The sequence below is a fragment of the Lissotriton helveticus genome, chromosome 5_1 (assembly GCF_964261635.1).
Source record: "Lissotriton helveticus chromosome 5_1, aLisHel1.1, whole genome shotgun sequence".
NCBI lineage: Eukaryota > Metazoa > Chordata > Amphibia > Caudata > Salamandridae > Lissotriton > Lissotriton helveticus.
The window spans coordinates 453,364,485-453,652,842 of record NC_136065.1 but is presented as its reverse complement, the minus strand read 5'-3'; the positions used below and the strand labels follow the sequence as shown (position 1 = coordinate 453,652,842).

Below are 288,358 nucleotides of genomic sequence, written 5' to 3'. Positions count from 1 at the left end.
CGTTCTAAACTTAGTATTAAACCAAGTCTCTCTAAATAGTCTGACCATGGAATCTCTTCCAATGTGGGCTGGGCCATGATACAATCTGGCCATGTCAGCAATCAAACAATTTGGTAAAACTACTCTGCCATCTTTGTAAGTCCACACTCCATCCTCATCACGTGGTCTACATTCTGCTCTTAACCATGTGTCTTTTTCCTCATCATCAGCTTCATTTTGTAAATCCCTGATTTCCTTCCATGTTTCCACTACTGTTGTTAGCATTAATGAATTTGAATCACATTCCTTGCTTTTTTCCCGATTGTATGCACGACCATTTTTTGCACAGTACTTAGCTGTCTCATCTGCATAAGCATTGCCTTTGGTGATATAATCCTCACCTTTTCTATGTGCTGCACATTTAACTACAGCAATCTCTTTTGGTAACTGTATGGCATCAATCAATCTTTTTATAAATGTTGCATTTTTAATTGGTGACCCTGCTGAAGTTAAATAGCCTCTCTGAGACCAGAGTTGTCCATAATCATGCACAACTCCGTACCCATACTGACTGTCAGTTATTATGGTAACTCTCAAATCTTTTGATATTTCACAAGCACGAATTAAAGCAATTAATTCAGCCACCTGTGCTGAACGAATTCCTTCAAGACATGATGCTTCTTCGACATCTGCAACTGTACAGACTGAGTATGCTGCTTTTAAAACGCCTCCCTCTGTTCTCAGACAGGAGCCATCCACAAAGTAGACAAAATCTGATTCAGGCAAAGGTACATCTTTAATGTCCTGCCTGGGCTTGGTGCAATATTCCATGACATCCAAGCATTCATGTTCCACGTCATTTTCATCAATAATTTCAGAATCAGGCAACAATGTGGAAGGATTCAGATTCACACATCTCGCAATCGAGACGTTGTCTGCTCCTAAAATGATTTTCTCATACTTAGTTAACCTGCTGCTAGTTAAATGTTGAGTTTTACCTCTCGTCAGTAATATTTCAACTGAATGAGGCACAAAAACTTTCACAGGAAATCCCATTATGATTCCCTCACTTTGCTAAAGACTGACACTTGTTGCTGCAACTGCTTTTAAGCAACCTGGTAAAGCTTTTGCAACAGGATCAAGAACTGCAGAAAAGTATGCAATGGGCTTCTTCAGATTCCCATGTCTCTGAATTAACACAGACAATGCACATCCTTCTCTTTCACTGCAGTACAGTTCAAAATCTTTCTCATAATTTGGCATGCCCAGAGCTGGAGCTTCACATAAACTTCTTTTTAGATTTTTAAAAGATTCCAACTCAACTTCATTTAGAACAATTGGATCTCTCACATCTGACTTTGTCAATCTTTGTAGTGGTTTCGCAATTACCAAATATCCACTTATCCATTGTCGACAATAACCAACCATTCCTAGAAACATTCTGACCTGTCTTTGAGTTCTTGGAGGTTGCATTGCCTGTATCATTTTAATTCTCTCGACTGTCACCTGTCTCTTTCCTTTTGCAATCCTGTGACCAAGATATTTCACTTCTTGTTTACAAAACTGCAACTTTGCAGGAGACACCTTATGTCCCTCATCTGCCAGATGATTCAGAAGTATTATTGTGTCTGTCACACAATTCTCTCTTGTTTTAGCAGCAATCAACAGGTCGTCAATATACTGCACCAACGTTGACCTTCCAGGTAAATCTAAATCTTCCAAAGATCTTTTTAACAGCTCATTAAAGATAGAAGGACTTTCTGTATACCCTTGAGGGATTCTACACCATGCGAGGGTCCTACTCTGGAATCTAAAAGCGAAAATTTCCTGACTTTCTGGATCCAATGGAACAGTAAAGAACGCATTACAAAGATCAATGACAGTGTACCACTCTGCATCATGTGGAATCTGGTACAAAATAACTGCTGGGTTTGGAACCACAGGACAACATGGGACGACAATCTGGTTAATTTTTCTCAAATCCTGAACAATCCTATATGTTCCATTCAATTTTTGATACCCATAATCGGTGAATTACAAGGGCTACTCTCAATTTCTTTTAAAACACCTTGTTTAATGAATTTTTCAATCACAGGAATAACACCCTCAATTGTCTCAGCTTTCATCTTGTACTGAGGTATATTTGGAAATTCTATTCCCTGCTTCAATATAATTTTGACTGGATCGACATGTTTCATCAGACCCATCTCATTTCCAGTCAAATCCCAAATTTCAGATTTTACTGTTTCTTTGAGCTCTTCTGGTAAGTTTCCTTTTTCAAATGCAGGAAACAATTTAGTCTCCTCTGTTTCCATCAACATCATTGTCATCCTGTACAACCCATCTTCCTCCATTGTTTGTAATTCAACTCCTTCAGGAGAACAATATATTCTGCAATTCATTTTGCACAATATATCTCTTCCCAATAGATTCACTGGACTGCTGTTACAAACTACAAATCTGTGCTTTTCTTTAAAATTTCCAATCTCAACTGGAACTGGATCTGTTAAATCTGTTTTGATCTGTTGATTACTTACTCCGACTACTTGGATGGTTTCCCCAGAGAGAGGTAGGTTTTCAATTTCCACTGATCTAACAGTAGAACGGGTAGCACCAGTGTCCACCAGAAAAGTGATGTCTACATCATTAACTTTCCCATTTACAAATGGACCAGACTGGTCAACCTCAAGAGTGGCTCCAATAACACACTCTTCCCCCTCTCTCGGGCACCGTCAAAAGTAATCATCAGAGTCACTTCCTTGTTGCTCTGTCAACAAAAATTGTCCTGAAGCATTCTGCACAATTTGTCTTTGTGACCTTATTACCTGATCGTCTCCTTGAAATCCCACACTTGGATTATATTTTTGACTTCCCCCGCAATTAGGAAAAGGAGGCTGTGGTATTTGACTTTGCTGGTGACACAGTTGATTCTGCAGCTGTCGCTGAAGACTCAGGTCATTTAAACTTTGTTGCAACTGTAGCTGTCGCTGCAGATCAACATCATTCTGCATCTGTGGATTTAACAATGGACTTTTTAAATTTCTGGGTGGTTTCTTACACTCATCTCTCCAATGTCCAATCTCACCGCAATTGAAACAAGGTAATTCCTGTTTTAATTCTTCAACTTTAGGATTAAATTTTCTGTTAATATTAAATTTAAATTTTCCTTGACCCTGATTTGAATTTTGAGTTTGAACTAAATTTGTGTTCTTATTTCCAAGACTAGCAATCTGTTGCTCAACTACTTTTACTTGAGCCCACATCGCCTTTTCCTTGAGCTTTTTCTGCTTCACTTCTAACTCATCACTGCAGTATTTTGCTTTTCTCAAAATGTCATCAACAGAAAGTGATTGCCATCCGACAATATTATTCCTGATCATTTCTCCAACTTCTGGTCTAAGACCATAAACAAATCTGTAGATGAAATGGCTCATATCTTTTTCATCCAGTTTCTCATAGCCACTGTATTGTTTAAAAACCAACAGTAACCTTTCATAGAATGAATTAACTGATTCTTTTGGTTCCTGATTTGTTCTGTCTATTTTAACCCAGTCAACCTCTTTTGGTGGAATTTTTTGTTTTAGCCAGTAAATAACTTTTCCGTAAAAATCCATTACTATTGGTGCCGGAGCACCTGTTTCTTTAACTCACTCTGGTTCCTCTTTTGGCCAACTTATAGCTATTTTACAATCTGTCCAAAGATCTGATGGGACAACAATGTCAAAGAATCCATCCAGATCAATCCACAGAACTTTTGAGACTTTAATGAACCTGTCTACCTGACGGTACCATTCAACAGGCTTTTCTCTCAATCTCGGAAAGTCATTTGTAAACAACAGAATGTCCTGTCTTGACCAAGGGACATGAACGTACCATCCACCTGCAATCTCTCTCATTGGAAACTGTTTTGACAATTTTTCTAATTTTTCATCTTCCTTCTTTTTTGTCCATTTCACTCTCCACTCACTCAACTCTCCCAATTTCTTGATGTAAACAATCAAATCTTTTATGTGCATTATTCTTCCCATCGAGTTGAAGTTCTCGATGTCTTTTTCTGTAAAATCTAATCTGTAATGTTTTGCAAAATTCTTTTGCCTGCTCAAATCAATTTCAAGTTCTGCTGCCAATTCTTCTAGCTGATCATATTTGTTTTTTGTTTTCCACTGAATACTCTTGCAGATGAACAGGAGTTCATCATCACGATAAAATTTTAAACTGTCAGGACCAATCGTACCAATTATTAACTCTTCTAAATTTGCCTTTAATTTTGCAACATCAAGTTTAGAATTTGACCTTCTAGAATCAGAAGTTTCAACATCAGATTCTGCACCCATCGGTGATTTAGAAAAAGAACCTTCATTAAAAGTCAGATCAGGCATTCTCGTTTTTCCAGAATTAATTTCAGATATATCTGAGTAAAATTTTTCAGAAACATTTTGAATTTCTGCATTTAAAGGAATTGTTAAACCTGGGTTGTTATTTTCCCTTTGATCAAAAACAGGCTGAACAGGACCAATTGTTACTGGAACTGTCACAGCTTCCATGCCTTTTGTCATTTGCCGAATTAATTCTTCTTTCGATCGTAAATATTCAGAAGAATTTCTAATTTCCTCATCTCTAATTTCTCTCATTAAACTTTTAGGGGCTTCCCTCTCTTTTGGAATTAATGAAAAATGTCTACCTCCAATACAAACATCAGCATTTGTTTCAGTTTCTAATTTTTCTGGAGTTTCAAAAGATTCTGAATTATTTGGGTAAATTTTAGGAGATTCATTAATCGGAGGTGCACTCGGTGTGGTCTCTGTAGAAACCATCGGAGTAGACCATGATCGAGGAGGTCTCAAGGGCTCTTTTCTTTTATTAGAAGTAAAATTTCTTCTAAAACTGCATCTTCAGTTTCACTTTCTACAGAATATTATTTTTCTTTTCAGATCTTTTTACACCTGGAGACCCTAAAACCATTTCTCTAACTAAATAGAGTCCATCACTCATGCTTCCCTGTCTCCACATTCGCATTCTGTCTTCATGCGTTTCCCTTCTATAGCTTGGTATTTTAGGAGGTCTTTTAATACCACTTGCTTCCCTTTGTAGTTGAAACATCTCATCCTCCCATTCAACTAAAGCTTCAAATTGAGTAGGTCTCGGCTTTGGTACAAGAGCACTCATCTTCTCTCTCAAATTTCTCAAAACCTTTACATTAAATGAACCATCGTCAGGCCAAGCCAAAACACCATCATCCTTTGTGTAGTGTTTCCAAATATCAAACCACAAAACAGTATGATAACCATATTCACCTTCCATATATGCTGCAGGTGTTTTATACTTATGAAGTAATTTACCACCTCTCGTTTTTATTTTCTTGTCAGGTGAAATAAGATTTTTAAGTTTCTGAAACATCGTAGGCTTTTTCTCAACATGTCTAAAATGATAACTCATTTTTAAAAGTCAAATTCAAATAATAAAATTGTTCGTAAAATATTTCCGGGATGTTCCGCAAAGTCAGCCAATCCGTGCGCGAAACACACCAACAAGCCAATCAGAGTTGAGCTACGTCACCACTTTGCTCACCCAATAGAAATGGAGTTCTACCAAAGAGCCAATTAGCTTACAGCTCGTCAGAGATTCAAGAACCAATCAGAACACAGCTCGTGACGTATGTCACCCAATCACAGCGCGACCCTGTGGTTCCCAAAATCCGGACCCTGTAGTTTTCCCGATATCGAGGTCCAATACCCGTGTCACGAAACCTCAATGTACAGAGACGATTTTGGTGTCTACGAACCGATAATGATTAGGACATCATTCCTATGTATTTGCGTTACAATCGAGGGTTGCCAACACCCCTAAATCACAGTTTCCGTCCCATCCCTTAAACTCCATTTTGTGAACGGCATCCATCTTGCATCTTGCCCTCATGATAAGTCAATTAAAGGTCGAGATTGATCCAAATAGACACGTCCACCTTTCGTGACTTTTCCCTGACCTGTCCCAACTGACTCCACTGTCTTCGGCCAAACCTGTTTAGGCAGCTCCTCGCCCAGTGGCCGAATGCGATAGCATCTACGCATAACATTCCACGAACCATTCACTACATACAGCCCATGTTTCCTTCAAACACGCACCTGTCCCCGTATCTTGTTTATGGCCCTTTTATGGCTGGGTTGTACCTTCCTTTATTGGTGGTTCATCTATATCTGATGGGAGTTCCCGATCCAACTGGGTAATCTATCAGCAAACTGGACATCTAAAATATGGGCTTGCTTACATGACTTCGCTCTTTGTATTGTTGTAGAAATATGTGTGTTACCATACCATAAAATTCAAGAATTCTTGCTTGAAGCCATATATTTGATATATAAGGAGACGGCTGGTTCTGTAAAAACAAACAGTCTCCCAAGAACCTACTCTCTGTGTGGTGTACTTCTGGGACACGTGTTACTTGGTAGCTACCAATAAAACTTGATCTTTGACTGCGACTAGAAGACTACGTGTTTCTGTGGTCCGGAACAAGGGAACTCAGAGGTCTTCGGGTGTTATCCCCTGACACCATCGGGTTCCTAAAAACCCGTTACCTCAGTTGGCGCCCAACTCGGGGCGATATCAAGCGGTGACGGTCCAAGCCAGATGTTCGTGAGGAGCTTCGTGTGAAAATTCCGGAGGACGGCCAGCCACTTCAGCGACCCCTGTATGTCGACGTGGTTCCGAAGGTCTTTGCTGCGAGGTTCCCCGCGTCCCGACGGCTACGAAGGACTGCTGCCCTGACTATCGCCTTGTTTTGGACCCAGTGATCCTTGGTAGAGCGAAACGATAGACGAGTCTTCTAGCGACGTCATCGATCTTCAAATACTTCAGTTAAGTATAAGTGGAGCGTCTCCTAGTCCTTAGTTTGTTCTTAGTTTTTGGTATCCTTGAGATACGACTTGATTTGGAACTTGCAAGCCCCAAAGCCGAAGGACTCGTGTATTCACGAGAAATATCGTAACAGATAATCCTTTGAAGTTTGAAGCTAGACCAGTGAGCGAAGATGCCTGGTTTTAGCAAACTTGGAAACTTGTTTTGTCTTGGTTGTAGTAAGGACTCCCAATTGGAAGATTCTTGTCCGGTTCCTCCAATTGGAACTCCAATGTATGAACTCTATGTGAAGCACGGCGTAGGTCCTATCACATATAACGAGGTATGGATAAAATACACCCGCAAGGATGGTGTTTTAAAATGGCCCCAATATGGTAGTTTCGACCAAGAAATATTAGATAACTTAGAGGTCAAATTGTTCAAGAAGAAAGCCCGGCCGGCAATGTTTGACTCTTTCCGCTTATGGTGCAAGGAAGCCAAACAGAAAGAAATAAGACTAGCAAAAAAGAATAAAAGAGGTATGTCAATGGTGCAAGCTGCCGTTGCATACAGAGATAACGAGGAAGAGCAGGAGAGCGAACAGATGCTTAGGAGCAAGAAACTAGCGATAGATAAATGTTACCCAATGCTGCCAAATAGAGGAAAAAGTCAACAGGAAGGATCCGAGAAAGATCCATTGATGTCCCACCTATTAAATTCTCCGCCACCCTATGCACAAAATGCCACAGCACCTCCGCAACCTTTCGTTGCACCTTTGGTAGCTGTAATACAGGCTCCTTTACCGCACTCACCAGCTACTCTTCAGCTGGCTCCTGTTTCTTTGGCACAGCCTCCTCAAGGCTCACCGATCACATCTATTTCTCCTACCGTTCCTTCTAAAATTTCGCCTAGCGCACCTTCTACTCTCTCTGATACTCGTTCTACGAACATTTCTGTTTCTGCTTTGCGTGACTCTGTTCTACTACCAGCTATTCCTCCACCTTCACCTTTCGTCTGGCATAAAATGGCCAGCATTGTTACTAACTTTCCTTCACCACTTTTTCGGTCGCCTAAAACGACCCCTAACACGGAACGAAGACAATTGCGAAGCCAAATGCCTGATTATCAGGAAAGGGAAACATTGAATAAGTTAGCACGAAATTGGGCTATGGATACAGCGAGATATGATGTAGAGTCTGTCATGAACGTTTTCCGTCAATGGGATGAACCAACGCAAAGATACGTCTTTGAGCAGATGTGTGTTTTCCTGTGTGAGGATTTGGAAGATAATGGTCAGAAGAGCAACCTGCAGGAGTTGTGTAGGTTACGATTTAAATTTGGGGAGGGTATGATAGTTGGTCCCGACGTTGAAAGAGCAGTAGAGATATTATTATCACATCGAAGTACAGGTGGTACTTCTGGGTCATCCTCTGACAGTGGTACGTATAGTAGGAAAAGAGCGAGACAGTACCCTATGAGAGAGGTTCCTCCGGTTTGGAGGGAAGGTGATGCAAACGCAGTTCCACCGGTTCTGCCTCATTTCCAGCATGTATGGGTACATGTCCCCTGGAAAAGATCCGAGGTTCTAGCACTCAAGCAGACACTACCCGATCCCCGTAAAAACCCGACTGGGTATTATAAGGAGTTGTCCCAAACTGCAAGCTCATGTATAATGAATTTAGCGGATATAGACATGTTGTTTGGGAACATTGTTCCACATCCTTTATGGAGTAAGATACGTCATACGGATCATGACCAAGAATTAGGTGACTCATGGGCAAACATTGCGACTACAGATGCTAGACAAATCGGTGGTTTCAAGCCTGAGCCGTTAATAGCTGAACTTCCTGGTAGAATTATCGCATACATGAAGACAATTATGCCTGAAGTACGTGTAAACTGGGACAAGCTATCCGCGTGCAAGCAGAAGAAAGACGAGAATGTGTCTGACTTCTTCACGAGATTTGAGGAAACCTTCACTGACCATAGTGGTCAGGATATGGCTACCGAGGGTGGCCAAAGACTGTTTGTAGACAAGTTTGTACACAATTTGCTTCCTGAATTGTGTGCTAAACTAAAAGACTCAGAAAGTGCTTGGGCTGTCTCTACGTCAGCGCAGATTCTAGCAACAGCCCAGTACTATGAAAATAGGCGTAAAGACGAGTTAGACAAGGCAGACAAAAAGACGAAAGATTTGAAAACTAAAGTTCTTCTCCAACAGGCCTATCAGCCTCGTATGGCTAGCCAGCCTAATTATCAACAGAATCAGCAGTACTCTAGAGACGCGCAAGGAAACGAGCTTTCCCATCAGCGTCCTACGTATGGCCCGAATCAATGTGCGTATTGCAAAGAAGAGGGCCATTTTAGGAATAATTGTCCGGCTCTTGCACGACGTTTAAACGGTGCACAAGGTGTAAGGGAAAGAGGTGTTCAGCATGCCTCTAGAGGTAGAGGCCGTGGAAATTTCACTCAGAATATAACTTCTTTTCCACCTCAGAAATCAATGAATAGCTTTGATCAACAGGGTAATTCATCGTCCAAGTCAGCTCAGTACTATGCTGACGACTATTACACCGAACACGACAATGAGGGTAACGATCGCTAGGACAGCCATGGACAAAGAGGTCTAAGACCATAAACAAATCTGTAGATGAAATGGCTCATATCTTTTTCATCCAGTTTCTCATAGCCACTGTATTGTTTAAAAACCAACAGTAACCTTTCATAGAATGAATTAACTGATTCTTTTGGTTCCTGATTTGTTCTGTCTATTTTAACCCAGTCAACCTCTTTTGGTGGAATTTTTTGTTTTAGCCAGTAAATAACTTTTCCGTAAAAATCCATTACTATTGGTGCCGGAGCACCTGTTTCTTTAACTCGCTCTGGTTCCTCTTTTGGCCAACTTATAGCTATTTTACATTCTGTCCAAAGATCTGATGGGACAACAATGTCAAAGAATCCATCCAGATCAATCCACAGAACTTTCGAGACTTTAATGAACCTGTCTACCTGACGGTACCATTCAACAGGCTTTTCTCTCAATCTCGGAAAGTCATTTGTAAACAACAGAATGTCCTGTCTTGACCAAGGGACATGAACGTACCATCCACCTGCAATCTCTCTCATTGGAAACTGTTTTGACAATTTTTCTAATTTTTCATCTTCCTTCTTTTTTGTCCATTTCACTCTCCACTCACTCAACTCTCCCAATTTCTTGATGTAAACAATCAAATCTTTTATGTGCATTATTCTTCCCATCGAGTTGAAGTTCTCGATGTCTTTTTCTGTAAAATCTAATCTGTAATGTTTTGCAAAATTCTTTTGCCTGCTCAAATCAATTTCAAGTTCTGCTGCCAATTCTTCTAGCTGATCATATTTGTTTTTTGTTTTCCACTGAATACTCTTGCAGATGAACAGGAGTTCATCATCACGATAAAATTTTAAACTGTCAGGACCAATCGTACCAATTATTAACTCTTCTAAATTTGCCTTTAATTTTGCAACATCAAGTTTAGAATTTGACCTTCTAGAATCAGAAGTTTCAACATCAGATTCTGCACCCATCGGTGATTTAGAAAAAGAACCTTCATTAAAAGTCAGATCAGGCATTCTCGTTTTTCCAGAATTAATTTCAGATATATCTGAGTAAAATTTTTCAGAAACATTTTGAATTTCTGCATTTAAAGGAATTGTTAAACCTGGGTTGTTATTTTCCCTTTGATCAAAAACAGGCTGAACAGGACCAATTGTTACTGGAACTGTCACAGCTTCCATGCCTTTTGTCATTTGCCGAATTAATTCTTCTTTCGATCGTAAATATTCAGAAGAATTTCTAATTTCCTCATCTCTAATTTCTCTCATTAAACTTTTAGGGGCTTCCCTCTCTTTTGGAATTAATGAAAAATGTCTACCTCCAATACAAACATCAGCATTTGTTTCAGTTTCTAATTTTTCTGGAGTTTCAAAAGATTCTGAATTATTTGGGTAAATTTTAGGAGATTCATTAATCGGAGGTGCACTCGGTGTGGTCTCTGTAGAAACCATCGGAGTAGACCATGATCGAGGAGGTCTCAAGGGCTCTTTTCTTTTATTAGAAGTAAAATTTCTTCTAAAACTGCATCTTCAGTTTCACTTTCTACAGAATATTATTTTTCTTTTCAGATCTTTTTACACCTGGAGACCCTAAAACCATTTCTCTAACTAAATAGAGTCCATCACTCATGCTTCCCTGTCTCCACATTCGCATTCTGTCTTCATGTGTTTCCCTTCTATAGCTTGGTATTTTAGGAGGTCTTTTAATACCACTTGCTTCCCTTTGTAGTTGAAACATCTCATCCTCCCATTCAACTAAAGCTTCAAATTGAGTAGGTCTCGGCTTTGGTACAAGAGCACTCATCTTCTCTCTCAAATTTCTCAAAACCTTTACATTAAATGAACCATCGTCAGGCCAAGCCAAAACACCATCATCCTTTGTGTAGTGTTTCCAAATATCAAACCACAAAACAGTATGATAACCATATTCACCTTCCATATATGCTGCAGGTGTTTTATACTTATGAAGTAATTTACCACCTCTCGTTTTTATTTTCTTGTCAGGTGAAATAAGATTTTTAAGTTTCTGAAACATCGTAGGCTTTTTCTCAACATGTCTAAAATGATAACTCATTTTTAAAAGTCAAATTCAAATAATAAAATTGTTCGTAAAATATTTCCGGGATGTTCCGCAAAGTCAGCCAATCCGTGCGCGAAACACACCAACAAGCCAATCAGAGTTGAGCTACGTCACCACTTTGCTCACCCAATAGAAATGGAGTTCTACCAAAGAGCCAATTAGCTTACAGCTCGTCAGAGATTCAAGAACCAATCAGAACACAGCTCGTGACGTATGTCACCCAATCACAGCGCGACCCTGTGGTTCCCAAAATCCGGACCCTGTAGTTTTCCCGATATCGAGGTCCAATACCCGTGTCACGAAACCTCAACGTACTGAGACGATTTTGGTGTCTACGAACCGATAATGATTAGGACATCATTCCTATGTATTTGCGTTAAAATCGAGGGTTGCCAACACCCCTAAATCACAGTTTCCGTCCCATCCCTTAAACTCCATTTTGTGAACGGCATCCATCTTGCATCTTGCCCTCATGATAAGTCAATTAAAGGTCGAGCTTGATCCAAATAGACACGTCCACCTTTCGTGACTTTTCCCTGACCTGTCCCAACTGACTCCACTGTCTTCGGCCAAACCTGTTTAGGCAGCTCCTCGCCCAGTGGCCGAATGCGATAGCATCTACGCATAACATTCCACGAACCATTCACTACATACAGCCCATGTTTCCTTCAAACACGCACCTGTCCCCGTATCTTGTTTATGGCCCTTTTATGGCTGGGTTGTACCTTCCTTTATTGGTGGTTCATCTATATCTGATGGGAGTTCCCGATCCAACTGGGTAATCTATCAGCAAACTGGACATCTAAAATATGGGCTTGCTTACATGACTTCGCTCTTTGTATTGTTGTAGAAATATGTGTGTTACCATACCATAAAACTCAAGAATTCTTGCTTGAAGCCATATATTTGATATATAAGGAGACGGCTGGTTCTGTAAAAACGAACAGTCTCCCAAGAACCTACTCTCTGTGTGGTGTACTTCTGGGACACGTGTTACTTGGTAGCTACCAATAAAACTTGATCTTTGACTGCGACTAGAAGACTACGTGTTTCTGTGGTCCGGAACAAGGGAACTTAGAGGTCTTCGGGTGTTATCCCCTGACACCAGCGGGTTCCTAAAAACCCGTTACCTCAGTTGGCGCCCAACTCGGGGCGATATCAAGCGGTGACGGTCCAAGCCAGATGTTCGTGAGGAGCTTCGTGTGAAAATTCCGGAGGACGGCCAGCCACTTCAGCGACCCCTGTATGTCGACGTGGTTCCGAAGGTCTTTGCTGCGAGGTTCCCGGCGTCCCGACGGCTACGAAGGACTGCTGCCCTGACTATCGCCTTGTTTTGGACCCAGTGATCCTTGGTAGAGCGAAACGATAGACGAGTCTTCTAGCGACGTCATCGATCTTCAAATACTTCAGTTAAGTATAAGTGGAGCGTCTCCTAGTCCTTAGTTTGTTCTTAGTTTTTGGTATCCTTGAGATACGACTTGATTTGGAACTTGCAAGCCCCAAAGCCGAAGGACTCGTGTATTCACGAGAAATATCGTAACAGATAATCCTTTGAAGTTTGAAGCTAGACCAGTGAGCGAAGATGCCTGGTTTTAGCAAACTTGGAAACTTGTTTTGTCTTGGTTGTAGTAAGGACTCCCAATTGGAAGATTCTTGTCCGGTTCCTCCAATTGGAACTCCAATGTATGAACTCTATGTGAAGCACGGCGTAGGTCCTATCACATATAACGAAGTATGGATAAAATACACCCGCAAGGATGGTGTTTTAAAATGGCCCCAATATGGTAGTTTCAACCAAGAAATATTAGATAACGTAGAGGTCAAATTGTTCAAGAAGAAAGCCCGGCCGGCAATGTTTGACTCTTTCCGCTTATGGCGCAAGGAAGCCAAACAGAAAGAAATAAGACTAGCAAAAAAGAATAAAAGAGGTATGTCAATGGTGCAAGCTGCCGTTGCATACAGAGATAACGAGGAAGAGCAGGAGAGCGAACAGATGCTTAGGAGCAAGAAACTAGCGATAGATAAATGTTACCCAATGCTGCCAAATAGAGGAAAAAGTCAACAGGAAGGATCCGAGAAAGATCCATTGATGTCCCACCTATTAAATTCTCCGCCACCCTATGCACAAAATGCCACAGCACCTCCGCAACCTTTCGTTGCACCTTTGGTAGCTGTAATACAGGCTCCTTTACCGCACTCACCAGCTACTCTTCAGCTGGCTCCTGTTTCTTTGGCACAGCCTCCTCAAGGCTCACCGATCACATCTATTTCTCCTACCGTTCCTTCTAAAATTTCGCCTAGCGCACCTTCTACTCTCTCTGATACTCGTTCTACGAACATTTCTGTTTCTGCTTTGCGTGACTCTGTTCTACTACCAGCTATTCCTCCACCTTCACCTTTCGTCTGGCATAAAATGGCCAGCATTGTTACTAACTTTCCTTCACCACTTTTTCGGTCGCCTAAAACGACCCCTAACACGGAACGAAGACAATTGCGAAGCCAAATGCCTGATTATCAGGAAAGGGAAACATTGAATAAGTTAGCACGAAATTGGGCTATGGATACAGCGAGATATGATGTAGAGTCTGTCATGAACGTTTTCCGTCAATGGGATGAACCAACGCAAAGATACGTCTTTGAGCAGATGTGTGTTTTCCTGTGTGAGGATTTGGAAGATAATGGTCAGAAGAGCAACCTGCAGGAGTTGTGTAGGTTACGATTTAAATTTGGGGAGGGTATGATAGTTGGTCCCGACGTTGAAAGAGCAGTAGAGATATTATTATCACATCGAAGTACAGGTGGTACTTCTGGGTCATCCTCTGACAGTGGTACGTATAGTAGGAAAAGAGCGAGACAGTACCCTATGAGAGAGGTTCCTCCGGTTTGGAGGGAAGGTGATGCAAACGCAGTTCCACCGGTTCTGCCTCATTTCCAGCATGTATGGGTACAGGTCCCCTGGAAAAGATCCGAGGTTCTAGCACTCAAGCAGACACTACCCGATCCCCGTAAAAACCCGACTGGGTATTATAAGGAGTTGTCCCAAACTGCAAGCTCATGTATAATGAATTTAGCGGATATAGACATGTTGTTTGGGAACATTGTTCCACATCCTTTATGGAGTAAGATACGTCATACGGATCATGACCAAGAATTAGGTGACTCATGGGCAAACATTGCGACTACAGATGCTAGACAAATCGGTGGTTTCAAGCCTGAGCCGTTAATAGCTGAACTTCCTGGTAGAATTATCGCATACATGAAGACAATTATGCCTGAAGTACGTGTAAACTGGGACAAGCTATCCGCGTGCAAGCAGAAGAAAGACGAGAATGTGTCTGACTTCTTCACGAGATTTGAGGAAACCTTCACTGACCATAGTGGTCAGGATATGGCTACCGAGGGTGGCCAAAGACTGTTTGTAGACAAGTTTGTACACAATTTGCTTCCTGAATTGTGTGCTAAACTAAAAGACTCAGAAAGTGCTTGGGCTGTCTCTACGTCAGCGCAGATTCTAGCAACAGCCCAGTACTATGAAAATAGGCGTAAAGACGAGTTAGACAAGGCAGACAAAAAGACGAAAGATTTGAAAACTAAAGTTCTTCTCCAACAGGCCTATCAGCCTCGTATGGCTAGCCAGCCTAATTATCAACAGAATCAGCAGTACTCTAGAGACGCGCAAGGAAACGAGCTTTCCCATCAGCGTCCTACGTATGGCCCGAATCAATGTGCGTATTGCAAAGAAGAGGGCCATTTTAGGAATAATTGTCCGGCTCTTGCACGACGTTTAAACGGTGCACAAGGTGTAAGGGAAAGAGGTGTTCAGCATGCCTCTAGAGGTAGAGGCCGTGGAAATTTCACTCAGAATATAACTTCTTTTCCACCTCAGAAATCAATGAATAGCTTTGATCAACAGGGTAATTCATCGTCCAAGTCAGCTCAGTACTATGCTGACGACTATTACACCGAACACGACAATGAGGGTAACGATCGCTAGGACAGCCATGGACAAAGAGAGGGAGTTGTTTCAGTTCCAGTAGATCAGGATGGACCTTATGTCGAGGTAATTACCTCAGGAGTGTCAGAGCCATTTCTGCTGGATACTGGTGCTACAAAAAGTTCTATCATGCACTCAAAACTTCCTGGCGCACCTTTGTCTGGCGAAATGAATGTCTCAGTAGGCTTCTCTGGCGCCCCGGTTAGAAACCCGATCTCTAGTCCTGTTTCCGTTTCTGTTGGCCCCTGTGAATTAGAAGCACCCCTCATTCTTACAACAGGTTGCGGTGAAAATTTGTTAGGATTGGATTTGCTAAAGAGGTTGTACGCGACTTTGTACTGTTCTCCCTCGGGAGTACAGCTTACTTTAGGGAGAAAAGTCATTTCTCCAATGTACTTGTCAAAAGAAGGTATCCCAACAGAATTGTCATCACTTCCAGATATACTATGGGCTAATGGTTCCAACGATGTAGGTCGTTTAGAGATAGCACCGTATGTCATAACTTTGAAAGCAAACGTCAGATTGCCACGCATTCCCCAATACAAACTTTCTAACGACTGCGAACAGGCATTGTTAACGATCCTTTATGATTTGGTCGATAAAGATGTTATCGAGGAAACAACAGGAAACATTTGTAACAGTCCAGTTTTACCGGTCTTGAAACGTACTGATCCTTCACAGCCCCCTGTGTATAGGTTTGTGATTGACCTCCGAGAAGTAAACAAGGTAGTTATACCGCAGTTTCCAGTCGTCCCCGACATTACTGCTTTATTGACAATGGTTCCAGCTTCAGCAGCTTGGTTCTCGGTGATTGACCTGAAGAACGCTTTCTTCAGCATCCCGATCGCCGAAGAGAGTAGAGACCTTTTCGGCTTCAATTTAGGAGGACGAAGCTTCCGCTTCAAATGCGCTCCTCAAGGCTACTGCGAAAGTCTGTCAATATTCAGTCAGGCTCTGAAAACACAACTAGACACAATTGTACTGCCAGATGGGTCAACATTGATTCAGTACGTAGACGATCTACTGATCGCTGCAGACACTGAAGAGATTTGCAAGGAAGCTACGTTGTCGCTATTACGTCACCTATGTGACATGAAGCACAAAGTCTCCCTTTCAAAACTGCAATTTTGTCGACAAGAAGTAACCTACCTAGGTCACATCTTATCGAAGGAGGGAAGGAGACTGACACCAGAAAGAATACAGGCAATCACAGAACTAAGTGCCCCAAGGACACTGAGAGGTGTCCGAGCTTTTTTGGGCATTACATCGTACTGTAGACAATGGATACCGAATTTCTCACTACTAGCCAAACCCTTACTGTCACTACTCCGCAAAGACACGCCTAAACCTATGCCTTGGTCTGAAGATTGTCAGACGAGTTTCCGCGAGTTGCGCAATGCATTGTGTTCGGCTCCTGTGTTGGGAAACCCCAACTACAGTAAGCCTTTTACATTGTATGTCCACGAAAAAGAAGGTTGTGCATTATCAGTCTTAATGCAACTCTTTGGGGACAAACAGCGCCCATGCGCGTATTTTTCGGCAACTCTGGATCCAGTGGCTAAGGCACTGCCAAGTTGTCTAAGAGCAACAGCCGCAGCAGCTGTCTGCATTCGACAGTCTGCTGGATTAGTCATGAATAACACTCTGATCGTTATGGTTCCGCATGCAGTAGACATTTTACTAAATAGGACAAAGACACAACACCTTACTAGCGCTCGACTATCCAGTTACGAACTTACCCTGCTAGCAAGTCACATCCATATAAAGAGGTGTGATACACTCAATCCCGCTACGTTATTACCCATCCCGATAGAGACAGACAAGATTGACAAGCATGACTGCTGTTTCAGGACAGAGGAAGAGACAAAAGGGAGAGTAGACTTACAGGACACTCCCCTTCCCGAATGCAATGATACTCTATGGGTTGATGGTTCATGTTTCAAGTTGCCGAATGGTGATACGACTACAGCATATGCCGTAACGACGTTACACACCATTGTAGAGACTGCACGCATTCCCCACAGTTCTGCACAAGCTGCAGAGTTGATAGCGCTTACTAGAGCATGTGTGCTGGCGAAAGGAAAGCGAGTGAATGTGTACACTGACAGCCAATATGCCTTTGGTGTGGCTCACAGTTTTGGGAGATTATGGCGTGAACGTGGGTTCCTTACGTCCCATGGTGCAAAGATACAACATGGCCAGCTAGTTAATGAGCTCCTTGAGTCACTCACCTTGCCCCTACAAGTCGCCATTATAAAATGTAGTGCACACAGAAAGATTCAGGATGATGTTGGCCGCGGAAATGCATTTGCAGATGAGGTTGCGAAAGGAACTGCAAGGAACACAATGAATCGGATGTATGTCATGGGTCCCGCTAGATGGATTGCTGATGTAGGAATGTGTGAGGACACCATTGAAAGCGTAAAATCAATACAAGCCGAGGCCACTGAGAACGAGATGAATGAATGGAGAGAAAGCACAGGTAGATTGGATGCGAATGGTTGTTGGGTCGAACTATCGGAACACCAGCGATGGTTACTACCTAATGCATACGTACTTGCAGTGGTAACGATGGCTCACGGAATGGCACACATCAATTCGAGAGGAATATGTAAACTATTGGCCCCAGTATGGCAGAATAGCAATATCCCAAAGTACGCAGAAAACGTGGTCAGAAAGTGTATGGTATGTTTGAAGTACAATCCCGGTAGGGGAACGCCAACTCCAGCTGGTCATTTTGCGCCTCCAACGTACCCGTTCGAGGTTTTGCAGCTAGATTTCATCCACATGGAGAGGTGCAACAACCTGAAATACGTTCTCGTTGTTGTTTGCGCCTTTTCAAGGTGGGTGGAAGCCTACCCCCTTAAGGACAACACCGCCTTATCGACTGCCAAAGCCCTTGTCAAAGAGTTCTTCCCTAGATTCGGTATGCCTAGAATTGTCTGGAGTGATAACGGAAGTGAATTCGTAGGATGCGTGATGAAGAGAGTGTGTGAGTGTCTAGGCATACACCAAAAATTCCACTCTGCGAATCACCCCCAATCGGCTGGATTAGTAGAATGCTACAATGGCACTCTGAAACTCAAACTAGCCAAAATCCAAGCCAGTACAGGTCTTAAATGGCCTGATGCCTTGCCTCAAGCACTTTTGTCAACCAGGACGACTGTCCACTCCAGGTTAGGACTTAGCCCCCATGAAATCGTGTTTGGCCGCCCAGCCAACGTCTGGGGCGTGCCAAGACCCAAGAAACTGAGCGAGATAGAGCACCCCGTACTGCTTGACTATTTGTGCGAATTGACAACTAATTTGCGTGTTTTACACCAACAGGTTCACAGTTCTTCTCCACCAGCCTCTGACGATCCAGGTCACCACATCGAACCCGGTTCGTGGGTTTTGTTGCGGAATTTTCAGCGCACCAACAACGGACAACCGAGGTGGACCGGACCGCACCTGGTACTACTTTCAACAAGATCTGCTGTTCGGGTTGAAGGCAAGAAGAACTGGGTACATGGGACCCACTGCAAACGGGTCCCTCTACCCCTTCCATACGACCGGTGGGTCAACAAAGGACTTGCTGACTCTGAGACAGAATCCGTACCGCGCTTCATCCCTTTCAGCGATGCCCGTTTGAAAGAAACTAGCACCGAAAAGAAGAGTGATCATATTTTGCAAGGACTTGTGCCACCATCCATGCAATTGGACACTACTGACCCTGAAACGCTGTTTGAAGATCACACCGTACCTGGGAAACGACGATACAACCTGCGGTCTAGACAAAAGAACTAATAAAAGCTTGATCTAATGTAATTTCCTCTTCTCCCCTAAGAACTATTTTTGAATTTTCAGCTCTCTCGTCCCAAGGGAACTAGCTCATTTTTGATTTTTCGAACCGCCATCCGGTTCTGCTGCTAGGGTCGCGGTTGAAGTCTGGGGAGTGCAACTGGGAAGTTCTAGGTCCACGGTTCTAGGTCCACGGTTCTGATTGGTCCACGGGAGTTACCCCGGACTGAGCAGAGCGCGCTCCCTGGGAGAATCAATCAACCACCGCGGGCAGCAACTAGAGGATTGAGTTTCCAAGGGTAGAGAGACCTGTCAGACTCACGAACTTCGAAAAACAGTTATGCACGATACTGTCCAGAAGAAGATTCCTGATATTATGTGTTTTAATGTTATGTAGCATACTTGTGTTTTTTATTGGTTATACCTTGTTCGTATTTAAAGTTACCTTTTCGAATGACACCCAGACACCACCTCCTCCCACTATTTCTCCACACTACTTTCACCCTTTACCTGAACACGAGTCATCCAGCTTCTACACCAACACCAGTCCATAATGAACACGTCAAACTGTTGGATATGCGGACTTATGCCACACACAACCGATAAGGGTATCCCATACTTCGTTTTGCCATTTAGCTACTATGGTTCTCTGTGGGCTTTCCAGACCATGTTCCTATTCGCCCTAGAACCATACCCGACCCGTTCCGCTGCGAGCGACTCCAGTAACAAGGCACTAATTGCAGGGATAAGGAACATGAGTAGGGATATCGACACCTATCTGACAATCCCCAAAGATGAACTGAGTCCCTACACCCGTTGGAACGTGACCAAACATGGGGTTTACCTGGTCAAGAGCCAGGCAGCACAGAAATCTCGCCCAGTTTGGATAGTTCCCCACCGAGGTCACTTATGCTTACAGGGTATTGGTAGGAACCCCACAGCACAGTTAGGAAAGAGCATTTGCACGGAAACATATGTATTTGCTCCCCGAACTTCCCCGATACTCTTGGCGGCTAAAGGCACGTATTTCGTTTGCCACGACCAAGCCTACACGTGGTTGCCCCCTGATTTCTCAGGTATATGTTTTATTTCATTTCTGCTGCCTCCTACCTACACGGCCCGAGCAGATTACCACCGGACAAGGACAGCTAGAGGTGTCGTGAGTAAAGACGACACCGCGGGTCAGGAATTCGCTGACTTCGCAAAGGGTTTTCTGCCATTTTGGGGGCCTATGGTGAACAGCAGGAATATTCGCCAGTTAGCGAGGATAGTTGAATCCGCCGTGACCACAACGGCCGGAGCACTTGGCAATTTGACAACAGAGCTTCAGTCGGATCGACTTATGACCCTTCAGAACCGAATTGCCTTAGACATTATACTCGCCGATCGTGGTGGTGTGTGTAGAGTCATCCAATCCAGTTGCTGCATTTTCATCCCTGATAACGCACCAACAGTATACCAGACCATCTCCAAACTACACGAAATATCTGGTTCCCTTCACATTGAGAAAGGGGATTGGTCCCTGCTGGGGTGGTTCTGGGAACTGATCACTGCCTGGGGATGGAAAACTTTGATTTTCATCGGGATGATCTTGGCACTTCTGTTCATGTTTTGCTTGTGTATACAGTGTGCTCCTGCACTATGTGGCCTCTGTGCTACCTCGTGTGTATGGAAGCCTGTGTCACAGGACGAGCTGAGTAGCAGAATGATGCTCCAGCAACATCTCCACGAATTTCTTCATACCGATTTGGACTCAGATTAGCATGAGTTATTGCCTTATATGAGGGCAAAAGGAGGGTCTGTGGTTCCCAAAATCCGGACCCTGTGGTTTTCCCGATATCGAGGTCCAATACCCGTGTCACGAAACCTCAACGTACCGAGACGATTTTGGTGTCTACGAACCGATAATGATTAGGACATCATTCCTATGTATTTGCGTTACAATCGAGGGTTGCCAACACCCCTAAATCACAGTTTCCGTCCCATCCCTTAAACTCCATTTTGTGAACGGCATCCATCTTGCATCTTGCCCTCATGATAAGTCAATTAAAGGTCGAGCTTGATCCAAATAGACACGTCCACCTTTCGTGACTTTTCCCTGACCTGTCCCAACTGACTCCACTGTCTTCGGCCAAACCTGTTTAGGCAGCTCCTCGCCCAGTGGCCGAATGCGATAGCATCTACGCATAACATTCCACGAACCATTCACTACATACAGCCCATGTTTCCTTCAAACACGCACCTGTCCCCGTATCTTGTTTATGGCCCTTTTATGGCTGGGTTGTACCTTCCTTTATTGGTGGTTCATCTATATCTGATGGGAGTTCCCGATCCAACTGGGGAATCTATCAGCAAACTGGACATCTAAAATATGGGCTTGCTTACATGACTTCGCTCTTTGTATTGTTGTAGAAATATGTGTGTTACCATACCATAAAACTCAAGAATTCTTGCTTGAAGCCATATATTTGATATATAAGGAGACGGCTGGTTCTGTAAAAACGAACAGTCTCCCAAGAACCTACTCTCTGTGTGGTGTACTTCTGGGACACGTGTTACTTGGTAGCTACCAATAAAACTTGATCTTTGACTGCGACTAGAAGACTACGTGTTTCTGTGGTCCGGAACAAGGGAACTCAGAGGTCTTCGGGTGTTATCCCCTGACACCAGCGGGTTCCTAAAAACCCGTTACCTCAACCCTGTGACGTACACAGCAGCTGCGGTTTCTCGTGTCTCACTCCCAGCGCTCACCCCTCCTTCACAAAATCTTTTCACAGCGCCATTTTAAGAACGCTTTTTCGATGAAAATTAATTTTAACAACGACAAGAAAGACTCATCTGTCTGTTTCTCTAATAAGGGATAGAATTTCAATCACTCAAGAATTCTATGCGTGGAATAGACGACGCTATTCTCACAGAATATACATTCGCCGATAAAATAATCTTTTTACTCTACCCTTCAAACAAGTAATCATGAACTCATTTTCCCTCAGAATGCACAACTAAGTGACAATTCGAAAGTTCTATTGAACATAATTACAAAACAATCACGCACTTTCAAACGGAAAAGACCCTAAAATCAAACACACATGAAATCCGTACAGGACTCTCACCTGTTTATAGATATCATGCACCGTTAATAAAATAAGCGACGTTATCCGTACAGGACTTTCACCTGTTTATAGATATAAAACATGTATCCCTACAGGACTTTCACCTGTTTATAGATAATCATGTACCGACATTATTCTATCCTTCACTCAAGCTCGAATATATACTAATACTTTTATCACAGTGAGTTTTATAACAGGCTCTCTGTCCCTATTCTCATGCTGTTCAAATTTCTTAGATAATTCTCACTATACAACATTCACACCTAGCCCTAACTTGTGTTGCACGGCCACAACACTTGTGATACACGACGATATCACTAACAGATCAAATGTACTGTGTGACTACCTTCTCATCACACTATCTGTACCGGTACAACTCACAAATAGCACGAGAACAAACTCAACATATGTTAAACATCGATCCTATATCAATGCCATATCATATTGGTTACCATAGTAACCATCAATATCTGCTACCAGAAGAATTGATCCAGCGGCCTGTAGAAAATATGTCATAAACTACGCTACCTAACTTCACAACCCACTTCAAAAATCACTATTCAAACACATGGACCCATTAATCAAACATGACATATTTTGACCAACTGAATCAGGTGGCCTAATTAAACTTATATACAATTTATATACATTTATATACAACCGCGGTAAATAGATAACATCATATGAACAAATTCTAACTATTTTAATTGACCACCATGGCGATGGCATCTAGCTAATAGTAACCTGCACTCCTGAATAAACAAGACCAGCTTGTTTCAAAAGTAAGATTTTATTAACTATTTATTTGAATCATGAGAATATAATTTTATTAATGTCATTTTATTAGAATCATAGTTAGCATGTTTGAAAGCATCATAGAAAAATTCAGATTAATTTGCAAAGAATTATTAGTTTAGCATTTTTCAAAGCCTAAGTCCCTAACTAAGCTAAATAAATGGAAATAAAGTAAAGTCTTTAGGGTTCTTACGTGCTCCAAGCAAGTCCGACAGCACGACACCCTCATCCAAAGGTTAGAAAGCAGCAGCGAGACCCATCCACGGGGCATGGATTTATATACCTTTCTGCACTAAGCTAATCTAAGTAAAAGTAAATCTTTCTGCAAAAGTCAATGTCCTATTGGTTCACGAGTGACAAGTGACATGTCACCCCATATTTCAAACTCTCAATTCCGTCATATTCTATGGGACCATTGTCTTTATTGTACGAGCTCCGAAACTTCCTCCGTTTGCAACAATTTTGTAATAGTTTTTCACTGGTTTCATTTCACTTCCTCGGATGCCAAGTTATCAAATGTTCTTTCTGCCGGTTCCTGGCCTTGGCCACGTCCTGACGAGAATAATGTCAGAGCTTCATCTTTGTTTAGCGTGTGTAACTTTTTGGTGGAAAACTTTGGAATGGACATCTCGTGCTCCGTGCAGAAATTAAATTCATCTTTTAATAAGCTCGAGTAAACTAGGCCCAAAAGCAGTCAATTTAGTGTCACTAGTGTATAAACAAACACAAGAAAATGATTAATGTAAGAAATATTATTTATTCTGTTTCCACCCTCCATTAACTAATCATTGAACCCACCCATTAGTCTAATGTTACCTAGCAAAAAGCAAACAAATAAAGCAGCATTTTATATCTACCATTCTTCATAAAATCCACGAAATCCTTTATGCACCTATAGAGAGTAGAATGACATCACATAGACAAGGAAAGCAAAATAAGCACATGCCACTTTTAAATTCAGCTGCAGTTAGTTATAACGTGACAGAACGACTAAATTAATTTATTATTTTTGCACGAACAAAAAGATGCAACATAAATGCACATTTATGAGCACATATGGTAGAATTCCAGCGTGTATAAGTTTAATCTAGGTTAAATTAGTACAAACACATCACAAATCATTAATAGGATTATTTTATATTATGGAAGCGTGACTTCACGAGTTGGAATAAAAAGTTATTCTCTATCTCGCTCCATCAGATGATAAGAGATATCCCCACCAGGAGCAGCCTTCCCGCTGCTCAGACCATCCTCCAACTGACTCTCACTCACCAACATTCCACAGCCACAGTCGCACTGGCTGAGCAGCAGGTATAACATGGATATTCAGAGAAACCACCTGGTTAAGTCTCTCCGTATCTCTCCCTTCAGTTCCATGCCAGTGAACTCCTATAAGAAGATGTGGTGTGACAGAAGAAGGCACCAGTCCTGTACATCCAGTGTACTAGAGGCATAGTTCATAGACCACCAGTGTGACAAATTTGCAACTACCACAGAACACCAGTACCCCACGAGGAATTAGGCAACAATGTCACATGATTCCTGAAAATTATCAAATATTTAAAAAGACTGCACTCATTTTAGAATAGTGCAACTATGATATTCATGAGGCCTAACCTGCACACTCATGTCATACCTCCACTGTAGTAAACAAAAAAGTGATGGGTGGGATGCTTGAATTAATTTCAGCCCCTGTTAATTACTTCGGACCACATCCTAATCCATTATTTTTTGCCCTCAAAGTTACCACATATCAGGCCCATTCATATGCAAATTAATGTTGACCCTTCTCCATTAGGAGTAGTCTAACCTGAACTTTCAGTCCAGGACTTCCTTAAACTAAAACACAACCAACCAAAGACTGTTTTCATGCTAATTGGGACATTTCAGTCAGGTTCAAATTCATTGAATTGAATTGAAATCAGATTTATAAAGCGCAACTACTGCCCGAATGCGTCTTGGCGCTATAACAACTGAGGGCAGAAGGGACATTAGTGCTGGCAAAAAGCAGAGGAAGGGGTTATTTAAGTTAGGCAGTCTGTGTAAATAACCAAGTTTTCCTGAAACTCAGCAGGGATGAAGCTGTCTTTAGGGTAATAGGTAGTTTGTTCCAAAGCATTGCTGTTGATCTGAAGAAGCTTCTACCTTCCCAGGTGGCCTTCTTGAAATGGGTAACTACCATGTTTCTGGTCATTCCTGACCGTAAGGTTCTGTTTGGGACATACCACTTTAGTTTGTTCCTGAACTGCAGTGGCCCTTGACCATGTAAAGATTTAAAAGTCAGACCGAGGACTTAAAACTTACATCTCTGCGTAACCGGTAGCCAGTGTAGTTTTTTTATAGCTTCTCTTGCTGACACATTTTTAAGGATCTTTAAAATGAGACGTGCTGCCGCATTTTGTACGATCTGGAGCCTGTTGACCAGACCTCAGCTGATGTTGAGATAAAGGCTATTGCAATAGTCTATATGTGAGAGGACCAGAGCCAGGGTCACTGTTTTTAAGAGTTCCCCTGGTATGTATGTCTTACTTGTACTGATTAGCCTTATGACACAGAAGGAAACAGATGTGATTTTGCTGATTTGTACTTTGAATTTGAGTTCTTTGTCTATGATGATGCTCAAGTCCTTTATTTTGGTAGAGGGTGTGGGCAGCGCATCTAGTACTGGCGGCCACCAGTCGGGTGTCCAGAGGGAGGGTTTGGTACCAAAGATGATAACCTCTGTTTTTGATGCATTCAACTTCAGACAGTTTCCATCCATCCAGTCGCTCACATTGTTCATACATACACTAAAAGCCTCCCCTGGGTTCTTTTCTCCATTTGTCAGAGACACCACAATTTATGTGTCGTCAGCATAAGAAGCTAGGGAGAAATCTGCCTCTTTTATAATCAGAGCTAATGGCGATACATATAGGTTAAAAAGTGTGGGGTTCAGGGCTGACCCCTGAGGGACTCCACATGGTAGGGAGAACTGCTTGGAGATTGCAGACCCCATTGCTACATTTTGCTGTCGATCTGTTAAGAATGATTTTAGAAGCTCAAATGCTGTGCCTTTTTATACCTGCCTCCTGGAGACGGTCAGCCAGGATCTCATGGCTGACCCTATCAAAGGCCGCCAAGAGGTTAAGCAGCACCAGAGCAGCCGTTCCACCTCCATCAAATATTACACGGATATCCTCAGTTGCTATGATAAGGGCAGATTCAGTGCTATGATACTTTCTGAAACCATGTTGTGTTTCATCTAGCAATGAGTTTGATTCAATGTGTACATTCCAGTGGCAAAGTGAACATGGAACCCATGTCTGGGCAAATCCGTCACACTGGGTATTACACTAAAGTAAACACAAATGTGATGGGTAGAATGCTTGGATTAATCCCAGCCACTGGCAATTACTCAGGTCAGCATTCCAATCCATTGATTTCTTTTTACCCACAATGGCTTCACTGATCAGGCCCAGCCATTTGCAAATCAGCCTAGATCCTGCTCCAACGAGACCAGTCCATCCTGAACTGCTAAGCCAGGTCCTCTCTGAACCGGAACACAAGCAACCCAAGACCAGTTATGCCCCAGTTGGGGACCTTCAGTTGTGTTCAACTTGATTCCAGTGGCAATGTGAGTTTGGGACCCACCTCTGGTCATTCCTGTCGAAGTAAACAAAAAAGAAATGGAACAGATGTTTGAAGTAATCTTAGCCTCTGGTAATGACTTGGTCCACATCCCAGTCCATTGTTTTTGCCCAAAATGAAATCAGATCCAGCCATATGCAAATCAGCCTTGATCCTGTTCCAAAAGGAACAGTTCAGCCCGAAATGAACAAGCTAGGTCCACCCTGAATTGGAATACAAGCAATCCAGGATCATTTTCATCCTAGTTGGGTCTCTTTAATCAGTAGCAACTTGGTTACAGTGACAAAGTGAGTAGGGGGCCCACATCTGGCCATACCTATGAATTTAGGGTGTTGCATTGAAGTAAATAAAAAAAAGTGATGGCTTTGATGCTTGAAGTCATCTCAGCCATTGGTATTTACTTGGGGCCGCATAGCACTCCATCATTTGTTGCCCACAATGCCACCTCAGATCAGACCCAGCCATATGCAAATCAGCCTTGACCCAGCTGCAGTAGGAACAGTCCAGCATGAACTGCAAAGTCAGGTCCTCTCTGAGTCAGAACAAGCAATCCATTTCTCATTATGTCTGACTCTTCAGTTGGGTGCAGCTAGGTTCCAGGGGAAAAGTGAGCACAGGCCCAATGTCCTGGCCTACCCCTCGCACTTAGTGAGTTGTACTGAAGAAGATAACAAAGCTAATGTGTGGGATTCTTGAATTAATCTCAACCACTGTTATTTACTCGCAGCTGCATGCCATCTATTCTTTTTTTGGCCACAATGCCACCTCAGATCAGACCCAGCCATGTGTGAATCAGTCTGGTTCCTGCTCTATCAGCAATAGTCCATTCCAAACTGCTAAGCCAGGTCCTCCCTTAAACTACAACGCAAGCAACGAAAGGCCAGCTTTGCCATAGTTGGGGCTCTATAGTCAGGTGCAGCTTGATTCCAGGGGCTCAAGACTAAGATGTGGCCTGAGTAATCACCAGTGACTGAAATTAATTCAAGCATACCTTTCATTACTTTTTGGGAAACGTTGGTGTGACACCTCCAATATGGGCCTTGCAATTGTTCCAAATACCTGAGGCCATAATGCACATATATACCCTACTCTAAATGAGAGCCGAGGGCCAGTATTGGAGACAGACATCAACATCAGTCACTTCTCAAAATAGGTTCTTCAATATTCTCATAGTGAATACTAAAAACAAAGCACAGGAATCTTCCAAAAAATTGAATTTAATTTTTGAATGTTGAATACCTATGTTTTATGGAAAATGCAAGTTTTTCTCCTTTTTTGTAGGCTGGATCAGAATTTCGATTGCACTGGAGTAATTTAGGTAATTCCACATTACTCTTTGACACAAAATTACTGATTATTATCCAATTACTCCTGCTTGTGTAATTAAGAGTAATTTGGGAGGGGGGAATCCTACTGCAAGAGCATATTGCTTGCTATTTGTGTTCGGTTACTTTTATCACTACTTATTTAAGGCAAAATGCATCTTTGCTTTGATTTTAGTTGTGAGGTGGCATTTTTGTGGTAAGGAATATTGAGGAATGCAGAATTACTGTCCTAGCGTAATTCAAGTATAATCCTGCAGAATTATTTCATAATTCCATGTGATTATGCGAACCGGAATTATGCAAATTAGGACCACCCTTGGTTTTTTGCTACTATTGCCTATGATGAGCAAATGAAAAATGAACTAAACCTCCTGTTTGAATCACATACAAACACATTTTATTATTTGGGCCTGGACCCCTGCACTGCATAATCTTTCACATCACTTGTATAATGTGAATTCTTTGGCATCAACCTCTTCAAACTCAGGGGCTGATTAGGATGGTGCACCCTAACGGGGATGGGGACCACCCAACATAGGGGTCAATCACGATGCCGGACGGACCCAAGTCCATCCGGCATTGTTTTGGAACTGGAACCGAACGACCTCCAGTCATTGATTCCATTCCAGGAATTAAGATGCAACCGGACTCAGTTCGGTTGCAATCCTATATTTGCTATGGGAGCATGCCTTCTGAATGGAATGCATGCTCTCATAGCAAAATGCTAAGGTGCAGTTCATAAGGTGCCTGGCACCGGGTGCAGGGATCAACGGGGGGCACCACAGGTGCCCCCTAGACCGCTACTCAATAGACTTGCACCCATGGGGGCCCTGCTGGCGGTCCCCAAAGCTGGTTCCCACTGTCTTTTTGTGCCGGAAAGGCCGGCACAAAAAGACAGTGGGAAACTGCCATTGTAATCCCTCGGTCAGAAAGAAGCGGCTGGGGTATTACTGGGTGCCTTCCGAATGGCGGAATGGCCCTCTGAGCCTTTCGTAAGCCATTCGGAGGACTGTTTTGGATTTCCTTCTGACTGAGCCCATTGAAATGGCTCGATCGGAAGGGAATCCAAACCAGTGATTACGATGCGGGCAGGAGGGCTCTGATCAACTGTCAGAGCCCTTCCTGCCTGCATTGTAATTGGCCAATTAGTGACGGCAGTCCCACAGGGCAAATAATGATGTGACCGCCACTGTGTCAGTCGTATTGCCCATCTTTTACATTGCGGCGGGTGCTCCTGTCTGCAGCACCCACCGCATTGTAAAAATGGGATGTTTTACATATCCCTGTAGTACGTAACAGGCACCATGTGGTGCCTGTCACATGGTACAAGGATACGTAGGGCCACCAGGACCCAAACAAAAGGGCCAAGGAGGAAGGAGGCCTGCTATGGGCCCCCAATGTTCATCCCTACCAGCCTTTCCATGGCAGGTGAACCACCATGGAAAGTTTGGCGGGAAGGGACCAACTTAATCCCTACGGCAGTGCCTGACAGGCATCACCACCATTGTAGGGATTGGGAGGCCCTCTGCTACACCAGCAGGCTCAAGAAGTCCATCGAATAAGGGGCGGTTGGGCTTTCTGCCCGCCAGCACACCACCTGCCATAAAAATCTTGCAGGTGGGAAAGCTGCTTAGAATGGTGGTGAGACCGCCAACGACAGCATGTCTGTGGTGGTCTCCCGCCATCCTAATCAGGCCCTCTGTGACTTGTTTTACGGCAAGGCTGAAAAGAGAGATTATGATAAACTTATTAAAGTTTAATATTTGCATTAATTATCATAATATTCTAATATCTGATGTACAAAGTGTCTAAATAAGATTGATCTTAGCATCACGTAGACCCATCCCTATTACTGTATTGTGCTATTGTTGATTTTCTAATTCAGATACATTCAACAAACAGGTACTAATATTACATTGGTACAAAGAAATGCTCTACATGCCTATGAATAGGTGAATTAGTGATTGAATGAATGAATGAGTAAACTAAGCAATTTGTAGAGTGTGAACAGTTACTAAAAAGAGGGTCCCAATTTGAAAAACAGAGCAAGAGAAGGGAATACTAACAGATCATAAATAATTATGGGCCTGATTCACAAACAGCCTCCGCACTCATGGCGGAGGGTGGGCAGTTTTGGCAGAGGGCCTGTAGTCTTTGGGGAGTCTCTGCACTCGGGCGGAATATGCCCCGAGTGCAGAGACTTCCCATTACTGTGGGGAGGACCTTTGTGAATCAGGCCCTAAGTGGATGTATGACGTTACCACGCAAGTCAGTACAAAGCATGCCGTTACATCACAGTCATTATAACGACTGCGATGTTATCACGCTATGCCATTACAACGCAAGTCTTTACATTGACTTGCGCTAGATGGCGTGCTAACATTAGAAAAGTGTAATTCACTATTCCAACTCCAGTCAACTTGACAGTAGGGAAGGTGTTGGGATAGTAAGCTACACTATTTGTAATATTAGCATGCCATCTAGCGCAAGCTGAAGTAAAGACTTGCATTGTAATGGCATAGGGTGGTAACATCACGGTAGTTGTAACGACTGCGATGTAACAGCATTGCGGTGTACTGACCGCGATGTTAAGGATGTTTCCCGTTCACACTCTACAAATTGCTTCATTCCTTTATTCAGCATTTTTTTACTGCATGTCTCATTACTGGTGTGATGCCGTGCAGAAGGAAGATGAGTCTAAGCTCTAACTGCTCAGAAGAAGGTATACCCGCTTCCCCCTTGTGGCGTGTCAGATCCTGGGAATCAGAAATAGGTGAGGATCGGAAGATCTCAAAATTATAGGATGAACATACATCCCAAATTGATTGGACAGATAGCTATGGCCCGAGAATAACAATATTGACAATACTAATGGCTTCATATCCATGCCCGCACCAAGTGCTTGGTTCATAATTCACATACATATACTATTTTTCATTATAAGGCTGTCATTGATATACTCTCATCATCACTAGAGAACCTCAACACTATTTGAAAATTTAGTGCCTGATTTAGAACTTGGTGGACAGATTATTGTCAATCAGTGCAATGGTTTTATTTACTTTGTCACCTTAACTGATATGCTGTCGATCAAAGTAGAGATGTCCAAAGGCCCCAGGGACACCTCTCTACATTGACAGGAACCCCATAAAAGCAGACCCTGTCCATGGTGGAACAGTTTGACAAATGGTGCCACGACATGAAATACGTCCGTCAAACTTATCAAACGTTTTTTTTATTTTTCAAACCAAACTCCCAAAGTGGGAGTTTATTTGTGAAAAACAAAACACTAATGCCCCAACGCCCTGGGAGATTTCTCCCAAATTGTGGAGGTCATTATTGATCTTTTTCTTCCTCTGTCTGTCTGTGTTTTTTCCTGGTGGTGCTGTACAGGAAAAATAGCATTACACTGTCCTCCCTAAATAGGGCGGATGGAGTAATATCCTTTCTCCAACAGCCTCTACTCCATCGGAATGTTGAAGAAAGTATTTTGTTGATGGAGACAACTCAGGCACAGTCGACAGAATACTTAAGGTCCACCTGTCTTTAGATGAGACGGAAGGATCGAGGGATTGGCAGGCAGTCTGTATCATTTGCGACAGAGTATTCTGTCTGCCAAACTCTGAATCATGCCCTTAAATACCTATTGAGTCCTTAAAGATCAGCAACAGAAAACATTCCTCATCATCCTGTAATGGACAATTGGACTATTTCAGAAATATATCACTGAATTATCAACAATCATTTGTACATATCAATCGATCTGTTTTATGTTTCGCGTTTTAAGTGCCATTTATTTTCACTACTATTACATCATAAATGTATGTTTATTTTGTTAACAACAAAGATAGGCAAATGCAATAATACATCCTTTAGCTTATTTTGATATTAATTATATCTTGATCTGCTCAATGAACAGCCTCTTTGGAGTCTAAACATCGTCAACTTAATCTTGGGTTCTCAAACTAATAAATCTGTTCTTCATCAGTGAGACTTTTGAACGTGTAGAAGCAAAGACACTATTTCATTCCTGACTTGGTCAGCTCCCACAAAGCCCAGACCACACCACAAAACCAAAAATCGATCATGTGTTGTCACCCTTGCCTATGGAAGGAATATATGTCCAAAAACTATTTTTAAAAATGTATCCTCAGGCTTTTGTTCATCCATCCTTACAGCCTCATGCATTGAATTGCTCATACATAGTTTGTCAATCATTTACATATTGATCCTAACACTCTCATTCTATAATTGTATCTGGAGTGCCTCCCTAATTTAATGATAAAAGATATTTCTAAGCTGCTGTACTGGACGCTAACTTGTCTAGGTGTGAGCTCCCACTATATAGTACCGAGTCATTTACTTCCTTCCACCACACCCTCTAAATAAGTGCACATAACTGATTTACCAAGAAAGGGGATGGACGAATTGATGATTGAGAGTGTGAGGATGAGTAAGTGAATATTATTGTGAAGATGAATAGATAAATATTGTGAGGATAGACAGATGAACACTTAAATGTGCAGAGGGTTCTGAGGCTGAATGATTGAGGAAGAATGGATGAAACTGAGAGCAAGGATGGGTGTAAATGTGAAAATGTTATAATATGGATAAATAGATAGACAAATGTAAAGTTACATGTATTTATAAATGTGTGAGGATTGGGGACTTAAAAGAGGAGTCTGGTTGGCAGGCATGATGAGTGATACTGAGAGGGTTGGATAGGTGAATGGACAGATCAATGAGAATGTGTAGTTGGATGAATGATGAAGGAGTCTGAGGATTATTAATAAATTAGTCCTTGAGGCTCATTGTTTTCCAAATGACAGCGTGAGGATGGATCAATGAACCTCCGAGCATGTATGTGTGCATAAATGATTTAATAAGATTCAAGGTTGCTGTGTGTATGGAAGGTTAAATACATGAATATGCTGAAGGATGATTGAATGAGGCTGGGGAGGGTATGGATAAGGTGAAAAAAAAACAAAGAATAGATGTGCGAGGAAAAATTGTGTTGAACGATTTATGAATGCATAATAAATTATTGTGAAAAAAGATGGATGTGGGAACCAGCAAGGATAGATGGATGAATGAATGAATTAATGAGCATGTTAAGATGGAGTATGTGAGGAGACAGCTGAATAAAGGGCAAAGAACATGAACTTCTTTATGTATCTTCCAGAGGCAAGGCCTGAGTCACCTACCTTGTGTGGTAACTTGCTGCCCCATCTCGCAATGTACTCTATGATAATTCAATACAATTCCACACAAACAAATGTCGAGCTTGTGATTTCTCTCAGAGCACTTTCGAGGTTTCTGTTTCGAATCTAAAAGGCTCATGGCTATGTATCGCCTTCATGTCTCAGATCTTATTGCTCCTGTTGGAACTGGCCCTTCTTGCAGGGTCATCCTCAAACTTTTTGCTTCTTCCTCCCTTATTTTTCCTGACACGTGGCTGTTGGCAATAGGACTCTGCGCACTTTACCACTGCTGATCAGTGCTAAAGTGCATATGCTCTCTGTGTAAATTGTTATTCTGATTGGATATACATGTTTGGCATATTTGTATCGCTATGAAGTCCCTAGGAAAGTGCACTGGGTGTGCCAGGGCTGGTGATGACAAATGCTACTAGTGGGCTTGCAGCACTGATTGTGCCACCCACATGAGTAGCCCTAAAATGGTGTCTCAGGCCTGCCACTGCAGTGCCTGTGTGCAGTTTAGAAACTGCCATGTCCTCCTGGTCAGTGTCCCCACTGACTAGGCCTAACCCTTCCCTTTTTGTGCACATCAGTCACCCCTATGGAAGGCCCAAGGTAGCCCCCTGGGCAGGGTGCAGTGTATGTGAATGGTAGAGCATGTACTGGTGCAGGTAACATGCTCTGGTAGTGAATTGCAGTCATTTTCGTTTTTCACTATTGTAAGGCTATCTTGCTCCATAGATTAACATGGGGGATGCTGGCTACAGTGGTTAACAGCATTTCTTCTCATAGGAACAAGATAGGACATAAGTATCTAGTATCCCTGAACTCAGAATTTAATAACACATCTTTTAGGAAAGGTTGTTTTTAAATCCTGTGTTTGAGAACAGCACTTTTAGAAAGTTGCTGTTCTCTTGTCTGACCCTTCTGTGTGCCTTGGCTGTTTGTGTATTAACTGTCTGGTTTGAGAGTGACAGGGGCTGGGTAATTCCCCAGGAGGCTGGCTGAGTCAGCCCTAGGCTGAATGACTGCATTTGCAACTGGAGTGGTAGGAGGAGTTAGCACCTGGGCCTGAATAGGGCTGTGCCTGCCTTCCACAATGCTGGCTCTACCTCCTGCTGGGCGGCTGAGGACCCTGCCTCTCACTCTGAAAGGAAAGCAGAAGCCAGCAAAACAAAGTACTCAGGAAACACCCAGAACTGGTTCAGACCGGGCTCAGGGCCCACATGCACAGAGAGAACAAAGACTTTAGGGGTATAAGTACAGGGCCCCTGACAACAGAAAATTAGATCATCCTGGAATCAAGAAGGAACCTCTGCCAAGGAGAAAGCTGAAACTGAAGAAGGAAGATTATCCAGCTGTTGCTCTGCTGGATTGCCCTGCTGTTGCTTTGCTGCCAAGGAGAGGGGAAGGACTTTGCTGTGTGCTGTGTCCCCTTGCTTGAAGGAATCTCCAAGGGCCTGAGAAGAGCTGGCTCCCTGTTCTGAAGTCCCAGGAACAAAAGGACTTCACCCCCAGCTTCCCCAGAGATCTAATGAGAGATTTCTGTCCTTCCTGGAGTGCTTGGCCCATGTGTGGTGCCTCTGGAAGTTGTACCTGTGTGGGGAGCTGGAAACTAAGCTTGAGAGACTTTTGAAATTGATAAGTTTCGCATCGCTCGCTTGCGGAGCGCATCCCCGACAGTCCGAGATGTTTCTCACCGCTACGAAGGTCAAGATCGTCGCAGCGCCTGACACCGCTGCCAGAGCAGTCGCATCCTTCGTTTGCGGGACGCACCAGACCGGTGCGGAAAAGTCGAACATCGCTGCGAGTGTCGTCGCAGAGCCTGTCATCGCTGGGTGAGATCGCCGCACCGCTTGCTGGCGGACCGCATCACATCGCTGCGAGCATCGTCGCAGAATCATCGCAACGAGGAGCTGCGAGAGAGAGGATCACCGCTGGACCGCGCATCGTCGCCCCGGAGATCGTCGCAGCCCCTATGAGATCGTCGCATTGTGCCTTTGCGAGATCAGACTTCCTACGGAACCTTCGCACCAGAATCCATACAAGTGGCCTTCCTCCCCATACAGACCGGATTCGTCGCAACACGCCCGCTGCTGCAGCGGGGCTGTCGCAAACGCCTCCCCAGGGTCTCAGGAGCAACGCATTGCTTGTTTTCCACCGCACCAGCTTCTGCTTTTGGAACTTTGTTGCAACTAAAAGGTACTGTGAGTAAACGTGACGCAACTGTGAACTTTTCACGCATCTGTAGAGAATTCTATCGCAACGTAGAGAATTCTGTTGCAACCTAAAGAATTTTAACGGAACCTTAAGAACTCTTTTTGAAACCATATTCTTGAACTGTGTATGTTGGATTTTTGTCGTTTTGGTCTTGTGTAGTTTAGATTAAATACCTTTATTTTTCTAAACTGTTGTGGAGTCAGTTTGTGGTGTTTTCACTGTGTTACTGTGAGTGTTGGTACAAATACTTTACGCATTGCCTCTGGTTAGCCTAGACTGCTCGTGCCAAGCTACCTAGAGGGTGAGCAGGGGTTATCTCAGAGGGTTATCTCCTTGCCCTGACTAGAAGCAAGGGTCCCTATTTGGACAGTGGTACCTACCTCTGCCAACTAGAGACCCCCAGTTCTAACATTGGTGGTCAGGCGGTGGGATTTGAACTTGTATTTTTATTTGACCCACAGTATTTGGTGTATATCACTAGTGAGTGCAGACCACTAAGCCACCACATACTGTTTGTTTTTTCCGGTGTCCTCCTGGAAGTATTTTTTGGATATTGAGACTCTGGCTAGTGTTGCACCTGTAAAATCCTGCCAAAATGGAAGTCAACTTTTTTCACCTCTGCATCTACACAGAAGAGGAGATAAAAGCCTTTTGCAAGAAGAGGGGGCTGCCTGTGGAGAAAGGTTCCACAAGGAGGGATCTTGAGGCATGCCTGTATTCCCATGAGGCCAGAATTTAGGAAGCAACATTAGCAGATGATTCTGAGGAGGAAGACTTCTCTGATAGTGAGGAAGGGAAAGATGAGTGGCTCCTTGCTGCTGAGCAAAGGTGCAGAGAATTAGACCGGCTAAACAAGGAAGGTATGATCCGGTGGGCCTTAGCCCAGAAAGAAAAATGGGATGCTCAAGGAAGGAGCTTTGCTGAGTTGGAGGTGGAGTCCAGCTCAGATGGTGGCAGCATGATTATGATATCTAGTGTGGAAAGAAAGGTACAAACACCCAGAGATGTGGCGCCTGACTTGAGGGAGGGGGTCGACATACACCAGGGGGTTCATGTTTATGATGTAGTCCCAGTGGAGTGCAGTGTCCCTGAAGTAGATTGGGGAACTGGCACAGGGGACCATATTCCTAGTGGTGGGAGGGACACTCTACTGACTCTAGATGAGAGGTACAGGGAGAGGGGTTCCCCCATGGTAGAAACCTTGGTGTGTGTGTGTGAAGACCAGCCAGAAGAGTGTGGGTTGTGTGACAGAGACAGTCAGATACTGTCTTGCCAGTCTCAGGAGAGTGGTGTGGGGTACTTGTGTGAGGCATTGGAGGGTGAGGCAAATGGTAGCGTGGTTAACAACTGTGGGGGCCTGTGTGATTCATTTGTTGGAGAGCATATTTTAAGTCCCTGTTTTCCAGAGCTATGCCAACACCCGGTGGAGTGTGAGTTCTCTGATCCCAGAGAGCTTGCGTTGGAGGCAGACCTCTTGGTGAATTCCAGAGAGTCTGAGGAGGCATTGGGGAGTGATCCCAAAAGGAGTGGCTTAGATATCTTCCAGACCTGTGAGGTGGAAGAGGTTCAGTGTAGCCCAGTTAGGTCCCAGTGTAGTGGGAGGGGTGTAGGGGCTCATGTCCGGTCTCAGTGGAGAAGGAGTGAGTGTGGGACGGTGTGTCTCACGATGCCCGAAACCCAGTCTCAGGGCCTGGAGGGTTCCTTAAGGGAACACCAGGTTGGGGACCTAGACTGTACTAGTAGGCCATTTGAGGAGGATCTCCTAGTGTCTGTTGAACGGGGAGTGCCTGTAACCAGGCACTCCCTGGTTGGTCCCTGGGTTGGGAGACAAGGTTCAGGATCTGCCTGACCTGGATGGAAGGGCATCTGTAACCAGTGCCCTGACCAATATGGTTCCCAGGGGTACCCCTCCAGTAGGGAGGGTGCAGCGCTCTGGGAGGGGGTGCAGAGGGAGAGAGGCCTTGCCTCTGACCCCGGTACAACCTGAGGGGTTAAACCCTAGGTTGGGAGACCAGTTGCTGGACGGAGGTCCTGAACTAGTAGGACAGTTGTGTTCTTAGTTGTCTTGGTGGACAGGGTTGCCCCTGGAAGGAGGGGAGGAGTCTCACCCTGGGGGTGGACTAGGCCACACCCTTGTGTTGGCCAGGTGGGTACTGTCTACTAGTGTGGGCACATCCGTGAGTGAAGTCCTGGTGCACCAGGCAAGTGTTCCACCGCAGGGGTTGGCCCCTGGGTGGGGATGCCAGGTTCAGGTGTTGTCTGACCTGGAGGCTTTGGAGCCTAGGTTTGAGGGCCAGGCCCGGGGTATCCCCCCTAACCTGGAATATCAGTTGCAGGATACCACCCCTGAACTGGTGGGTGAATGGTACAGGACACCTGCCACAGGTGCCCTGGCTATTCTAGAAGGGGGTACTGCTCCAGGTGGGAGGGTACAGACCCCCAAGGCAGAGGAGGACTGGGTATGGGTAGCCCACCCCAGCCTCCTGTTCAGCCGCCGGATACAGGTCCGGGACTGGTGGGTCAGTGCCAGGATGTTAGACCTGACCTGACAGGTGGGAGAATGGACAGAGGGTGCCAAGCACCTGGGGCTACTGCCCCTCATCCTCTGATGCCACAGGGGTTTGAGGGCCATGAGAGGCATGAGGCCTGGGTCTCATCCCTGATCACTGTTGGTGGTCACTGTGGCTTGCTGTCGGTCTGTTGGGACACACCTGTGAGGAAATTAAGGTTAGGTGCTGCACAGGTGGTGTCCACAGGTGAGGAGAAGGGTTCCTCATGGATTGGCCTAATGGACCCTGAGAGCATGGATAGAGTGATTGAACTGGGTTTAGGATGGCATAGAACAGGACTGCCCTGCTGTGTGGGCCAGTTTCTGTGTTCTATCGCCTTACCATCGAGATATCGTTTGGTCTACCCTGGCTTTAGGCTGGAAGGGGGTTGTGTTAAAACTGGCCCTTCTTGCAGGGTCATCCTCAAACTTTTTGCTTCTTCCTCCCTTATTTTTCCTGACCCGTGACTGTTGGCAATAGGGCTCTGCACACTTTACCACTGCTGATCAGTGCTAAAGTGCATATGCTCTCTGTGTAAATTGTTATTCTGATTGGATATACATGTTTGGCATATTTGTATCACCATGAGGTCCCTAGTAAAGTGCACTGGGTGTGCCAGGGCAGTTGATGACAAATGCTACTAGTGGGCCTGCAGCACTGATTGTGCCACCCACATGAGTAGCCCTAAAATGGTGTCTCAGGCCTGCCACTGCAGTGCCTGTGTGCAGTTTGGAAACTGCCATGTCCTCCTGGTCAATGTCCCCACTGACCAGGCCTAACCCTTCCCTTTTTGTGCACATCACTCAGCCCTATGGAAGGCCCAAGGTACCCCCCTGGGCAGGGTGCAGTGTATGTGAATGGTAGAGCATGTACTGGTGCAGGTAACATGTTCTGGTAGTGAATTACAGCCATTTTCGTTTTTCACTATTGTAAGGCTATCTTGCTCCATAGATTAACATGGGGGATGCTGGCTACAGTGGTTAACTGCATTTCTATTCATAGGAACAAGATAGGACTTAAGTATCTAGTATCCCTGAACTCAGAATTTAATAACACATCTTTTAGGAAAGGTTGTTTTTAAATCCTGTGCTTGAGAACAGCACTTTTAGAAAGTTGCTGTTCTCTTGTCTGACCCTTCTGTGTGCCTGGGCCTGTTTGTGTATTGACTGTCTGGTTTGAGAGTGACAGGGGCTGGGGAATTCCCTAGGAGGCTGGCTGAGTCAGCCCTAGGCTGAATGACTGCATTTGCAACTGGAGTGGTAGGAGGAGTTAGCACCTGGGCCTGAATAGGGCTGTGCCTGCCTTCCACAATGCTGGCTCTACCTCCTGCTGGGCGGCTGAGGACCCTGCCCCTCACTCTGAAAGGAAAGCAGAAGCCAGCAAAACAAAGTACTCAGGAAACACCCAGAACTGGTTCAGACCGGGCTCAGGGCCCACATGCACAGAGAGAACAAAGACTTTAGGGGTATAAGTACAGGGCCCCTGACAACAGAAAATTAGATCATCCTGGAATCAAGAAGGAACCTCTGCCAAGGAGAAAGCTGAAACTGAAGAAGGAAGATTATCCAGCTGTTGCTCTGCTGGATTGCCCTGCTGTTGCTTTGCTGCCAAGGAGAGGGGAAGGACTTTGCTGTGTGCTGTGTCCCCTTGCTTGAAGGAATCTCCAAGGGCCTGAGAAGAGCTGGCTCCCTGTTCTGAAGTCCCAGGAACAAAAGGACTTCACCCCCAGCTTCCCCAGAGATCTAATGAGAGATTTCTGTCCTTCCTGGAGTGCTTGGCCCATGTGTGGTGCCTCTGGAAGTTGTACCTGTGTGGGGAGCTGGAAACTAAGCTTGAGAGACTTTTGAAATTGATAAGTTTCGCATCGCTCGCTTGCGGAGCGCATCCCCGACAGTCCGAGATGTTTCTCACCGCTACGAAGGTCAAGATCGTCGCAGCGCCTGACACCGCTGCCAGAGCAGTCGCATCCTTCGTTTGCGGGACGCACCAGACCGGTGCGGAAAAGTCGAACATCGCTGCGAGTGTCGTCGCAGAGCCTGTCATCGCTGGGTGAGATCGCCGCACCGCTTGCTGGCGGACCGCATCACATCGCTGCGAGCATCGTCGCAGAATCATCGCATCGAGGAGCTGCAAGAGAGAGGATCACCGCTGGACCGCGCATCGTCGCCCCGGAGATCGTCGCAGCCCCTATGAGATCGTCGCATTGTGCCTTTGCGAGATCAGACTTCCTACGGAACCTTCGCACCAGAATCCATACAAGTGGCCTTCCTCCCCATACAGACCGGATTCGTCGCAACACGCCCGCTGCTGCAGCGGGGCTGTCGCAAACGCCTCCCCAGGGTCTCAGGAGCAACGCATCGCTTGTTTTCCACCGCACCAGCTTCTGCTTTTGGAACTTTGTTGCAACTAAAAGGTACTGTGAGTAAACGTGACGCAACTGTGAACTTTTCACGCATCTGTAGAGAATTCTATCGCAACGTAGAGAATTCTGTCGCAACCTAAAGAATTTTAACGGAACCTTAAGAACTCTTTTTGAAACCATATTCTTGAACTGTGTATGTTGGATTTTTGTCGTTTTGGTCTTGTGTAGTTTAGATTAAATACCTTTACTTTTCTAAACTGTTGTGGAGTCAGTTTGTGGTGTTTTCACTGTGTTACTGTGAGTGTTGGTACAAATACTTTACGCATTGCCTCTGGTTAGCCTAGACTGCTCGTGCCAAGCTACCTAGAGGGTGAGCAGGGGTTATCTCAGAGGGTTATCTCCTTGCCCTGACTAGAAGCAAGGGTCCCTATTTGGACAGTGGTACCTACCTCTGCCAACTAGAGACCCCCAGTTCTAACATTGGTGGTCAGGCGGTGGGATTTGAACTTGTATTTTTATTTGACCCACAGTATTTGGTGTATATCACTAGTGAGTGCAGACCACTAAGCCACCACATACTGTTTGTTTTTTCCGGTGTCCTCCTGGAAGTATTTTTTGGATATTGAGACTCTGGCTAGTGTTGCACCTGTAAAATCCTGCCAAAATGGAAGTCAACTTTTTTCACCTCTGCATCTACACAGAAGAGGAGATAAAAGCCTTTTGCAAGAAGAGGGGGCTGCCTGTGGAGAAAGGTTCCACAAGGAGGGATCTTGAGGCATGCCTGTATTCCCATGAGGCCAGAATTTAGGAAGCAACATTAGCAGATGATTCTGAGGAGGAAGACTTCTCTGATAGCGAGGAAGGGAAAGATGAGTGGCTCCTTGCTGCTGAGCAAAGGTGCAGAGAATTAGACCGGCTAAACAAGGAAGGTATGATCCGGTGGGCCTTAGCCCAGAAAGAAAAATGGGATGCTCAAGGAAGGAGCTTTGCTGAGTTGGAGGTGGAGTCCAGCTCAGATGGTGGCAGCATGATTATGATATCTAGTGTGGAAAGAAAGGTACAAACACCCAGAGATGTGGCGCCTAACTTGAGGGAGGGGGTCGACATACACCAGGGGGTTCAGGTTTATGATGTAGTCCCAGTGGAGTGCAGTGTCCCTGAAGTAGATTGGGGAACTGGCACAGGGGACCATATTCCTAGTGGTGGGAGGGACACTCTACTGACTCTAGATGAGAGGTGCAGGGAGAGGGGTTCCCCCATGGTAGAAACCTTGGTGTGTGTGTGTGAAGAACAGCCAGAAGAGTGTGGGTTGTGTGACAGAGACAGTCAGATACTGTCTTGCCAGTCTCAGGAGAGTGGTGTGGGGTACTTGTGTGAGGCATTGGAGGGTGAGGCAAATGGTAGCGTGGTTAACAACTGTGGGGGCCTGTGTGATTCATTTGTTGGAGAGCATATTTTAAGTCCCTGTTTTCCAGAGCCATGCCAACACCCGGTGGAGTGTGAGTTCTCTGATCCCAGAGAGCTTGCGTTGGAGGCAGACCTCTTGGTGAATTCCAGAGAGTCTGAGGAGGCATTGGGGAGTGATCCCAAAAGGAGTGGCTTAGATATCTTCCAGACCTGTGAGGTGGAAGAGGTTCAGTGTAGCCCAGTTAGGTCCCAGTGTAGTGGGAGGGGTGTAGGGGCTCATGTCCGGTCTCAGTGGAGAAGGAGTGAGTGTGGGACGGTGTGTCTCACGGTGCCCGAAACCCAGTCTCAGGGCCTGGAGGGTTCCTTAAGGGAACACCAGGTTGGGGACCTAGACTGTACTAGTAGGCCATTTGAGGAGGATCTCCTAGTGTCTGTTGAACGGGGAGTGCCTGTAACCAGGCACTCCCTGGTTGGTCCCTGGGTTGGGAGACAAGGTTCAGGATCTGCCTGACCTGGATGGAAGGGCATCTGTAACCAGTGCCCTGACCAATATGGTTCCCAGGGGTACCCCTCAAGTAGGGAGGGTGCAGCGCTCTGGGAGGGGGTGCAGAGGGAGAGAGGCCTTGCCTCTGACCCCGGTACAACCTGAGGGGTTAAACCCTAGGTTGGGAGACCAGTTGCTGGACGGAGGTCCTGAACTGGTAGGACAGTTGTGTTCTTGGTTGTCTTGGTGGACAGGGTTGCCCCTGGAAGGAGGGGAGGAGTCTCACCCTGGGGGTGGACTAGGCCACACCCTTGTGTTGGCCAGGTGGGTACTGTCTACTAGTGTGGGCACATCCGTGAGTGAAGTCCTGGTGCACCAGGCAAGTGTTCCACCGCAGGGGTTGGCCCCTGGGTGGGGATGCCAGGTTCAGGTGTTGTCTGACCTGGAGGCTTTGGAGCCTAGGTTTGAGGGCCAGGCCCGGGGTATCCCCCCTAACCTGGAATATCAGTTGCAGGATACCACCCCTGAACTGGTGGGTGAATGGTACAGGACACCTGCCACAGGTGCCCTGGCTATTCTAGAAGGGGGTACTGCTCCAGGTGGGAGGGTACAGACCCCCAAGGCAGAGGAGGACTGGGTATGGGAAAGCCCACCCCAGCCTCCTGTTCAGCCGCCGGATACAGGTCCGGGACTGGTGGGTCAGTGCCAGGATGTTAGACCTGACCTGACAGGTGGGAGAATGGACAGAGGGTGCCAAGCACCTGGGGCTACTGCCCCTCATCCTCTGATGCCACAGGGGTTTGAGGGCCATGAGAGGCATGAGGCCTGGGTCTCATCCCTGATCACTGTTGGTGGTCACTGTGGCTTGCTGTCGGTCTGTTGGGACACACCTGTGAGGAAATTAAGGTTAGGTGCTGCACAGGTGGTGTCCACAGGTGAGGAGAAGGGTTCCACATGGATTGGCCTAATGGACCCTGAGAGCATGGATAGAGTGATTGAACTGGGTTTAGGATGGCATAGAACAGGACTGCCCTGCTGTGTGGGCCAGTTTCTGTGTTCTATCGCCTTACCATCGAGATATCGTTTGGTCTACCCTGGCTTTAGGCTGGAAGGGGGTTGTGTTAAAACTGGCCCTTCTTGCAGGGTCATCCTCAAACTTTTTGCTTCTTCCTCCCTTATTTTTCCTGACCCGTGACTGTTGGCAATAGGGCTCTGCACACTTTACCACTGCTGATCAGTGCTAAAGTGCATATGCTCTCTGTGTAAATTGTTATTCTGATTGGATATACATGTTTGGCATATTTGTATCACCATGAAGTCCCTAGTAAAGTGCACTGGGTGTGCCAGGGAAGGTGATGACAAATGCTACTAGTGGGCCTGCAGCACTGATTGTGCCACCCACATGAGTAGCCCTAAAATGGTGTCTCAGGCCAGCCACTGCAGTGCCTGTGTGCAGTTTGGAAACTGCCATGTCCTCCTGGTCAGTGTCCCCACTGACCAGGCCTAACCCTTCCCTTTTTGTGCACATCACTCACCCCTATGGAAGGCCCAAGGTACCCCCCTGGGCAGGGTGCAGTGTATGTGAATGGTAGAGCATGTACTGGTGCAGGTAACATGTTCTGGTAGTGAATTACAGCCATTTTCGTTTTTCACTATTGTAAGGCTATCTTGCTCCATAGATTAACATGGGGGATGCTGGCTACAGTGGTTAACTGCATTTCTATTAATAGGAACAAGATAGGACATAAGTATCTAGTATCCCTGAACTCAGAATTTAATAACACATCTTTTAGGAAAGGTTGTTTTTAAATCCTGTGCTTGAGAACAGCACTTTTAGAAAGTTGCTGTTCTCTTGTCTGACCCTTCTGTGTGCCTGGGCCTGTTTGTGTTTTTACTGTCTGGTTTAAGAGTGACAGGGGCTGGGGAATTCCCCAGGAGGCTGGCTGAGTCAGCCCTAGGCTGAATGACTGCATTTGCAACTGGAGTGGTGGGAGGAGTTAGCACCTGGGCCTAAATAGGGCTGTGCCTGCCTTCCACAATGCTGGCTCCACCTCCTGCTGGGCGGCTGAGGACCCTGCCCCTCACTCTGAAAGGAAAGCAGAAGCCAGCAAAACAAAGTACTCAGGAAACACCCAGAACTGGTTCAGACCGGGCTCAGGGCCCACATGCACAGAGAGAACAAAGACTTTAGAGGTATAAGTACAGGACCCCTGACAACAGAAAATTAGATCATCCTGGAATCGAGAAGGAACCTCTGCCAAGGAGAAAGCTGAAACTGAAGAAGGAAGATTGTCCAGCTGTTGCTCTGCTGGATTGCCCTGCTGTTGCTTTTCTGCCAAGGAGAGGGGAAGGACTTTGCTGTGTGCTGTGTCCCCTTGCTTGAAGGAATCTCCAAGGGCCTGAGAAGAGCTGGCTCCCTGTTCTGAAGTCCCAGGAACAAAAGGACTTCACCCCCAGCTTCCCCTGAGCTCTACTGAGAGAGTTCTGTCCTTCCTGTAGTGCTTGGCCCATGTGTGGTGCCTCTGGAAGTTGTACCTGTGTGGGGAGCTGGAAGCTAAGCTTGAGAGACTTTTGAAATTGAAAAGTGTTGCATCGCTCGCTTGCGGAGCGCATCCCCGACAGTGCGAGAAGTTTCCCGCCGCTACGAAGGTCGAGATCGTTGCAGCGCCTGACGCCGCTGCCAGAGCCGTCGCATCCTTCGTTTGTGGGACGCACCACACCGGTGTGGGAAAGTCGAACATCGCTGCGAGTGTCGTCGCAGAGCCTGTCGTCGCTGGGTGAGATCGCCGCACCGCTTGCTGGCGGACCGCATCACGTCGCTGCGAGCATCGTCGCAGAATCATCGCATCGAGGAGCTGCGAGAGAGAGAATCACCGCTGGACCGCGCATCGTCGCCCCGGAGATCGTCACAGCCCCTACGAAATCGTCGCATCGTGCCTTTGCGAGAACAGACTTCCTACGGAACCTTCGCACCGGAATCCATACAAGTGGCCTTCCTCCCCATACAGACCGGATTCGTTGCAACACGCCCGCTGCTGCAGCAGAGCTGTCGCAAACGCCTCCCCAGGGTCTCAGGAGCAACGCATCGCTTGTTTTCCACCGCACCAGCTTCTGCTTTTGGAACTTTGTTGCAACTAAAAGGTACTGTGAGTAAACGTGACGCAACTGTGAACTTTTCACGCATCTGTAGAGAATTCTATCGCAACGTAGAGAATTCTGTCGCAACCTAAAGAATTTTAACGCAACCTTAAGAACTCTTTTTGAAACCATATTCTTGAACTGTGTATGTTGGATTTTTGTCGTTTTGGTCTTGTGTAGTTTAGATTAAATACCTTTATTTTTCTAAACTGTTGTGGAGTCAGTTTGTGGTGTTTTCACTGTGTTACTGTGAGTGTTGGTACAAATACTTTACGCATTGCCTCTGGTTAGCCTAGACTGCTCGTGCCAAGCTACCTAGAGGGTGAGCAGGGATTATCTCAGAGGGTTATCTCCTTGCCCTGACTAGAAGCAAGGGTCCCTATTTGGACAGTGGTACCTACCTCTGCCAACTAGAGACCCCCAGTTCTAACAGCTCCATGTTTAGGACAGTGTTTCTCATAAACTGGCAGTGTGATCATACATTGACTTCCTAATTTTCATTGCTTGAATATTTAAGCCACACATTTAATTTCCTAAAGTGATAAAAACTATATCTACTGTAGGAAAGGTAATTGGTTGTGCCAGTTCTGCTTTATATTAACTCTACTAGTAGTGGCCCGATTACGATGTTGGTCGAAAAGCATCTGACCGACAGTCGGATTCTCCTAGATCATGTCAGAAACCATCCGCCTGACTTGGTCGGAACCATTTCTGTCCGACCAATTACGATGCTCGCAGTCAGAAGGGGAACCGTTCGATCATTCCGATTTGGTTCCGACTGGCATTCGGAGAATCCCAATCGGTCGGAGCCGATGCGTACAGCTCAATGGACAGAGTTTCTGACCAATCGATTACGATGTTGGATTCCAACAGCCTTTCTGACTTGGTCTGTCCGACATGAAAAGGATGTCGGAAACTGACTTTTGGGCCCCTAGCAGGCTCCCTTTCATCCTGAGTCTTCCGGTTTGGGGTGTGAGGAGGTACACAAGGGACCCCCCTGTAAAACCATGCACAGTTTGGCAGGCACCATGGGGTGCCCGCAACAGGGTGCAAGGTTTTCCGCAGACTCCTATTCTACACATAGGGGCCTGTGTTGTCGGTCGTAACACAGGCTCCCATTGAAGTCAAGGGGAGCCCTTCCGAACGTTGTATGAAAAGATCATAATCAGTCGGGAGGAATCCCTGACCGCGAGTCGGTCGGAACCGAATCCAACACGGAGTCGGGCGGTTTGCACAATGTGAGGACGTCTGAATTAATTGTTTAATAACACTGCTCAGAGAAGCAATGATGTATGATTAAATGAACACACAAGCATACACACACATCACACACGCGCACACACACACATTTTAAAAGAATGTATTTTTCTTGTGAAACTTTTGGTGATAATTACAAAAAATATTAACTTTAGGAACAGAATAGTATAAATACTTGTTGCAAAATGTTGAAACAGTTTGATTATTATATAACCCATGAGTTTTACGTTTACACTATTTGCCTCTTCAAGAGATATTTTCCTTATAAAGCAATATTAAAAGGTAAAAGAAAGAACACTAAAGATTAGGAATAGAATGTGAAACACTGCTATATCTTAACATATGCACAGGGCATTATCTTAACACAGGTACATTCACATTGCCAGGTTTCACTGTAAAACCATTATCACAAGCATAGAATTAGGTGATGAAATCAGTAGGTTCTGTAATAAATGAAATTAGGTAGAATAAATATAATGCAAAATATGTAACAGCAAATTAGAGAAATGAGAAGGATAGCCAAATCAACACGTTGGGAGCAGGCGGAATAGTGGAAAAAAATAAAACAGGAGGGCGGGAAAGATGTTTTAAAAAAAAAGAAATACAAGGTAGTTCGAATAACATTGGAATGTGGAGGGGATAAGGAGGAGATCACAGGGTTATCCCCTGCACTGTTCGTAAAAAAAGAGGAGAAGATTTCTTGGAGCACATGGGTCTTCAGTGTTTACATGAATTTGAGGCAAAGTTTGCACAGGTTGACTGCCATATTACATTGCGTACGGTTTAAAAAAAACCTTAACCACGTCTTTGTGCCAGTGCAGTATCAGAAAAAGACACACAAACCAGAACAAAGTCTTAAATTGGGATTTACTTTCTAGCACTAATCTGATTTGAATTGAAAAATAATCCTCAATTAACAGAATTGCACTACTTTGTCTCACAGGGAACGTCCCATGCAGGGACATCTTAAGGATTTTGGGGGCCCTAGGCCAAACACATTTTTGGGGCCCCTGTTCAGAATGGCTTTAAATTTATGATCCATTTTCAGCTCTTTCATGCCCTCTTTTGCCAGATCACTGACAGTGGACAGGCACATTGGTCCACATTCTAAATGTGTATACATCTAATATTTAGGGATAGTGTAGTGTGTTTTCAATATTGTAACACAACAGCAGTTCACTAATATTACTGCAAATAATCTCTGTGACATATGAATATGTGATGTCCTGCTTTGATCTGAAAGAAAGTAACATAAATGCAACATTTCTCTGCAAAATGTCTGTTTCAAATGCCATTTTCCATTAATTTATTTTGAATAGGGGTGATGTGTGAGAGTCTATTACAATCTGGGTAAGCATTACTCAAGGTCATCAAGGCAAGACTCTCTGCAGAACAGAGCTGGCTCTATCAAGGGCCCCCCTGGGGCCCTGAGCAAGAGCTCACTTTGCCCAAGCCTTAAATTTTCTCTGCCCATTAGTAATACAGCGGTGTTCCTTTACAACTACCCCAGGAATTTGATGATAACCCCTCTCTAATGGAAAGTAGACAGGCATTTTTTGCCAAAATTGTACACCTCCTCAAGGCGGGTGTAACGTTTAGGATTTCTTTCTCAAAACTTTTCTAACTTTCAATGTGTGCTGTAATGTAAGTAGGAACAGTTTTAAACTGTATCTAATGATAGTATTTTACACCAGCAAAGAGTGTTTCCTCTACATTATCATTAGAGGTGATTTAAGGTAGTGGAGTGAGCGGATCTTGTCTGCAGACATGGATTTCTTGCTCGATTGCTTCGTAATTGGGAGGTTTGGCATAGGTGTGCATAGAATATTTGTGGCTGTTTGCCTTTAGAAATGAATATTTTATAGAGCTGGCCTTCGGTTATGGCGGGGAAGGATCTAGAGGTCTGGGTTAAGAATGTTTAGGTTGGAAGATGTCTACAGCTTGGCGTCTACCTCCTGGGATGGCTGTTAGTCGTTAGTGTTTCTGACTTGGCATGCTTCTGTTTTGATCTGGGCATGTTTTGTCTTTGACTCGCGACGACGGAAAATGTATTTGGATTTCAAGCTTGAACTGTGGTCACTGTCAGCTTTGTGGAAGGTAACAAATCTTGGCCGAAAAAGCTTCAGTTTATGAGCCACATCCTGGGCTCTAGGGCTTAATTTCTGTGCTGGTCATGCTGCAGTTCAATGTTTTGCTTGCACTAATGGCTTAGCTAGACATACCCCCGTGTCCTATTAGGATAGATCAGAATTCAACAGGGCCGAGGGCTCCTCCATTAGGCCGCCCCATTGCTTTCTCGCAGTGCGAGAAGCTGAAACATAAAATGATAAAACTACCATTTTATGTTTCTGCTTCTCGCACTGCGAGAAAGCAGAAGGATTTTGTTGGGTATGCTGGAGAGCAAGGGAGGAGTGGCAAGCCCAATGCTGCGGGCCCTGACTGTTTGGTCTGCCCTCTGGGGCCAACCAAACCAGTCATGTGCACTCTCCCTTTTCTCCATTAAGGCTGCATGCAGCTTACATGGAGAAAATGGCCTCCCCCTGTGCGCCTAGCTGGGTGCCGTCCCCGCCAATCACATTGCTGCTTTTGCAGCGTAGTGATTGACTTGGGGAAGGGGAGGGAGGCTGCCTGCTTCCTGTTCCACGGGACGAGCCAGAAGTTGAGATGGCGCGTGTCACCCAGGAAGGTGCGTTTATTTTAAATTTTTATAACCCCCCCCCTGCGCGCCAACCCACGCCCCCCCCTCCCGCGAGTCGTGCCGGCTGCTTCTGAAATTTAAAGTAGCCTTGGCCGCGTCTCTCGGGTTTTTAGTCACATTTCCTTATCAGTGGGTGACATGAGGATAGGGATCAAGTTGAACAATAGGGCAGACTTCTGTTAAGTTACATCAAGCCATCCATCTTCACACCTTTCTTCCGCACCATGAACGATGCATCTGTGCCAGCAATAGTATTATATAAGAAACAGTCTAATATCCATGATCATCAGATGACTCCCTATCACCGAGAATGCATAGCTCCAATCCCGGACATTTTAGATATTGATGATTGTTTCAGGTGTTTCCTTTTTTAGTGTGCTCAACAGAAGTGAAGCAGGACTACAACTCACAGAATGCATCAGTTACCAAATAAAACTTGACACCAAAGCACCACATGCTGGGCACATAGAGCCATCTGTTATCCATAGTAATATCGCCAGCTTGCCATCACGCAAACATTATAGTATAGCTTGTTTTCCACGCAAGCACCAAAATCATGAAATGGGAAATGTTTAGTTGGGATGCCCCATAGATATTTAAAGGCTAAGATATTATTAAGGGGCCAATGAGAAGCAGTAACAGCAGTTTCGCACCAAGGTTCTGGCGTTAAATTATTGCCTAGGTAATGTAGACATCAGGTGGGAGTGGGCACCAATATAATCTTGGGTGCTTTAATACAATCAGAATATAAGCACAAGGATAGATTCAGTATGTGGAGAGAAAGATTTTCAGAACTGCCATATTTACCATGTCCGTGAAGGATTTGCTGCTCCACTTCAATTTTTGCCTTGGCATTCTGGGACCTGTAGTCCTGGTTTCACGATGTGATAAGCACAGACATGGGAATATTGGCATGGCGATCTGGGTGGATATGGTTGTCCTTATCTTCTTTTAATTTAAAATTTACGAAGAGCTCACTATATATTATTTAATCAAACATTCAGAGCAGAGACAAAGCAAAGGCAGCTGGAAAGTGGGTGCAGTACACACCTAATATCTGCAGAGATTTCCAAATTTTGTGAAATTCTCAAAACCTTTCAAGGATAATCCACGGGAAGTTACATAGTTCAATTCTTTTGCTCCATCGCTTTGTTTTCTCGAATGCTACACCTGTGGATTTTGTTTTGATGTAGGGATGGTAAATATGCGCAATTACTGTTTTTCATGTTTTTCTTCCCATGGAGAGTATTTTTCGATGTCAAGAAATGTCTTCAACTCACAAAAATGAGGAGTTTGGGATACTTTACCACTCTAAAAGTGCCATTTGCTATTTTAGATATGAAGTTGAGCTGCACTGTTATTGTAGGAAAAGTTACTGCAAATGATTGAGAATATGCACAGACTTATATATCTGTAAATGTTCAACACGTATGCATTTCCCACATCCCTCACTCTCTCCTTGGGGCACCCACATTACCACCGAGCTCCAACTCGCACACATACGGTGTACTATTTTCCAGAGCTATACATCAAACTTTCGCATGAAAAGGCAGAGATCCTTATTCTCTGAATTAGGAAATAGTCTGAAATGCAGACAATCTTACCAGTTCAAACACTTTCTTGATTGGCCTCTAATAGTCTATGAAACTCAGATGGGGGTGTCTGCTCTATGTAGGGGCAGTTGATAGAGGAAAATGCATTGTGGTCGGGCCGGACTGGGAACGCATACCAGCCCTGGCAATTACATCGGACCGGCATGGGGGGCAAGGGTGGGGGGCAATATTGCAGCACTGCTGTAAAACCCACCCCCAGTAACAAAACCGTCCCCCACCGGTCTAAAACCCTCCCCACTCTTCTGGCCCACAGGGAAAATGCCTGGTTCCCGCTGCTGCCAGTCCGGCCCTCATTGTGGTCTAATAAGTTCAGAAGAATATCACAAAGACAGAGCTGGAGACTATGGCCATTATTAAGAGCTTAGCGGTCTTCCTCTGGGACCGCCATCGGGGAGGTGCCAGGAAGACAACCAAGCCCATGGTGAACCCACCTGTTGGATTATGACTTTACTCCAGGGCAGTGTGGTGGTGGTCTCACGCCGGCGGGTATGTTAGGCTCATAGGAGAGCCTAAACAGCAAACCACCGCTGTGAGAGTGGCTGCAGCAAGTTCCTGCAAGTTGTGGCATGTGCCATACGGTGCATGCCACACCATGCAGGAATGAAGGTGCAATTCCAGGGGGGCTCAACATGTGCCCTCTCGCACGCACCCCATGCCCAATTTCACCTGGGTGCCTTGTTAGGGCCCCCTTACCTGCATGTCTGCCACCCTTTTATTAGGATCACCACCATAAAAAAGGGTGGTGGAAATGTGACTCGCAATATGTTCGGCAGTGCCAGCATTGGCACCTCCAGACTATTCTGCCCCTTTTGAGACCGCCACTGCAGCGGCATCCTGGTTTCCGTCAGACGTGGCGGTCTTTTGGCTGTCCCACTCCTAATACAGTGGTTGGACCACTGGGGTGGTGGCCATCAAGTGACGGCAGTCCCAGGACCGCCGTTCTGTCTGGTAATAAGGCCAATAACAAAGACTATGACAGTTCAGAATGCAGGGGAATGAACATACTTGTTGAGTGTGTTTTTTTTATGTTCCACCAATAGCTATTTATCAGTATGTAAATGTAAATGTACATGTATTTATATAGTGCAAATCACCGACACGGTATCTAAGCGCTTGCTTAGGGAACCCGTCCTGGTATTCCCCTGTGAGAAACCCCAGCAGGGTGTCCACAAGGTGAAAGCCAGGCATCCCGCCGCGAGGGGCCGTAGTGGAGATTAAGCAAGCTATTGCCCAGAGTCGCAGAGTGTGACCCCGGGAGTCAAGTAGGCACCGGAGCGAGAATTGTCAAGTCCGTGGAATTTTTGAGCCCGAGACCCACCGAGGCGGGGAATCGAACCCTGGTCCACGGTCGATCTCAGCTTCCGGATCTGCCACCTCTAACCACTGAGCCACACTTCTCCACCACTATAAAGCCTTTTATAATGCCATTAGATGAAAATCAGACCATCAGTTCACTCCACTAAGTTTCAGGAAACCTGAACAGACATATGTGCACGCCTACCATCTACAGAGAGTTCCTAATTGGGTAAACTGTACAAACTCCCAGGTGTACTCTTTGGCAGTATACGATTTTTATCTTTTTTGCATTGACTCCTTTCTCTTTCCCTGAGGGCAAAATCCTCTGGAGAAGGATTGGCTAAATGTTCATCTACATATGGTTTCCTTTGCTTTATTTGAATTGACAACATTTTTCCATGGTAAGAAGTCACTTGCAAAATATGGTTATTATTTAAACTTTCCACACAAAGCATACTGAACAACTCTCTTCCGGAATGCTTTCTGTACGACTGTGATCAGGGGAGTCCGACCGAACGAGTACGATGTATCTGTATGCATCCGGATACGATTCGGCCAGACTCTCATTGACTTCAATTGGAGCCTGTGTTCCGAATGTGAACATAGGCTCCCATTGAAAAAAGGGGTGGCTGGGGAAACCTTGCATCTTGTGGTGGGCACCCCATGGTGCCTGCCACACTGTGCATGGTAAGGAAGAGAGAAGCAATGGGTACTCCCAGGGGCTTGATTCGGAGGGCATCGGTTGAGGGGGGCCTGCTACAGGCCCCAAAAGACCACTTCCGGCAGCCGTTTTGTTCTGGGCAAACCGGTCGGAAAGGCTGTCTGAATCATTCATCGTAATTGCTCGCTCAGAAACTAAGTCCATAGAGCTGTACGAATCGGCTCCAGAAAGGCTCAATCTCTCAGAGTCCCTTTCGGAACCGATTCGGTCAGCACTAACGGTTTCCAGGTATCGTACTTGGTCGTTCGGAACTGGGAACAATTCGGTCAGAAACAAGGGCTCCGGATCAGTTTTGGCAAAGCCAAATCTGATTCGGAGCCCTTCTGACAGAGATCGAAATTGACCCCTATATGCCTCTGTCTTAATCAGCCTGTGAAAAAGCTGCTACTGAATATTATAACACAGGAAAAATATCCTCATCACTCTCAATAGATTTTATGCAACCTTCTAGACCACTCGTGTTTAAATTATAAAGTGATGACATTGTTGACCATAAACTTCTTCTGCAAATTATTTTTGGGGGGATTCATTATATTTGCATTTTTCATATAAAAATCGCACAAAAACAAGCATCTGACATCAAGAAGAACCCTGAGTAATGAAAATAAAAGTTGCAGAGGCGTAGCATAAAGCAGTAGGGTAAGTAGTTCTGGAAGACCCCAGCTCAGAGGAAACACTTCCAGCGGAAGTGTTCCTGCCGGGCTTTCCAGATCTTGCAGTGTTTTTGAGAGCAGCCTGGTGCTTGATAGATGGGTTTCTCACGAAGTCTGCACTTTTTCTTGCCATGGAGCCATCCATTTAGGGAGGGCTCCCGCCTTACCACTGCTAGACATTTTCCCATTTTGCTAATACAGGTCAAATACACACCAATGCTTTGATGTCACGGTTTGCATCTAGGTCTTCCAATATATATTTTGTAGCAAGATCAACTTGGGTGAGGGCAGGATTGGCCAGCAAGGGACGTTTGATAGGTAGAAAAGGACCTCCCACCAGAGTCTTTATATGGGGGGTCAACTTTAAACCATATGAAGAAAATATCTGACATTGAAGTAAAATGGAGGGGAGTCTATAGAATGTATCAACTAGTGTCTGGCAGAGATGGCATCCTCAGAGGGCAGGGGACGCCTAAGGGCGTCTCACCTGTCTTTATCCAACAGTCTAATTTCAACTCATTTCTGATCTATTCATCTGATATAGCTCATTATCGCTCATTATCACCATGGGTACTGCACCGTATGTGACAGGGTTGACTAAATTATGTGGTAAGAAAATGCAAATTATACAGCATAATGCAACATATTTCATGATAGTATTACTTAATTATGTTGGCATTTTTACACATGTTAACATTGTGCGGGCTATGGTTTCCCCTTATTAGTACCAGTCTAACACCATAATACAACAAAAGGCAACTGAAAGGTGACCAGTCAACCTTGGCGGCAGGCCTTCCACAGGTTACAACAGGTGTTCCGGTGTTTTTAGTATTTTTTGTTTGAACAAGCAACACATTGTTTGTCAAAATCTGTAAATTATGCAGTTGATGACAGATTATGTGCCAAATGTGGCAAATGCACTGATATGCAGAAACCGCTACAGCCACACATCACATAATTCCAGTGGCACTGATTATCACTGAGAAAAAGTCCATTTGTTTCTAGATTTCTTTTAACAATTTTATAATGAACAACTGTCTTTTTTAATAAGGACGATATTGAGAACTTCAGATCCCTAAGTAACCAGATGTTATAATTTGACGTTTGTAGACATTTTGAAATTGATATTCCAGAAGGAGTTCACGAGGGAGCAAGCATCGAATGAAAATTGTAGCTCACGAAGCCAAAACATAATTCATACTTTGAGTGCACATGTTTAAAAGGGTCAGAGGTGTTGTAGTGAGGGCTGGGTCTTGTTGCGCACATTGTTACGTTAGCATAGGCTCATTAGAAGTTTAAACACCATTTTTACCCTTTGCTGCTTTTTACACACACCACTGCATATAGCTGTTGTTGTAAGTTATGTTGCGTGAATTACTTCACATGAGAAAGGCTTGTTTTCGGCATCCCAATACTTACATCGCGACCTTAGTCTGCACAGTGAGTGCTAAAGCCTCCAAGTTTATCATAAAAAGGTAGCTGTTGTTGGGCGGATCGGCTCACGTCTTAGACATAACATACATGCAGCTGCAAGCCAACGGAGATTCTGGCTCCTTTAATATTGCTCTGTAGGCATGATTTCAGGCACTTGGAAGAATTCCATTTCCAGAGAGACAGAGAGCTTTTGCAGATTCTGATGTGATTCACTTTTGTTGATCCTAGAGGTATGGGGTCCCCCACACAAGCCTAAGACACCTTCTATATTTTATAAAACATAGGGGCATATTACCAAGGGTGGCGATAGGCAATTATCGGCGGTTTAGCGGCCGTTTTCGGCCGCTAAGCGGCGATAATTCTATCGCTCTATTAGCAAGCTGTCGCTAACTGATGTTAGCAACAGCTTTTAGGCGATAGCGAGCGATTTGGGGTCCGCTTTGCATGTCAGCGATATTTATTTATCGCTAATGACATGCAAAGGGGTGTACCCAAACTGTTAGCGACTGAAAGCAGTCGCTAACGTCGCTATCGCCTATTAGCAAGGCAGTCGTAGCGATGGAAATATTCCCGCTATCGCCAAAAACCAATGCCTGCTCAGACCAGTTCTTAGCCATGTTATCCAATGGGAGGTGGATTACATGGCTAAGATCATTTTGTCGCTAATGCGTGAATATCGCTGTATTCTCAGCGATATTCACGCATTTCCCCGCTCTCGCTGTATATTTTAGCACAATGGAAAAAAACGTTGCTAATAGCATGTTTTCTCCGCAAACATATCCAGCGATAGGCGGGGATAAAAAAATCGCCGCTAAGCCTATTTAGCGATAATTTTCGCTACTTGTTGGTAATATGCCCCCACGTTCCTAGCTAGGGAGGGTGATATACTAGGCACTATAGAACCTGTTTTCACCATCATTGTAATATGATTTCTCCTTTTGTGTTTTATGGAATTGTAACAATGCAGATCATATTATTTCTAATCATATGTCTGCTTGTCTTAGCAAAGATACTGCATCTTAGAGCACGTCGTTAAAATAAATATTTTAACCTTTCCCGTGTCTCTTTTTACTCCTGTTGTGGACTGGTATGAGAATAACAAACAAAAGAGTTTTCTTGCTTCCCACCATTCCTGAGTATAACCTAAGTCGCATGTTCTGGGTTGTCTAATCATTAATTCCTTTGCTATAGGATGAAGAGCTAATGTGACACTGATGCTAGTCGGTTAGGGTTTCTAGGTACTGAGGTCCACCGCAATTCACTGAGGTCCTGGGTCTCTGTGCACAGTTCTGTGTAGGAGCTGAATCCCTGCAACAGTGTGAAACAGGTGTGATGCTTTGGGCAATATTGCACATTGAATTGGGAAGTAAAGTGGAATTCATGAAATGTGTGACGAAATCTCTCTTTCAGTCTTACCAATTCACACGGTGCCACCGCGTGTCGCGCAATATCTGTTCCATTCACACGGTCACCTGGTGAGCAGCAGGTATCACAGTGTGGCAGTAAAGACGAACTGAAAACCACTGCATAGAGTTGGTTTCCAGCTCATCTTGTGAGTCGTTGAACTGCCAGTCAATGACCGTTACCGACTGGGCCACTGGAATTATGTGGCAAGAGAGGGCCACATTTTGCGGCAGGGTTGAGTAAATTATATGGTAAGAAAAGGTAAATCATGTGGCATAATGCGGCACATTTTGTAATAGTATTACTTCATTATTTTGTCAATTTTACATTTAGTAACCCTGTCTAGGCATTGGTTGCACCTCGTTAACACCCAAACATAGCAATAACCAAAAGAAAGGTGACAAGTCCAGCTTTGCAATGGGCCTTCCACTATGTGGATACACGTCTCAGCATTTTTAGTAACATTTGAAACGTTTGAGCTAGAAACCACGGGGCTTATTTCCAAGTCCCTTGCGCCACTTTTGTGTCATTTTTAACATGGGAAAAGTGACGCAAAAGTGGCGCAAGGGCCTTGTAAATCTGACCCCACCTTTTTTTTGTTAGAATCTGCAGATTATGCCAGATAATGGTGGATTATGTGGAAAATGCAGCAAATCTTAAATTATGCGAAAATCGCTGCAGCCGCACAATTGCATAATTCTAGTAGACCTGATTACTGAGTATGAAATCAAACACAGCATCGGCACTATGGGTGAGTAAGTTACTGACTGAGTTACTGACTAAGCCCCGAGAATCATCTTTTTTTCCTTTTTGTTTTTTTTAAATGAAAGACGGATGTGAATAATCCACCAAACACCACTTCTTTTCTTTTTTGCTTTTTTCTACAAATTGGAACGCAAGTATGAAAAAAATATATCTCAATTTCGGCCAACAAACGAAATTAACAAAAACAAGTCAAATCTTTTCCCTGAGGGGAATTTCTTTGCAGGCAGATACCGATATTTCCCGTTTCATCATAATTTCCCCCCATTAGAACCCTATGTAATTCATGTCTCGGCTCATGATCAGCGCATTTGCTTTCTGGGCCAATGTTGTCCCTTCTGAGTTTCAAATTGTCAATATCTGTATTAGATCACTTTGCTCTTCTTGAGAGTAAGGCCGGTATAATATCAAGTACGGCTTGTGGAGCTCCATGTGTGTGGAGCGCCATCTATTGGATAAAGATATACAATAAACCGAAAGACATCCACATGGTGCTGGGTTATCATCACGGTAAATTGGTAGAGCACCTGACATGTCAGTGCTAATAACTTCTGCCTCAAAGGATGTTGACAGTCCTATCACCCCTCCTCCATTGACTAAATATAGAGATTAGTAATAGTGATGCTACTCTTTCTCGCTTGATCGAGAGAGATACTCGTGGAATGTGGATCCATTAGCAGGGCCACTGAAATTATGCGGCAGGAGAAGGTCATATTATGCGGAAGGGTTGCTTAAATTATGCGGCAAGAAAAAAGAAAATTACGCGGCATAATGTGGCACATTTTATAATAGTAATACTTCGTTATTTCAGCATTTTTAGACTTGGTAGCACTCTCTGGGCATTGGTTGCTCCTCATTAGTACCACTTTAAAATCTAAATATACCCATAAAGAACGGAAAGGTGACCAGTCCAGCTTTGCCAAGGCCTTCCACCGGGTGGCAACATGTGTTATCGCATTTTTAGTAACTTTTGAACCGTTTGAGCTAGAAACTAAATTTTTTGGTTGTTAAAATTCATAGATTATGTTGCGGATGATGGATTATGTGGAACATGTGGCAAATCCATAATTATGCGAAATTCGCCGCACAATCACATATTACCAGTGGCCCTTTCGATAAGTAGGGCTCTTGATGAAGGGATCCTACTTTATGCACGGATATAACCTACATCACAAGAATATATAACATGGGTCCGTGTCTTCCACGTCAACCAAGATTACGATGATCCCATGAGTTCTATTACAACGCAGAGCATTTCTTAATTTTAAAGCCATTAATTGGTGCATTTTTGGACCCTCAATGGTCCCATCTCCTTCTTGGACATGTTCCTTCTGCACCTGAGGATGCCTTCAATCTCACTCCAGGCACTCAAGTTTTGACAGACAGGGTCTCTCGGATCTGCATCGTCTTTATACTTCTGACATTACGGTGCATTTGAGGTATTTCAGGTCTCTTCGCCTTTATCTCTACAAGGGCATGGCGCACGTCGCTGTCATCAGGCGCCCCCGGACGCTCTGGAATACTTTTGGTTTTCCTGGGGGGCGGGGGGGGAGCCGCAGCGGGGGGGGGGGGGGGGGGAGGTCCTCCATGCACAGAGTTATTGGGGACGAGGAAAGAGTTTTTTCTCTTCACTGATGTTTTTTTCAGGGCATTCTTTCTGCACGATCGTGAATGGCAGGAATGACCCCCTAGGCACCAGGGATTTATTTTTTACAAATGGAAGCGACCCCTTGAGCAAGGGTCACTTCCAAAGGGTCAATTTTCTCTCTGCTGCTTTCTTGCTGCCCTGGGGACAGATCAGCCAATTTTTGCGGCCTGTCTGCCTGTCTCAGGCCAATTTCGCTATTACCTGCACACGGTAAAATGCTGGAGAAGCTGGTTCAACGCCAACTGAACCACTTCTTTGAAGGTAATGCCATCCTGCATGAAACAGTCAGGCTTTCGGTCGGGTTTTAGCACCGAGACGGCCCTCATAGAGGTTGCGGAGTCGGTCAGATGGGCACTAGATTCAGGGGCATCAGCAATGCTGGTGCTCCTGGATCTATCTGCAGCATTCGACACGGTCGACCACGCCAGGCTGCTCCAGAGACTGGAAAACATCGTCCTGGGTGGGAAGGTGTTGGCCTGGCTGCAGTCCTACTTGAGCGCCCGCTCTCAGAAAGTCTCTCCGCCCTTTTTTGTCCAAACCTAAACCTCTTTGGTGTGGTGTCCCCCAGGGCTCAGCCCTAAGTCCCTTACTTTTTAACGTGTATCTGACCCTTCTCTTTACCTTGATTGCCAATTGGGGTGGCAAAGCAATCGCCTATGTCGATGACACATAGTTGGTCTTCTCTTATCAAGAGCAGACAATAGAGGCCATTGGCAATTTTAAGGGCTGTCTTCGTGACATTGCTATCTGGATGAATATGAATAAGCTAAAATTAAATGCAGGGAAAACTGAGGTGATCTTCTTTGGTAAATACCCAGTGCCCTCGCCAGATCTCTGGTGGCCTACTGAAATGGGGCCCCTGCCTTCCCCAGCACTAGTGCCAAATATCTGGGGTGAGATGGGAAGACAACCTCTCCTTTTCCTGCTCACATTTAACAGGTATCGGCTGGGTGCCTAAATAAACTAAGAAATCTATGAAAGTTCCTGGATCTACTACCAGAATATTGCTGTATATTAGTAGTCCATGCCACTGTAATATCTAGGCTGGACTATGCCAACCTTGGCTGCCGAAGTATGCTATCCAGCGATTGCAGAATGGTGCAGAATGCGACTGCGAGGCTGATCAAACATATTCTGTTTAAACATCATGTCTCTCTCAGCGCCTGCGTGATCTGCACTGGCTGCCAGTGGCAAGTAGAATTGAATTTAAAGCTTTGACCCTGGCCTACCGGGCATTGCAGGGTAAGTGCCCAAACTACCTCAAACTAACATTCCCCCGTTATAAGCAGGCGTAGTCCCTGCACTCAAATACGCAGAATTTGCTCTATGTTTCACGTTTCTCGAAGGCTCGGCTTGGGGGTAGAGCTTTTTCAGCCAGAACAGCTAAATTGTGGAATGGCTTACCACTGTCTCTTCGAAATGCGAATTCAGAGCCTTGCTTTAGGAAACAGCTAAAGATGTGGTTTTTTAATCATTAATTTTTTCAACCTCCCTGCTTTATTAACTACTCGGTACACTGACCCTTGCTCACTAAGCGCCGGGACACCTCCTGGTGAGGTAGCTGTATGCGCTATATAAACTTCGGTATTGTGAAGAGTGTGAGGGTGCTGAAAATCCCCAACATTTTTTGAAAATGGGAGCAACCGCTTGAGCTGGGGTCATTTCCAAAGGGGGCATTTTCTGTCTGCTGATTCTTGCCCCTTCTGGGCACGGATCAACCCATTTTTTTGGCTCCCCCCCTTCGAAAACCCCACTAGACACATGGATTTTTTTTAAATCCATGGGGGTGTTTTCTTGGGCAAGGATTGCCACCTATATTTTTTTTTATACTTGTCTGTTTTCTGCCCCTCGGGGGAGGATCAGACCCTTTTAAGGCCCAACTGCCTCCCCCAGGGGGGAAGAAAACCCATTAGAACCAGGGATTTAACTTTTTTGTCAATGGAAGTGACATTCTGGACAAGGGTCGCTTTCAAAGGGGGTGATTTTCTGTTGCTCATTTTCTACCCGCCTCCTCCCGGGACAGATCGGCCCATTTTTTGGCCCTTTCTGCACCTAAGATGGTAGAAACCCCCCTGGGTTCAAGGATATTGATTAAAAGTACATGGGGGCAATCCTTTGGGCAAAGATCACACCCCCAATACATTTTATTATACTTGTGCCCGTCATATGCCCGGGGTGGTAGAAAACCCACAAGAACCAGGATGTTTTGGGAAATGGAAGTGGCCCCTTGTGTCATTTCCAAATGGGGCCATTATGTATCGGCCGTTTTCTGCCGCCCCGGGGACAGATTGGCCTGATTTCGATCCTTTGGGCAAGGATCACCCTTCAATTTTTTGTGATACTTGTTGGCCCTATTTGAAGCCCCATCTGTCCCTGGGTTGGGGTGTCGAAAACCCACTGTCAATAGGGATATGGTAATATTTGTGCTTGGTGGTGGCCCCTTGGGTAAGGGTTGACCCAATGGGATAGGACATTGGTTATTATTTGCTTTTGGCTGCTTTTGTATCCCTTGTTGGCTGATTGGCTATTTGGGTAGTGACATACCATGCTATAATGTTAATTGTTTTATTTCTTATGAATTGCAATTGTAATGTTTTATTTCTCCTTTTTATTCAAGCCCAAGGCTTTTGCTCTTTTGAGTGATGTTCCAGGTTGCGATTCATCACTGGTGGTTCTGCAGTTTGTGTAGTTGCATGTGTTTGGTGAGAACATTTTTTTGTACTATTTACTCTAAATGAGTTTCATTTCCCTGCATGAATGTGTTTTTGTAAATGGTGGAATAATAGCAGTATGTTTAGCTTCTGTTTTATTGAGTGTGAACATCTTTTTGCATTTGTGCTCAATGTGTATTTTGTTGTCTTGTGAGTAATTTGTTTTGTTTTTTCTTCTAGTGGGATATCGTTGGCTTTTGCTGTGTCCGAGTTGATGCTGGTGAATATAGCTGTCTCTGGCAAGTGAGACGTAAAGTTTTTGAGTAAATAGATCTTTGTGATAAAGTCACACTTTGTTTACTATTTATTTTGCTCAGCGTCACTTGTTTTTTACTTGTTTGTGAAGTCTCTTTTCTTAGTAAGGATTATGGCTAGCCCCAGGATGACTGCTCAGCAGGTTGTTACTATACTTTTTGAGTCTTCCTCTGAACAGGATTATGCAACCTAGTGCATCTGAGGCAGAGGAGGGAGTGGAAGATTCTGACAGGGAATTTTCTGTCCGAGAGGAATCATCAAATGATGAAGCCACTCCTATTGCAGATGAAGGGCCTGTTTAAGAGGAGGACATTGAATTGCCGGGGCTGCAAGGCTTCACATTGGAAGCTCTGACCTCTGAATTGCCCCAGGAATGGTACAGCTGGCATTGCCGGACTTTACCTGTGTTCCAGGGTGTAGAGTGGATTCAGAAAACATTTTGCCTACACATTTGTTTCAGTTGTTCATGGACAATGTATTTTTGGCAGAGATTGTTGAGCAGACTAATTTGTATGCTGAACAGTATTTGAAGTATTTGAGTGACAACAGTGCCAGACTTAGGCCCCATTCTAGAGCTACCCGGTGAACTCCCACAAATCTGGAAGAGTGGAAGAAGTTCTTGGGTTTAACTTTGTTGATGGGCTTGATAAGGAAACCATTAATGTCCTCATATTGGTCTACTAGTCCCTTGATAGCAACGGCTATATTCTCGGCAATCATAAGTCGTGATCGGTATTTGCTTCTGCTTCGGATGCTGCATTTTGTTTATAAGGATTTAGCATTGACACTATATCACCTTGATTGTGACCGTTCGTTTAAGATTGATCACTTTGTAGATCGATTTTTGAGATCTATGCTCCAGGGAAAGAAATATATGTGGAAGAGTCTTTGGTCTTGTTCAAGTGCTGCTTGCTTTTTAGGCAGTACATTCCGAGCAAGAGGGCACTTTATGGAATTAGGATGTATATGCTCTGTGACAGTAGGACTGGATATTTCTCTAATTTCAGGGTGTACACCAATAGGGATTCCAGGATTGACCCCCCTGGTTGTCCATCCACTTTCGGAGTGAGTCAGAAAATTGTGTGGGAACTTGGTAGAGGACATTTTAACAAAGGTCACCAATTATATGGAGATAACTTCTACGCCGGTGTGCACCTACTGAGGGAATTGGCCACAGTGGACACTGTTGATTGCAGCACAATCCGCTATAACCGTAAAGATTTCCCAAAATAACTTGTTATTTAAAAGCTTAAGTAGTGACAGTGCAGTGCTTGCATAGTGAGGAACTCTTAGCTGTGAAGTTTTCAGACAGGAGAGATGTCTACATGCTGACTACCATCCATGATGAAAGTACTTCACCTGTGAGGGTTTATGTCAGGTTGCTGAAGTGTGCACACCATTGTGCATTTTACACTATAATAGGCACATGGGTGGTGTTGCTAGAGTAGTTAAGAGGCTGGAACCTTACACTGCTCTTCATAAGGTTTACATTTGGTGTAAGAAGTTGGCTATCCATCGTTTCCACTTGGCAACATTTAATGATTTTGTTGTATTTAACGATTGTTCTCCTGAGTCAACACTGACTTTTGTTAAGTTTCAGGAGTCTGTGAAAGGCAGCCTTGTTGAGGTGGAACAGGCAAGTGTTCCTAGAGTTTGAGTGATGGAGGAAGTGGCTAGATTGAAAGATCACTACTTTCCTGATCACATTCCTCCCTCGCTCACAAAAGACTTCCCCAGTAGAAGATGTAGAGTCTGTTGTCGAAAGAGGTACGCGGAAGGAGAGTCAGACATATTGCCCTGCGTGTGCTTCTAACCCTGCGCTGTGTGTGCCTGCTTGTATCAGAATGTATCACATGCAAAAGAAATGTCTGGGTTAGGTAGGTTTCCCTAGAATGCTGCTGAGCCAGGGACAAAAAACGCAGGTGACCAACTTGCAAAACCAGGTCATTTTTTTATAGGTAATTTTGATGGCTCCACAATAGGTTTTGGGCCCTTCCCTGCTGCGGGTACTCGGCCCACCCACACAAGTGAGGTGCCATTTTTATCCGGAGACCTGAAGGAATGCTGAATGGTAGGAACTTTGTGTCAGCACAGTGATCCCACAACTTTCCCACACAGAAATGTGAGAAAAATTTGATTTTTTCAGCTATATTTGAGGGTTACAGGGGATTAAGGGTAGGAAAACGTTGGGAAATCCACACAAGCCCCTGGCTGATGAGCTTTCAGAAATGTCTAGGTTAGGTACATTTTCCTAGATGACCACCGAGCCCAGGACCAAAAACGCAGGTGACCCTTGCAAAACCAGGTCACTTTGTGACAGGTAATTTTGCTTTCTCCACTATAAGTTTTGGGCCCTTCTCTGCAGCGGGTACTTGCCCCACCCACACAAGTGAAGTACTCTTTTTATCGGGAGACCTAAGAACTTAGGTTTGCTGGGTTTCCTTAGGTGCCAGCAGAGCTAGGGTCCAAAATGCACAGCTAGGCACATTGCGAAAAAAGGTTTTTTCACTGGAAAAAGTTGATGTGTCCATGTTGTGTTATTTGACTGTTACCTGGTCTGGGTACTCGGCCTACCCACACAAGTCAGGTACCATTTTTATTGGAAGACTTTGCAGAATGCTGGGTGGGTGGAAGTTTGTGGCTTGCCACAGATTCCAGAACTTTCCATCACAAAAATGTGAGGGAAATGTAAGTTTTTTTACAATGTTTGAGGTTGACAAATGACTCTGGGTATCACAACCTGGTTAGAGCCATACAAGTCACCCAATCCTTGATTCCCCAGAATGTGCAGTTTTAAAAAATGTATAGGTTTTCTGTGTTTCCTTAGGTGCCGGCAGAGTTAGGGTCCAAAATCCACAGCTAGGCAGATCTCAAAAAAAGGGTCAGTTTTCTGTGGAAAAATGTGATGTGTCCACGTTGCCTTTTGGGTTCTTTCCTGGTGTGGGTGCTAGGCCTACCAACACAAGTGAGCTCCCATTTTTAGTGAGAGTCTTTAGGGAATGCTGGGTGGGTGGAAGTTTGTGGTCCTTGTAGATTCCAAAACTTTACATCACAGAAATGTGAGGAAAATGTGGCTTTTTTTCAAAGTTTGAGGTTTGCAAGGGATTCTTGGGAATAGAACCTGGTGATAGCCACACAGGTCAACCCATGCTGGATTCTTCTGAATGTCTAGGTTTAAAAAATGTATAGGTTTGCTTTCTTTCCTTAGGTGCCAACAGAGCTAGGGTCTGAAATCTACAGCTAGGCACATTGTGAAAGAAGGGTCAGTTTTTACTGGAAAAATGTGATGTGTCCACATTTCGTTTTAGGCTGCTTCCTGTCGTGGGCACAAGGCCTACAGACACAAGTGAGGTACCAATTTTATAGGGAGACTTTGGGGAATGCTGAGTGAGTGGAAGTTTGTGGATCCCACAAATTCCAGTACTTTCCATCACAGAAATATGAGGCAAATGTGTTGTTTTTTTTACGAAGTTTGAGGTTTGCAAGGGATTGTGTGTACAGAACGTGGTGAGAGCCACACAAGTCACCACATCCTGCATTCCCCTGGGTGTCTAGTTTAAAAAAAAATTACAGGTCTTCTAGGTTTTCCTAGGTGTCGGCTGAGCTATGGTCCCTAATCCATAGCTAGGCACATTGCAAACAAGGGTCCGTTTTTATTGACAGACTTAGGGCAACACAGAATAGTAGATCAAGTGTTATTACCAATTGACTTTCTTTGCATTTCTGCCTTCCAAATGTCCGACAATTAATGAAAAAGAAGTAATTTAGAAAAATGTCCTCTAATTCACATGCTTGTATTGGTACCCACAATTGCAGAGATGTGTAAATAACCACTGCTTCTAAACTTCATATTTCATTTCCATTTTGGAAATGTATAGGTTTACTTGATACCTATTTTTTACTCTGTATATTATACCAAAGGAATTTCTATATACCCGATACACAAGGAAAAAAACCATTGCAAGACACAGCTCAGTTATTGGCTCTGGGTTCCTCAGGTTCTTGGTAAATCTACAAGTCCTATATATCCCTGAAATATTACCTAGTCACTTTTTACCATTTACCATTGAGCTGTCGTTACACCAGACATGTGGCTAAATTTGATGCCTGCGCTTCACCTTTATGCTGGCCCTGTTCTAAAGATAACGGATCGTTATAACATATGTTATACAATTGTTGCCTCTTTAAGGTTTTTTGGAATTTTGTTTGGTCTAATGCTTAAACATTTTTAAGTGTACTATTCAATTTTCATTGCAGAATGATCTTTATCTCCTAGAGTTATTCTTCTTTGTCCTAGACCAATACTGTTAGATCTTTTCATTGCACTTGCTTTTAAAGTGATACTTTACTTCTTGCTGGAAAGCTCTTTGTAAATTATCGGTGCTTACTGGAGGAACTTTGTGTGTGATGAACATAGAATACATACTGTTTCTAATTCTAATTTTCATCAAAAGGTTAAATTCGACCTATGCTGGCTACCTTTCACGATCTTCCTTTTCCCACACTCAGTTCCCTCCAAGTCCATTTCCCTTTTCTGTCTTATTTTCTCATCATTTTCATTTCTTTTTGCTGCTCTCCTTTTTATAAAAAACAAAAACTCCATTTTCTACTTATATACCTTCTAATGTTGCAATCTTTTTTCAAATGTAATTACTTTTATGTTTGTCATTTTGTATTATGATTGCCTTATAACCTTACAACAATGCCAGAAGCAGCAACTGAACGTTTCTGAAGGGACACAGAGAAAGGAAAAACAATGTGGTGGCACCCCTGCTCCAGAGCCATCGTCGATCTAAAGGCTGCTGTGATTTGGGTGAAGCCTCTATAACACCACTGTAATGCAAGCTGCCTTCATCAAGTACAACATGTGCTCCACATATTGTCCTGCGAGGGCTGCCAGTGTGCAGAGACTAAGATAGTTCCAAATACATAGGTCAATTGTTTGTGAGGGTTGACGTTTTAATGGTCGTTTTTCAATCTGTAGCGAGTGCCATGTGTGGATAATCTCTCTATGGAAAAAGAGTATGATGGAAACCGTGAAGAAGTGGTTCAAGATAATTTGAACATAGTCTTGGGTTGACTGGATATAGTGGAATAATTAATCAACAGTGATAACCAACAGACTGAGTCATACCCTACTAAAGGATTGGCACTGTAGAAAAAAGGTACTTTGAAAACAAACAGCTATCGTTAGCTCTAGGCAAGACCTTACAAAACAGGTTCATGCAAAATACATGAATATAACATGAAAGCTAAAATCGATATGTTTTGCATTTATTTCTCTGTATAACCTGGTCTTAGCTGAGTACTGGGTGTATAAACTCCTTACCAGGTGGAAGAAATAGCACTTGAGAGTTACTTGAAACAATCTAAAGACAACTAATAATAGTTGGTATATTATTTTTGTTTATTTCTCATAAAAAAAATAATTACTGCAAGTGCTTTTGTGTGTCAAGTTAAAAAAATTAAAATATGTTTAATGCATTATTTTACATAATGAAATATGTTTTAAATCTGAAGATACATATAGATAAGTAATGTAAATATGTTGAAAATATGTGTATATTTATTAATAACATGAATAACATAAACATTATTTAAACATCATTTGTAGTTATGTTAAACATATAGATTTTCATATCTATAACATTTGCTCAACCATGTTTATATTTTTACACAACGGATTACCACTATTTATTTTGCATACATTTTTTCACAATTTAAACACTGTTTTTTACATTGTTAATAATATTTTACAGGCAGAATGTAACATTTTATACATATAATTCACATTACTTTGGTATTTGATACTCAACAAAGAATACATATGGGTTTATTTGTTTCCACTTTTTAATAGTTTTTGTATTGAACATCATTTAAAAAAAAAATGTTTACTTTTATTATAATTTCATTGATATCTATTGATAGTTAGTATATTTTCAATTTCTATTAAGACACCATTTTTTCATTACATCAGTTGGATTTCGATATTTTTTCATTAGTTTGAGTTTGGAGCCATCTCGATTGGGCGGGTGTGGTTGCTGAGGGTAAGGCTTAAGGGGCCAGATGTAGGTAATTCCTATTTACCGATTCATAAATACCAAATTGTACCGATTCGGTATTTATGAATCGGTAAATAAGAAGGTGGGAGATGTAGGTAATTCTTAAATTTGAATTACCGAATTGGTAAGATTCGGTATTTACCGATTCGGTAAATACCGAATCGGTATTGCCCATTGATTCCTATGGGCCTTGAAGCCCATAGGAATCAATGGGCAATACCGATTCGGTATTTACCGAATCGGTAAATATCGAATCCTGCAAGGGTGCAGGGGGTGTCACTTTGACACCCTCTACCAAATACAGGCATGTGTGCCATGTGGCACACAGACATGCCCTAAGGGCATGTCTGTGTGTCACATTGCACAGGTGTGCATGCACAGATGTGCATGCACACCTGCATTCGGTATTTTACCACCCAATAGGATTGGGTGGTAAAATACCGACTCTAAAGGGCCTGTGGCACTCTCAGGAGTGTCACCTACATGTGGAATTACCGAATCGGTAAAATTACCGATTCGGTATTTTACAGATTCGGTAAATTTACCGATTCAGTAAATTTACCGAATCTGTAAAATGCTGGCCCCTACATGCCGATTCCTAAATACCGGTCGGTAACGGCCGTATTCGGCCCTTACCGACCGGTATTTCCTCTCCTACATCTGGCCCTATGTTTTTTATTACTTCTGAAGTTTAGTGGCAGTGTTTTGTATCGTAGTAAATTGTGTTTTGAATGTAGGTAGCATTATTTTGTGTAATCTGTAGAATCTAGTTCTCAGTTTGTCATTCCGCTGTGTTTGGATTGCATGAAAATTCTAATGTAATAAAAGTGGTATCATGTAGGTGTTTGCGATATGCTTATTTAGGGTTGGCTCTGTTTTGTTACATTGTTTACTAGGTTTCTTTGATTTTCTCGCTTTTCGTCAGTATTTGTATTTTAAAATGTATTTATTATAGGTGCAATGTGTAGTAAATGCAATTATGTGTTTGCTATGTTATTTTTTCTAATTAGTGTTACTTGTGGTTATGTTGGGTGGGTAGTGTTTTTGTTCTTTTAGTTTTACAGGTGAGAAAATGCTTTAATTTAAATATTGTAATTTTTGGTGGTTGTTTTTCTTTTTATTTAACAGATATTTTTTATATTTCTTTTTTTAAGTATATTTGGCTTTTCTTTTAAATTTTTTGTTTTATCCTGGTTTTTTTTACAACTGAAGTCTGGTGCATTATTTAATGCAATTATGTTTTCCAAGTATTCTTATTAAACATTTTTCATTTAAACAGGACAGCATGTAGCCACATATTCAGTGTGAAGCGGTTTCCTTTTAAGCAGTTGTAGATACAATTTCAATTGTGATTTATAAGAAATCATCTGGTGGTACAAAAGGGCAGCCACGGCCGGTAGTGGGAGTACCGGACGGGCGGTGACGTGGGGAGGGGGAGGGTCAGGGTGGGGGTTAGTAATGTATGGAATCCGGACCTTAACAGGTAAGTAAACATAAAAATACTTAAAACGAATTTCGTTGCGCGCACTGCATCACCAAATGCGATGCAGTGCTCGCAATGAAAGTCGTTTTATTTATTTTTATATTTACTTACCTGTTAAGGTCCGGATTCCATACATTACTACCCCCCACCCTGCCCCTCCCGCTCCCCACATCACCGCCCGGCCGGTACTCCCACTACCGGCCGCGGCTGCAAAAGGGGAAACTATTGCATGCGTGTTGCAGTGCTGACCCAGTAGATATGTTGTAGGAATTCAGGAAGCAGGTTTAAATCCAAGTAGGTTTATTCAATAGCACAGCATCATGTATACAGCCTCAAGTCTAGATACAACTGACATTGAGATGCAGAATGCATCACTAGGAAAGTTCTGAGAACCAGAACACTATGGGGAAAGGCTCATGCCATTAAAGGGGAAGGAACATAGGTACAGGTATACAGTACAGGATGTAACACATCTCCCCTTTAAAGAAAAACAAGGAATAAAATATATGTACAAAATTCAAAACTAGCAGTAGAAATATGTTATACAAAGTCCCGTAAAGAAATGGGTTTCTTACGTATGCGGGAATCTTCCTTGATCCTAGAGGCAATAGTTTCAGAAGGAAGCACAACTTGAGAAAAAGGCACATTATGGTTATTCACATTATATTGGAGAGGACACTTAGCAACTTTGCTTACATTCCAGACTTTTCCATCCTGCGTGATAACAGTGTTGTCAAAAACATTTTTGATCTGAATGGGTCTGCCATATTTGCTCGTGCCTTTGCTAACAAAAGAAGGTTTCATAATTTTGACCCAATCACCAATAGCCAAACCATGCTCTCTTGCTCTCCACTTCCTGTTATACCATTCAGCTGATTTCTTTTGTTTACATAAAATTCTGTTCGCAAGACTCTTAACATCAACAGTATCTTCACCAAAATCTTTACATTTCTCCTTGAACCACCAAGGGCATATAACGGATGCTGGATCTCTTCCCTTAAGTAATTTGAATGGACTAACTTCAGTGGTGGTATGGGGAGTTATACGGTAGTTCCAAAGTTTCTCTCTGAGGGCATTCAACCAGTTACCCTTTTCTTTGATGGAGTCAACAACAAAATTTTTTAACACGCGATTGAATCGCTCAACTTGACCATTTTCGTGTGGTTCATAAAGAGAAGTTTTAACATGTTTAATATTACAAGATTGTAAAAATTTCTGCATTTCTGACGAGACTAGTTGAACACCGTTGTCTGATACTAACACAGAGGGACATCCTTCTCTAGAAAATACTTCTTGGAAAAACATAATAATGACCTCAGAAGTAATCTTGGATAAAAACTTAACTTCTGGCCACTTGGAATGATAATCAATAATCACTAGAGCAAAACGAGAAGACTCGGGTAATATGTTGAATGGGCCAGAAATATCAAAAGCAATTTTTTTCCACGGAAATTCAGGCCAGACTACTGATTTGAGGGGAGGAACAATAATTTTTAACATTTTATCTTTGTCACAGCACTCATTGCATTCTCTGACAACACGATCCACAAACTTGTCCAAACCTGGCCACCAAAAGTTTAACCTAATAAGGCGTTTCATGGCTGATATACCCGGATGGGTCTTATGAGCTAGCTTGAGTATCAGATCCTGAACACCAACAGGTGGGATACACTTGTCACCTTTGAAAACTAAGTTCCCTTCGCAAAACAATTCCTCCGCAACATTAAAAAATGGTATGATATCTTCTCTGACATTGGTTTTGTTGGGCCAACCTTCCAACAGATACTTCCTTAAAGTGTTCATCCTATCATCCTCCTCTTGACACTTTAGCCAAAATTGTTCAGTAATGTCTTGATATTGAGTACCAACAAAATCCTGCAAACTAGATACAAAATCAACATCCTTACACCCAGAGATACCATCAACTACGCTAAGACATGGAAGGCGTGAAAGACAATCAGCTGTGACGTTTTTCTTTCCTGGTATATATTCTACTGTGAAACTATACTCTTGTAATCTAGATGTTAGTCGCGCAATTCTTGTTGTAGAGTTCCATCCTCCTCCCACTGAAAGAATATGAACAAGGGGCTTGTGATCTGTTCTTAATACGAACTTGCTTCCCCAAATGTATATTCTATAGTGTTCGATTGCCCACACACATGAAAGTAACTCTCGCTCGATAACAGCATACCTGCGTTCTGTCTCGCTCAAGGTCCTGGATGAGAAAGCAACATTCCACTCTGACATACCATCTGTTTGAGACAACACACACCCTAAACCATACAAGCTCGCATCCGTAGTGATAATACACTCTTTGCCCATCCTAAAAGGTCCTAAGGTTGGAGAATTTACGATATCTTTTTTTATCTCTGTAAACGCCTTTTCTTGCTCAATGGTCCAAATAAACTCATTCTTCTGCCTCAACAATTTCCTTAAAGGCTCCATTTTTCTGGCAAAGTTAGCAACAAATTTGCTGTAATATTCGCACATTCCTGAAAAGGACAAAAGCTGTTCTTTATTATTGGGAGCTGGGGCCTTGAGAATTGCCTCCACATTAGATTTCTTTGGAACTAAACCTTCCCCTGAAAGGGTGTGTCCCAAATACTCTACTGATTTCTTGAACAATTTGCACTTATGTGCTTTAAGAGTAAGACCATGGCTTTGCAATCTGGAACATACCTCATCTAGATGTACAGAATGTTCAACGATATTTTTAGAAAAAATCAGAATGTCATCTTGAAAACATTTCACAAATGAATCAAGATCTCTAAACATTTGAAACATTACACGCTGGAATACTGAAGCGGCTGATGCCAAACCAAAAGGCATTCTCTTGTATTGGAAGAGACCCATAGGAGTAATAAAGGCAGTAAGTTTTTTAGATTCTTCTGTCAACTCTATTTGGTGGTACGCTGACTTAAGATCTAAAGTGGAAAAGATCTGCGCACCATCAAATAAGGAAACTAGTTCATTTATATTAGGGAGCGGATGGCAATCTATAACAATATTCGAATTTAGAGCCCTCAAATCAATGCAGACTCTCAACTTTTGATCCGATTTTCGTACAAGAACTATGGGCGAAACCCATTCTGAAGACTCTATAGTTTCGATGATGTCATCTTTCAATAAGTCATCCAGCATATCTTTTAACTCAGATCTGACATTGAGAGGTACACCTCTTAATTTCTGTTTAACCGGAATAGCTCCATCTTTTAGTACTATTTTGTGTGCAAACCCTTTCAACTTTCCAAGTTGATCACAAAACACTTTGTTAAATTTACTGCTCCATAATGAGGTAACATCTTCCTCCCCATCAGTAATGGAATTAATCATCTCTTGATCACTACAAAGTTCAATAGGATCTTTGGCTCGTGGATTTAACTTGATACCAAGTTCCCATTGATCTTGCCACCCTAAAACATTTACACCCTTAATAGCGATGTATAATTTGATGTGGGCTAATCTACCTCTGAAAGTTAGGGGAACACACAAAAATCCTTCAATAGAAATATTCCCTCCATTAAAACTTTCTGCTAGGATATCAGATGGTTGTAATTTAGAAAAATCACATACATTCTGTAACTTTTCATCAAAATATTGCTTTGTAATAATGGTCCATGGGGACCCAGAATCCACCATTAATTCTATTTCAATACCTAAAATGTTAAACATGCACTTAGGTGATTTTTTCTTAATTGAAACAACAGTACTACTTTGAATGATAGAGACTACATAGCCTCTATTGAGTTCTTGTGTAGAGGTTTCAGAATCATTAACAGAGGAAACTTTAGCAGGCGTAGAAAAATTGGAAATAGGACGTGGAAGTCCTGTTTGCCCTTGAGTATTGAGACGTCTCTCTCTACATACATTCCCAAAATGACCCATTTTGCCACATATATTACAGGTCCTATTAAGAGCAGGACAACCTTGGAAAGAAGCAATGTGAGATCTATTTCCACATCTGAAACAAGAAACTGAACTATTGTTAAAATCAGGTTTCCTGAAGTTACTACTTGATACATTCTTTGTGCTTGGTTGTGTGGCATTGAAATTCTTTCTTTCATATTTGGGCTTAATAAGGCATACTTCTTCTTCAACACTATTTTTACTAGTAATAGAATTCTGTTTCTCTACAATATTCATCCATTTTTCAGACATTTCTGTAGACTTAGCAATAGCAATACTTTCTTCAAGGGTAGGATCGCCTAAACACCACAATTTATCTTGGACTTTTTTGTTTTTGACGTGAACAATTATTTGATCACGAATCATTTCATCTGCCATTATGCCAAAATTACAGCGTAAAGTCAACGCTCTCAAAGCAGTGAGAAAATCATCAAATGATTCATCCTGTTTCTGTGCCCTGGTATAAAATTTAAAACGATTAAGGGCAATATTGGCAGTAGGTTTGAATCTTTTTTCTAATTTGGCAAGAGCATCAGAGTAAACATTGATATTATCACCACTTCCTGAAGGTAGCACAATATTTGGTAAAGTTCTAAAGATTTCCTGCCCTTCAGAGCCCAAACAATGTAATAGAATGCTCTTTTTCCTTTCTGCACCCATTCGGTCTCCATCAATGGCTTTCATATAATTGAAGAACTCTTCTTTCCATCTTGCCCAAGGCAAGGGAGGATCACCCTTAATTTGGAGAAACTTAGCAGGAGGGTCAAATTGCATATTTGATAACTCAATGAAATGACATATGCTAACGGGAAATTTAAGAAAAGCAGTATAGATATTAACTATAATATGTACTGGAATAAAATATATAAAACAGTATTATGAATAAGTTGTGCTAAAATGGGCAACAGTTGTGCTAAAATGGGCAACACTTGTAAACTAGAATGAAATGTTAAGCAAATACAAATACTGATACAGTGCCCAGATAATAATAATAAAATTGTTTGTTAATTGTTGAATAAAACGTTGAAGTAAACGCTGTAAATACCACAGAGATGTGTTTGTCAGTAAGCAGAAAATGGTATTGTTGGTGGTATATGCCGGTGAACGCTTCGTCTTTAAACGGCCAGAAGACAGAAGTATCTTAGAAGGAAGCGCTGTCAAATTGGGGTCAAAGACACGGCGCTGTGAATTAATCGGCAAGAAAACGGCAAACACGCAATGTTCCCGTTGAGTTTTGCAAAATAATACGTTGCTAAGCAACCAGGAAAACAAAATGGTGGCACGTTGTACGTTGTACGCAGCGTCAATGGGACGTATTATGCACTGCGTGTGTGGTGACGATGACTACGAAGCTGGAAGACGTTACTGGGAATATCAAGAGAACACAGGAAGAGTTGACGTCAGAAAGCTCCATTCTCTGTATCGCGTCCAGGCATTCAGCAGACGTCAGAAAGTTCCGTTCTTCGTAGCGCGTCCAGGCATTGAGTAGAGGCTGGAATTTTCGCTTCTTTGGTGAGTTCTACAGCTCGGTGTCTGCTCGGCACAGATTAGAATCTTCGGTAAACTGTGCGCTGCGAGCAATTGAAAGATGCAATTGTCCAAAATTGCTGTAATTACACCAAATTAAGCCGCAAAACTTCTGAAAGTTAAGGAAAACAAGGGGAAAATTCCAGGAAGCCGCTGATGAAAATTGGAAATCTCTCCAGGGAATAAAAAGGCAAAATATCAAGTAAAAGTCAGAAAAATGGTCCAAAAACAATGAAAAAAGGTTCACTCCGCTCCTGTGCTATAGATGGCTGGAGTCCTCGTCGCCAAATTTTGTAGGAATTCAGGAAGCAGGTTTAAATCCAAGTAGGTTTATTCAATAGCACAGCATCATGTATACAGCCTCAAGTCTAGATACAACTGACATTGAGATGCAGAATGCATCACTAGGAAAGTTCTGAGAACCAGAACACTATGGGGAAAGGCTCATGCCATTAAAGGGGAAGGAACATAGGTACAGGTATACAGTACAGGATGTAACATATGTCTTGTCATTAGCGTTGGTGTATAATGGAGTAGATTTGCGCCTAAAAATATTTTTAAAAATAAAATTGTCCCATCTGCCATTACAGAGGTGGTGGGAGGATAGGGTAGCTCTCTCCTGTGGGGTTTGCCAGTGAGAGGTAGTCAGTGTAGAGTAAGGTTCACCAGGTGTTGGTGCAAGTGAAGAAGAGAATGTTAAGGAAACTCAGCTCCTAGAGAGAAGCAGATCAGGGTAGTGTGGATGTGGGGGTCTCCAATACACTCAAGTCTTGATACTAGCTTGGTCAGAGAATGCTGGGATCAAGGAGGAAGAGTGTCATCTTTAACATTGTTTTCCAGGTGTATCAATGTGCCATTCCTTTACATGGAGGTGGGGTGCTTACGTAGGACTCTTGCCTGCTCGCTGTAGCTCGTTGTTCTCGCTGGCTCAATCCAGCACCCCGGGGTGCCCTGCCAGGAAAAAACAGATGAAGGCTGAGTAGAGAGCCACTGCAAGATAAGAGTGTGCTTAGCTAATAGTAGAGCAAAATCAGCATGCTTCTTTGCCACTTTATTTTACATTTTTATATACCCAGGACAACTGCTACCCATGCATAAAGACCCTCTCAGTTAGTGATATTGGTGTGAGTCATTTGAACAACTGGCCAGTATTGCATTAGAGAGGGGCAGGACCATACAATATACTGGAGATCCATGCTCAGAGATTGACAGCCGGGGCAGTGGAGCAAAGCTTCTGGCAAGATCTGGTTCAGCTTGTCTGGGTTAAGGTACTCTCCAAGTAGAATGGAGAATTGAATGTTTGTAAAATGGGCATTCCTAGAGGCCAAGTGAGAATACTCCAGAGCTAGTATCCATTCAGATTCATGGAGCCCCCTGCTAAAATCCTCTTCCCAGTTTCTGTGGAGGTTTGTGAGGGGGACCATAGTATGTTCTCGTAGAGCTTTGTATTGCCAGGCAATGAGGTGTCACCCTTGCCCATTTTGCTTATTTTTTTGTTTTTATGACATTGGCTAACAGCTTTTTTTTCATAATGCCCCACAGAGTGTGTCAGGTCTACCTTAACTGCAGATACACTAGGAATTGTCCCAGGCGTTTACCATTTTGTTCTGTATGGGGCTCAAATGAAAGTAAATGATCAACGAGGAAGAGATTGCTTAGAGTATGTATGATCCTTTCATGACAGTTGTTATGTCTCTAGCCGTGAAGTGACCTGTTCATTGGAGTGATTCGCATGAGCATATGTGAGAACATGCAGAGTTAACTGGATATTACGATTAATGTATTTATTGCTGTCATCACTAACAGCAAGGAAACATTGCTCAGCTCAGTCTTAAGGAACAGAAAGCAAAGTGTCACCTCTAGTGTAATAGGACTCTGTCCGGAACAGGTCATACTGCGAGACCTACCAGCTAAACAGTGAGACAGGCATTGGAGCTGGGCTGCAAGATAATATAGCTCAATGGATGGGGCACCTAATTCACCTTGGCCTGCTGGGAGCTGAAGTTTGGTCAAAGCAATTCTGAAGCAAGCGCTAGTTCAGTGATATAATCACGTGGTAGCATTACCATTCTGGACAGTGCTATTTTACCCTTGGCAGTCCCTTCCAAACCTGGGTTTGGGCCCGTAGTGTGGCCTGAACGTTGACAAGGTTGCCCTCATTCAGATTGACCTTCGAGCGGTGTATCCTGATCCCATGGTGACAAAATGTTGTTCCTTCCAAGGAGATATGAACTCCTCCGAGGTCTGTGGATCACCTTGGGACACCCTTGCAAAGAGGGAAAGCACACTATTTGTTCCAATTGACACATAGACGAGCCAAGCCACCAAGGTCATGCAGGATCATGCCAATAGTGTTGAGCACCTGGCTAAAAGTCTTAAGATAAAGCAACATATTATCTGTATATCAAGATAACAAGTGTGTTGCATAGTCTAAGGGATGCCCCATTGTGCACCCTCATCTGGTAGCCTCATGGCAACAGTGAAAAGCAAGAGGGATGGGGGCAGCCTTGCCTTGTACTTCTACAGACAGGAAAGGAGGCTGATATTAATCTACTCATTCGGATATGAGTAGGGGGAGCAGTTTACAGTAGCCTAGTCAGTGCAGGCAGACGCCTCCCAACCCCATCTTGGCCAAAACATGGAAGAGATAGCCTCACTCAGGCATATCAACTGCCTTCTCCAGGTCTAAGATAGGGCAGGCAGAACAATGAAACCAGTTGGAGCTATTTCCATAGTATGCAGGAGTCTATAATTCTTGAACAAGGTATTTTAGGCAGGGACAACGCCATTCAGATCGGAGTGTACTTGATCCAAAAGTATTTGCAAGTATCTATTTGATAGGATCTTCCTTAAACTTTATAGTCAGTACCTAGATCACTATTGGCCAAAAAGATGACAAACATGTTGGTTTTCTGTCATGCTTGTGTATAGATGCCAAAAGGGACTCATGTAGAGTAGGAAGTAATGACCCCCTCCTCATATAAGGCAAACAAGCGGGTCATCAGTTACATAGAAAATGTCAGATAATATTCCACTGGTATCCCTTTCAAGCTATTGGCTTTGCCAGTTGCAAGATTAGGAATTGCAAGTTTGATTTCGTGGATCGTGATCGGGGCATCAACATCTGCCCTGCAGTCTTTCAAGTATATATTGGAGATTTAGGGTAGATAGTAAACACAGAGCACTGTCCGCACTGGGCTTGTAGGAACCGTCATAAAGAGCAGAATAGTAGTTGTAAAAGGCATCAAGTATGCCATGCTGGGCATATAACATAGTGCCAGGTCGGGGTTGCATTGGCACTGCTGGAGTTGCTTGGAATTTCAGTCTGGCAAGCCAGGCCAGCAATCTGCCAAGTGTGTCACCTTTTGCATGTGTTTTAGTGGTGTAAGATGTGTAGTCAAGGTATTGTAGAAATGCTAGTAAAGTTGCATGTTTAGCATGGATAGTTGCCAATTTGTCAATCCTGGTAGCATCATGAACTCATTGTTTTTCTAGATGGGAAAGGACTTCTTCTGTTTCATAGATATTCACATCAAGCTCCCTGTAAGTGCTGACTATCGTATGGATGCACAAGTCCCTGGTTTCGATCTTAAAAGTTTCCAACTCAACTGCCCATTTGGAGGCAGTGATGTGATTGCAAAGTTCTGGGTGATGTGGTCAGCTAGGGTATTACAAAACGCGGAGTCTTTCAACGTCTGGCATTGGACTTGCCAGGTCGGGAAACTGGCCTACCCAATGGAGGTCTGCTAGTTGAGCATTGTGGTGAGAAATCACTCTCACTAAGGGGTCTATTATAATGGCGGGCGGATTGCCACTGCCCGTATGGCAGTGGCGATCCGCCCGCCATTATACACCGCCCGCATGCAATTTACGCCTGCCAGGCGGGGGTATTGCGGCAGACGGGAGGACTGTCCGATGCTTTTCCGCCCGGTCAATGAGTTGATCGGGCGGAAAGGGTTTGAATAAGGTGGCGGTGTCTGTTAGACACCGCCATCCATATTATAATGCATGCGGAGAAATGCCTTTAATGGCGACAACGCCGCCACGGAAAGGCATGCAAATTACTCAAATGGGGGCCCGTTGCTGGCCCCCAGGATGTTGGGGGGTTGGGGGGGCACTTGGGGGGTACTTATGGTACCCCCCTGCATTGGCACGGACAAAGTGGCAGGCACCACACGGTGCCTGTCATCTTGTGCATGCCAATGCACGAAGTGCATTCCCAGCATTGTGACGGCGGTGCTGTGAGCCACAATGCTGGGAATAGAGGATGCTGCGGTGGCATCCTAATTGCCGGTGTGGGACCGCCGCACCACTGGTGGCCGGTCCCAGCGCTGCTAGGGTGGCATCCACCCGCCATCCTAATAGGCCCCTAGGTATTCAGTGCCCACCATGAGTCATTTAGCAAGGCGATGGTGGTTTGAGTGGTAGGGGCATGGGGCATAGGAGGATGGGATCTGTCCGGGTGTGTGTCCACTATGTAGATAATCAGCCAGATTCATGGAATCTCAATTTGAGAGTCCTTCAATGCAATTCATGAACAATTTTAGAATTGCGAGTTTCCAATCTGGGGCCGCTATTTACCGCGAAGTCTGACTTCGTGGTAAATAGAGAAAACTTAGAAAAATGCACTTTAGTGCTTTTTTCTAATTTGTCTGTTACACACACACATGTCCTTTGGACATGTGTGTGCGCAACACCTGTGTAAATTACCATTTCAGGGGTGCTACAGGGTGTCCTTTGGAAACCCTGGCACCCTTGAAATCGCTTCCTTATTTGCGATTCGCAATTAGCGAATCGCAAATAAGGAAGAAGTAGAAATCGCATTTAATATTGCGATTTCTACATGAATCCCGTTTTGCGAGTCTTTAATAGCGATTCCTTAATAATCGCTATTAAGGACTCGCAAATCGGGACATTGATAAATCTGGGGGAAAGTCTCCACCACAGATCTATGGGATACAACCCCAGTGTGTTAGGATGTCAGAGAGACTGGTGAGGAAACTATCCCTTATTCTTAATCTTGGGATTTACTTAGCAGTTGAAATGGAACTCCCACTCATACTCAGACACGTACATCACTGGCATAGGTTAAAAAGTTAGTGAAGTAAAAAGTTCCTCCACAACGATTCCTTAATGTCAAGGTCTCTGCAATTATCATGTGGGTTTTCTTGGAGAAAAATTATATGCGCTTCCTGATGTTTAATGAACAAATATACAAATGATCACTTACACACCATATGCACCAACCTTACGTTCCAAGTGAGGAAAGGAGTGTTAGTGGTAGGGACCATGATTAGGCAAAGCAGAGAAACTGCACAAGCCTAAAATTACAAACCCCCTTGCGCAAAGTTTCAAGACACTGCTATCCACCAGTGTGCTGCATATGGTGCAATTTAGAGACAGTTTAGAAACATGCAGTTTGCCAAGAATGGTAACAGCACACAATAAAAACTATTGGCTGCATGCCCAAACAGTTTAGAAATCTTAAGCTGATTCTTGGGGGTGCTTAGTCTGTGTCTCTGCATAGAAGGGTGGTGACCCCGGGATCCAACTCCAGGTAGTAAGCAGAGGATGTGGGGCCACGTGAAGAAGGCTTATGTGAGGTGAGGTTGGTCCCATGTCAGAAAATCCATCCAATTCACTTCCACAGAGCACAAGGAAACTGATGGTGATAAATAGAAGATGAGCAATGGCCTGCAAAGCTGCTCCGAAGGTGTCCAGCAAGCAAGGGTATGTGAGACATTATGGTGGCAAGGCGTGACTAAGAAAGACTGACTTTGTGCATAAAAAAGTTTAGAGGGAGTTAGGCCAGCCCTTACAGGAGTTTGTCTACATGTTGTGATGTCACCAGGGGTTCGATTCCAGAGCCAATCGGAGATGATTGAAGGGATGTTTCTTTGTCATCTCTGGAGGTTCTGCAGTAGTCTTTGTCACCAGTCTGGCACCACTCTGGGTAGGATCGTGAAATCATGCAGCAACAGCCAGAGGAGGGAGGCAGTTGTTGTGGATCTGGCTCGTAGACGGGGTGGCTTTGAGACCAGCTTGAGATTTAGGCTGCTAACGGTTGCAGCGACAATGTCATTGTTTGGCCTGTGGCACCCACTGCTCAGGGTAAAGGTCACCTCCACCTAGTCCCACGCAGATGATGGGTCAGTGAAAAAGAAGGCTTTCTGATTTCAGATAATTGTGAGCTTTGATGGGAATAGGAGCTGATATTGGAGACTCATCCCGTAGGGCCGGCACTTGACTCCTACGAAAGAGGCTCTCTGGTGCTCTACTGCTAGGGTGTTGTTTAGAGTCATTGTATTCTCTGGTATTCAAGCTAGAAAGGGGCAGCCTGCTTGCATGTATTTAGGATAGAGCCTCTGTCCTTGTAATGGAGCAAACTGTCAATCACTGGGCATGGCAGCAACCCCAGTGGGTCCTTATGGACCAGAACTCCATGGGCACCCTCCAGGGAGAAGGGGGTCAGGGCGTGGGCAGGCACAAGGGTCTTCATCCATTGCTCTAGGAACTAAAACATGTTCAATCCCTCCACTCACTCAGGGAGGCCTACCACTCTTATGTTGTTACGCGGTGCTCGCCCCCTAACATCTTACACCATGCCCTCAAGAAAACGCATATTGGTCATGAGGTTGTTCTGCTGTGTTTGCTGTTGTGAAGAACAGGGCTGAAGGTCCAGTAGGGCCTGCTCCACCTATGTAGGCCTGGGCGGTGAACTCCGCTCCGTTAGTGGAGTTTGCAGAGTTTTCCGATCTCCGCAGAGCACGTGGCGTTCGGCGGAATGTTTTGTTTTTCAAACCAAGCACACGTCAGCATCAAGTTGGCGAGTGTAAGCAAGGAAATTCCACCTCTCGGCAATATTTTCCTTATTTGTGCTTGCCAACGTCAAGTTGGTGAGTGAGAAAAATCAACCTCCCAGTGAGATTTCTCAAAGCGGGCAGAAGCGAGTAGTCATGACCGCTCGCATTGAGAAACATTCAGTTCGCGGTGAGAAAGCTGCAGCTCGTGTAGAAATACTACTCGAGCAGCAGAAAAGAAGCAGTGCCCTCTTGTGCTGCACACAGTGCCGTTCACGTTGAGTTTCCAGCGCGTAGCCCGGCAGAGTTTTTTGGTCACTTTGCAGAGATCCGCATCCCCAAACTCTGCCCAGGCCTACATATATATCACTCTGCTAATTAGTATTCTTTGGTCCTTCAGGAGACCAAGGCCTATCCTCACTGCGTCTACTTTTCTTTCCACAGAGGTACAGGATGTTTTAATTGCCTGTAGTATTGCATTAAGTTTGTCTAGAGGCAACGGTGAGTGTGAAGATAGCTCTTGGCCGTGTTCATCCATCCTGCCAGCTAGTGTTGGAACTGATGAATAAGATGGAGCATTAGTAGCCCTAATGTATCTCATGCTGAGTAATGTTCAGACACCAACAGTCATCAAGACCAAATTCCAGAACCCGGAGGGGGCAACAAGTCACAACAGGGACCAGAGTTAACCAGAAGCACCACACTTGATCAGTTTATGTTGGGCCAGGTAGATCATATGACATCACCGCAGGTCTGTCCACAGAAGCAAGGGGGCACTTTGGTCCTCTCAGTGTCTCTCAACCTTAGAGCAGAGCTGGTACAGCGGGTGTCAGTGAGAAAGTCAAGCATGTTGGGCCATGTGGCAGGTTGCCTCCCCACAAGGCCTAGCCAACATATTTCAGACAGGTTCTCAGCGAGTCAGCTAGGGAAAGATGGGGAGGCCAGAGCTCTCAGGGCCTTCCAAGTCAGAAGCCGCCAGTCACTCTCCCAATCACATGGGCGTCCCACATGTGGGAGCTCAAAGCAGACAGCTGGACCACCCAAGCAGGCTGCGACTGATGGCAAGGTCCTGTGACCACTAAGTGGCTATGGCGTTGTGTCTATTCCAGCACACCCAGGAAAGAAGTTTGCAGGAGTTGAAAGAGGGAAGCCTCTCTACTCACTGTGATCTCCTGATGTCTCAGGGGAGGTGAAGAATGAGGGCACCCAGCCAGGCTCCAGCGTTCTGAGTCGAGTCAACAGGGTGGAGGGGGCAGAAGGGGGTAGACAATCCCTGGTGCTAGGCTCGTGCTCCTATCAAATCGTTGGGGCAGCAGACCCCCTCCAGCTGCACTTTATCTATCAGACCTCAACAAGGTAGGGCACTGAGCACCACCACTGAGGCACCTGACCCAGTACGCCCGGGTGCGCCAGATCTCCCGGGAGCGCCACACCACCCGGGAGGCTGAAGCAGGGAACGAGGCCCCTCCCATGCCACATGAAGGAATGACTTCGCCGCCCAAGGAGGGCAATGATGTGGAGGGCATTTTTATTTTCGTACCATTTTCATTCGTACTAATTTACAGGTACACTCTTTTTTTGTAACTTAATGTATGTAAGAAAAGTTCATGGACCATGTGGAACAGGTGTGAGTATGAGTAATATGGTGAAACTGGTAAGTATCGTTTATGCCTGCATGCATACAAATGAAGGTGACCTGTTTCCATCTACACTCATTGCAGACCCCACTGTGTGCCCACTCTTGTACATTGTAGTGCCACATGATGTTATACCGCCTGACTGCATGGTAGTCCATACCGCGATATCAAGGACACAACTCTTCAGTAGGAAGTCGATATTAGACCTGACCCTCCCTGCCTCCCAAACAAGAGGAGGCACCCAGAGAGAGACCCTCTTGAGTCTTTCTTCAATTCTGGTGGCAGCGGGCCACCCATTCATCTACTATTTAGAAGAGGCTGCTGTGGTGATGTTCATATCTTTTATATCTTCTTTTGGTTTTACTAGCATTTATGTCTTCTCTTTTGTCACGGTGAAGTTGCAGGCTCATCCTCTTGCAACAAACAACAGCTAGGGCTGGCAAAAGCTGGGGTGATACGTAGTTGGCAGCTCCCACTTATTGACAAAGATATGACAGCTCTATTTTTAGATGCATGAAGGACGCTACATACAGGGGAATTTCTAATGTGGCTGGACTAAAAAAACTGTGATTCTCTATTAGGACCAACACAAAGTGAAATTGACAAGACCTCGACAATAATACACTTGTGACCCCCGCTTACTCAGGCCCTTGACTGAAACTGTGGAGCTGGCCCCAAAACAAGAGCAGTAGGGTCAATTAATTGTACTTTGAACCAGAATTTCATAGACCAGAAGTAATTACTTTGATCAGAGACAATTGAAATACTCCTCCAATAACAAGCCTCACTTCAAAGCATTTTAGCTGTGCCAACAACCTGCTATAAGTGAAAGTAAAGAATTAAAAGGTATGCAGATTGGTTCAAACAAATCATAAAGTAACATGCCTTATTTTCAACTACAAGGCCTCTCGACTTCGAGCATAGCACTGTAGTCCTTATTTTTGGTAAATTGGAAAGAGGTTCTAGGCATAGCTGTCAATAATGCAGTTGGTGCAATTGAATAGGGCACCGAATTATGAAGCGGCCTGCACATTTCAATTATGCTTCTCATCTACAGCTTAGCCAGGAGATTAGGGTGGGTGTTCCTTACTTGCATTAGGGACCACAACCCATCTACTAAGCCAATGTGGGTTTTAGATGCCTGGCGTTGTTGCTTTATACTCAAGGCCTTGTTTATGAAAACTCTTGCATCGCTGCGTGGAAACAGTGATGCGACAGTTTTCACTGCACCCTCCTTTCGACACTATGGATATGTCAGTATTACTTAATGGAGTTGTGTCAGAAGCTTGGCTCCAGCAATGCAGGGGGAGGGCCATGATTATAGCACTGCCCCACCCTTTCATCTGTTGTGAGGCAGGAGTAAGTATTTGACACAATGACGTCCTAGAAGTGGCATACTGAAATCTTATAGATTTCAATGGCCCACTTCTACGAGGCTTTGATACTGGGGAACGCCCACCCTGCATATATTATACCTGACGCAAGTATAATGTAGCGCAGGGGTTTTGCCTCGATGCATCACTTTGTAATCAGGGTGTAACCTGTCGCATTTTTTAAGCCCCCGGTGTATCACAAAAAGTGACGCACCGGCAGCGTAAAAGTTTCACAAGGGCTCATAAATGATCCGCGCACTCTGCTGTAAGTCTAGGATGTTTCTCATATATATTCACATGAATTATGTTTACCTTAACTCCAGTCTCTGGGCTTGCGGGGGTCGTATCATGAACAGGTACGCTGGAAATATGGAAATCCAGCTACTGCTCTCCGTTGCCGAGCTGTGCTGTCTGCAGCTCAGGCAATGGCAGGGCAGCGGCTTAACCTCTTCCGTGCGTGGGACGGCCTCCGGCCATCTGACGTCATGGTGGGCATGTGCGGAGGATGGACGTGGGCCGTCCGAACCGCGCCCGCATGGAATTCCTCAGCACTGCGGGAGAATTCCGGCCTCAGCGAAGTGATTAAAAAGAGATGCTGTGCCTAGGTTTATTTCCATGTAGTGGCCCGCGGCTTGCAGGTCAAAAGGGTTGCACAGCCGTATGCACTTAGGTGTCTTGAATTAATCAACCTCAACCATTGTAATCCTTTTTCATCCATTTTATTATTTTCTTTTTTCATCATATTTAATCATTTCTTTTCGTCACGTCAAAGAACTGTACAATTCGTTAATAAATGTTTGTATGTAATTAGTTCTATGCATTGCCCATCCAGGCTTATGCATCAACATGTCCGAATTGTTGCAATCATTTTGGTTCATCCTCTAATCAATGCATTTCGGTTAACAAACCTTCGTCAGGAGTATCTACAAGTATTTAAAAAACACGTCAGTCACATCGCATGGCGTCCCACATAACTAAAATACAATCGAAAGCAAAACCTATCCCCATGGTTCTGATTGACATCTGAATACACATAAACCCTTCAACCCAATCTCATTCCTTATTATCAAACCTAACTTCTGATACACCCCTGTCTGAATCTTACGTGACTAACATAAACATTCCCCCTAACCATAGACAAGCATCACATCCCATCCCTCCATCCATGGAAATTATCGTACTTCATTGCGTAGGAACGGCGCACTAAAAAACGGGTGCTGCACACTAAACTTCGATGAAAAACAAAGAAAACAGTATTGTGTCAAAAGAGATAAAAAGGGTGTGCTGTGGGACATTAGAATCTTGTGCCTAGGTTTATGACAGGGCCCGGGACCGCTAATTGAAAAACTTTGGGGTATATTACCAACAACTAGCGATAATTTTTGTCTCTAACTTGTTTAGAGACAAAAATTATCGCCGCACATCGGCGATTTTTATCGCAGATAAACCTTGCTATTAGCAAGGTTTATCGCAAATGCGATAAAAAACGGCCGCAATGCATGAATATCGCTGAAAAGTCAGCGATATTCATGCATTATCGAGCAAATGCTCTTAGCCATGTTATCCACCTCCCATTGGATAACATGGTGAAGAACTGCTCAGGGCAGGTGTTAGCTTTTGGAGATATTCGCGCTTAGCGCGAATATCTCCAAAAGTTGGTAATAGGAGATAGCGATGTTAGCGACTGTTTCCAGTCGCTAACATCTTGGCACGCCCACTTTGCATGTCATTAGTGATAAATATCACTGACATGCAAAGCGGGGCCCAAGATGGTCGCTATCTCCTATTAGCTGTCACTAACTGGTGTTAGCGACAGCTTGGTAATAGGGGGATAATTTTATCTCCGCTTTCTTGGCTTTTAAAGCCAAAAAAGCGGAGATAAACCCCTTGATAATATACCCCTTTAATCACACAGGCCTCCTAGAAACTCCATCCCCTGTCTGCCAGTAGCAAGGTCCGGGGTGGGGGGAGCAGGGTCCGGTGTTAGCACTGGTTGCTCACGGTGCCACAATCTGTTATAGCACCTCCTTCCCCCCAATCCCCATGACCTCCTCCTCAGATTCCCTCACTACCACCCGGTGAAAGGACCCCTCATCTCTCCATAGCTCCTCTGGTAAAAGCTTACTTTACTAATCTTCTCAGCTATCCACTTTAAATACAGATCTGTTCTTTGCAGCAGGCATATTAACCAATTCTGCCTAGACATAACTCCGATCTCTCTCTCTCTAGCAGGAACATTAATCACAAGAGTTATCTTGAAATTAGTATTGCTGCCTGCAATCTGGGCTCACAAGGAACTCTGCATCAGCTGCTTTTAAATTATAAATTCACAGCGCCCCCACCAGAGGTCTGCGCTCTCACTTCCATGTTAGCGCCCAGTGCGGCCGCACCAGTCTCATTGCCCTGTGGGGGAGGCTGGGATTTCTGAAGTGGAAATCCCAGATTCTGGCCGGTAATCCTTCCCCCACACCTCGCTATTACGAATTTTCTGTCTGGAAAGAATAATTTGTAGAAAGAGCCCCACAGTCAGTAACACTTGTCAGCATTATCGTTTCTTCAATGTACATGACACAAGTCTGCAAGTGTTTGCTGGATAAGTTGCTCCTCGGTCGGCATTACCCGCAGAGCATACAAATAGTACATCTGCACCTATTACGGGGTGATTATTGGTGATTTAGGGCATTACACAAACACTAATCCGTCTTCTTACGAGACAATTTCTGTGAGAAGTGTGACACAAGAAGATGAGCCTGCGGTCTATTTAAAACTGTGCAATCTCTTTCCCATTGGCTCAAAGCGATGGCCAGATGCGACCTTATGTTACTCAAAGGCATTACAGCTAAATCCTAATTGACTGAAAATGAAGATTAAAGGTTTGCACGTGTGACGTAAGCGGCATGTGCATTCCTCCGGTATATTATAATGATTCATAAAGAGCTCCTGCTATTGGACAAGCGTTCTCTTGACATGTACTGTCCCTGTGTTTACGCAGCACAGCTTTTGCCTCGCCCAAAAGCAACCCTTCACCAAACAAGCATTGACAAAGCCAAAAGGTCTCACCTATTCAAGAGCTATTGACTTTGCCATTGTGTTTTAGCCATGTTGTACACCAGCATGTTGGCTGTTCAGCATGAATAAAAATGAGTGGTGTAAAGGAGAGTGGCATGGAGTGGAGTGGAGTGTCATTGAGTGGAGTGTTGTGGAGTGGCATAGAGTGTTGAGGCATAGCATAGAGTGTCGTGGAAGTATTAGAGTGATATAGAGTGGAAGGGAATAGAGTGGAGTAGAGTGCTGTAGAATTGGGTGGCTTAGAATGTTGTAGAGTGGAGTGGCAGTGTGTGTCTTAGGCTGGAGCGGCGCAGAGTGGAGTAGAGTAGAGTGGAGTAAAGTAGTGTGAAGTGGCACAGAAGGAGTTGCATAATGTGGAGTAGAGTGGCATAGAGCGGAGAAGTGTAGTTGAGTGGAATGGCACAGAGTGGAGTAAAGTGTTGTAGAGTAGCGTAGAGTGGATTGGCATAGAGTGGTGTATAGTTGAGTGGCCTAGAGTGGAGTAGAGGAGTGGATTTGAGTGGAGTAGTGTGCCATAGACTAGAGTGGAGTAAAGTGACATAGAGGGAGTTGCGTAGAGCATCGCAGAGTGAAGTAGAGTGTCGTAAAGTGACATAGTTTGGAGTAGAGTTTTATAGAGTGGAGTGGTTGAGAGTGGAGAAGAGTATCGCAGAGTGAAGTAGAGTTTCATGGAGTAAAGTGTCATAGAGTGGAGCATCGTGGAGTGGAGTGTTGTAGAGTGGAGCGTCGTAAAGTGGAGTAGAGTGACCTAGAGTGAAGTAGAATGGAGTACAGTGGTGCAGATTAGATTGGTGTAGAGTGTATTGGCATAAAGACCATTGGTTTAGAATAAGGTGGTGTAGAGTGCATTGGTGTAGAGTGCAGTGATGTGGAGTGCAGTAGTTTAGAGTAGAATGGTGCAGTGTGTGGTGGAGTGGAGTGACGCAGAGTGGAGTGGTGCAGAGTGAAGTAGAGTGGCATAGAGTCCAGTGGCATAAAGTGTAGTGGCTAGGAGTACATTGTTTGAGAGTAGAGTGAAGTTGTATAGAGTGGAGTTGAGCAAGGTAGAGTGGTGCAAAGTAGAGTATAGGAATGTAGAGTAGGGTGGGAAGAATGCAGTGGTGTAGAGTAGAGTGTCGAAGAGTGCAGGGGCATATAGTGCAGTGATGCTGAGTAGATGTGAGTGGCATAGAGGGAAATGGTGTAGAGTTCATTGGTATAGGGTGCAGTAGAGTGGCATAGAGTTAAGTGGTGCAGAGTAGATTGCAGTGGCATAGAGTTCAGTGGCATAGAGTGAAGTGATGTAGAGTAGAGTGGTGTAGAGTTCAGGGTCGGAGAGTGCAGTGTTTCAGAGTAAAGTGTTATACAGTGCAGTGGTCTAAAGTAGAGTGGTATTAAGGGCATTGACGTCGAGTGCAGTGGTGTAGAGTAGAGTGGTGCAGAGTATAATTTATTGGACTAGGGAGCAGTGGCATAGAGTACAGTGGTGCAGAATAGAAAGTGTGGTGTAGAGTACATGTGCAATGCTGTTAATTGGAATGGCGTAGAATGCATGGGTTTTGAATAAAGTGGCATATAGTGCGGTGGAGTAGAATGGTGTAGAATAGAGTGCAGTGAAGTAGAGTAGCGCAGAGTAAAGTAGAGGGGAGAGGTTCAAGAATGATTGCACTGGTGTAGAATGAAGTGACATAGAATGGAGTGCCAAGGTGCAGAATGGAGTAGAGTGACATTTAGTGCAGTGGCATAAAGTGAAGTAGCATGCAGTAGATTGTTTCAGAGTAGAGTGAAGTGGCATGGTGCACAGTAGAGTGGGGTGGCATAGGGTAAAGTGCAGTCACATAGAGTAGAGTGGCATAGAGTAGAGTGGTGTAGACTGCAGTGTTATAGAGTGGAGTAGTGCAGAGTAGATTAGTGTGGCTTAGAGTGGATTGACATAGAGTGCAGTGGCATAGAGTATAGTGATGTACATTGCATTGGTGTAGAGTGCAGTTGAGTGATGTAGAGTATTGTGATTCAGAGTGTAAGTGCAGTGGCGTAATGTGCAGTGGCATAGAGTGCAGAGTAGAGTAGCAAAGAGGTCAGTGACAGAGAGTGCAGTGTTGCAGAGTAGAGTGTAGCAGAGTGCAGTGGATGTAAATCTACTTTGGATTTTTGAGCGCCAATATATATATATATATATATATATATATATATATATATATATATATATATATATTAGGGTGGCCTAGAGTACATTGGCGTAGAGTGCAATGGTATAGAGTAGTGGGGTGCAGAGTAAAGCGATGTAGAGAGCGTTGGCACAGAGTACAGTGCTGCAGCGTAGACTAGACTGGCATAGAGTGTCGCCATGTAGAGTGTAATGGTGTAGAGTACAGTGGCAAAGAGTGCATTGTTTTTGAGCAAAGTGGTGCAGAGTGCATTGACATAGAGTACAGTGGTGTAGAGTGCAGGGGTTAGAGGAGAGTGGCATAGTGGTGAGTGATGCAAAGGGGGTGGAGTGGCATAGAGTGCAGTGGCAAAGAGGGCAGTGGCATAGAACAGATTGTTTCAGAGTAGAGGGAAGTGGAGTAGATTGGAGTGGTGCATGGTAAAGGGCAGTGGCATAGAGAGCAGTGCCATAGAGTGCAGTGATGCAGAGTAGATTAGAGTGGCGAAGAGTGCCTTGGCATAGAGTGCAGTGGTGTAGAGTGTGGTTGCGTAGAGTAGAGTGATGCAGCATAGAGTGACGTAGAACGTAATTACAAGGAGTGCATTGGTGTAAAGTGCAGTAGTGTGGTGCAGAGCTAGAGTGCAGTGGTTTAGAGTGCAGTGACATAGAGTATAGTGGTGCAGAATAGAGACCAAAACAACAAAAATCGAACATACACAGTTCAAGAATATGGTTGCAAAAGAGTTCTTAAGGTTGGAATAAAATAATCTACAGTTGTGTGAAAAGTTCACAGTTGTGTCACGTTTGCCCACAGTACCTTTTAAAAGCGACAAACTTCCAAAGCAGAAGCTGGTGCAGTGGAAGCGATGCGTTGCTCCTGAGACCCTGGGGAGGCGATGCGACAACCCCGCTGCAGCAGCGGGCGTGTTGCGACGAATCCGGTCTGTATGGGGAGGAAGGCGGACTTGTACGGATTCCGGTGCGTAGGTTCCGTAGGAAGTTTGCCCTCGCAAAGGCACGATGCGATGATCTTTGGAGTTGCGATTATCTTCGGGGCGACGATACGCGGACCAGCAGTGATCTCTCTCTCACAGCTCCTCGATGCGATAGCTTCTGCGACGACACTCGCGGCGACGTGATGCGGTCCGCAAGCAAGCAGTGCGATAACTTTTCTGTAGCAAGTTTCTCAAATCTTGGTTTCCAGCTTTCCAGCACAGCTACAACTTCCAGAGGCACCACAACTAGCCCAAGCACTCTAGGAAGGACAGAACTCTCTCAGCAGAGTTCAGGGAAGCTGGGGGTAAAGTCCTTTTGTTCCTGGGACTTCAAAACAGTGAGCCAGCTCACAACAGGCCCTTGGAAATTCCTTCAAGTAAGGGGACAAAGCAACAACACAGTCCTTCCCCTTTCCTAGGCAGCAAAGCAACTGCAGGTCAGTCCAGCATCACACAGCAGGGCAGTCCTTCTTCTTCAGTCTTCCAGCTTTCTCCTTGGCAGAGGTTCCTTCTTGCTTCCAGGATGATCTAATTTTCTGTAGTCAGGGGTCCTGTACTTATACCCCTAAAAGTCTTTGTCCCCTTTGTGCAGGAGGGCTCTGAGCCCGGTCTGAACCAGTTCTGGGTGTTCCTTGACCACTTTGTTTTCCTGGCTTCTCCTTTCCTTTCAGAGAGAGGGGCAGGGTCGTCAGACGCCCAGTAGGAGGTGGAGACAGCATTGTGGAGTGAGAGCACAGCCCTGGAGCACTTTGTTGACATAATTCCTTCTCTCCTTTCACAGTGCAGGGCAGAGCCATCAGACGCACCACAGGGGGTGGAGCCAGCACTGTGGGGGGCAGGCACAGTCCTATTCAGGTCCCGGTGCTATCCCCTCCCACCACTCAAGATGCAGATGCAGTCATTCAGCCTAGGGCTGGCTCAGCCAGCCTCCTGGGGGCTCCCCAGCCCCAGCCCCTGTCACTCTCAAACCAGACAGTCCAGACAGTCAATTCACAAACAGGCCAATGCACACAGAAAGGTCAGACAAGAGAACATCAACTTTCTAAAAGTGCTGTTCTCAAACATAGGATTTAAAAACAACCTTTCCTAAAAGTTGTGTTATGAAATTCTGAGTTCAGGGATACCAGACTTTTATGTCCTACCTTGCTCCTATGGGAAGATATGCTGGTAGCCACTGTAGCCAGCATTCCTCATGATAGCCTATGGGGCAAGATAGCCTTACAATAGTGAAAAACGAAAATGGCTGTAATTCACTACCAGAGCATGTCACCTGCACAAATACATGCTCTACCTTTCACATACACTGCACCCTGCCCAAGGGGGTACCTTGGGCCTTCCATAGGTGTTGCCAATGTGCACAGAAAGGGAAGGGTTAGGCCTGGCCAGTGTGGGCACTGACTAGGAGGACATGGCAGTTCACAGACTGACTGCAGGCACTGCGGTGTCAGGCCTAAAACACCATTTTAGGGCTACTCATGTGGGTGGGACAATCAGTGCTGCAGGCCCACTAGTAGCATTTGAATCACCAGCCCTGGCACACTGAGTGCACTTTACTAGGGACTTCTTGATAATACAAATATGCCAATCATGGATAACCAATTACAATAACAATTTACACAGAGAGCATATGCACTTTAGCACTGATCAGCAGTGGTAAAGTGCCCAGAGTCCTTTTGCCAACAACCACAGGCAAGGAAAAATAAGGGAGGAAGAAGCAAAAAGTTTGGGGATAACCCTGCAAAAAGGGCCATTTCCAACAAAATGTCCCCAAGATGACTTTAGCAAACAAGACTGCTGCGGTCAACGGAGTAACCACGAATCTAAGGCCAGTTGTCCAATTACTAATATCAAATAAACTAGAATCCTACTGCAATGCTTTACTTAAACATACATATCTAAAAACTACATAATAAATATACTAACAGTGAAGTAATAAATGTAACATTTTTTGAGATACAGTGCTTCTCCCCTAAACACAATACTCTTCCCAAAACTGCAGCCATCTCTTCTGCAAATTTTGCCCAAGTTAATGTTGCCCTGCAGATACCAAAAACAACCGCACAGACCCCTTCTGTACTGTTGCAGCACAGTAAATGTCAGGATGATGCAGTCTCTCTTCACTGGCTCAGAACAGGGCGGATCCTGTTTTTTGTCCGTCTGCAGTGTTTAAAGTGAATTCACCCAACTCGATATTTCTCGGAGCTAGTGCGATATTTTAGACAGCACAGCTCGAAACTGAAGGAGGCAAACCCTGCTCTTCGTATTTGAGATATATTGTCAAAATCATGTCCTAGGTTGGAGAAATGTCAGGTAAAATTAATTGACGGTATGCATTGCAAGCGCATAAAAAGGCGCTTGGGGGGTAATTTACAAGACCCTTGAGCCGCCATTGCGTCACTTTCTCCCATTTAAAAAGTGACGCACCGGCAGCGCAAGGGGCTTGTTAATAATCACCTCTGATTTTCGCCGTGTTAGCGCATTTCCTGACAATTTGCCCCTGCTGTCTATTTTCCTGCGGAATTCTACGCTCTGATGAAAGGCGCTTTACGAACCCGGTAAATAAGCGCTGCAGGACTATCAAAGGGCCATATTATCAAGCATGGGCGATACATTATCGCCGCTTTTATCGGCAGGAAACTGCTGCTAAAGCGGCGATAATGTGCTTGATAATATGCCCTTGTGAATTCCCATAGAAGCCCATGTTAACACCAGAACCTGGGCTTCTATGGGAATTCACAAGGGCATATTATCAAGCCCATTATCGCCGCTTTAGTGGCAGTTTCCTGCCGATATAAGCGGCGATAATGTATCGCCCTTGCTTGATAATACGCCCACATTTTTTTTTTAAACGCGACAGGTTACATATTCTACAACACTGCTTTGTCTCTCTTGGTCTGTTTTGCCTTTCACCCCCTCAAACAGAGGTGCGCCAACCCACTGTCTGCGTCAGCATTCCACTATCTGTTTCATGAAGAATGTGCGGTTGATTCCTCAAAGTGTTAGTGGTTAGAAATAACCATGTGGCATATTAGCACGACCCTCGTTAAAATTAACGCCGTTTTAGCGGCAGGAAACTGCCGCTAAAACGGCGATAATGGGCTTGCTAATATGCGTTATAGAATTCGAATAGAAGCCCAGGTTAGATGTGCAGGACATCTAACCTGGGCTTCTATTGGAATTTTATAACGCATATTAGCAAGCCCATTATCGCCGCTTTAGCGGCAGTTTCCTGCCGCTAAAACTGCGATAATTTTAACGAGGGTCTTGCTAATATGGCCCCATATTTGTTTAAAAAAGAATGGAAGAGAGTGGAGTGGAGCTGGAATTAAAAACAACAACTCCATCACTGAAGGCTTCTCAATGTAGCAGTTACATATTTGTGCTCTTCCTGCTCTCTCTGCTGCTGCAAGGTCTCCAACTTCATTAACACGATTCTTGTGCCTATAGAATTGTGGAGCTTATTATCAAGGACGGGCGATAAAATTATCACCGCTTTAGCGGCAGAAAACGACCGCTAAAGCGGCGATAAGCCCATTATCGCCGCTTTAGCAACAGTTTTCTGCCGCTAAAGCGGCGATAATTTTATCGCCCGTCCTTGATAATAAGCTCCTGTTTAAGGATTTCCTACTGTGAACCTCTGGTCCACCGAACAACTGCTCGCTTATAATATATACTGAAGAGTGCCATGAAGAAATGCTCAATATACGGTAATTATTTAGAATTAGGTAGCTCAAAAGCAACATAGACAAACATACAACTCACACACACCACCCATCTGCATTACACACACGCTACACATATGCACCACACACAAATCCACACACACATAGCTACAAACACGTACGTACATGCTTACACACACCACATACACACACACACACTACAATCAAACACGTACACACATGGAAGTCATTCTGCAAATCTAAGAACGTCTTGTATGGATTGCAGAATTTGAGTGCTTTTAATTGCTTGTCTACAATTCTTTGTTTCATCTGCGGGACTCGATGGCACAACACCACCGAGTAGCGATTGACTGACTACCACACCTTGGATGACCTTGTGCTGGAGCGCTTCAGACTAATAAGATTACAGGTTTAAGACAGATAAAAGACTCCGACCTCCTGTGTGTACGCAGACTTCTTACAGGACCCGACACACGCTGACCGAGGGGCAGACAGAGACCAGCTGTATGAGGCTGAAACATTCTTGATTCTGTACCTTCTTCGACTTCAGTGATGGCGACCGGCAGCACACTGCTGCTTGTAGCCCTTGTCTCATTCTGCCCTCTGTATCCTGCTGCTGACCAGACATTCCAGACCACAATGGTGATGAATCTAGCCAAGGTCCTGCTGGATAATTACTGCTTTCCGGAAAATCTGCTCGGGATGCCAGAAGCCATAGAACAAGCAATAAAGATTGGAGAATCCCTAAACGTGTCTGACCCCAACACACTGGCCAGCATGCTCACCACAGGGGTACAGGGCTCGCTGCACGACCCCCGGCTGGTGGTCACATATGAGCCACAGCACCCTGCACCTGAGAAAGAAGTGGTAATGGACCTACCATTGGAGCACTTGCAGGCACTGATCCAGCATTCTGTCAAATATGAGGTGCTGGAAGGCAATGTGGGCTACCTCAGAGTGGACAACATCATTGGCCAGGATGTGGTGATGAAAGTTGGATCTCTGCTGGTTAATAATGTCTGGAAGAAGCTCCTGCCAACCTCGTCTCTCATCCTTGATCTCCGATACAACACTCAAGGGGAGGTCTCTGGGATTCCTTTCATGATATCCTACTTGGTGGACGCTGAGCCCCGGCTACATGTTGACACTATTTATCACCGTCCTTCAAATACCACCCGAGAGATCTGGACTCTTCCAGCCTTGATGGGGGAGAGGTACAGCAAGGAAAAGCATGTGGTTGTCCTGACCAGCAAATACACCATGGGCATTGCAGAGGATGTGGCGTATATACTCAAACATCTTAATAGGGCCATCACTGTGGGAGAGAGGTCTGCTGGTGGCTCCTTACAAATTGAGAAGATGAGGATCGGACGGACAGATTTTTATATCACAGTGCCCGTATCGAGGTCTATCAGTCCAATCACTGGCCAGAGCTGGGAGGTCAGTGGGGTTGGACCATGTGTCAAGGTGAATGCAGAAGATGCTTTGGATAGGGCAAGAGAAATTCTCTCGGTGAGATCTGCAATCCCTGTGCTTGCAAGGAACCTTATTGAGATCCTCAGAACCCATTACTCCTTTGTGGAACGAGTTCCTGCTCTAGTCCAGCACATACTTACTATGGACTTCTCGACTGTTACATCTGAAGAAAATCTTGCGGCAAAACTTAACTATGAGCTACAGTCAGCTTCTGAGGATCCACGCTTAGTTATCAGGCCCCAACCTGAGGCCCATGTCCCGGCTTTGGACTTTCCTGTGGCAGGCAACCTTCCAGAGAATGAGGAAATCCTTAAAGACGTGGTGGATACTGTCTTCAAAGTAAATATACTTCCAGGCAACATTGGTTACCTACGATTTGACGAGTTTGCGGACATATCAGTGTTAGCTAGATTAGGTCCTTATATAGTCAGCAAAGTTTGGGACCAAATTGCAGATACTGAAAACCTCATCATTGACCTGCGATACAATTTTGGTGGACCTATCACTGCAGTCTCCTTGTTGCTTTCCTATTTCCAGGAGAGCAATTCACAGCATCGACTATTTACCCTCTACAATAGACTTACCAATACCACTACAGAATATTATGTTGTGCCAAATTTGCGGGGAAAATCATATGGTGCTAAGAAAGGTGTTTATGTCCTCACTAGCCACAGGACCGCCACAGCAGCAGAAGAGTTTGCATTCCTTATGCAGTCTTTAAGTAGAGCTACCATCATTGGTGAAATAACCGCTGGGACTTTATTGCACTCCAAGTCATTCCTTTTGGAAGGCACGCAACTGACTCTCACTGTTCCTTTCGTCAACCTAGTCGATAACAATGGAGAGTGTTGGCTGGGCGGAGGTGTTGTCCCTGATGCCATTGTTTTGGCTGATGATGCTCTAGACAAAGCTAAAGAAATTATTGCTTTTCACCCAGAGGTATCTGCATTAATCGAAGGGACAGGAGAACTGCTGGAAGTGCACTATGCTATCCCAGAAGTTGCAAGTAAAGTAAGTGCACTGTTGCGAAGTAAGGGGTCCGAAGGGTCATATCGCTCAGTGGTGGACTATGAGTCTCTGGTATCACAACTAACTCTGGACCTTCAGGAGACCTCAGGAGATCACCGCCTTCACGTCTTTTACAGTGATAATGTGCCTGAGGCCCCAGAGGATCAAACAGCCCACATCCCTTCTCTTGAAGAGCTGAACCTCATCGTTGAGGCCTTGTTCAAGATTGATGTTTTGCCCGGGAATGTAGGTTATCTCCGGTTCGACATGATGGCCGATGCGGAGATCATAAAGGCCATTGGTCCTCAGCTGGTGAACCTGGTGTGGAATAAACTGGTGGACACTGACTTGTTAATTATCGACATGAGGTACAACACTGGTAGCTACTCCACTGCAGTACCAATATTTTGCTCCTACTTCTTTGACCCAGAACCTCTTCAGCATCTTTACACTATCTTTGATCGCAGCACCTCTGCAGATACAGAGATATGGACCCTGCCCAAAGTTGCTGGCGAAAGATACGGCTCCAAGAAAGATATCTACATTCTTACTAGCCACCTGTCTGGTTCAGCAGCTGAAGCCTTTACCAGGGCTATGAAGGATCTCAACAGGGCCACTGTGATCGGGGAACCTACCGTAGGTGGTTCACTTTCTGTGGGAACGTACCGTGTGGGGGAGAGCCATTTATTTGTTTCCATCCCCAATCAGGTGGTCATTAGCCCTATCACCGGAAAGGTATGGAGTGTGTCTGGGGTGGAGCCCCATGTCACGGTGCAGGCAACCGAGGCCATGAATGTTGCCCAGGAAATCATCAGCCTGCGGTCCAAAGTCCCAGCCATTATGCAGACCACTGGGAAACTTGTGGCAGATAACTATGCCTTCGCTGACACTGGGGCAGAAGTGGCTGCCAAACTTCTGAACCTCCTTGAGACCCCAGAGTACAAGATGGTCAAATCAGAAGTGGAACTGGTGGAAAAACTATCCGCCGATCTTCATACCTTATCTAATGATGTCCATCTGTCAGCTCTACACATCCCAGAAAACGCCAAGGACCAGATCCCAGGAGTGGTGCCCATGCAGGTAAAACCAATCTCTTCCCTTTATTTTTAATCAGTAATAACCCCATTACAACTCATAATTGGAGGAGATATATTTTCTGTTGAGGGTCTCCACTGTGAGTAAAGCCATTTAAAATGATATTTTCTGTCCTGGTGTATTTTTTATCTTTTATTTTTATATTCAAACAAATGAAAAACAGTAGCAAAATAATCGTTAAATTGCTGTGATATGCAGCTGCCACCCTTGAAAACAGATCGACCAGTGCATCTTTAAATCCACCAATACACAGTAAAATGATGCGTTAAATTTGAGTTGAACAAATGGCCACAAAAAGCCAAATAACCACAAAGGAAAGTATTTGTATGGGTATTTCTTAAATATGTTTCAAATATTTTGGCATAGGCTATCCATTGAAGGCCCAATTAAAAAAACGATGTTTCAATATTTCAAGGAGGTTGCTAATGACACCATCCAGGACTCTTCTAGGGATTTTTTTTATAATGAGAGTGTTTTGACATAGTTATAGAATAAATTAAATTGAAAACATTTCTAATCGCCAAAAACGTAAATAAATGGAGCAGCTTGCATCTTCCACTTCTGTGAAATCGTCAATATGTAATGGATGTGATATGTAAGTTATAAAGGCTTCCGTAGCACATATAACATTATAATTGGGGGAAAATATGTACGTTAGGAGAGACCGAAGCATACGGATTTATTTGGAAGTAGCTTGACAAGAAAACAGTTTGATGGTCAATTCTCTACAACCTAAAAGGTGGGCTATTCGGAAATGCAGGGTGAAATCAAACAAAGCAGAAAAATATAAGAATGAAATAAAGTAAAAGATTGGCCTGAAGCCTTGATATTTCCAGACATCCTGCTCCACCATAAAAAGATGGCTGTTAGAGGAAGAGGTAGGTTAATGAACGATAATCATAATGCAAAGTTGTATGGTACTGTCCGCTGTGTCTGATTCATAGGGGACACAGCAGGCAATCCCATTCAACTTTGGATTTTTTACACATTTTGCCATTGTTTTGAAGAAGACTGATTCTGTGAAATGTACCCGTGATATCATTACTGGTTACCTAATTAAACCACTCAACACTGTAAAATTGAGAATACAACATATAAGGTAGTGATGGTTTAACAGGATTGCACATCAATCATGGACAGTAGATTATTCAGACGTTTCACTGTAAAAGATAGCAACAAAGACAGAAATGAAGAAAAAAGTGTTTCTTAAACATCAAGTTGCAAGGATCTTGCCCAGGTGGAGAAATCCGTGGCATTTTAGGACATACAGCTGCCACTTTAAGAAAGCAAACTTGTAGTGTTATTCCTGAGACAAATATTTTAGAGGCGGACTCAGGTCACGTGTAAATTCATATATGTGCAGCTGATAATATAGGCGTTTTGTCTTCCCTGAGATGTTCTGTGAGATATCATAGATATCTAGAAAGAGTTTTGAGTTGTCTGTGATGTAACTTGGAACCCAAACATGAAAACCTTTGTTGTTTGGGGATCCCTCCCTGTAACTACTGTGGATAACAGATGGACACCAGTCATGCGGAAGTAGAACATTGCCTTTCATACCTTTGAATACATCCTTCAGGTCCCAATAAAATGTACCCAGCATCATGCCATCCTCTTCCACTACATTCAGTAGTCCCTCAAACCAAAGTCATATATAGATGAAACTCTACCACCATCACCTACCTCCCACTGGCCTACCCATACTTCCTCACCAAACTTTTTACATTAATGCCTGGCATTCTGTAACAGAATCCCACCACAGCAAAATGAATATGTTATGTTATGTTAAAATGCTTTTACAGCGCACTGCTACCTAAAGGTGTCCTGGCGCTGAGCCGTGCCTAATTGGTTATAAAAAAACAAAATGGTTATTGGGAAAACAGCCAAGTGTTCAGCCCCCTCCTAAACGAGAGGAGCTCAGTATCATTCCTGAGATGTGGTGGTAGGTTGTTCCAGGCTTTAGCAGCACAGGCGATGAAGCTTCTTCCACCGCAATTGGCTTTTTTAACTCCTGGCATCTTAACACATCCCCCAAAACTACACCCTCCTCGAACCCGATCAGATATTTAAAAAGAAACACCTTACTTCCAATGAACCTTACACATGCACCACCCTAGGAGCCTTCACTCCCTCTCCAAGTATGAGTGTTGTATTCTTACTCTCAATGAAACGTTGACAATGGCAATGTGAGTACCTCTGCGAGAATGGACCGGGGAAGGGTCAGTCGAGCCCCACAGCTGACATGAGACAATGTTTAGTGGTACCATAGTGCTGCCCTTGGTCTCCAAATACCCAAGACAGTCAGGGGAAAGTGGAGCATGGCAGACTCCCAATCACCTTTCCACCAACTCCTCAAGTCCCTGGAGTCCCCATGGAGAAGGTGATAAGCATTCACTGAAATACCACAGCTAAAACATGTTTTCACTAGGCCTGTTTGGAATTTTAATTAAGCAAGCGGAATTAGAGAATTTTGGCAACTAGGAATTACTCTTGTAAGGCAGAGTTCCTGCTAAAATCTGCTAATTGCTGCATGTTCGAGCAACGCAATGACAACAGGAACTATGCGAAGCTTCAGAATGCGAGCTAGAGGGTGTGAGCAAGATTTAGCATCCCCTGGCGTGACTTCAGGTCGCTAGGAGGACTTCTGGCTAGATTTTATGACTGCAGGCAGTCGCGAGTGGTCAAGGTCAGAGGGCTGTTTCCGGAGTAGATTTTCAACTCGAGCTGCAGCAAAATCAACTCCAAAATAGCGTGGTGCCATTCACACTAAATTTTCAGTGTGGAATGAGCTACTAGCGCTAAAATCAGACCGGGGGAAACGCAATGTGCATTTTTGACCCAATGTTGGAGCTCCACGGAATCTTGTGGAGTTTTTATGTAAATCTGCGTGATACCATGAAATGAAATTCTGCAAGTTCCTCCCAGGCCTACTTTTCATCCATGAAAAGTAGGAACAGTGAATAATAAAACATTTTTATGCTCCTGTTACATCATAGCAGTATATGACCAGAATACCTTTAAGATACCTTATAATGCTCTTGAAAATGCATGTCACTTCCAATATTTTGTTGATTCCTAAAGCTGTAGATGTTGTAAATACATACATCTTTTAGCTGAAACTGTTGAAGTGCAACTCTTCAGTTTAACACAGCAATTTACAAATTGATAGCATTCATGGTTACTACAGACACTCACGCCAACGTCTGCAACGCACACTTAGCTTCCATGCTCTACAAAAGGAGTACTATTTATGCAACCTCCAGATCACTTTGATCAATGTAAGGAAAGATGTTCTAAGCATGCCCTGTCTGTTATTAGAAAGTCTAACCTCTACTTGTAGGGTCTGTATATTCTAGCCATCTCATACATTTAGATTTAGCTATCAATCATCTGCCAACAGCAACATACCACAACTCATCCTTTTTCTTTCCTGGATGGAGATTCCATCTGTATCAGAATTATGGTCCATTCCTTTGACAATTTGTCTACAAAGTGTGTGGCTTTTCTTCATACAGACTGAACCGAAGGGCAAGTTCATACTGGATTGTGTAGATTCTCTTTCTTATGCTGATTGACTGATATAGTGCTACATAATAAACAAAATGTAACATTTGTGGAGGTTTCAATAGTCACCCATGCTTCTCAGCCAAGGAGCTTGAGTAGATTTTCCTGATTTTCCTCAATGATTCATTAAATATTTTGGACCCTATTTACAATGAATTAGCTGTGAGTAGGTGTGTCTTACTTCACTATTCCAGAAAACAGTCAGGGGAACTTGAAAGGAAATCACTGCAGCATCCCTGTCAATTCCGCCACTTGCTTTTGAGTCATCAGTTTTCGCATTCAAGCAAATAGGGAAGGGGGAAGTTTAGGTAAATCAATCTTTATTACCCTGTATTTCGTTAATCCAAGAATAAGTCCATACTGAACACATATGGTTTCGGAAACCATGCCCTACCATAATTCCCATAATGATGTGGTGTAGTAGCCTTCTGTAATCTAAGTAATGATATATAGTAACATATAAATGATTTACTTAACATCAGCCTAATTTAGAGTTTGAACAAATTTGGTACGGTACCCTGTCCACCAAACGTATGGTATGCCTGTTGTATTTAAAGCCAAGTGGACAGTTATAATTCTGCCAGCAGTGCCAGTAGTGCCCACATTGCCTCAACCTGTGACCACAGACAGCCCAAGAGACTCAAAGTCTATGGGGTCTATAATAATAGCCAGCAGATTGCCACCGCCCGTATGGCGTGGCAATCCGCCTGCCATTAGATGCCGCCTACCTCCCATTTTCCTCCCCGCCATATTATGATGGCGGGGTGACCCCAGCGGACGGAAAGACCATCCGCCGGTTTTCCGCCTGTCGACGAGTTGACCGGGTGGAAACGGGGTTGGACATGGTGGCGGTGTCTGCAAGACAACGCCATCCATATCACAATACAGGCGGAGTCGTGCCTTTCCATGCCTGAATGTGGGGGCCCGTTGCGGGCCCCCAAGGTGTTGGGGGTGCCCATGGGGGGAACCCATTTGCATACACAACGTGGCAGGCACCACGAGGTGCCTGCCACGTTGCAAATGCACAAGGTGCATCCACGGCATTGTGGCGAGCGGTGCTGTGAGCACCACCTGCCACGATGTTGTGGATGGGGTATGCCACCACCATCGTGGCGGTGGCATCCTAATAGCCGGTGCGGGACCACCGCACCACTGGCAGCCGGTCCCAGCAGCAGATCCTAATAGAGCCCCTAAGTGCCTACGACCATCAAACCTAATAGACTCGGTAGGTATTCAGACAAAATATAGAGATTTTAATATCGACCTACAGAAATATCCTGTTGGAAATATCGTCATACAGATATATCACCAGCAAGAATATAGTAGACAAGAATATTGATTTTAAGGTAAGTAATATTTATGTTGTTAATACTGGTGTTGATTTTGAATACATTTTGGGGTCGATTCCGATTTGGGAAAAAACGCTCCGAATAGCCGTAGGAGGCGTTTCTCCCGTACGAATCGTACCCTGCAACGTCCCCCATACGTATGACGAAGTATGATTTGTACCAGGAGCTGGACTCTGTACGAATCGTACAGAGACCGTACAAATCAAATCCCCATACGAATCTCCCTCGGAACCCGCTGTACGCGACATCCATACGGTGCGCGGCTGTTTTTTCCGACCCAGCAAGTACGATTCATGTCGGGTACGCACCGTACAACGCTTTTTCTACGGGAGCCGGAAATATCCGGAGAAGCAGAGTTCGCCTCGAAACAGGCACGGAGCGGCCCCCACTGGGTACAGTGCGTACACCCCATGATCGCAGGGGTACGGTGCGAACCCCTTCGATCATGGGTTGTACGCACCATAGCCCGCAATCATGCGGTGTACACACCATACCCCATGTTCGCTGGGTGTACGGTGCGTACACCCTGTGATCGGGGGGTACGGTGCATACACCCCATGGTCGCAGGGGTACGCACCGTACCCCTGCGATCATGGAGTGTATGGACCATACGGTGTGTATGTGATTGTGTGCTTTTCCGTACGAATCGCCCTTACCTGACATGGACCGTACGAATCACGTCTTCATACCCCAGTCCGGATCGTACTCGTCGGGTCGTACGGCATACTTACGATTCGTACGGAGAGGGCTCCGGATACGAATCGTACGGACGTTTTTTTTCCAGGATCGGAATCGACCCCTTTATGTATTTTACTATATATTGTAATTGTATATGTTATTAATTGCTAAATATTGTTAATGTTGTTTAATATAGTGGGTATGCGGTCCGGCGGGGATGAGGATAGGTGCTAATACGCGGCTGCCCCTAAAATGAAGATTGTTTCATAAGGAGACACCGCCCCCCCAGTCCATGAAGCAAGATTTCTCACACCCAAAAATATACAACGTGACATAGGGAACGTATGTATCAACAGCGCGTGCTTTATTAGTAGCAGCGTTCACTTTATTTAATAATTTTTCTTCACTTTACTACTGTTTATTTCCTATTTAGGTACATTAGGAGTGGCAAACACAGGGCTGGTCCCTGTGTGGTCCTGAAGAAGAGCGAGGGGTAGCTCGAAACATGTTGATCTCACACTGAGGTCCAACCCATTATAGTTAGGTCCCTCAGTGCACCCCCCTTTTTAGACATTCCAACCTAGGAGCAAGAATAAAATTTTTGATGCCCACTAGCAAGGTATTTTTAATCACGTTTCATCCACTCCCCCAAAAATTGCACTACACATAGTCTACCTACAAGTGCTCCTACGTAACTTTGCAAGTCGCAGCACGCCCCAGTTCGTAGAGGAGTAAGTAAAGTTTATTGTGTTGATTATTTAAAATCTTACAATATTGCACGTTCGATAGGAAAAGGTCATATAAAAGCTATATACATGCAGCAAACAATTAAAAAAACAATACAGATTTAAAAAGTTAAAATAGTTGCATCTCCTAGTTTCCCTTTGACAATCTTAAGAAATTTTACAAAAGCAGCATTTAAAATAATGTCATTTGAATCCAAACACCTTATTAGGGCCTGCCTGCATGTCCTTGTGCCCCGTGCATTAAGAGGAATCTTAAGCAATGTTTTTCTCTCTTGGGAGAGTTCCGGACAAGTACAAAGAAGATGGAGGATATCCTCCTCACAGGCATTGCACAATCTACATTTGGTTTGCGTTACTGATCTTGCCCAGGGAGGGCGATGGCATAGGCCTGGAGTATTGCCAAATCTTGCGTTGACGAGCACGTGTTTATTTATTTCCGTCCATGGAGTCACCAAATATTGTTGGATTTCTTTCTTTTTGTAACCATTTATTATTGTCCAAGCATGTTTTCTTTTGGTAAGGATAGCTTTATCCTTTAGAATAGATAGAAAGCTTGCAGTTTTGTTAATTATCCTCTTAAATGATGTCTTGGTAATATTTGTATCCCATATTGACGTCACCTCAAACTCATTTATCGCTTTCATTAGGTAAAGCCCTGCCAATGAGTTTGTGTCATTACTTAATTCCTTCCATAAAAGTTGCGATATTTCATTTTGGTGGTCGGTTTTTATCTGATTCCAAACTTTTATGAAATGTGCTTGCCTTGTATATTGTTGATTAATTAGTCCAAACTCCAACCTTACTTGTGCCGGAGAAGCGTTTACTGGAAGCCGGAATAACGCCCGATATACTCTGGTTATGTTTTTATTCAGGGATTCAGTATCCCTACCCATCGCTGCTTCGCTACCGTATGTGATAGTCGGTTCAAGTCTTGCAGAAATAATACTGAGGAGAGGGCCATAAGTTAGATTGGGAAGTGATTTCTGCACAATTCTGAAAGCAGCAGTGAGTGCATTTGTTTTCCTTTGGATGTCCCTTTTTTGTAGTTGAAAATTGCCTTTTGAATCAAATAGGACCCCCAGATATTTATAGGACTCCACTTGCTCCAGCTCGATGTTATCCATATACATCTTAATAGTGTGTTTTTTTGTCTTATTTTTAGTAACTACCATAATCTTGGTTTTTGTATCATTTATGACCATACCATTTGCCTTAGAGTACGTAAGAGTCCTCCTAATTAATCGCTGTAAACCCACTTTGGTATGGCTCAATAGTATCACGTCATCTGCGTATAATAGGTTTGTGAGCCGCTTATCTGCTAACTTTGGGGGGTGCGCATTTTCATTGTCCAATATTGGCGTCAGGTCAGCAAGAAACAAATTAAAAAGGAGGGGAGCCAAAACACATCCTTGTTTCAGGCCTTCATTTGCTGGAATTTCATTGGACAATGTTCTGCCGTCCCCCATCCTCACGCTTACCCATGTGTCTGTGTACAAGAGACGGATCAGTTTTAGTAGTGAGGATGGTATTTTCATTGTCTCGAGTTTTTCCCAAAGTAGATTCCTGCCAACACAATCAAATGCGGATTTAAAGTCTATGAAACATAAATATAAGGGTAGCTTCCGTCTAATTGACTTGTCCATAAGAAGGGTGAGAATAAGAATATTTGTGGTTGTACCCAAACCTTGAATGAAGCCTGTTTGATTTAAAGGCAATTTCTTATTGTCCGACACCCATTCTGTTAGTTTAGTCAACAAGATTCTGGCAAACAGCTTGGCGTCAGCGTCTTGTAGGGTGATTAGCCTATAGTTTTCTGCCAATGCCCAGTCCCCTTTTTTGAAAATTGGGGTTATTAGGGATCCTCGCCATGACCTGGGGACAGTTCCTGTTAGTATGACCTCTGAGAATAATTTCTCTAGGATAGGCGCCCAAAGTTCGGGGTTTTCCTTAAAAAGTGCAAATGGTAACCCGTTTGGTCCGGGTGCACCGTTTTTCTGTTTTTTTATTAATTTAATTATCTCTTCTTTCTCGACTAGTATTTGCATATCCAGATCTTTACAATGAGTGGAAGATTCCCTGTTGTTATCGTTTTTATCTTCATAGGACTTATCCGACGCGATAGTTTGAGTTATATCCTGATTTAGATGGTTCCTCAGGTAGGTATCCCATTCCTGCTCAGTTAGCGGTGATGACACTATTTGCTTATTGGGCCTAGCCAGTTGATTGATAATTTTCCAGAATTCTCTTTGGTTCTTCTGATTACTGGCGAAAAGCAGTTTTGCCCAGCTTTCTTGTTTTGCTTTATTTTTCTCACACCAAATTAATTTTTTTAGATTTTGATTTAGTTGCTTTAAAATTCCCATATTTTCTGCATTGACTTCTGGTTTCTTCATTGACCTAATAATCTTGTTGCGCTCTTTCTTTAATTTTGTAATTGTATACGGTAGGTTTAACTGCTGACCTTTGTTCCTAGGTAAGTCATTCCTACTTCGGTTCTTGGGAGAGTTCCGGACAAGTACAAAGAAGATGGAGGATATCCTCCTCACAGGCATTGCACAATCTACATTTGGTTTGCGTTACTGATCTTGCCCAGGGAGGGCGATGGCATAGGCCTGGAGTATTGCCAAATCTTGCGTTGAGGAGCACGTGTTTATTTATTTCCGTCCATGGAGTCACCAAATATTGTTGGATTTCTTTCTTTTTGTAACCATTTATTATTGTCCAAGCATGTTTTCTTTTGGTAAGGATAGCTTTATCCTTTAGAATAGATAGAAAGCTTGCAGTTTTGTTAATTATCCTCTTAAATGATGTCTTGGTAATATTTGTATCCCATATTGACGTCACCTCAAACTCATTTATCGCTTTCATTAGGTAAAGCCCTGCCAATGAGTTTGTGTCATTACTTAATTCCTTCCATAAAAGTTGCGATATTTCATTTTGGTGGTCGGTTTTTATCTGATTCCAAACTTTTATGAAATGTGCTTGCCTTGTATATTGTTGATTAATTAGTCCAAACTCCAACCTTACTTGTGCCGGAGAAGCGTTTACTGGAAGCCGGAATAACGCCCGATATACTCTGGTTATGTTTTTATTCAGGGATTCAGTATCCCTACCCATCGCTGCTTCGCTACCGTATGTGATAGTCGGTTCAAGTCTTGCAGAAATAATACTGAGGAGAGGGCCATAAGTTAGATTGGGAAGTGATTTCTGCACAATTCTGAAAGCAGCAGTGAGTGCATTTGTTTTCCTTTGGATGTCCCTTTTTTGTAGTTGAAAATTGCCTTTTGAATCAAATAGGACCCCCAGATATTTATAGGACTCCACTTGCTCCAGCTCGATGTTATCCATATACATCTTAATAGTGTGTTTTTTTGTCTTATTTTTAGTAACTACCATAATCTTGGTTTTTGTATCATTTATGACCATACCATTTGCCTTAGAGTACGTAAGAGTCCTCCTAATTAATCGCTGTAAACCCACTTTGGTATGGCTCAATAGTATCACGTCATCTGCGTATAATAGGTTTGTGAGCCGCTTATCTGCTAACTTTGGGGGGTGCGCATTTTCATTGTCCAATATTGGCGTCAGGTCAGCAAGAAACAAATTAAAAAGGAGGGGAGCCAAAACACATCCTTGTTTCAGGCCTTCATTTGCTGGAATTTCATTGGACAATGTTCTGCCGTCCCCCATCCTCACGCTTACCCATGTGTCTGTGTACAAGAGACGGATCAGTTTTAGTAGTGAGGATGGTATTTTCATTGTCTCGAGTTTTTCCCAAAGTAGATTCCTGCCAACACAATCAAATGCGGATTTAAAGTCTATGAAACATAAATATAAGGGTAGCTTCCGTCTAATTGACTTGTCCATAAGAAGGGTGAGAATAAGAATATTTGTGGTTGTACCCAAACCTTGAATGAAGCCTGTTTGATTTAAAGGCAATTTCTTATTGTCCGACACCCATTCTGTTAGTTTAGTCAACAAGATTCTGGCAAACAGCTTGGCGTCAGCGTCTTGTAGGGTGATTAGCCTATAGTTTTCTGCCAATGCCCAGTCCCCTTTTTTGAAAATTGGGGTTATTAGGGATCCTCGCCATGACCTGGGGACAGTTCCTGTTAGTATGACCTCTGAGAATAATTTCTCTAGGATAGGCGCCCAAAGTTCGGGGTTTTCCTTAAAAAGTGCAAATGGTAACCCGTTTGGTCCGGGTGCACCGTTTTTCTGTTTTTTTATTAATTTAATTATCTCTTCTTTCTCGACTAGTATTTGCATATCCAGATCTTTACAATGAGTGGAAGATTCCCTGTTGTTATCGTTTTTATCTTCATAGGACTTATCCGACGCGATAGTTTGAGTTATATCCTGATTTAGATGGTTCCTCAGGTAGGTATCCCATTCCTGCTCAGTTAGCGGTGATGACACTATTTGCTTATTGGGCCTAGCCAGTTGATTGATAATTTTCCAGAATTCTCTTTGGTTCTTCTGATTACTGGCGAAAAGCAGTTTTGCCCAGCTTTCTTGTTTTGCTTTATTTTTCTCACACCAAATTAATTTTTTTAGATTTTGATTTAGTTGCTTTAAAATTCCCATATTTTCTGCATTGACTTCTGGTTTCTTCATTGACCTAATAATCTTGTTGCGCTCTTTCTTTAATTTTGTAATTGTATACGGTAGGTTTAACTGCTGACCTTTGTTCCTAGGTAAGTCATTCCTACTTCGGTTCTTGTTTGTTTGCCATTCATTTTGAGTCTTGATTAGTAATCCAGTGAAATATTCCCATTGCTCAATTCCTGATTCAAGTGGAGTATCTTTAAAACTTGTTTCGATGAGCCTTTCTATCTGCTCGTTCATTACTTCTTTGTTTTCCACATTCCAAAATATTTTTTTATAGTTAGTTGTGCCAATTTGCCCTTGAACAGTCCGGTAAAGCTTATTTGTATTTGGTCCGATGTTCATTGTAATTATTTGCTGGGCATGGTCACTTTCCTTTACTTTCTTTAGTTGGTACAAAGTAATGCTACGAAACATATATAATGTGGTCATAGTGTAATCAAGCCTGGAGTGGGCATTATACCCAAAGTAACTATATGCAGGAGGCACGTCCGATTTAATTCTGCCATTTAGAATTCGAAGTCCCATTGCTTCAATATCCCTTACAAATTTTTTTCCCATTCTGTTCCTATCGACAGACTTATCATTGCCCAGTAATCAAATAGTCTGCTAGCGGTTCCTCTAGCATCATGGTGATTAAAACATTATTTAGTGTTCCGCAAATTGTTTCTCTACTTTGGTTATTTGGCAATATGTAGACAGTGATCAGGTATAAGGTTTTAGTTTTTTGATTATTTGTTTTGTAGTTTAATTTAACTATCAAAATGTTAGTGCTATTTACTTCCACTTGCTCGTGATGTGCCTGTAAGTTGTTTGAAATAAATATCGCCTGACCCCCGCTAGCTCGCCCGAACCTTTGATCTTTCCTGGCATGTTCGTAATAGCCAGCATATCCATGTAAAAGAAATGGGTTGGTTTCCCATGTTTCTTGTAATGCTACAATGTGGAATGTATCTACTAGGGCATCAATTTGTGCGTTCTGGATCTTACCTCTTAACCCGTTAATATTCCAAGAACACATTTTAATCAATTCTTTATTATTGCTCCTTCCTCCTAGTTGCGGGGTAGTACCGTTTCATTGTTTGTACTTGGTGTGAAGGGCCTCATTGATCCATTTTTCATTTATTTCTAAACTTTTTTCTTGTAAGGGTTCAGTTAGGGTACATACGTTTTTCGTTGGTGATCTACCCAATGCGTTTTTCAGGACAGTAACTATCTGTGTTTCCGCTTTATTCTGTTTTAGTACTGGTTCGTCCCCTATAAAGGGAATAGGATAAACCTCAGGGCTATGTTTTGTTATTACTATACCCCAGGTTTTGAATGTCAGACTCTCATTCAGAATCTGTTCCGATATTGTGGGAGATGTTAGTGTCATCAACGTTGGGGTATGTCTACTGTTTATCCCCTCTAGGAACTCAATCGAGATAATATCCTTACTTACAATTTTATTCAGTGCTGGTATAGAGTTGAAAAGTCTAAGCAAGTTCCCGCGGTTTAATATGTCGTGCCTACCCCTTGACTGGAATTCTGGAGTAAACAACAGTTTTACCGCAGATTTGGGATTCTCTTGAAGGGGGAGCTGGTTTATCTCAATTTGTTTTGGGTTATAGATAATTATTTTTTTTCCCTCTGAACTTTTAATCTGCAGTTGATCCCATTCTTGTATACTTGGTAGGGGTTTCACCTCATTCTTCCCTGTCTGGACCCCGTCTTTTATTGTTCTTTTACTCAAACCTTGATTTAAGTGCGGAATCGTTATTAGGGTTGATTTAATAGGGCTAGTTTCCTGGACTTTGTCAGAGTGACCTTTATTTGACTCTTTTTTTTCTTCTTTTAGATTTGTATCCACTTCGGTTACCTGAGGCGGTGTATTATGGAACCTGGAAACCTCTTTCCCTTCAAGTAGTTGATGATTTTTCCTAAATAGGTTTTCAATTGCGTTGGGTTTCGGTATTTCTGTTAGTTCAGTCTTTTGAGGTTTATCAAATATGGAATAGAAGTTGATTGTACCATTCCTTATATCTTCTGGAGTTGTTATTGTCTGGTCCGCCTCTGGCAGGCTTTCAACAGACCTTTTCAATTTTTCATTTTTTTCTGGCTTTACGAAGTTTTTTTCTTTGTCGTTTTGACATTGTCGTGAAACCAGCCGTTTCGATGTTTATGTTAGTTTGGTCCTCATGATTAAATTTACTCTTAGTTTCATTTCGTAGTTGTTCTCTAGCTTGGTAGACTGGTGATTTAACTATTGCATCATGTAGTTTTGGTGTTTGTTTTAGTTCAATGCCTTTCATGTCGTCATTGTCATTTCCAATTTCGTTTTTATTCCATTCCTTTGAATTAGTTTTATCTTTTATAACTTTATCCTTGCTGACTTGGATGTTTCTTTTTGTGTCTTCTAATATGCTTGTTAAAACGGCCGGTAATGCTGCCAGTTTGTCCATAATGGGAATATAGATACTGTCAGTAGATGTTTTTTCGTTTTCTGACTGAACTCTGGTTATCAAGTTGTTTAGTTGAGCAAGTTTGTTGTCAATTCCCGCCACATTATTTGCCATCATTTTTAATAAATCGATTTGTATGTCCATTTTATTTGATTGATAGTTTAAAGCTTCTAACGTGAGGGTCGAGGTTTGATAAAAGATATCCCATGGTATACCTGCTTCTTGTTGTTTTGTATCTCCCTTACTTGGTTTAGTGAAATTAGTTGGATTTTCCATCTTGTATTTCATTTCCACATTTCTTTTTTCAGTACTATTCTTGGCTGTAACGTTGTTTTCTAGAGGAGATTCAAGGTCCTCCCTAAGCACAGTTGTTTCAAGGGGTTGCTCGTTCTTATTTACCCAACCCAGCTCTACACTCTCCTGATTTTGATGTAATTTAGATTCCTCCGTAGTTACCGGCAGCCGTTTTTTTATTTCAACATTGACTTCAATTGGGAGGCATGCTGGTGCATGTCCCATTCTTATTTCATGGTATTGGTGGGTGGTTCCCTCGTTTTTTAAATACAATTTGTTTGAAGGAGAGTTAGGATCAATTTCCTTTGTTGTCGCCGTTTCATCTAGCTCCGTATTTGTATTTGTATTGCAGTTTATCAGCACTTTCACGGGGTTTTGATATGTTATTCCTTGAGTTTCATCTGTAGACAGTATTTCTTGGTCCTCTATTTCGTTTTCGTCACCAATTTGTTCACTTTGTTCCATTTGCTGAGTGTTGTATATCCTATTATGTGTCTCACTGCTAATTGGTTTCATTGGGGTCTGTAGTTTGACATTTTTCGAGTCTGTTTTCATTAGGATCATAGCTCCAGTTGGATCCTTCATGAATTGGAATTTGTCCGGTATTTTACTGGATTTCTCAAACATCCTTGCAATCGGGGAGATAAGTGACTGAGACAATCCTGATGCATTGGTTTTTAGCTTTTTTGATACCGTAGATTGCTGCATCTTTTTTACTCGTTTTGCAGATGTCCCTAAAGTCCGTTCCCTTCCCGATCTCATATTAATGGCTTTATTACGCGGGCTGATTTCTTTGTAATCAAAAATGTTTTTAAGTTGTAATGTTCCCCACTCTGCTGCCTCTATCTAGCTAGTAAGTCCGAGTGATCCACAGAGGTCTGCACTTCCACCCAAGCCTGTCTACACCTTATATAGCGTGGAGCCGTGTTACCACTTCCAAGATTGACACAGTTTGTAGTTAGAGATACTTAGGTATACACAGTAAGCCGTAGGAGTAGCTGCCATCAGGGAGGGGCAATAGCTGTGGATATGTATTAGTACGTTTTAATACAGTATTTGAAAACTGATAAAGGTTTAGTGCAGGTTATTATGTTTACATACTGCGCATCAGTCTAGTGGGGATAGGGCGCTTGTGGTTTATGTTGGGTGCGTGGTACTTGAGTTAGTACTTTAATTTGAGGGACTTACCCTCCCTAGTTATTAACCTCCTCTTTGTCAAAGGAAACCCAATCTGATTGGACAGTGAAATGGCAGCGTGGATAGTTCCAGACCACAAAAGGACACCCCCAGTCCAATGCCCTGGTGAACTATGGGTTTTTGGTGGACTTAAAGGGCTCAGTATGGAGGGCTCAGGACAAACAAACCCCCCATTCACCAATGTTTTTTGGGGGCTCGCTGATTGAACGGTGATTATATGCTGAAGAAAAAAGAGGTGATCTAATTTGCCTGATTGTGTGAACAGGCTTACCTTGCCCACATTTCTGCCACCTCTGCTGTAATATGACCCACGTCGTCCTCGTCCTTGCCAAGTCTCAGGGAGTCACCACTTCCACCCTGCCGCTACCGCCTCTATCTCAGGTGCAAATTTCACACATCAAGCAACAAGCGGTTGCCAGCGGTAATCAGTTCAAGCGGCGAGCGGTAATTGGGTAAAACAGGTCGAACAGGCCCCCGGTGTTAGCTCTGGTGATGCGGGAAGCTCACACCTGTGCTTGCTGCCGCTAAAGCTGACCCAATCCACTCAGCGCGGCCCGTGTTCCGTGCAATGGAGATCTGGCGCCCCACACGCGGCTCTCTGCTGCGCTCTAGTGGACCCGACTGGGCATGGCACAGGTAATGGACTACCCGCGGCTCTTACGGTTCCACCGGCTGCCCTCGACCATGCGTCTCAAAACGGTTGCCCAGGATCTGGCACCTCCGCAAAACCACCGCAGTAGCCGCCGCCGCCGCCGCTTCCCGGACTCTCGGCGCTTTATCTTTTGGCACTTCAGTGCAGTTTTCCGACGGGAGGTCGTGGCAGCTGCCTTAGTGATCCTTTTCTTGCCTTATCTTGCCTGATCACTTGCTGCCTGCTGCCTGGTCGCCGCCTCCTGCAGAGTGCCGCTACTCTACAAACAGCTCCTCGGCAGCTCCTTCGCAGCTCCTCACTCCTTGGCTGCTCGGCTGCTCTACTCTGCCACAGTCCGTAGTTCGTAGTTGCTCTCTAGCGCCTCCAGAGTCACTCGTTTTCGAGTTCGTAGAGGACTGGGATAGCCCCAATGATTAAGCATGTCACTGTGGGGAAACCCTGGTGAGTGAGGGGACTCAATAAAGACATTTTTTTCTTTCTCCAAGGCTTTTCTCTAACTTCACGAGTCAAGAGCCATTAATCTGCGGACTAGGGGGGTCATTAGGATGTCGGGTGGATTGCCTCCGCCAGGGTGGCGGTGGCCACCGCCACCCTGGCGGAGGCAATCCGCCCGACAACCACTCTCGTTTTCCCCTCCGCCAGATTAGGATGACGGAGGGGACAGCGGCAGACGGAAAAACCGTCCGCCGCTTTACCGCGGCGGTAATAGATAAATATGGTGGCGGTGTCCAATGGACACCGCCAGCCATATTACAATGGCACAATGTAGGGGCCTTTCCGCTGCGGCAATACCGCCACGGAAAGGCAGGCGGAAATTGCTGCTGCGGCCCCCTGCAGGGCCCCCAGGTTGCCGGCACTGTCGGGGGGCACATGGGGGGTAATTATGGTACCCCCACATTTACATATGCAAAGCGGCAGGCACCGCGCGGTGCCTGCCGCTTTGCATATGTAAATGCGCCAACTTCTGTTTTGCATTGTGGCGGGCAGTGCAGAGAGGTTCGTGAAGGTCAATCAAACAGTTCTGGTAGTGTCTACTCAAATAGCTCTCACCTGCCTCTATGGGCGTGTCTCAGGCGCACTGCATCCTGGGCTTTGTAGTGCACTATCCAGTGCTCTCCTCGCTCCACTGGGAGAATATTGGTTCCAATTGCAAGGTTGAAGAAGCAGCCCCACTGTGGGTTAAAGGATAGTGCACTACAAAGCCCAGGATGCAGTGCGCCTGAGACACGCCCATAGAGGCAGGTGAGAGCTATTTGAGTAGACACTACCAGAAACTGTTTGATTGACCTTCACGAACATTGCCTCTGAGGAAAGGGTCATCCCTGAAATGCATCAGGCTTTTATGTTCGAAGGAGACTCTGAAATCTGCTGGGGATCGAGCAAGTGAAATGGATTCAAATAAACGTGCTTATTGAAAAACTTCGTGTGGCAGTGCTTCGCATAAGGCTACCTGTTCTGATTGAATACTTTTCGGCTGTTGCCCAGTCGAGAAGCAAGTCCCACCTTGAATGAGGGTCCATGCAGGCTTTTTGTAAGAGCTTGCAGTTAAAGAACGAAGGCAGGCGCAGCGCCAACACAGGTGGTGCTGCCTTGGACACGTTTTCGCTGCTACAAGTGCGCTTCCTGACAGGTTCCAGTGCTCTCCTCGCTCCACTGGGAGAATATTGGTTCCAATTGCAAGGTTGAAGAAGCAGCCCCACTGTGGGTTAAAGGATAGTGCACTACAAAGCCCAGGATGCAGTGCGCCTGAGACACGCCCATAGAGGCAGGTGAGAGCTATTTGAGTAGACACTACCAGAAACTGTTTGATTGACCTTCACGAACATTGCCTCTGAGGAAAGGGTCATCCCTGAAACGCGTCAGGCTTTTATGTTCGAAGGAGACTCTGAAATCTGCTGGGGATCGAGCAAGTGAAATGGATTCAAATAAACGTGCTTATTGAAAAACTTCGTGTGGCAGTGCTTCGCATAAGGCTACCTGTTCTGATTGAATATATATTACCTACTGGCGGTCGCCAGTAGGTATATATAGTTAGGATTTTTTCTCTATGGGATTTTTGAAAATTCTATGTCTAATAACTTTGGCGTTTGTGGACGGAATTGGCTGAAATTTTCAGGAAAATGGAACATTTTGTTTCTGAGCAGCCCCTGAAAATTCGGGGGGGGTTCGTCAAGGGGGGGCCGAGAAAAAAGGGGGGTCCCAAAACGTGTTTTTAACATTGAGTTTTCCATAGGGCGGTTGGCCTCACTTTTAGCCCGAACGGCTGAATGGATTTGCACGAAACTTGGCAAAATTGTAGGGACTGGTAGCCCGATGTGCCTTTGCTAGGTCTCAATATATGTGCTCCAGTGGATTTTGAGAAGTTAACGTTCAAAAAAAGATATATATCTGTAACAGCGGACCAGGCAGCGCTCCAGTTCGCGTACTTTTCGCGTTACGGAGCTTTGTGAAGCGAAGCTGATTGGTTCTCCGGCGTCTGTAAACATTCCAAACAGTCCGTAGCGGCCGCCATCTTGTCTCTCGGTAGGATCGAAAGACAAGAGGAGGCCAAAGCGAAGGGGCAAATGACCGTAAGGGGGCATAGTAGATCCTCCCTGACCCCCTAGGTTTGATGTGGAGGTTTTAAAAGGGCCCCGCGGGGCAAAAAAAAATAATAATAATAATAATCGAACGGCTGAATGGATTTGCACGAAACTTGGCAAAATATTAGGGACTGGCAGCCCGATGTGCCTTTGCTAGGTCTCAATATATGTGCTCCAGTGGATTTTGAGAAATTAACGTTCAAAAAAAGATATATATCTGTAACAGCGCTCCGCTTCGCGTACTTTTCGCGTTACGGAGCTTTGCGAAGCTGATTGGTTCTCCGGCGTCTGTAAACATTCCAAACAGTCCGTAGCGGCCGCCATCTTGTCTCTCGGTAGGATCGAGAGACAAGAGGAGGCCAAAGCGAAGGGGCAAATGACCATAAGGGGGCATAGTAGATCCTCCCTGACCTCTTAGGTTTGATGTACCATTTTGCCAAGTTTGGTGTAATTCCGTTCAGCCATTCAGGCTGTAGACGTATCTAAATGTCCTATGGAAAATTGCATGGGGAAAACACATTTGAAAGTGTTGAAATTTAGAACCAATTAAAATGTTACTTTGGTTTTGTATTTGTGTGTGATGAAAGTTAATTGGTTATGTATATATCTAAAATGAGAGGAAACCACAGCCATTTTGTGATACTACTGTCTGAGGTACATTTGTGAGGAATTTTTGGTGCTCAATTTCTGGTGTTTGATTTACACAGTACTAACACTTCTCCTACTTTTAAAAAGGTGAGTTGTTAATTTGTAAGGGGAACTATGTTGTACACTTTAAGATAATTTGAAAAATGTTTTCTGTTATTTATTTACAGTCCTTCTGTTATACTAAATACTTGATAAAGTTAGTTTTATATTATGTATTACTAAAAACGATAAATGAAAGTGATTATTTTTTTCTGCAATTTACAGCAAGCAATTTCAAAATAAAATGGCTCACAATGAAGAGACCGTGGCAATTTCTTTTGAATTATCCACTACATTTATTGAAATTGACAGCACCAATAATGAAGTATTCTCACAAGGAGGAGATGACTTGAATGATTTTTTTGATCAATCTCTTGATGGCGAATTTATCGAATGTTTGGAGACCATAGAGTTACAAGAATCATCATTGCAGACTTTTCATGAGGAGATTCCTGATGAGATGATTGAAGAGGAAATTCCTGATGAGGACATATTACTAGTTCTTTCAAATTTTGAAAATTCAGAAGAATAAATTTATATTTAGAAATCAAAAATTGTTTGAGACATTATTCATTTTTATTTTTAATTTATGAGGTTGTAGCGAAGTGATTGTAGTATAAAATGAGACTTATAGTATAGAGTGCAACATTTTTATGTTACATGGTAAGTTTACTCATATTTACTTCCCTTCTCCCACTATATTATCTCCAATGTGTATTTGACATCTCTTCTTCATCTCCGGCCTCCTTTCTCTCACTGTCTGTCTCTGATGCATCTTATCGCTGCCATTTTGTGTAATTATAGAAGAGAGTAAAATAAAATAGTTCGGAACGTGAAAAGGGGGCAAAGTAGAGTACCCCTCACCCCCTAGGCCTTCTCAGGCGGTCCCAAAAGGATCAGTTTCTGTTTTCCTGAGAGATTATGGTATGAGTTCCATATACCACAATAACTTGCATTACAACATGCAAGATATCTATCTCCTATTACCAATTTTTGAGTTATTCGTGCCAAGCGCGAATATCTCCAAAAACTAACACCTGCCCTGAGCAGTTCTTAGCCATGTTATCCAATGGGAGGTGGATAGCATTTCAGTCCCATTAATATACCTGAAGATTACGACAACGTCCTGGCTAGCAAAGCGCGGAGATACCCTCATGGGATTGATTCCTGCGCGATATAAGAAATTAAAATTAAAATTAAATTAAATTAAGAGCATTAGCTCGGTAATGCATGAATATCGCTGACTTTTTAGCAATATTCATGCATTGCGGCCGTTTTTTATCGCATTTGCGATAAACCTTGATAATAGCAAGGTTTATCTGCGATAATTTCTGACGATGCTTAGCGGTAAAAAATTCGTTGCTAAGCATCGTTAGCGATAAATATCGCTTAACTTTGGTAATATGCACCAACGTCTGTTAACGTTCGATTCGAAGGAAATGAGGAAGTGTTGAAAAACATTGTCTGCGCCATCTTGCCTTTTTTGAAATGCCACACTTTTGTCGTGCACGGCAGCCATTTTAGATGCCTTGACCAGACCCACTCTCTGCACGCTGTTGATCCGTAGTATGGCTCCCCACCCTCGCAAGCATCTTCCCCAGGCACTGGTCACCCCCGCTCTCTGTCTTATGCATCGGCAATAAACCTCCCCCCATCTGCGCTGCTCTTCCCTGAGAATCACACTCTGTGCCCGCCCGACACCTCCCTTTCGCCCTATTCACTACCGCACCCTCTGACACTCCTCTTCCTCTGTGTCCGATTGTCCAGGCTATCAGCTAGCCCTGCAGATGTAGTTTATGGCCCCAGCTGTAAAGAATCACCCCTCTTCAAAGGAGTTATAGTAGATCAAGGCCCACACCCGATGAGATCCGTCAAACCACACGCGTTCCTACTATCTGAAAACCATCCTGTATTGTGATTGGGGAGGGGACTGAGCCTGAAGCGGAAGATTCCAGGGATGACTCTTTGTACATCAAAGTTTTTACAATTATGTGTCACATTAAAAATATATAGCACTCCAACAAAGTAGTAGGAATATAAAACTTTAATAACTTATAAATATATACAACAAAACAAAAACAGTAAAAACATTTAAACAATGAAGAGACCGTGGCAATTTCTTTTGAATTATCCACTACATTTAATGAAATTATCTCTTGATGGCTAATTTATCGAATGTTTGGAGACCATAGAGTTACAAGAATCATCATTGCAGAGTTTTCATGAGGAGATTCCTGATGAGATGATTGAAGAGGAAATTCCTGATGAGGACATGTTACTAGTTCTTTCAAATTATGAAAATTCAGAAGATGTTGCCTGGGGGTGGGTCGTCAGTAGCGGTCTGTTGTGCGAATAGTTCCAAGGCAGCAGAACGCGCTGAAATCTAGATGGCACGAAGGAGATGTCTAGTAAGTTGCCGCCCAGCAAATAACGGCGTGGGGCGCCGCGGGGGGGGGGGAGGCAGTCCAAAGTTCCGTTAAAAGGGCAAAGGAAAGGATCGGTGGTTTGAACCATCAGTCAAAAAGGGGGGGGGGGCAACAATTTTTCCTACCGGGTCACACCGTGCTTTCACCGGAACTGAGGTCTGCAGGATTCTAGTCATTCAAACTGAGGCTGGCGCCAGCATGGGAGCGCCGACGTCCCGCGGCTACAGTTTTGTCACTCCACGGGCGATCATGGCAGTCATTCCCCATCGGGGGTGTCTGCGGGGGTCGGGGACTCCCGCGGCTCCTCTAGAATCTTCAAGGTCGTGGAGGACTACGGTGGTGGAGTCAACCAGTGACCGGGCCATTTCTTTATGCTGGGCCCGCTCTTGCCAGGTCGACCGCCATTTTGAGAGTTCGGTAGCTACTGGCGATCGCGGGGTCAAATGAGCGGACGGGCTCCACCCTGCCGGGCGAGACGTTGCAGCATCGCCACAGTGGAAGAACCCTTTTCCGGGCGCCTGGAGCGCTGAGGGTGCAGCTGGGAAGCCTCCACCTGGGGAGGCGGGAGAGGCCTGTTCGCACCGTCTCTCCCACCCAGTGCACCCCACGGCGTCTCGCTTGACATTTGTTATGGCCGGACCAGGCGATGAGGACGAGGGGGGGGGGTCGGAGGCATGTGCAAGACATCCCCCCCCAGTGTTGTCGCAGCCATTATAAAAGAAAGAAGAAATGTCCCGTCCGTCTTTGGGCCGGACCTCCGGTGGATGGCGGCCGGACGCCCTTTGCTCTGGCCCCCTGAACGGGTTCCTTGGCTCATCGGCTGCAGCCGGATCCCATCGGCCCCAGCCCCCGGCCGTTGGTGGCCGGACCGGGAGAGAGAGTGGGGGGACAACCTGCAACTCTCAAGTGCCACCGCGGCCGGACTGGGAGAGAGAGGGGAGGGTCGAGGACATAGACATTCCCCCCCCTGCAACTCTCCAGTGTTGTCAATCCCCCTGGCCGGGTCCCGCTGGCCTCGGCCTCTCCTCCGGCTACTCCTTACGTGATGATCTCCTGGCCGACGGTTGGCAGCAGGACCCGCCTTATATGTGTTGCTTCCGGCTGGGCGTAGCCGGAAACCTGTTGCACTTTGGAAGTTTCCAGAATGGGGCGGATGTCTGCTGACTTGTATCTTTCCCAGTTTGCCGTTATTTGGCCGTGGCAGGCGGTGGGACAGACACGTTTTGGGGCAGTGAGGGGCGATGAAGCCTCGTTGACTTGTGGCCGTTGCAATGTCACACTTGGTTTCTCTTACTGTTTTCAGGTTTCTTATTACGGGCTTACTTCTAACGTTTCTTGTTTCTAGGACAATAATAGGTTTTATCATTACGTATTGTTATCGTTTCTTTGTTTGTTATTTAATAAAAAGTTCATTAGTGGCCTACTGATTTTCGTTTTCCTATTCCTTTCTTTCCAGGTTGTTTCATGCTAAAGTTTCTGTTAACAGGATACAGTGATCACTTCGTTATTATTGCATATGTCCTTTTCACTAGGGGTGCTCTCTGGTCGGGCCAGATGACCTATCTCTAGTAAATGGTCCGGGTGAAACAGGTGCATCAATCAGTGGGGAGTAGATAGGCATGACAGATTACAACGGGGGAGAAAGGTCCGCATTACCTACCCTTTCACTACTTGCAAAGATTTTCCTACGTTTATTTGCAAACAGGGAATACCTCCAAAAAGAACCAATTCCCAAACAGTCAATGTTCGGGCAAACAATCAATCAATGAGGAACGAAATAGGCACGACGTGTTAAAGGTTTGCGTTACCTACCCTTCACTATCTGCAAAGGGAGAGAGAGTATTCCTATTCTTCCTCGTTTGCAGGCAGAGAAGATCCTTAAGAGAACCAACTTCGAACAATTCAATGCTCGATTCAAACAATCAACAAGGGGTACTGTGAACACAAATGAACGCCGCTTATGTACATACACATTGCTATTTTCAACAGGTTGTACCTAATGTTTCTATTTTAGCGAGGTCAAAAAGAGATCCCATTAGTGGCCTACTGATTTTGCTCGATTCCTTTTGTTTTTTTACACGATTTTTCGCTATCTGCAAAGACTAAACAGAATATTGCGACTCTGTGCTTGTTTGTAAATAGAGAATGAACCAAAGAGAACAATCAATCAAATGGAGAGAGAAGCAGGCACGACGGATTACAACGGGGGCAAAGGCCTGCGTTAACTACCCTTCACTATCTGCAAAGAGAGAGTACTCCTAATAGAAATGAGGGGGGGGGCAGCATTCAAAGCAGATCAGTGTGCATAAACACGAAAATGTTTTTACTTACCACGTACTTGACATTCGACAGCTTATGATATTTGCTATTAAAAAACCATTGAAATTCACTGAAAAAACCATAGGTTATAGACCATATATAGTTAGGAATTAGCATTTACAAAACCTTGAAAATTCACTGAAAAAACCATAGGTTATAGACCATATATAGTTAGGAATTAGCATTTACAAAACCTTGAAAATTCACTGAAAAAACCATAGGTTATAGACCATATATCGTTAGGAATTAGCATTTAAAAAACCTTATTTTACTCACACAAAACCATTGAAATTCCATATATAGTTAGTTGCACTAACTATATATCGCGCACCCGCAATCCACTGCTGATGATGTCACATATTACATCATTCATGACATGGTCAGTGACATCACTGATGACATCACTGATGACATCTCAAATGACATCACTGATGACATCACTGATGACATCTCATTTGACATCAATGACCACATCACTGATGATATCATTCATGTGACAATACAATGCATCTCCTCACACTTTAATATAACCTCTGTTACACCCAGTGTTAAATACAGAGTATAATTTTTGAAACCATTGACACACCAATACTAGTTACAACATACGCACTCACTGATTCCTACGTCTACACACACATTCACTCATTCACCCATACAATCATTCATACATACAATCACTCATCTTTACAACACTATCATATGCACTCATACACCTATACAGACACTCACACTCTGCCACTCATCCATGGAGTTACTCACACACCTAGTCAGTCCTGTAAAGAATCAATCACACTTCCATTTTCTATTTTTTCCATTTTCCATTTAAACATAGAGTACCTTACATTTTCAAACATATACTAACACATACTTACTCTCTTATACTGTGGTAAATAAATAAATAATACCCTATTTTTGAATGAATAAATGAATAACAGATAGCTCAAATAAATAAGAGTCAAGATTCGAGGTAGTAGGAGTTTGCAGGTTTATTACAGCATAAAGGACAGGAACAGGACAACCTGCACAGGAATAGGATGGCAAGGCCCAGCAGCGCTGCCGGGGTCAGGATCGGGACAAGGGAAAGTAACCTTTTAATAACAGTGCATGAGCATATATACATAACGCAAACACATAGCATTACATTGCAATAGGCGTAGCAGTGGGTGGAGCAAAAGGCGTGACGCGTAGCAGTCGCGAAAGATAAGGGTGAAAAGAGGTGTAACAGGGCGTATACATAGACATGTGATGCAAACGTAACAGAATATGTCATGAATGGGGCGGAAACCATGGAGGGGGCTACCTGAGGAGCCGGGACCTCTAACCTGATGGTGCGCGCAAACTGGCAATGACGTGTTACTAGGAGAAGCTGGGGGCTATGAACTCTGTGCTAGGAGCAGAGACTGAAGTCTGGAGAGTCAGGGCGACATGTACCTAAACAGTATCTAGTATCTGATGTTTAGAGAACATGTTGATATAAACTAGAAGTCAGGAGGGGAAAGGCTAACTTGATTCTAAGACTGGACCATGCATTATTCTACATGTAGTGCGTGATGAAGAATATTAAATGACCATTAAATGCAGTATTTCTCTAACGTGGAGACGTGAAGGCTAGACAATGACGGAAACTATCGATGCGATTCAGTAGCTTTAGGAATGCAGAGAAGGAGGACTGAACTGATAACTGGAATCATAACATATTCTTGGCAGACTCAGAGGCAGAGCCAGGGTGAGCCGGGCACTGCAAGGCAGGAAGTAAGTGAAGGGTCGAGGATACAGGTGGGGGCTGTATCGCTCCTCAGCGAGGCTTCAGGAGACAGGAGCTGAATCTGATGTCCAGGCCCTTTTGAGGCCTAGAAACGGGGACTTTTCAATAGAATAACGTGCACACTGAGAAACGTGGCAACGTAACTTTACATAGGCCTGATATTCGTAGTATTCACGAGAACTGGAAACTGGCATACTAGAGGTGGACACAACTGTAATTGCGTCATTAATCGAACATAGGGAATGCATATGCATATTTAATCATGCACACATAACATATGATGGATGACACGTAGGGACACAGAACATGGCAAAATTTACTTTTCCACATTCCCTCCTTGTCACTACGATTCCATCAGGAAACATCAATATTCATGATACCATCTATCATTTCATACAGTATCATTTGCTCGTCTCGAATTATCCTGGAACGGGATTTAAAACGGGGCTTGGGACTAGGAATACATGATGTAGCACAAATGCCGCAAATCGCAGGGCCACATTGTATACAGAGGCAGCAGCTGAATATGATCGCTACTGCAATACCTAGAAAGGACAAGACTTTCCATCCCCAGGCGGAAATTATATTCCAGAACCAACCGGACCATGTCCAGGTGCCTGGATCTTGGTGTAACAGATGGGCAATCTTATGGAGTCTGGTTATAGCTGAATAAACAGACGGCGCGTTATTTGGAATGAAAATGCAGCAACTAGATCCGATGACTCTACAGGCCCCGCCCCTATCGGCCAGTATGACGTCAAGGACGAGACGATTCTGTAAAACGACAAATCTCATAGCAGATTGCTCTTCAGTTAAGTTACCTAGAGCAGAGGCAGTCTCATTTACTACAGCTTCGAGGGTTCTGGTTAACCTACGGATTAGCTTACTATTCTGGATAGGTCCTATAAAGAAAAAGAAACCTCTGTTGAAATCTGTATACTGTTCTAGAGCAGTTTCAGTATAATCGACAATGGGGGACTCCCTTCTATGTCTAATGTGCACTAGATGTGTGTTTCTATGATAATCAGGTGGGGCTAGGAAAACTGGTGGCAGTAGGAAGGCAATGTAACAGGTTCCCTCCCAATCGAGGGGCAGACGAACATATGCAGTTTGACCACAAATAAAATAAGAATGACGTGAAGCTTTGAAAATAGATTTCCCACTGTCACTATACTTGACAATAGTAGTACAATCACTATGTCCTACGTGTACAGAACCATTATTTCGGACACATAATTCGCCTTTAACTGGTAATACTGAAATAGCAGGTAAGTCTGGAGTAGTATCAGACTGAACATTCAGGACCATGAAATTCGAAGAATAGTTACCTAAATTATACACTTCATTTTCTAGATCTAACCCGGTTCTGTGGGGAAGACCTTGCTTGTCTGGAAAACATGTACTGTTAAGAAAAGACATATCTGTTGAGGATGACGTTAACGTAGACCATGCTCCACACGAACCATTATGTGAAAACGGATAAGGAAAAAGTGGCAGAACTCCCTTCGGTATCTGGAAAGGGGGGAGTCGACCACACCCCCAACAATTAGTGGCATTGCTGGTCTGATGTGAGTAATGTAACATGCGGATGAAAGAATTATTTTTCATAGCGAGGCGGTAAGAGAGTTCATGAGGAGGCAGATCACTAAACGTGTGCTCTGCTGTAGCATTAGCAGACTTATTTACATGAAGAACTGGGAAGTACAAGAAAAATGCATAACTGGTGCAGGAAATCATAATGCTGAGAAACAATATGAAACATAGAAAAACGATACATCGAATTGAGTTTTGACTAACTCTCTCACTATGGGGGTCTATTTTATACATGTCAGAAACAGTCTAACCGTTTCACCTAGGGGAGGACTTAGACAATCAAACTGGCTGACTTATTTTACTAGACCGGAGTTTCAACTTATACTCCTGTTGCGGAGTTTTCTCTAACAGGGGAGGGTTTGTAGCAATGTCTTTTGCGGGACAGTCCTTGAGAACAATATTTTGGCAATCCTTCAAATCCTGGGAAATGTTCTTTGAGACGGGTTTCAGTCCATAAAACTTTTTTATATGTGAAAGGTGCACCCAGCCTTTGCGACCCTCCAACTTCACGGCTGTACGGGTGGCGAGGAGGACCTGTCGGGGCTCCTTCCAGCGTGGCTCCAGCGGACTTGAGCGGTCAAAATTGCGGACCAAGACCATGGATCCTGGAACGATTTCATGCGGTGCCACCTCGGTATTGTCTGGGAATGCGGCGGCAACCTGTGAACGACAAGAGTTGAGGGCAGACATCAAGGAAGCTAGGTAATCTGTCAGCATATTACTTGAAACATCAGTAATACTTCGGGGTCTAGGAGTACCCCACATGTTAGGGGGGCGGCCGAAAACGACCTCGTACGGGGACAGACCTGATCTGGAATGTGCGACCATGCGCATATAGAACAAGGCAACTGGCAGAGCTACTAGCCAGTCCACACCTTTCTCTTTACATACTTTGGCGATTCGGATTTTCAGAGTCTGGTTATGTCTCTCTACGAGACCGGCTGCTTCAGGATGGCGTACACAATGAAACTTCCACTGGTACCCTAACAAAAGGGAAACATGCTTCATTAACTCAGATGAGAATGGCTGGCCGTTGTCAGAATATACGACTCTAGGGAGTCCATAACGGGGGAAGAACTCACGAACCAGCTGCTTGGCAGTGGTCGCGGCGGTGTAATCTGGAACTGGATATGCTTCTGTCCACCTGGACAAAGCGCATACAACTACAAGAACATACTTGAAACCTCGACATCGCTCCATCTGAATATAATCCATCTGGAGGACTTCAAAAGGGTGGTCAGGAGGCTGGAATCCACCTTGTTCCACCGGGACACTTTTACCTGGATTAAACTGACAACATATCATACAGGTACGGACTTTCTGTTTGGCTGCAGCTCGTAAATGCTTGTTGAACCAGATGTTCTGGATACTGTCTAACATAGCTTTTTCTCCTAAATGTGCTGGACTATGTGCGGTATTAATAATGACTTGAACCATAGAGTCGGGGAGAAACCATGTGGCTCTACCCTTCGTTAACCATCCTTGATCTGTCTGGACCCCTCCTTGTTCGGACCATTTCTTGATTTCTTCGGGAGTAGCGTGTAACTGGATATCTATGACATCTTGAGTAGGGTCCTTAACTGTCATGCATGTAGTCGGATCTGGAGTGTGTGTTATGTTAACTGGAATGTCTGGAGTCTGTGCTGTAAGCTTGGCTGTGCGATCTGCTAGATCGTTACCTTGAGAAATAATGTCAGTAACTTTCGTATGTGCTTTGCACTTCATGATAGCGATAGATGTCGGTAAATGTATGGCATCTAACAGAGCTTGAGTAAGGAGACCATGCTGAATCTTGGTTCCATGAGAAGTCATGAAACCTCTCTCCTGCCAGAGCACTCCGAAGTCGTGTACAACTCCAAATGCGTAACGTGAATCTGTGTAAACATTAACTTTCAAGTTCTTGGCGTGTATGCAGGCTTGTGTCAGAGCAACTAGCTCTGCTGCTTGAGCGGACAGGGTGTCAATACGGTGTGTTTCAATAACTTCAGTGTCAGTAGTCACTGCATACGCGGCGACTAGTTCTCCTGTACTTGTTCTCATACATGAACCATCCACATAAAGTGTCAGGTCGGGGTCTGGTAACGGAATATCTGTCAGATCTTGTCTTGGCTTTGTCGTAATGTTAACTACTTCCACGCAGTCATGTGTGGCAGAATTCGGAGTAACTGATGGTAATAGTGTAGCAGGGTTCAGGATGTTGCAGCGTCTGATTTCTATGTGTGGCTGGAACAGTGTCAATTCATAACCTGTTAAACGTGCAATTGTCAAGTGCTGAGTCTGTGTTCGGTTTAACAGAACTTCCACGGAGTGTGGAACTTGTACTGTCAAGGAGTGTCCTAATACTATGGAATCACTTTGTCTGATAGCTAGTGCTGTGGCTGCAACTGACTTGAGGCACGCAGGCAGAGCCTGGGCTACAGGATCTAATGTGCTCGAAAAATAAGCACAGGGCTTGTATTGTCCTGCTTGATCTTGTGTGAGAACAGATAATGCTGTACCTTCGCGTTCAGTGACGAAAAGTGTAAAAGGCTTACTGTAGTTCGGTGTCGCTAGAACTGGAGCTTGGCATAGGGCTTTCTTTAACTCATTGAAACTAAGGGTATGTTCAGATGTCCAAGGGAGGACAGTCGATACGGCTGCCTCCTGTGTCGTTAACTGTATCAGTGGCTTGGCTAGAAATGCATACTGAGGAATCCATTGTCTGCAGTAAGAAGTAAGGCCGATAAAAGCACGTACCTCCTTCTGGGTCTTGGGCTGAGGAAGACTCGCTATTAACTGGATACGGTCTGGTGTCAACTGCCTACCCCTCTTGGACAGTAAGTGTCCTAAGTAGACCACTTGCTGGACACAGAATTGAAGCTTAGAAGGGGACACCTTGTGCCCCATCTCGGCTAGGAAATACAAGACTGTAAGGGATGCTCGCTCGCAAGCACGTTCAGAACGGGCTGTGATCAGGAGATCATCGACATACTGGAGCAGGGCAGTGTCAGTTGGCATGTGAATGTTGTCTAGTTGTCTTTTAAGTGCTTGACTGTAAATGCTAGGGCTTTCTGTGAAACATTGAGGAGCGCGTGTGAACATATAGCTCCTTCCATTTAAACAAAATCCGAAAAGGAACTGGCTGTCTGGATGAATAGGGACACTGAAAAACGCGTTCTTGAGGTCGATTACAGTGAAGAACGTGGCTTCGGAATCAATGGCTGTCAATAGGGAAGAGATATCTGGAACGACTGGGTACTGAGGAATAATACATTTATTAAGTTCTCGTAGGTCAATCACTAATCGATATACTGGGGGTGCATTTGGATCAGTACGTTTCATGACTGGAATGATCGGGGAATTGCATACATTGGAGTCAGTTTCTACAACCACTCCTTGAGCCATGAGCTCGTCTATAATTTTGGATAAGGCTGCTACAGCCTCAGGTGGCAATCTGTACTGTCTGATTCGTGGTAACACTACACCTGGCTTGAGAGTCACACGATAGGGTGTGATTTGCATATAACCAACATCAGTTGGACCTTGCGCCCATAGATGCTGCGGGACATTAGACAATCTGGGATCAAAATCTCGTAATACATAGTGACCCTTAAAGTCACGTAGGAACAATCGTATTCCCTCTGGGGAACAGCATATAACTGCACCTAACTCTTTCAGTGTTTTAATGCCTAATAGGTTTTCTGGACATGACTTAGTAAGTAACAGATCAGTAGTGCGGGACAATGGACCTACTTCTAGAGTAACTGGCTTTGAAATTTCATTTGATATTTGATATTTGATATTTATGGGCATTTGTAAAGCGCAGGCGTTCGCTCCCAGGGGAGCATCATGGCGCTGGGCGAGTTGCAAGGAATAAGTGAAAAAGTGGGGTGAATGGAAGAGAGAACTAAATGGCTGCCAAGACAGAGGAGTCTGATAGTTTGTAGACCCATGTCTTGAGAAGTTTTCTGAAATTGTTCTCATTGTCAATGGCTCTAAGGTCGGCGGGTAAGGTGTTCCAGGCTTTGGCTGCCAGAACATTGAAGGATTTTCCTCCTCTGGTCTTATATTCAAATCTGGGGATTTGAACAAGGTTGGTCCCAGAGGATCTCAAGCAGCGCGAAGGGTTATAGCGCTTGAAACGGTTTACAAAGTAACGGGGTCCTGTGTTTTGCATGGTTTTATGAACTGTGAGAAGCAATTTGAACAAGATTCTTTTGTGCAGTGGCATCCAGTGAAGTGAATTCAAGGCTGCAGACGCAGATGACCTTCTGGGGAGTTGTAAAACCAGTCGAGCTGCAGCATGTTGTAAGCTCTGCAACTTTCTGAGGGTAGATTTTTTCACTCCGGCCATAAGGCCGTTGCAGTAGTCAAGTCGGGAAAGTAAAAGGGCTACCGCGACTGACTTTCTGGCTGCAATTGGGAGGAAATCAAAAAATTTCCTCAGAGATTTTATTAATCCAAAGCATCGACCGGCAGTGATCTTAACATGGTCGTCAAACGTAAGGGAAGAATCGAATTGTACGCCCAGGTTTCTAGCTGATGTAACTGCACTAGGAGGGGCCTCGGATCCTGTGGGCCACCAATCTTTAGGGGAAAAAGAAGGGTTCTTACCTATTGGGATGATCTCTGTCTTTGCGCTATTGCATCTAAGATGATTAGTATTTAGCCACTCAAAGACGTCAGAGAGGCAGTTTTTAAACCGGAGCTCTGCGTCAGTACGCTGTTTGTCAATGGTGACGACCAATTGAGTGTCGTCAGCGTAAGACGTGACCAGGATCCCATGTGATTCTATCACAGCTAAGAGGGGTGCCATGTAGATATTGAAAAAAAGAGGGCTCAATATGGACCCCTGGGGCACTCCAGATGTGATTGGCTTTTCGCAGGAAAGGTGTGGTCCTAGTGCCACAGTCTGGGACCTATTTGATAGGAATGAAGAAATCCAGGCCAGGGCTGAGTCTGTCACGCCAATCTCTCGCATTCGATTGATTAGAATAACATGCGAGATAGTGTCGAATGCTGCTGTGAGGTCCAGCAGGATGAGGACAACTTGCTTGCCCTCATCCTGTAGGAATTTGATAGAGTCAGCAAGCTCGATCAAAGCTGTTTCGGTGGAGTGACCGGAGCGGAAGCCCGATTGCTGTGGGTGCAAGATGTTATGGGCTTCTGTGAAGGTTTTAAGCTCCTCGTGCACTAAGTGCTCCGTGACTTTGCCCAGAAAAGGAAGTAAGGAGATGGGGCGCATGTTAGTCAAGTCTGTGGATGGTTTGTTCTGTTTTTTCAACAGGGGTTTGACAGTAGCCTTCTTCCATTCGGCAGGTACAATTCCGGATTCAAGGGATTCATTAATGATTCCATTAATGTAAGGGTTGACTGTGTCAATCAGATGGTGAAGAATGATTGGGGGACAGGAATCCGTGGGTGCTCCTGATTTACAGGCCCGGATTGCCTTGCTTGTCTGTTGCAAGGATACTGGTTTAAAAGTGGAGAGAGGAGGGTGGTTAACTGTTACTTGTACGATGGTTGTCGGGGGTGGAGGAAAGTCTTTCTGAATGTTGACAATTTTGTCAACGAAGTAGTCTGCAATTTGGTTGCAAAGACTCTCTGAGGGAGGTATATCGGTGGTGAGAGCTTTCGGATGAGTAAAGGACTTGACTATGGTGAAGATGGTTTTTTGATTTTGGCGCGCTTCCATAATAAGATTAGTAAAATAGTCTTTTTTAGCTGCTTTAATGTCAGAGAGATATGCTTTCCTCTGTTGGGCATAGCGTGTTTTGGAGGTTGTGTCATATGTTTGTCTCCAGTGTCTTTCTAGTCTCCGACAATGGAGGTGACTATCTGCCAGGGTCTTGGTGTACCATGGGGCATTGGGTTTTTTCTTCTTGGGTCCCTTTCCTTGATTGTTTTTGGGTTCAGTGTTAACCGCGACTATTTGGTGCATCCAGGTGTGGAAGTTGCATGAGTCAACTTCGACATCTCCAGTTAGCGTGGGGGGTAGGGGCAGTGGTTTTGACTCAAGCTTTATACGTTCGGCCACTTTCTTCCAGTTGACTGTGAAGGTGGCTTGGGTATGTCTAGGGCTAACTAGGGTAGCAGTAGGTGTCGTGAGGTCAAAGGGGATGAAAAAATGGTCGGTCCAGATTTGGGGCAATGGAGGGGAGGTGGAAAGGGTAGAAATATTAGAACAGATGCCGTCAATGATATGTCCAGCACTGTGGGTGGCCATGTTGATATGTTGGAAGAGTCCAAAGATGTTCAAGGACTGTAGGAAGGAGATAGTGTGGGGGTCAGTGGATGATTCCATGTGTAAGTTCATGTCACCAAGGAGCATGAAATTAGGGTATTGTAACATGAGTGCGCCGAGGGCCTCATCCAAGGAGTTGAGAAATGAGGAAGGGCTGCCCGGAGGACGGTAGAGGAGTCCGGCCGAGAGGGAGAACGAGGCAGTGATTTTAATTGAGAAGCCCAAGCTTTCAGCGTCTTTAAGGTGGTATAGGTCAAATGTGTGACATGGAAAAGTATCCTTGATAATTAGTGCTATCCCACCACCTCGGCCTGAGGGTCTGTCCCTCCTAAAAATGGTGAAACGAGGGGGGAGGGCAATAGCAAGATCAGGGTTGGAGGATTCATTGAGCCAACTTTCAGTGATGAACAAGGCATCAAGCTCTTGGTTTAATATTAAATCGTGCACATCTTGGCAATGGCGGGCTAAAGACCTGGCATTCACCAGACCTCCCTTAAAAAGGGTGAGGCGGGTCTTTGGAGAGTCGTGCGTGTCGGCGACGCCATTTGTAGGTATAAGGGGAGTCCATTCACAGCAAGGACATGACAGGGGGCTGGAAAGGGGGTCAATATGAGGGCAGGCGAGTGGAGGGCGTAGGGACAGTAAATAATTGTTATCATACCTGATGGCGGGTTTTAGACCGACAGCGTGCCCTGCGCCCTGCGCGATCCGGTCGCGGACGGGCGCAGACGGGCTTGGCTTAGGCGCGGCTTCGGCGCGCATCCGGCGCGCCCGCTGCGCCAGCCCGCTGCGCCGTCTGGCCGGTTTACACATAATATAGGGAGAAAAGGGGGCGGGAGTATAGCGCGACTAGAGCGCTCTCCCTGCCTCCCTCAAGATGGCGCCCACCGTCGCCGGTATTGGAGAAAAGCGGCAATGCCTAAATGCGGAGTTTTTCAGTGTCAGAGGTGTCAGTGTGCCTAACAAAGTAATTCCCCTTAACTGCAGGCAAGTCCCCCAAATATAGAAACAGTAAAATGAGTAAGTTTTAAAAAAGTACACAAAAGCTTTTCGCCGTTTTAAAAGGTGCAATAATTCACCACAATTTTGTCAGGAATCAATGCAGCTCGCAGCCCCAGTTGCCTCACTGGGGAGAGCTACTGTAGGGCACCGAGCGCGAGGAAGACTCGAGTTAAGTATTCCAGGGGGGCGGGAGTATAGCGCGACTAGAGCGCTCTCCCTGCCTCCCTCAAGATGGCGCCCACCGTCGCCGGTATTGGAGAAAAACGGCAATGCCGAAATGCGGAGTTTTTCAGTGTCAGAGGTGTCAGTGTGCCTAACAAAGTAATTCCCCTTAACTGCAGGCAAGTCCCCCAAATATAGAAACAGTAAAATGAGTAAGTTTTAAAAAAGTACACAAAAGCTTTTCGCCGTTTTAAAAGGTGCAATAATTCACCACAATTTTGTCAGGAATCAATGCAGCTCGCAGCCCCAGTTGCCTCACTGGGGAGAGCTACTGTAGGGCACCGAGCGCGAGGAAGACTCGAGTTAAGTATTCCAGGGGGGCGGGAGTATAGCGCGACTAGAGCGCTCTCCCTGCCTCCCTCAAGATGGCGCCCACCGTCGCCGGTATTGGAGAAAAGCGGCAATGCCGAAATGCGGAGTTTTTCAGTGTCAGAGGTGTCAGTGTGCCTAACAAAGTAATTCCCCTTAACTGCAGGCAAGTCCCCCAAATATAGAAACAGTAAAATGAGTAAGTTTTAAAAAAGTACACAAAAGCTTTTCGCCGTTTTAAAAGGTGCAATAATTCACCACAATTTTGTCAGGAATCAATGCAGCTCGCAGCCCCAGTTGCCTCACTGGGGAGAGCTACTGTAGGGCGATAGGTTTACGATAGGTTTTCCTGAAAATCCAAGGGAAACATTTCTTGAGCCTGAGAGCGGAGCCCCTGGAACTTCGGCGTGACTAATTGTGGTCCTACTTGCCCCTGTATCAATCAAAAACTTTCTGTCTTTCCCTAATACTTGACTGTGAACATAGGGACCTTCTTGATCTACAGGTATCTCGATGAGAGGCAAGCCTACCTCCCTCTCTAGGCTGTTTCATGAATACTGCTGGTACTCTGGATACTCAGACTGTGCATACTGGTACATCTGCTGTGTAACGTGCTGTGTTGCAGCGATAGGCTGCGGAGCTGTAACTGTCTGTGGCGCATTCTGTGGCTGAGGAATCTGTGAAACTTGTTCTTGTCTAGGCGGACGTGGTCTTTCTTTAGTCTTACCGGTAGCTATGTTATGTTTCAGAACTGCACACTCATTTATAAAATGACCTGGCTGTTTACAATAATTGCAGTTCCCTTTAACGGGAGCTGCAGGATGACTGGCTTGATTCGGACCCCTCTTCTGACTGTCTTGAGGAACAGATTGTGCAACTAGTACTTTCATTTTCGTGTCTTTCATACGTTTTCTCTCGTGTTCTTGTTCTTCCCTGATTCTATTCTGGTGGTATTGGAGCATCTGCAACATCTGGGACGGGGTATTAGCTTGCCAGGTACTTTCGACTTTCAAAACTCGATTTTTAATTTGTGGACTTGAATTCTCGACTAATTTAGTAACAAAAAGGTGAGGGTATGACTCACTACTTGTCTTGAGGCCACTGTTGATGCTAAAACATTTCTCAAATCTGGAATAAAAATCACTAATATCTTCGTCTTGTTTCTGTTTACAGGCTGAGATTGCATCCCAGTCTTCTTTTCTAGTTGTCAATAATCTAGGTAAAACTTGTATTAATAATTCTGGTAATTCTTTACATTTCGCTCCAAGACCGGTACCTGGTACTCGTGCCTTGTCTTCAGCTTCTAGAACTGCCCAATCGATCTTTTTCTCTCCCACCTCCCATTCTTTTTCCTTGAGCTTTTCATACACCCCTGCGGGCAGCAGAACCTTTAACATTTTAATTATATCTGGATACGTGTATTCTCCCATACGGAGCATGTCTTTTAATTCTCTATGGAACCCTGCTGGATCTTTATCATGACAGGGAATTAATTTCTTCATCTCTAGGAGTTCCATCTTTGTAATCGGAGTGTAAACAAACACTCGTTCTAGTTCGCCACCCGTTCCTCTAACTGGGTGGACTTCTCGTAACGGATTCTGTCGCTCTATGTAAAATGGTTTACTTTCTGGGGGTGGGACATGAACAAAATGCGGGTTCAGAAACGTTCTATATTTGTGACGCTGTTCTAGAATGACACTAATTAAGTCGGTACCTAAACCTTTCCATCTATACTGGAGTAACTCGTTCAGGATATCATGTAACGGGCCTGGATCAGAGTGCTGACCCTCATACAATGTAATGAGGTGCTGAATCATATACATACCCGCCAGTCGTTGCTCGGCTGGGGGCATTTTCAGAAACATTTGTGCCACTATTTCGTCTGGAAAAGTGGTAGAATCAGTAATCCATCGGACTGCTGATCGGGCTAGTTCTTGTTCATGCATGGTACTTAACTCACTGTAACCGATTCGTGATTTCAGAATGTGATCGGTAGCTTGAAACACTTGTTCTAGAGAACCTTGTTCTGGTGCTGGATGATGGAAAATAGACTTGTGTTCTAGGCGTAAATGGCGATCTGGAAATCTAGATTTTCCTACATACGCTATTCTGTCGGGATTCTCGTCGTCTAACTCTTCAGGATCAGAGTTACTTTCTTTCTCGCTTACTTGTGCTGCTTTACGCTGTTCGTGTAACTTTATTATTTCTTTACGGATTTTCTTGTACATACTCTCCATAGCACCGACGGTCTTGTGCTTACCCTCGGCTATATTATCACTCCACCTTGTCAGGGTTTTCATTTCAGCCGGATCTTTAGACGGGTAATCTTGTTCTCTTATTAGACAATTGATCAGAAACTTTAATATCATGAGCTGGGTCTCAGCTTTCCTTTGAGACATGGCCTCGCCAATGCTTTCTGGATCATCCCCTGTACGGATGAAACGATATATTCTGTCTAGATCTTCTTTCATATTCGGTAAGGTGACTAGGTACTCGGCCACCTTTCTTACGCGGAATGAATATAAAACCATATTATCCTCGCCTGGGACTGGATCATAGCCGCATTCGGCAAGGGATTTTCTTATTTCTGCTACAGTCTGATGTCTGGGCGTACGCTGTGATGCTTGTATATGTAATTCGGCTGTCGTTAAACGCTTGTGTGGCGGCGGGGTTTGAGGAGTACCTCCCCCTGCGGCCCCTAAACTAGAGTCGTCTACTGAGGCTCTTCGTCCTGGCAGAGTGGGAAATGGAAATGTAGGCTGGACTTGTATGGCGGGCTGGACCGGGGGTACCGTAACAGGTACTCCGGTGTCTGGAGGAGCGGGAAGTGCCTGATTTACAGGGACTGGCGGAGCGCGAACAGGATTTGCATATTCTGGGACTGTGTCGTCCAAATAGGACGAAAAAAAAATATCAGCTGCGGTCTGTTTGTGACGTAACTTGGTCGGAACTAATGGTGGCGGGAAATTACTAGATGCCTCTGGGGTCGCCTTTGGCAAGCCCTCGGCACGGAGAGGATACATACCCTTAATAAGGGCATGCCTCTGTCTGTCTGACTGTTCGGCTTTAACTTGTTCACCAATCTCAATTAATTCCCTTTCTTGGGCTCGTTCCAAGGATTCTCTACTTAATTCTGACTTTCTGATTTCTTTTTCGGTTCTTTTATGAGCTTCTTTGCGCCATAACTCGATGGCATCTTTCTGTGACTGTCTGGCTTTCTTTTTCCATAATGCCTCTTCTACTCGCATGATGCACTCGGCATCCCATGTACCCGATACGGGCCATCTATACTTTTCTTCTAACTGTTTGGTATAATCTACCCATAAGTCTAGATACAATATGGCGCTTATGCCATGCTTCTGATACATAAAATGACCTGGACTGTCCCTAGGCGGGACAGGAACTGCTGCTTCCAGCAGACCCTTTCTAGTTTTTAACTGGCGTAACTTAGAAAACAAGGGCATGACTGGACTGTAATCTAGACACAATACAATACACAATAAACACGATACTTATTCCCCATTCATACCACGACATTAAAATACATGAAGAACATTTAAAAATAACAGTTCGAACAGAACACTACCTGGAATACGGAACACAGAATACATGAATTTTCTCGAGAACAGAACTGACTGGAACAGAAACTAGGTGCACTGCTGAAACAGTACGAAACTTACCGGTCTCATAAAGAGACACGTCAGGACCCGCATCCACCGAAGTGGACACTTCGTTTTATGGGTCTGTGTACCACCAACCCACGGACCAGAGTCAATTAAATTGACCCTGTCTAGATACTACCCCAGTAACGGTACTCACCGGGCAGCAAGAACGGAAGGCCTCAGACTGGACGGGACTGCTTGGACGCCGGACGGACGAACTTCGGACTTCTGTTACAGGTGGGCCTCCGGATACCTCGGACCTTGGACTCTCGGCTTGGGCTCTGGTCGGGACTCGCCGCGTTCCTCCACTGTCTCGTCTGGATGCTGGACCGCCTCCTCCGTCTCCTCCGTGGGCCTGAGGGATACTTGAAGCAGAAATATCTGCCGGTGCGCAGAAGAGTTCCGTCACGACTGCAGAGGGTCAGGGGGTCGGCGTGGCTTCACCGACGCGTGGGGAAAGGGCAAGTCCCTGTTCGGGCGCCATTATGTGGTAAATAAATAAATAATACCCTATTTTTGAATGAATAAATGAATAACAGATAGCTCGAATAAATAAGAGTCAAGATTCGAGGTAGTAGGAGTTTGCAGGTTTATTACAGCATAAAGGACAGGAACAGGACAACCTGCACAGGAATAGGATGGCAAGGCCCAGCAGCGCTGCCGGGGTCAGGATCGGGACAAGGGAAAGTAACCTTTTAATAACAGTGCATGAGCATATATACATAACGCAAACACATAGCATTACATTGCAATAGGCGTAGCAGTGGGTGGAGCAAAAGGCGTGACGCGTAGCAGTCGCGAAAGATAAGGGTGAAAAGAGGTGTAACAGGGCGTATACATAGACATGTGATGCAAACGTAACAGAATATGTCATGAATGGGGCGGAAACCATGGAGGGGGCTACCTGAGGAGCCGGGACCTCTAACCTGATGGTGCGCGCAAACTGGCAATGACGTGTTACTAGGAGAAGCTGGGGGCTATGAACTCTGTGCTAGGAGCAGAGACTGAAGTCTGGAGAGTCAGGGCGACATGTACCTAAACAGTATCTAGTATCTGATGTTTAGAGAACATGTTGATATAAACTAGAAGTCAGGAGGGGAAAGGCTAACTTGATTCTAAGACTGGACCATGCATTATTCTACATGTAGTGCGTGATGAAGAATATTAAATGACCATTAAATGCAGTATTTCTCTAACGTGGAGACGTGAAGGCTAGACAATGACGGAAACTATCGATGCGATTCAGTAGCTTTAGGAATGCAGAGAAGGAGGACTGAACTGATAACTGGAATCATAACATATTCTTGGCAGACTCAGAGGCAGAGCCAGGGTGAGCCGGGCACTGCAAGGCAGGAAGTAAGTGAAGGGTCGAGGATACAGGTGGGGGCTGTATCGCTCCTCAGCGAGGCTTCAGGAGACAGGAGCTGAATCTGATGTCCAGGCCCTTTTGAGGCCTAGAAACTGGGACTTTTCAATAGAATAACGTGCACACTGAGAAACGTGGCAACGTAACTTTACATAGGCCTGATATTCGTAGTATTCACGAGAACTGGAAACTGGCATACTAGAGGTGGACACAACTGTAATTGCGTCATTAATCGAACATAGGGAATGCATATGCATATTTAATCATGCACACATAACATATGATGGATGACACGTAGGGACACAGAACATGGCAAAATTTACTTTTCCACAATACAATCATTGATACAAGTACACATTGATCTGCACAGAGTCACACATCTCCCAGCCAGCCACACACACACTCATTCTCCCATACAAATACTTGGACAATCAATCAATAACCCATATAGTTACTCATATAGCTACTGATCAACACATGCAGCAGTTTACAGAACAACAGACATAATGATGCACAAATTAAGACAGTTTAGTCACTAACCCATGTACTCAGTGAGACACATTTAATCACTCACTCATACAGTCAGTCACGCACCTAAATCCTTCATCCAGACACTTATACATCTACTCATTCTTCAATATGTAAAACATATTTAAACTTTACAGAAACACACAGTCAATGGATGATGTCATCAGTGATGTCATCAGTGATGTCATTTGAGATGTCATCAGTGATGTCATCAGTGATGTCACTGACCATGTCATGAATGATGTAATATGTGACATCATCAGCAGTGGATTGCGGGTGCGCGATATATAGTTAGTGCAACTAACTATATATGGAATTTCAATGGTTTTGTGTGAATAAAATAAGGTTTTTTAAATGCTAATTCCTAACGATATATGGTCTATAACCTATGGTTTTTTCAGTGAATTTTCAAGGTTTTGTAAATGCTAATTCCTAACTATATATGGTCTATAACCTATGGTTTTTTCAGTGAATATATATATATATATATTCCTTACTTCAGCTCTCTGATGAGACTTTGGCCCCGTGGAGGGTGGTACATGCAGCGGGAGAGCACCTGGTTGAATAAATCCACCAATGTCCGTAATGCACAATAAAATGTACTCTCAGTCTTCAATGAATAAAGAAATCAGGAAGTTTGATTCCTCACTACGCGTTTCAGTGGTAAAGCCTTGTTCGTGTGAACAAGGCTTTACCGCTGAAACGCTTAGCGAGGAATTAAACTTCCTGATTTCTTTATTCATTGAAGCCTGAGAGTAAATTTTACTGTGCATTACGGACATTGGTGTGTATATATATATATACAACCGTGCAACAGGTAACAACGGACTACAGCTACCAGCACCCTGAGGGAGAGCCAATTTCATCATGTCACCACCAGAGGGCTGCAACCCTCCTTAACAAACGACGTGCTGAGGCAGCTGAACCCACCTGGAATCGCCGTGGCATCCTTTTCCTTTGAAAAAGGTCAAAGTCTGACCGAAATGCATCAGGAACTGCCATACATGCAAGCTGCTAATAAACGCTTTGAAATCACGGAAGGTGAGCGACTCATTCTTTCCTAGCCTGAGGAATTCCGTTCATATATATATATATGTGCCGGGCGTTATACTGGGGCGGTGACGTCAGGCAGGGGAGGGTCGGGGTGGGGGGTTGTAAAGTGCGGGAAATGGACCATTAGAGGTAAGTACCGAATGAATGAATGAAGGAATAACATTTATTTGTGGTTACTCAAAACCATTAAAATGAAGACAACAAATTACAAATGAGCATTATTGTTGGATAAAAAAAAAAATTAGAATAAGAACGACATAGACATACTTAAAAATGTAAGGTTCATTAGACCATTTGTCCTCGCCCATTAGTCTTGCCTGGTCTCGCTCATAAGGGCTGGATTGTCACGATGATATGAGAGTTCACAATCGGGGCCAATGGCCTAGCTATGAGAGTCCATCAATTTCCTGCATGTCTGTTGGATAAATTTGCTGAACGTGGCCATGTCTTTCACTGTTTCCATTGTGAATAGGTGGTAAACGGCCTCCTTTATGGATCTGGCCCCGAGTTTGAGAAGGGTTGGCTTTAGATAAAGGTTACGCTCAGAGGACCACGCCGGGCAGCAAAATAAGATGTGTGCAAAGCTCTCGCGTTTGTATTTACATAGCCGGCACTCCGAATGCTTTATCCAGGGTGACCTCGAAGGGTAGAGCTCTTTGAGGGGGAGAGGATGTAATCTGAGCGCTAAAATCCTATTTAACGCCTGTTTCCCCACCGCCTGGGTAAGGTGGGGTTTGGAATTCCGTTCTGTGTGAGGGAGTTTTAAGGACTTGTGAAAACCTCTTGATTCCAAAGATTCCAGATCCGAGGAACACGAGCAGAGGCGTACCTGTTTTTTTATCGCGCTTTTAATAGCAGCGTAATTAATTGACTCAGGGTCTCAGTTTTCCACTGCGAGCTGCAGAGCTTCTTTGGCGGCGCAAAGGCTATCTGACCACGGATTATCTGGTTCCAGAAAAATACTTCTTATGGAAAATTTCAAGGTATTCTCTCATGCCGCAATGGTGAGGAAGAAGTATTTGCTCATTAAGGCCAACTCTTCATATTTTTGTTGAGTCAGATTGAACTCCAGCCGCACTAAGTTGTTTCTGGTGCAAGCGGGAAGATGGAATAACTTTTTATATGCTAAGCAGTGGATTTTTTCTAGTGTGCTTAATAATTTGCCAGGGAAGGCCTGTTGTGCGTAGTTCAATGAAGGTATTAGCTTCGCCCTTAGTACTCTTTGAATTGCTGTTGTTGTAGGGCTATGTAAGGTAGCATGCAGCTTGCCGAGGGCATATGTAATGCTTTTCCCTTTTGCCCGTATTTTATCAAGATGTACTCCTGGGCGCCCTGTCTCGCTAAGCCAAACTCCCAAGTAGTTATAATTTTGTGTGCAGTCCAAAGACAAGTTTCCTATCCTCCATTTTGTCCGTTTTTTTTTCGGGTAGGACCCAAAGATTATTATTTTTGATTCAGATGGATTTACAATCAGTTTGTTCTTGGCATTATTGTTGTTCAAGGACGTTAGTGCCTTTTGTAGGCCAATTTTAGTATGGTCTAAGAGCACCAAATCGTCAGCATATTGCAATAGTTGTATCTTCGTGTGATCGATCCGTGGTGTTGCTAATGATGCTCCAGTCAGAGCTTTGCCCAGGTCTGCGGTATATAAGTTAAACAGCATCGGAGCTAACACGCAGCCTTGCTTCAATCCGCGGTCTGTGTCAATTTTCTCCGAAGCTGCCGTATTTGATAGTTTGATTCTAACCCAGGTGTTTGAATATAATGATTGAATGGCTTTTAATAAGGGGGGATCGATGTTCCAACTTTCCAATTCCTGCCAGAGAATCGAGCGGTCAACGCCATCAAAGGCCGCCGTCTAGTCGATGAAACAAGCAAAGATCGGGAGGGTTTTTCGCGCCACGGCCCTGTGTGAAAGATATGAGAGCGCTATGATGTTGTCCACTGTTGAGGCTCCTGGTCTGAACCCTGTTTGGTAAAAGGGTAGTAGGCCCTCCTTGCTAACCCATTTTGAGAGGTCCAGTAGCAGGGTGCTTGCATAGGCCTTACCTTCGATGTCGAGCAGGGCGATCATACGGTAGTTTTGTGGGTTAGATTTCGGCCCTTTCTTATAAATGGGGTGAAGTAGTGATCCTCTCCAAGAGTCGGGGACGTTCCCCGTCAGTCGACCTTCAGCGTATAGCCCGGTCAGCTTGTCAGTCCAGAAGTCTATATCTTGCCTGAAGAGAGACCCTGGCAGGCCGTTGAGTCCTGGCGCCCCATTGGGTCTGATTTTTTTAAAGATTGTTTTAACTGTCTTTTTGTCAGATAGAGTCGGCTGTTTCACATTTTTTGTGAGATTAGTAGAGTTGGTTAGATGAGTCACAATATCCAAGTCTGTGTTTAATGGGGTTGTGCTGCCTTCCTCATTATACAGTGTTTTCTCGTGGGCTGCCCAGGTGTCCGAATCAATTGAGTTCTCCCTCTGAATGCCTCCTTGGTTTAAGGTGTTAAGATAGTGCCAGAACTCTTGCGTTTTGCTGGAACTCAGAAGACCGAAAATCTTTAGCCATTTCGCCTCGATGTGACCCCATTTTGCGGCCCATACTTGCTGCGAGTGCAATTTTGATATTTCTTGAAGTTGTCTTCTGTCCAGTGCTGAGCCAGTTTTCTGGTAAGCCCTCCGTTTAGTTCTTAATAGTCTCGCACTTTCTTTGACTGCGGGGATGTGGCCGAAGTTGTACACGGGGTGAGTATAGGTTTTATTGGTTATTCCTCCTTGTAGATGTAAAACTAGATTGTGAGCCAACTGGTCCCATTCTTCTATTTTGCCCCTTTTTATTTCATTTAATGGCCCATCAGCCCACACTTTTTTCCATTCCTCGAACTTGTTAGTAGGCACCGTGCCCCATTTAATCCTCCTCATCAGGGTAAACAGTTCAGCGCCGTTTGGTGACCCTACATGTTTTAACGTAAAGTGGTTATCTGCTGTGAAGTTTAAGTTAATTATTAATGCAGCATGGTCACTTTCCTTGCGTTGTTCAACTTTGTAGTCTGTCATTAGCCTCTGTAGCTGACTGCTTACTAAAATGTAATCAATGGTGGTGTGATTGTTATACGTGGGCGGGCATAGGATTCCCAGAGAATCCCTTAAGAGTAAGGAGTGGGCTGATGACAGTAGATAAGAAAGCATAAGTGTATTAAAGGCCTCTGTAGCTAAAGAGTTATTGCTTTCTGTTGACCTGACCCCAATGTTGTGAGTATTGAGGTCCCCGAGAATTATTGATTCCATATGTGCAAATTGTAAAAGAAGATTTTCTATATGACATAATAAGTGGGAAAGCCGTGCGGGTTATAATAAACGTTGATTAACAGTATTGTTAGTGGGCCCTTGATTGTTGAAAAGCCTTTCAGGATGCAATATTGTATTTTCCGAGAGAGCCTAATGTATATTGAAATGCCACCTGATGGTCTGCCAAACATGTTCTCCTTGACAGCTGGTGAGTGGTAGTCCGCGAATCCCCTTATTGAAACTGGTTTGGTAGCCCACGTTTCTTGAATGCACATTATGGGGTCGATTCCGATCCGGTAAAATGCGCTCCGAATCGTCGTACGGAGAGTTTTTTCCCCATACGAATCGTACCCGTAGACGTCCCGTACGTACGTACGACGAAGTACGATCCGTGCCAGGTGCCAAACTCCATACGAGTCGTACAGGACTCCGTACGACTCAAATCTCCGTACGAGTTTCACTCGGAACCGGCTGTACGCGACATCACTACGGTTCGCGGCTGGTTTTTACGACCCAGCAAGTACGATTCGTGTCGGGTACGCGCCGTACGACCCTTTTCCTACGGGAGCCGAAAACAGTCGTAAACGCAGAGTTCGTGCCGAAACAGGTACGGAACGCCCCCCCCCAGGGTAGGGCACATACCCCCCATGATCGCAGGGGTACGCGCCGTACCCCTGTGATCATGCGGGGTACATGCCGTACACCCAGCGTACATGGGGTACCCCATGTACGGTGGGTGTACGGCACGTACCCCATGTACTCTGGGTGTACGGCACGTACCCCGCATGATCACAGGGGTACGGCGCGTACCCCTGCGATCATGGGGGGTACGCACCGTACGGTGTGTAGGTGATCGTGCGCTTTTCCGTACGAATCGACGTGTACCGTACGAATCGCGTCCGGGTCGGCCGATCGGGATCGGAATCGCCCAGTCGTACGGCGTCCGTACGAGTCGTACGGAAACGGCTCCGGATACGAATCGTACGGACGGGGATTTTACCGGATCGGAATCGACCCCAATGTCTACTCCTTCATGAAATGGAGGTGTCGTCGGGTCTTGTAGTAATTTTACGATCCCTGCTACGTTCCAGGACATAATGGTCGCGCTGACGATTTTCTCAATTTTGTTCGTGGCTGGTAGCTCCACTTGCCAATGCGGTGAGCAGTTCTTAGTTGCATAGGAACAGGAGTTAGGAGTTATGATTTAAGGCCCTTGGGACCCAAGACCAGTCTTCACTAGGAGTATTTTGTATTGAGCAGCACCGGGTGCCTTTGCCCGGGTTTGTCGTGACTTTGATTATGCCATCACTTGTTAGAATTGTATTTGTGCCACTATTGGTCCCGTGAAGAATGGACAGTCTTTTTTGGAAGAGGCTGAGATCGCTCCAGCATTGGAGGCTTCCTTTGTATGTCCATGGTCTGAGAGGCGTTTGTGTTATCCTCCAAGTCCTCGGAATCAGCAGGTTGATGAGACAAGGCCACCTCCTGATCTAACCGAACCCAGAAGGCTATGGTAGCCTGGGTCCAGGAAGGATCAAGCGAGGGCAGAAGGATAAAATAATAAACAGGAAGGAAAGGAAGGGAACAGCAGGGAGGGAGAACTGTAACGACAAAAAGAGAAAAGAATAATCGTCTCGATTCTTGATATGGTCTAGACACTACAATACTTAGAAATACTCTGTATCCTATACCTGTAACAAAACTAAAGCTAGGCCCTGAAGATACGTCTCTTCCCCCACTATTTGGTCCGTGGCATAGGTCTGAAGCGTATGTGTATTCCACCTGTGATACACAAGCAGATAAAGGCTTAGAGTGGAACCGACCTTCCTGGCACTTATGTGAGTAATTGGTTAAGTACATACCATGATTAAACTGATGGTAGCCCAGAACGTAACTTCCCAATAGTGATCAAAGTTTATACTGAAACAGTAATCATGAAGAAATGAAACAATAGAACGGGTTACGTCACCCTTAAATAATAAACGATAGTACCTGAATAGGTCTTCAGATTTGTTTTCCGAAGAAATGTCGCCCCCTGCACGAGCCGGTGCAAGAAGGCTCAGCCAACAGGGGCGCTGAAGGAAAAGATGACCAGCTTGACGTTCCCCGCACGAGTCGATGCAAGAAGGCTCTGCCAACGGGGACGCCGAAGAAAAACAATGATGGTAAAAACGTGGCGCACCCTGCACGAGCCGATGAAAGAAGGCTCAGCCAACAGGGGCGCCGAAGGAGTGGATGACAAGCTTGGCGTTCCCCGCACGAGCCGGTGCAAGAAGGCTCAACCAACGGGGACGCCGGATAAGTAAACAGCCCACACAAATAGTAAACACCTTGTTGTTTTCACAAGGCGTAATGACCCAAAACGTACTCAGTAATCTTTCCCCGCACACACATGCAGAACTCGGATGCGTGCAGGAACACGGACTTGCCCGCCAGGAAGGAGAATTCCCCTTCACTCAACGAGCCGATAGAAACAGGACTCTTCTGTTGGAACACTAAGGCGAAAGCTCGATAGCACAAGAACACGAACACAAGACAGAACAGGAACTCTGATAAACGCAGCTCTCCACACCAGGTCCGGAGTCAAAATATCCGACGTGCAGCGTTGTCTGAGTCCTCCTTTTATACTCCGCCCACATCGCTAAGAATTCTGGGACATGTAGTCTTGGCAAACAGGATCGTCTTTAAGGGCGCTCTATCAGGGTGCATCTAGGCACTTAACAGTTTGATTGCTTTGAGTGGCAATGTTTCAGTGGCATGGGGTATTTTACCGCCGCCCGACTCGTGATCTTTATGCCCCAGTCTTCCAGTTGTTTCTTGTTTCTTTTTAGTGCGCGAGCCATATCTGGGTTCGAGAAGAGCAATTCTGTAGTTTCATTGCTGTCGCCTGGTCCTTGAGTGAGGAAGGACACACTTTCGATGTCTGTTGTTTTTATAGTTTTCAGATCTGGAATATTAGCGCAGAGATTTAATATGTTGCTGTGATTTAGTATGTACCACTTGCCCTGAGAGACGTATTCCGGTTGGAGATATAATTTCAGGTCATCCTGTGTGAAGGGAATCAGATTTTTATGTGTTGTGACTATCTGCGATTCTAGAACATTTGAGTCATTCAAAGGTTTCAAAGCCACTGCATCGGCGTTGCCCTCTGCGTAATTTGTGCTGGCTTGAATCAGTTGATCTGCGTTGTCCGGCTTTACTGCCGAGGGCAATGCTTTCCTCGTTCCGTGTATTACACTCTTAATGGGGTCTTGGGATCTCCTTCGGCTTGAAGACTGGGTGTTTGATTTTCTTATGAAGCTAATCGTGCTGCAAGAGGCTTCATTTGCCCTTTTCGCCGGCAAGGGGCTCCCTAAATGGGGTTCCTGGGATCCTGGGGGGACTTGCCTGCCGTCCCAAGGTATCTGTTCATGTTGATTGTTGGAGCACCCACCGATTTTTTCATTGCTTGTATCCCTAGCTTTCGGCCGTTGGACCTATGCACACCTCCATATTGCCCCCAAGAGTTGATTCAAGGTTAGTTTTGTCTGAATCCAATAACCTGGTGGCATTTTCATCTAGAATATGTGGCTTTAGAGGGGTGTTGGCCTTAAAATCATTGTTACTGGGGGTCGCGTGCTCTTTGGTTTCCGGTAATAACCACTGTCTAATTAAGCCATTGTGGTTGCAGTTATTTTTTCTTTGTTTATTCAGTTTTTAACATTTTTTCTTATTTTTCCGGGAGAGATGGCTTTTTTCCAGGGTTGACACGTGCTTGATGTTTAAAGTTTCTTGATCTTTATATGGAGCACTGCTCGCGTCTGTTGTTATTTCTGGCACCCCAGCTGAGTGCTCTCCCGCCGTCCTAGTGGAGTCTTTCTGGGGCGCATTGCCATTGGGGTGGGACATCTGCAAAGTTCCAGCCAAAGTGTGATCCTTGTTGTTTGGCTGGGGAAGTGCAGTATTCCGGTGCCTGCTGGTTTCTGTTTTTAGATCTTCAATTAATGTGTTCATTATCCCAGGGAGCTTTTCCAAGTTGCTCAGCACAGGGCTGCATCCGCAGTCCTGCGGTTTGAGTGTGACTAATGTATTTGCTTGAGCTCGTTGTATCAGGGAATTCAAGTCCTCTAGTTTGGAATCTATGCCTGAGATCAGGCCAGCGAGAAGAAGACTTATCTGAACGTCCAGTTTGTCGGCATGCATTATTGCAGCATTTACCATTGAGGACAAAACGTCATTAATTAGCGCAAGGTGGTGGTCCAGTGTGCCCGGGTGCTGTTCCATGGAAGTTCCCCCACCCCCCGTCCTTGTAGGCTGAGTCTTGCTCTTATGTTGTCAGGTGCGGGGCTGCCTGGGTTCAGGGAGTAGCTTGCTGCTGCTACAAATGGTTCTGCGTGCGCGCTAAGTGCTGGGGCGCTGATTGTACTGCTAACCCCTTTAGTATTAATCAGCCCCATTGCCCGAGGTTCTTCACGAATTTCGTTGCCCACGCTGCATCGCCAAATGTGATGCAGCGTGGGCAACGAAATTCGTTTTATTTATTTTTATCGGTACTTACCTCTAATGGTCCATATCCCGCATTTTACAAGCCCCCACCCTGACCCTCCCCTGCCTGACGTCACCGCCCCAGTATAACGCCCGGCACGGGCCGTGCCTGATATATATATATATATATTACCTACTGGCGGTCGCCAGTAGGTAGTTATAGTCCGGACCTAGTTTCCATAGGAAATCCGCAACATTCTATTGGGAATAACTTTAGCGCCGGTGGACGAATTTTCGCGAATTTCTCAAATTAGATGGCCCGCTCCGCTCCGCTCCTCCTCTGAATGTTTGGGGGGGATTCTTCAAGCGGGGGCCGAGATAAAAGGGGGGTCCCAAAACGTGTTTTCCCCATGTTAATTTCCATAGGGCGGTTGGACTCACTTTTAGCCCGAACGAATGAATGGATTCCCACCAAACTTGGCAAAATTGTAGGGACTGGTAGCCCGATGTGCCTTTGCTATGTCTCAAGATACCCCCTAAGTTTGATGTGGGGGCCATAAAAGGGCCCGCGGGGCAAAAACAAAATGTAATTTTTTTTCCAATTTTCGCGGGGGGAGCGCCCGGTACGCGCACCGGGGAGCGTACCGGGGAGCTTACCATGGGGAAAAAAGAATGACAGTTTTTTTAAAATGTAGCATTTTTTTATAAATTGGAGGTAGTTCTAAAAAGAACTGTTTTTTTAATTCTTTTTGTTGTTTTATATTTTTTTTATTGTTTTTTTGAACATTTTTTACTTTTTTTGGCTTTTCTGAACAGTTTTATATTTTTTTTGTATTTTTATGGGGAGAAACAAAAAACAGGGAATTGAAAATGGCTCAACTGGAGCACAAAAAAAATCAGGAAAAATGATGGTTTCCTCGGGCATTTGTGGTTATCCATAGCAACATTGATTAGTGTAATGCTTTGCTGACCATAACTAATTGTTTTGTTACAATATATACAAACAATTTTGTATCCCCCAAACTTTGTTTGTATATTTGGAATCACCTCACTTGCCTCTGGACCCGATGGAGTGGGTTCTTTGGTTGTTGAGGTTCTGGATGATGATTGGGGTAGGTTTCTGCAGAGTTCCCTCACCTCTGCTGCAGAATAGTTATTAGGGTGTAAACGCTGTATGTGCCGAATCATAGTATGATTCCCAAATGAATATTTTTTGCAGGGTTCCCCCTGGATAGCACAGCACCACAGATGAGACAAGTCACCTTTGCAGCGTTTACTTTTTTGAAACCCCTTGGGATTTTGTAAAACTTCCATATGAAGTGCTCTCTTGGTTTGTATGGGGGATTGTCTTCAGGCAGGAACTGCCTTCTCTCTTCCTCCTCTTCCTCCTCCTCCTCCTCTTCTTCTTGACCACAAATGTGATCTTCTGGTGGTCCTTGTGGTGGTGGTGGTGGTGGTGGTGGTGGGGCAGATGCTCCAGCTGCTGATAGTACTGTAGCCATATCTGTAAGAAAAAAGCAGGTCTTCCTCACTCAAAGAACAAAGTGAGAATGAGGAAAAAAGGTGGGGGCTTTCATCATTTGGAAAACAAAACTGTTCTGAATCAATGAAAAGTGTTATTTTCAAGTCACATGATCCGGGCTTTCATCATTTGGAAATCAAAACTGATCTGAACCAATGAAAAGTGTTATTTTCAGATCACATGACCCGACGCGCTTACGCTACGCGCCCCGGTGCGTGCTCGGGGGCGCGCCCGTCGTCCCGCCCCGGGGTGCGCCCGGCGGCGCTTACGTTGCGCGATCGTACGCGCTCGGTTGCTTCCGGGTGCGCTTACGCCGTGCGTCATATGACGCATCACGCGGCTACGCGATACGTCACGATGTTGTTTTCGTTCGCGGCAATAGCGCTAACGGGACACTCAACGGTACGCGCCCCGGGAGCGCTCCGGGCCAAAAAAAAAAAAAAAAATTAAAATAAAAAAAATACTATTACATAATTATAAAATATAAAATTCATTATAAAAAATATTACATTTCATACCTGTAGAAATTTGCTATTAAAAACCTATGAAATTCACTGAAAAAACCATAGGTTTCACACCAGTTATAGTTAGGAATTAGCATTTAAAAAACCTATGAAATTCACTGAAAAAACCATAGTTTTCACATCAGTTATAGTTAGGAATTAGCATTTAAAAAACCTATAAAATTCACTGAAAAAACCATAGGTTTGACACCAGTTATAGTTAGCTGGAAATTTTACTCGCATAAAACCAATGAAATTCCCACGTTATAGTTAGTTGGACTCACTATAACTTGCACGTGCAATGCACTGCTGATGACGTCACATATTACATCACTCATGACATGGTCAGTGACATCACTGATGACACCATCCTTGTGACAGAGTGACAGACCTCTTTTCACTGTAATGTAACCCTTGAAACGGATCATTGACAGAATATCGACAGTCACAATATCGAGATGCCAAAATATTGAGGTAAAAATATCGACTGCCAAAATATCGACTTCCTATCTTCAAACAGGTAAGTACAAAAATATCGACTCCAAAATATCGAGTGTAAAAAATATAGACTGTCAAAATATCGAATTTTTTAAATGTCTTAAAAGTAATTTAAAAGTAATATAATAATAAATAAAATTATTTTTAACTTATTTAAAATACTTAAATAAACGTAACATTAAAAAATAATTAATATAACTTTAAAAAAATTAATTTAATTTTAATACATATATTATATATATATACATATTATTAACAAAACCTATACAATATTTTTACCGTAGGATAGCAATAGGTTTAAATTTACTGTAACAACTCCACTGAGTACAACAGAAGGGAAAGCGTTGGATAGCGTAAGGGTAAAAATTACTGTTCCCACTCCAGAGAGTGCAACAGTAGGGAAAGCGTTGGATAGCGTAGGGGTAAAAATTACTATTCCCACTCCAGAGAGTGCAACAGTAGGAAAAGCGTAGGATAGCGTAGGGGTTAAAATTACTATTCCCACTCCAGAGAGTGCAACAGTAGGAAAAGCATAGGATAGCGTAGGGGTAAAAATTACTATTCCCCCTCCAGAGAGTGCAACAGTAGGGAAAGCGTTGGATAGCGTAGGAGTTAAAATTACTATTCCAACTCCAGAGAGTGCAACAGTAGGGAAAGCGTTGGATAACGTAGGGGTAAAAATTACTATTCCCACTCCAGAGAGTGCAACAGCAGGGAAAGCGCTGGATAGCGTAGGGGTATAAATTACTATTCCCACTCCAGAGAGTGCAACAGTAGGGAAAGCGTTGGATAGCGTAAGGGTAAAAATTACTATTCCCACTCCAGAGAGTTCAACAGTAGGGAAAGCATTGGATAGTGTAGGGGTAAAAATTACTATTCCCACTCCAGCGAGTGCAACAGTAGTGAAAGCGTTGGATAGCGTAGGGGTTAAAATTACTATTCCAACTCCAGAGAGTGCAACAGTAGGGAAAGAGTTGGATAGTGTAGGGGTAAAAATTACTGTTCCCACTCCAGAGAGTGCACCAGTAGGGAAAGCGTTGGATAGCGTTGGGGTAAAAATTACTATTCCCACTCCAGAGAGTGCAACAGTAGGGAAAGAGTTGGATAGCGTAGGGGTAAAAATTACTATTCCCACTCCAGCGATTGCAACAGTAGGGAAAGCGTTGGATAGCGTAGGGGTTAAAATTACTATTCCAACTTCAGAGAGTGCAACAGTAGGGAAAGAGTTGGATATCGTAGGGGTAAAAATTACTATTCCCACTCCAGAGAGTGCAACAGTAGGGAAAGTGTTGGATAGCGTAGGGGTTAAAATTACTATTCCAACTCCAGAGAGTGCAACAGTAGGGAAATCGTTGGATAGCGTAAGGGTAAAAATTACTTATCCCACTCCAGAGAGTGCAAAAGTAGGGAAAGCATTGGATAGCGTAGGGGTAAAAATTACTATTCCCACTCCAGCGAGTGCAACAGTAGGGAAAGCGTTTGATAGCGTAGGGGTTAAAATTACTATTCCAACTCCAGAGAGTGCAACAGTAGGGAAAGAGTTGGATAGCGTAGGGGTAAAAATTACTATTCCCACTCCAGAGAGTGCAACAGTAGGGAAAGCGTTGGATAGCGTAGGGGTAAAAATTACTATTCCCACTCCAGAGAGTGCAACAGTAGGGAAAACGTTGGATAGCGTAGGGGTTAAAATTACTATTTCAACTCCAGAGAGTGCAACAGTAGGGAAAGCGTTGGATAGCGTAGGGGTAAAAATTACTATTCCCACTCCAGAGAGTGCAACAGTAGGGAAAGTATTGGATAGCGTAGGGGTTAAATTTACTATTCCAACTCCAGAGAGTGCAACAGTAGGGAAAGAGTTGGATAGCGTAGGTGTTAAAATTACTATTCCAACTTCAGAGAGTGCAACAGTAGGGAAAGAGTTGGATAGCATAGAGGTTAGAATTACTATTCCAGCTCCAGTGAGTGCAATAGTAGGGAAAGTAAATACTTCATATATAAATATAAATTACATAAATAGTAATACCAATTACAAAATAATTAAAATATTTTACAATTGTATAAAATATATTAAATAATTATTGATAAATACATTTTACAATTATTTTATTATAAAAATTACCTACTAATACTAATTAATTACCTATTAACAATAATTTAATTTACAATTTAAAAAGTAATCAATTATTTTTATTTACCAATTATATTTTAATTAATTACCTATTAATAATTAATTAACAATTCATTCAAAAGAAATACCAATAAATTAAATGACATATTTAATAAATTATAATTAAATTACTTCCCACCCTATTCCCCTATAAACCCACAACCCGTTACAGCAAATAAATTAATGATATTAACATATTTATCAATTAATCAATTACAATTATTTACAAATTGTATTTTAATTAATTACCAATTGTTATTTAATTAACAATGAATTCAAAATAATTAACAATAAATAAATTAACATATTTAATTAATTATAATGAAATTAATTCCCACCCTATTCCCCTATAAACCCACAACCCGCTATAGAAAATAATTTAATAAAATTAACATATTTATCAATAAATAAATTATAATTAATTACCAATTATATTTTAATTAATTACCAATTAATAATTAATTAACAATTAATTCTAAATAAATATCAATAAATAATTTTAAATATTTAATTAATTAGAATTAAAATACTTCCCACCCTATTCCCCTATAAACCCACAACCCACTACAGAAAATAATTTAACAAAATTAACATATTTAGCAATTAATCAATTATACTTATTTACCAATTATATTTTAATTAATTACCAATTAATAATTAATTAACAAATAATTCTAAATAAATATCAATAAATAAATTAACAAATTTAATTAATTATAATTAAATTACTTCCCACCCTATTCCCCTATACACCCACAACCCGCTACAGAAAATAAATAACTAAAATTAAAATATTTATCAATTATTCAATTATAATTAATTACCAATTATATTTTAATTAATTACCAATTAATAAACAATTAATTCTAAATAAATATCAATAAAAAAATTAACATACTTAATTAATTATAATTAAATTACTTCCCACCCTATTCCCCTATAAACCCACAACCCGCTACAGAATTACATTACACAAAAAATAAAAAATAATATTAACTTACCTTAAATTCGATATTTTGTTGTCTATATTATGTCTAGTCGATATTATGTCCATTCTATATTTTTGATTCGATATTATGTCCATTCTATATTTTTGATTCGATATTATGTCCATTCTAATCAATATTAATTTTTTCTAGTCAATATTTTTGTTGTCTATATTATGGCTAGTCAATAGTATGTCCATTCTATATTTTTGACTCGATATTGTGTCTAGTCGATAATAAAAACTCGATATTTTGACTCTATACCCCTTGAAACACATATTCAAAAATAGAAACTTAAATTTTCAAAAAAATGGAGATACCCATACCAGTTACAACAACCAATTCAATAATTCCACCATCTATATACACATCCACTCATTGACCAACAGTTCTATATAGTCACTCATACATATACTCACTCATCATATGTAGTGATACACCTATACATCCTGTTACACACCGACAGTCATCCAAAAGATACTCACACATACTCACACATGCAAATAAACTATTGAACATCCATTTATTTGCATATACAGCTATACACACACAACCACCTTACTTCTAAGGAAACTTACACATACTTACTCTCTTAAACAATCACTTATAGAAACACATACTTATTTAAACAGGAACTCTTACAATTTCTTACTCTCACATATACTCACTTATATACATCAATATTCACATATATTAGATTAAAACATATGTAGTTACTGATAAAGACACTAGTGAGACAGTCATTCAGTCACTAACACACACATATATACACTCATCCACCCATACCGTCCTGCACATATGCTGTCTTCAAAACACATACAAACAGAGAGTCAGTCACTCATGCATCTATGTGCTAAGTAATACCCCCACCAAACTCATACTGATACTAAGAAAAACATCTAATAACCCATATACCAACACATGTAGCTACTCACCAACCCATGCAGCCACTTATACACAAAGTGAAACACTAATCCATATATTTAAATATTTAAACATTACTCACTAATATATGTATTCACTATGATACACTTAATAAGCGAGTTAACCAATCAATTTTTTTTTTTAAAACATCCGTGTAAACACTTATTTAAACATTTATTCTTCCATCAACTTTTACATATACATATATAACACATCATTATTTTTAAAAAATACACACATTCACTGGATGGTGTCATCAGTGATGTCATGAGTGATGTCACTGACCATGTCATGAGTGATGTAATATGTGATGTCATCAGCAGTGCATTGCACGCGCAAGTTATAGTGAGTCCAACTAACTATAACGTGGGAATTTCATTGGTTTTATGCGAGTAAAATTTCCAGCTAACTATAACTGGTGTCAAACCTATGTTTTTTTCAGTGAATTTTATAGGTTTTTTAAATGCTAATTCCTAACTATAACTGATGTGAAACCTATGGTTTTTTTCAGTGAATATATATATATATATATACATATATATATATATCAAGGTTCACAGATGCCCATGCATTAGGAAGCACTCGTCCAACAGCTCACATGAGGCTGCAACACAAACCGCAAACTCAGGTTTTCAATCAACGTAGCCTGACGCGTTTCCGACTTTCACAGTCCTTGTTCACAGGCAGGGACATCGCTGTAAATGAAACCAGACTGCTGATTAATCACACCTGAATTTATTACCCCAGTGGGCCTCTTGATAAAGCAATGCATTCTGGTATCAGCAGTCCTTGAACCATTTCGCAGTTCATGATACGTGCTGCTCACAGTTCAAAATTACAGCAGCGATGTCTCTTAATCATTTAAAACAATCCAGCCATTAATGGGCTAACTCTGAGTCTTTAGTTTGCGTGCACAAACATCTTACGCCATGCTGCTGGTCCGGACCGAGCCTCGTACTCACAAGGCCCCCGGCCCGCTTATGACAAAGCGGAGGTGCTTCCTTGCGGCTGGACTGCCGCATATAAATCAAGGTTCACAGATGCCCATGCATTAGGAAGCACTCGTCCAACAGCTCACATGAGGCTGCAACACAAACAGCGATGTCCCTGCCTGTGAACAAGGACTGTGAAAGTCGGAAACGCGTCAGGCTACGTTGATTGAAAACCTGAGTTTGCGGTTTGTGTTGCAGCCTCATGTGAGCTGTTGGACGAGTGCTTCCTAATGCATGGGCATCTGTGAACCTTGATTTATATGCGGCAGTCCAGCCGCAAGGAAGCACCTCCGCTTTGTCATAAGCGGGCCGGGGGCCTTGTGAGTACGAGGCTCGGTCCGGACCAGCAGCATGGCGTAAGATGTTTGTGCACGCAAACTAAAGACTCAGAGTTAGCCCATTAATGGCTGGATTGTTTTAAATGATTAAGAGACATCGCTGCTGTAATTTTGAACTGTGAGCAGCACGTATCATGAACTGCGAAACGGTTCAAGGACTGCTGATACCAGAATGCATTGCTTTATCAAGAGGCCCACTGGGGTAATAAATTCAGGTGTGATTAATCAGCAGTCTGGTTTCATTTACAGCGATGTCCCTGCCTGTGAACAAGGACTGTGAAAGTCGGAAACGCGTCAGGCTACGTTGATTGAAAACCTGAGTTTGCGGTTTGTGTTGCAGCCTCATGTGAGCTGTTGGACGAGTGCTTCCTAATGCATGGGCATCTGTGAACCTTGATTTATATGCGGCAGTCCAGCCGCAAGGAAGCACCTCCGCTTTGTCATAAGCGGGCCGGGGGCCTTGTGAGTACGAGGCTCGGTCCGGACCAGCAGCATGGCGTAAGATGTTTGTGCACGCAAACTAAAGACTCAGAGTTAGCCCATTAATGGCTGGATTGTTTTAAATGATTAAGAGACATCGCTGCTGTAATTTTGAACTGTGAGCAGCACGTATCATGAACTGCGAAACGGTTCAAGGACTGCTGATACCAGAATGCATTGCTTTATCAAGAGGCCCACTGGGGTAATAAATTCAGGTGTGATTAATCAGCAGTCTGGTTTCATTTACAGCGATGTCCCTGCCTGTGAACAAGGACTGTGAAAGTCGGAAACGCGTCAGGCTACGTTGATTGAAAACCTGAGTTTGCGGTTTGTGTTGCAGCCTCATGTGAGCTGTTGGACGAGTGCTTCCTAATGCATGGGCATCTGTGAACCTTGATTTATATGCGGCAGTCCAGCCGCAAGGAAGCACCTCCGCTTTGTCATAAGCGGGCCGGGGGCCTTGTGAGTACGAGGCTCGGTCCGGACCAGCAGCATGGCGTAAGATGTTTGTGCACGCAAACTAAAGACTCAGAGTTAGCCCATTAATGGCTGGATTGTTTTAAATGATTAAGAGACATCGCTGCTGTAATTTTGAACTGTGAGCAGCACGTATCATGAACTGCGAAACGGTTCAAGGACTGCTGATACCAGAATGCATTGCTTTATCAAGAGGCCCACTGGGGTAATAAATTCAGGTGTGATTAATCAGCAGTCTGGTTTCATTTACAGCGATGTCCCTGCCTGTGAACAAGGACTGTGAAAGTCGGAAACGCGTCAGGCTACGTTGATTGAAAACCTGAGTTTGCGGTTTGTGTTGCAGCCTCATGTGAGCTGTTGGACGAGTGCTTCCTAATGCATGGGCATCTGTGAACCTTGATATATATATATATATATATATATATATATATATATATATATATATGTTTTAGAGAGGCTCCATTTACCGGGGGCCACCGACCCTGCAGGGCGGGCTCTGCAGTCAGGAAATGGAGAATCCTGTGTTTGGGTTTTACCAGGAGAAAACACAGAGCCCAACTTCGTCTTCCTTTTAAGCATGACCTTTATTCATCATCTGCGCTGCAGCATTTTAAACCACTCCTTTCCTTACGCGTTTCTGCTTTGACAGCCTTGATAACAGGTGAGTGGTGTTTGATACTCCCAGTGGTCCCGTGGTCCGTAGTGCCAAACTACAGGCCCCAGAGTGCACCTCCATACATATTTCATAGCGTGGCACAGTGCAGTATTTTCTTTTTGCTTAATAGTGTTTTTCCCTGCAAATGTCACGAACATTCATTCTCAAATCCAAGGTGCACACTGTTCCAATATTGTTTACCAAGTGCATGTTTCTGCAGCAGCGTTTAAATAATTGCTTAAAATGCGAAGTTGCCAGAGAGAGCATTTCACCTCTCTCATCTCCCTTTCGCACTTACGTTTTCCATATAGCCATGGCAGTCCTTTGGCTGGCACGTTAGTGTAGTGTCTAGCGTCATACCAATACACGCAGACATGGGTTTCAGGTCACAGCTCCTTTATTTCTCATACTTCTTCCTCCTGGGCTAATGGCTAACTGCCGTTTCTAGCCCCCAGCTCCTCCCTTTCTTCCCGCCCTCGTCCCACCTCGGGCTGGTCCTAGTGCCCTGCTACTGTGGTCACTGTGGACATCATCACATCTCCCCCCTCTGTAAACAAAAACACACAAATCAAACAGACACAGCAAACTGTTCGCACCTTCTTCTTTCTAGTCGTCAACTGTCTGTTTATAGTTCTTCATTCAGGCGAGACGTTTTTTTTTGTGGTGACCCGTCTGGGTCACGCCTGAAGATCCTGACTGTCAGGCTCGCGCTCGTCAGTGATTTATATCAATGCCTGACTGCGACTTGGTAGTGTCTCTGCTTCTCCTCTTTCTACTCTTGGTTCAGTCAGTAGTTCCTTGACATTGGGGCTGCACTTCTTAAAGTACGTCATGTTGCGGGCGAGCCGTCTTCCGTCGGTCTCCGCAGTGATCATAGTTCCGTTTTGTTGAAACGCTAGACTGCATCACAATATTACATCTCCCCCTTGTTAACAAAATAAACTTAGCGTTCAACATGTTTATAGTTCCTCCATCAGCCACACTGGTCTGCAGGCCGCCTGTTTGAGCTATGGAGATGCATCTCCATTTCCTTTGTGTGGCTTTCTGTCGCTTTGACGAGAACATCTTTTACTACAGGAGTGCATCTTTGGAATTGCGAGACGTCTCGCGTGGTCTTCTTGTGCTCAGGTTCGTGGTGGTTTCCAATCAGCTTCTGGGTGATACACTTATCTTCAGTTTCTGAGGTGACTGTGAAAAGCTCAGCTTGATGTCGGCAGTCTGTCCTCCTTTGTGGCTCTTGTTTGATTGACACTCGATCTCCTTCATGAGGGGATGTTGTTCGGGTTCTCTTCCGAGCACCCGCATATGAGTTTGCTTCTTTTTGTCTTGTCCGGTTGAGGGCAGCACTGCCCTCCTGTTCAAAGTCATTTATACCAGACGGTGGGACGCTATCTGAAGAGACCATCTTGGCTTGGTTCGGGGACTCATTCGCGGCCTCTGGTTGTCTCACCCACTCCCACTCACGTTTGGGACTGGTGAACCCTTTGACTGTCTGGGCATGTGCATGTTTCTCTCTCATCTGATGATGATCTGTCTCTGTTAACACGTCTGGGTTTTCTTGCAGAGCTACTGGATGATCCTTTCCCATCCGGTGGGTAATGTCCACTATCTCTGTTTTCTTTCTGTAGGCCCTTTGGGTCAGCCTCGCTGACCCTATCAGGGGTGAAGGTATCTTGTTTATATCTTGATGTACCTGCGACTGACATGACAGGTTGTCTTATGGAGTGATTGAGTACTCAGGGGCATTGGTGTTAGATATGTTACTCTTGATGGGAATAATGTCCTTTGGTTCTGGGGTGTGTTCAGGTGGTTGACGCCATGGCCGTTGTCGGGACCATGACTCGGTCGACTCGAGGGATCGAACAGACGTGCTTTCTGAATCAGAGGAGTCTTTTGTCGATTTCCTTGGATACCGTTCCTTTGAGTGTGTCTTGAATGGAGGATTTCTGAAACAGGTAGGCCGTGACGAGCTGCTCCTAGAGTCGGAGTTCTCTGTGGGATGTTTCTCCGGGTACCTTTCTTGAAGTGACTTCGGTGTCATCTTATTGGAGATGTTGTTTGATAACCACATACTTATTTCTTGTGTTTGACCACTTGGTATTGTATCTCTGCCTCTCTCGTGTGATGATAATGGCCTCCTCTCAGTTTCTTCCTTGTCTCGGATGTCGTGGATGCGTTCATCTTCCTCTTCCGGTGTCTGAGTGGATCAGTCCGTCTCATCCGGTTTGCTTCTTCTTCCCGCTTGTTTTGTGCACTGACATCTGTGTTACGGGTGTGATCATGTACCGATTTCCAGTGTTGACGTGACTGGTCCAGTCTTCTATAGTTTGCCTTTCTTGCACATTTGTTGGGCAGGCTGTCATCTGGTCCATTGGTGCGATCTGTCCCACTTGACACTTCATCTGCTTCATAATCACTTGCACCATATGTTGAATGACTCCTTGAGGTTGGATAACTCCTTGAGGTCGTGTCAGTGAAGCTGTCGCACTCCTGGATCGTCCCAGTCTTTTGTGTTGTTGACTCAGAGTACTTCATGTTACTTTGTCTCTCCCGTTGTCTTATCTCTGAGCTGTCTTCACCCTCCCCATTTCTAGTTTTGTTTATTTCTTGGGCTTTATTCACAGACTTTAGAGATTCTCTTTCCTGGAATCTTGGTGTCTTGCACTTAGGTGCAATTCTTTTGATAGTTCTCTTGCTTTGACCCGCTCTCCAACTTCAGCCTTCCTGATTATTTCCTTTAGCGACAAATGACCTCGAAGTATCTTGTGCTTTGTATTAGACCTTGAACAGTCTTCGATTACCCGGAGTCGAACTGCGTCCTCATTTGTAAATGTGTTGAAGTGGCAGCATTGTACCAGACTTTGCAACCGGGTGATGAAGTTTGGCAATGATTCTCCTGGTTCCTGCCGTGCTGTGTTGAAGGCGATGCGTTCATGATCCACGTCGTCCTTTGCATTGAAATGGGCGTGTAGCGTCTCTTGGAGTCTTTCATAAGTCTCTGTGTCCTTTGTAGAAAACGTTCTGATTAGACGTCGGCCCTCATGACCCACCAACTGGAGGAGTAGTATCAAGCATTTTCCATCTCTTCGCTCACCGGTGGCGTCAAGAAAATCATCCAGTGATTCCAGCCACCGGTTCCATTTAGGACCCAAACTCTGACTGTCACTCTGTGTCACTGGGGGTGGCACTTCAATGCAGGGACTGGATCGTTGTGTTGCTTTTCCCACCGCCAAGAGGGAGGAAGATTTTGATCTGCTACAGTCACAGGACTGTTTCCTTTGCTTCCCGTGTTATCCAATGACTTGGTTGATGATAGACGGCTTCTTTGATATTTGTCTACTCCTGCTTGTTGTGCTTCCTTATTGCTTGCTTGTCGTTATTTATCGTTGCCTTCATTTAGGTATTGTATTTGCTTGCGCTCATTTGTTGTTTTTGTTGCACTCGCCAGTGCTTGTTTGTTGGTTTCGTTGCACTCGCCAGTGCTTGTTTGCTATCTTCGTTGCACTCGCCAGTGCTTGTTTGCTATGTCCGTTGCACTCGGCAGTGCTTGTTTGTTGTTTTCGTTGCACTCGCCAGTGCTTGTTTGTTATGTCCGTTGCACTCACCAGTGCTTGTTTGCTGTCTTCGTTGCACTCGCCAGTGCTTGTTTGCTACTTTGCTGCACTCGCCAGTGCTTGTTGACTGTCTTTGTTGCACTCACCAGTGCTTGTTTGTTGCTTCCGTTGCGCTCACCAGTGCTTGTTTGCTGTTTAGTCGCCGTTGCCAATGTTTGTTGATCACTTGCCAGTGCTTGTTTGCTGTTTCAGGCTCTTTGCCTGACTTCAAAATGGCCGCCGATGGTCCCTCGCAGGGGATTGGTCAATGCTGCCTGACTCCAAAATGGCCGCCCGGGAATCTCGTTTTCGGCGAGATTTCAGTTGTTTTTGCTCGTTCTTTCTGCCGGAGCCACTTAATCACTCGGCGCTTCCACTCCAGACTCACCGCTTGTCGTTTGCAGCCGCGATCCACTGCCAGAGTCACTGCTGCAGGTGAAGTTCGTTTTCTTTGTCATTTACCGCCGGAGTGGGCTCCCGGTTGGTACTTTTGGGCGATCCGCTCGAGCCTCACACGTGTGGCGAGCTTTGTTTCTTCTGCCGCCGGGTGGGCTCCGGTGGGCACTTTGCACGGCGCGCACGAGCCTCCAGACGTGGGGCGAGCTCCGCTCTTTCCGTCCCCGGTGTGGGCTCCCGGTGGGCGTTTTTAATGCAGCGCGCTCGAGCCTCCACACGTGGGGCGAGCTCCGGGCCGGATATTTACCGCCTGGTTGCCGCTGTAGCCATCCACACGCTTGGGGTCTAATCCCACCTTCGTCGCCAGTTGTAGTGTCTAGCATCATACCAATACACGCAGGACACGGGTTTCAGGTCACAGCTCCTTTATTTCTCATCCTTCTTCCTCCTGGGCTAACAGCTAACTGCCGTTCCTAGCCCCCAGCTCCTCCCTTTCTGCCCGCCCTCGTCCCACCTCGGGCTGGTCCTAGTGCCCTGCTACTGTGGTCACTCTGGACATCATCACAGTTAGTTGAGCAGGTCATGCCCCCTCCATAAAATGTTTTAGAGAGGCTCCATTTACCGGGGGCCTTCGACCCTGCAGGGCGGGCTCTGCAGTCAGGAAATGGAGAATCCTGTGTTTGGGTTTTACCAGGAGAAAACACAGAGCCCAACTTCGTCTTCCTTTTAAGCATGACCTTTATTCATCATCTGCGCTGCAGCATTTTAAACCACTCCTTTCCTTACGCATTTCTGCTTTGACAGCCTTGATCACAGGTGAGTGGTGTTTGATACTCCCAGTGGTCAGGTGGTCCGTAGTGCCAAACTACAGGCCCCAAAGTGCACCTCCATACATATTTCATAGCGTGGCACAGTGCAGTATTTCTTTTTGCTTAATAGCGTTATTCCCTGCAAATGTCACGAAAATTCATTCTCAAATCCAAGGTGAACACTGTTCCAATATTGTTTGCCAAGTGCATGTCTCTGCAGCAGCGTTTAAATAATTGCTTAAAATGCGAAGTTGCCAGAGAGAGCATTTCACCTCTCTCATCTGCCTTTCTCACTTACGTTTTCCATATAGCCATGGCAGTCCTTTGGCTGGCACGTTAGTTGAGCAGGTCATGCCCCCTCCATAAAATGTTTTAGAGAGGCTCCATATACATACATAAATATATATACATACATATATATATATATATATATATATATATATATTTGATAAAAAAATTACAATATAGTTTGATACTATTAGTCTAAAATTAAATACATGTAATTAATCAGATATATTTATATATATGTGTTTTTAATTTTGAAAATAAGTACAGTAGTTACATTTAATTTATAATTATTTAAATACATTTAACTTTTATTATATTACTGTTAGTTTTTAATATATTTAGTTTTTACTATTTATATATATTTAAAAAAATGATAGTTTAGAGAATGATATTAATGACAACGATATTTTTCCCTATATTTTTGTCGTTTTCATTATATTTCTGTAGGACGATATTTCCAGTGACAATATTTTGTCAGTGAGCCGACTCAATAATCCAATACACTATTTTCTCTTTGGGACCATCAGACAAAGCTTGGAGGGTCCAAACAGAAAAATAATAAACTGATCCCCACTCACTAGGAAAAATTCCCAGGCTGTCAGGATCATTATTTTTTTATTTTACAAAACAAACTACCGCATTTGGGAGTATGTTTTGCAAAATATAAAAGTTCGCTAGGAGGCCACATGATTCTAGGAGGCTGCTCAAAAATCTTCCAATGCCTTCATAGGAGCCGTCATGGCGTAGGCTCCTCGTAAGGTATAGAGATCTCTGCCAGGTAGGTGGAGAGCTCTAAATATGGCAGGAGGTAGGCCACTCTTGGAGCAGAGGATATTACCGCCACTCCCCTGGTGGACAGTGGACCACCTGCCAAAGTGAAAATGTATTATATGTGGGCATGGCCAATTACTTGTTCTCAAGGCTTTAAACTGTTTAAAATACAGCTGCCATTTTTGTTTGCAACATAGGAAACTAGTGCCGAGATATCCCTCTTGGGATTATGTTTGTGCTGTACAAATAACAAATACAAAGTCTAAATGATGTGAAAAGTTGTTAAATACGCATTTGTCACTTTGTATTTAGTTACCTTGTTAAAGACCAGTAGGGGAAATACATACATAGAAAACATAGTCACATGAGACATCATCTAAAAGAAACGTTACTTTAGAAATGTAAGCATCTTGACATGTCATATTACGTTTTCATTCGAATCAGGCACTAGTCTTAAACCAGAATTAACCTCCACTACACCAACTTTTGATAAAAAAAGGTTATAAAAAGGCTCTTGGAACTTCAGATCCGAGAATGGCTTAAAGTTAAAATTATTTACATTTTCGAAAAGTCATTCGTGAGTCAGAAAAAAGAACATAGTAGAAAGACTGTTACTTTCTGCAGCCATGTGAATGGAGAGTAACCTCCCTATTGGGATTTTCTGGCACTTTATTGCTTTAGGGTAGGCGATGCAGGGGATTAGCACGTGCATGTTGAAGGTCTTACGAGTCTGATACTAGTAAATTAAATCGCCTTTCTCATCATGTAAGCATACAGAGTGAAACTGTTCTCTTCTTTTTTCACCCGGCAAAAGTGAGCCAGAACCTCTTTCATTTAATAGTCTAAAAACATTCAATATGTTTCTAATGCCTCATGCTTCAAACAGGAAACAACCTTTCCAACGCAGTCATTACATCGCACTACACTTAGAACGCAGTCATTACATCGCACTACACTTAGAACGCAGTCATTACATCGCAACATCCTTTACAACACATGCCACTACAACGCAGGCATTACAACGCATACCATTACAACCCATGACACTACATGGCATGTAACTGCAACGCAGGCATTACAATGCATACCATTACAAAGCATACCATTGGAGTGGGAATAGTAATTTGTAACCCCTACACTATCCAACACTTACCCTACTGTTGCACCCCCTGGAGTTAGAATAGTACTTTTTACCCCGATACTATCCAACACTTACCTTAAATCCAATGTAATGGTATGCTTAGTAAAGGTAGTATGCGATGTAATGGAATGCGTTGTAAAGGTAGTTTTTTAAGATGCGATGTAGTGTTATGCAATGTAATGGAATGCGCTGTAGTGCATATTGCAATGTAAAAACTGTGATGTGAGTGCATGTTTTGTAAATGTATTCGTTGTAACATCATACATTCACTTCAAACAAGCTCCTCCATCCCATTGCTATAGATGGTGCTGGGTCACAAGGCACATTTATGAACATACTCCATTAATTTACACATAGAATACTTGATTAGAGAAATATATACTATACACAACAAAAACTAATTATGAGCCGACCAGATAGTTTAAAGAGTCTTCTTTAAGATAGTATAAATTTGCATTTTATCTCTACTTTAAAATAAGTATTTCAGCTGCCCTAGCCGGTATACAACCGTTTTAACGCAACTTTTACAACGACTTCCTTTACAAAGCATTTTTTACAACGCAGGATCCTTTACAACGAATGCCTTTACAACGCATGATATTACATCGCAGATGCCTTTACAACGCATACCATTACAACGTAAGTATAGGTAAGTATATAATTATAATAAAAATTGTAGTTTTTGTTTTTTAATAATTACATATTCATTTTTTAATGTATATTTAAAAAATAACATTTATAAAAAATATTAATTTAAGTAATTTTATTATTAATTAAAATGTTTACTACTACACTATCCAGCACTTACCCTACTATTACACTCCCCTGGAGTTAGAATAGTAATTTTTACCCCTACACTATCCAGCACGTATCCTACTATTTCACCCCCCTGGAGTTAGAATAGTAATTTTTACCCCTACACTATCCAGCACTCACCCTACTATTTCACCCCTATGGAGTTAGAATATTGTTTTAAACACTTACATTATTTTATAAAAATATATATATATAAAAAAATAAGAAAAATAAAGTATAATAATAATTAAATTAAATAAAACTAAATTAATTTTTATTTACTAAAATTTTAAATAATATTATATACACACCTATACTTACGTTGTAATGGTATGCGTTGTCAAGGCATCTGCGATGTAATATCATGCGTTGTAAAGGCATTCGTTGTAAAGGATCCTGCGTTGTAAAAAATGCGTTGTAAAGGAAGTTGTTGTAAAAGTATGCGTCGTAACGTCATACATCCGCTCTAGCCATTGCAGGATCACTAAATAATGCAAATGGTAAAAATAAACTTCCTCTGCTACAGTTGTCACATCATATAGAACTGACCAGGGCTTTGGTACTATTTAGATTATTCTAACTTACCCGTCGCGCGTTGCTGCGATCTCCGAAGAAAGGAAATTCAAGGAACTCGTCATGATAATATTCAATTTACATTGTGTCATTTTTATTGAAACTTATTCATTTTAATATGGAAACATTTCAAAGTGTTGTTTTAATTCTATTTATTTATTCGAGTGCTTGTGGATACACGATTTTTTGTTTTTCTGTCTGATGCGTACATCTGTATTCGAAAGATTATGAGGGCCCTGGGTGGGCGATATTTAAAAAAATGTTATGGCAGAAACCTTCGCGGGACTGTAATCAACAACTTCCCAAAGTTTCATGGCGATCGGACGAATGGTGTTTTAATTCTAGTTATTTATTCGAGTGCTTGTGGATACACAATTTGTTGTTTTTCCGTCTGGTGCGTACATTAGTATTCGAAAGATTATGTGGGCCCTGGGGGGCCGATATTTTAAAAAACATTATACCAGAAACCTTGGCTGGAGTTTACTCAACAACTTCCCAAAGTTTCATGGCGATCGGATGAATGGTGTAGTAATGAATATGCCAGAAACCTTCGCGGGAGTGTACTCAACAACTTCCCAAAGTTTCATGGCGATCGGATGAATGGTGTAGTAATGCATAAAGGACAAACAGACAGACAGACAGACATATATTTGTTTTTATATATATAGATTACTGTAATACTGTCTCACTGAAGTTACTAAAAAGAGATTGCAAAATATAGAGACTTCAAAAATCAAGTAGCCGGATAGCTACAACTTAAAGAAATCGGATCACATCTCTCGTGTTCTCAGAAACTTTGTTCACTGTTAGCTACTCAAAGAATACAATTCTAACTTCCTTGACCCAGGTTTAAAGCAGAAGGGGGCACTAGGCCGAAGTAAAAGCAGGTGTTACTTCTGTCATACAGGCCCAACTTCAACCTGAGATCAGGCAAAACAAACCAAATCAACAAGCCAGTTTCAAGCACAAGGAAGATGAGAGGACGTTGATCTGGCTGGTATATTCTCAAGTTTGAAACTTCTTGTGCCCAGACTTCAGAAACCTTGCTAGTGTGACTGCATTCAAGAAAAAATTGAAGCCTCATTTATGAAAAGTGTTGTATTGCTGCGTGAAAACAGCGATGCAACACTTTCCAGTGTGCCCCCCTTGCGACACCATGGATGCACCCTATTTACTGTATAGCGCTCCATGTTGCAAGAATTTACAGATACGTCAGTATTTCTGATGTATCTGTAGGCGCAGTAATAGCGCATCGCTAAAGTGTGCTACAAAAGTGGCGCTACTCCAGCAATGGGTCATTACACATGGGCAAGTCCCATGTTACAGGCACCTGTGTCAGTCTTACGCCTGCTGTGAGACAGGCATAAGATTTTGATGGCGTCCTAGAATTGGTGTAGTGAAATCTCATAGATTTCACTGCGCCACTTCTATGAACTATTTTTACGAGGGAACGCCAACCCTTCATACATTATACCTGACGCAGGTATAATGTAGTGCTGGGCTTTACAAAGTGATGCACCTGCTTAGACATGTGACGTTGTAATTCCATCAACTGTTGTTTCTACTTTGTAAATATGGCGTAACATGGCCTATTTTTTACGCTCCCTCAGCGCTACAAAAAGTGATGCAATGGCAGCGCATAAGTCTAATAAATAAGCCCCTGGATCTGGTGTGTGCATGCAGGCTTTTCCATCTTTCTGCAGCTGCCAGGATATGCCACACTCCTTGAGAGGCTGGGCTCAGAATAGTGTATAACCAGAATCAACAAAGTCCATCCCTGAGTCCATCAAATAATTCTTCAAGAACGGCCTCACAACCTGCAACAGTGCCACAAAGATCCTCCCTCCTCACTCCAGCGCTTTAACAAACAATGCAAAATAATAAATCAAGGGTATTGGGGCACACACTAGACCCAAAAGCTCAATCAGCACCACTATGTGCTGAAGTTGTACATAAGAGTTAAACGACAACCGTGCCTCCAAGAGTGTAAAGGATAGACAGATACGCCAACTCCAAAAGGACACAACTCTAAGTCCTGGGGTGAACAAAAACATAATTTATATTCTTATAGTTCTGGCTGAGATTATATCCGCTGTGTATAGCATTCTGGCTAAAGTCACTGATGGTCCAAGCACACCATGTTGTCAGTACGGGAAGTTACTTTGCAGCAGTCGGATTTTTGTTGTCTGGTTGGATGTTTGTTTCTGATGTAGTATAGTTGCATGGGTTGGCTGCAAAGTAACATTGCTCCATGGCTCTCTCTCCTTGTGAGAAGTCAAAGGGTTTGCACAGAGTTTATGTTTTCCCTCAGTATTTTAGGCAATGCAGCATTATCCTGGCTCTTTGAGACAAGGCATGAGTTTGGTGCAGACGGGCTACCTCTACAAGCCCAGATTTTCTAGTCAAATTGAAAGACTTCTACAATGTAAATGTTTCTTCCTCATAGGAGTAAGAGCCTCGTCAGTCTTTATTACTTTCTTCCGGGCTCTCTAGGAAGGCGGGGACATATCTGGAAGGGCAGAACCAGTCATTGTAGTTTACTGATACAAGAAAGAACCATGTGGCCAATATTTCCTGGTGGGAAACATCCTTTACAATGCAACTTTTACCACGCAGTGCCTTTACGACGCAACTATTACAACGCAAACCATTACAATGCATTGCGCTGGGTGGAGCTCTAGGATAGGGAATAGATTTAATTTACTATCCAACACCTTCCCTACTATCCACGGGGACTGGAGTTGGAATAGTAAATTAAACTATTCACTATCCAGCACCCCTAAGCACTATGCGTTGTAAAGGCATGCGTTGTAAAAACCACGTTGTAAAGGCATGCGTGGTAAAAGCATGCGTTGTAATGTCATACATCCTTTCCTGGTTGTTAAGCAAGCACAGGAGAGGGTGGCTTTCAATGCAGTAGAGGGAAATTTGGTTTAGCAGGATGTCCTTCGGGAGAACCACCCTGTGCAGGCCCAAACGCACTGCCATTTATGAACCCATTCATCCTGCACATGCTGATGCCACACACCTGAAACACACACACCTCCCCACATGTATCCTTTAGAAAGTAGTGAAATATGTGGGACTGGCCAGGTTTTGAAAAGGGAGAAAGCTATTCTATCCAGGAGCACTGGCAAATGTGCGCGTATCCCTGCTTGCAAACGGCTAAAATCAACATCAGCATCTTCACAGTCAGGATGAGGTGCCGGAACCCCACTTCACGATGAGGGGCATATTTACAAGCCCTATCGCCACCACAACATCACTTTCAGTGACGCTGTGATGGCAATAGGGGCTTCGCCTTATTTACAAGCCAGCGTTAAGCCACCTAATGTGGCTTAACGCTGCCTTGTAAATAAGGCACCCTTTCACGTGGTACTCAGCGTGAAAGCAGTGGGCAATGGGCAATGGGTATTGCGGTGTGCGTTCCGCTGCAACACCCATTGATTTTTACACTGCCCCCTATTTACAAGGGTGGCATAAATAGGAGGCAGTGCCAAAATTAAGACGAGGGAAAACCTGGTCTTACCCTGAGTCAACGCGGAGAAATGCTTTATTTCTCTTCATTTTTGCTGTTTCCATGTGTGCTGCCTTGTGCAGCACTCATAGAAACATCAAATTGCCATTGATTATGAATGTACAGGAAGGTGGCCCTTCCTGAACATACACAATTAAAAAAAAAGAAATTTTGCAACTTCTATGTGAGCTGCATTAAAGAGCAAACATAGAAGTTTCAAAATGCCAAGAATGATTGTTTATGTGCCGGAAGGGAACCCTTTCTGCTCATAAACAATCATTTCCCCCAATGAAGACACCGCCAGGGTGCCTGCGTAGGCGCTAGGCAACTGAACTGTGCACCAGCGCTAGGAAAACGCAGGGGTGCGCCGCATTCTTGTGAATACGGCGCATCCCTGCATTTTCAGAATGGAGAACTTGGCGTTAGCAGCCGCGGTCGGTAGGGGAGTACCTGCCGGGTCGGTGACGAGGGGAGGGGGAGGGGCAGGTTGGGGGTTAGTAAGGTATGGATAATGGAGGTTTGCAGGTAAGTAAACATTTAAATAAATCAAACAAATTTCGTTGCGCGCACTGCATTGCATTTGGGGATGCAGTGCGCGCAACAAAATTGGTTTGATTTACTTAAATGTTTACTTACCTGCAAACCTCCATTATCCATACATTACTAACCCAAACCCTGCCCTTTCCTCTTCCCATGTCACCGCCCAGGTACTCCCCTACCGACCGCGGCTGGGCGTTAGCAATGTTTGCTCAATGCCATGCTTCTCTATTCTGTTGTAAATCTGCCCCTGAGTGCAGATGCAATTAGTGAGAACATACCAGCTAGTAGAGCCCAGGCTCTACTGTCCAACACCCACACAGAATCATGGGGCTCCTGTTTATCACACAATCTGTGATGGTTTACATATATGCCTAGTTGTAATGACATACTTTTTAAAAATGTACAAAACTAGGATGATACACAAAAATAATTTATCATGTATCTGCAGAACTCCTGTAGCTTAATAATTGTGTAGGTCCTTTGAGTTGTCAGAATTGAATCCAACACTGTTATTTACATTTAAGGCAACACCTTAAAGGATCACAGAGGCTCCAGCTTTTGGCTCCGTGGCAGGGGATTACTGCTCCATAATATGATCATCGGATGTAGTTTGCTCGTCAAATCCCTAAATAATCTGACAGCTGGGGAGTCTCATCCTTAGCCCTCAACAGTGACATTATTATGTCACAGTCATCTTTCTGTAGATTGTCCATGATTTTCTAAAGCTCCAAATGTGGGACTGGCAATCAGGCGGCCAAGGTTTTTATATCATTGGATATTTTGTCCTCATATTTACAGTGTATATAAAATGCTTCCTCATCTATGTACTCAAGGATGGATACTTCAGCAGAGCCACCAATGTGACATTTTAATTTTCTATCAGGATGTGTAGTGATATTGGTGTTTGGTACAGGTGCCCAATGTGAAAGTTTTACAATAAAGGATGAATTAATAATTTAGAAAATGTGTGTCAAGTGAGCCTAATTTGGAGTGTTTAGTGCAGTGATACTCAAAGTACGTCCCAAGCCTCCTTGCAGCCCTCTTGACACTTAGATGTGGCCCCCCTTGCTGTTTACTTGCTGAGCACTAATATTCAGATTTTTTTTAAAAATAAACGGGAAGCATTTATTTGCAGGTTAAAGGGTGGTGTCCTGCACCACTTAACTTTACAGGATCCCTGACCCACCCAGACCCCCTACAGCCACCCTGCTGGCACCAGTGCGGCCCTCAGTCACACCCCCTACCATATTTTGTGGCCCCTGGGCAAATGTTTGTGAGTACCCATGGTTTAGTGTGTATCTTGATTTTTTCATGAATTTAAGAATCATCAATATTGTTTGTGCTGTGGCATTGTGGGCAGACCATTATGGCATTCTGGGTAGCCACAGATAAGCTACTTATCTATCAGAAATAATTTGATGTATTCAAACAAGATTAGAGAAGTCTTTTCGAAATGCCACTCCATGTCGATTTTTAGAAACGGGTAAACGTTTGCTAATGCAGCGACATGTAATTGAGCTTTTATTGTGATCACACATTCATTCAGTGCTCAGTTTACTTTCAGCACTGATTTGATGTAGAGGGAACTTTAGTATCCAATCAACTCGGTTTGGGAGAAAGGAAACTACAGGGCCCTAGGTGGGGAGGTGAGGTATTTAATTAAGCTAAAGTACTGGCTCTGGTCTCCAGATCCTAATATATGATGCAATGTAGTCCACTTCTCCGTAATCCACACTCACATCAAGGCAATGCGAGCTCACATGTATTCAAATAATCACCCACTAAGCAACCGAACAACACACACACATCTATTAACTTCTCGTTCCTTGGACAACAGATTTGGGGGCATATTTACTAAATAAAGTCGGAGCATGATGTTTCGACAAATTTAGCAATACCGCACTTTGACATTTTTTAAATACATGAATACACTATATATACAAAAATACGGCGCACCCCTGCGTTTTTCCTAGTGCTGGCAATAAAAAAGCTGCCTAGCGCCAGCACAGGCACCCTTGTGACATGTTGCCAGGGAGCCTGCGCTGCAGGGGCGATTATTTCTGGGCAGGAAGGTACACCTGCCTCCACATAAACAATCAATAATGTCGATTTGTTCTTTCCATATGTGCTGCAAGATGCAGTACAAATAGAAAGAGCAAAAAACGAGGAGAAATTAAGAATTTCTCCTCGTATCGCCATTCTAAGACCAGGTATTTTCTGGTCTTAGTTTTTGGCGCTGTCCCAGCCTTGTAAATCTGGGGAAGCATCTAAAAGCAATGGGTGTTGCAGTGGTACACCCACAGCAACCCCCTTTGCATGCCCCTTTGCTGCCGCAGACTGCAGCGGAAAAGGGGCATATTTACAAGGTGGCTTTAAGCCACGTTACATAGCTTAGGGCCACTGTGTAAATATGTGAAATGGAGCTACTCTACTTGAGAGTCAGAAAAAGTGAGCCTCAGGTGGTGAAAGGGGCTTGTAAATATGCCCCTTGGTGTTCCTCACAGAAATCTGGCTAGCAGATGATTACACAAAAACTGGGTGTCACGTCTCTTTGTTGTGATAAACTTCAATAGCAGAAAAAATCACATCTTCCTGTGAATCACTGACCACACATAACTTCCTTCTCCCCTTTCCACTACTTAACTGACCACCCACATACAATCTTAGACTTGCTGACATATTTGCATATTCAGTGGCTGCTCCATCCTTAGGCAATCAATCATCACATTATTGTGGCTTTATACATAATTTGATATTGTAACAAACCAGCAGTTCACTCACTGACCACCAACCTGGAATCAAGAAGACAACTGAGATAGGGTTCAACCTCTCAGAATAATACTAGGTGCAATCATTAGTTCTAACCACATAATCTCCCCTTACTGGTTTCATGTGGTGATGATATTACCATTCCTTTTACAGTAAGTGGACCCAAATAACCAGCTAACCCACCAGCTCATCATCACTTTCTGCCAGATAAAATACAACTACAGGTAGACTCATATTTGATCCGAAAATATAAAAAACAATCAGTGTTGAAGGTTCACATAATTTCATATGCTCCACTGCAAAATTGTAAAAGTGAGTGATGGCAACAACGACACACCAGAATTTGACAGCTTGGTACTAGTACTTAATTTGCAAAAAAGAAAGTGCCGGGGCATTTGTCAAGAGGCCACTGGAGCTTTCACTACTCATTTCCCCTATACCTGTCGCCAGTTACAGATTCAACACAACTACTAATCAACACACCCTACAAGTATGACATTTCAGACTATTCCAGACCCCAAACCTACAATAATGGCTTGGGCCGCAGATATTAGACATTTATTAATGTTCATTGAAAACTGTTGTTTTGTTAATCTCTAATGTAGATACAACAGTGCTGTGCCAGTGTTGACAATTGTTGAAACCACTGGCTCAAATTAAGCACTGCTTGGTACCTTTCTAGAATCTGCTCTTCTCCCACAAGATTAAACGCATAAAATGGTACATACCATCACTTGCCAAACTCAAGAGCAATCCGCCATCTAGAGTGCTCATTGTGCTCCAAAAGCCCCATATAGGACAGAATGACCTTACAGTAACTACTTGGACATTACAAATCTGTCCCATTCTGGTACTGTACTATAATGTATTGCAAAATTTATATAGCGCTTAATACACCTGTGTGGGGCGTTGAAGCCCTTGCCTACATGGGTAGCATGCTACACCATTTATGGTGCTGAAAGTGCATTGCCTTTTTTTGGTGTCATGTGGGAAGTGTTTCCATGTTGTGCTTAATGGCCATCAAGATGCAGTTTTTTGTTATGGGATGCAACGCTCAGTTTGATGAATGAAGAAGTGTGAGACACAGGCAGAGGCATTTGTGATTTTCATTAAGTTGGCAGCTTTGAGCAGCTCTGCAGGCCCCTTTATCGTTTTCTTTTATGTTCATAATGGGAAACACCCTTTACCACACAGTCTAAACCAGGCAGTGCCTTTAATACGTAGGCACTGCAATGAACTAATCGCTACCACGTGTTTCTTTAGCACACAAGTCATTGTAACGACTTGATTTACGGAAACCGTTGTTGGACTGGTGTTGGATTTTAAGTCCAACACCATCCCTACTGACAGGGACTGTTTGTGGGAGACATTGAGAAGGTACGAGGTCCCCACTGATCTCCTGTGGGTAATCCAGGAACTGCATTGCCAAAATTGGGCACAGGTGATCAAAGACACCTCTGGCGGCCTTACAACGGAAATAGGGATAAATAACGGGTTGAGGCAAGGCTGCGTCCTGGCCCCGCTGCTTTTTGCCATATTTCTAGCGGACCTGCCGCTTCTCTTGGGCACAGCCAGAGGTGCAAGTCCAAAAATAAATGGTAGGCACCTATCATGTCTGATGTATGCCGATGACCTGGTAATAATGGATCAAACTGAGGTGGGGCTTCAGAGGAAGCTAAGTGTATTCAACGATTATTGCACCACTAAACGACTTACAGTAAATATGGACAAAACAAACATTTTGTGTTTTGGGAAGAAGAGGACGAAGTTTAGTTGGCACCTGGGCCAAACTAAACTGGATACTGTAAGCGAATACAAATATCTCGGAATATGGTTTACAAGAACACTGCAGTGGGGCACGCATTTGGAAGCACAGAAATTGAAAGCTCACCTAGCGGTATGTGGACTGAAAAGTTTTAACCATAGTTATGGGGATATGTCCCACAAACCTCTATTGACAGCCTTTAAGGCCCTGATCCCCCCGCAATTCCAATATGGGGCGGAAGTACTCTGCATTGATGGTAAAAGCTCCTGGGACAGAGAGGAGGGAGGAAATGTTTAAAACCCCTACTGTCTCTACCTGGGTCGGTAATGATCCAGGCGGTCAGACTAGAATTAGGCCTGACCGCCTGGAATGTGCAGGTGCAGCACAACTTCCTCAGATTTTGGAATCGGTTGGGGCAGGGGGAAGTTACAAAGGTGTCGCAATGGTGCATGAAAGAAATTCAGACTAGTGAGTTAAAATGCGCCAAGGAAACGAGAAGAAAACTCCTAGCCATCTGCGACCACCTAAATGTAAACATTGACCCTAGGACACTCCAAATTAATGTAATAAAGAGTGTACTTAAAGCGCAGGGTAAATACACTTCAAGGGTAACTGACCAAGAGTATTTGAAAAAGAAAGACTCTGTAAAATGTATGTGCTCAGGCTGGGAGAAAGATGTAAGCTTTCCTTATATAGATTTGTTACCGAACCGTTGGCTAAGAATATAAGTTTTTAAGCTAAGAATAGGTATTAATCCGATATTTGCAAATAGCGCAATAAATGCCGCCTTAACGCATTCAGATGGCAAATGTGTTTGTAAATTAGAAAAGAAATGTAATATTTTGCACATTTTACTGGATTGTTATATATTTTTAAATTTACGTAAACAGTTTCTGCGACCGATATTTTTAAAATATGATGTTAAGGAGCGTTCACAAGCGCGGGAGCTACTAGTCGATATGGAAAACTTAGATATCGCGATAGCTATCGGGAAATACATGCAGGGTGTGTATAAGTTCCCTGAAAGATTGGAGGTTTAAAGGTATCCGGTAGATCCATAATCCAAATGAACGTCTGATTTTAAAGTGTGATTAATGTAATTTTTAGGATAATATGATTTTTTTTTAACTGTTAAGAATATGAATTTGTAAGATGTAAATTTTATATGACGAACTGTGGTTTATAGATCAATGGTCTAAATAAACTTTGTTTTTGACTTGACTTGACTTGACTTGACCATCCCTACTGTTACACATACTGGAGTTGAAATAGTAAATTATACTATTCTAAATTCCAGCACTTCCTTAAGGCAAGTCATTGTAATGACTTGCATCCTAGACAAACGGGTGGTGTCGTTGTAGTGCCTGAATTGTAAAGGCATGTGTGGGAAGGGCATGCGTGGTTCCGTCATAAGACTGCTCATAATCCACTTAGCTGGTTACTGAACTGGATTGTTCATTCTCAGTTATTTTGTTTGATGTTTATGGCCCTGAGCAGGCATAATTTAAGGGGAGACATGGTAGAAGGATCTGCTGGCATGACTGTGTTAATATCATACCAGTATCTTATTGTCATCATGAGATGTCAAGAAGTGGTCATCGTTTGTAGCTTGTTAGGATCTCCATTAGCCAGCGGTACATGGCAGCCCTCTTCGGTTAGTCCATTCCCAGTCAGTTGGTGATGGGTGGGTTAATGCTGTGGACTAGGACACTACTTGGCCATGAACAGGACCCTTAGCAGTTTTTCTTTTGCAAGTGTAAGACTGTCAAGCAATATAAGGGAATTATTATGAAGCTTCCATGAACTGCAATCTAACTGCTGAATGTTATGGTATTCGTATTAAGGTGTGTAATATAATGCATGGTAACTCTATTTATATATAGCACTTACTATCACAATGAGGCTTTGTAGGGCTTTACACCAGATAGCACTCTACTCGGAAACCCAGGGTAAGTGTTTTTTTGTGGTTATTATTGGTTATTGGGATTAGTTCTACACTCTTAAGGAAACAAGCATTTAGTCAATTATCCTTGTGGTGGATTAAATGAATAGGGGTTAGGTGTGATCTTGTGGGAGAGGGAGTATGTGAATTCATGCACTGGTTGGCAGTATTAATAGATGACCAACAGGAGATTAGATATTGTTTGCTTGCATTGATATGATTTTTAAAGGAAATATGATCTTTGAAATGAGGCCTTGGCAATTTGTACAGATACAACAATGGGGATTAAGGCAAACATGCATACAACTTGGAGTAGGCTTTGCTCAGAGAGAGGAGGCCTGCAGAAGACAGAATGGAATGAGAGAGTATTTCAAAAGGAAGGACAGTCGACAATCAGAATTTTTAAGTCAAAGTCAGGCCATAAAATCAAGATTCATAAATGTAATTGCCTCATTTGTCCAATTACAAAAAACAGTTATTTACTATATGTAATAAATTCCATAACCGAAAACCATATAAATTTCAGTAGCTTGACACACATCAGGCAGTACAGTTCAGGGCTAAATCTGAGACATGCACATGCACTGAGTAGATATTTCAATTTCACTTGTGCAGTTTTGCAAAATCTGACACATTTTATACTATGATGTTTGCAAAGGTGATCAATTTTCAATTTCTTCATCTATAGGTAAAAGTCCCCAAAAAGTATCTGAAGATGAATGTTCATGCAGAAACATTTTTGAGACAATTCTCCTACTAAAATTGGATGTATCCTACAAAACCTATTTCAAAAACATTGTGAACTTAATAAAGCTTCCAAAGTTTGGAAGCACACTTCTCAAAGTAAGCAGAAGTAAATCTTTGCAGTTTGCACACTCCCATACATAGTCATGATTTATTCTTCCCCTAGCCTGAAACCTGAGCAGTCAGCAAATAAAATTATGCTACCAAACATCACACACATAAAGAGAGGAACAAAACTCTGAACAATTTTACCTCATATCTCACAATGAGTTCAGAACATTCCAAAAGAGCACAGCAGGGTGACTGGATATTATTTTGTTTTCTTTTTTCGAAATTTCCAATAGCATTTCTTCAAAACTTCGCTAACTTTATAAAATTCACAAAGCTCTCAAAATGTATATACACTTGACGAAGAGGACAGAAGCTATGTGGCACAACTTCAGACACAACAAATTAAGATATTACTTGCAAGTAAAAGATATGATGCCTCAGCCATAGTGCAGCTCTAGATTTAGAAACTTAAAATTATATACAAAATGGAACTTTATTGCTCTTATATGCAAGACGAGATGATCAAACCTTGATTCCACCTGTCCAATTACTCTTTTAGGTAACAAAAGGAAGTATTTCCATTCAGTTCCTCTTTATAAAGATGGAAAGCTCGATAAAGATGGAATATCTCCTCTGTACCAATCAAGCGACATTCAAATCTTGCCCATAAAATTGTCTAGTACACAACATTAGAAAGATGTTTTCCTAGGAGCAGAAAATATTGTTGTATGCTGCCTCAATAGACCTAACCCTCAATTCATTTACACAATCTGTGAGTTGAATTGGACAAGATACTGGATGAATAGAAAGTTGTGGGGATTTACAGCTTCACTTTTGTGAACATTATTGTAGAACTTTGCAAACATTTAAAGCATTAAAAAAAAATGAGAGAGAAAGGCACAGAAATTGGATTTCCCTAAAAAAATTGTATATCATCATTTTGCAGATTTGACATTCAGCTCGATCAGAGAAGTGGCCGTTTTGTTTACTCTCCTTCAAAAAATAAAAAACACAAAGCTACTTTATTAAGGAATGTTTCGTTTTAGAAATAGCTTGCTCTGGGTGGAATCTTGCAATAGGTATAGGAATGCACGGCTTCAAAACAAACAAGCATTTGCAATGCAATAGGTCATGCATTTGCAAGAGTTTGGGCTATTGGCATTGTGTATGTATGTGATTTGAAAACCTGCAAGTGGTGTGTAAACACATAGTTTGTACTTTTAGTCCTTGATTATGAGAGAGTTGATGTAATCTAATAGCCACATTGAGCTTAATGAATAGAAGTTCATAATACGTTTAGGGTGAAAGCTTTAAAACAGTGTGATGTTATAAGAGACATTTATTTATGGCCAGCTATCTTCTCAGGCAGCTGCATGGTATGGTTTGTTTAAGAAGAGGGGGCTGCATGATGCTCCTGTCACTTCACAAGACCGACTCAGGGAGTTTTAAAATGCAGCATGATCAGGAAGAGGTCAGCATACTCCCAAACTCAAATGACAGGCAACGAGATTCTCCATTGCGGGCAGGAAGATACTGGTAGCCGCGACAGACCTGTTGGAGACTCCTGAAATGCAGCTTCTTAACCCCTTCCATGCTGATGACGGCCCCCGGCCATCATGCATCACGGTGGGCGTGTGCTGATGACGGCTGGGGGCCGTCATGATCCCGCCCACTTTTCAAAACGTCCGCACAGCACAAAAATACGCCGCGCATGCAAGGGGTTAAAGAGCACCTTCCTAACAACAAGTAGCACTTTCACAATACTCCTTCCAGGGGCACTGTTTTCTTACAAAAAATATCTAGTGGGACTATTGTAAGAACTGTGTCCTGATACCAAGTAGAAACAGTAGTCTTCCAAAGTGTTGCATTTTGCATTGCATTGAAAAAATATGAATAAAATCTCTACATTAAAAAAAATCAATACGGGATAGCAAAATATGGATCAATGTACAAATTGAAGAAAAACTTTTATAAAATAAAGGCTGTGTTCTATGAAAACAAGAGGATTGAAAAGGGGTAAATTGAGGGGCAGAACAGTGTTGATACATGAGGGTATTGCATAAAAACGTAAAAAATCATTGGTTCTGAGAGGTCATGGTCCACTGTTGCATCCTTGGGACTTGTCAGTACCTCTTTTGACTTGTTCAGCATTCACTGTATTTAAAAGCTGTGTGATGCTATGGAATGACTTTTTCACTTCTACATTTCAATGAAGGACGTGGGGGGAGAGGGCTGTCCCGGAGTTGGAGGCATGAGGATGAGTCAGTTCTCTCTTTTGTCTATCGGGAGTATTTTTTCCAGCTCACCAGCTGTGGAGCGGCTTGATTCTGTTAAAAATATGGCACTGCATCGATAAATAGTAATGAATGTGGGGGAGATGGTAAGGGGAGAACGTAAAATGTGTAATGTTATAATGAAAATTCATGTGGAGGCCGTGATGTGTTAGATATGTGGTAAACCAAATGATAATGGAGATTGTTAATTTTATTGTGCAAAATGAAATAAAAATGTTTTAAAAAAATAAGTAAAAAATATGGCACTGAGGGCCAGATGTAGATGGCCCAATACCGGTCGGTAATGGCCAAAATTACCAAATTTCAGCCTTTACCGACCGTTATTGGGTTTTTGAGATGTAGGTGGCATTTTTTAAGGATTCGGTATTTTACCGAATCGGTAATTTAAGGATTTGGTAAAATATCGAATTCTTAACATACCGATTCGGTAAATTACCGAATCCAGGATGTAGGAAGCACTCAAGTTAGTGCATTCCTCAGTTAAGGATTCGTTATTTACCACCAACTAGAAGTTGGTGGTAAATAATGAAAACCTTTGAAAAAGCATTTTTTTTGCTTTTCCAACAGTGCCATGTTGCAGACATACATGGGCATGTATGTCTGCAACATGTGCACCCATGCACAATTGAGGGGTGCAACAGGGTGTCAAAGTGACACCCTGCCGCCCTTCAATGTTTCCCCCAATTACCGATTCGGTAATTTTTAGGGAAAATGACCAACATCCAATTTGCCTGTTCTTAAATACCGAATCGGTATGATTCGGAATTTAAGAATCGGTAATCTGGGATTACCTACATCTGGCCCTAAGCGAGTTGCATGTGTGGAATTTGTTTTTTGCAAGGTTCAATGAAACTTAGAATTCAGGAGGCGTCTACAGGTAATCAACCCGCGAGGACGCCAGACACAAGACCCGAGTGTTACCCCAGTAAAGAGGGATTTCACGTCCACCATCAGGCCAGGCAACACAGTCACCTTATGCAGGGAGGGTAAAGGGGTGCTCAGAAAGAAAAAAGCTACATACCTGGCAGGCAGTTTTGCATGGAGGGCTTAGGCTACACAGGGAAAACCCATCCAGTTTTCTATGCGAGCCGTAAGGCAATAGGCTCAGCTCTCATGCAGCAGGTGCTTTCGGGGCAGGGTGGAAACAAGGACAGCAGTCCACAGCTGAATGGTCCTTTGGGTTCCATGCAGTTTTGTACTTGAAGGGAAAATGTTTAAATTGCACTTTAAACTAGAAACAAAAGACTTTGGAGAGGGTGTGGGGACCTTCAGCACAGCAGCAGACCGCGAGGAAGTGAATGAGCCAGGAAGGTTGGTAGGGTGGGGCCTGACGGCATAGAGAGGAACTGAGCAGAGCTGTCGGCTTCAGGGAGATATAAAAACACAAGTCGGGCAAGGGCGTTGTGAATGTGACAGACATAGCATCATTTTCATCCCCGTTTACAGAAACAGTACAGTAAAGAACTGGTCCCAGCTGAACAATTCTTGAGAATACACAAAATTAGAACTCATTAGGCATGAATACACTAATACACTATGGGCCTCATTTATGAAAAGTGACGCATTGCTGCGTGAAAACAGCAATGCGTCACTTGTCATTGCCCCCTCTTTGCAACACCAATGATGCGTCATATTTACAGTATGACGCATCATTGCGCAAGGAGTTACAGATACGTCAGTATTTCTGACATATCTGTATGGCGCAAAAGTGACGCATTGCTGGAGTGTGTCACAAAAGTGACGCAACTCCAGCAATGTGTCCTTTCACATGGGGCAAGCCTCATGTGAAAGGACCTTCGTCAGTCTTACGTCTGCTGTGAGGTAGGCGTAAGAAATTGACGCAGTTGCATCCTAGAAGTGGCGCAGTGAAATCTGATAGATTTCACTGCGTCACTTCTAGGACATTTTCTTGCGTCAGAACGCCCCCCTGCATGCATTATACCTGGCGCAGGTATAATGTAGCGCAGGGGTTTACAAAGTGACGCATCTACCTAGATGCGTCACTTTGTAAATATGGTGCAACAAGGCACATTTTTTACGATGCTGGTGCGTCACAAAAAGTGACGCACCGGCGGTGCAAAAGTGATGCACGGCCTCATAAATGAAGCCCTATGGATATTTAGAACAATGTTATTTATTCACATTGAACATCGTCGAATGCTTGTAAATCAGCAAATGACTCAGCACAAATTCCTCAAAAAGCTGTACCAAATAAGTGCCCTACGTTAGGAGGAGAAAAAGGAAAGGGAAAAGGTATTGTGCATCAAGTGAGGGTTGGAAAAGTGTAAAGGGAAAGTAGTGACATTACATAAGGTACCACTGTAAACTTGTCAACAATCTCACAGGTATTTCAATTTTTAGAGGAAACTTCTACAGCAATTGTCAATCTAAGATCTGTGTTAGGGAGAAGAGTTGGGGTACAGTCCTCCTCTTTTCTCACTGCCATGGCAGGTGAAGGTCACAATGAAAGAACAAGCACCGTGTACGACTTGTCCCAAATGAATGCCTCATTCATGTCCTATGTCTTTTCAGATCCCGTCCCCAGAAATGTTTGAGGAAATGATAAAGTATTCGTTCCACACGGACGTCTTTGACAACAACGTTGGCTATCTGCGCTTCGACATGTTCGGAGAAATTGAGCTCATTCTTCAGGTGTCAGACCTCCTGGTCAAACATGTGTGGGAGAAAATTGTGCACACAGATTCTTTAATTATTGACTTGAGGTAAGTGACCACAGTGAATACAGTGTGTATGTTTGTTTAGGGTCCGCGTCGTATGTTTCTGGCCACAGATGGGCTTCTCAAGACACATCACCACATCGCCATTCTGATCTTTACATGAACCACACAATGAGGAGAAGCAGCACACACTGGTTCTATTATTTAAAACGAAAATTAAGAAGTTATGTCTGCTCAACTTAGACTCTTGCTCTACTTGCCTCAAAAGATTCTTTGAATAGCTTCAACAATTCTTTTTGCTTCCCCATTCATCCTTGTATTCCTCTAGATCTTGCTTGATGAATTGGTGCTGCCCTACAGAACCCTCCTCCTACCAATCACAGTGCAATTGACTTAAAGTACATCCAACATTTCACTCCAGTGTCAATCTGTATGAGCACCACAAGGTCTTAAAAAATGACTGATGCGTGACTACATTCCAAATATTGATTTTACTTTGTGTACGTTTCTATCAGCAGGGGTCATCCGAGCATATTCTAGTAAAAATCCTCAGTGCATTTGCCTCTTTCATGCCTTATAATAATACTTATGCCCTGAAAAGTAGTCTCCACCTTTACCTTGTTTAGTTGGTGCATGTGTTCTGTGTTTTCTCAGTCTGTAGAAAGATTACTTCTTTCCAAGATGGCAGCTATATAAATATAAAGCAGAAATAAGGGAAGCAGAATAATAACTTTGAGGGAAATATGATATACTGGTCTACAAAAAATTCTAAACTAATTGAGCTATGGTATTGAAATGTGTCCCTCCAGGTTAGTTTATAGTCTTTCCCTGCAAAAGCCAGGCTAAAATGTTTTTTAATGCTGGCATTTACCAAGAATTGCATCAATGTATGAATGAATTAATACATCTGCTAGTTTTGGATCACTTTGTGTAGCAGGCAAGCGCTTACTCTTAGGGCTTGGTTAGAGAAGGAGCACTAAGGGGCTGATTCCGATTTCGGCCAGAAGAGCTCCGAACACCATGTTCGGAGTCCTTCTGACCGAATCGGTCAGTGCCGGCCGGATTCCTTCCCGACCGAGCCATTCCGATAGGCTCGGTCGGGAAGGAATCCGACTCGGATTTCCGGATTGGTCCGCCTCTTTGCGACCGAGGGAGTACGATGGCAGCTTTTCACTGCCTTTTCGTGTCTGTCTGTCCGGCACGTAAAGGCAGTCGTAAGCTGTCTCTAGGGGCCCCCAGCAGGGCGCCCATGGGTGTGAGGCCACCGGATGGCAGCCTGGGGGCACCCATGGTGCCCCTCCATTGATCCCTGCACCCGGTGTCAGGCACCTTGGGGTGCCGGCCACAGGGTGCAGGGATGAACTGCACCCCTGCTTTCTACATTGCAAGCATGCTTTCCGGTCGGAAAGCATGCTTGCATTGTAAGGTATACGTTGCATCATACTAGCAGGGCTTTAACCGACGACAGCAGGTCGTCGGTTACAGCTCCTGCCCGATGTCGGACGGACTTAGGTCCGTCCGACATCGGAATAGGCCCATTAATGTACTTCATACCAGTTTAGTTGCAACAATTCAGAGTACCTCCTCTTAAATGGATCAAACAAAGACAATTTTGTTATGAACTTTTGGATTGCTGTGAACTGTAGGAACTAAACTGATATGAAATACATTCAGCATTCCCTCTCTAACTCAGGGGCTCATTATCATGTTGTGACATTCGCCACCGCCGAGCCAGCGTTGGCGACCGTCACAACATCGTAACGAGTGAAACCCCCGCCATATTATTATGGCAGGGGGTTTTGCGGCGGACGCAAAGTGCATCTGCCGCTTTTCCGCCGGTCAGCAATCAATCTGATTGCCAGCCAGCGGAATTGGCCCCTAATATGGTGGTGGTGCCTAGCTGGCACCGCCATCCATTTTAGGATGTATTGCTGTTAAGGCATTTCCACGGCAGCAATGACGCCATGGAAAGGCTGGCAGAAATTGCTTTGGCGGCCCGTTGCAGGCCCCCGCGGATGGTGGAATGGGGGCTGCACTTAGGGGGTACTTATGGTACCCCCTACATTGGAATGCACAAGGTAGCAGGCACCGCTAGGTGCATGCCACGTTGTGCATGGGAATGCACGTCATGTCTTTTGGACATTTCGGCGGGTGCTGCTGTGAGCAGCAACCGCCGCAATGGTGACTTGCAGAATGCGACTGCCAGGGTGGCGGTCGCATCCTAATCAGGGCTGCGGGACCACCGCATTTCTGGCAGCAGGTCCCGTTTCCACTGGGATGGCGGGCGGACTAAAGGCCGCCCACCATCCTAATCAGCCCCTAAGTTTTTTGTTGTATGTATGGTGGTTCCCGATCAGTGGGACTGCAAGAGGTCGAACACTACTGCTGCATACTGTATACACGGGCACTAGTGTGGTCGTCTAAGGCCAACACTGCTCTATTTCTTAGTGTGTGATCTTGCTCTAAGGGACCTGTTGTAATCACAAACAATGGCCCATTACCAATATTTACGCAAAAAGAACAACATCAGATAATAACAAATTATAATAACAAATGACAACTGCAGCAATAACATATTTCTACTCTATATCAGAAGACCACAGCAGAGAACAAGTTGGAAAAGAAATTGCAAATTACAGGAAAGGCGTTAATTTACTAGATCAGTGCCCTCACTTTAAGACAGACCTTGCTACATTTTTCCAAATCTGCGTGAAATTGACAGCTTGTTTAGGTCTGGCTAATGGGGGGCATAACACTAATCAAAGACAGAGAGTTCCTCTGGAATGTAGTCTTCTCTTGCAAATATAATGGATGACATAGTTTGAACGTTGGATGGTTAGAATATGCCTTCTAGACATTGTGTTGATGCTGATGGAATTGTCATTCTGTCGCATGTAACGTGTCAAAAGGAAGGGCAGATAGCTGGTGTGTGTGCTGCACTGCTAGCCGATTCTTCAGGCTAGGATTAGGCCTGGTATACTGATGAAATTTAGGGGACCATCAGTATGTCAGGCGGATCGCCACTGCCCGCATGGCAGTGGCAATCCACCCGACATATTCCCCCGCCCGCAAGCAAATTTCCCCCTGCCACATTATCATGGCGGTGGAGACCCCGGTGGACGGAAAGACCTAATATGGATGGCGGTGTCTGGTAGACATGCCTTTCCGTGGTGGCAACGCCGCCACGGAAAGGCATGCGGTTCTCAACATTGGGGGCCTGTCGAGGGCCCCCAGGGATTCTGGGGGTTGCACATGGGGGTACCTATGGTACCCCCCTGCATTTGACATAACATCGTGACAGGCACCGCGCGGTGCCTGTCACGTTGTACTGACAGCACCGCCCACTGCAATGTTAGAAAAGCGGGATGCGCCCGCCAGTGTGGCGGGAGAATCCTAATGGGATGTGGGGGACCGCCGCTTGCATTGCGGGCGGTTCATTTCCCGGGGGTATGTCCGCCCGCCATGCTAATGACTCCCTTAGTCTGCCTGCTCATCTGCTGTTGCTGGTCGTCCTGCAGGAATGTTTCCAGAAACTGAGGAACGTCATAGATATTGAAACAGAGCACCAGGGAGCCCTCTCTGACCTAATCACAGAGCAGAGGAGAAAGAACGCACAATGCATAAGTACAGATTAGCTGACTGGAGCATTTTCCTGGTGATCGCACTCTCTCTCTATATCTCTGACTATTGTTTGTACTACCCTTACCCCACCTCAGTCATTCAAGATCCAACACCTCTCTGCCATGGTATTTAGACCGAATATTAAATTGAAAATATCGTCTGACATAAATATAGGGGTCCATTAGGATGGCGGGCGGATTGCCGTCGTCAGGCTGGCGGTAGCCACCGCCAGCCTGGCGGGGGCCTTCCACCCGCCATCCTTCCCTGTATTCCCCCCGCCATATTAGAATGGTGGGGAGGACCACGGCGGAGAAAAACACCGCCCGCCACTTTTCCGCCCCGGTCGCATTGCGGCCGGGGTGGGAAATGATTAATATGGTGGCGGTGTCAAGCAGACACCGCCAGCCATATTATGATGGGCTGAGGGTGATGCCTTTCCGTGGCGGCGATGCCGCCACGGAAAGGCATGCGGTCTTCACTCTGGGGGCCCCCTGCGGGCCCCCAGAGTGAAGGAGGGGGGTATTGCACATGGGGGGGCGCGCGGTGCCTGCCGGTTTGTTAATGCAAATGCAGAAATGCATTTCTAGCATTGTGGTGGGCGGTGCTGAGAGCACCGCCCACCACAATGCTAGAAATGCAGGATGTGCCCGCCACTGTGGCGGGCACATCCTAATGCTGGCGTTGGGTCCCCCGCCCTTAAGGCGGGCGGTCCCGTTTACCGATAGGGTGGCGGGCGGCCAAAGCGGGCTGAGGGTGATGCCTTTCCGTGGCTGCGATGCCGCCACGGAAAGGCATGCGTTCTTCACTCTGGGGGCCCCCTGCGGGCCCCCAGAGTGAAGGAGGAGGGGGTATTGCACATGGGGGGGTACCACACATTTGCATTACCAAAGCAGCAGGCACCTCGCGGTGCCTGCCGCTTTGTTAATGCAAATGCAGAAATGCATTTCTAGCATTGTGGTGGGCGGTGCTGAGAGCACCGCCCGCCACAATGCTAGAAATGCAGGATGTGCCCACCACTGTGGCGGGCACATCCTAATGCTGGCGTCGGGACCCCGCCCTTAAGGCGGGCGGTCCCGTTTACCGATAGGGTGGCGGGCGGCCATCCTAATGGACCCCTTTGTGTTGAAAATATCGTTGTTTGGAAATACCGTGGTATGAAATAATGAGGTCAAGAATTTCGATATAAGGTTTTGTATTAAATATCAATGTAAAAAACATCGAAGTAGAAAATATTGTTGTGAATAATAGCGATAGTTTCATGTTACTTTTTTAAAGACCATTTTCATAAGCATTTTATACAAATCATCTTACAGGATACAAATAAGAAAAGAAGGAGGACACAATATCAAAAGAGTCCAAGTTATTCAGTGCAAGAATATCGACAGTGAATCACGGGCACTCCCAGCGATCATAACCACTTTTGGTATAATAATGCTGATATATTGGTCGCCTGGTGCCCAACTCAGCAACCATTGAGCCAATCACAGCAGCAATAGTTTCATGTTATATAGTTTTATTTGTGTAGTTTTATTGTTTTTAGTGTTATAATTTATATATTTTTGCCTTTAGGATTGTTTAATAATTCTAATATAATTTTTTTGGTTCATTAAGTTTTTTTAGGAGCGGGTTGTTGGGTTTATAGGGGAAAAGGGTGGGGAGTGTTTTAAAATATTTAAAAAATAGTTACCCTATTTAAAATCTAATCATTTTTTTTACAAACTTTTAGGAGCGGGATGTTGAGTTTATAGGAGATAATGGTGAAGAGTGTTTTAAACTATTTAAGAAATATTTTTAATTTAATTTAAAACATGAAACAAAATTTGACATACAAAAATGTACATTTAATTTTAATAAAATGTTTTTGGGGAATGTTTAGGAGCAGGATGTTGGGTTCATCAGGGGTAAGGGTAGGGGCTGTTTTAAAATATTTTACATTTAGTTTTAAGCGTTTTTGTTACACATTTTCAGGAGTGGGGTGTTGGGTTTATAGGGGATAGGGGTTAGAAGTATTTTAAAATATTAAAAAATAAATTAAAATATTTTTTATGAATTGTTAGGAGCAGGATGTTGAGTTTATAGGGGATATGGGTGGGATGTGTTTTGAAATATTTAAGAAATATTTGTTATTCTATTTAAAACATGAATCAAAATTTAGGAGTGGGATGTTGGGATTAGATGGGATAATGATGGGGAGTGTTTTAAAATATTTTTTTTAAATATGTTAAATATTTTGAATTTAATTTAAAATGAACATTTTTTTCAAAAACTGTTTAGGAGTGGGATGTTGGATTTATAGGGGATAAGGGTGAGGAGTGTTTGAAAATATTTCTAAAATATTTTAAATATTTTACTTTTAATTATACATGAATATTTTTTTCAAAAATGTTTTAGGAGTGGGATGTTGAGTTTATAGGGGATAAGGGTGGGGAGTGTTTTAAAATATTGTTTAAAAAATGGAAAAGACAAACAAATATGTAAAAGATTTTGAGTGGGAAATAGGTAATTATTATGTTTAGTGTCCAGCACCTTCCATGACTTAGTGTAGGTTGGAATGGGAATACTAAATTATGTACGTTTAGTGTCCAGCACTTTCTTTAAATGGAGTTAGGTTGGCGTGTGAATAGTAAATTAGATATGTTTAGTGTGGAGCTCTTTCTTTAAATTAAGGGGCTCATCATAAGGGTGATGGGACCAGACATGCTGCAGTCCCTTCAGCCCAATTAGGATGTGCCCCTTTACTGGCGGGCGCAGCCTGCCTTTTACCATTGCGGATGGAGCTGCTGACTGCAGCACTGTCTGCAATGGTAAAAGAGCATGCACAGCATTTCCCTGCACCACGTGGCAGGCACTACGCGGTGCCTGCCACGTGGTGCAGGGAACCAGTGCACCCCCCACCTTCTCACCAGACAGAGCCCGCAACGGGCCCTCAAAGCCAATCCCCGCCAGCCTTTCCATGGCGGCATCACCGCCATGAAAAGGCCTATACATCACCTACATCCTAATATGGCAGAGGGTGCCTGCTAGGCACCGCCACCATATTAGTGGCCCAGCTCCGCCCAGCAGGCAATCGTAACGATTGCCACCAGCGGAAAAGTGGTGGATGGACTTTGCGTCCACCGCGATACCCACCACCATCCTAATATGGCGGTGGGTAATTCTCATTACGATGGCGTAACGATCGCCACCGCCGGCCCGGCAGTGGCGATAGTTACACCATCATAATGAGCCCCTAAGTTAAGTTGGAGTGGGAACAGTAAATTAGATATATTTAGTGTCCAGCACCTTCCCTGATTTAATGTAAGTTTGAGTGGAAATAGTAAATTATATATGTTTAGTGTCCAGCACTTTCTTTAAATTAAGTTAGGTTGGAGTGGGAATAGTAAATTAGATATGTTCAGCACATTCCCTGATTTAAGTATGTTGGTGTGGGAATAGTAAATTATGCATGTTTAGTGTCCAGCGCTTCTTTAAGTTAAGTTAGGTTGGAGTGGGAATAATAAATTATGTATGTTTAGTGTCCCCCATTTTCTAAACTTTAGTTAGGTTTGAGTGGGAATAGCAATTTATGTCGTTTTATGATGTTTTTTATTTTTATTTGTAAGTAGTGTGGAAGTGGAAATATTAAAATATGTATGTGTTGTTTTAGCACTATGGGCCTTATTACACTGTTGGCCAGAAAGTCTCCGACCACGTCGGTAAGTGTCCTACGAGCGGTCGGAGTCTTTCCAACCACCTTTGTCGGTTTATGGTCCGACTGCAGAATTCTGATGTCAGCGGTCGGATGTCTAAACCTGACAGTTTTTCTGATGCGGTTCCTTAATGCCAGTCAGTCGGATCTGAGAATTTAACCGTGTCGGTCGGAGGCAACTCCAAGCGAAAACGTAATAAGGCCCTATATGTTTTATTATTTTTAATTATTATTAAAGTTTCAATATTTGTGTTTGTACAACTATATTGTGGTCTTTATTGTTTTTGGGAGATATTTTTGCTGTTTTTTATGTTTAATGTTTACAGTATTTTTGTTTACTATATTTGCATTTTCAATATTAGATGTATGGATGTTTTTACTGCCGACATTTTAACTAAGATATTTGTGTATTTTTAAAAATAAATATAGGATGTCGAAATTTTTGTTATCGATATTAGTGTGTCGATAATTTTGTTGTTCGATATTAGCAGTGTTGATCTTATGTCAGTAAACCATCTACCATGTATGCTAGCTGGCCTTAAAATCATGGGACATGGGTGGCCATAGTGTGTACCTTGAGCCTGTGCACTCTGATACAACTCTCTCTTAAAGGCAATTAACTATTTCTGGAGCACAGATGGAAAGAGCAAAAAGCTAGGCGAAATTAACAATTTCTCTTCGTATCCCCATTCTAACACTTGGTAATACATGGCATTAGAATATGGGGCTGCATCAAAAAGCAATGGGTGTTGCGGTGGAACAACCACAGCAACACCTATTAAACACCCCATTACCACAGGGTTCACTGATAAAATATTGACCCCCAAAATATCCACATACACAAATATTGAGTTATAAATATCGATGTCAAAAATATCGACCTCCTATATTTATAATGTTAAGTACAAAAATATTGAGAAACAAAATATTGATGTAAAAAATATAGTTGTACAAAATATCAATTTAATATATGTATACAAAATAATATTAAAAATATTAAGTAATAAAATTAACTTAAAAAATGGATTTAATATACATTTTAACAAACATAACAAATAAATGTAATTTAAAAAAATTAAACAAATGTGTAAAAAATGTGATATATATTTACTTTAAAAAAATGTATAAACCATTAACTTTAATTTAGTTAATAATTGTATGTATGAAATTTTACAAATAAATATATGTTTATATATACATACATCAATAACATAAAATCTAATTAACAAAACATTATGTTATAAAATAAAACATTAAACTATTTTCCTCTTCAGTGAGTGCAACAGTAGGGAAAGTGTTGGATAGCGGAGGGGTAAAAAATACTATTCCCACTCCAGTGAGTGCAACAGTAGGGAAAGTGTTGGATAGCGGAGGGGTAAAAATTACTATTCCCACTCCAGTGAGTGCAACAGTAGGGAAAGTGTTGGTAAGCGGAGGATTAAAAATTACTATTCCCACACCAGTGAGATCAACAGTAGGGAAAGTGATGGATAGCGGAGGATTAAAAATGACTATTCCCACTCCAATCACTCAATCAGGGAATTTTAAAGCGCACTACTCACCCTTGAGGGTCTCAAGGCGCTAGAGTGGTAGGTGCAGCTCTGGTTTTAGCCACAAAGCCGGGTCGTTAGGCTTTTCCTGAAGGGGTGCATGTTGGGGGAGTGTCTAATGTAGATGGGGAGTTTGTTCTGGCCCTGGCAGCGGTGTAGGAGAAGGCTCTTCCACCCACTCTGGCTCTGTGGATGCACCGGGTTTCTTCCAGGGCGAGATCGGCTGAGTGGAGGTTTCTTTTGGGTACGAGGAAACATACTCTGTCGTTGAGGTATTTGGGTGTGATGTTGTGCAGTGATTTGTAGGCCTGGGTGAGTAGCTTGAAGTATACTCTCTTCTCGACGGGGAGCCAGTGGAGGTCTCACAGGTGTTGGGTCCTGTGCACATGTCGGGGGGTGCAGAGGATAAGTCTGGAGTCTGTGTAGCAGGGATTTGTTGATTTCAGCATAGAGGGCATTCCCATAGTCCAGTCTACTAGTTATGAATGCGTGGGTGACGGTCTTTTTGGCTTCGGGGGGAATCCACTTGAAGGTCTTGCGGAGGATGTGGAAGGAGTTGAAACAGGTGGAGGTGATGGCGTCAATTTGGCGAGTCATGGCCAGGGAGGAGTCGAGGATAATGCTGAGGTTTTGGGCATGGTCAGTAGGTGTGGGTGGGTTTCCAAGGGCAGGTGGCCACCAGGTGGTATTCCAAGCTGTGGGGGATGATCCGAGGACGAGGAATTCGGTCTTGCCTGAGTCGAGCTTTATGCAGCTACTGCTCATCCAGGCTGCAACATCCTTCATTCCTTCCCATAAACTGAGTCTGCTTGCTTCAGGGTTCTTCGTGAGGGAGAGGATGAGCTGGGTGTCGTCTGCATAGAATACTATGCTGAGTCTGTGCCATCTGACAATGGTAGCTTGGGGGGCCATGGAGATATTGCAGACCATGGGGCTGTGCGATGACTCCTGGCTTACAACGCAGTTGATCTCTGTGGTTTCGGAGAGCAAGGGAAGGAGTCTGATCCTTTGGGTCCTACTTGTGAGAAAGGAGTGGATTCAGTCGAGGGCAGTTCCCCTTATGCCAGCGTAGTGCAGTCTGGCTGCGAGAGTGTTGTGGCAGACGGTGTCGAAGGCTGCTGGGAGGTCTAGCAGGATGAGGGCTGTGGTGTGGACCTGGTCGAGGAGCGCGTGGATGTCGGCTGTGGCAGTAAAAAGGGCTTCTTGGTGCTGTGGTTTCTTCGAAATATGTACCAGTAAGAGTCAAGGATGTTGTTCTCTTCGATGTAGGTGGTAAGCTGGACATTGACGATTTTCTCAGTGACCTTTGCCATGAAGGGGAGGAGAGAGGTAGGGCAGTAGTTCTTCAGGTCCGTCGGGTCGGCGGAGGGTTTCTTGAAGAGGAGCTTGACCTCAGCCTGCTTCTAGTCATCGGGAAAAAGGCTGGATTCGAAGGTCGTGTTAATGGTGTGGCGAAGTTTGGGCGCTATGGCGGTGGCGTCTCTGTGGAAGATGTGCCGTGGGCAGGGGTCTTTGGGGGCTCCTGGCTGGATGCTCCTCATGATCATGGTGGTCTCTTCTGTGGTCACTGAGGTCCAGGTGGTGATGGTGGAATGGCCGTCATTGCTTGAGGGGAGGGGGATTTCTGGAGTTTGCTCACTGAAATTATCATAGAGGATCTTGATCTTGGTGTGGAAGAAGGCGCTGAGATTGTCGCAGAGGTCCTGGGATGATGTGACGACCGTGGCTTTGCAGGGTGGTTTAGTGAATTGCTGGATGATGTTGAAGAGTTCCTTCAGGTTGCTGGAGTTGGTGAGGATTTTGTGCTAGATGAGGGTCCTCTTAGTGGCTCCTATACGTTGGTGGTATTCTGTTGTGGCTTTCTAGTAGGTGGTCTGGTCTTCGGTAGCTTTGCTGTTTTGCCATCCTTTTCGAGGCGCCTGCAGGAGCGTCTGGCTTCTTGGAGGTCCACGGTGAACGAGGGGGCCATCAGAGATCCAGCGGTGAAGCTCCTTGCCTGCGGCGTTGGCGTTGTTGTGGCGGAGGGGGGGGTCGTGGATGAGAGTGGAGGTGTTCTTCTGTGACTTTGCCCCAGTTCCTTCATGGTGGACTTGACTTGGGCAAGTGCGCAAAGGTGGTGTTGAAGGTAAAGTGTATGCAGTGGTGGTCTGTCCACAGGGGCTGCGAGGTGTGGCTTAAGCGGTCTTTGTTCCCTCCTGCGAAGATGGGATCAAGGGTGTATCCTGACTTGTGGGTGGGGTTGGTGACGAGCTGCTTCAGTCCGATGTTAGCAAGGTTGTCTAGGAGGGCGGTGGAGTCAAGGTCGCTGTGGTTGTCGAGGTAGAATTTTAGGTCTCCGATGAGAGTGTAGTCCATGGAGGCAAAGCCATGGGGTGCGATGAGGTCGACAACGGTGGTGGTAAAAAAGGCGCGAGGCCCTGGGGTTGGTAAGGAAGAGTGCCTCAGAGTATGGTTCTGGGGCTGGGCTGGATCTGGAAATGGAGGTGTTCGGTGTTGTAGAGGGAGTTGTACATGCTGGATGGAGAGTCAGAGTAGCTCTTGTGTGCGATGGCAAGTCCCCCACCCGGGCGGTCCTTCCTCTGGATCTTGTATCTGGAATGGTGGTGGCGATGTCCGGGGCAGAGGAGGCGTTAGTCCAGGTTTCCTTGAAGAAGGCGATGTCTGGCGACTCCAGAGAGTGCAACAGTAGGGATAGTGTTGGATAGCGGAGGGGTACAAATTACTATTTCCACTCCAGTAAGTGCAACAGTAGGTGAAAATGCTGGATAGCGGAGGGGTAGAAAATACTATTTCCACTCCTGTCAGTGCAACGCTAGGGAAAGTGTTAGCTAGAGGAGGGATAAAAAAATACTATTCCCTCTCCAGTTAGTGCAACCATAGGGAAAGTGTTGGATAGCGGAGGGGGAAAAATATCACCAACACAAAATATTTAAAAAATATGAGAAATATATAAAAATATTTAAAAATCTAAAAAATAGAAACATATTATAATGTTAAATCGATATGACTAATACCTAGAAATATTATATTAAATAAATTTAAAAATAATTTACAAACAAATACCTATATTTATTTAGAAAATATTTATAAACAAAAACATTAATAATTACATAAATGTAATCTTTTTTATTTCCTACCCTATAACACCGCACAATTCACAACACACATCTAAATTAAAAAAAAATGCACCTCCATAATAAACATGATTACCTATCAATTAAATAAATATTATTAATTAAAAACCAAATTAAAACAGATAAAAATGAATTTACTCCCCAAACGTTACCCCTATAAAACCAAAACACACACAAAAAAATGAACAATTACCCAATTTGATTATCAATTGATGAATTAACATTAATGAACAAATACGCCAAAAAACCTCCTGTGATTCTGGGCAAATCACTTAATCTCCCCGTGCCTAAAATGAAAGTGTGTCCTCATGTAACGTAACTGGTGCTATGTAAAGCGCTCTGATACCTGATTCGGTTCGGGTCTAGTTCGCGCTATATAAAAAAAAACTCTTCAAATAATTATCAATTAATTAAACATAAATTACTTTCCACCCTCTACCCCTACAAAACCCCACAACCCACACCTAAAAATCATTACACAATTTACATAATTCATTTTAAAATAATAAATTAATATCAATTAACAACTACTTAATTAATAATAAATTACCTTTACCACTATAAACCCCACAACTCACATCTAAAATAAATTACACAATTGGCATATTTAAATTTTAATTAATTAATTACCATTAATTAACAAATACTTAATTAAAAATACATTACTTCCCACCCTTTACCCCTATAAACCCCACACACCACTCCTAAAAAACGACACAATTAACATAATTACTTACCAATTAATTAATTAATCATAATTAACAACCAATTAATAATTGTTCAGTAATAAATCAAAGTGGTGTTAAGCCATGTAAATATGGAAAATGGCGCTACGCCACTGAAGCGTCAAAAAAAGGTGACGCTTCAGTGGCCATAGGGCTTGTACATATGCCCCAGAGTTCGATTCTTCCTGAATGTGGAGGCGCTGGTCGAGAGTCATGAGATATTAAAGATAAAAGCATCACCTAAAGTGACATAACTATGAGTGCTGCGACATGACATGTTACTGCTGTTACGATCTTGTCTTCTTTTGAAAGCTGTCACAGCTGGATTGATCAGTTTCATATTGCAGTGTTGATCATCGTTTAGCTTCTGCAGTATTTACAGAGTTGCATTTTTTTTGGAAGCTATCTTCCGAGCACTTTTCGTTCTAAGAGCAGTAGAGCATTCAGGATCAGGAGAGGACTGGGACAGAAAATTGGTTTGGGGGCCAAAATAAAAGTTAAGTCCATTAACGAATCAGATGGTTAATAAATTGTTCCACATTTTCAAATCGGAACAGGTTTGCCCTTGTGAGGACACGCTGTGTAGGTGTTTTGCAAGGCACTAGAAACTGCATGCACTTGTGCTTGCTGCAGGGAACATTCTGGTACTGTTAGGGAAAAAAAACAGTAAAAACTGGCTCACCAATAAGCATGCCCGCATTGTCCTGTCAGACCAGTCAATCTGCTGCTCTTTAAAGTAATATAACACCTCTCGTTGGGCATTCCCATCTTTATTGCAGCCATGATAATTCTGTTTTACATAATTGTGTTGTACTGCTGCTCGACTGAACATTCATACCCCCTACTGTGAACAAGGCATGACTGCTCAGCCAAGCTGCCCCGAACGAGTCAATGAGGCTTGGGGGGACTACTTTCCCTAGTAGAGTAAGTACCTATGTCCTGGATTGTAGAGAAGACCTACCTGTAATTTCACTTTTTAGATTTCTAGCTTGTATGGATTCGGAAAAGGTCTGTCAAAAAATATAAATCACTTAGCATTTGGTACTGTTCACATTCCTCTTGAGTTTGAAAGGTCATACTGGAACCAGACCTGTGGCAATGATTGGAACTATTCATTGCCACTGGGCGTAAATACTGCAACAAACCATTGCACACTTCTAGGCATAGCTGTCTATGTGGGGTGTTCTAGTAAGAGTTTGGTGGGTCTCTATCTATCTATCTATCTATCTATCTATCTATCTATCTATCTATCTATCTATCTATCTATCTATCTATCTATCTATCTATCTATCTATCTATCTATCTATCCATCCATCCATCCATCCATCCATCCATCCATCCATCTAAATGTACAGGAATTTATATAGCGCAAAACACCAAGCGGTTTCTAAGCGCTTGCTTAGGGAACCCGTCCTGGTATTCCCCTGTGAGATAACCCCAGCAGGGTATCCGCAAGGTGAAAGCCAGGCATCCCGCCGCACGGGGTCGTTGTGGAGATTAAGCAAGCTATTGCCCAGAGTCACAGAGTGTGAACTCATGAATCGAGTAGGCACCGGAGCGAGAATTGTCGAGTCCATGGACATTTTAGGACTCAAGACCCCGCCGAGCCAGGAATTGAACCCTGGTCCCTGGCTGACCTCTGCTTCCAGGTCTGCCTCCTCTAACCAGTGAGCCACACTTCTCCACTATCCATCCATCCATCCATCCATCCATCCATCTATCCATCCATCCATCCATCCATCCATCCATCCATCCATCCATCCATCCATCCATCCATCCATCCATCCATCCATCCATCTATCTATCTATCTATCTATCTATCTATCTATCTATCTATCTATCTATCTATCTATCTATCTATCTATCTATCTATCTATCTATCTATCTATCTATCTATCTATCTATCTATCTATCTATCTGTCTGTCTGTCTGTCTGTCTGTCTGTCTGTCTGTCTGTCTGTCTGTCTGTCTGTCTGTCTGTCTGTCTGTCTGTCTATCTATCTATCTATCTATCTATCTATCTATCTATCTATCTATCTATCTATCTATCTATCTATCTATCTATCTATCTATCTATCTATCTACCTATCTATCTATCTATCTATCTATGGTGCCCCTCCATTGATCCCTGCACCCGGTGTCAGGCACCTTGGGGTGCCGGCCACAGGGTGCAGGGATGAACTGCACCCCTGCTTTCTACATTGCAAGCATACTTTCCGGTCGGAAAGCATGCTTGCATTGTAAGGTATACGTTGCATCATACTAGCAGGGCTTTAACCGACGACAGCAGGTCGTCGGTTACAGCTCCTGCCCGATGTCGGACGGACTTAGGTCCGTCCGACATCGGAATAGGCCCATTAATGTACTTCATACCAGTTTAGTTGCAACAATTCAGAGTACCTCCTCTTAAATGGATCAAACAAAGACAATTTTGTTATTAACTTTTGGATTGCTGTGAACTGTAGGAACTAAACTGATATGAAATACATTCAGCATTCCCTCTCTAACTCAGGGGCTCATTATCATGTTGTGACATTCGCCACCGCCGAGCCAGCGTTGGCGACCGTCACAACATCGTAACGAGTGAAACCCCCGCCATATTATCATGGCAGGGGGTTTTGCGGCAGACGCAAAGTGCATCTGCCGCTTTTCCGCCGGTCAGCAATCAATCTGATTGCCAGCCAGGCGGAATTGGCCCCTAATATGGTGGTGGTGCCTAGCTGGCACCGCCATCCATTTTAGGATGTATTGCTGTTAAGGCATTTCCACGGCAGCGATGACGCCATGGAAAGGCTGGCAGAAATTGCTTTGGCGGCCCGTTGCAGGCCCCCGCGGATGGTGGAATGGGGGCTGCACTTAGGGGGTACTTATGGTACCCCCTACATTGGAATGCACAAGGTAGCAGGCACCGCTAGGTGCATGCTACGTTGTGCATGGGAATGCACGTCATGTCTTTTGGACATTGCGGCGGGTGCTGCTGTGAACAGCAACCGCCGCAATGGTGACTTGCAGAATGCGACTGCCAGTGTGGCGGTCGCATCCTAATCAGGGCTGCGGGACCGCCGCATTTCTGGCAGCAGGTCCCGTTTCCACTGGGATGGCGGGCGGACTAAAGGCCGCCCACCATCCTAATCAGCCCCTAAGTTTTTTGTTGTATGTATGGTGGTTCCCGATCAGTGGGACTGCAAGAGGTCGAACACTACTGCTGCATACTGTATACACGGGCACTAGTGTGGTCGTCTAAGGCCAACACTGCTCTATTTCTTAGTGTGTGATCTTGCTCTAAGGGACCTGTTGTAATCACAAACAATGGCCCATTACCAATATTTACGCAAAAAGAACAACATCAGATAATAACAAATTATAATAACAAATGACAACTGCAGCAATAACATATTTCTACTCTATATCAGAAGACCACAGCAGAGAACAAGTTGGAAAAGAAATTGCAAATTACAGGAAAGGCGTTAATTTACTAGATCAGTGCCCTCACTTTAAGACAGACCTTGCTACATTTTTCCAAATCTGCGTGAAATTGACAGCTTGTTTAGGTCTGGCTAATGGGGGGCATAACACTAATCAAAGACAGAGAGTTCCTCTGGAATGCAGTCTTCTCTTGCAAATATAATGGATGACATAGTTTGAACGTTGGATGGTTAGAATATGCCTTCTAGACATTGTGTTGATGCTGATGGAATTGTCATTCTGTCGCATGTAACGTGTCAAAAGGAAGGGCAGATAGCTGGTGTGTGTGCTGCACTGCTAGCCGATTCTTCAGGCTAGGATTAGGCCTGGTATACTGATGAAATTTAGGGGACCATCAGTATGTCAGGCGGATCGCCACTGCCCGCATGGCAGTGGCAATCCACCCGACATATTCCCCCGCCCGCAAGCAAATTTCCCCCTGCCACATTATCATGGCGGGGGAGACCCCGGTGGACAGAAAGACCTAATATGGATGGCGGTGTCTGGTAGACATGCCTTTCCGTGGTGGCAACGCCGCCACGGAAAGGCATGCGGTTCTCAACATTGGGGGCCTGTCGAGGGCCCCCAGGGATTCTGGGGGTTGCACATGGGGGTACCTATGGTACCCCCCTGCATTTGACATAACATTGTGACAGGCACCGCGCGGTGCCTGTCACGTTGTACTGACAGCACCGCCCACTGCAATGTTAGAAAAGCGGGATGCGCCCGCCAGTGTGGCGGGAGAATCCTAATGGGATGTGGGGGACCGCCGCTTGCATTGCGGGCGGTTCATTTCCCGGGGGTAGGTCCGCCCGCCATGCTAATGACTCCCTTACTCTGCCTGCTCATCTGCTGTTGCTGGTCGTCCTGCAGGAATGTTTCCAGAAACTGAGGAACGTCATAGATATTGAAACAGAGCACCAGGGAGCCCTCTCTGACCTAATCACAGAGCAGAGGAGAAAGAACGAACGATGCATAAGTACAGATTAGCTGACTGGAGCATTTTCCTGGTAATCGCACTCTCTCTCTATATCTCTGACTATTGTTTGTACTACCCTTACCCCACCTCAGTCATTCAAGATCCAACACCTCTCTGCCATGGTATTTAGACCGAATATTAAATTGAAAATATCGTCTGACATAAATATAGGGGTCCATTAGGATGGCGGGCGGATTGCCGTCGTCAGGCTGGCGGTAGCCACCGCCAGCCTGGCGGGGGCCATCCACCCGCCATCCTTCCCTGTAATCCCCCCCCCATATTAGAATGGTGGGGAGGACCACGGCGGAGAAAAACACCGCCCGCCACTTTTCCGCCCCGGTCGCATTGCGGCCGGGGTGGGAAATGATTAATATGGTGGCGGTGTCAAGCAGACACCGCCAGCCATATTATGATGGGCTGAGGGTGATGCGGTCTTCACTCTGGGGGCCCCCTGCGGGCCCCCAGAGTGAAGGAGGGGGGTATTGCACATGGGGGGGCGCGCGGTGCCTGCCGGTTTGTTAATGCAAATGCAGAAATGCATTTCTAGCATTGTGGTCGGCGGTGCTGAGAGCACCGCCCGCCACAATGCTAGAAATGCAGGATGTGCCCGCCACTGTGGCGGGCACATCCTAATGCTGGCGTTGGGTCCCCCGCCCTTAAGGCGGGCGGTCCCGTTTACCGATAGGGTGGCGGGCGGGCAAAGCGGGCTGAGGGTGATGCCTTTCCGTGGCGGCGATGCCGCCACGGAAAGGCATGCGTTCTTCACTCTGGGGGCCCCCTGCGGGCCCCCAGAGTGAAGGAGGAGGGGGTATTGCACATGGGGGGTACCACACATTTGCATTACCAAAGCAGCAGGCACCTCGCGGTGCCTGCCGCTTTGTTAATGCAAATGCAGAAATGCATTTCTAGCATTGTGGTGGGCGGTGCTGAGAGCACCGCCCGCCACAATGCTAGAAATGTAGGATGTGCCCGCCACTGTGGCGGGCACATCCTAATGCTGGCGTCGGACCCCCGCCCTTAAGGCGGGCGGTCCCGTTTACCGATAGGGTGGCGGGCGGCCATCCTAATGGACCCCTTTGTGTTGAAAATATCGTTGTTTGGAAATACCGTGGTATGAAATAATGAGGTCAAGAATTTCGATATAAGGTTTTGTATTAAATATCAATGTAAAAAATATCGAAGTAGAAAATATTGTTGTGAATAATAGCGATAGTTTCATGTTACTTTTTTAAAGACTATTTTCATAAGCATTTTATACAAATCATCTTACAGGATACAAATAAGAAAAGAAGGAGGACACAATATCAAAAGAGTCCAAGTTATTCAGTGCAAGAATATCGACAGTGAATCACGGGCACTCCCAGCGATCATAACCACTTTTGGTATAATAATGCTGATATATTGGTCGCCTGGTGCCCAACTCAGCAACCATTGAGCCAATCACAGCAGCAATAGTTTCATGTTATATAGTTTTATTTGTGTAGTTTTATTGTTTTTAGTGTTATAATTTATATATTTTTGCCTTTAGGATTGTTTAATAATTCTAATATAATTTTTTTGGTTGATTAATTTTTTTAGGAGCGGGTTGTTGGGTTTATAGGGGAAAAGGGTCGGGAGTGTTTTAAAATATTTAGAAAATAGTTACCCTATTTAAAATCTAATCATTTTTTTTACAAACTTTTAGGAGCGGGATGTTGAGTTTATAGGAGATAATGGTGAAGAGTGTTTTAAACTATTTAAGAAATATTTTTAATTTAATTTAAAACATGAAACAAAATTTTACATACAAAAATGTACATTTAATTTTAATAAAATATTTTTGGGGAATGTTTAGGAGCAGGATGTTGGGTTCATCAGGGGTAAGGGTAGGGGCTGTTTTAAAATATTTTACATTTAGTTTTAAGCGTTTTTGTTACACATTTTCAGGAGTGGGGTGTTGGGTTTATAGGGGATAGGGGTTAGAAGTATTTTAAAATATTAAAAAATAAATTAAAATATTTTTTATGAATTGTTAGGAGCAGGATGTTGAGTTTATAGGGGATATGGGTGGGATGTGTTTTAAAATATTTAAGAAATATTTTTATTCTATTTAAAACATGAAACAAAATTTAGGAGTGGGATGTTGGGATTAGATGGGATAATGATGGGGAGTGTTTTAAATTTTTTTTTTAAATATGTTAAATATTTTGAATTTAATTTAAAATGAACATTTTTTTCAAAAACTGTTTAGGAGTGGGATGTTGGATTTATAGGGGATAAGGGTGAGGAGTGTTTGAAAATATTTCTAAAATATTTTAAATATTTTACTTTTAATTATACATGAATATTTTTTTCAAAAATGTTTTAGGAGTGGGATGTTGAGTTTATAGGGGATAAGGGTGGGGAGTGTTTTAAAATATTGTTTAAAAAATGGAAAAGACAAACAAATATGTAAAAGATTTTGAGTGGGAAATAGGTAATTATTATGTTTAGTGTCCAGCACCTTCCATGACTTAGTGTAGGTTGGAATGGGAATACTAAATTATGTACGTTTAGTGTCCAGCACTTTCTTTAAATGGAGTTAGGTTGGCGTGGGAATAGTACATTAGATATGTTTAGTGTGGAGCTCTTTCTTTAAATTAAGGGGCTCATCATAAGGGTGATGGGACCAGACATGCTGCAGTCCCTTCAGCCCAATTAGGATGTGCCCCTTTACTGGCGGGCGCAGCCTGCCTTTTACCATTGCGGATGGAGCTGCTGACTGCAGCACTGTCTGCAATGGTAAAAGAGCATGCACAGCATTTCCCTGCACCACGTGGCAGGCACTACGCGGTGCCTGCCACGTGGTGCAGGGAACCAGTGCACCCCCCACCCTCTCACCAGACAGAGCCCGCAACGGGCCCTCAAAGCCAATCCCCGCCAGCCTTTCCATGGCGGCATCACCGCCATGAAAAGGCCTATACATCACCCACATCCTAATATGGCAGAGGGTGCCTGCTAGGCACCACCACCATATTAGTGGCCCAGCTCCGCCCAGCAGGCAATCGTAACGATTGCCACAAGCGGAAAAGTGGTGGATGGACTTTGCGTCCACCGCGATACCCACCACCATCCTAATATGGCGGTGGGTAATTCTCATTACGATGGCGTAACGATCGCCACCGCCGGCCCGGCAGTGGCGATAGTTACACCATCATAATGAGCCCCTAAGTTAAGTTGGAGTGGGAACAGTAAATTAGATATATTTAGTGTCCAGCACCTTCCCTGATTTAATGTAAGTTTGAGTGGAAATAGTAAATTATATATGTTTAGTGTCCAGCACTTTCTTTAAATTAAGTTAGGTTGGAGTGGGAATAGTAAATTAGATATGTTCAGCACATTCCCTGATTTAAGTATGTTGGTGTGGGAATAGTAAATTATGCATGTTTAGTGTCCAGCGCTTCTTTAAGTTAAGTTAGGTTGGAGTGGGAATAATAAATTATGTATGTTTAGTGTCCCCCATTTTCTAAACTTTAGTTAGGTTTGAGTGGGAATAGCAATTTATGTCGTTTTATGATGTTTTTTATTTTTATTTGTAAGTAGTGTGGAAGTGGAAATATTAAAATATGTATGTGTTGTTTTAGCACTATGGGCCTTATTACACTGTTGGCCAGAAAGTCTCCGACCACGTCGGTAAGTGTCCTACGAGCGGTCGGAGTCTTTCCAACCACCTTTGTCGGTTTATGGTCCGACTGCAGAATTCTGATGTCAGCGGTCGGATGTCTAAACCTGACAGTTTTTCTGATGCGGTTCCTTAATGCCAGTCAGTCGGATCTGAGAATTTAACTGTGTCGGTCGGAGGCAACTCCAAGCGAAAACGTAATAAGGCCCTATATGTTTTATTATTTTTAATTATTATTAAAGTTTCAATATTTGTGTTTGTACAACTATATTGTGGTCTTTATTTTTTTGGGGAGATATTTTTGCTGTTTTTTATGTTTAATGTTTACAGTATTTTTGTTTACTATATTTGCATTTTCAATATTAGATGTATGGATGTTTTTACTGCCGACATTTTAACTAAGATATTTGTGTATTTTAAAAAATAAATATAGGATGTCGAAATTTTTGTTATCGATATTAGTGTGTCGATAATTTTGTTGTTCGATATTAGCAGTGTTGATCTTATGTCAGTAAACCATCTACCATGTATGCTAGCTGGCCTTAAAATCATGGGACATGGGTGGCCATAGTGTGTACCTTGAGCCTGTGCACTCTGATACAACTCCCTCTTAAAGGCGATTAACTATTTCTGGAGCACAGATGGAAAGAGAAAAAAATAGGCGAAATTAACAATTTCTCTTCGTATCCCCATTCTAACACCTGGTAATACATGGCATTAGAATATGGGGCTGCATCAAAAAGCAATGGGTGTTGCGGTGGAACAACCACAGCAACACCTATTAAACACCCCATTACCACAGCGTTCACTGATAAAATATTGACCCCCAAAATATCCACATACACAAATATTGAGTTATAAATATCGATGTCAAAAATATCGGAGGGGTACAAATTACTATTTCCACTCCAGTAAGTGCAACAGTAGGTGAAAATACTGGATAGCAGAGGGGTAGAAAATACTATTTCCACTACTGTCAGTGCAACGCTAGGGAAAGTGTTAGCTAGAGGAGGGATAAAAAATACTATTCCCTCTCCAGTTAGTGCAACCATAGGGAAAGTGTTGGATAGCGGAGGGGGAAAAAATATCACCAACACAAAATATTTAAAAAATATGAGAAATATATAAAAATATTAAAAAATCTAAAAAATAGAAACATATTATAATGTTAAATCGATATGACTAATACCTAGAAATATTATATTAAATAAATTTAAAAATAATTTATAAACAAATATCTATATTTATTTAGAAAATATTTATAAACAAAAACATTAATAATTACATAAATGTAATCTTTTTTTATTTCCTACCCTATAACACCGCACAATTCACAACACACATCTAAATTAAAAAAAAATGCACCTCCATAATAAACATGATTACCTATCAATTAAAGAAATATTATTAATTAAAAACCAAATTAAAACAGATAAAAATGAATTTACTCCCCAAACATTACCCCTATAAAACCAAAACACACACAAAAAAATGAACAATTACCCAATTTAATTATCAATTGATGAATTAACATTAATGAACAAATACGCCAAAAAACCTCCTGTGATTCTGGGCAAATCACTTAATCTCCCCGTGCCTAAAATGAAAGTGTGTCCTCATGTAACGTAACTGGTGCTATGTAAAGCGCTCTGATACCTGATTCGGTTCGGGTCTAGTTCGCGCTATATAAAAAAAAAACTCTGCAAATAATTATCAATTAATTAAACATAAATTACTTTCCACCCTCTACCCCTACAAAACCCCACAACCCACACCTAAAAATCATTACACAATTTACATAATTAATTTTAAAATAATAAATTAATATCAATTAACAACTACTTAATTAATAATAAATTACCTTTACCACTATAAACCCCACAACTCACCTCTAAAATAAATTACACAATTGCCATATTTAAATTTTAATTAATTAATTACCATTAATTAACAAATACTTAATTAAAAATAAATTACTTCCCACCCTTTACCTCTATAAACCCCACAAACCACTCCTAAAAAACGACACAATTAACATAATTACTTACCCATTAATTAATTAATCATAATTAACAACCAATTAATAATTGTTCAGTAATAAATCAAAGTGGTGTTAAGCCATGTAAATATGGAAAATGGCGCTACGCCACTGAAGCGTCAAAAAAAGGTGACGCTTCAGTGGCCATAGGGCTTGTACATATGCCCCAGAGTTCGATTCTTCCTGAATGTGGAGGCGCTGGTCGAGAGTCATGAGATATTAAAGATAAAAGCATCACCTAAAGTGACATAACTATGAGTGCTGCGACATGACATGTTACTGCTGTTACGATCTTGTCTTCTTTTGAAAGCTGTCACAGCTGGATTGATCAGTTTCATATTGCAGTGTTGATCATCGTTTAGCTTCTGCAGTATTTACAGAGTTGCATTTTTTTTGGAAGCTATCTTCCGAGCACTTTTCGTTCTAAGAGCAGTAGAGCATTCAGGATCAGGAGAGGACTGGGACAGAAAATTGGTTTGGGGGCCAAAATAAAAGTTAAGTCCATTAACGAATCAGATGGTTAATAAATTGTTCCACATTTTCAAATCGGAACAGGTTTGCCCTTGTGAGGACACGCTGTGTAGGTGTTTTGCAAGGCACTAGAAACTGCATGCACTTGTGCTTGCTGCAGGGAACATTCTGGTACTGTTAGGGAAAAAAACCAGTAAAAACTGGCTCACCAATAAGCATGCCCGCATTGTCCTGTCAGACCAGTCAATCTGCTGCTCTTTAAAGTAATATAACACCTCTCGTTGGGCATTCCCATCTTTATTGCAGCCATGATAATTCTGTTTTACATAATTGTGTTGTACTGCTGCTCGACTGAACATTCATACCCCCTACTGTGAACAAGGCATGACTGCTCAGCCAAGCTGCCCCGAACGAGTCAATGAGGCTTGGGGGGACTACTTTCCCTAGTAGAGTAAGTACCTATGTCCTGGATTGTAGAGAAGACCTACCTGTAATTTCACTTTTTAGATTTCTAGCTTGTATGGATTCGGAAAAGGTCTGTCAAAAAATATAAATCACCTAGCATTTGGTACTGTTCACATTCCTCTTGAGTTTGAAAGGTCATACTGGAACCAGACCTGTGGCAATGATTGGAACTATTCATTGCCACTGGGCGTAAATACTGCAACAAACCATTGCACACTTCTAGGCATAGCTGTCTATGTGGGGTGTTCTAGTAAGAGTTTGGTGGGTCTCTATCTATCTATCTATCTATCTATCTATCTATCTATCTATCTATCTATCTATCTATCTATCTATCTATCTATCTATCTATCTATCTATCTATCTATCTATCTATCTATCTATCTATCTATCTATCCATCCATCTATCTATCTATCTATCTATCTATCTATCTATCCATCCATCCATCCATCCATCCATCCATCCATCCATCTAAATGTACAGGAATTTATATAGCGCAAAACACCAAGCGGTTTCTAAGCGCTTGCTTAGGGAACCCGTCCTGGTATTCCCCTGTGAGATAACCCCAGCAGGGTATCCGCAAGGTGAAAGCCAGGCATCCCGCCGCGAGGGGCCGTTGTGGAGATTAAGCAAGCTATTGCCCAGAGTCACAGAGTGTGAACTCATGAATCGAGTAGGCACCGGAGCGAGAATTGTCGAGTCCATGGACATTTTAGGACTCAAGACCCCGCCGAGCCAGGAATTGAACCCTGGTCCCTGGCTGACCTCTTCTTCCAGGTCTGCCTCCTCTAACCAGTGAGCCACACTTCTCCACTATCCATCCATCCATCCATCCATCCATCCATCCATCCATCCATCCATCCATCCATCCATCCATCCATCCATCCATCCATCCATCCATCCATCCATCCATCTATCTATCTATCTATCTATCTATCTATCTATCTATCTATCTATCTATCTATCTATCTATCTATCTATCTATCTATCTATCTATCTATCTATCTATCTATCTATCTATCTATCTATCTATCTATCTATCTATCTATCTATCTATCTATCTATCTATCTATCTATCTATCTATCTATCTATCTATCTATCTATCTATCTATCTATCTATCTATCTATCTATCTATCTATGTATGTATCTATCTATCTATCTATCTATCTATCTATCTATCTATCTATCTATCTATCTATCTATCTATCTATCTATATATCTATCTATCTAATCCCACCACTTCATAAAAAGAAAGCCACACAATCACGCTCCTTCTCTGGTAATGTCCCTATCATATGGAATGCCCTCCCTAAAAACCTGCGCTGTAACCCCTCCTATTTCAGCTTCAAAAAAGACCGCAAAATCCACCTCCTCAATTATTATTGGGGATCCTAACCTGTGACCTGTGCTGGATCTCAAATTCACCATGTTTATATTAGTCCAGTAATATTTGTCCACTTTGTGAACATCATCTACCTAATTACTTGATATGTATAGCTCTTGTCCCTGTTCATCTATTTGATTTTTATATTTTGCATATGGTTTTCATTATCTGCTATCTACTTGTATGCAATATGTGGCCCAATTATTATTGGGGGTTCTAACCTGTGACCTGCACCTGATCTCCAATCACCATGTTATATTTGCCCAGTAATATTCGTCCATTTTCCTGAACATCACCTACCTAATTACTTGAAGTGTATAGCTCTTGCACCTGTATCTATTTTGATTTGTATATTTCACATGATGTGTCATTATCTTTTATCTACTTGTATGCCTTGTTTGCTTTATATTATCTTCTCATGTAAAGGGCTCTGATACCTCTGGGTCTAGCCAGAGCTATATAAAACTTTTAAAATAATAATAATAATAAAAAAAGATCTATCTGGTAGACGTATATTATATGATGAATCTCCAAGCCTTAATGATATGAAGGGCAATGTTCATAATGTATATTGTATTACACTAGTATGGGGAAGGGCCATCAGGCCGTAGATAATGAAGGTAATATCATGCAGCACGATCATGACAGAGGGCACACCCTGTCTGGCATTGTGGTCATTTTTGCGACTTATGTAGGGAGGCTTTTTATAATGTATATAGATGTATTGTGTGACATTATCACTCTATGTAAGTGTAGTTTGAATCCCAAAACTGTTAGACTGGAGTATCCTAAGGGCTCTGCCTACTGTGTCGGTGTGCAACCCTGTCTTACATATGTCAACAGCATGCCAACTGCTAGAATTGGTGTGGCCTGATACAGACTTTCAGGCTCCCTCATTGGACCCATCACCAATAAATTTAGAAGATAAATATTCAGGACTGAAACCTTTTCAGTAGGAATAACAGACACGAGGTGTAGTTTTGAAAGTTTTTTTAAGGAAATAATAGACAAATTACTAAAGATATGCCATCAATAGGTTCAGTGGTAATCATATAATTCATAACTACAATTTTTTTTGTAAAGTTCTATATGAAATCTGGCATTGATTCACCTTCACTCTAGCAGAAATGAGGGGGTTCCCCGGTACAGGGAAAGACATGTCCTTTTATAGGACTTTAGACAATGGCTTTCATAACTTTTTGCACAAGTGCATGGTTCTTAGGATATGCACCAAAGAGGAACAAAACAGAAGAAACATTTGACTACAGAAAACATCCAAAGATTCTCTCATAGTACTCATACACTAGATTAAGCACTCTCATAGTTCATTCAAGCATGCTCATTGATACATTGCACCACCATAGTCTGGCACAGTTGGGAAGTCCTTGGTTAGGTACAGCAGGGGGAGAAGTCTCTGTGAACGCTGTCCATTTATTAGTGTAAAGCTTGCATTTTTTTATTTAGAGCAAGAAACAACAGTAGTAGTCATCACGTGTTGTATTCTGGCATCAGTTCAAGATGGAGGACAGTGTAAACACAGTTTATGTTAGTGTAAGCTCAGTTTCTATTGTATTTAATGCGAATAAAAGGAACACAGCTCTCACAACTGTCTGTACCTATAAAGTGTCTGTAATCTGAACTGCAGCCATCTGACATATGGCATACATCTGCCAACCTGTCACTTACAATTAGATTCCCAGCAATTGAAATGACTGATACTCTGTTTTAATGGGAGCTGCGAACAGAGACATGATTAAAATTTGTTTTACACGCTTAGAAAGTGGAAAATGTATGCCACATTACCAAGTCACAATACATACCCACAATATTCGAATTATGAGTAAAAGGTGTCTTTCCATTAATATCATATCAAAATGGTGCTGTAAAACACATCATTTATTCCAATTATTTTCAAAATTGCCTCGGAAAGAGAATTCGCCATGGGAAATGTCAAGCTCTATTTCAGAGAATAAATCATTAGAATATTTCAAAGGTTCCACTTCAGAACTACCTGTAAAATCTCCGGTTTTGTATACACGTTAAGACAGAACAGGGGCAGAGAAACTAACCTCGTGGTGTCATTTTTTCATTATTTTGCAAGGAGGAAATCAGCAAAACTCACTGATGGTTGAGGTGTCAGATATAATTACTTCCCTCACTTCTTGCATTTTGGTAGAGGGATCTTTGTCTTCCTGTTTGAAGGTTTACTGGCTACCCCTACAAAGGGACAGTTGCTGAACTACTTCTTGTTTATCGCAGTCGTCCTCTCACGGTGTATCTGTGGGACTGAACAGGAAGAGTTGGCATCCAACCCAACAACAGGATCTTACTGGGGTCCTTAATCATTGCCACCTAATCACAGTTTCACAACCCACCCCCTACGGTACTAGGTTCCTGCTACATTATACCTGACTCACTCCCCCCTTTTCCATTCCTGCATTTACTTCTACTCTCCCCCCTCTGGTTCTCTTGTAATTACCGCCTACTCCCGCATGCTATCACCCTTCCCATTTCCCTCCTCAGTTCCCCCCCTACTTTTTACCCCCACTCCTCTCATCCCCTACCATCCACGCTAGTTTAACTATTCAATACTGGCTAAGGTCTAATGGTATCCCTGATTTATAGTCCCATGTTATAACAGTACTGTGTAGATTGCTCTAATTGTCTTGCTTTTTACCTTGTTGTACAAATGTTAGGTTTTTTTCATCACCTAACCATTGTAAAGCGCTCTGATACCCTTGGTCTAGCCAGCGCTATATAAAACCTTTTAAATAAATAAATACAATCCAAACTATCATAAGGGCTATTTGAATGATGCGATTGTGCGGCCACCCAACTATAGACTTGCCGCATTTATCACACAATCCATCATCTGCTGCATAATCTGCAGCTTTTAATAAAAGAAATTGTTTCTAGCTCAAAAGGGATCAAAAGTTACTAAAAACACAGCAACACATATTCCCGTGCAGTGGAAGGCCCATTACAAAGGTTGACTTGTCACCTTTCTGCTCCTTATATTTGGGTGTTAAACTGGTACTAATGATTTGCAACCAATGCCCAAACATTGTTTACAAGTGTAAAAATGACAAAGTATTAAAGTAATAATATCACAAAATGTGCCGCCTTACGGTGCATAATTTGCATTTTCTTGCCGCTTTATTTACTCAACACTGCTGCATAATTTGGCCCTCCCCTGCCGCCTAATTCAAGTGGCTCTGATTTTAGTGTGTGTTCTTATTGGAACTGCATGTTCAAGGAACGTCGGCAGAATCTCACAAAGGGTTGAATATATCTGGTGGCAAAGTCTTACTCTGGGGGGGGGGGGGGGGGAGCAGTGGAGGCATGTAAATCACAGACCAGCGCAATATGGTTAATTGTACTTTACCCTTGTTCCATAGTACAAGGGCAAGTGCATTCTGTTAACAATAGTTTTTGTACAGGAAGGAGACCCTTCTAGCTCAAAACTATCCTTTAACACTTTTGCTGCTTTGTATGTGTGATGTACAATGTAGCACACGTGCAAAGTAGGGAAATTAAGGAGAAATTTTAATATTTCTCCTCATTGTGATTGCATCGAGGAGGAATAAGATTTTGCCAAATTCAACTGTCTACAAATGTTTGTAGATAGAGATGTATCTCAAAATCCATGGTTGGTTGCGTGGGAACACGCATGTACCACCCATGCAATGCCCCATGAATGTAAACTTACGCAAGACAGTGCATAGTGCAACTATGCATTACCATTTTAAACTATTCAACTGAACTCCTGAGTTGCATTGAAGAGTATATCCCAGCATAGCACTTTGCATCGAGTTTGCATCACAAAGGTAACTAAAACCTGGAGCAAAGAGTAGGTAAATCTGGGCCTGTGTCTTTCCTACTGACTGTGAAGCTTGATACTTAGCAGTGGTGGCTGGAAATTGAAGAAAGGCGGGGTGGGTAGGCCACACATGCACACACATGCATACTCACACTCATCCATCTACATGCACACTCACTCACACCTATACATTTACAGTCAAGAAAACATACACCCACCATTCATAAGCATATACACACACACACTCATTCACAGCACACACGCACTAATAAATACTCATTCACTCATACACCCACACATTCAGGACAGGCTTGCATGAAACATTAAAAGAAAATTTAACTGGCTACAGTGGTGATTTTGGGTGGTTGGAGGAAAGCCTTCGAGGTTCCTGGAGGGTTGGGACTCCCACCTTCTCTCATTGGCTGACCTTATGTTAACCAATCAAAGGAGGTAGTAGGCCCTCACTCGCCACAGTGTGGGAGGGGTCAGTGAGACTTGCTGACCCCACCCCACTCTGTGACGAGATGTCACTGATTGACACGTGGCCCTGGGCACTTTAGAGCATACAATTGAAGTGCCCAGGCCAAGTCTATCAGAGATGCTCCCCCTTATCATAAAGGGGAAGACCTCAAGACACTTTGCAGGGCTCAGGAGGTCATGCCCACAGGACTTTGAAATCCTGAGCCCAGCACATTTCAGCTCAGGCAATCCGGCGCCTGTGCGTTTAGTGTATGTATAGCACCTGCCTGCCTGACCGGAACATAAGAAGTGTCTGTCAGGCTGATCTATTCTCAGCCTGACAGACCCTCTATATATCTTCAAAAAAGTTGGGGGGCAGTGCTTTAAGGACATGCCACGCATGGTACTTGGTCTATGATATAAAATTCAACCTGCAAATATGACATACCACTCTGTAGTAGTTTGTTAAGGCAGTTAATCTTAGCTCATGTCAGATGGTGTGATAATTGAGGCAGACACAGTATAACACAAACATTGCATGTTCAAGAAAGGAATGTTGCGCTATGGTTGTCACTTAATGTGAAATAACACTTTATTAAACTCTTCATGATCCATGCAAAGAGACTGAGGCAACAGAGCATCGCACCTAACACTTTAGTAGGTAAAAGTTTCAATAGATTGGGGTAGTGTAGAAATCAGGAAGACCAGTTTTCTTAGTATTCTACACAGGAGAAACTCCATAAACAATTTCAAGAATAGATGACTCAGCACTACTTTTTTTAACAATTATATCAGTGTGCAGCACAGTCCAATAAAGTGTAATAGTTATTTAACATAATGCACCGACTTCAATGTATTGATTCTTAAAATGAGACTTCTATATTCATAATACTTTTAAAATATATATATATATATATAAATTTTTTCATTTGAATGTACCCGATGTGTTTCGTCCTAGACCGACTTCTTCAGGGCTACAAGACACATTTAAAATAAAAAATTTAAATTAAAAGAAAATCCTTATACATTATACAAAAAAGAGAAAAGTTGGAAAAACAATTACATAAAAGAGAGAAACAAAAGACAAATACTTCATATATTGCTTACATCATGTTATGTTATGTTATAATATTTTATAAAGCGCGACAGCTGCCCCCAGCAAAAAGGCATCCCGGCGCTGACAGCAGAGAAACAGACAAGGCAAAGAGAAAGACCTATGACAGAGGAAAGAGTTGTGTTTTGATTGCCTTTCTGACATTTAGGTAGTTATTCAAACTCCGAATCTGTACCTGCAATGAGTTCCAGAGCATAGCTGCCCTGGTATGGAAGGAGCGCCTTCCCAGCGCGCACTCTCCTTACCCGAGGGACCACGACCAAGTGTTGCCCCAAAGAACGGAGTTGGCGCATGGGTTCATAAGGCACCAACAAGTTGGCTAAGATTCCTGGGGTGGCTTATTAAAGGCTATGCAAAGAGTCTTAAACTCAATCCGCCTGGCCACTGGCAACCAGTGGAATCGGCAAATGGCATCTGCCACTGGACAGGCTCTGCACAGACCAAGAAGGATTCTGGCAGCCGCATTTTGGACCCTCTGTAGACTTAAAATCTCAGCTTTATTAACCCCCAGATACAGCAAACTGGCGTAATCCAGTCTCGACAAGATCGAGTCCTGGACGATGACGTGCCGGGTAGATGCATAAAACAAAACAGCAAAGGTCTGAGCCCTCGCAGTAGCCCAAAACAAGTCCCTGCCACCTTTTTAGTTTGAACTTGGAAACCAAGGGACGAGTCCATCCATACCCCAGATTTTTTACCACCTGCTTGGGGGGGGGGGCTTTGCCAAAGGTTTTGGGCCACCAATGCTCACTCCACAGCCCATGGTCTTGCCCCACCAACAACACCTCAGACTTGCTGGCGTTCAGGTGGAGACAGTTGGCAGTCATCCACTCAGCGACAGCAGCAAGATCGCTTCTAAACTTGGAAGCGTCCTGCGCGGAGTCGTCCGAGAGTGCCACTACCAACTGTGTATCGTCAGCATAGGAGATCATCGTCAAACCTCTGTTTTTGGCTACCACGGCTAGGGGTTGGATGTATAGGTTAAACAGCAACGGGCTCAAGGAGGAGCCCTGTGGCACCCCTTGTTTGATAGAATAAGTAAGTGAGGTAAAAGGGGGAGCTATCACCTGGAACGTCCTTCCTGTAAGAAAAGAAGAAAGCCAATCTAGGGCAGAACCCATGAATCCGTCCTCTTCCAAGCGTTGTAGCAGGATAGAATGGGACACCATTTCAAATGCGGCACTGAGATCCAATAATATCAATGCTGACATGTGTCCAGCATCTAGAGCCGTCTGTAGGTGTTCGGTCACAGCCAGGAGCGCTGATTCCGTGCTGTGGCCTGGACAGAAACCATTCTGGGAGGGTTCTAAGATATTATTGATGTTCAGGAAATGAGTGAGGAGGGAATTAACATAAGCCTCGGTGATCTTCGCTACCCTTGGCAGAAGGTCAATAGGGCAGAAGTTCTCTGGCTTTGCTGGGTCCAGGGTGGACTTTTTATGCAGAGGTACCACCCTGGCCTGCTTCCAGACCCTAGGGACAACCACCCTGGTGATTGACCTGTTGATCACCTGGCCCAAAGGTTCCAGGAACACAGGTAGAGTTTTCCTGAATTGATCAGGTTTAAGAGAGCCAGATTTAATTTTGCTGCATAGCGATTGTAGCTGATCTTGAGAGATCAAAGGAAAGGCTTCCAGAGTGCTGGCAATACAGGGCTGGGAGTAGCACCTAAGCCGGCATGAGCCAACGGGAAAGACCTGTAAATGTTTTCCACGGAAGGTGGCAAGGTCCTCACACTCCTGATTGGCCGAAATCATAGGTATTGTAGAGGACTTCTGTGATTTAAGATCCGTGAGTATCGAAAAAATACTCTTAGCTGGTTTATGGCTCTCTCGAATTTTCTGAGCATACAAGGCTGCCCGTTCGAGTTGAATAGCCCTATGACAGCTTTTGATAGCAGCCCGATAGTTCCCCTTCAAGATCAGGTCAAAGGCCCACATGTATCAATATCGGCTTTTGCGAGTTCTAAATTGCGAAAAATAACGATTCGCAATTTAGAATTCGCAAAAGCCTATGCATGAATTTTGTAGCTTTTTTTTTGCAATTCGGTAAAAATCGCTATTGTTACCGAATTGCATAAAAAATGCAAATTTTCAATCGCGAATTCACAATTCCCATTCATTCCTATGGGCCAAAATGCCCATAGGAATGAATGGGAATTGCGAATTCGCAATTTGAAATCGAAATTCATCAATGCATTTCAAGGGTGGAGAGGGGGGTGCAAATGACCCCCCCCTGCACCCATGAAATTATTATTATTATTATTAAAAAACATTTGTAACGCGCTCTATCACCATTGGTTTCTTGGCGCTGAATAGACAAATGGGGGACCGAAAGCAGGAGGTTAGTCGAAGGCAGCTTGAAAGAGCAAAGTTTTTAGAAGTCTGCGAAAGCAATCAAGCTTTGAACAGAGACGAAGGGGAAGGGGAAGGGAATTCCAGGTGGAGGGGGCCAGGACGGAAAAACTCAGACCACCGTGTTTTTTCCTCTTAAATCTGGGCACCACAAGGAGGTTTGATGAGGCTGAAATGTACTTTTCAGTATAAGTTACAGACACACATGTCCTAAGGACATGTGTGTCTGTAACTTAACAGTTTAAAAAATGCATTTTTGTGCATATTTGAACAATTTCGCAAATTACCACGAGGTTGAACTTTGTGGTAATTTGCACTTCCAATTTGTAAAATCGCACATTTTTAAGAAATGATGCATAGCATTTTAGAAATTGCACAATTGCGATTTCTTATGTGCTATCGCAATTTTAGAATTTGCAAAAAAATTGCATTTTCTAAAATAGCATGATGCATCCCAAACAGCACTTTTGCATTCGCAAACGGCCGATTTTAAGGAATCGCACCGTTTGCGACTCCAAAAATGCTTGATGCATGTGGGCCAAAGTCCCTTCTCCAAGCTCTCTCCAGTCTTTTACAAGCCTTGCGCATGGTCGCCAGAGTATCAATACCAAGGGCTAGATTTGGTCATGAATCATCCTTCAGTATTCTACATGTGTAAAAAAAAATATTCCATGACTATACAGTGAGGTGGTCCCATGACAGGAATATCAATATTGGAAACATTTCACTGTGCATAACGAAATTCCACTGCATCTTTTCATACATAACACAAGCTTCTTTATGCACATTGTGAGGCCGTTATTTGTGGGCATTATTTTGTCTCCCTTGATGTTGTACCATTATTTTTTCTTTGGCATTTGTGTGCCAGGCTGTCCCTTAGCTTTTCTAGCAGATCCTATGATAGTCAACATTGTTACACTGTGCATTCGATTCACAAAGTGTTTCCTCTAAGTAAGGAAATGGGAATGTTTTTTTTTTTATTTTTAATTTTAAAACATTTTATTGCATAGTTCAATGAATACACTGCCGTACGCCTACAACCCGGAGGCCGGTGGCTGACTACCAGGATTCTTCATACACAGCTTTGTGTGCCAACAACCACAGGGGCAGGCAGCGAAATAATCTCTGTAGCAGTGCACAATGATAATTTAATCACCATAAGTAAAGTCTGGTTATATCTCAATGTAAAAGAATAAAACAATACCCCTAGTACCCACCCCCCCTTTGGTCCCGAGTCCACGACGTGTTTGGCCAATATACTATTATAGTCTGGTACATCCTGACTACCTCAGAAATAAACATCACCGCTAGTCGGGTGCCAAGATCCTTCTGTGTGTCCATACAAGCGGGCAACCTCGACTGCACAGTCCAACTGCCATGTAATGACCTGTGTAGCAATAAATACGTGATGAACAACCTATTCCGTCAGATAATCCACACCTCTCAACCTCAACCAGTCATTAAACAGAGCCCATATATCTGCTGGTCTGGATCTGCCAGGCATCTGCTCCCAGAATACTGTTACTTGGTCCTTACAATATATAACTACCCGTATCCAGCCCGCCACCGAGGGTGGTCTCTGCTTCCTCCAATGTATCGCCACCTGTCATTTGGCCATCAGCATCAGCATCGCAACAAGAGTGCGATGTAGCATCGGGATGTCCTGCGCAACAACAAAGCCAGCATCAAACATCCCGTCCCTGTCCACCCCGTTATGAGACTGATGTGTTTGAATACATCTACCCAAAATCTAGCCACAGGAGGACAGCTCCAGGGCATATGTGTGAACGTGGCATCTTGTGTCCCACAGCGCCAACATCGTGTGTCTGCCTGAACCCCCATCCTATGCATCTGCGCCGGGGTGCGATATAGGCTGTGTAAGTAATTAAAATGGATAAGCCTAAGTCGGTAGCTAGGTGATAGGTATTCTAGCTGAGTGCAGCAAAACGTCCACTGTTCCTCCGTTATGGACAACTCAGCCTCCACCTCCCATGCCTCCCGGGACCTAGTGCAAGTGTTCGGGGACTCTCGTTGCGTGATGCTATAGATACGCGTGATGAGCTTACGGGGCGACGGGTTCGATAGTAAATTTTCTAGCGCAGGCAGTGTAGGAGGCTCATTAGGGAACTCCTTATAGGTAGACCTGCATGCAGCCCGTAGCTGGTAGTATAGGAGCATATCTGAAGCCGTGGGAACCTGTGGGCTACACATGCCCTGCAATGTTAGGAACTCACCGCCTGGGAATAAATCTCCACCTGTATGCAACTCATGTGCCCGTGCCCTGAGTGTAATGGCTTTATCTAAGAGAGGTCGAATCAGCGGATTCCCTCCTAAAGCCATGGACGGCGCATACAACACCTCCCGGTGCGCTCTCTTCGCAATGCTCCACCATGCCCAGCGCACAGTCTCAACAGTGTCAATCTCCTGCTGCGGGCGTTTGTACGGTTGAAAAACAGCCGTGTTGAGTGGGAGCGGTGCAATCCTGTCAATTTCTATCGCCACGTGGGGCTGAAATGGGGTGGGATGTTGCCAGAAATGTAAGAATTGGGCCTGCGCACTATAAGCATAAAATTCAAAATCCGAGGCCCCCAGACCTCCCTGCGAGAAAGGCAAAGTCAGGACCTTCCAAGAGATCCTAGGCTGCTTGCCCGCCCAAACCAAATCGAGAATGTTGGTACGTAAGCGCTTGAAAAAATGCACATTGAGCGGCATAGGGAGGTTAACAAACAAATATAGGAGTTTAGGAAGAATTACCATCTTCGCTATAGCTATACGGCCCGTCAAGGACAACGGGAGGTCTTTCCACCTCGAGATCTTGCCCTCCCGCCAGTCCATTACCCTGCCATAATTCGCCGTCCACAATTCCTGCATCGTTCTACTTATGTATATGCCCAAATAGCGCACTACATCGTCCGCCCATTGGATAGGGAACGCTGAAGTAAAGCGTGTGGTGTCATCATTTAGTGAAAGCATTGTGGATTTTTTCCAGTTGATTTGGATCCCTGTCAACCCCCCGTACCGAATGAACTCCCGCATCAGTGTATCAAAGTTGTCTCGGGGTTTTGTCAAGTACACCTTGATATCATCTGCATACATGGATACAAGTATGCCCCTCGTGGTGAAACCTATGCTTTTGCTGGTATGGTGCTGGCGAGGTTTCACAGCTAGTGGCTCCGTGGCGACGGCAAACAGCAGGGGAGATAATGGACATCCCTGCCTCGTACCTCTGGTGATTTGAAACGGTTGGGAAACTTGGCCATTAACCCGGACTCTAGCCATCGGGTCGGCATATAGGACCTCGATTTGCCTAAGAAATAATGGGCTAAAACCTAATCGCGAGAGTAGGGTAAATAAAAACGTCCACTCTAAAGAGTCAAATGCCTTAGTGGCGTCTAGCAGGGCCGGCGTGGCTTGCACCTGCGGTGCCAAATAATGTAATACGCCAAAAATAGTACGCTTGTTGTGCGCGGTGGAACGGCCCGCTATAAAACCCGACTGATACGTCAGCGATATCTGTGGTAGCATGGGCTGTAGCTTGTTCGCCAATAATTTAGCATAGATTTTGGCATCTAGGCTTATGAGCGATAGAGGACGATATGAGTCTGTCTTGTTGGGGTCCTTCTCCGGTTTTAGGAGAGTGATTATAGTTGCTTCGCGCAGCGTGGGTGGCAGTTTCCAAGCCTCTATGGCTTCCAGATACATCTGCAATAACCGGGGGCTAGGAGGTCAGCATATTCCTTCTAGAAGGCCGCCGTCAGGCCATCCGCCCCCGGGGCCTTACCCCCCGGCATGGCACTTATCACTTGCTTCATGTCCTCCACTGTTATTGGCAAGTCCATATATTGGCATGCCCCGTCATTAAACCAAGCCAAGCTTATGTCATCTAAATATTAGTTTATTTCTTCCTGCGACGGGGTTGTTTGGGAAGTATACAGTTCAGAGTAATAGTGTGCAAATTCCCCCAAGATATCAGGCGGAGTGTGGAGCACTCCTCCATCCTCAGCATGGAGCTCCGATATATATGTGGCCCCTCTTGGTGCTCTAAGCAAGCTCGCCAGCGTCCTGCCGGGCCTCTCGCTCTCGCCATAACGCCTGGCCTGTGCATGTTTATGCATGTATGCCGTTTCCCTCTCAGCCTCGTCCTGAAATTCGGTGAGTTTAGACCTTACTGGCCTCAGTGACCTGTGAAGGGTTTCGCATCTGTTGCGGCCTTGGGGGTGCGCCTGGCTTGGGCCTCGGCTGTGTGCTCGCTCCACGAGGAACATCGGGGACAGGCCGGTGCCGAATAGATCTTTCATCATGCCCTCCAAGAAGAGCTCCATGTTAGGAATGTCTGTGGATTCTGCCACGCTTGTGATGCGAACGTTATTTCTGCGCGAGTGTGCTTCCAAATCCTCATTCTTTTGGCTTATGAGCTCAAGTACTTTATCCATGCCCCGAATGTTCTTTTCGACTTCCGTCTGCCCTTCTTCTGTCTCTGTCACCCGCGTCTCAAGGACACTCACCCGACACTCCTGTTTATCCATGCGCTGCGTGATTTTGTCCATACGTTCCACCAGGGCATTCATTTTGGAGTCTATGCCCTTCAAGCCATTCTTTAACTCCAGAAACATGGCTCGGACGTCGTCCACTGGAAGCTGGCTCGCCGCACCCCCTTACACCTGGCTACGATTGCTGTCTTCTGCGTCAGTGGATTTGTTCCCTTTCCTCTCAAAGTTGATGCGGGGTTGGCGCGTTTCTGGTTTCCCCATGATGCCGCAAGACCAGGCGTTGTACTTTCCGCAAGTCCAATGGGGCAGGAGTGTCAGTGGATCAGCTACCCCACAGGAGTCCGGCCCGGTGCAGTCCCAGAGGCCCGAGGTCCATAGGATGCATGACCGAATCAGTTACAATATTGGTCTGCCAAGTCGTTGAAAGACAGCCCGCTGCTTCCATAAAGGAGGGCAACACGTGCCCAACAGGACAACGGGGAAGCGCCCAAAGTGCAGGCCTCGCCGTCCGGTCCCTCCTGACGACAGGGACAGCCTCTCCGTCTGCCTCCTACACTCCAGGACCTTGTCCACATTTCCGCTCCAGCCGCCACCCAGGATGCTGTTTTCGTCGTTGTCTTCCCCGCTAGAGGTTAGAGAAGTGGCCGCTCCACAGGTCCAGTTCCGCACTCATCACGGAGCAGCCCCAGCGCCTCACTCTCACACCTCAAGCACTAGTGCCCACTCAGGCCAGGCCGGCCTTCCAGTGCAGTTATAAGCGGGCCCCTGGGGAAACAGTAAAATGGCGGCCCTACGCGGGGCAGCGCAGGCCAAGCGCTATGGTCCCAGTCCCCCAGCAGGCAGCGTCACTGCACCCGAACAGTCGACTCAGCCAGCGCGATGTGTCCAGCCTGATGTGTCCAGCCCCCTCCAGGTCCTAACCTCAGTGCCGGGCGAGGGCGTCTTACGTCGACCTCCCCGTCAACGACGTGCTCCTCGGGGCCGTCCAAAGGGGGTGTGTGGGGCCGTCTCGTAGCCCCTACGATGTCACCGGCCATCGCGGCAGGCCCCGGCAGCTCTCAACTCCCGCAATGCTCCAGCTCGCGGCCCGGTCCCAGAGGCACGCGCAGCTCCCCGCCGGGCCGGCCGCAACTCTAGGCCCCGGCTCCACACTCGCCGCCAGGCCTCAACTACGCCTCTGCAATCGGCCGCCGGGTCACCCGCACTCCACGGGGCACGGGAGGTCAAACTTCAGTTGCGGGTGTCAGATGATGTCTGCTATCGTTTTCAGGGCAGGAGTCGGTGCGCATCAGCTTTATGTTCAGATTAATTGCGAAGTAACGGGCTCGGCCGGCGGAGCCGCTTCAAATGGCGACCATTCCGCAGCTCATCTTAGCCACGCCCCCACTTTGTGTAATATTTCTTGGACCCAGGGCGACCTAAACCAATGGTACCATTTAAAACAACGCAGTTATTCTCCAGTTCAGGGGTTTCAACCATATGTTGTAGACGGTCTCACTGAACCTGGCAAAGTACACAATCAAGTGTTGCGCAAGTATCACAAGCAGAAGCAGTTTGTCATGGCTCTAATATTGTTAGCATTAAGTAATGCATTATCATGCCATCAATAGAAACGCATTGAAAATGGACATCATATTAGTCCATATGGTGTGTTCAGCATAAGTTAACGCACTTCCAAAATTGTAGCTTATATGGCAAAACACCCAAATCACACAGCACAGATATCCATCATTTCTGGGAACTCAAAAGTGTACCGCTTAGGATGGCAATTTGAGCCATGTCATTCATGAACTACATGCGAGAACTCCCGAACGTACCCCCTAAGTGGCATCACATTCTAGTTTATCCTTAGCCATAAAGGTCACCATGATGCTTCAATTCCTCTATAGATAAGAAAACGTAATCTGTGCCATCCACATGCCAAAAGGAAATTAGGCAAAATGTTTCCCACATACAATATCAGTGCATTCTGAAAGTGCCAAAAATATGGGCACTAAATGTTATGCCTATTGTTAAGAAAGGTTCACATGTAACAAAACTGCCATGTGATAGGCGGCACAAGGTTCTTCCTACATAACCACCTTATGCATTCTAGTACTGCCAAAGCCTGTGGACTCTTAACATTCCATCGGGTTAAAACAAAGGTGCATATAAGTCAAAGCCATCATAAGATAGCAGGCAAAACATCTAGAGCAGTATTTTGCACTGATAGTGTATGTGGGAAAAATTTAGGGGCAGATTTACAAGCCCCTTCCGCTGCCAGTACGTCACTTATTGTGACGCACTGGCAGCGCAATATAATGCCCCATATTTACCCTGCATCTCTTTTCCTGTTCTTGTAAATATGGCACCTTAACACGCAGCACTTTGCGTTCCATGGGTGTTGCTGTGGGTGTTCCCACGCAAGACCCATGGAACAAGAGCATCTCCCACCATGGCTCAGGAGCAACGGCCTCGAGGTTTGTCCGTTTTGTAACATAGATAAGAGCGATATACTTCATTTGACCTGTCTTTGTGAAGCGCTACGGCCAGCCCGTCAACAGCTCCTAAAGGCCCTGCTTAAGCAGCTAGGGACTCGCACGAGAAGTATGGGCACTAAATGTTATGCCTATTGTTAAGAAAGGTTCACATGTAACAAAACTGCCATGTGATAGGCGGCACAAGGTTCTTCCTACATAACCACCTTATGCATTCTAGTACTGCCAAAGCCTGTGGACTCTTAACATTCCATCGGGTTAAAACAAAGGTGCATATAAGTCAAAGCCATCATAAGATAGCAGGCAAAACATCTAGAGCAGTATTTTGCACTGATAGTGTATGTGGGAAAAATTTAGGGGCAGATTTACAAGCCCCTTCCGCTGCCAGTACGTCACTTATTGTGACGCACTGGCAGCGCAATATAATGCCCCATATTTACCCTGCATCTCTTTTCCTGTTCTTGTAAATATGGCACCTTAACACGCAGCACTTTGCGTTCCATGGGTGTTGCTGTGGGTGTTCCCACGCAAGACCCATGGAACAAGAGCATCTCCCACCATGGCTCAGGAGCAACGGCCTCGAGGTTTGTCCGTTTTGTAACATAGATAAGAGCGATATACTTCATTTGACCTGTCTTTGTGAAGCGCTACGGCCAGCCCGTCAACAGCTCCTAAAGGCCCTGCTTAAGCAGCTAGGGACTCGCACGAGAAGGCAAGCGGTCCTTGCCTGCCTGAACCCTTCGAATACGAAACTGAATTGAAGATACGTCAAGTTCCTTGTAATGATCGAGCAAAACTGTCAAAATAAAAATCTCTCGATCACTGACATAGACAATAGGTAGGTGGCCTACGGGACTCACGGGAATACGCTGCTTAGCCATAAAGACAATTGCTCCTGGCTAATCTGACTGGGTTCCTTTGCACATGACTTTTAACGACGAGAATAATGTACAAATTTTAATGATATTTTATAGTTCTCTTTTAACTGTTTTCTACTATGTTTTGCACTGGTTTTAATTAACTATGCACATTAAATTTAACTTACCATGGAACGAGACACATTTATAGATTTACGAGGATCCCCAGGGGAGGCGCAACAAGGAGAAATGTATTAATTTCTCCTAGTTTTTGTTTCCTGTTTCTATGCGTTCTGCATTCTTAAGCACAAATTGAAAGAGAAAATCACCTCTATTGATTGTTTTTGTTCAGGGAGGGTTCCCTTCCTGCACATAACCAATCACTGAAAGAATGCTGTTTTTCAACTTCTATTTGTGCTAATTACACATATAAGTTGAAAAACGACATTTCAGATTGTCAGCAGTTTGTGCGCCAGCGCAGGGGGAAGCACAGAGATGCGACATATTGTTGTAAATATGTCGCATCGCTATGCTTTCCAAACTAACGCAGCATGGCACAGCAAAATGACTTGCTGCACCGTGCTGCGTTAGTTTCTAGCAAATGTGCCCCACAGACTCATTTGCTTTTGATATGTAGACGGCGCAGATTACATGTCCTTATTTATATAGGAATTGAAACATCATGATAATCTTCGTGGCAATGGTTAAATATGAATAAAGAAGTCTCATTTTAAGAAGAAATGCAATGAACTCTGTGCATTAAGTTAAATAGTTGGGTTAAATTGTATTGGATTGGTATGAATATCTTTATTAAACTACAGTGAAGTAAATAATATTGAATGGCGGTAGTCATATCTCAAGCTTTTACAATTACAAATTAATTAAGGAACATTTCTTTAGATGTAGGGACTATTTCTGCTACTCATGGGGCCATTCTGGGAGTGGATTCAAGGAATCAAAGCTTTCTCCTTGTGAGGGCTGGAGCCTTCCTAAACCGTAAAGTCCTAATAGCTTTGTGCCTTGGTTGAAACCCTCTCTGGACCATGATCTTTTGTCCTTAGTCAGTCCAGCTGAGTGATGAAGTAAAGGGGGCGTTAGAAGGTAGACCAGCCCTCAAATAGGGGATTGTCAATCAGATCCCAAATGGGTCAAAGAGTCAGAAATGGGAAATGCAGTCCATTTCATAAGCTCTGCAGAATCATGGGCAGCCCAGTTGCTGAATCTCTGCAATGGCCGCAAATGTCACTAGGGATTTGAATTGAGACTCAGTGACATGATTTCAACACTTGGTCTACAGGCTGGTGAGGAGGCCTGCTCACAACATGCTGGTTGGAGGCTGATGCTCCCGGTGGGGCTCACTGTTGTTTTTGGTGTAAGGCAGCTTGATGGTGAACTACAGTCTCTGAACAGAAACAGACTATTGAAACAAGTAGTCAATGTCCCCTTTGTAACTATCAGCCACCTGAAGGGCTTCGGATCTGAATGGACGGCAACTATCCCCCAGATGAGTAGGACAGGGGTGGGGTATCCTTTGTTGTTGCTGCTCATGTCTGTTTCCGGTTCAGCAACCAGATTCTAATGGAAGTCGCTGGATGTCTTACCTCTACCTCATTCTCTTTGAGTTGGACCAGCATCTCCCCACTTCAGATTGCAGTTGTAGTACACATTTGCTTGAATATTGAAGGGCGTATTCAAGTCCAGCATTCTCCAAAGTGGACATCAAAGAGAGACCTATTTAATTCATCAAGATATGCCCCAGAATATCAAAGCTGGAATACTAAGGTATGCAAATATCAAGAAAGAAATATAGGATCCAAAATATTGAAAGGTAAGTAAATATAGATTTTCTATACCTAACTCCGTATATACATACTCTGACAGTTTGTAAATATATCTTCAAGGTACATAAGGTTGGAGTTAGGAATGATAAATCTATACATCCTCTGTATGAACTTACCTTATGATATTTTGGTCTTTGATATTTTGTCCACGATATTCTTGTCTCTCGATATTCTTAGCCACAATATTCAGTAGTACAATCAGCAATTAACCCGTTGACCGTGGCGAAAATTCCACCGCGGTGCGGGTGATTTATGACTGGGCGTGGTTCGGATGGCCCCAGCCATCCTCCGCACACGCCCACCGTGACGTCGGACGGCCGGGGGCTGTCCGATACACGCAAAGGGTTAATGGGCTGGTTGAACTTCTTGATCTTATTCACCGTTTTCGATTATGTCTTGGGGGTGATCTCTATGAATGCTGGTACTTCAAAACTGTAATAAATCAAAGCCTCAAAAGAACACAATGAGACTCTAAATTGCGGTGTTTTGATCCATAATCACTTAGCTTTTGGACTTATGAGTGTCACCTTTCCTTCACCTAACTAGTATCCAAAAAAAACACAACACACTCTGCCCAAGCAGACTGTAAATGGTCTTGCTTTACTCTTAGTCTATTTCAACAGCAATCAGAATGATCATCATATATCAAAACAATGTTATTTTATCATGATCCTGTTGACATGAAGTCCCTTGTGGGGCTGTCAATGGTCTCACAAGTCTATTGAATAACTGAGATCACAAATCTTTTTCCCTACAGTGCTTTGTACTTCAACTTGCTCTTCAAAGTATGTTGCTGTATTAGACCCCTGATGGACACCTTTTGACTGTACCGCAACAATTGAGAGTGACATTTACATTATACCACTTTATTTTCGTTTCTAGCTTGCTTGGTGGTTTGCTTTTGGTACCTGTATAAGCTGAGCCATTTCTTTGAAGGCAGAGCGCACAGTCAACTACATTACCATTGGTGGGTTTCTTGTTTTTCTTCCTTGATGATGTTTAGGGGGCCATGAACACAGTGACAGGGAGCAGCTCAGAGTGGGTGAACCGCCAAACCTTTCTGCAGCGCCTAAATGTAAGCAAAAATCGACACTGGAAGGAGTATGCCCCATTTTGGTGCACAGGAGCTTCTAAGCACCTGGGATACCCATGATAGTGTTATTAAAGTGCTCAAGCTGACTTTCTACCTAGGAGTCAGTGGCAATAGTGCTCCCGAAGGTTGTGGCTTCCGGGTGCCTCCTGGCATGGTCCACAACAGCAAAGATGTATTTGTGCCTGTGGTTGTAGGAGGGTTTAGGTGTCTGACGTCTTGCATCATTGCTGTCTCAAAAGCTACCCCAACCACTGGCAGACCTAAAAAGTCTACTGTTGTCATGATCTCCTAACTTTCCAAACAACTGTCATTCACGACCTTTTTGGCAGAACCTCTCAACATTTAAGCTCCTGCCGTCCCCAAAAGCCACATGCTACTCAGGGAACAGGGAAAAATGTCGACCGCCACCACACTCACCCACATACAAAGTAGTATATCCAGCTCCAAGATAGACACCTTCTCAATGCTGCAAGTAAACGGGCTCTTTGAATTTCTAATAAACACCAGTCGAAGGAAGCCGGGAAGCCACCAGATGCTATGAATAATACATGACCACTTGGCACGAGCTGGTGTACGCCTCAGTGTTGACAAGAGTGTCACGTCTTCCCTGCAATAAAGGACACGGACTTGGTGACTTCGTTGCAGAGCCTTTATTACTGTGACCCTTCCCTATCAGTCCCTACTCTATTCTGCCCCTATCCTGTTCCCGACTCCTCCCTTTCCTGTCCATCCTACATCTCCACCCTCCAACAACTAGACTGCTGCTTACCCCATTACATCTCCCCTCTTCTTAAACAAATGGGAACTTAAATCATAAAATGTTTATAGTTCCTCAATCAGCCGCACAGATCTGCGGATGGTTCGTGGGGTCTGAGATGCTCCTCTACACTCTCGTTTTCAGACTCAGTTCGATTCTCGGGCCGTGGCAGAACATTGCTGGAGATTTCTGTCTCATTAGTTGGGATTCCTGATGACTTGTCAAGGGCATCTTTGACTGCTGAAGTGCACTTTTGAAAATGTGACACATTTCGTGTGATCCTTTTGTTTTCAGATTCCGCAGTTATCATAGTTCCTTTTTGTTGAGTGACTATCAGGGGCTCAGCCCGATAGCGACAGTCAGTTTTCCTCTGTTGCTCTTGTTTGACTAGCACCCAGTCCCCTTCCTGGATGGACAGGGCTTTGGCTCTCCTCCGGGCGTCGGCATAGGACTTCATCCTTTCCTTGTTCTTGCGATCGGTGTCAGCAATGTCATCATGTTCACAGTCATGCGTGTGAGACTGTAGAGCGTCCTCCAAAGTGGGTATCCTAGTCTGTATGGACCGCCCAAGCATGAGAGTGGCAGGGCATTTGCCAGTGGTCGCATGTGGAGTTGTGCAGTATGCCCGCAAGACTTCATTTAAGGCAACTTGTGGATCTTTCTTGTCGAGGGCCGCCTGTTGAAGTGTCTTTTTCAGAGTGGCCATAAATCGTTCAACCATTCCGTTAGCTTGCGGCCACAGAGGGGTGATCTTACGATGCTCAAAGTTGAGATGTTTAGCAAATTCCCTGAACTCTTGACCGTTGAACGATGGTCCATTGTCTGTTTTAATTTATTTCGGTATGCCCCAGGCAGCAAATACTTCATCCAGGACAGTGATGGTAATAGCGGCTTTGGCGGACGAAACAAACTGTGCAATAGGAAACCTTGAATATTCGTCCATGATGACTAGAATGTATTTCCCCGATTGGAGAGGCCCAAAGAAATCCAGAGCGATATCTTGCCAGACGCCAGTGGGTAATGTGGACATTTGAAGGGGAGCTGGGGGTTCTTCCTGGCTCACCAGTTGACATTGAGGGCAGTCCTTGAGAGTCAGTTCGACCATCTGATCCAGTAGCGGGAACCACACTCTGTCTCGGAGCACTCTTTTAGTTGCCACCACTCCACGATGTCCTTCATGGGCTAGATTGATTACACCTTGGCGGAGTTGCATAGGGATGACTATCCTTTGGTCTCGAAGCACAAGTCCATCCGTTGTGACAGATAGCTCGTCTCTTACATGTTTGAATGCACTCAGTTCTTGCCTTTTGCCCGGATCTCTTTTTTCATCATTATTGGAGTGTCGCCAGGTGTTTGTTTGCAGCCGGAGTTTTACTTGTTGCAAGACAGCATCTTGAGCTGTGGCCTCGCAGATGGCTTACAGCGGGACAGCCGGTGGTCTGGCTTGGTCGACCACAAAATGGATATATTCCTCCGCTAGTGACGGTGCTGATGCACGTGAGATTTTGGGATGTCTTGACATATAATCAGCAGGGTTGGCAGACTTCCCGGGTTTGTGTATGATGGTGTATCTGTACTCCTGAAGACGTAGGCCCCATTGTTTTATCCGGGGAGGCATCTTGGCTCGTGGGTTGCCAAAGATGGTGACTAGGGCCTGGTGGTCCGTGACCAACGTGAAATGCTTGCCATACACGAAGATGTGGAAATGCTCGCAAGCCCATACGACGGCAAGGCTCTCCTTCTCAGGCTGAGAGTAAGCCCTTTCCGTGTCGGTCAGACTTCTGCTGGCATATGCAACAATGTGCCTCTGATCGGTGTCATGATCAAACTGTGCAAGGATTGCCCCTAGGCCAACAGGGCTAGCGTCAACCATAATTTCTGTTTTCCTCTTGGGATTAAAGTAGGCCAAGTTGTCTGCAGATTCAACTACTTTTTTTATCTCTTGAAAGACTTGTTCACATTGTGGTGTCCACTTGAATGGCTGCCCTTGTTTGGTGAGATTACGCAACGGATAGCTAATTGTGGCATAGTCTCTTATGTATTGAGCACAATAGCTCGCCATTCCTAGAAAAGACCTTACATCACCAACATCCTGCGGGCTTTTCGTGTCATTCAGCGCTGCTACTTTCTCAGGGTCTGGTCTCATTCCTGCTCCTGAAAATATATGTACAAAGAATTTCAACGTGGACTTGTGAAACTCGCATTTCTCTTTGTTCAAGATGAGATTTGCATCTAGGAGGGCGTGACAGACTCTATCTAGTGCCGTGCCATGATCCTGCACTGTAGCACCATACACCAAGATATCGTCACTGTAATTTAGGGCATTTGGAATGTGGTGAATTGTCTTACTTATGGCTTCTTGAAATATCTCCGCGGCAGAGGACACTCCGAAACTGAGCCGCTTATATCTAAAAAGTCCAAGATGAGTAGCAAATGTAGTGATGTATCGTGACTTTTCATGTAGGTCAAGCTGGTGGTATCCTTTATTAAGGTCCAACATGGAGAAGACTTGGGCTCTGTTGAGAGACGCGATCATATCACTCAGATCCGGCCCAGGATGATGCTCACGCTCAATGGCAGTATTTGGTACCCTCATGTCGACGCAGAGGCGCACTTTGTCTGGGGTTCCCTTTTTCGGCACGATCACTACTGGTGAAATCCAAGGGGTGGGTCCATCCGTTCTCTCAATGATGTCAGCTTGTAACAACTCTTGCAACTCGTCTTCCACGGCCCTCTGGAGGTGAAACGGGACCCGCCTGTGATGCTAAGTGACGGGCGTCACCTGCTCATTAATGTGTAAGCGTACTTGACATCGTGCCATCTTCCCGAGTCCAGTGAACAACTTGGGAAACTTTTGGATGATATCTGGGTCATCATTTACTCGATAGAGAATCTCTACCACCCAGAGCCGTTCAGCGGTGGGGAGGCTGAGGAGACAATCTGCTTCTGGTCCTTCGATCACATGTATATGAGCGGGCACAGTGTGGTCCTTGTGGGTGAGAGTGGTTGAGAACTTTCCTAAACACGGAAGTGTTTTTTTAGACATCCACGTATACACCCTTACGTGTGCTGGGCTTAATGGAGGAGTTGGCTTCATTCTCCGGTATTCGGTCACTGGGATGTAATTTAGAGAGGCGCCACTGTCAAGCACAAATTTTGTCGCGTGATTTCCTATGCGGATGTCCAGTCGCGGGTACTTCTTAAGTTGGTCTGGGTCTGCCACCATGCAGATGTACTCATCACTGTCTTGTGACATGGGTGATGGTGACCTTGACTCTTGTGATGGTGACCTTCTCGACCACTGCGATTTGTGGGACTCTCTGCTCGATCGTGAGGATCCTGTGGACGATCCTCGGCAGTCTCGGAATGCTTTGGCATGATGTTGCTCGGTTGTTGGGCGATACGACCTAGCCTGATCTTTCTATTTGTCTTTCCGATATTCTCCACAGACATTCTCAAAATGATTGTCTCTCCTGCATTTCCGGCATTGTTGTCCAAGTGCAGGACATGCATCAGTGTGAGGGAAATCGTATCTGCACCAGTAGCATTTGAGCGGACGTTCCAATCTCCTGTCCCTTCTGCTTGAGTCATGACGTCTGCGACCTGTGTGTTGGTGATGGGTTTTGGGTCGTGACGTCCTCTGTTTGTCACGAGAGTGTCTGCAGGTGGTGCGTGATTGAAGTCGGAATGCCTATTCACGCTTCTCTGTGCGTCCCGCCTCCATCTTCTTGGCGAGTTCCTCTGCGGGAAACATCCTTTACAATGCAAATTTTACTCCACACTACATAACTATTAGAACGCAAGTCATTACAACGACTTGCACTGGAGGGCGCTCTAGGATAGGGAATAGTTTAATTACTATCCAACACTTTCCCTACTATCCACGGGGACTGGAGTTGGAATAGTAAATTAAACTATTCCAGCGCCCCCCAACGCAAGTCGTTATAACGACTTCCATTGTAAAAGTTGTGTCCTAATGGCATGCGGAGTGAAAGCATGCGTTGTAATGACATACATCCTCCTCTGCCTGATCATGAACTCGGGTCATCTCTTCAATCTCATCTACAGTGTAGCTTTTCTTCAGAAGTCGTCTTCTGAGGGATTCTGACTGACATCCCTCTATGATGCGTAATCTGAGAGCATCTTCAGTGGAGAAGTTGTCGAATTCACAGTATCGGGCGAGCCGTCAAAGCCTGTTGATGAACGTGCTCATTGGTTCTTCCTTCTCCTGCGATGCTAGATTGAAGGTGTACCTTTCGTAGTCGACATTCTTTTTGTGCAGAAACTTTCTATTCAGGGCGTTACGTACTTTGGTATATGATCCAGCATCGTCAGCAGGCAGTTCTCTGATGAGTTGACTAACTTCCTTTCCCACAAGGTTGCGCAGAGTGATTAATTTCTGATTTTCTTCCGTCACCCGAGACCCTTGCATAAAATCTTCAAAGTCCTCAAGCCATTCTTGCCATCTGAGGCCCATTCCTCCTCCGGCCACAAGTGCGAGCGGTTCAGGAGGGCGTAACAAGGAGACGCCCATCATGCCTGGTCTGCTGGTCGCAACTGGGACTTGGGCTCTTCTTGACGGTGATCCCGACATCTTTCTCTTGTTTTCTTACTGATTAGTGCTTTCAAACAATCACTTTATTGGTGGTAGAGGGCTTTCACTGCACGTATCCACTGGTGGTTCTGAAGTGTCTGTTTCCTTTCCTTATACTACACTCCAGCCATCTCTGGGCAAGTTCGTGGCACTGAACAGCAGGTCCGGAGCTTGAATTGGCTTGTGTTTGTTGGAAAACCCTTGTTGACTGACCTCAAGATGGCCGCCGGCTATCCCTAACAGGGGATAGGTGGAGGAGCCTGACTCCAAGATGGCCGCCGTCCTCGAAATCTCGTTCCCTTCGAGATTTGGCTCGAGTTCACACTCTCCCAGCTCCAGCACATGCAGGCGAGCACTCATAGGGCATGCAGTCACTACGCTGGACCGGGCACGACGTGGAAAACCGGGGTGGCCTCCCGGCTTCGAGCGGCAAACTTCCAGGCATCAGGTACAGCCGGGGTGGGCTCCCGGCATCAGCAACTCTCACGTGGGCAGCACACGTGGCTGGGGTGGGCACCCAGTCTTCAGCGCACGACCGCGCTAGCAAACTCCACTCCACACAGCTTCCAGGCCGTGGAGCTCGGGTCCAAGTGACAAGATGCCGTCGGCCTTAACTCTGCCGAGGCACGCTCATCGTGACTGCGACACCGTACACGCGCCACCACGGGGACAGGGTCACCAGCTTCAGGGATCAGCGCGTTCAGGCAGAGCAATGCATCCCACTTTCATCGCCAGTTGTCACGTCTTCCCTGCAATAAAGGACACAGACTCGGTGACTTCGTTGCCGAGCCTTTATTACTGTGACCTTTCCCTATCAGTCCCTACTCTATTCTGCCCCTATCCTGTTCCCGACTCCTCCCTTTCCTGTCCCTCTTACATCTCCACACTCCAACAACTAGACTGCTGTTTACCCCATTACATCGAGTTTCTATCAGTAGAGGCATAGAAGCCATCGGACACACTGATTACTACCATTCTGGGATGAATGATGCAGGGATGTGTTGTGGGACACTCTCAGTGATCCTATACTCAGACTACTATGTTTGCTAATCACTATTACAAAATGAAATATATATTTGCAAAATAGCCTTTGGCTGACCCGAAATGTGAAGGACTTGCCAAATAGGCAACAACTTAACGTGGTTCACCGAAAACCAACTCTGTGTATTTACTTATAGCAATCAGTCCTTGGTCTCTCTTTGGAGGAGGAGTACGGCGTTTGTTCTCCATGCCCATTCAAACCTTGACCTCTCTGGAGGATGAGTGTGGAATACATTCCACAGGCCTTTTGAATTGTTACCTTCTCTGATATCCAGCCAGTGGTGTTCTTTGTTATTGCCCATTCAGTTGTTGGCAATTCTGGAGGATGAGTGTCAAGTTTAGTCTCTACAACCATTCATTCTATTGACTATTTTTAAGGGTGGCAAAGACCTGAAAACACTACTCTTCCCTAACAACTAAAATCGAAAGAAGCGTCAGCAACGAATTACCACTATTAGCATTTACAGCGCGGGGACACACTTGTTAGTGTAACCAGGTGCTTTACAAAATACTAATAAATAAATAAATAAATAAATGTAAACTTGAAGCCATGCAGTTTTCAACCTCTTCATTGAGATCTCACCTCTAAGGGAGAGCAAACGAGAAAGTTGTACGGAAATGATCACTTTTTCTGCTTCATCACATTCTTCTTTCTGAAACAGCTCCATCCAGCCATGACAGTGGATTTTAGTGTTGGTACTGATTTATTATTAGTAACTCTCTAATGGGGCCACAATGTAATTGTATTCTCTAAATCTGAAAGAAACCCGTAACCCAGCCAGTATTGTGGTCCAGTAGGTGAATCCACATGCTACTGGAGAAATCTGTTTAACACCAGGTTCGAATGTTGGAATTCAAGTTGGCTGGCTCAGCCGTTCATCCATCTGGGGCCACAAAATAAGCATCAATGATCTGGGTGCACTAGAGGAGCAAGAGGAGTTTGTTCCAGTGACTTTCCACCAACATTGCCTGTTTATCTGTGCTGCACCAGAAGTACATTGAAAGGCTGCTGCTTTTAACCACAAGTCCTGTTACAACCTAACTGAACTGAGCTTATTTAATCAAGCACAGAAACATGGACGCCCTAGTTGGACCTGCAAGACCTGGGAACTGTGACCTGCACAGTAGAATCTGATCCTCAGTGCAGGTGGGTTAATCGGCTGAGATACCTTACTCCATCTGTTGCAGTGACACTCACTTGCAGGCATCAGGATCAAAGTGAGGCTGGCAGGAGGAAAGCAGCATATTCCTTCACTTTGAGAAGTGTTGGCTCATTGCAATGAGAGGAAGCTCCGGCAGTCAAATCCAGTGGGCGGCCAAGACTAAGTGCCTTATTATGACTTTGGTGGTGGGGGAGAGGGTCGTCACGCCAGCACTAAATAGACCACCCGCCGGATTCCAACTGAAATGCAGGTCGGTTTGTCCTGCGGCAACTGGCCTACGGCGGTGCCTGTTTAAAGGCTCATAGGAGAGATGTAGCAGGCACCATAATGGGAACGCCATTGCAGCTTTCTGCAGGGCATGTACTGTTAAGGCCATGCCCTGCAGGAACTGGGGGTACATGGGGACAGGGGGGCACGTGGCATGCATACCCTGGTGCAAAAGGTAACAAGGAGCCGTAGAGGGCCCCCTTTGTTCCCTCACTGCCATGAAAACCGTGGCAGAGAGGAAACTCCTAATATACTTGGCAAGAATGTTGCAGCCTTAAGACTGCCGCAACACCACCAGTGATGTCTGATCCCTAATGGTTATGGTGGTGCCAATGCGGTCCAACGGCCCAAATCATAATGGGGCGGTTGGACCGCCGGTGGGGCAGTGCCCGCACTATCACTGTGGCTACGGCGGTCTAATGGACTGCCGTAATCATAATAAGGCCCTTAGCTTTGTGCCAACAGCAGGCCTGCTCAGCGTCTCTGGGGGTGAAGATACCAGTCTTCTTTGCAGCCTCAGAAACGAGATAGCAGTTTAATCCCTGACTGCCCTTTGAATATGATGTCATTCATTTCGTGCCACGCCATGGAGGTAAAAGTATAGAACACAGTCCAAATAATTTGTAGAATCAATCCAAAACCAAGCATTTTGGTGCAGGCGTGAACGCAAGAGGCAATTCGAAGTATTGTATTTGTTATAGCAAAGGTCTTGGGATGCGCCAGAACTAAAACAGACAGGCTAAGATTGGCCATACCAGGCATTTGCATTTTCTTGGTGGGCCAAGAAAGTGAGGGACGGTTTTGTTGCTGGGTGTCGGCGTCTACATTTCCTGCCTGCAGTGCTTCGGTGCTATTAAAACAAACAATGCAAAACAAATGTTTTTAAAGCGTGCCCAGTTGACCACGCTGGCTAAAAACATTTATTTTTGCGTTTAGTTGGGCCCTGTCTCCTGCAAGTTCGCTTGGAGCAGCACTAACCTCCTTTTATTTGATCTATATGTACCGGCAGCAACTAAAATGATTTATTTTTTGGGAATGTACACTGTTATCCTCTGTATTTATTCAACAATTTACTTAATGGTCAAATTCTTTGTTTGGATATTTTGCCTCTGAAATTTGTATGTAATGTGATGTTGTTTTCTTTTTCCTGCAATAAAAAGATTTAAAAAAAAAAAGAGCAGCACTAACCTCCATAGCTTTACGGGGTGGGGAGTAAGGGGGCTGCAGGTATTTGGCTCAGAGTATTGTACATATACAATAATAACTCTTCATAATTCAAAATATTGTGCTTTTGTTTGTTGCAACGCATTTCATATTAATGTATTGATTTAATTAATTGCATTGAGTGGCAATTGTTAGAAGTGATAGATTCTATCATGATCTGTGGAACATTTGCACCCCCACTGCCACTACCCTGCCACAGTCCTCTATTAGTGCAACTAGAGGAAAGTCAGTTGTCCTTTGACCCTCTATACAACACTCAAAGGTTTATTATAGAAGGAGTAATGTTAGATCTCTTTGTTTTTACTTGAAATGATGCATTTCAGGCTGCTCTCACGGGATGATGAAGGAGGCACAGTGTGAAAAAAAATTCTTAAGATCACACAATGTGATTAAGTGGAGGGCGGGATTGAGGCATGGTTTCCTGATGTCACGTTGTGGAATTAAGCCACTACATGGTTATCTCCTTCTCACGCCCAATTTAGATCAAGACCTAATGCTCAGTCTTTGTGGTGAGAAATTAGTGCACTGTGTTAAATACACCTGGGCTATGCATGTTTCAGGAGGGGAATGTGTTAATGCTGCGGCTAAACTGAAAACCTGATCACCAACCCTTGGACTGGGCATTGAGATCAGTTGATCCACAAAGCTAAAAGTGTTCATCCACTGACTCTGCATCCATTTAACTATTCATTAAGGCATGCAGCCATGTCTTTAATCTCCATTATTCCATTCATTAATTGGACATGGTTCTAAAATGAAAAACATGCTGTAAGACTAACAACATTTGTAATTTTTTAAAAGCTTTCTTGCTGGTGGGTGCAAACCTCCCTTGCAGTGGTCAGGCTCACTTGTTGCACTCCCCCGTTATGTGCAGTATGAGGGCTGGTTTGACAAAACCTGCCAGGGCAACTTTTGGTTCAGTGGTGCTGGAACAATTTTCAAAATGGGGGTGCTGCCATGAATGTTACATCACTGAAGTCATAGAAAATGTGAAAAATTCAAATATCACACAAAGAACAAGTGCAGCAAATGAGCCAGGCCCAATCAGCAGGAGAGTGGTAAAGGTGTGGTGTGCAGCCGGTGGTGCATTTTGAAGCACCGTTGCTACTATGTTAGTAAGCATGATAACACATTTTCCATTTAATTACCTATGAAATTTGAACAGGCAGGCAGTTTTACTGATAAAACTATATAGGGCTGCAACAACACACAATCTGTGGGATTTCACCAATGTTATGGTATGTTATGTTAAAGGTATTTATTGAGCACTCATACCCCAAGCGGTTTCATGGGGCTAAGATCCAGAGAGTGTTGCTACTGAGAAGTCTATTCGTACGCCTGGCAAAAGAGCCATGTCTTTAGAAGCTTCCTAAATTGAGAGTACACAGTTGTCACTCTAATATCATGAGGAAGAGAATTCCAGAATTTTGGGGCCAGGACTGCGAATCTTAGATCCCCCAGTTTCTTACGTTTGAAAGAAAGAGTAACTAAGGGGTTGAAGTGGGAAGACTAAGGTTCCTGGTAGGGGAGTATCTCTGTACCTGAGAAGAAACAAACGCTGGACATTTGCCATGGAGCACTTTAAATATGATGCATCCCAACTTGAATGCCCTACGTTCAGCAACCAGTAACCAGTGTATCTTTTTCATGATCGGGGTGACAGGGTGCCCTCTGGTCTGGTGATAAATTAATCTAGCAGCCTGATATTGCACTAGTTGCAGGCTTTTGGCTTGGTATGCTGGTTTACCAAGGTAGGGAGAGTTGGCATAGTCAATGTGAGAGATGACTAAGGCCAGTACTGCTTGAGTCACGGCAACAGTGGTAAGAAATGTGCTGATTTTCCTGATCCTCTGAAGCTGGAAGAAACAGGTAGAAACCATTGTCCCAATCACATTTCATCGACAGGTAGCTGTTAATAAGGATGCTAAGGCTTTTGATAGATCTGGATGGAAGGTGGCGATTTGCCAACTCTGGCAGCCAGATGTTGGAGTTCCAGGGGTTAGGGGGCCCTCCGATTAGGATCAATTCAATTTTATCTGGATTCAGCTTCAAGTGATTGCCGTTCATCCAGTTACTAATATGTCACAAAGTTGTTTAAAAGTTGGAGACGGAAGCAGGAGAATTGTCGAAAATCAGTTGAAGGTCTTCAGCATAATTGACGGTGCACACATTCCTTTCACCCACGGAATGAATAAGGGGAAACATATATATGTTAAAAAGGTGTGGCGATAGGGGGGAGCCCTGTGGTACTCCACATGTCAATTTAACTACTTATCATTTGCGCATCGCCAAGTGTCATGATTTGTTCTCATCATATTAAAGTCGTTGTTGCCATCACTTTTCAGAATTACAAAAAAATTGTGCTTCACTTGTGCTTTCCTAACTGCTGATATATTTTGACTTATTTCTGCCATTCACTTATAGGTATTTAATGTTGACTGTGCTTTGGACCAAAGTAGACATCCTACTGCCTTTCCTTTCACACTCTCTGTCCCTGTTTGCCAGCAAAATAGTCACATAGTTGACTTGCTCTACCTTTGCGTCATTTTTAACATGGAAAAAGTGACGTATAGGTGGAGCAAAGGGCTTGTAAATAAGCCCCACATTTTAAGGCATCTTTATAGCAAATTTACATTATGAACTCCGCACCCCTGCTTCCAGCGCCTATGGTCTGGCCCTGAAAAGAGACCTGCTTACTCCTGTACAACTCCACACAAAAGGAAATAGAATTAGTTCCAAGCGGAATGTTCCAGCAGGGGAAACAGAAACAGCAATCTATTTTAATTTAGTTTAAAGTGGAAGATACAGAGATGGAGAGAGAAGGGAGCAATGGGTAAAAAGCGGAAACAGGAATATAATCAGGTAGAATGAAACAGGCAGAGGGAGAAGGAAAGGTGCAAGCGGTAGAATGAGTATTTGCCAAACAACAATTGATTATTCCACTTAATGTCCACACGGTGGCGGCATAACATAATTTATAGCACCAAGGTTAAAGCTATATAGACCTTTACGCACACATCAGTATAATAAAGATCGCCGCAGATAATCCAGTCAATCCTTAGTGTTGTTGTAGTGTATTTGTATTTATATAAAACATTTTTAAAGTGAAATAAGGTGTTAGATTGTTGTTTAATATCGTTAAAAACAAAGAAGTACAGTTGAAAATAAAATCAACAGGTACCAAACTCGGTAACTGCCACTCAAGGTCTGCGCTGTCATAAAGATTTGTGAGGCCTGGTTAGGTATAGAATATTTGGTGGAACAGTAGATATTATTTTTCCTTAACAGGATCAGTAAGTCGCCCATGTTTTACCTCCCCTGCAGTGCTCCTGGTGAGCACTGGCCCAGCACTCTTCCTCCAGCACAGTCACGCCTCCTCAGCACTTCACCCCCCTGCACTTGCACGTCCCACATTCACATCGATCGTAGCTGTCAGCCCGCCCAATGCATCTTTTACAGAGGGGTGCAAATCATCACATAGAATAATAATATTAATAATCACAATCAATAATCTATTATCAGACAATAATGAGAGTTTAGTTTGAGATTAAGAATGTTTTTTATCAATCTTTTAGTAGATCATCTTTATTGTAAAATGCCAATTAAACTCAGATTAATCTCAATCATATATATATAATGCAGAAATATAAAACCAATATTGGTTAATCAATTCGTATAATACATGCAGTAAAGCGCCTACCATGAAGGAAAGAATCCCTATTTTAAGAATCAAGTGAAAATTAGCATTAAAGTCAGGTCAAATAGATCAAAATATAAAAGCAGAACTACCCATGATATGTTGGAGATTCTCTGTAGATTCTCAAAGCAATGTGACATAAATTTGGGTAAAATGGCATGGTAAAATGGTGTGAAAAGTGTGTAAAAGGTGTGGTAATCTCCTCTAGAAGCACGAGCTATTACAGACATCACACTCTGAAGCTCTGCATCAAGTTGATCTTCTCATCTCCCGTCAGGCAATCAGCATTCGACGCTCTCCTGGGATCAGGATCACTACTCGTCTTCTCACACGAATACATTAGTTCACAGACAGCAATGTTACGTTTGCAACTAAATTATAACAATTATGTAATCAGGTGGATATTGCCTCATTCAGGACTAATTTCCCACATAGACACTTTGGGCCTCATTTATAAAAAGTGACGCATCGCTGCGTGAAAACAGCGATGCGTCACCTCTCACTGCGTCCTCCTTGCGAGACAAATGATGCGTCATATTTACAGTATGACGCATCATTTCGCAAGGAGTTACAGATATGTCAGTATTTCTGACGTATCTGTATGGCGCAAAAGTGACACATTGCTAGAGTGTGTCACAAAAGTGACGCAACTCCAGCAATGTGTCCTTTCACATGGGGCAAGCCCCATGTGAAAGGGCCTGCGTTAGTCTTACGCCTGCTGTGAGGCAGGCGTAAGAAATTGACGCATTTGTGTCCTAGAAGTGGCGCAGTGAAATCTTATAGATTTCACTGCGTCACTTCTATGGCCCTGTCTTGCGTCAGTACGCCCCACCCTGCATACATTATACCTGGCATAGGTATAATGTAGCGCAAGGGTTTACAAAGTGACACATCTACCTAGATGCGTCACTTTGTAAATATGGTGCAACAAGGCACATTTTGTACGCTGCTGGTGCGTCACAAAAAGTGACGTACGGCCTCATAAATGAGGCCCTTCATCTTCAACCTTCTAATATCGAGTCTCTAAACAAATAGTCTATGTAGATGTTGAAACAAGTGTTTAAATGTAAAGAAAACATTTAGCAGCAGCACCATTGATTGAAAAAAAAGTTAAAAAGTCAAGTTCACATCTTGCATTTTAAACGCATTATTTTCATCAAAGCTTGCATGTTAATTCTGCACATGTAATTTAAACTGTGTTATTTTCTTGTGAATTGTAAAATGTCTTTCCCAAACCCATGCAGGAGCCAAGCACTGAAAATATTTGCTATGTAAATTATACAACAAACTTGATGTTAAATATGATAAAGTTTCTTCAAAACTCAAAAAAGCACATGGGGCACATTTACAAAGAAATTTCGAAGCGCGGAGCTGTGCCAAATTTGGCAGCGCTGTGCTCTGACATTTTGAAAACGCAGGGATGCGCCGAATTAACAAAGATACAGTGCCCCCCTGGGTTTCCCCTAGCGCTATTACGAAAAAAGCTGCTAGTGCCAGCGCAAGAAGGGATACCTCCCTGCACATAGACAATCAATAATGGCAATTTGCCCTTTCTATATGTGTTTTACTGTTGATCTGGGGCAGAGTCAAAAAGTAGTAGGTGCTGTTGTGGTGGAACACCCATTGCATGCCCCTTGGCCGCAGATGACTGCGGCGGAAAGGGACATATTTACAAGGTGGCGTTAAACCACGCTAAGGGGCTTAGTGTCACCTTGAAAATATAGAAAATGGCGGGACACCACCGGAGTGTCAAGAAAAGTGATGCTCCGGTGGTGATAGGGGCTTGTAAATATGCCCCTGTTTTTTAACATGTGGAAGCTCTGACACTAATAGAGAACATTTTAACACTGCATGGAAGTACTTATTAAAAGTGTTATTTTTGTACAACTGAAAGTCTGAACTCACATATTTAAAAGACCCTTCGTACGTGATGATGACGAAAAGAATAATTGATGATTCCTACATGACGAACACAGGCAATCGAGGCTGAATCCCAAGCCCGTTTTATCCTAACCGGGTGTGAGCGAGCTCAGAGGGTGGGGAGAGGGTTGGTTGGGACTGTTTCCTTATTACTTTGACCTTTTATAGCCTGATATCAAATTGCCAGTTCATGTAAGAGTGAGCATCTACCCACTAGCTGAAACTTGTTGATATTCAAACACTTATGACTAATTACCTTTACTAATCTATCTATGTACCTACTGTATTACTGCTTGCAAGCGGCGAGCCAAAATATCAAATCAATAAAGAGAGAAATAAATAAGTTGCCTAATACAATTAAAGCGGGTAAGCCGCGATTCATCCAAGTTTTCAGGTTTCACTCAGTGACTTAACAATAGCCCACAGAGCCCCTGCGGGGCCGGGGGGGAACCTTCGAGCTCCAGGGAGCCTCCTCCGAGCACCGTGCATAGGCAGGCTGAGAACACCTGACTGGGTCCATAACGTGAGGCCCTCTCCATGCACTTTGCATGGGGCCCCTCAGGTTCTGTTACGCCACTGGTTTCACTTTGTACAAATCAGCCAATAAATGGATATTTATTTGTCTTTGCTTATGCTAAGGCTTTGTTTTTACCTCAGTGCATGTAGGAAAGTAATATCTGCCACTATGGTTGCCCCCGCTTTTTGCTTGATGTGATGCTGTTTTTGACAAGTCTGACTGGGATCCTGCTAACCAGGATCCCAGTCTCTCTGCATTCTCCCTGAATTGTTGTGTTGAGTACTTAGGTACATTTCAGATGGGATACTGCAGTACCCTTATCAGTCCCTAGTATATGGTGCTAAGGCACCCAGGGCATAGGTACCCCATAGGTCTCCCATGGGCTGAAGCCATTGCAGCCTGTGAACATTGGTGCTTGCACCACTTACTTAAGCTATAGGTTCTATCTCTAAGGGTCACTGCACTTAAAATCTATAAGTCACCCCTATAGCAGGCCTTTTCAATCCTGAAGGCAGGGTGCTTGGTTCTAAGTTAGAGGGTTCCCCTTCATTAGCAGGACACCCCTGCAGCCTACGGAGTCCATTCTCCTGGGTTGTCAGTGAAGCAGCCATACACTATATAGAGGGGCACTGCGTAATTACACGATGACCATCTCGAAAACGGCTGCAACAAATCCTATCATTTTTGGTATCAAACATGTTGGAATCATACCCACACACCGTCAACGGTGTTGGAGGTATGATTCCAAGCACAGGAAGAGCCCTCCGTTAGGCTCTCAGTGTTCCCAGTGCCAACCTTCTAGACCCGGACAGCACAAAATGGTTGCTGCCAACCAGAGACACATTTCTGCCAAGCTCGAGCAGAGGAAGGTGGAATAATAGGCATCCTGTCACAGGGAGGTGTGACCAACTCCCAGGCAGCATTTAGTGTATTGGGACTGGGTAGGTGTGCTTGCCAGTGCCACAACGTCTGCATGAGGGGCACATTTGGTGTCACTGTGAATAGTCTAGTTCAAACCAGTCCTGGGAGCCATTGGCTCCCGCTCTGGCATGAAACTTGACAATAACAAAACAGTCCCAACCAACCCTCCCCCACCCTCTGAGCTGGCTCACACCCGGTTAGGATAAAACGGGCTTGGGATTCAGCCTCGATTGCCTGTGTTCGTCATGTAGGGATCATCAATTATTCTTTTCGTCATCATCACGTACGAAGGGTCTTTTAAATATGTGAGTTCAGACTTTCAGTTGTACAAAAATAACACTTTTTTTTTATTTCAGTAGAATTTTATTGAAAATTATATTTACATGGTACAGAGGATATACAGGATATACATGGGAGATAACTGAGACAAGGAAGAGGGAAGAGGGGCCCCGGGGGGGGGGGGACCGTTAGGTAGCGATTTGCCGCCATTTGTCCACTTTATTCTCACTGCTTCTTCAGTTCCTCTTGGCAAACCCCCTTCCTCCTTGCTGAATTGTCCAATTGTCTTTTGTTCCCCCGGTGGCGTGGAGAGAGAGGTATAGAGAAGAAGAGTAGAGAGAGTAGAGAGCATAGAGTAGAGAGGCCCGGCTAGTTGGCATAGTAGGCGATCATAGTAGTCTATTCAGTGGTGTCTTATCTTGTTTGGGGCTTGTTTCCCTGTTGTCTGTCTGGTGTTCAGGGTGGCTTGTGTGTAAACGATGTCACAGGGGCCGCCCTAGCACTTGACTTCCACCATCTAGCACTGGGATACACTGACCCCTCCATAAGATCCGAAACGGACAGAGACCTGATTGACCTCCTGCTCACAGCCGCGGTCAAGACGGTTTTAACAAACTGGAAAGACACAGCGAAAGCCACCTTCAAAGCCTGGTTTAACTGGGTCATTTTCCTGCGGGGGGCCGACAACATGTCATCCAAAAATAACACTTTTAATAAGTACTTCCATGCAGTGTTAAAATGTTCTCTATTAGTGTCAGAGCTTCCACGTGTTAAAAAACAGGGGCATATTTACAAGCCCCTATCACAGAGTAACTTACCCCCTGTCCAGACCCTCCCCTGGGAGGGTCCCCTGAATATTCCAACCCTTTCCCTAGGGTACTTAAGGGCTTACCTGGGTATAGGTCCCTAGATTCATCGTGGGATAATATTCAGATCAGACACCACTTCTACTTCTACCATCTGGGCACTCTGGACTTCGCATGACTTCGTTTGGGCCTGACTTTGTCTCTCTTCCAGTCTGCTGCATTGTCTGTACCTGGGCATCAAACAGAAACCTTCCAAGGCCTAAGAAGCATCAAAGGCACTTGAAGAAATCTCCCTTGGAGTGAAGGAGTCACTCCCCTGCATCCGCAGGCACCGCAACTAAGTCAACCGGTCTGCAGAACCTGCGCTCCTCCGGACTCCGTTGGCTCTGCAACACAGGTGGTGGTTTTCCACAGCTCCCAAGGCCAGTCCTGCCCTCTAACCAAGCTTTTGAGGCCAGTATCCCTTGTGGGGGTTGCAATAACAAGACCCCTGTGCACCTTGTCCAACTTTCAGTTGCATAGGCTTGTTTTCTTCCTTTCAAGATGATATTTGGCATCCAAGTAGCTCCAACCTCAAGCACCTCCTGTGAATAGAATCTTCAACCACACCACATCACGTTCATTGTGGCCTGCATCTACTGGTGAGCTGCTTTAGGTCCTCTCAGGACTCCAGTGTTTGAGGCCTGTGGGTCCATTTGAGGGTCTCTTTTGTTTCTTGTGGGCTCACCTCATTGCTCTTGGACTGCCCTAACTCCCCTGCTGGTGGTGAGTCTCCTGGGCCTTGCTGGTCCCAACGTCGCTCCTACTTTGATTCTTGCACGGGTTGCTGTTTCCCAGGCTTGTTGGTGCTCCCACTCAACACCAACCCCTCAGCACTCGACATCCTTTGTGGGACAGTTTGTGCACGGCTACTGGTCCTCCTCAGTGTCGCCTGGTCCTCACAGCTGCAGAGTCAAGGTCCTCGTCATCCATCCTGCAACACCCAACATCAGAGGGCATTTGTCTTCCAAGTCTCCTAATGACACCTGAGTGACATAGACTCTATCCCCTCTGCTAGCAGGTACCTCTTATCAAGAATTCAACCTTGGATTCCACCGGACACTTTCTCCTTCGTCCACAGTGGCACTTTCCTGAAGTCCTCCATTGGGTTTCACGGCTTATGCACCTGGCTTCCCTGGTGTAGGTAACGTGGGCACTAGGGTATCCACGCGTGGGGTGGCTCTCCAACCTTCTGTCTACCATGGGACTTCTTCGGGGTCCACTGGGAAGGGTCCTTAATCTCTAAAAATCCAAACGTGACTTGCACATAGAGTTGTACGGAGCACGCTGTCTTATTTCCACACTGCACACGCTCTCTATGGGGTTCCTATGTACTCACCTTGGGTGGTTCTGCGGGTCCCCAGCAATTCTCTGTCCTCTTGATATCATCCTGACCCGAGTCATGGTTCTCATACCACTTTCCTAGTATTTGGTTTGGTCCTCCCCTGGGGTCCACTGTGCATTACGTGCTATTTACTGTGTCTCTTTACTAAAGTATAGTGTGCCTTGTGTATATCTCCAGGTAGATATTTCTATGTTTTAGAAAGTATTATATAATAAATACATATTTTTATAAATACTTGGGGGGTCATTAGGTTAGCGGGCGGATCGCCACTGCCCGTATGGCGGTGGCGATTCGCCCGCTAAAAACCTCCGCCCGCCTAGAATTCCCCCCCGCCACATTACCATGGCGGGGGGGACCCCGGCAGACGGAAAGACGCTCCGCCGTTTTTACGCCCGGTCGAAGAGTTGACCAAGTGGAAAAGCAGCTAACATGGTGGTGGTGTCTGGGAGACACCGAGGAGACACCGGCATCCATATTAACATTGCTGCGGAGACATGCCTTTCGGTGGCGGCAACGCCGACACGGAAAGGCAGGCGGTTTTCGCCATTGGGGGCTCGTAGCTGCCCCCAGGGATTCTGGGGGATGCACACGGGGGGTACCTATGCTACCCCCTGCAGTTCCATGCACAACATGGCAGGCACAGCGCGGTGCCTGCCACGTTGTGCATGGAAGTGCACGACATATCTTCTTGGCATTGCGGCAGGCGGTGCTGAGAGCACCGCCCGCCGCAATGGCAAGAATGCAGGATGCGCCTGCCAGTGTGGCGGGAGCATCCTAATGTCATGAACGGGACCCCCGCACCAATGGCGGGCGGTCCCATTCCACGGTAGGATGGCTGGCGGACAAAGTCCACCCTCCATCCTAATGACCCCCTTGGTGTGGTTCTTTTTCACTTAATATATACTATTAGATTGCATTCTGGTAAAACAAGCTGCTATCCCCATATGTTCTCCACCAGCTACATGCAGTGTACACCTGTGCTCTTCACTCTGTACATCTGTTTCCCCACCCTCCATTTGTGATTTTTGTGTGTGGTCTTGAAACTGCAGGTGCTTCCTCGCCCTCAATGTGCACTCTCCTTGTGCAGGGGCATAGCCATCGGCAGTGCAGCAGGTACAGTGCCAATGCTTACAGGGATATGAGGGGCCCTCTGTACGCTGAATATAGCTGTGTTTCATTACCTAAACATGAGTTAGGGGGCCCTTTTTTAGGTTTCGCTGTAGCCAATGCGCTTGCGCATTGCTTCTGCGACAAACGATGTAGGGGCTCCAGGAAAGCCTAACAAGAGAGCTTTGGAATGCGGATTATGGCCAGTGCATGTGAGGCATTCAAGCGCGAAGCTGGCATCTGGACGGCTTTCACCAGCGCGCGCTCGGCCTCACTTCCTGCTCCCCCTCTTAATTTCGTTATCGCTCACACCCCATATGCTCGTTCTCTCCCGACCTTCCTTTGATGCCAGAGGGCTTTTCAATGTGGGTTATGGCCAGTGCATATGCCTCACCATTTGCTCCCCCGCCCCCCATCAGACTTCAAAGGCTGCCGCTTCCCCGCCCCCCGCATCAGACTTGAAAGGAATGCACTCCAAGCTATCTTGTTCTTTTAGCCCTACAATCGCCATGCATTAGCTAAAGCCCAGTCCTTCCTCCCATTTCCCTTCTTCTACATCCGCTCTGTCCTCTTGGTCCCATTGTACGTTTTCTACATCCTATTTTTACCCAGACTGTACATGTGTTCTCCACTCTCCAATTCCCACTTTCACTTTGCATCATGTAAATTTGCTCTCCATGTCTATTATGTGCAAACTCTCCATCCTGTATCTGCAGACACCCTGTCTCAGTGCATTATATCTTCCAGTTGCCCTATACAGCCTCTAATCATTTTCGATATCTGCACTCTACAGTGACTACCCACAAACACTGTCTGTCTCTCAAGCTTTCATTTTCTCTTCACACAGTACTTCCTTCTTCATTCTCCACATCATCTTTCCACTCTACAAATGCATGATCCACTCTGTACATTCACTGTCCAACATCCAAACCCTTCCCTTAATATCAGTTCTTCCTACCTCACTGTATCTTGTGTGCAGGTTCTGCATCCTCTTTCCACGCTAAGCATACCAACTCCACAGCCCACATCCTCTCTTGTCATAATGTTCTAATTGAAATCTTCATATCTACTTTCTATGTTCTCACACCATACTGACAAACCGTTTCCTCTCCCCAACCATCCGCTCAACTCCAGGCACCTCTACACATCTGCGCTCTGCTCTTGATTTCCACACTCGCTCTTCCATCCTTCATTTGGGAACTCCACTAACCAACCACCCTTCACTTGTACCATCCATTATTCTACCTCTCTATCTGACCCTTTACATATTTTCTTCACTGCCTACCTTCTCATTTTAAAAGCTGTCTAGATCATCACACAACTTTATGCCATCGCCTTGTAGTTAAAAATAATTCTTAATGAAGTAGAAAAAAGTATATCATTTAAATGCTGCCATTTAGAGCACTATTTGCTGCATAGCTCACTAACAGGTACTTGAATAGTACTCTCTCACTGCTTACTCATCACTCATAGTGCTTACCCCACTCATGTGCAATAACTATTCATCTACAACCATTTAAGTCATATGCTTGCCAATCTCTCACTGACACTCTCACTGACACTCTCACTGACTGACTCACTCTCTCTCAAGATCTCACTGACACTCTCACTGACTGACTCACTCTCTCTGACACTCTCACTGACACTATCTCTGACTGACTGACTCTCTGACTGACTCTCTCTGACTCTCTCTCACTGACTGACTCGCTCTCACTGACTGACTCGCTCTCACTGACTGACTCGCTAGCACTGACTCGCTCTCACTGACAGACTCTCACTAACAGACTCTCACCGACTGACTCTCACCGACTGATTCTCACTCACTCTCACCGACTGACTCACTCACTCACTCTCACCGACTGACTGACTCACTCACTCTCACTGACTAACTGACTGACTCACTCTCAAAGACTGACTGACTGACTCATTCTCAATGACTGACTGACTGACTCACTCTCAATGACTGACTTACTCACTCACTATCAATGACCGACTGACTGACTCACTCACTCTCTCTCAATGACTGACTGACTGACTCACTCACTCTCTCAATGACTGACTGACTCACTCACTCTCTCTCAATGACTGACTGACTGACTCACTCTCAATGACTGACTCTCACCGACAGACTCTCACTCACTCTCACTGACTGACTGACTCACTCTCAATGACTGACTGACTGACTCACTCTCAATGACTGACTCACTTACTCACTCACTCTCAATGACTGACTGACTCACTCACTCTCTCTCAATGATTGACTGACTCACTCACTCACTCTCTCTCTATGACTGACTGACTGACTGACTCATTCTCTCTCAATGACTGACTCACTCACTCTCTCTCAAAGACCGATTAACTGACTCACTCACTCTCTCTCAATGACTGACTGACTCACTCACTCTCTCTCAATAACTGACTGACTCACTCACTCTCTCTCAATGACTGACTGACTGACTCACTCACAATGACTGACTGACTGACTCACTCTCAATGACTGACTCTCACCGACAGACTCTCACTCACTCTCACTGACTGACTCACTCACTCACTCTCACTGACTGACTCGCTCACTCTCAATGACTGACTCACTTACTCTCAATGACTGACTGACTGACTCACTCTCTCTCAATGACTGACTTACTGACTCACTCACTCACTCTCTCTCAATGACTGACTGACTGACTGACTCTCTCTCAATGACTGACTGACTGACTCACTCTCTCTCAAAGACTGAGTGACTCACTCACAATGACTGACTGACTGACTCACTCTCAATGACTGAGTGACTCACTCTCAATGACTGACTGACTCCCTCTGAATGACGAACTGACTCACACTCAATGACTGACTGACTCACTCTCAATGACTGACTGACTCACTCACTCTCAATGACTGACTGACTCACTCACTCACTCTCAATGACTGACTGACTGACTCACTCTCAATGACTGACTGACTCACTCACTCTCAATGACTGACTGACTCACTCACTCTCAATGACTGACTGACTGACTCACTCACTCTCAATGACTGACTGACTCGCTCTCAATGACTGAGTGACTCACTCACTCTCAATGACTGACTGACTGACTCACTCTCAATGACTGACTCAATCACTCACTCTCAATGACTGACTCAATCACTCACTCTCACTGAAAGACTGACTGTCGCTGAAAGACTGACTGTCGCTGAAAGACTGACTCACTCTCGCTAAAAGACTGACTCACTCTCGCTAAAAGGCTGACTCACTCTCGCTAAAAGGCTGACTCACTCTCGCTAAAAGACTGACTCGCTCTCGCTAAAAGACTGACTCACAATCACTCACTGACTGACTCACAATCACTCACTGACTGACTCCCAATCTCTCACTGACTGACTCCCACTCTCACTGACACTCTCCCACTCTCACTGACTGACTGACTCTCCCACTCTCACTGACTGACTGACTCTCCCACTCTCACTGACCAACTGACTCTCCCACTGACTGACTGACTGACTCTCCCACTGACTGACTGACTCTCTCACTGACTGACTCTCTTACTGACTGACTGACCTCCACCCTCCTGTTGTTTATGCCCCCCACATTTACCAAAAAAATCCACAACAAGCAACCTTTGGGACAGGCAGATACAAGTTGCTAGCATTGAAAGGACAAAAAAAAACTCAAGACATTCTTTTTAATACTTTTTTAATATGGTAGTTCGGTTGTACATAATGCTTTTTTGGTCATATCTAAGGTAACAAAAATGCTTCTGCCACTTCTTTATTATAACTTTTCAGCATGCTGCAGAATCTGTACAGCACAGCTTAAAGAGATGGGTAAAGTCAATATCTCTGGCTAAACACTTATAAGTTCCCAAAAGCAAGACCTATTGGCTATACCAATGCTTGTTATTATTTAGTTGTGTAAACCAGAATCTTTATCCTTAGAACGTTTGTGGCATTCCCGATTCATGCCTCCAGTACTTTTCTTTGCACTTCGTAGGCATTATGTGATTGATTTTTTTCAACTTAAGCTATTTGATCATTATGATCATATTCTAAATAATGTAATAAACACTGGATGTTAAAAATAAAGTTAATACATAAGAACTATGCTATATTTAACTACTAAAAAGGCAGCCACGACTGCAGTTAACTTGCAGTTAAAAGGGACTTGATTTGAATGGTGCAGCAGGTGCAGTGGCACCGGTGCCAAAAGCTCCAGGGACTCCACTAAACCCAGAGTATTGCTAACATTTAAAACTAAATAGGCAGTCACAATTGCAGTTACCTTGCATGTGAAAGGGGCTTGATTTAAATAGTGCAGCAGGTGCAGTGCCACCAGGGCCAAAAGTTGTCATAACTCAACTAAACACCAAATATTGCTATATTTTATTATTAAACAGGCAGTCACATGTGCAGGTAACTAGCAAGCACTAGGGCCACGATTTCAATAGTGCAGCAGGTGCAATGTCATCAGGACCAAACGCTCCAGGCACCCTACTAAACACCAAGTATTGCTATATGTTATTCCTAAACAGGCAACCACAAGTGCAGTTAGCTTGCAGGCACCAGGGTCATCATTTCAATGGTACAGCAGGTGCAGTGACACTGGGTTCCAAAGCTCTAGGAACCCCTCCAAACACCAAATATTGCAATATTTTACTACTAAACAGGCAGACACAAGTGCAGCTACCTTACCGGCAATAGGGTCATGATTTGAATGGTGCAGCAGGTCCAGTGGCACCGGGGCTAAAGTTTGTCAGAACTCCTCTAACATCACATATTGCTATGTTTAACTACTAAATAAGCAGTCACAAGTGATGTTACCTTTCAGGCATTAGGGGCATGATTTGAATGGTGCAGCAGGTGCAGTGGCACCAGGCCCAAAAGTTGTCAGAACTTTACTAAACACATAATATTGCTATTTCATTAATTAATTCTATTACTTCCCTCTTTCCTTTTTCAAAAGTTTGCTATTGCTTACCAGCACTAAACCACTGGTAACAGCACAACATTTAGCCTTTTTGTACATAAATGACTCATAACACTTTAACAGTTTCTGTAACTTATATTGTACAACTACTCAGCAACCTACAACTCACTACAAAAACCAGCCTATTATTGATCACATAGGTGAAACCTAATGCGTTTACCAATGCTTGTTGGAGTAATCTGCTCTGCAAACTATCTAAAAAACTACTGATTTCCTAACTTCTTGTGTATGGCAAATGTTTACACATTACTATTCCAGATATATTAACAATACATCCACATATTGAAATAGTCATGTTGTAAGTATTAAAGCCAGAACCAATCCTAAGGTAATACATCCCCATCATGAAGTCATCATCAATTAGTAGTCCCATTCTAAAGATATTTTGGGATCATCCTTGAGTAATACTGACTCATTCTGAAGTCATCCCAAGATCATTCTGTAATAATACAGCCCCATCCTGAAATACCCATAGGAGCATCCTGGAGTAATCCAGACTAATCCTGAAATCATTCTGGGATCATACTGCAGTGATAAGGCATCATCACATATCTTCCGATTAAATAATCAGAAACCCATCCTAGAGTTATTCAGACTATTCCTGAAATCATCATGGTATCATCCTGCAGTAGTACAAGATCATCACATCTTTTCCACTGAAGTAATCGGGCATTAATCATGGAGTAGTTTCTCTGATGACTCTAAATAAAGTCATCTCATTTAAATATTCTGCCCTGTGGGCATACTTCAGGATGGCTTCGGATGACTTCCACAGATAATTGCAGGAATAGCCAGGCTGAAGTCATCGGATGACTTCAGAATCACCCTAGGATGATCTTCCTTTTTGACTTGGGAGGGCTCGGTTTGGTGTAGGTGAAGGTGATGGTTAGAGTCCAAGTCTAAGATTAGGGTCAGGGTGTGGGCAAGGGACTTGCTTCAGAGACAATGCCTGAGTGTCCAGCTGGAGTACCCAACTTCTAAACAGTGAAACTCCCCTAGAGCCTCCCACTTGGAAGGGAAAGCCACATCTCAAGGATAGCCCCTGTTCAAAGGCGGATTTTATTATTTAACACGTGATTCTATGGTCCGCTCTTCACTTTTCGTTTAACATCCCTTCTTTAGTCACAGCCTTCCCTTTTCATACGACTCTATTTTGCTTCCAAATAAAAAAAAATCTAAAATGTATTTAAATGTTCCAACGATTGTGCGCCTTCCTACAGACATCATCATGTTATCATTGTGCAGGACTCTGAACCATCCGCGGCCCGTGCAGATAAGAGCAATGGGGTGGTGGGGCCGAGTGGGGGGGATTTCCACGGACGATGACGAGGGAAAATTAGTTGTATATTTAATTTTCCCTGGTCATCGTCAGTCAAAATCAGACCCGCCCGCCTCATCGCCCCACTGCTCTTTCTTGCACAGGCTGTGGCTGCTCTGAACATGTGCTCTGAACCCCAGGGGGCCTTTCATCAAGCCTGGAGACCGGTATCAGCCCGATTGAATACATAATTGGTCCTCTTTCAAGGGAGGGTACTGATTTTCTACGGTTAGGTTGATAATGGGATTTGAACTGTAGTTTGAGATGTTAAGTTCTAAATTGGCAGAAGATTTTGTATAAAACAAAAAAAAATAATGCTCCTTGCAAATATTATTTTCAATAGCAGATGCAATAGCTGGCCAGTAATATCTAGCTAGTAGGAGGGAGACAGTAATATATGGCCAGTAGGGATGAGAAGTAATATTTTTGCCAGTAGGAGACATGCAAGTAATATCTGACCAGTAGGAGGCAGACGGGTAATATTTGGCCAGAAGGGGGCAGGCAAGTCTTATTTGTCAGTAACATGGTGGCAGGTATTTCTCTGGTGTTCCCTGTGTGTTTGTACACGCCTGTTCCTCGCGTGCAGTGACTGCAGCTCTGTGTTCCACCAGGTTTAACATCGGAGGCCCCATGTCTTCCATCGCTGCTCTGTGTTCCTACTTCTTTGGGGAAGGAAATCCAATTCTCCTGGACAAAGTCTACAGCAGACCCTCTGACTCGGTCACCGAAGTGTGGACTCTGCCTCGGCTCACTGGTAAGACTACTTACTTCTCTAGGGACAGGGGTGTAGCTTCGTAAGGGGGGGGGGGATTGGGGTGTTACACCCTCCCTGATTAATGTCTTTTGTGATAAATGGTTGGTACAGGTGCTTTCAGTCGGGGATGGTGAAGTGTCTGTCTGTGTTTGGAAAGAGAATTACAAAAATGTTGGTTATTTAAAAATATAATGGGTTTTCTCTCACTTAGTACCACTACCAATCAGCATTACTCACCATTTTCACTGGTCCTTAAGCCCCTCTCGTGCCCCTTGCTTGTCATATTATGTACTTTAACATTATGGGGTATATTTACTAAGATTTTGTGCCATATGTGCATCACAAAAGCGAAGCAAATGGCCACAAAATGACTTTTTCCTAATTTACTTTCCCCCCAAACTTGTTTTGCGCTGAAGGTTCACTTAGGAAGTAGTGTAGAAAAGCGCATAGCTGTGCTTTACATTACTTATCACCAAGGGGGCATTCCATTGTTGGTGCATGGGCATTCCCATGCAACTACTCATGGTTTTTGACGCAAAACCCTATTTACTATAAAATGTTGACAGTGTTTTACATAAAAAATAACGCCCATCTGAAATAGTCACGATCAAGGAGACATGTGTGTTTATTTCTCCTTCCTTTTCTGACTTTGCATGTGTGCTGCACTGTACACCACACATACAGAGTGGGAAACATTTTAAAGTGAGTCTAACCATATTTTGTACTGGAGGTGTACCCTTCCAGTACAAAACCTATGCTAGACTTACACAGCCACCTGTGCACTATGGTGCAAACGCGTATGTCTATGGTGCACGGCTACCTGATTATGCGATGGTGCTAGGGTGAGGGGAGGAGAGTACCATATCTCTATAAATATGGCGCTCTCCTGCTCGCTCCTTCTCAAGCAGCGCAGCACAGCATTCTTGGCTGATGCACTGTGCTGTGTAAGAATTTGGTAAATAGACTCCTCTGTACCAGCGTGATTGTTGGGAAAACAACATGTTTTATGAGCTGAACTGTTGTGCTTAGATATTGGGCATCAAAAGTGACAAGTGGTGCCCTTTCAGTGGCAAGATTTTTGCACAAGTGTATGCCGTCGCGCTTTTCAAAACATCACCATTAGCATGTTCAAGCACATGTACCTCTTTGATCACTTTGTATCACGTATCAATATCTCACCAAATATATAATTAGAAATGCCGTGAAATTGACATTATTTTTTAACCATGTCTTTCCCCATTATTAGATTGTAATTCAAAATAGTTAACACATCAGTGGGCGACATGTGAGGAAAACAATTAAGCAAGCACGTGCCTCCAACTGTTCAGCAGAGCAATAAACAGAAAAAATATAAACTCGCCCCCCGCGCCCCAACTGGTTATCCCCGAGCTAATGTTCGCCCTCCCTAGATTTCAGTTGTCCGGAAAAGATGGTCACAGTTTGGAAGGGTCGCACAATATATTTAGGGCTTACTAAGGCCATTATGTCGTAGAAAGTCATCGTTTATAACCCGATGCCGAAAAAGTTGTCTAGGGAAACTGGTTTAAGGCTCGTAACCCCACTAGGCGCAAGTCCATCGGTAATCCTTGTGACGGATAATCATGGTGAGGCCTCCAAACAGTGTCAAATTCATCATGTGTGATCGTGAGCGCGTGAGAGAGGTTCTACATGCTTGGGGACCCCGCGTTCTCCTGCCAATATCCCTGGGTGGGTCCTCCCTTTTCCTCTTTGCATATATGGTTATTTTAGCCGCACCCAGGCAACTCCACATCGGTATTCTTTCGGTCTTTGTTTGATATTTTAGGTTTGGAAATCGCAATTTAAGGAGTATATTGTATATATGCATCGGTAGATCTTAGTATTGTTTTAATTGCTTCTAAAAGTTTGGCTTGAAATGGTTGAACAAAGGGACAGTCCCACCATATATGTTTGAAATCCCCTAAGAAGTCTGCATTCCCTCCAGCAGGGATATGGTACATGGGTATAGCACTTCTTCAGTTTAGCCAGGTAAAGATACCAATCATTTGCTATGTTGTATTGGGCCCCTCTCCCTAAAATGCTATGTGTATTTTTGGCCAAGTCCCTTCACAGGTCTGTCCATTGCTTGTCATCGATAGGCTTTTGCAAGAATCACCGACCAGTGGACATGATAGGAGTGCGGTATAAATGAGTGGCCCATAGCAAAATGGAGTAGAGCGTTATATGAAGTTTAGTAGCCCCGCATCTTTAGCAATTGTTTCAAAGGGGGTCAGGACCGAGTAGCCTCTAATTTAATTTCAGGTTGCATCACCCAATGTCTCAGCTGAACGGAATGGTATCGCTCCACTTGACTTCCCTCAATTGAAATTTCTACTTGCAACTCAGAAAGAAGAGTATTTTGGGGTCTCCGAAGAGATGGTCAAGCAGTTACCAGTCTTCCATTGATCGAAAGAACCTGGGTGCAGCGCTAGGGTAAAGGCAGGACTCTGGTAGATAGGTGTATGCGGGGATGGGAAGATAACCTCCACAGTATGGCGTGTGAGTTAATGCTGTGAGGTAATGCTCGTCTCTAGTATGGTACGTGTGGATGTGCTCAAGTAGATATTAGGGCTTGTGTCAATTTTGGGCTTCCAATCCAGATCCCATATTGACCCTACCGCAATTGCTTTATCCATCTTGACCCAGTGCTCGTCTGAGATATGTAGGAACCAATCTGCAAGGACCCTTAGATACGATACTCTATAAATTAGAGGAAAGTCTGGGAGTGCCAGTCCTCCCATATTTCTTGATCTATGCACCACCTTGTAGTCCAGTTATGGTGAATATCCTGGAAAACAAAGCACAGGAGTGCACTGTGTAAATCGGCAAAGTCTGATGGAACTGAAATAGGAAGAGTCAGAAAAAGATAATGCTTTATATAATATTAATTTCTATTGTGTTAATTCATTACAGCACGAAACAAAATATGGTGACCAGTGCCGTATATACTGGGTTATGGATTGCATTAGCAGAGCACAGTTAACACTGTAAGAGTCAGTAGGTTTGGCATGATAATATGGCCCAAACACTTAATAGATTTAATTGAGCATTTACGGGGGTATTGTATTGAAGGATAGTAACTTCTGCCTGACGTACCATTAAATTAAGAACCACAGATTTATCAGTATTAACCATAAATCCAGATACTTGTTCAAACTACGCAATCTCGTTCAGGGAGAGAAGATTGTGGTGAGGTAAGTGAAAGCAGCACATCATCGGCAAACAGGGTGATTATGTGGTTTGGGAGTCCGAATGGGATGACCTGAAGATCTGGATCTGCCCTGATGCCAGCAGCAAACAGCTCCACGTTGAGACTAAATAACAAGGGAGAAAGTGGGCATCCCTGCCTAGTCCCCCTGTGAAAAGGAAAGGCGGTTGATCTGCTGTCTTTAAGTGTGACTTTTCAGAGCGGATTATGATGGCCTCATCACCATCTGTATAAAAGAGGTCCCAAAACTAAAGTGTTTAAGAGTTAACGTAAAACAAATTCCAGGCTGCTTGATCAATTGCTTTTTCTGTATGGAAAGACTCTATGATTGGTGGATTATTTTTAATTCAGATTTTCTCTACAAGATGCAACATTCTGCAGTTGTTGTCATGGGTTTGCCGCCTTTTCATGAAGCCCGATTGATTGGATTACATTACTGTAGGGAGTAGGAAGTCTAATCTAGATGTTAGGATTTTCATGTAGAGTTTAGCATCTAGATTTAACATGGGGATGGGTTTAACATATTAGCTCAATATATTGTTGCATTTCTCAAATGAACAAACATAAATCCCAGCACATTAATGAGGGAAATGTTGTCCTCAAAGTATGGAGTCTGGTAATATCAAATATTTGAGGGTTTTCCTAGGATATCTAGTCGACCAAATCAGTTATGTAATATTAAAAGAGATCATGAAAAAATGGCAGAATTACTAGTAATTGAGTTTTTTTCATTTGACTACTGATATTGTTGGGATGGAAAAGCCATCTACATGATAATGGATATGCAGTCCTTCCCTGAGTGCCCAATCGGACTGATGTCTGGATCCCTAATGCTGGTTAGGTCGAGCCTGGGCATCGCCTGCGCTGCTCTGCAAGCCATGCTGTAGTGGAGTATGCACTTGAAGCCCCTCCCACTCTCTGCCCATATTTGCCATTGGCTAGTGTCATTGAACTTTGTAAATGCTGGCTTCTGATTCGTTATTAGGCTTGTTAGTCCCTCTTATTACCGCCTTGTTTTCATTTGTAACCTCCCATGAGGCCAGGTCCTTTTACTTTGGTTGTTACAAGCTACGTTTTCTTAAGTCTGTAAGCACTATTTTCTTTAATGAGTTTCTCTTACAGCAGGAGGGCAGGAGGGTCAAGCATTTGGAATGCAATAGGTCTCTCACTTGCGAGAGTTTAAGCTATTGGCATTGTAAATGACAATGCCTTTTAATTATGTTTTGAAAACCAAAACATAAATAAAAGACATTGTCATTAGAATGCCAAGAGCTCAAACTCGTGTAAATGCTAGATCTATTGCATTGCAGATGCTTGTTTTTGTTGTCATTGGCTAACACGGATCATGCGTGTGCACGATGAGATAGACCTGTATCACGGATTGCAGTCTTGTTTGACCGGGAAGAGTGCCCAAAGTGCCAACCTCATAAGGATTAGAGACTACAGCCTTCACCAGGATTTAAGCAGTATGAGTGTGGTGGCGGCAGCATACTGTGTAGCAATCAGTAGGAGCAAACAGATCATTTGTAACCTGTCCCACAGCAGTGAGACCTTCAGGCTCACTCATTTTCAAATCCTGCTGCTGTATGCTTAACTCATCCTTGGATAACAAGGAAGGGGTGAAAAGTGCAAGAGTGGTGTACCTGCAGTGGGTGTATGTGTGCTTGGGAATGATACAATACAGGGATAATTCAGTTTTGCACAGTGAGTGCACGTTAAATGCATGCACTGGATGTGTGTGTGCTTATGAGTGGTGCAGCACATGAAGGATACCGGGCTCTGCAGTGTGTGTGTGCAGTATGCATGCATTGAGTGCCTGTGTGCCTGTGAATGGTACAATACATGGAGGGCCCTTGGTTCCATTTCAGGAGGCCCAGGTCTGAATGGTGAAACATGAGGAGGTAGAGGAATCCCCCAGATAGATGTGTGCATTGCTGAATTTGTGTAAGCTGGGTGGGACAATCTCTGGTGAGGGAAGAGCCAGGCTTTTCTTGTCCAAAGTGTGCTCTTTGATTAAGTGAGAGGTCACAGGGTAGGGTCTGGGCTCATCTCAGGAAGGAGATGGGGCTGATAAGAGAATCATAAAAAGTAGGGCTAGGGTCCAGGGCTAACCTTTTGATACACATATCACTGTGTCTGACATGCAAATGTGAACTCTAGTCACTCCACCGGCCTTTGGTGTGAGGCTATCAGATTTGGAGGCACACCTGCTGTGACAGACTGCTTTCAAGAGGAAGAAGAGGGCAGAGGAATGGGCACTTCAAATGAAGCAGACCGCCACCATAAACTTCAAAGACCCAGACTCTGAATCACATCTGGTGCATGGAAATATACTATAAGAAGGGTAGCTTGAGACCCGCAGAATTGTCACCTGCAAATAGCCAGAAGGGTTGTGTGACGAGGGGAAGCTATACAAGACTTGTGTCTGTGACCATGACTGGGGATCAAGGTTTGCTAGTCTCTCTGCTAAGTGATGGGACATCACTAAGGGACTACAAGGCCACCTGTTCTGGAGCCAAGAGCACCATCACCTGCCTGCTTGCCAAAAGCAGTCTGCCCTATGAGGAAGAGGAGAGCATTGGAGGGAGCGATGTCCAGTGGGATTCCTGTTGAGTGGAGGTTCAGGTTGTGCTGTGTAAGGATATGCAAGGGGATGGCCGCCGTGAAGTGAGCCATGTTGAATGCTGTGCCAACTGGGCTGGAGCCAGTGTGCAGCTAAAAATAGGCAATCCTGTATGGCAGGAGGGACTGCTGCAAAAAGGATTTTGTTGAATGCTGTGTCGATCAGGCAAGAGTCCGTGTGAACATAAGGATCGGGAACCCCATATTCCAGAAGGGCCTGCCACACATGAACATTGCTGTACACTGTGCTGATCCGATTGGAGCCCATGTGCAGCTGAGGATCTCCAGCCCCATATGCCCGGGAAGGGCTGTTGGGCAGAAACCTGCTGTGCTGGTTAGTGCCTATGTACAGTAGAGTCACAGTGACAGTGTATGACAGAGGGGGTCACTGGACCTAGCCATAAGTGTGTAATCTCCCAGGGACCAAAAAGGCTTGCCTGCAACGAGGAGCAACAAGGATCATCTGTTCACCGCAGGAGTGTGGCCGCATGTGAAGGAGATCGGTAATTGCAGCCTGCCTGGGCCGCGTGCAGGAAATTGGCCTAGATCAGCCACTGCCACTCAAAGGCCTGAAGAGGGGGCTCACCCAGGAACTCCAGACACTCTGAGTGTGCAAGGGTGGGGAAGAACCTTGCTGGCTAGGACAGCACATCTATGCTCGTCAATTTTGACTTTAGAACAGAAATAGAGTGGACTCTTGAGACTCAGACAACTAGTGGGGCATATCCTTGATGTTGCCAATAGTGAATAGAGAACAACCGCTAACACTAGAGCGAGGATGGTGTGGGACAGGGAACCGCCAAGGAACCGCTGGGGCCCTGACCTCAGGGGGATTGAGCAGTTGTTTGTGAATGTTGCGTTTTTCTATTGTGTTAGTAGCGGTGGAAATAAAATGCTACTTATTTTTCTTTGAAGGGAGCATTTGGATTGGACAATTATTTATTGATGATAATGCATGCATTTTGAGTTGAGAACCTGTGTTCACTCCCTTGTATCCCCCACTTATCCCTCCCAAGCGAGCCGTGGACTGCTTGACCATGTTACTACTGAGAGTCAAGTTCAGAAAGGGTACTTGGCCCAGTTGCTCAGATTCCATAGTAGGTCAGGCCCCGTAACATCAGGAATAAAAGACCTCAACCACAAATTTGGGCCCAGTAACTCCTGTTTGCCCAGAGGCACTCAGAAAGAGATTCTGACAGATATCAAACTCAACATTATATAGGAAGTGTAACCATTAAATATTTTCTAATTCTGTGTGACCTGAGGAATTTATTAGTGCAAGCCAGATCACCCTTACCAAATTTAGATTTGGTTTGCAAAACAGAGTGTTCTTCCTCCAGTTCCCCTTTTGCAGGAACAAATCCCTGTCAAGGATAATCCCCCATCTTTGTTCCTCTGTATCTCACGAGTGTGGGGGTACCAGATATTTATGGGTTTTCTATGAGTTCAGGGTACCAGCAGGCAATAAATCGGATGCAGTTTATTTTGCTAGTGTAGAAGGCAGCTGCAAGTGAAATTCTGGTTCAGGATACTTTTGTTTTGGTCACAGATACCACCGATGGACTTTATGGAAACATACCACAACAATATACTTTTAACATCTGCACATTCTAAAGTTTCTTTCACTGGGTGCCTGACCTCTCTCACCCTTCTTGGCTGGCTGAGAGATTGCACTGAACATAACCAATGCCAGATTTATTTTCCCTGCCAGCACTTGACCCCAACTTTATCTGCATTTTCTGGGCATGCAGCCCCATATAGGCATGGGTTTTCTTTGCATTCAGGGTGATTAATTATAAAAGGGGTGCAGAACAGTTTTAAACTTGTTTGGGGTTCCTGTGTTTTTTTGCCACAGGTATAACCCCTGGACTGTATGGAAACATACCACAATCATATTGTTTTAACATCAACAAATTGTAAGGTTTTCATATCTTGGTGCAAGACTTCCCGCTCCCGGAATGGCTGGCTGTGAGATCGCACTGAGCACAATATTTCTCAGATTTGTAGCATATATTTTCTCAAACCATTGTAATTCATTCTAGTCTTCCTTGTACAGAAACATATCCTAGCCAAGGCTTGACCATAGTCTTTCTTCCTCTGCATCATATGGTAGTACCAGACATGTAATGGTTTTTCGTGGTCTTATGGTACCCACAAGCAATAAACTGGGGGTACTGAATTTTGGAAATTTGCAAGACAGTTGCAAGTGAAATCATGGTTGAGGAGGACTGACTTTAGGTCACATAAATCACCATGGGCTGTTTGGAAACATACCACAATCACATAGTTAACATCTACACACCCTAAGGTTCCTATCACTGGGTTCCAGACCTCTCTCACCTTGAGTGATTGTGCTGAACATGACATTTGTCCAATTTTTTGCATTTTTTTCCAATGGTAAATCCGTCCAATTTCCCTCGCTCAGTAACATATCCCTGCCAAGACTTAAGGTTCAACTATGTGTCTTTGGACCTCTTGGGCATGGTGGTATGAACCAAGCATGGGTTTTCTATGGGCACAGGGTGCCCCCAGGTTATAAACTGGATGCTGTAAATTTTGGAAATTTAGAAAGCAGATGCAAGCAAATTGCTGGTTGAGGGTCTATATCTTTTGCTCAGATATCACCCTGGACTCTACAGAAACATACCATATACCTTTTAATGGGTAGGGTCCAATTTGCTTCCATGGGAGTATTTGTTTTTTCAAGGATGTTGTGTTGCTGTAGTTTTCTTTATGCAGCATGTTAATCATCCACTGTGTGTACGGTGAATCAAGTCACCTCTATGTGTCTGAGAGTTCCGTTTCTGGGCCACGATTGAGAGATCTGGAGTTGAGGCTAAGGGAATGCGAGATTATCATTGTGCCTCTCAGTGGCTCATAGATGTGTTCAAAATACTTGCTGATCCAATCTTGGGCACCTATGCAGAATGTACAGAGCAATGCTACCATGAGCGAAGAAGGCACAAAGATCTTGAAATATTGTCAGGACAAATGTAAAAGAAAATGCACTGCTTTTAGGTGCAATGTGTGAATTGTGTGTAGGGGTGAAATGGTAAAGTGAATTCTGTGAACTATGTGCAGAATGAGAGAATTAAAAGAGACTGTGGAAGAGGACAGAGAAGAGCTGTGAAATGTGCAAATGAAGGATTTCAGAAAAATGTGGGAGGAAAATGGTGTCTTACAGAGAGACCACAAAATAACATGGTTTGAATGGGAGAAGAGGAGTGGATGCAACGCTGAAGACAACCACCCTTTCTACAGAATTCAGTAATGTTTTAATCACAGCACCATATTTACAGAATTTACATATTTTTAATTCTAGTTATTCACAAAAATATCATTATTGTTACTATTGTAACTGATACTACCTCCAAAGAATTGCAAAGCCAATATTCCGTTTTTTAGGCACATGCCCGTTATTGTGTGATATGGCTGTATGCAATAACAGAAGGCACACAGAGAGGAATTCCAATACTAATTAGGTGTACTCTGTGAGAAGCCTAGAATGTAATTTTTTTTCTTGATTTAAGTCACCCGTAATTATATAAGCCACGTCTTTTGGAAAAAAATTGGCAATATCCATTTCAGAGAACCCCACCACCATTTATATCCCAACGAAAGCCCTGACCACAACCACATATTTTTAATATCTACACTTCATACGTTTGTGATTGCTGGGTGTCTGGCCACCTCCGCCCTGATTAGATGGCCAGGACAATGCGCTAAATATGCACTAATCAGATTTTCAACATCTTCCCCTCAAAACATGGTAGTTCCTTCCTCACACAGGAACATATCCCTAAGAAGACTTGACCCAAATATGGATTTCCGTTGGTCTTTTGACATTGGAGGTATCAGTTATGGGTGTGTTTTCTATGGAATTGAGCAGGAATCCACATGCCAGTCATCAGGGAATGTTTTTGATGTGGGAAATTCCATACGCATGTCTGGAGGATCTGTGCTCATGGTTGGCTGGAACCCAGAGTAATCTACCACCAGACACATTTCTGAACACCAGAGACAAAATGGAATCCATAGTGTTGTAGTTTGTATGACTCCCAACATATTTTATCAGAAACCCAGCAAATGTCAAATGATGGATAATGAAATCACAATTGATTTACTGATTTCTGAAAATTATGGCAGAATTAAATGCTCAAATATAACACATTCCAGCCACCAACTTATATGATCTCTTGCAGGTGAAAGGTACGGTGACAAGAAGGGGCTGGTCATCCTCACAAGTGCATCGACTGCAGGAGCAGCGGAAGAGTTTGTGTACATAATGAAAAGACTTGGGCGAGCATTCGTCATCGGAGAAGTGACCAGCGGTGGCTGTCACCCCCCGCAGACCTACCATGTGGATGACACCAATCTTTACTTAACTATTCCAACCTCTAGGTCGGTCATCAATGAGGATGGGTCATCCTGGGAAGGTAAAGGGGTGACACCCAATATAAGTGTACCTGCTGATTCAGCCCTCATTAAAGCAAAGGGGTTTTTGAATGCAGTGATGCAAAAATCAAGAGAGATGTCTGCTGGAGCCTAAACTGCCCCAGAGAAAAAGGCATTAAAAAATTATAAAGAATCTTCTTCCACTTATGAATCTTGCATCATTGTTTAGGATAGTGTGAAATGGCGCACATAGGACATAACAAAAACATCTGTTTTCATGATAAGAAGAAAATATATTAGTGTAAATCGTGCAAAATAGATTACTAATTAAGGTTTATTTAGATTGGTATATTTTGGTATTTATTTTGGGGTTTAAGGGTCAAGATGTGATGAATTGGCAAGTAAAGCAGCCTTTATTAGTAGAATGTTATAATTCATGATATGGTACTTTGAGATTATGAGACAGGACAAGTCATAGAAAATGAACTTGAAATTACTATGGCACCATCTATCCCTGGGTATAAGGCATTACATTGTTATGTGCTTTGACATGTGAATGGCATGCAGAAGTAGTAGGCCACACCGCTATCTATTTTGATGTGTTAATAGAGGGATGGGCGAAACTGCTATTTTCCTCTGAAGAATGCAAATGTTTTGCTAAAATGATGCAAAATGACATGCATTATGCAAAATGTTCTTTGCCGGTATCACGCGTAACAATAGAATCAAATCTTGCATTCAAAATGTGTCTCGAATGAGGCAGACCTCAATTTTTCAAAGACAATCAAGTGTCTCACAAATGAAAATGTCAGTGACTACAAAGTAGAACAAGCTCTGGCAAAGCCAGTAGGTCTGATGTTGGCTGTCAGTCTTTTGGCATTGTCTATGTGTTTTTTGTTTTCTCATGGTTTTTGTAAAATATTATTGTTGAAGGAGCTAGTGGGACCTCACTAATATAAAAGAATACTACGTTGGCTAAAACCAATATATTTTTTTGTTCTCATAAAGCTCAGATTGCCACAATAGTCCTGATACTTTGTTTTCCGATGTGATCCTTGTACAAGAGCAGAATGCTATCAGTCACAGCGAAGTTATCCACTGGGTGAACTGGGCTGAACCATTGCACAATGCTATTTGCTGTGGTAGGTGGAAGAGAAAGGTGAATGGCACAAAAACACACCAATGATTGAAAAGGCTGTCTGTAAGCTCCTATAAGTAAGTATATTATATGTATAATTTTAGATCATTAAAATCAAAAGAACTTGGCTAACACTAAACGTACAAATATTTTCCAGCACGTAATGCAAAATGTTCACATTTTGCAAGATTTGCCATGCATAATAAAAAATGACTAATGCTTTTTATATTATTAATAATGTTATGTGCTTTTGTATGAATTTGTCATGCGATGATGCGGCTCTTGTTTTTAACTGTGTTATGTCTTGTTATGTGATGTGGAGACTCAAAATTAGTCTGTTGTCTGTTTTGATTTGTGTATATTATGTGCTGTAAAGTTATTAGTTAGACTGTAACATGTTGAGTTCGGATGTAACCTTATTTAGTTTGGGTAAGGAGATTGCAAGATAGGCTATGGGCTGTAAAATAATGCTTTGAGGAGGAAAAAAATATTTTGAATACTATAAATTGTGTTCTTTTATATAGCTCAGGTGTGAAGGTTTTGCTTGAGGTCCCTTCTATATCTATGATGGTTATTTTAATCTGATTCACGTTTTTGTGGGGTTGGGCTATGATTAGGCAGCTGCATGTATTTGATTGGAAGGTTAGACTCTTGTGTATCTTTAATCAACAATGAATTGCTGTATTCCATTCTGCAGATTTCCCAGGTTCTGAAGACAGCCTATCACTTATAATCCAAAAAGTATAACATACTTGACAAATGAGTAGGTCCACATTTGCTTTCTTGAAAAGTGTTTTTTTTAAATAAAATGGTGTCCTACATATTTCTTTGGGTGTCATAATTTATTTTGTGAATGGTAGAAAAATGACAGTTTTCTGACCGTTCACCTTTTTGAGGTCAGATTCAGGGTTGACAAACCTTTCGGGGAAAAAACCTGGCAACTTTGTGGGCAGTTGCTACAGGTAAGAGAGGTGGGCAGTGGAGCCGACTCGGCGATGAGGCGAGCGCAAGATAATTGGTTTTCTTTATTTTTTGTTTTTATTTTCCCTATTCCATCGTCTGTCAACTTCCCCCCCCATCTGCCACGCCCACCACTTTTACCTGCACCGGCTGCAACTGTTTGAGTGTCTTTCTGAAAGTAATGTGTAAATGGGATTTATTTAGTACAAACAAGGCTTCCAGGCAGTAGTGTACCTTACAAAAAAGGGGAGAGGTTTCACTATAAGAGACTACTTGAGAATGACTTTCTAGAGAGTTTGGGAAGCAGGGAGGTATTCAGTGGGGAGATATTAGGGCGCAGTGAAGTGCTGCTCAAGAAAAACTATCTACATTTTCTTTCAAAATAGAAGGACAGAAGGAGCTTGTCAAATCTGGATTGGGATATTGTTCCAGTTTCTGTAGATGCAGCAGAAGACAGCATGCTATCTGATTCTTCATTCTTAGATCTCTTAATTGCAACTGTTATGATGCTGCCACTCAGGGAACTGTGGGGAGCTACCAGAGATTCTGGTCTTGAAGGCCAGATATTTAGGCATTTTCGTAATGTGGCTTCAATTCAATATTTATTACAGATTTGGAACTCCAATGAGGTCCACTTAAAAGGATACATACCAGTTATTACATAAAAAGTAATAAAACTTGCAAAAACGCATTAATGACAATCAGTTCTGAGTACAAGCTTTCAACATGTAGCAGTTTCAAGAAATAAAGTTTGGAATTAGCAGCCAACAGATTAAGGTGACAGAGCATATCCTGAATTGTGCAAAGAACATTTAGATAGCAGGCAGATGTGCGCTTTATAAGTAATGCATCATGTCTTTAAGATGATTGAGGCAGGCAGCAGATTCCACTGGAGTTCTCTGAGAGTTGGTGTGACCCAGCAGAAAACTTCAAGTGATCCAAGTGCAAACTCGATGCATCGCGATTAACTGAATTCAAAAATTTTCTCTTTACAGAGTCCAATATAAAATCCACTGAAAAGTCTGTTTCATCTTGTTATGAAGGACATAAACCATAGATTTATTTATATAAGAACTTTTGTAAAGGTAAAGCACTATAAGAAGTCACCAGCAGCCATTTCAGAGAGCTAGGTAGCAGTAGGTAAAACATAGATTCCATTCAATCGAGGTATCTCCAGGCGGGGTATGAATGATCATACAGAGCATCACCCCTATTAGACAAGTATCAGACTACTACCAGCAGATGTTAAGGTGCGAACGAGCCAACAAGTCCTTCTGTATATCACATATCCAGAATTATTGAATGAAATGTCATTTCTAATGTAAATCTGATATCACATAGTACTAGAGACTCTGATATCTCATATTGTATCATATAATAAAGATTGTTTTAGGTGATATAATGAAAAACTGTCACAGAGAGAAAACAGCATATTTTTACTGAATTGTTCACTCTCAATAAAGGCTCTAAACCTTAATATGCCCTTGTAGGTGTGTTGTTCAATTACAAATGAAGAGAATAGCCCTGTCTTTTTAATCCCTGCAAATTTAATTTTAATCATGCTTTTAAAAGGATCACTCACAATTGTTTAAAATCAGTGTGTGAAAGATGCACACTCCTTCCACAGACAATAGTGCCCCTCCATTAATAATTTTCTTTTTGTTTTTTTGTTTTTCTCGTGTAGTGGCTGTTTTTCTTCCTTCTACTTAGGGCTCATTTACGAGTTTGGCGGTGCAGCGGCGGGACTGCCCTGCTGCCGCACCGTCACACCTGTGTGCGAACCGTCACCTGTATTATTACTTTTTTAGTCACTGACTGGCCTTTCCTTTGGCGTTCCCACAGCTGTGCCTATAAAATAGGCAATGCAATGGGAACATCAAAGGAAGTTCCAGCCCGACATGGACAGTGAAGTCCATGCCGTGCTGGAACTGGGGATGCATGCACACAGGGGGACAGATATTGTGCCCACCTGTGTGCACCCACATGCAGTGAGGATGAAGGGGGCTGTTGCCTGGTGGAGTCGATGGTCCAAGGGCGGCACGACTGCTAAGGTCATAATGTAGCGATCGGAAGACTGCCACCGATGCTCTACCACAAGTCTGGCAGTCCCAGGACCACCAAACTCATAATTAGGTCTTTAATGTACATCGCAGTACTCTAAGCATCTCAATAGGGAAGGAAATCTGATGTTTTCTTTTAGCCCAGCACACTATGTCTCTCTTTGGTCATTTCTTGCAAGTAGAATCTTTGTCCAGATTGTTTATGCCCCATAGAAATAATTACTTATTGTATGGATTGTAGCAGATTCTGTTAAAGATGTACTTATGCAGTTGCCATTGAAATGATTTGCTGCAAGTGAAACCACAATAACATTGTATTTTAGAAAAATGTTGAAGACTTTCCTATTTCAACACTAGAACGGCTGCTAAACTAGCTCTTTCCCAAAACATATGTTGTAGATGCCTAAAGGCGCGGAGATACTCCTTCGGGAGTCGAAGCCAGCGCGATACAAACCTGCAAATAAATAAATAAATACATTTGAGCTTAGACTATCTATCATTTTATATACCATTGCAAACTGATTCTATCCATATGAGATGTGGTTGATTCAATCCTGCAGATTTCATACTTGCTGTGCAACTGTGGGTAACTCCATCTAATTTGCAAGATCTTCTCAATGTTTAGATTTTGTGTTCTAGATATTTGTAATATTTGCCATGGGCTGAGGCCTGCTTAACAGGCTCTACGGCAATGTGCTCTGTAAAAACATTATCAACTTACCCCTTTGGTATGGTCTACTACTGTTAGACTAGCCTGAGGTTTTCAAGGCATAGGCTATCAAGAGATCTGTCTAAATATTACTAACTCGCTCATTTTATGTAAAGCCTGTAGGACTAGTAGAGGGCAACCAGCCTTATTGTGAAGTAGTCAGTTATGAACAATGAAGTACAGGATTACTCATCTCCGTAGCTTCTCTTACTCTGTCAGCCCATATGCTGAGTCAAAAATTGGACAGCTTTAGAACATGCTCTCTATTAGTGCATAATATGTCACTCAACTATTAATTTGGATCTCGGGTTTGGTAATGCAACCAACGCCCAATATATATTCTACATGTAACTTGTCCTTGTAATCTGAAAACAGATTTGTGATATCTACTTTTGTCGCATGATGTTTGAAACGCTGGGCAGTGTGTTTGTTATTTAACAACAGGAACATAATGAGATGTACACTTCAGCTGGAGCTTTGGCCTCCTTCTTCACAATTTTGCAAAGAGTGCACAGCTCCTATTCTTAGAACTTGTTCTAAATTCCTCTTAACAGTCTTCCTGAAAGACATTAAGAAATCAGTCAGCTATTTGATAGATTTAGTATTGTTCTGTGGTGTGTGGTAGATTGTGAATATATACTAGATAGTGATGGGTGAGATATTAGTGGCTAATTTCAGGCATTCAAGGGCATCATGTGTTTGTGCGGAGGAGACCTTGCTCCCTCCTTTTTAGTATTGTCTGTCTGCTCTATTGCTCGTGTAATTTTGTGGCACACGTAGTTCTAGAATGGTGGTTGATGTTTCAGACAACCATGATTTTATGATGAAGATTGCATCAAAATTAAGGTGAGCGAAGACGTTGAATATTTCATAGTGATGTGCATTTTCCAACATGGCGCTTAGAGACATGCAAGAGAGGTGCATATTGATTTACGTGTAGGATTTGTAAAATGCTTGATTATCAAATGGTGTCCTCGTGTTGAGCCTGAGTATGAGAAGTATCAGAGATGTCATTGTGGATTTTACTTTTTGAGAAATAACTTTCGTTTTTAATTGTCTTTGGAATGGGAGATGTCTTAATTAAAGAGGTAGAGGGTTCCAATGTTTAGCTGCAGAATCTTAAAATATCTGCCCTCCCAATCTTGAACCATAGAATTTGTGTGTGGTCAAGAGTCTGCCTGTAGAAGATCTCAATGGCTGGGCTGGAATTTGAAACTGGAACTTCTTGTGAAGGCTTCTAAGTCTTCGGAAGTGGATTTCTTTAAATACCATGTGAAGAGATTTGTATAGCCTTCTATTAGTGAGATGGAGCCAATTTAGGATGTCCACGGTCTTAGTAGCTGAAAAGCGGTTGGTGCAAGCTAATGCAAATTGCATGGCTATATTCTGTAGTCCTCTGAGGTGGAAAATAATGCAGTCGGGTGTGCCCAAAAATAGAAAGTTGCAGTAGTCCAACCTGCTGAGGATGGTGGACTGTACTATTACTGGACGAGACAACAGAGGAAGGTAGGGAAGGGTTTTTAATAAAACCTAAACAAAAACAAGCAGGTTGAGGCCAATGTATTGACCTGGAGGTTAGAGAAAGGTCTTGGTCGATGAAAAAAAAGCTAAATTGTGGACGGAGGAAGCTGGAATCAGACTAGGGCCCAAATGAGGCACTCAGAGATTTGGTCCAAGATGATGAGGATAACTAGGATTTTGAATGAACACTACCTTCGTTTTATTGGTATTGAGTTTGAGGGAACTGTGGGACATCCAACAGATAACCTGTGTTATACAATGCCTAAATTTGGGAGAGCCTTGCTGGACACTATCATTTGGGGAGAGTAGTATCCCAGTGTCATCAGCTTAGCTCTATGCTTGTAGTCCAAAGGAGAGAGTAAGTTGTTTCAAGAGGTGAACACATACATTGAAAAAGGTAGATCTATCGGATGTGCCCTGAAGCTCTCCCTGTGCTAGAGGTTTAAATTCTACTTCAAATGGTGAGGCAGAGACTCCTTGATCAGTCCTGAAAGTAGGATTTTATCCTTGCCAGAGCTCGACCTTGTAATATGCCTGTTTCAAAAACCCGGTACAGAAGCATGGAATATGACACGTTGTCAAATGCAGAAGACAGGTCTAAACGTACTCACACAGAGGATGTGTCTTTATTTGATGGTAGTCGTAGATTGCCCTCGACCAAAACCAGTGTGGTGTCCATGCTGTGGGAGGACAAAAGCCTGAGTGTGTTTTGTCTAAATGTTTGTGCAGCTCAGGAAAATACGCGATCTGGTGATGCCCTAAAAGGCTATGTCATTAGTGAAATGAGGCATACATAGCTGAAGGTAGTTGAGTCTGTAATTGATTTTAAAAATGGAGAAATGACAAGAGCCGACTTCCAAGCTTGGGGAACCACTTCCAGGTCCAGGGGTGTGTTACCGAGATCAAGGAAGGTTTCTACAAGTGTTCTCTGGCTAGAGTGAAGGACAATGGGGAGAGAGGGGTGGAAGAGTGTCTGACTTTTATGGAGGATAGAAGATTGAGTAGATATTCTAGTAAGATTGGGTTAAATCTTATTAATTTAGGTGCCAAGGAAGGACGAGAGGAACATGCGAGAGCGTTGGAATTGGTAATCTTGGGCATAGCAGAAAGGCGCAGCAAATGGTGTTCCATTTTCTAGCAATGTATTTTGAATTATTTTAGAGTGTTATTATACGAAGAGACAGAAGGCAAGTGGTTGTGTGGGTGAGAGGAATTCTCTTGCACACTGAGTGAAAGGTAGCTGTGATCCAGTGAGTAAAATCACTGGCATAGGAATCCATTGAGGATGAAGAGGTAATACATGGTGATGGGAGAGCGGAATGGCCTTGCTCCTAGCCTAGTGGCAGAACATGTGCCAGAGGTTTTGTGATTTAAGGGAGGAACTGTGACACAGACATTTTGTCAAGGAAAAGTGAGGAGAGATTGTGAAAGTGGCAAGGAAGTGATCTGTCCATGCTTGGGGGATGGTGAGTGACATGTTTTAGGGATTACGAGACAAAGATCAGATCAAGAGTGTGTTGAAATTCATGTCTTTGAGCTAGGTTGTGCCTATGCTGGCATTTTCTAGTTGAGTGGGGCTGAGATGAGTAGGGCTAGCAAGATTAGCACCAGTTTGCGGCTCCTCCGCTATGGCGGAGGGTCACTGCCCACTGCTTTCTCGCAGTGCGAGAAGAAAAAACATAAAATGGTATAACTTTTAGTTATTTCTATTTTCTTTTGCTGGCGGGCGGGTAGGCTGGTCTGCTCTACTGTGCTTACAGAGCAGGGCAGGAGTGGCTGTCCACTCCTAAGTGTGTAATGACTGATTGGTCAGTCCTCTCGGGCCCCCCAAACCAGTCATGCACACTTTCCCCTTCTCCATGAATGCTGCATTGCAGTCTGCATTGAAAACATGGCCACCCCTCCAGGCCCTGGCTGAGCGCCAAGTCACGAAACTCAGACCAATCACAACACTACACTGCTGCGTTGTGATTGGTTTAGAGGTGGGAGCATGGCTGCCTGCATTCTGTCCCTGTCGGACGCTAGAGAGCAGGAGCAGAGAAGACGCGTGACCTGGCCTAAAGGTACATTAAAAAAAATATATTATTATGACCCCCCCCCATGAGCCTCTCCCCCTGCAAACCCCACGCTCACCACAACCACTCGCAAGGCATGCAGCCCGCAACCAATTAGCACTTCTAAACAAGTATGGTGTCTTTTGGTTTTATGATGGTAGAAATAGTGTGGGTAACCGCGCCTGGTGATTGTAGTCACATGTTGAAGCACTTGTGAGATGTTTTCCTAGATAAATTATAAACTTATCTTCAATTTGAGGTAATTTGAGTGGGTGGACTGAGGTTGAGTTTATGTAGTTGACTATGCTGCTAAGTTGAGTTCAGGTCTAAGATTTGAGGTGAGTTGCTGCTTGTTTCTCATCTTGATTGGGTCATGAAATCTGGGAAGATGCATGTCTAATTCTTCAAGTTCAGACAATTGCAGTATGGTGTGGAGGAGTGAGAAATATTTGAGTGAAGTATAATGAACTCTTCTGTGTTGAACTGCTAAAAATGAAATTGCATCTGAGCTGTTTCATCGTTGGCAGTATTACCTCACTGTATTATATGTTTAGCAAGGTCACAGTTTGACTGAATTGTGCCTGTGCACAGCATTGCTTTTGAATTGCATCTCTGGTGGCTTTCTGGAATGTTATCTGATGTTTACATGAATCGTACAGCAGCTTCATAAAAGGCTGCATCTCCTATGCTAAGATCGGCATCCCGTTTTTGAAGCCGGCCTGTGTACTAGTTGCACCTGGTTGTCTGTTACTTTTGACCTTCATGGCTGAGCCACTTATTGGTCACCTGCTTGTGGTATCTTTCTGGCAATTCCCATGAGCTGTGTAGTGGAAGGCAATGGGTTACCGCCTCACAGAGAGATACCACGAGTATTCCTCCTGGTGCTGTGTTCAGAAGGTGTCCATTTGCTTCATATGACATTTTAGTACAGGAGCTTTGCAACCCCTCATAGTGCCTCCGATTTGGGAGCGGTGTGGCGCAGCGGCAAGGGCGGCTGACTCCGGAGCATGGGGCTTACAGTTCAATTGCCGGCGGCATCTCAACCCGGCATGATGTGACTCTGGTTAATAGCTTGTTTGATCTTCCCAATGGCCCTAGCGCCTTGAGACCCTTAGGGGTAATTAGTTCGCGCTTTACAAATACCGGATTATTAAATATGATTTCCACCATATTTTAAGGGCGAGATCATGCAATAGCACATTTGAAATCGTTAAGAAGAGTACTTACAAGTATGCTTGGTGTTTTTGGTGAGAAATCAGGTGATGCACATGGGTTCAATTCTGTGGTGAGCGGTGTATGACTGGCAGGTGGAACGTAGTTCAAATGTGCAGGTGGGTACGACGTGATCAGCCAAAGGGTTCTTACGTACCTATGCTCATTTGAAGTCTTGAGTGGCTTGTAACAGTGTTCCTTTTGAGGCAAGGGTTTCCATGAAGGTGAAGTGAAAGCCATGTTGATATTGAGGTCCAATGTGGTATGCCTTATTTCTTTCTGACCAAAACAGTCCTCCGTCCAAGCATCGGCTGCTCTTCAGCATGGAGGTAGAGAGGTTTTCACCTTGTTGAGTCACAGAGCCATAGTGCCCACACTCCCAGCGCTTCCTCCACTCTGCGCCACATACCACTTACATACCAAGGAAACTCATGAGACAAATTTTGTGGGAAAGCAGTGGTGCAGGTTTATTTTGCACAACAAGTGGAAATAAGGTGGGTCATCTTACGGGCGATCCAATGCGGCAGCCCCTCGCTGCCCCGCATGCCTAATGAGCCATTCTTGCACGGCGAGTCGATGCTCTGATGGTGCAGTCCATTATCCCTTTCTTTCGTTCACTCCCGCCCCCCCTGTCAGGGCGGAGCGATGAGGCACACCCCCAGTCGGTTCAGGCCCCCCGACCGCCCGAAGGACTAACGGGGCGCCGACGCTGTTTCCTGGAACCCCCTCGGCTCCAGGTTCTTGGCTCAGGCACCCCTACTGTGCCAGGCAGAGGCATTGACCGTATCCTTCTGCCGCAGAGGTACCCCTACTGTCCATCTGCTTCCAGATCGCCCTGTACTCCGCCACAGCTCTGGAGGAGGCCCCCGTCGATGACAGAGCCCCCCACCACCTATAACTTTCTGTTACTGTTTTCATCACTTGTATCTTTCTGTGTCTCGCATTGCCGCATTTGGTACCTGTCACCAGATCACTGGCACCCTGCTGCTGTTAGGCACTCTTCTAAGTCTAGGGGAAAGACGTCCATCCAGCCCAGGCAAGTGCACCCCGTCCTTTCCGTAATGACCCACTGTCCTTCCTGTATCACGCATGCCTGATGAACCCCAGGCCTCTCCTTTCCATGCATTCTTGCATGGCCCTGTTGACCCTCTTCCTGCCTTGCTCTAGGCAACAGCTGATCGCGCTCCCTTCCAGGCCCTACGGGGAACAATCTCAGACCATATTAGCTCGGTGGCACCCAATTTGTTCGTTATGGTCATCGTGTCCCTCTGCATTGCATCTACCAAAGCTCTCCTCCCCATCGTCACCAGATCGTTCCTGCCCAAGTAGAAGATGATGATGTTGTGAGGCCCACCCTGCGCTGCTAGACATTGGTCAATCCTGCGCCTGAACTGGCCCCAGCTCGTACCCGGGAACCCAGCCATGAAATTCGTGTCCTTGCTAAAGCCGGATCCCATTTCCTGTATGACGCCCACTGTTCCTGGTACCATACGAATGGCCCATTACCCACACGCAACAGTCAGCTGGTAGCAAGGGGATGGCCACCTCCCCACTCACTTGACACCTTCCTAGCCCAGCCCAGCCCTATATGCAGCAGTGGCTGCCCCCATTTAAACGAATTGTTTGAAAATGTTTGACCTCCCTCTGTCTGTGACAAGCCTTGTGCCCCTGCCGCACGCTTACACTCCTAATATTCTTCTAGGCGAACAACCAGCTTCACTTTTAACCTCGAGCTAGGCTGTTGTACATATTTTCGATGTAGGGAGTATGTGCTAAAGCAATCCCATTTTATGTGTAAGCACGTGTTGGCATCGGCTGTACAGTAATTTCGGGCTGACTATTGCACTCGTTTCCTAGTGTTCGGGTATATGTTTGGCCCCATTCACAGTAAGGCAAGGTGTTCACAATTATGCCCTTCTTACTAATTCTACTTATTCCTCCCGTTGGCACTCCCATCCTTCGGTCGTATTTCGCAGTGGAATTCCCACACTATGGCAGGGGTCCATGCGCTTAAAGGTGAATGAACCAATATACGGAAGTACGTATTTACCACACATTTGCACGTGCCCAATTCAATCGCTGACTTTATCATTTCATAAAGCATCTTACCGTTAATGAAATTTCTGTGTGCAAGTACTACTGTTATCGCTTGTACTGGGAATGCCGTGTGTACCCCTCTCAACAAAACCCTAAAGAGTCATTTCCTGATGCTCTTACAGTGCCCGCACCTGTCTATGGGTGAAAAAGTTGCAGGCAAGCCTACTTTGGTCCCTGCCGAGTGACTGCCATTTACTGCAGCGTCGTACTTATTTGAAATATGCACCCGCCATTTCCTCTTGCAACACACTCTTTGCTTCTTTTCACCTGTTTTTTACATTTGCTGCTTGCATAATGCCACCATCGCCTACATTGCGTTTGCTCTGGGCCTGAGTGTCTAGCACATATTGCAGTAATTCACCTCCACTTGCACTGTGTCTCTCTTGCAACCTGCACCCTTATCATTTAACCCTCTGTAACGCACTGTTTGCTCCCCATGTATTTTTAAGTAGAAGTCTTGGCAATTGTGTTACTGGCATTGGTATAATTTACACCAAGTTTGACTTTATGATGCCTTTACAACATGAAGACACCTTTGGGTCATAACGGTTTCCTGGTGGATGTTGTGATGCTTTCAGTGGCATTGGACCCGGCTAAAGTAAGGGCAAATGCACTTCGGGGATACAGTGCTATTTCCGAATTTTGGCACGTTTGGTTGGATGATATTGCATTAATATGTCAAAACATACGAATGGACACTCCTGTAAGTGATGTGGTCTACTGCACAATACTGCAGTGCCTTTTGGGATTACATGTGTGGGTTACCACATTGTTTTTACGCCTGCGGAATTAAGGAACCTGCAATCGCCCTTAAAATTATGTTTCCCGTGCCCAATACCATAGCTGTCTGTTGTCTCCAATATCCGTTATGGCTACAACTGGAAAACCCTTCCCTGGGATTTACAAAATCCAACCCACCAGGAGTGCTAAACCTACCTGCACTGACAGATGTAACCTGAGGGTATTTTAAGAAGCTGGCCCAGTAACTTGACAGGTATAGAAGTTAACCTGTGCACTTCGATCCTTCACCGTTCATCCATTAACGATCACACACATGCCCGCATGCGCTCCGACCCTACGCTGCATCCCTTGACGATAAACCGTTCTGGCCACATGCATCACATATTCTTGCCTTCCATATCCGTAGCCCTGGCACTGCGCTGGGAAAGCTTCTGGGCCGGCGCCACCACAGCTGATAAAAGGTGCTGCGCACGGGCCGTGATATGGCGTGAATTGGGGACCGCGGGCATTTACGCGCGCACCTCAACCACCTTGCTGCCGTTACTCGATAACATATTCCCTCCCGTGGGCATTCTTGTGCAGCGCTTCAACCTGCCTCATTACTAATTTTAAGTGATACGTCAACGCCCCTAGCACGAGCGCTGTATTTCTGGGTGCTCTCATTAGACTCCTGCATCGTTATATCCAATTATCGCCGTGTTCTTGCATGCCCAAGTGCGCCGCAGCTGGTCACATGAATGCACGGGGACGAGGCTTTTCTTCCCCTGAGGTGCCCATGGCACAATCTATGCAGGACTACACGCCCCAGCTTCCCTGTGAATACCCCCGTGTCAGATCGGAATGTGCGCTATGCCAGCTCCAGTGTAGGCCTCCTTTGAACAATGCTCCCCAATGATCCCGTAGCACAATGCACTAAGGCGAGACCCCAAACTGATTGCTCCGGGGTGTTGTAATGAGGGCTTATACCGGCGAACATAGCCCCACACACCAAACGCTGTGCTCCCTGCTCCGTGCATAAGGGCACGTTAATGCTTTGTCAGTTGCATCCACGCAACGGAGCATAAACTAATGTACATTTGCTTTAATGAAAGTATATAGCAAGCATACGTATATTCATTGTACACAGTTGCTTTATGGGCAGTCGGTGACTTTCAGAGCACTCAACCATTTGTATATTTATCCTTATATTTAATATATGGGTACAATAAACGTGTTTATTTGATAGATACTGCTACTTTTTCAAGTCAGTATCCAAATAGTACAGATGACTTGTGTTCCCTCTCACGTCAAAGACAATCTGTTTAAAGCATGGTGGGGTGAGAGACTTAATATCAGAGAGCGAGTCGTAGTAATATCTCAGTCAGATATATAGTAGTCAGTTTTAAGTGCACACTAGCCCATTGGGTACATTCACTGAGTAAAATACGCTTGCACCATGGTGTACCCCACGATCGCAGAAACTTTCTAAATATGACACACAAGAGCTGAAGCTGTTCTAACAAGCGAACCACTCTTCACTGGGGAGCCTATCACACAGGTAAATTTACGTGTGCAAGGTCACTCCGAAAAATTCTCTCCTAGGGGCCCATTCACAAGGTAAACCTATAAGTAAATACATTTACATGTGTCAGTTTACTCCTCCACTTTTGGGTAACTTCACTACTTTCGGCTTTTTACAAGCGTAAAGTTACTCAATACTCTAGACTTCCATGCCTTTAACCCCTGAACTCGCATACCTCACGCCACCTAACAATGGTAAATCTATTCCCCGTCATGACCAGTATGTATGCTGGGAATTAGCGCCGCGGTCAAGAGCGTATCAAAAGAACCACAGCAGGCCCCGCCGCATTTCGGAGCCGATAGCCCGGGGCTAAAGCAGCGGACAAGCGCTCATGCCTCTTATAAGCACCCCTACCCGTCAAGTCCGGGCCCGCTTATTGGCCCGTGTACGACCTCAAGGTAACCAGTTAAAGTACCAGCGGGTCCACTCAGCCCATCAACCTCCGAGGTCGATAAACGAGGACCGTTGAGTTGGGTTACAATAAACAATAGTTATTCAGTGCCTTTAGACCCATGGCTGATAGTGCGCTTTGCAAATACTTGAACTGTTTATGTTGTGTTATGGCGGGCTTGGCGCCACCAGTGATGTTCACTAACCGTGTAGGCGCTCGTCTTTCACCGGAGCCCTCAAGCGCTCTGAGGTGGGTGACCGTGCCATGCCGGCACTAAAGCTGACCGTAAATAAACACCTGTCCTCCGAGCGGTAATTTCACGGTGCCTTAAGCTCTGAGCATCCTCTTCTTTGTGAAACAACCACGCTGTTTAGACCAGCAAAGACGCCATTTACTGCCAGACACGGCAAAGTGCCCGAATGGGAAACTGACCAGCTCTAGCCAGTGTCTGTGCAAATCATCACGACCTCTGCTTGCAGGGAATTGCTAGAAGGCGTTTTACGACGAATAATAATTCCAACATTGTTAGGTATGGCGTTAAAAGATATAATAAGGCACACAGCTTTACGAGTATTCAGTATCAAGAAAGTCTGGTAAGCCGTAACAGTGCTCAGCAAAACTTAAAGTGTGCTTGGACAATTTGGTATTTATTATCAAAGAGTATTAATAGTCTCACTTGTTTAATGCTAAGCGACGTGATCGAAACTTGAAACCGACTAATGAGCCGCTGTTGGAATCCTCTCCTGAGAAGGATGCAAGAAGTCCAAACACGTGGCCGGCAATGGCGGCGGGCGAACGCGTGGCCGGCAATGGCGGCGGGATCATACCCCACCCAGAAACGCCTAGCGGACTTAACTGCTGGGCGCAACGCGTGGCCGGCCATGGCCCCCCCCAGAGCCGCCCAGCGGACCCAACTGTCGAGCGCTCGGGATAAGTGTGGGCCCCACCTGCTCTCTGATCTGGAGGCCCTAGTTCATTCCCGCAGACTTTCATCCTCATGAGGCCGATAACATGGGTAGCAATGAGTCGAATATCCACAAACATCCACTATAACATGGGTAGCAATGAGTTGCATATCCACAAGCATCCACTATATGAGCCCCGACAATTACCACGGCAGCCCCTGTCAACATGCTGCCCGGAACACCGGCCACTGGGACCATCCAGGAGCCCTAGAAAGCGCCTGAGGAGCGCAGAGTCGGATATATGACCGGCACCAAAAGCCTATTCTCAGCCGGCTTCTTTTGCACTATGAGTGTGCCATGGAGCGGTATGAAGAAGGCTGCTATGCACTGACATTAGATGGGCCCCTAGTTTCGGTGCAATAACATTTTAATCTCCTGCAACCTTATGGCGTGCGTGCCCTTGAGTTATAAATATAGGGGATGTAAACCGCTTCGGGTCAGTTCCATACACAACATCGGAGTGTGCCTGTCTACCTTACTGTATCCCGCCCAGCCCTACATGCACCCACATGTGAGGCCCAAACACCATTTAATCAGGAGACAGGGCTTCCATTTAATCAGGGGACAGGGCTTGCATCCACTGTACGTTTCTGGAGCAGAGGGAGATTTGCAGTTTCATATCTAAACGTTTACAGCTCACCACTAAGTCCATAGAAGGAGTCCTGCCCCATGTTAGCAGATGGAGGAGGCAGCATTTCTACGAACCCTTACTGCGAGTCTGAGCTATTTACCATTGATACATCAAGCACAGCACAAAATTGGACCCTTAACAAATTTCAGACACTGTGGGAGCAAGGCGCCGCAATCACTACTGGCGAACGCAAACATGAGTACGGCTTCTCATCACAAAATTATAGATTATCAAACAGCTATACTCAAAATATGCAAGCACAGAAGCAATGTGCAGAAAGATCGGCACAAATTGCACTCATCATATTCTAACGTGCACCCGCTGCGAACTCCGCCTCCTCCTCCCTCTTCTGAAGCATCTCATCGCCGCACCAATGCATAACAGAAATAAGGGCTGTGGAACGCCCCCGGTCTAGATGGAGAGCGTGCCCGGCAAAACCATCCAGCCGGCCACACCCGAAACTACGGCAAACGATACACACAATTCCCAAAAGATAACCCCTCGCAGCTGCCCGAAACCCCGATGTATATCCATCGAACGGCAAAACGCCAGCACAGCGGCCCTGCCGGGATCTGACCGGAAAGAAAAGTGTTCATAGTGCAAAACTGAGGTGGAACCATATAAAACACTATCGTTAACAATGTAAACATATTTCACGAACTTTACATGCCTCAAATCTCCTTTTTCACTACACTTTCTTTGGCACTCGCTGTGCACTGTCCACCCTCCATAAATGTGCCACGAATCAGTCCACTTACCATCTGCCCTGGCCTGTTCTCCTCTGGCTGAAGAGACACACAATTTGAAGAACGCGGCACACCTTGCCACACCCAGGGCTCAGGAGTGATAAACAACTCCGACGAGGGGATCGAGTTGGCGCCACAACTCGGCCGCCACCACCGGTCCCCTGTTCCAAGCCTCTCGCGCTGCGCTCGGTGGTGAGCGCGCCCATTCACATTCGAACCTCTGCCGTAGTACCTGCCCTTATCAAATGACACCACATGTAGAACGCATTCAATCGCCTAATTAAATAAAGAAAAGGGAACAAATCGTGGCCTGCGTGCTGCAGGCGGTGGCAGACAAACAATTCATCGCAGCGGCACACCACAATACATCTCACTCCCTCCATGCGTTAGGCCACCAACTTCCCGCAACCATCCACGCAACCCAGCTACTGGCCGACACGGTCTCATCAACAGAGGAAACCAGTTCTCGGAAATCGGAACACTTCTGACCTTGCACCGTGCTGCAGCAGGAAATAACTCCCATCCCATGCCGTCACTTCATCGCAATCACCCTTGACCCGCTCCCTGACAAATGTGCCGGACAAACACTGGCTGCCCTACAAACAGCAGCTCTCGACAGCAGCTCTTGATGCACTTATGGAAGAAACCATGGGCCAGAAGGGAAAGGGAGGACTCGGCCGCTCAGCTCCAGTCCTAGTGACTCTGCCTCAATTAGGAACCGGAACAACTTTCAAAATCAACTTCGGAGTCTTAAATCCAAGACATTTATTTGTAAAGAGCGCCTTTAAACTTCCACAATGGAAATCGGAGCTCCTCAAAGGAAAGGACAGGACACACGTCTACCTAACATCCGCACAGGGCGCACCGAACACCGCCACAACAAACATTGCCACAACCACGCTCTCCCTCGGCCCCCCAGACCCCGCCAAACGCCGCTCTGCATCGGGGACAATAAACGACCCCAAAACTCCGCGAAACCCCCCGCAAGCGGGCCCCGGTCATCAGCACTCACCGCAAGCCCGTCGAGGCAGACAACGCGACGCAAGACCAGCGAGGCAGGCGCAGGACGGCCACACAAAGGCCGAGACAGGAACAGCGCCTGAACAACAGCGCAGAGCAACCAGGAACGCGACGGCAGGAAAGGCCGAGCCTCGCTGCCGCGCTAAACTTAAACCCCTTAAGGGCCGCCCCTCACCCCTGCTGGCCCGCGCCCATAGGGCGAGCATGAAAGGGGGCGGTCACGAGCTGGCAGCACCGTTCGTCGCGCGGAATGTGGGACTAAGATGCTGTCTCACTTAGCTCCCCTTCGCGTCGCGCGGCCAGCGGCATTCGCTCTGCACTTTTCTCTCTAGAATTTTTGTTCACGGACATTACAGAGGTTTTTTTGCAGAGGTATTAGCTTGCTAGTCATGTTGTGTGGGTATAGGTAAGAAATTACTGTTGTTATCAAGTCAGGTTGTATCTTGTGAACATCTTATAGGTACATTTTCATGACGTCCACCAGGACGCCCTGGGTCCAAGTCTGCTCAAGGGAGGTTCTGTGTGGCTCGACCTTCGACTTGGAGCAGTGGATCTAATTTCTGTGTGGTCGTGTATCGTTGGAACTGGGAATTAAGCTAAATTTTTGTATTTTCCTATTAGGTTTTTACCAAGTTTGCATAATTTTATATATGCTACAAAATCCGTGTTCTGCGACATCCATGTCATGGTCTCGACTGCTTATCCATATGTGGGATGCCGGGTTTGGTGGCTTAGTGGACTAATGCATCCACCGCAGGGGCCTGTGTTTGATCTCATGGTCACAGGTTCAAATACCGATGGGTCCACTCAGCCTTTCATCCATCTGAGGTTGATAAAATGAGTACCATTGAGTTGGGCAACAATCAACATCTGTTATTCTTTGCCTTGAGACCCATGGATGATAAGTGCGCTTTACAAATACACATGTTATGTTAAGTGGGATGCAACACTGCTGGATTCCACTTGGGGACCATTTTAAGCTGGCTGGTGAATTATGTGCACACTTTTTTTCCTCGTCACCCTGTGATCGCATGATAGTATCACTTTTGCTGTTGCTATGGGAGCACATAGTTTTACTCTCTTGGTGCCTTTGCTTTGTGATCACATTAGTTATTAGTTGAGAGTTGAAATCTGTATTAAGGCCAAAGTGGTCTTTTCTGTGCATTGTGACTTTCTTTAGGGCAAGAAGAAGGAGGATGTTATTTGGTCGTGTGTTTATAAGTGCATGTGGTCATGTCATTTGTCTTGAGTTGCTTGGACTTTGTTGTTTGGTGTCATTTAGTGTCCTACACAAGGACTTTGTTATCCATATATTTCTCAATTTTCCAAGGATTTGTACCTCATGCCCCATAAGACTTCTGTTGCACATTTTTTGGTTATATAAATCAGTCAATCAATCAGTAGTTTGTAGAGCTCTACTTGTCACTCGTGAGTGTGTCAAGGCGCTGGTAATTGGATGAATATTTTCTGACTGACTCGATATAGCCACAGCTGTAACATGCTTACTGTCAAAGAGCAGATGTTTGGAAAAATGCTTTGCAGTGCCTAAATTGTGAGGAAAGCAGGGCCGGACTGGCCGTTGCAGGCAATCCCCCGGTGCACCGCAAGGGTGGGGGCTGGTTTTGGGCCCCTGGGGGCCGGTTTTGTTACAGGGCCGTTTTTGCATAGCCTTAAAATCGGCCCTGTAACAAAATCAGCCAAAAAACGGCCCCGGCTAAAGAGCTCGGTCGCACCCCCAATGCCCCCCCCCCCTGCTTGGGGCTGACCGAGCACTTTGCCAGGGCCGGTTTTGGTTCCCAGTCCGGCCCTGAAGGTGTGTTTATTTTCGGCTGCGCCCGCTACTGATCTGTAGTTCAGGTCCAGTGACCAGCCGCAGTCCGTGCAGGTAACAGCGGTAGGATGGTGGGGGACCTAGTGGGGGATTTCGAGGGACGTTAATTAATTATTTATTTAACTTTCTCTCTGCATCTTCCATCGAAATCTCCCCAATTCGCCCCCACCGGCCCACCGCTGTTACCTGCACGGACCGTGGCTGTCAGTGATACAGGCGCCAAAGGGAGTGAAGAGCCCTCTTCGTCAAAAGTATCACTGTTTTTGTCTACCCAACCGGGGGAAGAGAGGGAGAGGGGGGGGCAAAGGGTGAATTTTCCTTATGTGCTTTAAAACACACTGCATCCTTGCTACGTCCGGAAATCAATCATACTGCATGCTCTCTTCCGTGCAGGTCATGTTTTTAATTGTTCTTTGGAATATACCCTTGGGTCCAAATAAATAGCATTAATCTTACTTAATGGAACCATAATGGATTTTTAATATGGATGCTGGCATTGGCAACAGCTGAAGAGATTGAGGGTCATATTTTCAAAAAGTTCATGCAACGCAGAGCAGCAAGTGAAGTTGGTGTGCTGTATTAGGTGAACGGGTGAGAGCTGAACTGCACCATATCTTCGAAAAATTGGTGCAGTTCAGCTCTATCCGTACATTGATGCACTTGTGGCTTCCTGTTGCCAATGCAGGCCCCCTTGCGCCATAAGTGCAAGGGTGTCTGCTTTAAGATCTATTTGTGCAGGAAAGCTTACTTTCCTCCACAGAAAACCATCCTCTGTGGCAATTTCCTCTCTGTATGTGTGTTGCAGACTGCAGCACACATGCAAAGAGAGAATAGAGAGGCAAAATATAGATATTTTTCCTCGTTATTCCAGCCTCCAGCAGGTTCAAGATTATGGTGCAAACCCTTGTGTACAAGTCTTTGTAGATATGGTGTGCCTCAAAATCCATACACAGATATACAGGAACACCTAGTGTGGCTCAAGTGGAGAAGTGTGGCTCAATGGTTAGAGCAGCAGACCCTGATGCAGAGGTCTAGTTCGGGACCAGGTTTCAATTCCCCACCTCGGCGGGACTTGGGCTCAAAAATTCCACGGACCTGATAATTCTCGCCTCGGTGCCTATTCCAATCATGGAGTCCCACTCTGCAACTCTGGGCAATAGCTTGCTTAATCTCCACAACGGCCCCCACAACACTAGGGATGCCTGGCCTCCACCTTGGGGGTGCCCAGGAGTGGAAACCTCACAGGGAAAGCCAGGATGGGTTCCACAGCGGTATTCGTACAAGTGCCTTGAGACCCTTGCGGGTGAGTAGTGCGCTATACAAGTATCAAGTTACATTTACTTTTGCACCACCCAATGAACGCCTACCTAATGTAAAATAACACAAGTGAGCACAATGGACTGCACATCCTTACTTTTTTTTTTAAGCAATGTAAAATACCGTTTGCGTTGCTTTGTAAATACCATAGGATTTTGAATTGGGCCTGCTTCAAAAAAGGGATGCAAACATACTGCAAAATCTTTGTAAATCTCGCTCTGAACTATTAAGAGTGTGCTGTTAAAATGCTACAAGGCACGACTGCGTGTGACCCATGGACTTCAAGCAGGAGAAGGATCCCTAGGGAGTGCGCGCTGTCGATGACCCTTTCAGATAAGAATATACAGGGAGGGTCTCATTTTCTTCTGTGATAGAAATTCTTTCAGAAAGGAAGCATAAGTTAGAGAAAGCAAGCTGTAGCGGCAGCTACCGATTGGGAGTGGTGAGGCGGGAGGCAGGAAGGGGGGTGCGGAGTGCGGGATGGTACAAAATAACAAACAATAAAACACTTAACTCAGCCGTCCGGCACCTCTTCTCTGTTCTCTTCTTCCTGTCTCCGCCAGCTGCAGGAAGGAGCAGGAAGCACCCGGGCTCCCAGGCTCCCCATAGCCAATAACAGCGCTACAATGCAACATTGTGATTGGTCTGAATGCCATGCTTCAGCACGCAGACAGGGACAGGTAGCCTGTGCGTGTTCCTCGCCAGGCTGTGCATTACAGTCTGGTGGAGAAAATGCAAAGTCTGCAGGACAGTTTGACCAGACCCGAGAGGGCCGGCCAAGCAGTAATGCATACTTAAGGAGTGCAAACGACTCCTCTCCCAACTCTGGCCAGCCCCGCCCTTACAGCCACTCACTTCAATAAGAAAAATAAAATGATAATAACGATACGTTATTATCATTTTATTTTTCCTATTGAAGTCAGTAGGCGACGCTGCGCCGCCTTAGTGGAGGAGCCGCCACTGTGAGAAAGGTGGTCTCAGGTAAAATCCATATGAACTGCAGGGTGTCAGCAGTGAAAGGGCATTTCCGAGCATAGGTTATTTCAGGGAAGTTCAAACTCTGAATGCTTTCTACATTACAAGAGAGGCTGAGCTGAGGGGCTCTAAACACTTGCAGATAAGGGCCATTCTAACCAGGTGTGCAAAATTCTCACTCTTTGCTTTTGAGTAACTACACCAAATTCGGCAAAAATGATGTGATTATACAGCATGGAAAACTGGCAGTTACAACTATGGGGCTTATTTATAAGCCCCTTGTGCACCGGCACGTCACTTTGTCCTAGCAAAAAAGTGACGCACCGGTGGCGCAAGGGGCTTGTAAATAATTTGTTCAAAATGCGCCCTCTCATCCATTTTGAATACGGGGATGGTTTTCACGCTAAAGAAATTGCGCAAAGCTGCAAAAAACTGGCACTCATGCTCTGGCCATTCATGTGTTAAAAGGTTGCCACAAATGCGGCATAATTATGCCCTCTGGCACAATGATGGTTTTTCTGAATTTTGCATCACAAGCGTAACATAACATTTCAGGAAATTAAGCAAGATTACACGGGATAATGGAAATGTTGTTCTGGCCTAATTCTAACACAGTATTTCTGAGGGCTCCATCCTTCTTCTCCAGTGACACTCGGAAATGAATGGACGTATGTGATTCTTTTTGACTGCTTGATTTGCTGTGTGTGTGGTGAACTGTGTATGACGTGTGGCTACATAGACTTCTGAAAGCCGCAATTTTTCTTAATGATGATTGATATGTTGCGAGAACTACCCAAGTTAACAATACATTTGTGATTTGGTGTTGATAAGAGTTTCTGGCCCGCGTCTTAGGGATAACAACAGGACTCAATATTCAAGGACTGTGGTAGTCTCCCAAGGAGTTGCCGTACCAGTTTATGACAAGGGTCAATGATTCTCTTATACTTGCAAGCATTTTACGTAACAAAGACCAGACTTTCCGAATAAAGGTCTATTTCAGTATCTTCAAAGGGACTCTTTATCATACAACACAAGCCAAAATATTCAAACTTAGATACATAATGGAATAGAGCTAGATGATGAAGACTGGACAGAAGAGCTTTCCTCCCCGCGGGTGGTGGCGATTCAGATGAGACTCAGACTGGTGCAATTAAAGATCTTGCATAGGTTGCATATTATAGGACCGAAATTGGTGCGTATGGGGCTAGCGGTGAGTGGAGAGTGCCGGAGGTGTGGAGAGCTAGGCACCTTCATGCATATTCTGTGGCACTGCGTGGAAGTACAGAAATACTGGACGAAGGTTCACGAGGAGATGAGCGAGGCCTTGGAGGAGGAGTTACAACCAGAGGCCCAGAGGTGCATACTGAACGTGTGGGAACCCACGGACCTGAATGTGTATTGTAAGCAATGGGTGACATTGGCATGTATGAAGCTAAACGGAATATTACTCAGCTGTGGGGAGCCAGAATTTGAAGACATTCAGTATTACCGATTCGGTATTACCGAATCGGCAATACTGGGAGGTATTTCAAGGGTGACAGGGTGTACAAAGAACACCCTGTTGCACCCCTGAAATGTGCATGTGTGCACATGTGGCACACATGTATGCCCTAAGCGCCTGGATGTGTGCCACATGGCACTTCTAAAAAAGCAAGAAAGTGCTTTTTTAAAGGAATTTGGTAATTACCACCAACTTGAAGTTGGTGGTAATTACAGATTCCTTAAGGCCCAAAAGCACTATTGTATGTGCTTTCTACATTGCATTTAAGGAATCGGTATTACTGATTCCTTAAATGCAAGGCAAATAAGGAATCGGTATTAAGGAATCGGTATTTACCGATTCCTTATTACCGATTCCTTCCCTACATCAGGAATGGCTAAATACCGGTCAGTAATGGTAAAATTTACCGAATTTCACCGTTACCGACCGGTATTTGGCCACCTACATCGGGCCCTAAGTAGGGATGTCATGTTAGTGGTAGTGTAGAGACAGACTAATGCACTTTACCTACAAACCTCAATAAAGGGGGCTCTAGATGTGGGAGCCATCATTTTCTGTATCTTGATTCTGGAACTGGTTATCCTGTGCATACTGCACCGCCTACATTTCACCCATAGGTTTGGCTTTGTATTAGTTCCAATGTATTTCTACACCCTCCTCTTAAGGTGTTTGTATGCCCAATTGTTCTTGGCCTTGTGAGAAACTAACTAAACTTAATTGGGAGTCTGCGATTCTTCTGAGTGATAGTTCATTGAAACCATAATGGTTGATTGACTAATGACTTTTCTCCCCTCCACACTTTCATGCAGATAAGAAGAGACATAGGCCTAGGGTTTCAGAGTAAATCTACAATGTGGAACCCGGCGCCTTCAGACTCAGCATGGGAATCAATAGCGCCAGGTCTCTCCTGATCTGTAAGAGTCAAAATGACACAAGTCAGCTCCAGGAAAGCACAGGACGCATGATACCAGGACTTCGATTGGCCAGCAAGAAATGCAGTGGCACCAGGACCTCTGTAGGAACGCATCACAAAAAAGACACGAGGTGATGAGCAGAGGTAGATCGTGAAATATGAAAACCTTGTCAGTGACAAGAAAACAGATAAAAGCTGATTTTCCATGATTGATGAAGTGCTAAATGGAAGAATCAGTCACCGCTCACCTGCTCAGTCTGATGCTGAGAGGTATACTCTGAATCTGAGGATAAATAGAAAGCTAACAGACAATTCATCTGACCCCTGCTTTGACAAGGATAATTAGAGAGTAAGGGGCAGATTTTCAAGCCCCTTGTGACCCTTTTGCGCTGCTGTTACGTCAGTGTTATTGAAATCTACAAGATTTTACTGCGCCACTTCTAGGACGCCACTGCGTCAAAACCCTACACCTACTTAGAGCAAGCGTAAGGAGTCGCACAGTGTATTGGGAATAGGCCTACCCATGCATTGCTGGAGTAGTGAAGTGCTTGCGTCACGACTCCAGCAATGCATGACTTTTGCGCCAACAGATGGGTCAGAATTTCTGAAGCATCAGTCAATCCTTGCGCCATGGTGCGCCGCATTGTAAATATGGCGCATCCATAGTGGAGCAATGGCTTCACATGGAGGCACATGGAAACTGATGCATCTATACAGATGCATCCGTTTCTTGTGAATCTGCACCTTAGTCTTCAGTATACATTAATGAGTGGGAGACTCATGGAGTCCTCCTCCTGCTTCAGTGGATGAATGGGCATACTCTTCTGCTTCCATGATTCCACGGGAGGCTCTATACACTCATATATTTCACTCCATCTACTTTCACATTGAACCGATGCATCCTGAATTCATCCAGCTGCAGCATGCAGCTAAACTGCACCTCTGTGTTGTACTGCCAGACCTGTAGGCTTACTACTGCACAATGATGTCACGCTATCTGCTCCAAAGAAGTCGCGTCACACGTCTTATTATGGTGTCTGCACATCTTTTTCATGCTATGAGCTCTGACATGTACCGTTCCACACCTGTCTCTGTGTACCTGCCCTTGAGCAGCCAAAGTGTACATTTGTTTTATGCTATGTTATCCAGTAGAAACCCATGATCTGTGCATTGAGTCCTAATGCACATCTTGATCATGCAATCTTCTGCAGCACACACTGCACGCCATTGTCATTGCCACTGCCTGTCCACGCTGTGATGATGCGGCCTTGTGCCATCCGGTGTGCACAGTCACTTCGTATATCTGTACTATGTAACAACCTATTGATGTCATACATATAGTAATTATAGAAGTGCAGAGCGCCAGGACACTTTCCAGAGTAAGAGAGCGCTATACAAATACCTTTTCATTCATTCATTCTACACACCTGTATCCTATTGCTGTCTGCATATTTCTTGCTGCACTTTTGTATCACGCTGGCCTTGCACCTGATTTATATCACCGCATATACCAGACAGCAGTCGCGATGCACACCTGTACCGCACTCTCCTTGCAGCACTAATGCTTAAAACCGGCCCCATGATTTCTATATTGCAGCAACATTTTTCGACATCTGTGTACTCTCACTTCTACATCATGCTGCCTTTATTGGAGCACATTTTGCACCTATCTTTAGAGTTGTCTGTAATGTAGCAGTTGCAATGTGCTGGTGCATCTTTATGGCAGAATTACTTCTTGCTACGCTCGCCATATGTGCCATGCAAGTTTTGTGGCCATCACATTGTACATCTCCATCATGGTACTTGTTCTACCTCAGTTGCGATTCATTTCTGCATAAGTCACTTTGCACATTTGCATCATACTATTTTCGCTACAGTTGCAACCCAACTTTGAATCTGCAGCAATCTACGGAGGAAATTTTCAAACATTTTGCGCTGGGCTTGTGCCACAAAAGTGACACCAACCAGCACAAAATGTTTTTTTTGTAATTTACTTTCCA

General features: G+C 44.1%; 1 protein-coding gene across 2 annotated transcripts; it reads left to right on the top strand.

Annotated features, from left to right (window-relative positions):
* The first annotated feature begins 95,059 nt into the window (after positions 1-95,059).
* On the top strand, positions 95,060-263,976 carry RBP3 (retinol binding protein 3). 2 transcript variants are annotated; one of them, XM_078642694.1, is made up of 4 exons: positions 95,060-98,153; positions 181,232-181,422; positions 251,630-251,772; positions 261,823-263,976. In XM_078642694.1, exons 1-4 carry the CDS (start codon positions 95,142-95,144, stop codon positions 262,167-262,169), a joined length of 3,693 nt encoding a protein of 1,230 aa, XP_078498820.1. In that variant the 5' UTR covers positions 95,060-95,141; the 3' UTR covers positions 262,170-263,976. The 2 variants fall into 2 exon arrangements, with proteins under 2 accessions (XP_078498820.1, XP_078498821.1); XM_078642695.1 differs by lacking the exons at positions 181,232-181,422; positions 251,630-251,772; positions 261,823-263,976 and adding an exon at positions 117,192-117,447.
* The last annotated feature ends 24,382 nt before the right edge of the window (positions 263,977-288,358 follow it).

Excerpts from the sequence above, each read along its gene's own strand:
- RBP3 (XM_078642694.1), top strand. The coding sequence starts at position 95,142 with ATGGCGACCGGCAGCACACTGCTGCTTGTAGCCCTTGTCTCATTCTGC. Across the intron at positions 98,154-181,231 it reads CAGGAGTGGTGCCCATGCAG|ATCCCGTCCCCAGAAATGTT; the intron begins GTAAAACCAATC and ends ATGTCTTTTCAG. Across the intron at positions 181,423-251,629 it reads TCTTTAATTATTGACTTGAG|GTTTAACATCGGAGGCCCCA; the intron begins GTAAGTGACCAC and ends GTGTTCCACCAG.